This window comes from Haliotis rubra, unplaced genomic scaffold, assembly GCF_003918875.1.
Source record: "Haliotis rubra isolate DU_JTF1 unplaced genomic scaffold, ASM391887v1 Scf862, whole genome shotgun sequence".
In the NCBI taxonomy this organism is placed as follows: domain Eukaryota; kingdom Metazoa; phylum Mollusca; class Gastropoda; order Lepetellida; family Haliotidae; genus Haliotis; species Haliotis rubra.
The window spans coordinates 188,953-435,158 of record NW_025767593.1 but is presented as its reverse complement, the minus strand read 5'-3'; the positions used below and the strand labels follow the sequence as shown (position 1 = coordinate 435,158).

At 41.7% G+C, this 246,206-nt stretch overlaps 14 protein-coding genes across 15 annotated transcripts; 9 read left to right on the top strand and 5 right to left on the bottom strand.

The window, feature by feature from the left end:
• Positions 1 to 9,469: 9,469 nt before the first annotated feature.
• Positions 9,470 to 10,762, top strand: LOC124262980 (mitotic spindle assembly checkpoint protein MAD1-like). Its single transcript, XM_046697597.1, has 2 exons — positions 9,470 to 9,679; positions 10,560 to 10,762. The coding sequence occupies exons 1-2, from the start codon at positions 9,499 to 9,501 to the stop codon at positions 10,760 to 10,762; spliced, it is 384 nt and encodes a 127-aa protein (XP_046553553.1). The 5' UTR covers positions 9,470 to 9,498.
• Positions 10,763 to 16,606: 5,844 nt separating this feature from the next.
• Positions 16,607 to 41,269, bottom strand: LOC124262979 (carboxypeptidase E-like). The gene is made up of 8 exons (XM_046697596.1): positions 40,896 to 41,269; positions 27,735 to 27,946; positions 24,890 to 25,060; positions 24,502 to 24,665; positions 22,699 to 22,835; positions 18,521 to 18,660; positions 17,211 to 17,326; positions 16,607 to 17,018 (listed from the first exon to the last, which is right to left on the bottom strand). The coding sequence occupies exons 1-8, from the start codon at positions 41,128 to 41,130 to the stop codon at positions 16,607 to 16,609; spliced, it is 1,587 nt and encodes a 528-aa protein (XP_046553552.1). The 5' UTR covers positions 41,131 to 41,269.
• Positions 41,270 to 41,474: 205 nt separating this feature from the next.
• Positions 41,475 to 58,210, top strand: LOC124262983 (transcription factor A, mitochondrial-like). Its single transcript, XM_046697600.1, has 7 exons — positions 41,475 to 41,572; positions 42,345 to 42,475; positions 44,568 to 44,638; positions 44,959 to 45,108; positions 48,688 to 48,783; positions 54,254 to 54,310; positions 55,105 to 58,210. The coding sequence occupies exons 1-7, from the start codon at positions 41,505 to 41,507 to the stop codon at positions 55,399 to 55,401; spliced, it is 870 nt and encodes a 289-aa protein (XP_046553556.1). The 5' UTR covers positions 41,475 to 41,504; the 3' UTR covers positions 55,402 to 58,210.
• Positions 58,211 to 61,559: 3,349 nt separating this feature from the next.
• LOC124262985 (guided entry of tail-anchored proteins factor CAMLG-like) lies at positions 61,560 to 66,157 on the bottom strand. The gene is made up of 4 exons (XM_046697601.1): positions 65,877 to 66,157; positions 63,830 to 64,239; positions 62,855 to 62,920; positions 61,560 to 62,237 (listed from the first exon to the last, which is right to left on the bottom strand). Exons 1-4 carry the CDS (start codon positions 65,980 to 65,982, stop codon positions 62,064 to 62,066), a joined length of 756 nt encoding a protein of 251 aa, XP_046553557.1. The 5' UTR covers positions 65,983 to 66,157; the 3' UTR covers positions 61,560 to 62,063.
• Positions 66,158 to 66,211: 54 nt separating this feature from the next.
• Positions 66,212 to 85,649, top strand: LOC124262982 (graves disease carrier protein-like). The gene is made up of 8 exons (XM_046697599.1): positions 66,212 to 66,640; positions 68,542 to 68,634; positions 70,600 to 70,733; positions 74,924 to 74,984; positions 78,986 to 79,174; positions 79,816 to 79,978; positions 84,020 to 84,091; positions 84,959 to 85,649. Exons 1-8 carry the CDS (start codon positions 66,583 to 66,585, stop codon positions 85,128 to 85,130), a joined length of 942 nt encoding a protein of 313 aa, XP_046553555.1. The 5' UTR covers positions 66,212 to 66,582; the 3' UTR covers positions 85,131 to 85,649.
• A 14,402-nt stretch (positions 85,650 to 100,051) lies between these two features.
• Positions 100,052 to 128,171, bottom strand: LOC124262986 (signal peptide, CUB and EGF-like domain-containing protein 1). 2 transcript variants are annotated; one of them, XM_046697603.1, is made up of 7 exons: positions 128,142 to 128,171; positions 113,525 to 113,531; positions 105,346 to 105,507; positions 104,863 to 105,042; positions 101,872 to 101,974; positions 101,246 to 101,400; positions 100,342 to 100,464 (listed from the first exon to the last, which is right to left on the bottom strand). In XM_046697603.1, the coding sequence occupies exons 1-6, from the start codon at positions 128,154 to 128,156 to the stop codon at positions 101,286 to 101,288; spliced, it is 582 nt and encodes a 193-aa protein (XP_046553559.1). In that variant the 5' UTR covers positions 128,157 to 128,171; the 3' UTR covers positions 100,342 to 100,464; positions 101,246 to 101,285. The 2 variants fall into 2 exon arrangements, with proteins under 2 accessions (XP_046553558.1, XP_046553559.1); XM_046697602.1 differs by lacking the exon at positions 101,246 to 101,400 and having other exon boundaries at positions 100,052 to 100,464.
• Positions 128,172 to 128,878: 707 nt separating this feature from the next.
• Positions 128,879 to 130,324, top strand: LOC124262978 (arylsulfatase I-like). Its single transcript, XM_046697595.1, has one exon. The coding sequence runs from the start codon at positions 128,879 to 128,881 to the stop codon at positions 130,322 to 130,324; it is 1,446 nt and encodes a 481-aa protein (XP_046553551.1).
• A 17,372-nt stretch (positions 130,325 to 147,696) lies between these two features.
• Positions 147,697 to 149,407, top strand: LOC124262987 (arylsulfatase J-like). The gene has a single exon (XM_046697604.1). It carries the CDS (start codon positions 147,706 to 147,708, stop codon positions 149,170 to 149,172), a length of 1,467 nt encoding a protein of 488 aa, XP_046553560.1. The 5' UTR covers positions 147,697 to 147,705; the 3' UTR covers positions 149,173 to 149,407.
• A 2,673-nt stretch (positions 149,408 to 152,080) lies between these two features.
• Positions 152,081 to 153,676, top strand: LOC124262988 (arylsulfatase I-like). The gene has a single exon (XM_046697605.1). It carries the CDS (start codon positions 152,106 to 152,108, stop codon positions 153,552 to 153,554), a length of 1,449 nt encoding a protein of 482 aa, XP_046553561.1. The 5' UTR covers positions 152,081 to 152,105; the 3' UTR covers positions 153,555 to 153,676.
• A 6,494-nt stretch (positions 153,677 to 160,170) lies between these two features.
• Positions 160,171 to 161,874, top strand: LOC124262989 (arylsulfatase I-like). Its single transcript, XM_046697606.1, has one exon. It carries the CDS (start codon positions 160,177 to 160,179, stop codon positions 161,623 to 161,625), a length of 1,449 nt encoding a protein of 482 aa, XP_046553562.1. The 5' UTR covers positions 160,171 to 160,176; the 3' UTR covers positions 161,626 to 161,874.
• Positions 161,875 to 175,470: 13,596 nt separating this feature from the next.
• LOC124262972 (arylsulfatase B-like) lies at positions 175,471 to 177,225 on the top strand. The gene has a single exon (XM_046697590.1). It carries the CDS (start codon positions 175,510 to 175,512, stop codon positions 176,956 to 176,958), a length of 1,449 nt encoding a protein of 482 aa, XP_046553546.1. The 5' UTR covers positions 175,471 to 175,509; the 3' UTR covers positions 176,959 to 177,225.
• Positions 177,226 to 179,521: 2,296 nt separating this feature from the next.
• Positions 179,522 to 197,143, bottom strand: LOC124262981 (sodium-dependent multivitamin transporter-like). The gene is made up of 11 exons (XM_046697598.1): positions 197,077 to 197,143; positions 196,682 to 196,836; positions 195,695 to 195,835; positions 195,290 to 195,422; positions 191,808 to 191,896; positions 190,860 to 190,975; positions 187,579 to 187,733; positions 187,232 to 187,440; positions 180,673 to 180,773; positions 180,055 to 180,173; positions 179,522 to 179,841 (listed from the first exon to the last, which is right to left on the bottom strand). The coding sequence occupies exons 1-11, from the start codon at positions 197,089 to 197,091 to the stop codon at positions 179,650 to 179,652; spliced, it is 1,425 nt and encodes a 474-aa protein (XP_046553554.1). The 5' UTR covers positions 197,092 to 197,143; the 3' UTR covers positions 179,522 to 179,649.
• A 1,087-nt stretch (positions 197,144 to 198,230) lies between these two features.
• LOC124262977 (sodium-coupled monocarboxylate transporter 1-like) lies at positions 198,231 to 201,923 on the bottom strand. Its single transcript, XM_046697594.1, has 3 exons — positions 201,364 to 201,923; positions 198,949 to 199,014; positions 198,231 to 198,260 (listed from the first exon to the last, which is right to left on the bottom strand). Exons 1-3 carry the CDS (start codon positions 201,727 to 201,729, stop codon positions 198,231 to 198,233), a joined length of 462 nt encoding a protein of 153 aa, XP_046553550.1. The 5' UTR covers positions 201,730 to 201,923.
• Positions 201,924 to 212,845: 10,922 nt separating this feature from the next.
• On the top strand, positions 212,846 to 239,795 carry LOC124262976 (sodium-coupled monocarboxylate transporter 1-like). The gene is made up of 15 exons (XM_046697592.1): positions 212,846 to 213,275; positions 213,579 to 213,644; positions 214,466 to 214,517; positions 215,889 to 215,956; positions 226,154 to 226,308; positions 226,682 to 226,822; positions 227,074 to 227,206; positions 227,809 to 227,897; positions 232,820 to 232,935; positions 235,902 to 235,969; positions 236,261 to 236,347; positions 236,522 to 236,754; positions 238,121 to 238,218; positions 238,718 to 238,845; positions 239,367 to 239,795. Exons 1-15 carry the CDS (start codon positions 212,904 to 212,906, stop codon positions 239,484 to 239,486), a joined length of 1,926 nt encoding a protein of 641 aa, XP_046553548.1. The 5' UTR covers positions 212,846 to 212,903; the 3' UTR covers positions 239,487 to 239,795.
• Positions 239,796 to 246,206: the final 6,411 nt, after the last annotated feature.

Sequence of the window (246,206 nt, the reverse complement as noted above, 5' to 3'; positions counted from 1 at the left end):
CGCGGTGCAGGGCAGGCGGCAGGCAGGCAGTGTGCGCGGCAGGTAAAGGGCAGCGGCAAAGGGTAAGGCGGCAGGCAGGTGCAGGCAGGCAGGCAGGCAGGCAGGTAAGTGCAGGCAGGTGCGCAGGCAGGCAGGCAAGGCAGGTAGTGCAGGTGCGGCAGTGCGCGGCAGGCAGGTGCGCAAAGTGGTAAGTGGGTGCAGGCAGAAAAGGTTGGTATCAAAGGCGGCGGTATATTAGAGCCCTTAGTCGCCGTTACACAGACATTGCATAGCCCTGCATGGCAGCGTACAGACACAGGACAGCCCCGGTGGTAGCTGCTGCGTACAGACACAGACAGCCCTAGCGGTGTGCTGGGTATGCATTACTGCAGCATACAGATACGTTCTAGCCAGGCTTGTACACAGAGGCCCTAGGGCTGTGTTGCAATACCAGACACAGATAGCCCTAGCTTCGTGCTGTACACAGACAGTTCTAGCTGTGTTGCACACAGACACAGACAGCCCTAACTGTGTTGTACACAGATTCTAGCTGTGTTGCAGGTACACACACAGACAGCCCGAAGCTGTGTTGGGTGTACACAGACACAGACAGACGTGAGTTGTGCTGTACACAGACACAGACAGGTTCTAGCTGCACACACCGACACAGACAGTTCGAGATTGTGCTGCACACAGACGAGACAGCCCTAACGGTGCTGTACATAGATAGCCCTAGTTGCAGTTAAAATACACACACAGACAGCCCTAGCTGTAAGCTGTACACAGACACAGACAGTCAGAAGCTGTGTTGTACACAGACACAGACAGCCCTAGCTGTGTTGTACACCCTGACACAGGCAGACAGCCCTAGCTGCAGTGCTGTACACACATACACAGACAGCCCTAGCTGTGTTGTACACATACACAGACAGCCCTAGCTGTGTTGTACACAGACACAGATGAGTCGTAGCTGTGTTGTACACTAGGACACAGGGTGACAAGTGTTTGAAACGGATCAGTATTATTTTGTAGAAGGTGCTTCCACTGGAATGTTGCTGTGTTGACCAGATCACGCCGACAGAGTTGTCCTCCAGGTAGCGGAGCTGCAGAGTGCCCAGATGCTGGCCACGCTGAGTATGGCGTAAACTACAGTCCAGGTGTGTAGCAGGGTCACTTGTTTAAAGTTCTGCAGCACAGTTTGTAAATCAAATATTGCTTGATTTTGATAGATAGAAATGACATTTGAGCACAGTTTGTGTAAATCAAGTGCAAATATTTGTATTGGCTTTGCAGTAAACACTGATTTTGATAGATAGAAATGACATTTGGGCGGTAACTCACATTTGCAGAGCAACATGCTGTATTGACTCACATTGCTGTATTGACTCACATGGACTCCATTGCTGTATTTACTCACATTACTTGCATTGACTCACATTGCAGTATTGACTCACATTGCTGTATTGTTGACTCACATTGCTGTATTGACTCACATTGTACATTGCTGTATTGACTCACATTGTAGTATTGACTCACATTGCAGTATTGACTCACATTGCTGTATTGACTCACATTGCAGTATTGACTCACGCTTAATTGCTCAATTGACTCACATTGTAGTATTGACTCACATTGCTGTATTGACTGATGTTGCAGTATAGACTCACATTGCAGTATTGACTCACATTGCTGTATTGACATTAAAGCTCCGCGTTGCAATTTTGTACATGTCTCACCTGTGTTATACAGCACAGTATGGATGGTTACTGCAGTCACATAGGTGTAAACTAAGTGTGAAGCAGCACACAAGCTTCAGTACAGGGGAGATCCATGGATGTATATTGCATCAACGCTCAAATCAGCCTTTTAGACATTGGTTTCAAAGTTTAGTTATCCAAGTCTGTTATTGCATTACAGGTTCAACTCCCTTCAGGCAGAACTGCGGAAAAACTGCAAGTACCAGGCCCTGGTCCAGGAGGCGCAGTGCTGGGAAGACTGGTCGCGAACATCAGCAGGATCTCATAAAGAGGCTCCAGCGAAACCGTTGTTGGTCAGCAAGGTAGGAATTACAAGAGTTAGTTCAAAGTGATATCGAACAGATGCAAACACAGCTATCACATCAGCACTGTTTGTGGAGTAAAACGCCTCCATGTGGTAATCTATTCATAATTAGATGTTCCTATTTATAAGTTGATATTAACTTCATCATGTAAACTATTAACATTTAGTCTCTTGATTTCAAATGTTGTATTTTTGTATCAGGGAACTTTTGTATCCAACTATTCTGTATTTGGTTGACTCTGAGTTGATGGAGGGGAGCCAAATGTTATTTGTTTTGCCAGGAACGCTGAGGGATACAAGCGAATCCTGGATTCGTATGAAAGTGAAGTGACGGGTGAACGCTGGTGCACTGCAGGCGCAGCCGTGTCCAACAGCTGCTGGAGCAACTCCTCCATGACTACCGCTCAGACAGAGTCCCTGGAGGGCGGAGCTTGGACGCGACTGCCCACCTAGGTGTCAAGCAGACCAAGTCCAAGTGTCTAGAGGTGGGTGCTGACGAAAAGTGCTGGAAGGTGTCGTTTGTGAGTGGGAGGGTTGACACCCCATTCCACTAGCAGTCTTTGTGCTACTGATTAAATCTTAGTTAATGAGAAGGAACTGTGATTGTCTCAGCACTTAGACTGTTGAAGAATGGAGGATGTGGGTGTGTTTTGCACTGTGAATCTGTTAAAGCATAGGTTGTGATTGTGCGCTTTGTGCTTCAACGCTGTTAAAGAATGGGGCATATGTCTGTGTTTACACTTCACTCTGGATGAATCATGACTAACTCAATTCTCTCTCATGTTTTCATTACATTACACACCAGATTGAAATTTGGGAATGATTTTATCATTATTTCTGCCCCTGACAGCTGGAGACACTGACCACCAATAAAGGGAGAAGGCAGAACAGTCAACAAAGAGGACCAGAGAACTATACAGGAACTGAAGTAAGTCTTGTAAATCTTCTGTATGTGCAGAGATGTGGAAGAGGTCCCAAGTTTCTGAGGCTATCCATTTATATAAATTAACGAGGATAGGGTTGTATAGTTGTGTATCATTGTACAGTTCAGGTAAAAGATACTTGAAGAGAACTATACAGGATACTTAATTTGAAATATTTATTTAATAATTAAAGATAATTAAAAAAAAATTATCTGGATGAAATTTGTGTTATCAATAATATTTTAATGAAATATTGTGATGAAATGCACAATACACAAAGTTCATCACACCATGTAATGATTCTAAATTATGTTCAGAATGTGATTTGTGCATCATGTGCAATGTCCTCCTCACCAGTGACGAATACATGTTTTATTTAGGACTTATGTTTGCTTTTTGCCTTTTGAAGTTATTTCCCTGTAGTATGTTGATAAACCATCAGTATCGACATTGATCTCAATGATACATACTAATAGCCAGCCCTATTACTGTACTTGTGGCTAATGAGTTGTGTCATTGTGCCTTGACAACATGGATTGTATGTCATTGTGCCTTGACAACATGGATTGTATATATCATTGTGCCTTGACAACATGGATTGTATGTCATTGTGCCTGGACAACATGGATTGGATATATCATTGTGCCTTGACAACATGGATTGTATGTCATTGTGCCTTGACAACATGGATTGTATGTCATTGTGCCTTGACAACATGGATTGTATATCATTGTGCCTTGACAACATGGAATGTACTCATTGTATTGTATATCATTTGTCATTGTTGCACCTTGACCTTGACAATTGTGCATGGATTGTTGTATGTCATTATGCCTTGACAACATGGATTGTATGTCATTGTGCCCTGACAACATGGATTGTATGTCATTGTGCCTTGACAACATGGATTGTATGTCATTGTGCCTTGACAACATGGATTGCATGTCATTGTGCCTTGACAACATGGATTGCATGTCATTGTGCCTTGACAACATGGATTGTATGTCATTGTTCCTTGACAACATGGATTGTATGTCATTGTGCCTTGACAACATGGATTGCATGTCATTGTGCCCTGACAACATGGATTGTATGTCATTGTGCCTTGACAACATGGATTGCATGTCATTGTGCCTTGACAACATGGATTGTATGTCATTGTGCCCTGACAACATGGATTGTATGTCATTGTGCCTTGACAACATGGATTGCATGTCATTGTGCCTTGACAACATGGATTGCATGTCATTGTGCCTTGACAACATGCATATCAGTGTTTGTCATTTTGTTGAGACCACATTGATTGTTGCATGGTTACGGGTCCAGGCTTGAATAATGACATGTAGCATATGATAACAAGGCATCAGACTCATATTCACTGCTTATGTCAACAGTTGCTAGACCAGATAGGAGTCCATGACAGCTTTCTCTCTTCATTGCATCACACTATCTCAGTTTTTGATGCATCATCTGTATTCTGTTGTTTCTCTGCAGAGAGAGAATCATTGAGCTGAGTTGGAATTGGAGAAGAGGAACAAACAGGTCAACCTCCTGAGGCTGTGCTGGATAGAACAGAGGAACCTCCAGGTGGAGTGTTGGAGAGTGTCCAGTAGAACAGAGGGAACCTGTAGGTGGCGTTGGAGAGTCTCCAGTAGAACAGAGGTGAGTGTTGAAGAGTTCCAGTAGAACAGAGGAACCTGTAGGTGAGTGTTGGAGAGTCTCCAGTAGAACAGAGGAAACTCCAGGTGAGTGTTGAGAGTGTCCAGAACACAGAGGTGAGTGTTGAAGAGTCTCCAGCAGAACAGAGAGTGTTGAAGAGTCCAGCAGAACAGAGGAACTTGTAGGTGAGTGCTGGAGAGTCTCCAGCAGAACACCAGAGGTGAGTGTTGAAGAGTCTCCAGTAGAACAGAGAACTTGTAGGGTGAGTGTTGAGAGTTCCAGAAAGAACAGAGGTGAGTGTTGGAGAGTCTCCAGTAGAACAGAGGAACTTGTAGGTGAGTGTTGAGAGTCTCCAGTAGAATGACAGAGGAACTCTCCAGGTGAGTGTTGGAGAGTCTCCAGCAGAACAGAGGTGTGGAGTGTTGAAGAGTTCCAGTAGAACAGAGGAACCTGTAGGTGAGTGTTGCAGAGTCTCCAGTAGAACAGAGGAACTTGTAGGTGAGTGTTGAGAGTCTCCAGTAGAACAGAGGTGAGGTTGAAGAGTCTCCAGTAGAACAGAGGAACCTGTAGGTGAGTGTTGAAGAGTTCCAGTAGAACAGAGGAACCTGTAGGTGAGTACAGAGTCTCCAGCAGAACAGAGGAACTCTAGGTGGAGTGTTGGAGAGTGTCCAGTAGAACAGAGGAACCTCAGGGTGAGTGTTGGAGAGTCTCCAGTAGAACACAGAGGAGCCTGTAGGTGAGTGTTGGAGAGTCTCCAGTGATAGAACAGAGGAACCTGTAGGTGAGTGTTGAGAGTCTCCAGTAGAACAGAGGGAACCTCCAGGTGAGTGTTGGAGAGTGTCCAGTAGAACAGAGAGAAACCCAGAAAGAGTGTTGAGAGTCTCTAGTAGAACAGAGGGAACCTCCAGGTGAGTGTTGAGAGTCTCCAGTAGAACAGAGGAACCTGTAGGTGAGTGTTGCAGAGTCTCCAGCAGAACAGAGGAACTTGTAGGTGAGTGTTGAGAGTGTCCAGTAGAACAGAGGAACCTGTAGGTGAGCAAGTTGAGAGTCTCAGTAGAACAGAGGAACCTCCAGGTGAGTGTTGAGAGGTCCAGTAGAACAGAGGAACCTGTAGGTGAGTGTTGGAGAGTCTCCAGCAGAACAGAGGGACCCTCCAGGTGAGTGTTGGAGAGTGTCCAGTAGAACAGAGGAACCCAGTAGGTGGAGTGTTGGAGAGTGTCCAGCAGAACAGAGGAACCCCCAGGTGAGTGTTGGAGAGTGTCCAGTAGAACAGAGGAACCTGTAGTGTGAGTGTTGAGAGTGTCCAGTAGAACAGAGGAACCTCCAGGTGAGTGTTGGGAGAGTCTCCAGTAGAACAGAGGAACCTCCAGGTGAGTGTTGGAGAGTGTCCAGTAGAATCAGAGGAACTTGTAGGTGAGTGTTGGAGAGTCTCCAGTGAGTCTCAGAGGAGCCTGTAGGTGAGTGGTTGAGAGGTCCAGTAGAACAGAGGAGTCTCCAGGTGAGTGTTGGAGAGTGTCCAGTAGAACAGAGGAACCTGTAGGTGAGTGTTGGAGAGTGTCCAGAACAGAGGAGCCTCCAGGTGAGTGTTGAGAGTCTCCAGAACAGAGGAACCCAGGTGAGTGTTGAGAGTGTCCAGTAGAACAGAGAGAGGAACTTGTAGGTGAGTGTTGGAGAGTCTCCAGAACAGAGGAACCCAGGTGAGGTTGAGAGTGTCCAGTAGAACAGAGAGGAACTCTGTAGGTGGAGTGTTGAGAGTTCCAGTAGAACAGAGGAGCCTGTAGGTGAGTGTTGAGAGTCTCCAGTAGAACAGAGGAGCCTGTAGGTGAGTGTTGGAGAGTCTCCAGTAGAACAGAGGAACCTGGCAGGTGAGTGTTGGAGAGTTCCAGTGGAGCAGAGGAGCCTGTAGGTGAGTGTTGGGAGAGTCTCCAGTGGAGCAGAGGAGCCTGTAGGTGAGTGCTGGAGAGTCTCCAGTGGAGCAGAGGAGCCTTTGTAGGTGAGTGTTGGAGAGTCTCCAGTAGAACAGAGGAACCTGTAGGTGAGTGTTGGAGAGTCCCAGAACAGAGGAGCCTGTAGGTGAGTGTTGGAGAGTTCCAGTGGAGCAGAGGAGCCTGTAGGTGAGTGTTGGAGAGTCTCCAGTGAGCAGAGGAACCTGTAGGTGAGTGTTGGAGAGTCTCCAGTGGAGCAGAGGAGCCTGTAGGTGAGTGTTGGAGAGTCTCCAGTGGAGCAGAGGAGCCAGGGTGAGTGTTGAGAGTCTCCAGTAGAACAGAGGAAACCTGTAGGTGGAGTGTTGAGAGTTCCAGTAGAACAGAGGAGCCTGTAGGTGAAAGTGTTGGAGAGTTCCAGCAGAACAGAGGAACCCAGCAGGTGAGTGTTGGAGAGTCTCCAGTGGAGCAGAGGAGCCTGTAGGTGAGTGTTGGAGAGTTCCAGTAGAAACAGAGGAGCCTGTAGGTGAGTGTTGGAGAGTCTCCAGTAGAACAGAGGAGCCTGTAGGTGAGTGTTGGAGAGTGTCCAGAACAGAGGAGCCTGTAGGTGAGTGTTGGAGAGTCTCCAGTAGAACAGAGGATCCTGCAGGTGAGTGTTGGAGAGTCTCCAGTAGAACAGAGGAGCCTGTAGGTGAGTGTTGGAGAGTCTCCAGTAGAACAGAGGAACCTGTAGGTGAGTGTTGGAGAGTCTCCAGTAGAACAGAGGAACCTGTAGGGTGAGTGTTGGAGAGTGTCCAGAAACAGAGGAACCCAGTAGGAGAGTGTTGAGAGTCCTCCAGTAGAACAGAGGAACCTGTAGGTGAGTGTTGGAGAGTCCCAGGGAGCAGAGGAGCCTGTGGTAGAGTGTTGGAGAGTTCCAGAACAGAGGAGCCTGTAGGTGAGAGCAAGTTGGAGAGTTCCAGTAGAACAGAGAGGAACCTGTAGGTGAGTGGGGTTGGAGAGTCTCCATGGGAGCAGAGGAGCCTCCAGGCCCCAGGAGCAGAGGAGAGGTGAGTTCCAGTATTCCAGAACAGAGGAGCCTCCAGGTGAGTGCTGAGAGTCTCCAGTAGAACAGAGGAACCTGCAGGTGAGGTTGGAGAGTCTCCAGTAGAACAGAGGGAGCCTGTAGGTAGAGTGTTGGAGAGTTCCCAGTAGAACAGAGGAGCCTGTAGGTGAGTGTTGGAGAGTCTCCAGTAGAACAGAGGAGCCTGCAGGGTGAGTGTTGGAGAGTCTCCAGTGAGCAGAGGAGCCTGTAGGTGAGTGCTGGAGAGTGTCCAGCAGAACAGAGGAGCCTGTAGGTGAGTGTTGAGAGTCTCCAGTAGAACAGAGGAACCTGTAGGTGAGTGTTGCAGAGTCTCCAGTAGAACAGAGGAGCCTGTAGGTGAGTGTTGGAGAGTTCCAGTGAGCAGAGGAGCCTGCAGGTGAGTGCAAGTTGGAGAGTCTCCAGTAGAACAGAGGAGCCTGTAGGTGAGAGTGTTGGAGTTCCAGTGGAGCAGAGGAGCCTGTAGGTGAGTGTTGGAGAGTCTCCAGTAACAGAGGAGCCTGTAGGTGGAGGCTGGAGAGTCTCCAGTGGGAGAGGAGCCTGTAGGTGAGTGTTGGAGAGTCTCCAGTAGAACAGAGGAACTTAGAAGAGTGTTGAGAGTCTCCAGTAGAACAGAGGAACCTGTAGGTGAGTGTTGAGAGTTCCAGTAGAAACAGAGGAGCCTGTAGGTGAGTGCTGGAGAGTCCCAGAATCAGAGGAGCCTGTAGTGAGCAAGTTGGAGAGTCTCCAGTAGGAACAGAGGAACCTGCAGTAGAGTGTTGGAGTCCCAGTAGAACAGAGGAGCCTGTAGGTGAGTGCGTTGGATATTCCAGTAGAACAGAGGAGCCTGTAGGTGAGTGTTGGAGAGTCTCCAGTAGAACAGAGGAACCTGTAAGGTGAGTGTTGGAGAGTCTCCAGTAGAACAGAGGAACCTGTAGGTGAGTGTTGGAGAGTCTCCAGTAGAACAGAGGAACCTCCAGGTGAGTGTTGGAGAGTGTCCAGTGGAGCAGAGGAGCCTGTGGTGAGTGTTGGGAGAGTGTCCAGTAGAACAGAGGAGCCTGTAGGTGAGTGTTGGAGAGTCTCCAGCAGAACAGAGGAGCCTGTAGGTGAGTGTTGGAGAGTCTCCAGTAGAACAGAGGAGCCTGTAGGTGGAGTGCTGAGAGTCTCCAGCAGAACAGAGGTGAGTGTTGAGAGTCTCCAGTAGAACAGAGGAGACCTGCAGGTGAGTGTTGGAGAGTCTCCAGCAGAACAGAGGAGCCTGTAGGTGAGTGTTGGAGAGTGTCCAGTAGAACAGAGGTGCCTGTAGGTGAGTGCTGGAGAGTCTCCAGCAGAACAGAGGTGAGTGCTGAAGAGTCTCCAGTAGAACAGAGGAGCCTGTAGGTGAGTGTTGAAGAGTCTCCAGTAGAACAGAGGAGCCTGTAGGTGAGTGTTGGAGAGTCTCCAGCAGAACAGAGGTGAGTGTTGAAGAGTCTCCAGTACAACAGAGGAACCTGTAGGTGGGTGCTGGAGAGTCTCCAGCAGAACAGAGGTGAGTGAAGAGTCTCCGCAGTCAGAAGAGTCTCCAGTAGAACAGAGGAGAGTTTAGTAGGTGAGTGTTGGAGAGTCTCCAGTAGAACAGAGGTGAGTGTTGGAGAGTCTCCAGTAGAACAGAGGAACCTGTAGGTGAGTGTTGCAGAGTCTCCAGTAGAACAGAGGAACCAGCCTACCCGTGTGAGTCGGTCGGTGACTTTGAGAAGGTTCAGAAATTGCCCCAACCTTTTGGCTGTCCATGCTGGTCTTGGTCGGTATTGGTGTGATGAGGTCAGGAGGGAATACTGCTGTCACTATCACATTGTGTGCTGTTTATTTGCAGGGTGATTATGATCCGCCCAAGACGAAGGTGGTCCACTTCACTATGAACCCTGCTGAGATAGCTCAGAGACACAGAGAAGAGGAGCCGAAAAGGTTGCATGATGAAAATGACAAACTGAAACAGAGGCTGAAGTTGCTAGAGGAATCTGGAGGCTCGGTGGATGACCTGACTCAGAAGGTGGAGAAGAAACTACAGGAACCAGATGCCGGAAAGGAGGTGGAAGGTCAGAATGATTGTTTCAGGTGGAGGATTGTGTCGATAGTCTATGGTGCTGATAGCTGGTGTAAGGTGGTGGATGGTTAGTGTCAGGTGGTGGATTATGTCGGATAGTCTATGGTGTTGGATAGTTGGTGTCAGGTGGTGGATGGTTAGTGTCAGGTGGTGGATTATGTCGGATGGTTAATGGTGTCAGGTGGTGGATTGGGTCAGATGTTCCATGCTATCAGATAGTGGATTGTGATATATGGTCGATTGTGTGAAGAGGGAAATGTCAGATGGTTGATTGTTTCAGATGGGAGATTATATCAGATAGTGTACTGTGTCAGATGAGACATCGTGGCAGATAGTGTATTGTGTTAGGTGATTCATTGTGTCAGATAGTGTATTGTGTTAGGTGAGGCATTGTGTCAGGTGATGCATTGTGTCAGATAGTGTATTGTGTCAGGTGATGCATTGTGTCAGATAGTGTATTGTATTTGGTGAGGCATTGTGTCAGTGTATTGTGTCAGGTGATGCATTGTGTCAGATAGTGTATTGTATTTGGTGAGGCATTGTGTCAGGTGATGCATTGTGTCAGATAGTGTATTGTGTCAGGTGATGCATTGTGTTAGATAGTGTATTGTGTCAGTTGAGGCATTGTGTCAGATAGTGTATTGTGTCAGTTGAGGCATTGTGTCAGATAGTGTATTGTGTCAGGTGATGCATTGTATCAGATAGTGTATTGTGTTAGGTGAGGCATTGTGTCAGATGGTGTATTGTGTCAGGTGAGGCATTGTGTCATATTAGGGAAATGACAGATAGTGTATTGTTCCAGATGGGACCTTTGGCATAGTATTGGGAGGTCAAGATGTTTCAGACAATGTTTTCAACCTCCTGTCCCTCAGAGCTGAAGAGCCAGCTGACCCGGGAAGAGCTGCGCAACAAGCGACTGATGGAGGCATTCAAAAAGACGAGCCAGGAGTTCCGTGAGGTGTGCTACCAGCTGACAGGCTACAAGATTGACATCCCCCTGTGCCAGCCGGGGCACCGGACTCACAAACATGTATGCCGATTCCCCACAAGACTACCTGCTGTTTGCTGTGAGTAGAGGGCAGCCTCTAGGGGCACCTGTTGCTGCTGTGAGTAGAGGGCAGCCTCTAGGGGCACCTGTTGTTGCTGTGAGTAGAGGGCAGCCTCAAGGGCACCTGTTGTTGCTGTGAGTAGAGGGCAGCTCTAGGGGCACCTGTTGCTGCTGTGAGTAGAGGGCAGCCTCAGGGGCACCTGTTGTTGCTGTGAGTAGAAGGCAGCCCTAGGGGCACCTGTTGTTGCTGGGAGTAGAGGGCAGCTCTAGGGGCACCTGTTGTTGTGAGTAGAGGGTAGCCTCAAGGGGCACCTGTTGTTGCTGTGAGTAGAGGGCAGCCTAGGGGCACCTGTTGTTGCTGGGAGTAGAGGGCAGCCCTAGGGGCACCTCTTGTTGCTGTGAGTAGAGGGCAGCCCAAGGGGCACCTCTGTTGCTGTGAGAGTAGAGGGCAGCCCAGGGCACCTGTTGCTGCGGAGTAGAGGGCAGCCCAGGGGCACCTGTTGCTGCTGGAGTAGAGGGCAGCTCTAGGGCAACCTGATGCTGCTGGGAGTAGAGGGCAGCCCTAGGGGCACCTGCTTGTTGTGAGTAGAGGGTAGCCCAAGGCGCACCTGTTGCTGCTGTGAGCAGAGGGCAGCCCTAGGGGCACCTGTTGCTGCTGGGAGTAGAGGGCAGCCCTAGGGGCACCCTTGCTGCTGTGGGAGTAGAGGGCAGCCCAAGGGGCACCTCTTGCTGCTGTGAGTAGAGGGCAGCCTAGGGGCACCTGTTGCTGGGAGTAGAGGGCAGCTCTAGGGGCACCTGTTGTTGCTGGGAGTAGAGGGCAGCTCTAGGGGCACCTGATGTTGCTGGGAGTAGAGGGCAGCTCTAGGGGCACCTGTTGTTGCTGTGTTGTTTATGTTTGTTAATGTCTACGAGGAACAGGTCTGTATCATGTGGATATAGCTGAGGGAATACATTGTAGCGTAGGGAATGTAAGTTAGCTCAGTATTATACATTATGTCTATGCTACAAAAAGTCAGAAGTTAAAGAACACCTGCTGTGTTACGACATAACTATAGATAATGTCATGGCTTAAGATACATTAACTATAAGCATGTTAGAAATTGGTTGTTCTTCACAGCTTCTATGGATTAGTATGCATCAATTCAGTGTAAATATTTATAATTTGGGAATTAACAGTAAATAGATTTGTTAGTTAGTAAACAATTCAGTAGTGATTTTGATTTCTGTTGATATTGAAAAGACAAGTATATATGTAATATGGTAGCTAGGCCAGACTGAGGAGGACATTAACACGAAGATGTTTCCTTCACAGCATAGCTCCTCGGTGAGACACAGATGCTCCAAACGGTTTCTCCTAGACGGTGCAGGATCTCATTGACCTTTACCTTGCTAAACAGGACAGTATCCCGCATTCCTCAGTAGCCACACTGCAACTGTTCAGTAGTCTAACCATGTGTGCAGATTGAGTGTACCTTCAAGTGAGGGTTTTAATGTCAAGGTGTGCACCTCTGAAAAGGGTTTTAATGTCAAGGTGTGCACCTCTCAAGTGAGGGTTTTAATGTCAAGTGACCTCTGGTGACAGAGATGCCTCTCCTGCAATGAACACTGATGATGATGATGATGGAATGCAGCACACAGTGATGTAACGCTGCTTTTGCTGTTGGATGGTTTAGATTTCGAAGCTCTCTTTAGCTAAGATAGTCAAGTGCCATACATTAACGTTGACTTACACTAATTTCTTAGTGCTAAGAGAGCTTCAAAATCTAGGCCCCTGTGATGTAATTCTAATGCTGCAGATACCAAGTCTGCTGAGTGTTGGAAATTCACTAAATATGCGACTGTCTGGAAGGTGACTAACTGCTTGTAGGTCATCAGTATATATGATCAGTGAACATGAAGAGATGGATGGAGATGTGCACGTGGAATCCTGCCTTTGTAACCATTGGAAACGACAGTTGTTATCGTGTACAGTAACTGTTGATACTGATATGTTGTTTTTTTAGGAAGATAATAAAGATCACACATGTAATTTGTTCTCATTCTTTTCAACCAGCTTGAGAACCTGGCAGATTATTGAGGTCCAGATGACGGTTTACACTGAGAACCTGGCAGATTACTGAGGTCCAGATGACGGTTTACACTGAGAACCTGGCAGATTATTGAGGTCCAGATGACGGTTTACACTGAGAACCTGGCAGATTATTGAGGTCCAGATGACGGTTTACACTGAGAACCTGGCAGATTATTGAGGTCCAGATGACGGTTTACACTGAGAACCTGGCAGATTATTGAGACACCAATGTCTTAAAAGCATCTAATCTCAATCTTCTGCATTTCCTGAAGTTGACTTACTCTCATAGTCTGTTTGTATTATCTTACTGTTAGAGGAATAGGTCACCAAGTTGTCTGAGGGGTGGCAAGTTGCTGTGTGGAGTTACTTCCCTTAAGTGTACTAGGAGCCTGGGATCATGGGCTCTAATCCTTGATTATCTCGTTACCTGCCTCACTTCCAACTGTCATCCTCATGCCAGGTTTCAAAGAAACACATAAAACTAAAGCATGACATGGATTCGAGGGCATCCTCTTGTATCACTGTAGAATACATGTTCACAGAAAGCAATAACAACAGATTCCTTTTCACAAACAATTTTGCAAGACTTTATTCCACAATATACTTCTATAGTGCCGAAAAGTGCAGTTGTCAAAAGACAGGATTTCCTGATGTCATAAATCAGTATTATGCTGCAAGGTCTGGGCTTGAAAATTGTGTTCCTTTGTATCTGTGTAGATCAATACTGGGGCAAAAAAATAATTCATCTTCCTTGTGCATATATATGAGCAAAACCATATATAACAGATTCACTGGATGTAAAGCTTATTGCATTACTGGTCATCCAGAATTACAATCACACTCTTAACTGGAAAAGTGCTGAAATAGATCAAATCTGGAATGAATTTAAGTAATATATGTGTTTTGATTCATGAGATAATATCATACTTGCAGATTTGATGAATAACTTTGATGTATGCTCCAACTTTACACAGTGAATTAATGTGACCGCATTAGAAAATTGTAATTTAGTAATCAATGCTTAAAATACCAACATTGATGTTTACTTAGAAGTGGTCTCAGGTGGTACATTCACATAACACACAACGACATCAAGTACTTCCTAAATGTGCATCCAAGGAGGTGGATTAAAGAGGTATTGCAGAAAACACAGTGCCATAAACTCATGCTTTAAATCTGATGTGACAGTCGGACTTCAATATTCCAAGAGACCCAATGAAATCAAGCTTAGCTTCACAGTTACAATCAAATGGGATTCTTTGGGTCCACTGGTCCACTGACGCACAACCCAACACACAGGTCAAGGAATATATTTCCTGTCCCTCAAGCTGCCATCGCCATAAATAAGGTAATGAGGTTTGCCAGCAGTGGGCACAGAAGATGTCTGGTGTGTCTTTACTGAAACCATGCATGAATTCACCATATCATACGGAATGTTAATTACATACATAACTATAATATGACTTTGTGAATGGATTCTCATTGTTATTTATCAGGAAAACAAAGGTTCATATTCCAGTAAAATGTACTTTTAGACAACAATAATTGTCTTAACACATTAGATGAAATAAATGAGGTAATAAATGCAATTAGAAATGCCATGTGTAGAGAATGAAGTGTACCATCTGGACACTGTGAGCAGTGATGAGACTTAGAGAGCCAATATACAAGCTACTGATAACACAAACAATTAACATCACTGAACAGTAACTTAACTACTTAACTATCACTTAAGTAGTCGGCAATATACATATTTCAATATCACATTATTCTCTATTGAGAAATAAAAGATTGACATCTTAATTGTCACAGATTCGAGCTCATCAACAGCTGGACCTCCATGTGACCTTCCTGATCTTCAACAAAACATTGTAAAACATTGTAAAATATTGTAGAGCAATAACACGATGGAGGATTTCTTCAAACATGATAAAATGCATGAATAATGTTGTGTGGAGGTTAATGTTAAAATCTGAGCTAATCAGAATACAGTCAACAAAGATAAAGGGATTATATATATATTGCACAAGTATTCCTAAGGGGACCATCTCAAACTATCACTTTTATTCTGTGCAACTCCATTAACTTTGATATAAATTTATTTTCAGTTCCTAAGTGAATTTGAATTTTGAATTTGCCCATGCTAATACTTGTCATGGAGACACTGAATTGTTCCCTAATGTGAAATAGTCTGAGGTGGCCCCGATCCACAGGTGAGCAGGGTAGCAGGGTAAATGCTGCACAGTACATCACATATATCACAACATGAGGACAAAATATACTTTTCATATAATGTGGCTGAAGACTAGCTTGATATGTCACAGGATATTTCAGGGTCAGATTCCATGTTATGCAGTCCAAATCTTTCATTTCAATGGACTCCTCCAAATGAGAATAATGTCAGATTATCCCCATTTTGGCCTCGTTTTCACTGTGAAATACCTGACAAACTTATCCAAGTACCTGCTGTTGCTGTCATCAGCATGCTCTATGTATTATATGTCCTTGCACTGATGTTTCCAGCTGAGTCTAAATAGCAATAGAAATACAAACAGTTGGAAGAATTAAAATTACAAATTCCTGAATTTTCAAGTTTAAAGAGTAAGTTTTATGACCTAATTTCCTTTTGTGAAGTAATTACTTCCATTTTCTGTTATCCTTTTCACAATTTGTTAATTTTCTAAGGTAACATCAGCTACACTTAACATGTGGGGTCACAAGGACAGGTGACCTTGACCTCTACTTCTGAAGGTCGGCTATCGCTTAATCTTAACAAGCATGCCTCCCATTCCTGAGGAGTCAGTTGTCTCTTGATGAGCTGCAGGCTGTACAGTTGTTCTAAAGCTGTGAAATGAATCAAAGGCCGGACTGAACAATCATGTCTTGTGTCCCTTCACATGTTTCATCACAACAAAAGTATTTGACTTCCTCTAATAATAACTTTTCAAAATCCAAAACTTACTTTTTACTTTTTCTGAGTCATTGTTAAGGTGCTATAATCTATAAAATGATATGTAAAACAATTCTCTATTTTGACTGTAAACCTCTAATGATTTCATCCTCTTGTTATTTCGATGGAGTCCCACCCCAGTGCCCTCCATCTGCTGGAACCCAACTCCACCCCAGCACCCTGAACCTGTAGGAGCCCAATCCCAACTAAAGCTCCCACCACCTGCAGGAGCCCCATGCCACCCCAACACCCTGGACCCGTAGGAGCCTCATCTCAACCAAAGCTCCCACCACCTACAGGAGCCCCATGCCACCCCAACACCCTGGACCTGTAGGAGCCTCATCTCAACCAAAGCTCCCACCACCTGCAGGAGCCCCATGCCACCCCAGTGCCCACCACCTACAGGAGCCCCATGCCAATCCCAACTAAAGCTCCCTCCACCTGCAGGAGCCCCATGCCACCCCAGTGCCCACCACCTACAGGAGCCCCATGCCAATCCCAACTAAAGCTCTCCACCTGCAGGAGCCCCATGCCACCCCAGTGCCCACCACCTACAGGAGCCCCATGCCAATCCCAACTAAAGCTCCCTCCACCTGCAGGAGCCCCATGCCACCCCAGTGCCCACCACCTACAGGAGCCCCATGCCAATCCCAACTAAAGCTCCCACCACCTGCAGGAGCCCCATCCCAACCAAAGCTCCCACCACCTACAGGAGCCCCATGCCACCCCAGCAACCTGGACCTGTAGGAGCCCAATCCCAACTAAAGCTCCCACCACCTACAGGAGCCCCATGCCACCCCAACACCCTGGACCCGTAGGAGCCCCATCTCAACCAAAGCTCCCACCACCTTCAGGAGCCCCATGACTCCCCAGCACCCTGGACCTGTAGGAGCCCCATCTCAACCAAAACACCCACCTCCTGCGGGAGCCGCATGGCAATAAAAGCACCCACCTCCTGCGGGTACTCCTTTTCAACTGTCTCTATCCTGACCTCTTCACACTCCTCCTGGGAAGGCTGTGGCTTGTCACTAGAAACCAGCTCAAAATCGACTCGCTGAGCTCCACGCTGGGCCTCCAAGTTGTTGTTCACTCGAACACATCGGGTGGCATTGTGGTAGCCAGGGGCAACAACTGTGATACGGTAGTACCCGTCAATCAACAGGCGATAGTAATCACCATCAGCAGCTGTAAAGACAACAACCCCTGATGTAAAGTTGATCCCATAGATGTAGGATGAGTTACAGCAAGCAGCCTGAATTAGTCTAGTGTGTCAAGACATGTATCCAAGGTGTCATTCACCAAGCTAGAGCAATGGCTGTGTAAAGTGGGGACTGACAACACCCAGAGCTGGGACTATCTCACATCTATGATAATGTATGAGAGCGACAAATTTTGAACCCTTTTCAATCCTGTGCATTAAGTAGAGAGTGTGTTGTCGAGTCTATATTGTGTACAAACCTGAGAATATCATGAGCAATATACTCGATGTCATGTTGGTCGCCTTGATGGCAGCATCCTTTACAGGAACTCCATCGGTTGTCTTCACGAGACCCTTCACTCCAATGTGACTCTGAAACACATCATGTTGTGGGCTGCAGGGATGCTCTTATCTTGACACAATAAGGAACTCACATATACACACAAAAGCAATGACTGGGAACAAGTAAACCAACTACTACAGACCAATCATTAAACCGACTACAACTGACTATCCAGGAAACCCACTAATTTGACTATCCAGGAAACCCACTAACGCTGACTATCCAGGAAACCCACTAATGCTGACTATCCAGGAAACCCACTAACGCCGACTATCCAGGAAACCCACTAACGCTGACTATCCAGGAAACCCACTAATGTTGACTATCCAGGAAACCCACTAACACCTACTATCCAGGAAACCCACTAATGTTGACTATCCAGGAAACCCACTAACACTGACTATCCAGGAAACCCACAAAATGCTGATTACCCAGGAAACCCACTCAATGTTGACTATCCAGAAACTCCACTAATGTTGACTATCCAGGAAACCCATCAATGCTGACTATCCAGGAAAACCCACAAATGCTGATTATCCACAATACCCACATTAAACGCTGACTACCCAGGAAACCAACTAACACTGACTATCCACAAAACCGAAAGTTGCACTGTCCAGCCAGTAAACCCACTAATGCTGACCATCCAGGAAACCCACTAATGCTGACTATCCAGGTGAACCCACTAATGCTGACTATCCAGTAAAACCCACTAATGCTGACTCATCCAGGAAACCTGCAATTAATGCTGACTATCCAGGAAACCCACTAATGCTGACTATCCAGGAATCACTATGAGTAAGAGGCAACTGAATCCAGTTTGGAATGTGCTGTGTGGACTAAGCTGGCCTCTAACGCTGACTATCCAGGAAACCCACTAATGTTGACTATCCAGGAAACCCACTAATGCTGACTATCCAGAAAAACCACTAATGTTGACTATCCAGGAAACCCACCAACGCTGACTATCCAGGAAACCCACAAATGCTGATTATCCACAAAACCCACAAACGCTGACTACCCAGGAAACCAACTAACGCTGACTATCCAGAAAACCCAGTTGCACTGTCCAGCCAGTAAACCCACTAATGCTGACTATCCAGGAAACCCACTAATGCTGACTATCCAGGAAACCCACTAATGCTGACTATCCAGGAATCACTACAGTAAGAGGCAACTGAATCCTGTTTGGAGTGTGCTGTGTGGACTAAGCTGGCCTCTACCTGCAGGATGTAGAAGATAAGGGCATCTTTGTTCTCTTTCCAGTAGTCTTCCAGATCCCAGTCCCAGGGGAACTTGGTGCAGCCCAGCTCAAGGGTGATCTCAAAGCAGTTGGTGTCAAGGTAGTTGTAGTCCTGCATACCTAGAAAGTGGGTATATGCAGGTAGTTGTAGTCCTATGTACCTTGATAGTGGATATATACAGGTAGTTGTAGTCCTGCATACCTAGATAGTGGATATATGCAGGTAGTTGTAGTCCTATGTACCTTGATAGTGGATATATACAGGTAGTTGTAGTCCTGCATACCTAGATAGTGGATATATACAGGTAGTTGTAGTCCTGTGTACCTTGATAGTGGATATATATACAGGTAGTTGCAGTCCCATGCATCTAGATAGTGGATATATATACAGGTAGCTGTAGTCCCGGCATACCCAGATAGTGGATATATATATGCAGGTAGTTGCAGTCCTGCATTCCAGATAGTGATATACACAGGTAGTTGTAGTCCCATGTATCTAGATAGTGGATATATATACAGGTAGCTGTAGTCCTGCATACCTAGATAGTGGATATATATACAGGTAGTTGTAGTCCTGCATACCCAGATAGTGGATATATATACAGGTAGTTGCAGTCCTGCGCATCAGATAGTGGATATATATACAGGTAGCTGTAGTCCCGCATACCTAAATAGTGGATATATATACAGGTAGTTGCAGTCCCATGTACTATCTAGATAGTGGATATATATACAGGTAGTTGCAGTCCCGCATACCCAGATAGTGGATATATATACAGGTAGTTGCAGTCCTGTGTACCTAGATAGTGGATATATACAGTAGTAGTTGCAGTCCCAAGGCATCTAGATAGTGGATATACACAGGTAGTTGTAGTCCTATGTATCTAGATAGTGGATATATATACAGGTAGTTGTAGTCCTGCATACCTAGATAGTGGATATATATACAGGTAGTTGTAGTCCTGCATACCTAGATAGTGGATATATATACAGGTAGTTGCAGTCCTAGATGGTGCACCTAGATAGTGCGATATATATACAGGTAGTTGGTAGTCCTGCATACCTAAATATGTGGATATATACAGGTAGTTGAAGTCCTGCGTACCTAGACAGTGGATATATATACAGGTAGTTGTAGTTCTGCATACCTAGATAGTGGATATATACAGGTAGTTGTAGTCCTGCATACCTAGATAGTGGATATACACAGGTAGTTGTAGTCCTGCATACCTAGATAGTGGATATATACAGGTAGTTGTAGTCCTGCATACCTAGATAGTGGGTATATAAAGGTAGTTGTAGTCCTGCATACCTAGATAGTGGATATACACAGGTAGTTGTAGTCCTGCATACCTAGATAGTGGATATATACAGGTAGTTGTAGTCCTGCATACCTAGATAGTGATGGATATATATACAGGTAGTTGTAGTCCTGCATACCTAGATAGTGGATATATATACAGGTAGTTGTATTCCTGCATACCTAGATAGTGGATATATATACAGGTAGGTGCAGTCCTGCATGCACTAGATAGTGGATATATATACAGGTAGTTGTAGTCCCGCATACCTAGATAGTGGATATATATATACAGGTAGTTGTAGTCCTGCATACCCAGATAGTGGATATATATACAGGTAGTTGTAGTCCCTGCATACCTAGATAGTGGATATACCACAGGTAGCTGTAGTCCTGTGTACCTGAGATATTGGATATATATACAGGTAGTTGTAGTCCCAAGCATACCTAGAAAGTGGATATACACAGGTAGTTGTAGTCCCTGCATACCTAGATAGTGGATATATATACAGGTAGTTGTAGTCCCTGCCCGCACACCCAGATAGTGGAGATATATACAGGCAGTTGTAGTCCTGCATACCCAGATAGTGGATATACACAGGTAGTTGTAGTCCCAGTAATCCTAGATAGTGGATATATACACAGGTAGTTGTAGTCCCAGCATACCTAGATAGTGGGTATATATTACAGGTAGTTGTAGTCCCCAAAACCCAGATAGTGGACATATGTTACAGGTAGTTGTAGTCCCGTGCACGAGATATTGGATACATACATGAGGTAGTTGTAGTCCTGCATACCTAGAAAGTGGATATACACAGGTAGTTGTAGTCCTGTGTACCTAGATAGTGGATATATACACAGGTAGTTGTAGTCCTGCATACCTAGATAGTGGACATATGTACAGGTAGTTGTAGTCCTGTGTACGTAGATATTGGATATATATACAGGTAGTTGTAGTCCCGCATACCCAGAAAGTGGATATATGTACAGGTAGTTGTAGTCCCTGTGTGCCTAGATAGTGGATATATACAGGTAGTTGTAGTCCTGCATACCTACCTAGATAGTGGGGTATATATACAGGTAGTTGTAGTCCCTGCATACCTAGATAGTGGATATATACAGGTAGTTGTAGTCCTGCATACCTAGATAGTGGATATATACAGGTAGTTGTAGTCCTGCATACCTAGATAGTGGATATATACAGGTAGTTGTAGTCCTGCATACCTAGATAGTGGATATATACAGGTAGTTGTAGTCCTGCAAACCTAGATAGTGGATATACACAGGTAGTTGTAGTCCTGCATAATCATTTTTAATCCTACTTTTGATCGATTTTCGATCATTGGAACACCACAAGCAGGTACTGAATAAAAATGAAATCTCACTGTGATAGGGATATATACAGGTAGTTATAATCAACATAGGGATATATAAAGGTAGTTTTAATCTACATAGAGGTATATATGGTACACAGGTATGTATAATACTGCATATCCAGATAGTGTATATACATAGGCAGTTATAATATTACATACCTAGACAGTGTATATACACAGGTATTTATAATACTGCATACCTAGATAGGGGATATACACAGGTATTTATAATATTACATACCCAGATAGTGTATATACACAGGTATTTTTAATACTGCATACCGTGATAGTGTATAGACACAGGTAGTTATAATATTACATAGCTAGATAGTGTATATACACAGGTATTTATAATACTGCATACCGTGACAGTGTATATACATAGGTATTTATAATACTGCATACCAAGATAGGGGATATACAGAGGTATTTTTAATACTGCATACCATGATAGTGTATAGACATAGGTAGTTATAACATTACATAGCTAGACAGTGTATATACACAGGTATTTATAATATTACATACCCAGATAGTGTATATACACAGGTATTTATAATACTGCATACCGTGACAGTGTATAAACATAGGTATTTATAATACTGCATACCAAGATAGGGGATATACACAGGTATTTATAATACTGCATACCGTGACAGTGTATAAACATAGGTATTTATAATACTGCATACTGTGATAGTGAATAGTACATAGGTATTTATAATACTGCACACCGTGATAGTGTATATACACAGGTATTTATAATACTGCATATGTAGAAAGTGTATATACACAGGTATTTATAATACTGCATACTGTGATAGTGTATATACATAGGTATTTATAATACTGCATACCTAGATAGGGGATATACACAGGTATTTATACTACTGCATACTGTGATAGTGAATAATACATAGGTATTTATAATACTGCACACCGTGATAGTGTATATACACAGGTATTTATAATACTGCATATGTAGATAGTGTATATACACAGGTATATATAATACTGCATACCTAGATAGGGGATATACACAGGTATTTATAATACTGCATATGTAGATAGTGTATATACACAGGTATATATAATACTGCATACCTAGATAGGGGATATACACAGGTATTTATAATACTGCATATGTAGATAGTGTATATACACAGGTATATATAATACTGCATACCTAGATAGGGGATATACACAGGTATTTATAATACTGCACACCGTGATAGTGTATATACATAGGTATTTATGATACTGCATAGACAGATAGGATATCTTGGAGGTATTTATTCATACTTAATGCAATACCTTGATGGATGGGTACACACATAAATAGGTATTTGCAGGGTACTTGGTGCAAAGAAAAATGTAATTGAACATAGTGATCATCTTGAGACAGGTCATAACCTCAAGCTTTGTTTGGATAATGAGATGGGCAAGATTCCCGTGTGGATGCATCACCTCATCACTACTCACCTCGAGGCACTGAGTACCACTCTCCCCCATTAGTGATGCCACCTTGCTCCCCAAAGTTGTCATCACCGGTCATGTCGCATGCTTCATGGGGCTGACCCATCTTGGTGTGTTCCTTGGCGTAGGACCTGGCCAGATACCTGACACAGACAATGGAGAACATCAGTTACAGAATTCCAACAGGACTACAACACAGCAAGAGCAGGTCCAGGCCATACCTAATTCTGTTTTCCAACTTGGGTCAGGCAATATGCAACAATCACTCATTCACTCACCAACTTGGTATAATTGAATACATAGTAATATTTTAATGATGACGCTAACAACAATTTGCAAAGGAAATTGATAATGGGAATGAAAGACAAATCTGTTAGATATATAGTTGTTATGAAGATGTGTATTTTCAGGTCTCATGTAGACAGAAAGGGCCCTATTACCATGCAATGTACACACAACATATTTTACTTATATCCAAACGTGTCAGCTTCATGTAGAAGGTAAGCAGCCCCTAATGATCCATGTAACCCACAAGCATGACAAAGGTTCGCCATGAGAGTGAAGCTGGATTCAAACCCACAATCAGCAGATCTTTCACAGAATTTTAGTGCTTTTCACTAATGTCACACCTTTGTCACCATAGCAACTCATTGTCATGGCAATGCATATACTGACTGACTGACTGAGTTTAGCTTTACACCGCTTTTAGCAATATTCCAGCAATATCACAGCGGGGGACACCAGAAATGGGCTTAACACATTGTGCCCATGTGGGGAATCAAACCCGGGTCTTCGGCGTGACGAGCCAACGCTTTAACCACTAGGCTACCCCACCGCCCCAACGCATATACACACCTATAATGATATATGCAGATATAATGATTAATACTGGTTGTAAACAGTCGCTGCACAAACATATCAAAGACAAACCATATGTTATTTCTATTAGATGCAAATGTCGAATTAAGAAAAGAGTATATTCCACAGAAATTATTTGTGTCACCTTACTAGGGAAAACTTATCAGATTTTTATAATCAGAAGACAAATCTGTTCATGAAAAACAAGTGTAGAAGTAAGCACAACTCATATACCCCTGCTTCCCACTTCGGGACATGGATATGACTGATATATATATATATACTGGTCAATAGTCTACACTAAGAGGGAACTAAAGGTTATGAACCTAATATATATATATATATATGTGACAAAGATCAGCAGCTCACAAGACTTTCTCCTTGACCCCACCAAACTTTATAGACATGTTAGATCATAGTTTTGCCATTTACTGATAACATTAATAATTGAACCTAGCATGTATAGCTTCAGAGTTCTGCTCTGGACAAGATAACCATCAAAGACATTTTGCACTAAGTCCATGGAAACAGCAAAAAATAAGATTCTGATAAACTTTAAAATAGCAAAAGGCATATCTATGGGTCATGATTAACTTGCGTGTTAAGTCTGGTGAACCTGGCCTGTAAACTTTAAGGGACATGCTCCAGACAAAGTTTCAGGATGGAAGGACAGACGGAAGGACCGATGGACGGAAGGTCCAATGGAAGGACAGAATGAATGCTATATACACCAGCTACTTTGTAACTTCATACTTTGGGGGTATAATTAGCCCTGTTTATAACACACTTGTTGACATGAAGAAACGTCTGATTTCTTCTGGCAACTAATTTTACAATGTTATGATGCTTTCCACTGTTCGCACTGTCCACACTTTGCCTGTCATTATAACACTACGTATATGGGCTTGAGGACATATGTACAATAAACCGTCCTGATCTTGATATACACACCTCAAGGTTGCATCATCAGGCGCCTTGGTGTACTCCTGCGGTTTGCCACTGCGGGTAGTGTCGTATGGGTAGTTGGCAACAAGGTCCCCGCCGTGGAGGTTAGCCGACAGGACAAACGGGATCCTTGCTAGCCATTTCATCACAGCACGTGTCTCTGGCTGCAGCTGCAAGGTCAAGGTCAGAAAAAGGTTATATTTTTGTTACATCTGTGTTTAAATTGTTGACAGGAACTAATACGACAGCATATATTTTTGTATAAATGTTACTCATACATGCCTTGCATAAAACAATTTACATGAGACACAGTTTGTGTTCCTTTTCTCATCAACAATGAGCTACCTTTGGTTTAGCCTAATATTCACATAATTTGACATGTCAGGACACTTACATTGGTGACGTTCTTAATTGCAAATTCCACCTTCTCCAGGTGGTTGTTACGGCCCTTGTGTTCTGCCTCATGCTGATACATAATTGAGTTCAGGTCGGGGAAGTTGCGGTTCAGATCCACGCTGTTGTTGTTGGCGCGACCAATAAGCCAGTCAGGATCACCACCCTTCTCCTGGCAACAGGAAACACAGGCACTAAAGTCTTCAGTGAGCAATGTATAAAACCTGAGCCAAAGTGAAGGTAAAAATATAAGGTAATGGTTGATTAATGTCCCTATTCCATCCATAAGCACCATGTACCTTGACATCAATGTAGTTCCTGTAGGCCTGCTCCCCACCCAACCTTCAAGCACCATGTACCTTGACATCATTGTAGTTCATGTAGGCCTGCTCCCAACCCCACCTCTACCCTTCCAAGCACCATGTACCTTGACATCATTGTAGTTCCTGTAGGCCTGCTCCCCACCCCACCACCACCCCCTTCCAAGCACCATGTACCTTGGACATCATTGTAGTTCCTGTAGGCCTGCTCCCCACCCCACCCTTCCAAGCACCATGTACCTTGGACATCATTGTAGTTCATGTAGGCCTGCTCCCACCCCACCCTACCCTTCCAAGCACCATGTACCTTGACATCATTGTAGTTCCTGTAGGCCTGCTCCCACCCCCACCCTTCCAAGCACCATGTACCTTGACATCATTGTAGTTCATGTAGGCCTGCTCCCACCCCACCCTACCTCTTCCAAGCACCATGTACCTTGGACATCATTGTAGTTCCTGTAGGCCTGCTCCCCCCACCCCACCCTTCCCAAGCACCATGTACCTTGACATCATTGTAGTTCCTGTAGGCCTGCTCCCACCCCCACCCTACCCCTTCCAAGCACCATGTACCTTGACATCATTGTAGTTCCTGTAGGCCTGCTCCCCACCCCACCCTTCCAAGCACCATGTACCTTGGACATCATTGTAGTTCCTGTAGGCCTGCTCCCCACCCCACCCTACCCTTCCAAGCACCATGTACCTTGACATCATTGTAGTTCCTGTAGGCCTGCTCCCACCCCACCCTACCCTTCCAAGCACCATGTACCTTGACATCATTGTAGTTCCTGTAGGCCTGCTCCCCACCCCACCCCACCCTTCCAAGCACCATGTACCTTGACATCATTGTAGTTCCTGTAGGCCTGCTCCCCCCCCCCACCCTTCCAAGCACCATGTACCTTGACATCATTGTAGTTCCTGTAGGCCTGCTCCCCACCTCACCCTTCCAAGCACCATGTACCTTGACATCATCGTAGTTCCTGTAGGCCTGCTCCCCACCCTGTTCTCACCCTTCCAAGCACCATGTACCTTGACATCATTGTAGTTCCTGTAGGCCTGCTCCCACCACACCCTTCCAAGCACCATGTACCTTGGACATCATCAGAATTCATGTAGGCCTGCTCCCACCACACCTCTTCCAAGCACCATGTACCTTGACATCATTGTAGTTCCTGTAGGCCTGCTCCCCCACCCCACCCGTCCAAGCACCATGTACCTTGACATCATTTTAGTTCCTGTAGGCCTGCTCCCCCACCACACCCTACCAAGCACCATGTACCTTGACATCATTGTAGTTCCTGTAGGCCTGCTCCCCCACCCTACCCTACCCTTCCAAGCACCATGTACCTTGACATCATTGTAGTTCCTTTAGGCCTGCTCCCCACCCTACCTCTACCCTTCCAAGCACAATGTACCTTGGCATAATTGTAGTTCCTGTAGGCCTGCTCCCCACCCCACCCTCCCAAGCACCATGTACCTTGGACATCATTGTAGTTCCTGTAGGCCTGTGCTCCCCACCCTACCCTACCCTTCCAAGCACCATGTACCTTGACATCATTGTAGTTCCTGTAGGCCTGCTCCCCCACCCTACCCTACCCTTCCAAGCACCATGTACCTTGGCATAATTGTAGTTCCTGTAGGCCTGCTCCCCCACCCCACCCGTCCAAGCACCATGTACCTTGACATCATTGTAGTTCCTGTAGGCCTGCTCCCCACCCTACCCTACCCTTCCAAGCACCATGTACCTTGACATCATTGTAGTTCCTGTAGGCCTGCTCCCCACCCCACCCTGGCCCAAGCACCATGTACCTTGACATCATTGTAGTTCCTGTAGGCCTGCTCCCCACCCCACCTGTCCAAGCACCATGTACCTTGACATCATTGTAGTTCCTGTAGGCCTGCTCCCCACCCTACCCTACCCTTCCAAGCACCATGTACCTTGACATCATTGTAGTTCCTTTAGGCCTGCTCCCCACCCCACCCTTCCAAGCACCATGTACCTTGGCATAATTGTAGTTCCTGTAGGCCTGCTCCCCCACCACACCCTACCAAGCACCATGTACCTTGACATCATTGTAGTTCCTGTAGGCCTGCTCCCCCACCCTACCCTACCCTTCCAAGCACCATGTACCTTGACATCATTGTAGTTCCTGTAGGCCTGCTCCCACCCCACCCCACCCTTCCAAGCACCATGTACCTTGGCATAATTGTAGTTCCTGTAGGCTTGCTCCCCAACCCACCCCACCCTTCCAAGCACCACGCACCTTGGCATAATTGTAGTTCCTGTAGGCCTGCTCCCCACCCCACCACTTCCAAGCACCACGCACCTTTGGCATAATTGTAGTTCCTGTAGGCCTGCTCCCCACCCCACCCCACCCTTCCAAGCACCACGCACCTTGGCATAATTGTAGTTCCTGTAGGCCTGCTCCCCCCCCCACCCCACCCTTCCAAGCACCACGCACCTTGGCATAATTGTAGTTCCTGTAGGCTTGCTCCCCCACCCCACCCTATCCTCCAAGCACCATGTACCTTGGCATAATTGTAGTTCCTGTAGGCCTGCTCCCAGCCATCAGGGTTCATGGATGGCATGATGTGGATGTGTATGCTGTTCACCAGGAAGTGGATTAGCTGATCGTTCTGTTTGTAACCTTCACATAAGAAGTCAATGAGCTTGAGAAGCACCTCCCGCCCCACCACCTCATTACCATGCATGTTGCCGACATACTTGAACTCAGGTTTACCTGAAACAAACATGGCATTCATTAGCTTTAGCAAAAAGTTCATTTGAAAGTTTGCTTACAAAATCCGTCTCTTGACCTTCGAGGCAGACCAATGCATTGATCCAAATCCTAACTAGTGTAGAGGTACAGAAGGTCACCTTCATTGAAAGACCTAACACACAAGGTAAAAATATAATACTGTAATTGGACCTCACACACAAGGTGAAAATATAACCCTGTAATTGGACCTCACACAAGGTGAAAATATAATAATGTAATTGGACCTCACACACAAGGTGAAAATATAATACTGTAATTGGATCTAACAGACAAGGTGAAAATATAATACTGTAATTGGATCTAACAGACAAGATGAAAATATAATACTGTAATTGGACCTAACACACAAGGTGAAAATATAATACTGTAATTGGACCTAACACACAAGGTGAAAATATAATACTGTAATTGGACCTAACACACAATGTGAAAATATAATACTGTAATTGGACCTAACACACAATGTGAAAATATAATACTGTAATTGGACCTAACACACAATGTGAAAATATAATACTGTAATTGGATCTAACACACTACTGCTGTATGATGTTCTATTCTGCTATGTGACAACACACTCTATAATACTACAGCTGAATGATGTTTTATTCTGCTATGTGACAACACACTCTATAATACTACTGCTGTATGATGTTCTATTCTGCTATGTGACAACACACTCTATAATACTACTGCTGTATGATGTTCTATTCTGCTATGTGACAACACACTCTATAATACTACAGCTGAATGATGTTTTATTCTGCTATGTGACAACACACTCTATAATACTACTGCTGTATGATGTTCTATTCTGCTATGTGACAACACACTCTATAATACTACTGCTGTATGATGTTCTATTCTGCTATGTGACAACACACTCTATAATACTACTGCTGTATGATGTTCTATTCTGCTATGTGACAACACACTCTATAATACTACTGCTGTATGATGTTCTATTCTGCTATGTGACAACACACTCTATAATACTACTGCTGTATGATGTTCTATTCTGCTATGTGACAACACACTCTATAATACTACAGCTGTATGATGTTCTATTCTGCTATGTGACAACACACTCTATAATACTACAGCTGTATGATGTTCTATTCTGCTATGTGACAACACACTCTATAATACTACTGCTGTATGATGTTCTATTCTGCTATGTGACAACACACTCTATAATACTACAGCTGTATGATGTTCTATTCTGCTATGTGACAACACACTCTATAATACTACAGCTGTATGATGTTCTATTCTGTTATGTGACAACACACTCTATAATACTACTGCTGTATGATGTTCTATTCTGCTATGTGACAACACACTCTATAATACTACTGCTGTATGATGTTCTATTCTGCTATGTGACAACACACTCTATAATACTACAGCTGTATGATGTTCTATTCTGCTATGTGACAACACACTCTATAATACTACAGCTGTATGATGTTCTATTCTGTTATGTGACAACACACTCTATAATACTACTGCTGTATGATGTTCTATTCTGCTATGTGACAACACACTCTATAATACTACAGCTGTATGATGTTCTATTCTGCTATGTGACAACACACTCTATAATACTACTGCTGTATGATGTTCTATTCTGCTATGTGACAACACACTCTATAATACTACAGCTGTATGATGTTCTATTCTGCTATGTGACAACACACTCTATAATACTACTGCTATGATGTTCTATTCTGCTATGTGACAACACACTCTATAATACTACAGCTGTATGATGTTCTATTCTGCTATGTGACAACACACTCTATAATACTACAGCTGTATGATGTTCTATTCTGTTATGTGACAACACACTCTATAATACTACTGCTGTATGATGTTCTATTCTGCTATGTGACAACACACTCTATAATACTACTGCTGTATGATGTTCTATTCTGCTATGTGACAACACTCTCTATAATACTACTGCTGTATGATGTTCTATTCTGCTATGTGACAACACACTCTATAATACTACAGCTGTATGATGTTCTATTCTGCTATGTGACAACACACTCTATAATACTACTGCTGTATGATGTTCTATTCTGCTATGTGACAACACACTCTATAATACTACTGCTGTATGATGTTCTATTCTGCTATGTGACAACACACTCTATAATACTACTGCTGTATGATGTTCTATTCTGCTATGTGACAACACTCTCTATAATACTACTGCTGTATGATGTTCTATTCTGCTATGTGACAACACACTCTATAATACTACAGCTGTATGATGTTCTATTCTGCTATGTGACAACACACTCTATAATACTACTGCTGTATGATGTTCTATTCTGCTATGTGACAACACACTCTATAATACTACAGCTGTATGATGTTTTATTCTGCTATGTGACAACACACTCTATAATACTACTGCTGTATGATGTTCTATTCTGCTATGTGACAACACACTCTATAATACTACTGCTGTATGATGTTCTATTCTGCTATGTGACAACACCATCTATAATACTACTGCTGTATGATGTTCTATTCTGCTATGTGACAACACACTCTATAATACTACAGCTGTATGATGTTCTATTCTGCTATGTGACAACACACTCTATAATACTACTGCTGTATGATGTTCTATTCTGCTATGTGACAACACACTCTATAATACTACTAGCTGTATGATGGTCTGTACCAGAACATCTAGTGTTTATCATCAAGAGCATCAGTGTAACTAGCTGTCTTGGGGTGATTAAGATTCTCCTGACATTTGAGAAAATTGTTTCTACCTGGTTCGTGGAACCACCAATGCAAAAAATCTGTTGAATAGCACTTCCTGTGCATGGCTGTTGTTGGTTGTTGCAAATACCATAACAGCAAAGTTGGTAAGCAGGATGTGAAGCCATGGTCATGGTGTTATTAACAATGTCAGCTTAGTCAGAGAGGCAACAGTCAGTCTGGCCAGTTTGAGAGGCCACAGTCTGAGAGGTAGTCCGTCTCACAGTCCCTGAACCATATTATTTTCCCCAATGCTTAGCCCTCCCTGCAATGCTAAAGCCCTAAATGAAATAAGTCTAGATTTCCTCAGGTTCAGGAATCTCTGGTCTTACTGGGGTTCCTTTTCAGTTTAAATGGGTTTAATTGCTATCAAAATTATATGTATTCAGGGACTAAACATTAGTCTATCTGAGAGGCCACAGGCAGAGAGGCCAGTAGGTGAAAGCAATATAGTAATTTCCATACCACTACTTACAACAGATAACAAAGCATCCCTTACCACTTATAATAATTAAAACACAATGTAATGAACTTCAAGTGAATAATAACACAATTACATCACAGGTTGACAAAATATTTCAAGCCATATTACAATTTAAAAACTTCAATCCTATTTATACTTTCCCATTATCACTCCAAAGAAAATTAAAAGCATGTCCTTTAAATAACAAGTCATCTTAGGGTCAGTACTATTAATTACTATATTTCATCAATCTAACCATAACCTGTTCACCTAAAATAATATATTTTATGCAGAATTTATACTTTTGGGAGTTGAAAACCCCCCCACAAACATAAAACATTATGAAGCATTTGATTTAATTGTACTTAGGCCAGACCAATTTTATTTCTTGTTTTACGGATTTTTGTCCTCAGAAAACCTTAAGGCAGGAGGAAAAAAATATTAAAAAAAAAAATCACCAGTCAAAGTAATATTCCTTTTAAATACTAAAAGTATTTTATTTTGGGCAATTTATGAAGTGTATATGGGTCAAAAACAATCAAAACATTTTTTTTTGTAAGTTACACTTTTGGCCAACAAAGACATGAGTATTTTATTTTTTGAGCAGGGAATTTTTTTTTTCTTTTCTTCTTATTTTTGAAATACGACCGGCGGATCTGTAAAACAAGAAATATAATTGGTCTGGCCTTACTGAAAACTGCAACATATCTCGATGCAAATTCTACAATGTAAAACCTTATTTACATATGGAAAATAAGCTTTTTAGGATAAAAGAAATACTATTTTCAAGACTGTTAGTCAGTAGACATTCTATGGAGCATGGATGGTGAAACATAAACTCTTTGAAAATGAGCAGTTTTTACTCTACTTTTTGTTTTACATTTTTTGACATTATGGAATCTCAGGCACTGCACTATACTATATAAACCTGAATAGTTTATGCACATGTGAATATGTGAGTTAAAAGTATTTTCATTTTCCATTAAACATACTAGATGCTCTGATAAGCTGTGAAATCTATTTTCTATGTCACAGGCTTTCTGCTACACTGGACTGAAGCCAGTTAAATGAAACAGTGACAGCTTTTCTACTGAACATTTAATTGGTAGCCCATTCTACAGAATGGAGTTGTGACACATTTGCAACACCCTATGAGAAATGAGAAACAGTGAGAAAAATTTTCCTATATATACCACTTTTATATATGCTACTGTCAGGTGTATTCTTTAACATCTATATTGTAGTGTGCTGTAGGAACATCTTGCACCTGTTGTTGCTATGGTTACAAATAGAAAATGGAGGACAGCTTGTCTAATTCCCCACTTTGTCTCTTGTCACGTCACGTCAGTTAATTCACCAGGAAAGATAGGAAATCAATCAAGACAGCTGGAAACATTTCCAGCTCATCATACATTTATCAAAGAATGAATGATCCTCATTTAATAACAGCCATTCCAAACAAACAGCCACAAAGACAGTGACAGTATAATTAATAACATGTTCAACATCAAATCCTAACACAAATGAAACCAGTTTATAATGGATTAGCCTACAGCATAGCGAAGCGGCGTGTTATACGCCCACATAACCAACACCGCTATTAAACCGCTATTGTAGGAGGACATGGGACCTGGCCGAGTGTGTATTGATTTTCATACATGAAGATGTCCAGCAGGGCGCCATGGACACAGTCATACAGTGGTCCAACCATCTTGTGAACAATGTCCAGCAAGTGGATAAAGTTATTGATATCCCCAGCAATGGTAAAATTGTCAATATTGATTGATTGTCAAATGTGTGGGATAATTTTCATCCACGATACAAAAACTGTACAAACTTTAGAAATAATTTATCACGAACCTCACTATTTCTGAACAATATTGTTAATCTTCATTACCGATGTATTTAATTCAGAAACTGGTTTCAGATATCATACCCTCTGTTATTATAGCTTACTGTTCACACATCCTAGTACTCATGTACTAGATCTTACTATTCATAAAGCTCATTAATTTCCTATTAGGTTTCATTGATGATACTTCTCATGACGTACATACATAACAACATTGTTAGCAATAGACCTCATTGCTTCACTAGGTTATAGTGTCTATACACTTCCTGCATGTGTACTGTAGAACTGAACTTACTGTTAACATTTCTCCAAGGTTCGATACCAAGTATGTTTAACAGATTTTCTTTCAAATATAACTTTGACAAATGCTCGCTTCAGGATAGAAACTTGTTGTTTATTGCTAGATACTGCGATTTTCTTTTCAAATATAACTTTGACAGAGACAGTTGTTTATTGCATCCACTTTTCATCCACTCCCTCTCTGCTGAGTTCCACTTCTCAGTTGTTAGTCGTTTGGTCACAAGGAGTGTCACATCAATACGGTGACCCACGACACTGTTTGAAGTGTAAATGATGGCAGTGGGAGGTATGATCAATTTCTCCTTTGATGAAACTTACTTATCCATGCTGTGTATTGGAAAGCAAAGTGGCATATCCATCATCACTGAACCATGCATGGTGGGTGATCTTCTTGAGCATAAATAACTTAACAAACATTTCTGCTGAACATCTTTAGTGCACCTTGAGTATATCACATTAGTTTAAAACAGACAAAGCAAAGGAAAAGCAACACAGTAATTTCGAGGCTAAGGTGTTGCCATTTGAACTTAAATATTTTTACCAACTATCTCAAACTTTGCAAAAAATCCCAAACTATCAAAAGGCACCAGTTCATCATTGAGACCTATCTATGAGCCAACTTTGGTATAGAAATATGCTTTTCAAGGTATACTACGAAAACATCTTGCCCGGACCGAACATAAATATAACATAGTATTATTATTATTATTATTGGATATTTATACAGCGCACATATCCACGCACTAGTGCACGCTCAAGGCACTGGTATTTTTTCCCCCTCGATCATTGGATGTCAATCTCAATGGCACATCTTATTATCAATCTCAGCTCCCTGGGGATCATACACGTCTTGCTGCCACAAGGCGCACAGAGTTATTGCGGCTTTCCCATCCTTACGAGGTGCCCATTCGCAGCTGGGTGGACTGGGACACATAGTCACAGTACTTTGTCCAAGTTTACTGCACACGCTGCTGTACCCAGCCAGCTTTCAACTAGGTGTTTGCACGTATTCATGTGGCCACCATCTGGTCATATACCAACGGATTCGTGGGTTCTTTTAAGTGCACAGGGTTGTGTACTGTACACTAGGGATTGTGACAACACTAAAAAAAGAGTCTGCACACATAGTTGACTCCAAGGTTTTACACCCGGGTCACTAGTGGGCTCGATCACGGCACCTCATGCTTGCTGGATCACTAGCCTGGCTTTAGCCAGCTCTCGGTGTTCCACCACTTCCTTCAGGAGATTGTAAGCCCGATATATATATTGAATTTTATCTTGGACGATCAAATAGATTTCACTTGAAATAACTAATCTATTGCTTTTAAGTAGGGAGGAAAAGATTTTACTAGAAAACAATGCAAGAATGTAATAGAATCTTCCATTTCATACCTATATATATATATATACACACACACACACACACACCATGAATACTGATGGTACTAAATACACAAGAACAGTGGCTTTGTGCTTGAGCCAGGTGAAAGCAATCATTAGCTTGTTATAGAGACATGACCCTGATAATGACAATACATTGTGTATAATGACCTATGTGCCATACGTGTTAGGTCAGCAGTAACCTGGAGACAACTCATTAATCCTACAATTATGTACCTGTATGTTGTATGAACCCACTGATCCACATATCAGTGCTCCAGATAAGGGCCATGATCGGATATAAAATATGCACGATACGGTAGGAAATAATTTAGAAAACGTAGCAGATACGCACCACAGCAATGGTGTACGGTCTTAGAATCATTTACAGATGTATTTATCTGAAAAATTATTGTTTTATTGTTTTTCTACCTGTTTACACAAGTGTAGCAATGCTGTGGTGCATATATGAAACGAAACACAAGATAACTGATACACCATTATATTCCATTCAGTTCTCTAAATGTACTCATAAGGTTTTCCAGTACTCCTGTATTGAAAAAATAAGGAGTACGTACTCTTGATGTTGAAAAATTATCTGGAGCCCTGACATATGGTTAGCGCCAAGGGCTAATAGGATGAAAGGAACTACTCCACTGATCACCTGTCAGCCCTAGAAGCTGTCAGTGTCAGAGACAGAGGTAAGAAGCTGTCAGTGTCAGAGACAGAGGTAATGTGTGTGTGTGTGTGTGTGTGTGTGTGTGTGTGTGTGTGTGTGCGTCTGCGCGAGTGCACGTGTGTTTTCTGCATGCACCAGGTTATTAAGAGAATTCTAAGTAGATGGTTCCAGTCACATGGGGCATGGTGGATGAGTTGTCTAAGGTGCTGCGCTACTTGCAGGCTCTTTCAGTGTTGTCGCAACCCCTAGTGTGCAGTACACAACCCTGTGCACTTAATAAAGAACCCACTCATCCAATAATAGGCGACCAGATGGTGGACACACGAACACATGCAGACACCTAGTTATGAGTATAGTAACGTGCAGTATCATTGGACAAAACACTGTGACTATGTGTCCCAGTACACCCAGCTACAAATGGGTACCTTGTGAGGATGAGGCTGTGTGATAACTCGCTGACGCAGTTGAATGCAGGCTGCATGAGTTGAATACTCCCCAGGGAGTTGAGTTGGTTAAAAGAATGCCAGAAAAAAGACAAAGGGAACACTCCAGTGCCTTTAGCATGTACTGGTTGCGTGGATATGTGCACTAAATAAATATCCGAAAATAAAAATTATATAATACAAGTAATTATAACATGTCACTCCTTGTCAAAAGACTATCATATTTCCTCACAAACAACCTTCCCTTCTCTTCTGTCTTCCCTCCATGTCCCTCTTGTCTGCCAGTCCCAGTTTTTCTCCATCCTCTGCCCTACCCACAGTGTCTATCCTCCCCTCCCCCAACAGAACCCTTCCATCTGCTATTCACCCGTGGTTGATACCTTTGACAATGTGATGTGAGACAATGTGCAGGTGACATTCAGTTGTTGACAGGCTCTGAGAAGAGTTTGGTCAATGTAATTGGCCACTGATCCCTGGAGCCTAGTAAAGTAGGATTCCTGTCATGTCTCATTACTCTCAACATCAGCCTCACAACAACTTCTGGATACACTCCCACTCTAGAGCAAAACATCAACCCCGGGATTGGGGGATTCTTTCTCAAAAGTTGAAATTGTTTGAAGTCGTTTTACTTTCTGAATATCATCTGTGACCGCCATGGTAACTCTTTCCTGCGCTCATTACGCGCTTTGCGCAAGTTTCTAAATGATTTTCTTGTTCATTTTCAGGAACACAGGTTTCTAAACAACTGATTTCTATTCATTTATACTATCACCCAACATCTAAGCAAGATAGTTTGGACACACTACACAGTGAAATCTAGTTGTCGAGTGTAATCAAGTTTACCTGCAGTTAACTGCATATCAGACACAATCACATTCAGACACAAAACTTTGCTATGCATAAATACCTCAGATTAAGGTGGATTGGGAAACTAAACATTTTCACCAGTACAAATTAGTGGTGTTCCGATTAATTGAAATAATCAAAGATTGATCGCAGTGACCAAACGACCAAGCAATCAATCACATTTTCTCATAATCGAACATAAACGATTTTGGAACTACTGTTTTAGTCTTTGAAATACTTTATAGAACAAACTTTATGGATAACAACTTCTTTTTATTACAGTGAGTGGACGTTTTGATTTTAGTCTTTGAAATACTCTGACAATGGAACATATCGTTCCATTATGAAGTTGTCAGGGACTATATTGTACTTCCCAACTTCTAAAATGCCACTCAAAGTTTAATTCAATTATCGAAAAAAACTCACTTCACTAACTGAAAAGCCATGACTGAATATTTCTTGAAGACTCCGGGAAGTTTATGTTCATGATATATTAGTCATCACTTTAAAGTAGCAAGTTGCATCATGTTATAAATATCTGCAATAACAACCTGGATAGGAAAATCTGAAAAATGACGCTAACCAATTTTTTTCGATGATTGTTAGTTGGTAATGAAACAATCATCAATTGTGAGATTTCAACCAATTCCCAACACTAGTACAAATGTTTTACACATATTGTCTCCACTGACTTTTTGTGGTCAATAATTAAAATCCTAAAACTTCCAGATAAGATTAGAAAGATGAACCCAAATACCTCAAACAAACTAAAATACTTCCATATATCTAACTGTAGTGAATGCTCACATTGAAGATGAAAGGTTCACCTCAAGTATGAAATCCAACCAAATATTTGAAACATAATATATATTGTGTTACGTTGCTAGACTGACAGTAATATAAAACTAACACAAGAAGTCAGCAAATTAAAGAATATTCATGTCTTGTTCTTGTTTTCCTATTTTCTATGTAAATGTGAATTCACCCATCCACACCAACAGTACAAATAGAACTTTCAACATACGCATATACTGTATATGGTGTGTCTAAGGGACATGAATCAGTTAATGTACCAAGTTGGTGGATGTATAGTCCGTTTGGCTCAAAAGCGGACCGATGAATTGCAATCTAACTCGAAAACTAATAAACATAAATTACTCAATGAAACGCTGATCATAATCAAAACATCATACCCACTCTGTGAGGTTTTCGCAGAATTATTTTCCTAAAAATAAAAAAGTTGCTTAACAATTTAAATATTGACACAGTTCACCATTTGTTACGAGGGAGGAGTGCAGAGAAAGGGACAGCCAGGTGTTCGAGAACGGATGGAGACGGCACAGCACAGGTTAATGAATAAATAACTTTGTCTGTGAATGTGCTTCTCGAACACCTGGCTATCCCTTTCTCTGCACTCCTCCCTCGTAACAAACAGTGAACTGTGTCAATATTTTAATGATAGTTTGTTAAACAACTTCATTATTTTTAGGACAAAAATTCTGCAAACACCTCACAGAGTGGGTATGATGTTTTGATTATGATCAGCATTTCATTGAGTAAGTTATGTTTATTAGTTTTCGAGTTAGATTGGAATTCATCGGTCCGCTTTTGAGCCAAACGGACTGTAGTATATGCTGATGTTATACAAGGCATGGTGGAAGACCACGGTGAGCCTGCTGGCTGAATTGAGTGTGTGGGTAGGTGGCCTGCTGGCTGATCTGTGTGTGTAGGGTGACAAGCAGGCAGAGAGTTGAGTTCTCTGTGTGGGTGACATCAAGGTGAGAGTGTGGGTTTGACAATGGGTAACACTATACATAATATCCATCACATTTTGTCACTTACAGTTCTTTGAAAACTATTTACAAAACTTCATTTAATTACATATCTTATTTATAGATATAAAATCTATTACAAAACCTACTAAGTAGAAGAAAATATGATTGAACTGGGCGCCATCTACCTGCCTGCTGGAAACATTACATACTGCATGTCTTAAGTTACTTTGAAATTACACATATTATTTAACCCATAACCCTGACATTTTCCCACTATATTTGTTGTGTCAATTGATCACTGTGTAAGTAACAATTCATCAGATAAAGTTACTTTGTGTGTTGCCTTGCTTTTTATTTGTTGAAACAACATTACATATGTCATCCTATGAAACATATATTCTGATTCATTCTGTCTTAGTGACCAGATGTTATTACTGCTGACATTAAAGTGTAACCTGTGCCAATCATATGTTTTATGACTAATTACTGTCACAGGTTCAATAAATAACAAAGATACAATACTGGCAAATTTATAGATAACAACATATTTTATAAAATAATAAATCTTTTATCACACAATAAAAGAAGTTGTTTAGTATAATCTGTCAACAATATACTTCCCAACTTCTGAAATTACACACAAAGAAATAATAACAACCTTGCTTTAGCAAGTAATGATGTTAGTATCAATAACCATGAGTGAGTTGAGTTTTTCACCACTTTTAGCAATATTCCAGCAATATCACGGCGGGGGACACCAGAAATGGGCTTCACACATTGTACCCATATGTCGAATATAATCCAGGTCTTCACTGTGATGAGCGAACGCTTTACCACTAGGCTACCCCACCACTCCCCCAAAACCATGAGTTATACGTCAAAACAACTTTGTATTGAAAAACAGAGACAGATACTACTGATGGTCATTACATTGTCAAAACATTGTAAAACTCAGTCAGATGTCAAACATACTGAGAAAATAAAACAAACTAAACTTTCTAACATATTTTAGCCAATTCCCACTGTTTTAAATTTGCGAAAAGAATGAAGCCACAGTGATCTTTAAGTCACGGAAACCCCATACTGTCCTCACTAAATTACTGTGTAAATTGTCTCAAATGTTTTTACAGTTGTAACAGTGACCTCAAGTATCTATTATTTTCATAATAATTATTATGGTCATTTTTACTTAATCTATCCAACATATGATAAGTTATTAGAGGTGAGAAACGTGACTTTTAGAATATTTAAGGATTGAATTTTTTCGGTTTATTGGGGTATGAATCAAAAAGCTGATGTGCAAACTGTATGAATCTGCGCATATTTCCTACTTATACCAATACATTGGTGAATATCCTTCCTTCAATTCTGGTAATATTACTGTTAATGTTCAGTTCGCAATTTAGATGTCAAGACCTTTTAGTCATAAGCATGTTATAAGCAATTGAGATGTGTTAATGTTGCAACTCCATTTGAACTTGTTCAAATCCATTTTTGTTCCTTAGGGACCGTTCATAATTTATGGCTAGGGGAGCAATGATGATATTAAAAGGGGGTGGGGGTGTCATCACCATTTTGTTCTGGGGAGGCAGGTATCATCAATTTTGGCATGTAGGGGGACCTGGAAATATCAAAATATGCTTAAAAATTATGGGAAAGGAGGGTTGGGGGGTCATTGATTTGTAAATGAGATGCAGGGCGGGGTCACATACAATGTACATACATTTTAGGGGGGGGTGTCATTCACATTGTACATGCTTCTCCAAGAAAATCATCATCACCCCCCTAACCATACATCATGAACAGACCCTTATTATAAAGGTCTCACAAGTGCACAGATATCAATGTTGATGTCTACAGTACATTAAGCCAACAATACCACAGGCATTACATAAATAATTCTGAAGGTAAAAATATTGTGTGAAACCATAATTACATTAGTGCTTCCAATTGAGTGTTACCTGTCTTAATAATCCAAATGATTAGTTTTTAGTGTATTGTATTATGATAAAAATAACTAATTAATTTATATACCATATAGGAAATTATTACTTGAACAATGAATGTTTACCCACTGTAGTGAACTTTTGATCATTACAGTAAGGAAATATGTCAGATAAAATGAATATAAACTTCCCAATAAACCGTAATTGGGAAAATCAATGTTCAAGCATAGTTTACTGCACAACATATGAAAACTGACATAAGTCAGCATACCCTACCACAACAGATTTTAAAGACATGTTAGAACAACCAACCATGCGGCTTTGGGTGTACCCATATAATCAGTAGTAATGTGTTTCTAGGCATTCCTACTGGCATTGGGGAAATTGGTAAGCCAAGATATGACCTAAAAGTAAAAGTACTAAGTGTTTTCTATTCTCTTACCAGCCTCGTGTATTCCGGGGTTGTTAGAGAACTCGATTACAGTCAGACTTCGGTTCCGCACTGATGGCTCACTGAGGTTGTAGATTCTTGTGATTTCTGGACATCGCCTATTGGCGTCATTAATGACATCGAGCATAGCCTCATGGTTGTGGTGGACAAACTGGAAGCCGAGAGATGTTGGCAAAGCAACGAGGATGATCGGTACCAGGACCGATATCCGTAGAAATTTTATCATAACTTAACTTTCAAGACTGTTAGAATCGATTCAATCTACAGCTGACAAATACTGAAAGCTTCAGACCTATGGCAGCTGACACCAAATGGCAGAAAACGAAAAGCGGTGTATAATTTATACAGAATACATCAATGTTTACGGAAATATGACGTCAAAGGGAGTAATTATTATGGGAAGATAAGAAATGATATATGCGATGGCGATGCTGCATATTACTGTTCTTTCTCATATAACGTACACTGACAAAGATAGCAGAATTTAGACTTTCTTCAAGTAGTATGCATCATACACTCACAATTCGTTAATTTGACTTCGCTGTTTATATACAATAATGAGCAAGGAAGTGTCCCCGACCGCGCGCCAGCCCACGCAAAATGGCCGTCACACGTGCCAGTGGGTTGCTTGAGTTAGCGTTGAGACAGCATGTATCACTATGCTGGAGGTACAACCAAAATTTATCAAATTAATTAATGTGTGGGTCAATTATCTACCTGTCCATAACATTTACTGGTGATATAGGTTAGACAAAGTCGAGCATGCAGAGTTTGTGTTTTGGGGTGTGCGAGATAAATATCAATACGTCAAAAACGAGGCCCATGTGTAGAATGTATTCGACCACAACTTAACCGTGGGTGCAAACATATTTTATAGTTACACACCCTAACCCTACTGGCTAACAGATTATATAGTTACATCGTCAGAAACTGTTAATCTGAAGGGCACCCGTACCCATATCTGGAACATAACAAGATTTGACATTTTTAAATTTCAGAAATGTAATGTCAAAGAGCGCGCATATCAAGTCTGCAGATGATCAATAAATTGGGCATTGATATTACGAGCTCATGATGATTTAATGACAATTTGGTAAAAGAGTGCAGTAACATACAACCATGAGTAATTCAATGACCTCTCAATGCATATGCATGATCAGATATATAGTGCTTGAAACCACACCAGTTCACAAACCTTGATCTCCAACTATATTATCAAACACACATTAAGACTAGAATGTCTGCAAACTTTGATGATATGAAGAATGTCAGGGTGTAATGGCAGTGACACACTTCAATGTTTATGTGGAATCAGTCTGAAAAGACATGACTTGAGGATAATGACTATTACTTTGCTACAGAAAGTAACTCTTCTCATTTAAGTTACGTATTATTTTGAAACCATGAGTAAATGTGTACATGTTAAGTAACTCATTACAGATGCCCCTCCCAGCTACGGCATCTTGTTGTATCATCCCGTTGCAATACTCAAACACCGCCCAAGAGACCTGTTGGTGCATTTCTTGAATTTGCACATTCTCAAACCGTGGAAATATTGAGAAACAATCCAGGTAAGTAGGAGTAAAATTTAAACAAGTCCATCGTGAATTACACATGTTCATCCTCTTGCTACATGGACCCGTGAGGTCCGGGTTAGAAATGATCTTCAGTAACCCATGCTTGTCGGAAAAGGCGACTAACGGGATTGAGTGGTCAGACTCGCTGACTTGGTTGACACGTCATGGTATCCCATTTTGTAGATTGTTGCTCATGCTGTTGATCACTGAATTGTCTCGTCCAGAGGGGCGGTGGGGTAGTCTTATGGTTAAGGCGTTCGCTCGTCACGCTGAAGACCCGGGTTCAATTCCCCACATGGGCACAATGTGTGTCCCCCCGTGATATTGCTTGAATACTGCAAAAAGTGGCTTTAAAATATACTCAGTCAGTCTGGTCCAGAATCGATTATTTACAGACCGATGCCATATATCTGGAATATTGCGGAGTGTGGCGTAAAACTAAACTCACTCACTCACTCCTTGTTACATGACACTAACAATAAGTATTCATTATATATCTGGACTTGTGTTTATAATCAGTTACATTGATTTTAGTCAATATGTCATTCAAATGATGTTCCTTTCATGTCGGTGCAATCATGTGTCCTGCCAGCACTTGCAACTTCTATTGACCCTGTTTTATGGGGTCTGCATACCACATACCATGGCATTTTTCACAGCAACAATAATCATACTACTTGTACAGATGCCTGAAAACAAACCCTGAGCTGACAAAGAAAGGATGGGTGTATCATAAGTGACTTACTTTGGTTTGTTATGGTTTGGCAGTAACTTGTCAACATTCTAGTGTTGTAATGGAGGTAGCTAGGTTGTGAAACCTCAACGATGGCAGGTCAAACTGTTCAGTATATGACGACGATAGCAGGACAAACTGTTCAGTATATGACGACGATGGCAGGTCAAATTGTTCAGTATATGACAACGGTGGCAGGTCAAATTGTTCAGTATATGACAACGATGGCAGGTCAAACTGTTCAGTATATGACAAGGATGGCAGGTCAAACTGTTCAGTATATGACAATGATGGCAGATCAAACTGTTCAGTATATGACTTATAATTAATTAATATGGTAAATCCTGCATTTAAAATAACTTAAATTTTTAAACTTAATCTATCTCATGACTTGCACCTCTCTCTCTCGCCTCGACTTTTAGTGGAACGACTGTAAACTTTTTTCCATAGGCCTCCTTGTCCATTCGCCCGTGCACTCCGTGCTGCTCTCCTTAATTAGATTGCTAGTTCCTAATGACGACCGGGTACTTCATATAAACGAGCTGGAATTCAAGGCTGTAGTTCAAGCCATCTCCCATTGGGCAACAGAGCTTCAATCAACCAGTCTGCTGATCCAATCCAATAAATATACAATTTATATTAAAATTTTCAATATCAGAATATAACACTGCTGGTAAAATAATACTTTATATACCATCTTTTCCTATCATTGTATCTTATTTCATTTCTGTTATTTTGTTGGGTATGTTATTACTTAATCACCAGTTGATTGAAATGGTAAATCTGATTGCTATTTCTGGCTCTGTTTATCAGATAGATACACTTGGTTATCTTAATCCTTGCATGTAAAACAATGCCTAGCATGACAGTACATAAAACTTTCTTACCCGTGAAGGTCCGGGTTAGAATATTGATCTTCAGTAACCCATGTTTGTCGTAAGAGGCGACTAACAGGATCAGGTGGTCAGGCTCGCTGACTTGGTTGACACGTCATTGGTTCCCAATTGTGCAGATCGATAGTCATGCTGTGGATCACTGGATTGTCTGGTCCAGACTCAATTATTTACAGACCACCGCCATATAGCTTGAATATTGCTGAGTGTGGTGTAAAACTAAACTCACTGACTCACTCACATAAAACTTTCTAAACTGGTAAAGTATCATGTAAAGTGATGTGTGGTCACAAATTTCACATCTTCATTGATAAAGTTGTCATCTCTTTACCAACAGAAAAATAGTTTGGTGAAAGTGTAACCTATGTTTGCTAATCTCTTTCTTTATGATCTTTTTTCTGGTTTTAAATTAATTTTGATCATCATCAACAGTAACATGATGTAATATGTTTGTGGACAGATGTGAGCAGAAGAGAGTCTCTCAAGATAGCCAGTCAGAAGTGGCATCAGCTTGACCCACAGGAGAAGGATGTGAGTTCTAATATAGGGACCAAGGAGTAATGTTTAGTTTTAAAAATCTAATTTAAAACCAATTGGTCTTCGTAACATTTTACTTCACTGTTTTACTATTTGGTAAACTACCACGAAACTGGTGTTTCACAACACTTTTCCTGATTTATATTTCTCAGGTTCTTTGTACAGAGATAACAATTTCCTGCTTCATTAGTACCTATTCCTGTAAAAACAGATCAGGGTGCATTGCTTAGGAAGAAATAAGGACTAGATTTAATTAAGTACTGACATTTATGAAGTGTTCCTAGTTACAGTTTGTTGTTGTTTGTTGTTTGCAGGAGAGAACTAGAGTAGTGCGTGAGCGCTATAAGGAGTATCAGCGGCAGTACCAACTGTATCTGCAAAGCCTGACAACAGAGGAGAGGGATCGACTGGATGAACAAAGACAATTCCGCAGGAAAAGGCTTGCTAAGATGAGAAAGAAAAGGGTATGCAAAACAGCTACCATTAGTTTCTCTGTTCTGATCCTTAAAGCCTCTTTTATCACAAAATGTTTCTATTGTTCTGGCCTCTGTTAACAAGATTCCATCAGTTCCATTCCAAATGAGTCTTACTACCGCCACCAGTCCTGTTTAAAATTTGGAGGCCTCCAAGCAACCTCCACCAGTTCTGTTCCAACTTTTGAGATTACTGTTGTCCAAAGCCATCTCTACCAGTTCTGTTGTAAGAGATTACTGTTGTCCAAAGCCATCTCTACCAGTTCTGTTGTAAGAGATTACTGTTGTCCAAAGCCATCTCTACCAGTTCTGTTGTAAGAGATTACTGTTGTCCAAAGCCATCTCTACCAGTTCTGTTGTAAGAGATGACTGTTGTCCAAATCCATCTCTTCCAGTTCTGTTGTAAGAGATGACTGTTGTCCAAAGCCATCTCTACCAGTTCTTTTTAACCAGTAAGAGATGACCAAAGCCATCTCTGAGTTCTGTTGTAATAGATGACTGTTGTCCAAAGCCATCTCTACCAGTTCTGTTGTAAGAGATGACTGTTGTCCAAAGCCATCTCTACCAGTTCTGTTGTAAGAGATTTTGTTTTCAAACACTGACCCTCAAACCCCAAACTTTCAACACCCGACCAACAATGGTCTGTTGTCCAAAGCCATCTCTACCAGTTCTGTTGTAAGAGATTACTGTTGTCCAAAGCCATCTCTACCAGTTCTGTTGTAAGAGATGACTGTTGTCCAAAGCCATCTCTACCAGTTCTGTTGTAAGAGATGACTGTTGTCCAAAGCCATCTCTTCCAGTTCTGTTGTAAGAGATTCCATTGAAACTGTTGTCCAAAGCCATCTCTACCAGTTCTGTTGTTAGAGATTACTGTTGTCCAAAGCCATCTCTACCAGTTCTGTTGTAAGAGATTACTGTTGTCCAAAGCCATCTCTACCAGTTCTGTTGTAAGAAATAACTGTTGTCCAAAGCCATCTCTACCTGTTTTTGTTAGAGATTACTGTTGTCCAAAGCCATCTCTACCAGTTCTGTTGTAAGAGATTACTGTTGTCGAAAGCCATCTCTACCAGTTGACAAACTTTGTTTGCAGATGACACTGTTGTAAGAAGCAGATGAGATAACTGTTGTCCAAAGCCATCTCTACCAGTTCTGTTGTAAGAGATTACTGTTTCCAAAGCCATCACTACCAGTTTTGTTGTAAGAGATTACTGTTGTCCAAAGCCATCTCTACCAGTTCTGTTGTAAGAGATTACTGTTGTCCAAAGCCATCTCTACCAGTTCTGTTGTAAGAGATTACTGTTGTCCAAAGCCATCTCTACCAGTTCTGTTGTAAGAGATTACTGTTGTCCAAAGCCATCTCTACCAGTTCTGTTGTAAGAGATTACTGTTGTCCAAAGCCATCTCTACCAGTTCTATTGTAACCCTCAAAGTCACTGTTGAGCCAATCAACCATTACTAGTAAAGTACCTTATGTACAGGGATTTTGCCACCCATCTCTTCTAGCATTTTACATATATATCAGGGCCTAGATTTTCGAAGCTCTCTAAACGCTAAGATAGTCGTAGGTTAATGTTAATGTATGGCACTTACGACTGTCTTAGCACTAAGAGAGCTTCGAAAATCTAGGCCCTGGACCTGGTACAGAGCTCAATACGTACATGGATGTCCGCAAGCTAGCAGACACTTGAACTGTCACCAGTTAATTTAACCTATTTTATAAGATATGTGGTTTAGATAGTTTTACTGGCTGTCATTTCTGTAAATGGTTCCTGAATTGTTTCAATCAAAGACATGAAAATGGACAAGTGAGATACCTCTGGTAATAGGAAACAGGTTGTTTTTGCTAGTGAGATGAGATTTGGATGAAGTCTAAGCGATAGCACCATCTTGCTATGAACGTGGTAAATGATTGTTGATGTTAGCCTCATCCTGTTTTTGAGGAGGGGGAGGTATATAGCAATCACCATGGATGTCTGTCTTTTCCTTTTCTGAGCAAAACTTCTACACCACTGAATATTTCTTGTTGTAGCATGCTATACAGAGCAGACTAGTGGTGAACTGGTGCCTTGTGCTGATTTGGGATTTGATCTTCATTTTGTTTTGCTTCCATGAAGAACAGTTTGGACTTACACTGAAAATGCTTGTTTCAAGAGCAGAACGCCCAAATCCTTGATTAGGCCAGACCAATTTTATTTCTTGTTTTACAGATTTTTGTCCTCAGAAAACCTAAAGGCAGGAGGGAAAAAAATAAAATAAAATCACCAGTCAAAGTAATATTCCTTCTAAATACTCAAAGTATTTTACTTTTGGCAATTTCTGAAGTGTATATGTGGCAAAAAACAATCTAAAAACAAATTTTCTTGTATATTTACATTTTTGGCCAATAAAATTATTAGGATTTTATTTTTGAGCAGGGAAAATTAATTTTTTTTCTTTTTCTTATTCTTGAAAAAATATGGCAGGCAGGATCCATAAAACAAGAAATAAAATTGGTCTGGCCATATAGATGAAAGAGAAAGGCCCCCCAAATCTTTTTCTCAGAAAGTGTGTCTATGAGGCCTTTGAAACTGGTAGTAGCTTTAGGTTTTAGGTTTGCAAGTTGGAAGTGAAAATTGAAATCTGTAAAAGAACTGTAGGTGTGAAAACACCAAACAACATAGCTATGTGATAATTGTGTTCTACAAATAACTAAGTTCACAAAATCAATACAAAGGTATCACGTTCTCAGAACAAATTCAAAGGTAATAATATTCAAGAGCAGTGGTTATAGCAATAAAGACAGTGATGGTTATATTCACCTCTCGGCAACAGTAGTGGAACTTGTAAGAAATGCTTAAGCAGAGCTCCCATGGTAAAAAGATAGACACTCACAACCATGGGCAAGTATTTGGCGATCACAGGAACGACAGGAACCAGGTGTAGTGTATGTGTACTGAAATGCGAGCTTTGGAGATCGGGTAACTTTGTGGACATACCCCTTTACCACCTGAGGTTTTGTCTTAAACTTAACCAAACCTCAACAGAGTGTAAGGAAATGGGATTGTTCATACTGGACAATGTAATCCATGAACTCAAACCTTTCCCTTGTCATTACAATTATTCATGGACATGCTTGTATACTTTTCATGAAAGCATGCCTTTCTAGCATGAGAAAACCGTCTCTTCCTTGCACAGCACTGGAAAACAAAGTCTCTGATAAATATACATCTACAGTCCAACCTGATTATGATGTACACTGGAAAATATGTCATTATAATGAGATAGAGGAAAGATTGACCTGATAAGTGCCAGGAAATGGATGTTAACAAACATTGTGCTCTGGGCAAAGATGGCTTTGGGCATTGTGCAATATTAACACAATCCATGTTGGTCAGCTCTTCTCATCTTCTTGTTGAACTTAGTGCAATTCATTCAATAACAGAAAGATACACCTAGTCATCGAAGTCTTGATGTTCAGAAAAACATTGGCATTGGCATTGGCATTGGCATTATGTCCTGGTAATTTGGTTTAAGAAACATGGCATAATGAAATATTTGTTTTCTGTGAGCTGTATTTTAGCTTTTTTACAGGAACTGAAGAATCTTGGCAAACCCAAAAGTATTCGAAATGCATTCTTGCTCTTTGTGAAGTCTTCCCGACTTGAAACAAGAGGCGCCAACCCCACAGTAAGTACCTAATAACTTAAAGGTCACATGCAACCAAAAAATCAAACATAATTAAAACACAATTATCACTTCTTCATGACATATAATATGCATTGCTGATTATGAAAAAACAAATAAACAAAATTATAAGCGAATAATCGCAAATCAAAAGTGCAATTTTTTGTACTTGGGTTTACTTCCCTCGAAACGAAGCAGCCGGGATACCGAACCCAGTCAGAGCGGGTGGGTGTGCACTCAAGTGTAACGGCTGGTTCATTAGCAGATGACGCCTTCATGGCTCATTGTGTGTGTATATATAGAGATGTTGGGTTGTGCAAATACATGCTCATTTTTTGTGTATAACATTTTGCAATCAACAGACATCATAACATGTCATGTGTTCAAGTATCACACCTGCCTGTCTGTGTAATTACATAATGTGACAGAGACCTAACTCGGGCCATAAATCAATGCGTTTTGATTATGGTGTATAGCCTGATTGGTGTTAAGTTCAAATTGCATGTGGTCAGTGATCGCGAGTTGTGTATTGAATATTGTCATTAGCAGACAGGCAGGCAGACACACAGGTGTCAATAAAACAAGACATTGAGTTTTGTCTGTGACAACGACATATCTATATCACAGTTAGAAATTCTGTCAACGCTTAAATAATGACATTGCTTTTAAGCATCGAACTGAGAAAGTGTCTCGTAAGAAGAACGTGTGGTGAAATAGACAAATGAAATTATATAAACAGTTAATTTACTGTCATAACATATAAAAGCTCGCTACTGTGAGATATCAACAAAACATTAGAAAAATAGCTCACACCAAAGCCTTCACCGAGTATTCACCGGACAACCCGCTTCCAAGCTGCGCGAACCTATTTCACTGCGCACATGCTATGAGCGCAGCCCAGCTGTTGAAACCCGTTTTCCCCAGAAAAGTCTGGGGAAAATTAGTGAAACGTTTGAACTCCGATTTCGCGCGGTTTTTTTCATCGCGTTATTTTTCAACTTTATAAGTTGAATTTGCATTTTTGATGATTTGTTTCGGTAAGTCCATACCGAAAGGTATCAGAATCTGCAAAGCTGTGTTTTACGTTGCATGTGACCTTTAAATATATAATCATAACACACACCACTCACACCAGTGTGTACGACGACAGATTCACATTTAGCCACTGGTGTCTCAGGGAGGATGCTGTGTCAGGAGAGGTTTCCAGTGTGCCATGCTTGTGCTACGAGATGCTGTGTCAGGAGAGGTTTCCAGTGTGCCATGCTTGTGCTACGAGATGCTGTGTCAGGAGAGGTTTCCAGTGTGCCCTGCTTGTGCTACGAGATGCTGTGTCAGAAGAGGTTTCCAGTGTGCCCCGCTTGTGCTACGGGATGCTGTGTCAGGCTACGAGATGCTGTGTCAGGAGAGGTTTCCAGTGTGCCCTGCTTGTGCTACGAGATGCAGTGTCAGAAGAGGTTTCCAGTGTGCCCTGCTTGTGCTACGAGATGCTGTGTCAGGAGAGGTTTCCAGTGTGCCCTGCTTGTGCTACGAGATGCTGTGTCAGAAGAGGTTTCCAGTGTGCCCTGCTTGTGCTTTCTGAGATGCTGTGTCAGGAGAGGTTTCCAGTGTGCCCTGCTTGTGCTCACGAGATGCTGTGTCAGGAGAGGTTTCCAGTGTGCCATGCTTGTGCTACGAGATGCTGTGTCAGGAGAGGTTTCCAGTGTGCCCTGCTTGTGCTACGAGATGCTGTGTCAGGAGAGGTTTCCAGTGTGCCCTGCTTGTGCTACGAGATGCTGTGTCAGGAGAGGTTTCCAGTGTGCCCTGCTTGTGCTACGAGATGCTGTGTCAGGAGAGGTTTCCAGTGTGCCATGCTAGTGCTAGATGCTGTGTCAGAAGAGGTTTCCAGTGTGCCATGCTTGTGCTACGAGATGCTGTGTCAGAAGAGGTTTCCAGTGTGCTATGCTACGAGATGCTGTGTCAGGGTTTCAACCCATGGTGAAAAAGGATCTAATTCACATTATGATAGACCACCAAACTGAAAGTCGAGGGAGAGTGTGTCGTGGTCTGCTTGTATGGCATCAACATCTATCAAAATTTCATTCTTTAGAAGTCATAAATCAGAATTGAAGCTTTGTTTAAAGGACATGTAACTGATATGTCATGCAAATGTTTGGCATTAATAAATTTTTCCTTATCCTGACTCATGATCTTTTGCTTATCTCCCTTTCCCTTGCGTAATGGTAGTGGAACACTTGAATCCCAGGTAGTTCCCGGAGCGGATGTAAAAATACACCCACCCACGAGTTACCCCCCTTTTCCCGCGCAAACAGTCATGTGACCAGCCTTACTTGTCACTCTTTCCTTTTTGCCCAAGCGGATGGTTGGGCGAGCACTGGAGTCCCTTATACGGCAGATATTCTTTATATTTAGATCCTATTTATCAAAATTACGCTGTGTATGGTATTTGGCTATAACTATAATGCATTAGTTGTATAAATTTTGAAGAAAGTTTTGTAATTTGTTACACTTTTTCATCGTAATGTAACTTGTTTACATTTCATGAAATCTTGCATTGTTTGCAGGCACCGGCTATCAGTGGCTGATCCTCATCCCCAATGCCCACCGTGCATTAAACCATGTTCTTCCACCTCATGTTGTACATATTGCAGTGATTTATCAAATTTGCAATTTAATCAATATTTGTCTTATATCTATGGACGTGCCATTGATCGGGTGAGGAAGTCATTACAAGTCACGGTTGATAAACCTGGAGATCAAGCCGGTAACTGTAGGTTGTTTGCTACTACAGAAATACATCATTCTGGTGCTATGTTGAGTACGTTGCAGGGGCAGTTGTCTGTTATGGGGTCGAAGAAGAGGTCTGCTACGACGGAGTTGACGCCCTCTCAGAGGAAGAAAAAGACTACTGCTTCATCCACAACGCAGAAAAGGGCATCCATAACTAGGTCTACATCGAAATCAACACGACCTAGTAGGTCAACTCATCAGAGGTCGTTTAATGAGGAGATTATCCTACCGCTCGAGGCAGACGTGTTTGATGAACCACCGTTGCTTCTGCCTGAAGTACCTATTAGATCGGGAACACTCGACCTCCACGACTACTAGATCGTCTCCTGCAACTACAACAGCGGCCCAGCTGTTTGACGACCAACCACCAACTTCTCAACGCAGTGACACAACACAACACAACATCAGCGATGACGAACGCTTCATCAACGCCGAATCAGTTCCAGTTAACGCAGAACTTTGAACCAGGCGACTTTATGAGGCAATTTACTACTCAAATGATGGCCATGATGGAACAACGTTTTGATGAGGAAGCGAAGGCACGACAGGAACGCTCATCAACTGACAACGTTCGCAAACCCTCAGACCTACGCGAACCTAATACGCATCACAAATCTACATCTGCAGACAACGTTGGTGAACGTGAACGTTCGAGAAGGTCATCACAATCGGACGACTCTGTCATCATGAACAAGATGGAAGGTCCATGAAGGCTGCTAACTCTACGAGAACTTCGTCTGCGAACCCTCAACATTCCAGAACGTCTAGAAATCCATCCCCAAGAGCCAGCCGTTCCAGATCTACATCCCACAGCTCTCACACTCGAAGAGAAGGTTCGCGAAGGCAAGGTTCGCGAGAGACTAGTTCGCGAAGGGAGGAATCACGAGACAGACGTTCGCGAAAGGATGACTCACGACATTCACGAAAGGAAGGTTCGCACACGGAGGATTCGCGAAGTCATAGTTCTACGGAACAAGAACTATCTGATGAACATACTGACTACGTCTTCTCAGATACGGAAGTTACAGCTTGAATAGCTAATGGATTGAACTTAAAGTCTCCCTCCAAGGAATTGGATGAAGTTTACACATATAAGATGTGCAAGGACGACTTCGACTCAGTCACCATTCCCCCTATTGAGCCTATATCCAAGGTGCCTTGAAATCTACGCACATCTTTTGACAAAGCTACTAGATTCCAGAATCAACATCTGCCAGCATTTAATGCGAGGAAATTCCACTTATATCACATGGACCCCTTAATAAGAGCGCCGGACTTAGATGAAAATATAAAACTGGTCAACGACTCTCGGAACAAGGTCTACAAGGTGGAGGATAAAAAGTTGGCTCAACTTGATACAGCGATGAGGAGATCCTTCTTCGGATTAGCGAGGTCCAGAGCAATCAATGAGGCATTGATTATCAAGTTCCAGAACCCCAGTTCGGAAGAATTCGGAAGATATTATCTGCTCTGCTCACTCAGAAAAAGGACCAATACTTCATATCGGATTATTTGGCCTCAATGTCGGCGGGTCTCACCTTATTACGGAGACAGGGTCTACTGGCATCGTGTTCCTGGAGTGACAGATTTACCCAACCGCTACTTAGAGCTCTTTGGTCGGTGCCTACCACCTTCGGAGGTGAGATAGATGAAGCAGCTAAGGAAGCTACTCACAATTTTGTGAGGACAATCTTTCTTCTTGGCGGATGAAGGACCCAACTCCTCAGACAGCTTACGCGAGTCCCTATCAGAGCAACAGCGAGTACCGACCCTCCTGTAGTCAGTAAAGGTGTCTTCATCCAGATGTTAGCACTGCTCACATCTATGATCCCATGAACACAAGCCAATACAGTCGACACAAGCTGAGTGTGGGTCGGACGTAGAAAATATCTTCTTGCATCGATTACAAATTTCCTTTTCTTGGTAGAACAGTCTCTTTTCCCCATAGTTACAAGGGAACCGTGAAGAAATTTTCTAAGGTCACAGAAACGTCTGCACAGGTCGGCGACAAGAAAGAGAATGATTAGAGATGGGTGGTCACATGAGCAGGTAGTGGAGCAGGCTGCATGCTTCTCAGGAGACACTGAGGCTGTGCTATAAGGGGAGCAGCTTGGAGTGCACAGGCGTATGGACAGGAGGGGCCTGGTTTGGGTTTATAGTTTTGTTTCCACTCAGTTGTTCGAATTAAAGAGAGAGAGTACAAGACCTGAGATAGGTTAAGTATATAGTTCATTTTAAATATTGTACCAGTAACTTTACACTTATTGTAAACACAGCTGTTTATATTCACATGATATCTATACTATATTTGTACAAGTATCTGTACATCAAATTGTTGTATCCTTGTACCTCTTGTACCGCTGTGAGCAGTCTGAGTATAGTCAAGGTCAGTTCTGTACAACATGATATGCGACCACAGGTCTTGACAGCACAATTTCCTGTTGGTGCTAATTCACCTTTAATCTGTTGGTGACACCTGTCATCGTATCCCAATTGGGTAGGTTGATGCTCATAATGTTGATCACTAAATTGTCTGGTCCACACTCAGTTATTTACAGACCGCTGCCATATAGCTGGAATATTGCTGAGTGCGGCGTTAAACAACAAGCAAACACACAAACAAAATATGATCTGTTGTTAAATGGCGCATCATCTATTTTCATTTGTCCATTACTTATGTTTGTAGACTGTCATTCAGCGTTTGGTTGAAAACTGGAAGGCATTGCCAAAAGATGAAAAAGAGGTGTGTATCTTGATGTGAGGCATCCCACCCATGTGTGGAGTCAGTAGATAAAGCTGGGATATTGCTGCTGTGAAGGAAAGTAATTGCACAACTTTGATAGAATGGTCTTCATCCAGTTGTAGACACATGATGACATGTTTTAACATGTTCCATATTCTCTCTCATTGATGCCTGCCGGGTTAGAGTTGGTCTTCAGTAACCAATGCTTGTCGTTAGGGCGATTAACAGGATTGGGTGACACGTCATCGTATCCCAGTTGCGTAGATTGATTCTCATCATTGTCTGGTCCAGATTCGTTTATTTACAGACCGCCACCATATAGTTGGAATATTACTGAGTGTGGCATAAAACTTAAACTCACTCAATAAGTAAATTCTTAGGAAGATTTGTTGTTTGGGATTACAGATGCTAGTTATACTAGTATGCCATTATTCTTGTTTTGCTGCAGAGAACCTCATGATGAAGATTGAGATGCTGCTTATTTCCCCTGGTATTTGTTTCTGGGGATAATTTTCAGTTTGGTGCAAAACCTCGCACCATGTCAATTGTTTAGTGCACTTGTAAAGTTATGTCAATTTTAACAGCAGAACTATTTTGATGGTTGTTCAATAGGATATTCTGTAACAAGGATATCTCTTGAAGCATGCATGAGATCTGTGTGTATGTATGTGTAATCTATGTCATGATCAACAGAATGAAATCAACTTTCCTCTCAACATACGCAGTGTATATGTACAATAATGTTCAACTGATGGCAGTGTCTGTTTTATATTGATTAGTAACTGTTGTTGCAGATCTACTACGAGGACGCTCGGCTGGACCGGGAACGCTACGAGTCTGAGATGAAGGCTTGGGAAGATAAGATGAAGGATATCGGAAGAGAGGACGTCATCAGGATTAAAAGTAGAACCAAAAAACAGAAAGTGACAAAGGCCCCAGCAAGAAAGGTCAAGAAAGCTAAAACTAAAGCTAAAACTAAAGCTAACTCTAAAGCTGGAACAAAAGCTAAAACAAAGACAAAGGATACAAAAGCAACTAAAACAAGGTCTAAGTCTGCTAAGACCGACACCAAATCCACACAAACTGATTAACACATGCTCCCAAAATTTACAGCATGTGAAGTTGTTTCATATTCCATTTATCATGATGATGTGTGTGGAATCATGATACATATTTGATGTCAGAAAAGTATCAGACTGAATCATCATGATACTGATATTATCAAGAACCACATATATGCTTTTCAAAAGAACACCTGATTCTTGTATCTCAAGTCAGTCAGGGCAGGGTAAATTAACTGTAGTAACAGTGTATGAAATAAGCCAAAACCCCAGCCAGACATGAAGGCTGGTAACTTCAAAATGTTACCAGCCCAAAATGGATTTAACTAGAAAAGACAAAAGAAAATACATGTAACTCAATGTTTATTTAGTCAGAGCTTTGAGCTTGCGATACAATAATTAATGTTAAAACAGTAATTGGCAAGTTTAAAAGTAAAGCTCATTTTGAAAAATAGATTTTAAGATATGGTGATTTTACTCAGATGTATGGAACATGTTATCTAAACTTTTTACTTGACCATCGGGCTGGCTAGCTGTAAATTTAGACCGTCTGTCATAAATCTAGCCCGTCTCGGGTGGTCGGACGGGCCTTATTTCATACACTGGTAGTAATATAAAAGAATGGTGTGTTCTGTAGCTTCTTTGAGTATTGCTTATGATCATAAATCAAGATTATTTAAATTTTGGATGTGAGAGAAATGACAATCCACTAGGTAAACTGAAACCATGTGATCATCAAACAGTGCTGTTGTTACATGTATCCCAGGACCATGAAATGTTAGTGCTAGTTAGTGTAGCATGGACGACAGTATATGGTGAACATACTGCCAGTATCCCAGGGCATTGAGACCAAAGATTTGGCCATTCCATGTGCTACCTCATATCTTGTTAATGAAAATCTGATGTTGCCATAGTAAGTTCTAATTTTTAATGCCTTAATAATAGCACTTGTTAATTAAATCACTTGACAGTACAATGAGATTATTTAGCTTAGTTTGTTACAGTGTTCAAATACCATGATCAATAACCATTTCAAAATCTAGGGATCTATGTGTAGAATCCTGATCTTTGAACACAAGTCCAGGTTGCATATTGATTTAGACTTTACTGAGCCGGCTGGTGACGGCTTCATAGATATTCATTGTCTGCTGGTCATGAAAATGTTTCTGCGGATGAATCTTCAGCATTAGTAGGGTGATGGGAAACTGTTGCAGTACAGTGTGACGGCTGTTTATCATGGCAAGGAGCCGCACTCCTTTCTCAAAACATGTCTTCCTCATAAGCATCCTGGATTATCCAATGTATCCTTTCTGCTCTGTTGTGATGAGACACAAGACCAACTTGCTACCATAGCTTAGCACCTGATAAGATAGACACAGTGCTAATCATAGCTGAATGATCAAATTACACAAATAATTTATCAGCAACAGAAATTCTTTGCTAGGTTTGTAATAGGGAATGTGTTTGAGATGATATATCAGCACACAGGATCACGTGACACCAACACTGTGGTGAATGTTCACGTGATCAGTGTGTGTCCTCCCTCCCATCTCACTGTACTTGTGTCAAGGATGCAGTCGGATACTGCATTGTTAGACTAAAGCCAGTTGTGTCATACAGTATGTACAGAGCAATGAGCTTCTAGTTTACCAGTACACTATTTTGTGATGACCCTGATCATGCTAGTTTGTCTTGTTTTTGAAGATCTTTATCACCACCTTGTGTTCATGTGGCTCAGACCCACCAAGGCAAACCAGCAGCCACATCATCGATTATGTTGACACTTTCAATAGAATGTACCACATAAATTACAAGCTAGACACATGCCTCAGTAACTTTCCATTACATCGACTAAACCCCTTCCTTCAGTGTAAACATACCACATGGAATGCAACAATATGTGCAGTGTTCCTTTCTGTGGGGAGTGATAATCATTGTTTGTGGGGTTTGTGCTGTGAGTGTACTTTCTGTGGATATTCCTATTTAATATGTAGGTCGTATAGTTTGGTTGCTATCTGCTGGTTTTCATTGGTGGGCCTGAGGTTGATACTGTGTGTGTGTGTGGGTGCTGTACTTTAACACTGCCATGTTAGCTGGGGCAAGTGAGAAGCCTCTGGTCAAGTAGTATGCATGACTAGTTCCGTATTGGTAACATTGCATGAGAGTGCTGCCTTTGTATATAGCATTTGTATGGAAGGAAACAAAAGAGTGAAATAAATATATCTTATACAAATATTGCAGAAAGTGAGTTTGTTTGGTTTGTGTAGACAGCAGCAGCTGTAGTTGGTAAATTTGATTGAGTGATTTGACCAATTGTACACAATAGTGTCATGCTCTTCCTTGATTTCTGTACAGGCTTCTATTGCAGGAAAATTGCCTGTATCATTAAACAACTCTCCCGTACTCAAACAACCACAACAAACTTTCAAAAGATCATTGTGTTGTGATTTTTATAACTAAAAGGCTCTTATCAAGGCACAGTCCTTGCCAAATACTTTTGATTCAGCCTGCCAAATACTTTTGATTCAGCTTGCCTAAACTTGCAGATTTTATTTTGAACCCAAGATAAACCTGAACAGGTGTCCAGAAGCAGCTTCAAATCACCAGAAGACACACGTCATACAAGAATGGGGATTTCCAACAGGTGGCTAACATCACTCACTGTCTAAATCTTACCTCATGTTACATGCTGGCTGCTTGATTAAGCAGAAATTCACCTGCCTAAGTTGCGATGTTAAACAAAGTAAACAAATACTGATGTTGATAATTCCTTTATTCAGCTCCTCACTACTTTGTAAATATGATGTCCTGTATGAAAATAAATCTTGGACAATGAGAATCAGCCTTCTGCCTTCTCTGACAGCAAGCTGCCTGTGGGAGGCACAAGTTCCTGTGTGTACTGGTGAAAAAGATCATCAAAAGCTCGAAGTAACCATGGTAACTCAATGAATCAAACTGTTACTCGAATGACTTTATCAGGGCTCCAGATAAGGGCTGTATCGGCATATGTATGGATAAAAAATAAGCACGATACAATAGGAAATAATTTAGAAAACGTATCAGAAACACAGCAATGGTGTATGGTCTTAGAATCATTTACTGATGTAGTAATCTGAAAACATATTGCTGTATTGTTTATTGACCTGTTTATACGAGTAGCAATGTTGTGGTGCATATATGAAACGAAACACAAGATCACATACTCCATTAAATTCCATTCAGTACTCAAAATGTACCCTAAGTTTTTACAGTACTCCTATATTTAAAAAATATGGAGTACGTACTCCTGATGTTGAAAAATTATCTGGAGCCCTGACTTTATGTTCAGAATTAAAAACTTTGTGTCTTGAATTAACACACCTCAGTCCAGACAAGTCTAATTTCAGTATACCAACAAGTAGGACTGACTGACTGACTGAGTTTAGTTTTACGCCGCTTTTAGCAATATTCCAGCAATATCACGGTGGGGGACACCAGAAATGGGCCAACAAGTAGGAAGTGAAATAGGAAGTTGCCATGGTTGACATGAGAATCATTTCTTTAAAACATGTTAAAACAATTTTAAGCAAAAATGCAAACAAAAGTCTGAAATGCATATGTACAATAAGAGACCATTTCTGTGCAACAAATCAGTCTGGCCCTGGAAATTAATAACAGCTTAAAGATGTCTGCTTGTGCAATAATTATGCACCATGCAGTTGATAATAGAGACTCAGGCACACATCTTCACAACAAATTTTCACCCTAAGATAGTTTCTACCATTTTGTTAAGGCCACAGGGGGTGGAAATACTAAAATTTCATACTCAAATTTAGTATACTAAAACCTCTGCTTGCGGAGTCTGATTTAGCTCTGCTAAAACAGAGAAAAGAAGAAAAGCTAAATGTTGATAACTGAACAACAACAAGCCAACTTCAATGGGTGTCAGCCACAGGAACACAACTAACCATGTGAATATTGAAACTCTCATTTGCTATTTGTCATAGGTTCTGCACTTCTCCACTTGTCCTATTCTGTTTTCATTGTGTATGTTTTCAATTTGTTTTTATATGGAAACGTCCTGACCAAACTGGAAATATGATGTCACGAGATACACATTTTATATGTTGGGAGATTAACAGTTCAGCCAGTATGAATTCTAAAACAAAATACATTTAGCACACTGACATCTATACAATATGAAGTTCAAAATACTGTTGGAATTATCCAGGAAGTAGCTTGTTCCGCGCTACTGTTGCACATGCTCACTACACCACCGCCATCTAGTGCACGGCAAGTCTAATGCAGGGAGAAGTCTGTGTCAGAGCGGGCAATTACAAATAGTTTTGGAGGCACACAAAGTTTCAAGGTTAAGGCTGTCTATTTTCATACTTGCCTAAGGGCAACCAAATGATATTTTCAAACTTGATGCCAAAACATTTTCATGGATTGGGCATGTCAATCAGACTAATTGAATACCCCTGGACCAATGTTCATGGACACAACGGATAGTAGCTGCTATGTACTATTCAGGATAGTAGCTGCTATGTACTATTCAGGATAGAAGCTGCATGCATACAGTAAGTTAAAGGTCACATGCAACCAAAAAATCAAACATAAGTAAAACACAATTATCACTTATTCCAGGATAGCTGCTATGACATATGATATACATTGCTGATTATGAAAAACATATAAACAAAATTATAAGCTGCATATGTGCAATATTTTGTACTACTTCCCTTGAGGAACCCAGTCAGAAGCGCAGGGTGTGCACTCAAGTGTAGCGGCTGGTTCATTTGCCGATGCCCTCACGGCTCATTGTGTGTGTGTGTATATAGAGATGTCGGGTTTTGTAAATACATGCTCATTTTTTGTGTATAACATTTTGCAATCAACAGACATCATAACATGTCATGTGTACAAGTATCACACCTGCCTGTCTGTGTAATTACATAATGTGACAGCGACCGAACTCGGGCCATAAATCAATGCGTTTTGTTTATGGTGTATAGCCTGATAGGTGTTAAGTTCAAATTGCATGTGGTCAGTGATCGAGTTGTGTATTGAATATTATCATTAGCAGACAGGCAGGCAGACACATAGGTGTCAATAAAACAGACATTGAGTTTTGTCTGTGACAACGACACATCTATATCACAGTTAGAATCTCTGTCAACGCTAAATAATGACATTGCTTTTAAGTATCGAACTGAGAAAGTGACTCGGTAAGAACGTGTGGTGAAATAGACAAATGAAATTATATAAACAGTTAAATCGGTAATCTACTGTCATAACATATAAAAAGCTTGTGCCTGTGAAATATCAACAAAACATTAGAAACATAGCTCACATCAAAACCTTCACCGAGTATTCACAGCCAGCGAAGGTTTTCCGTCTTGAAATGTCGAACGTCTCACTGGTTGACACATAGCTGAGTAGATCTAGATCCTAACATGTAACGAGTAGATTATTTACTATTTGTTTTGATTAGACTACTCCTGCTCACGACCTTATAATCCGGACATCCCGCTTCCAAGCTGCGCGAACCTATTTCACTGCGAATGTGCCATGAGCGCAGCCCAGCGCAGCGAAGCACAGCTGTTGAAACCACTTTTCACCCCAAACGCTGGGTGATTTGATGATTTGTATCTGTAAGTCCATACCGAAAGGTATCAGACGTTGCATGTGACCTTTAACAACATATGTAAAGCTTTGACATTGAGTACACGATGTCAAATTTCAATGCATAATACGAAAAAGAGAATCATGGGGTTTTGACAGAACTGACTTTGAGATCAACACAACCATGTTGACATGGTTACCAAAGGCATATGCATGCTCCTACCATAAGTCATGTATAATGTTGACACTGAAATACTTCTGAATGTAACCTGTTTCAGACTACAGTTATCCATTGTGGCTGGAAGGTATCACAACACAGCCTGTAATTGTGGATCCATGTTCCTTGCCTTGTTTTAAGTTGTATATCTCATATTTGTGTAGAGACGAAGTATTGTACAGCTTAATGCAGTTTTGAACAAAGTAAACATGTTTCATTCAACAAAATAACAAACAGCTGTACATTAATGTGCCACAAAAACTACATATATATCTTGAATCTACCATGAATAAGCATTCAGAACATGATAAATTTATGTTTCTGAAAAATATGCACAGAAACATTTGCTTTCAAAAATCATCCAACATTGCTCAATTAATGCACATTTTATTGTGCAAAATGCACCATTCTAATTTCCTTTTGGGGGTTTTCATTCATGTCATTTAATACCTTGTACTACTATAAATGGTTGTACTTAATGTAGTTTCTTTATTTTCATAAATACCACTTGTGGACACATCTTTGTTCAACAGGCACAATTCTGTTGTCCACGGTCAGGCAGTGACGGGTATGATTGGCTCCATCTCAGGAAGTCTCTTCTACACATAACAGGGCACCTGTCTCGTGTGCACATTACCTCCTCTACTGTTGTATACCGGTATACATAATGATGCATAATGACGTAAGCTCACACAACTGTCTGCTTCACAAACATTCCTGGCAGATGGTGATGGTAGAAGCTCCATTCCAGCTGCTTCTTGTCTGCCATGACAGGAACTGAATTCTAAACAGGGCAGTCCATCTGCGATTCCCACAAACAGCACTAATCTCATCACACACACAAACACAGATGTGCTAACTAGAGCACCACTCATGTCATAACAGCATTGCATATGAGGAACGTGAAGAGATACAGAGCAAAGTCCTCCGTGACTGCAGTGAAGTAGCCCATAGTTCTGTTAAAGACGGCAACAAACTCTGGCTTTATCCCTGACAACACAAGAGCCCCTGACATCAATGAGCTATTGTGAGGCAGGGCAACATCCTGTTTAAATAGAAAAGATATTTCGTACTGTAACAAACATGAATTTGTTATGGGGAAAAAATATACAAATTTTTAACTCACAAAACTTTTTTTCAGATTTTGTGCATGAATGTGAAACGACATCCTAAATTGAGAGAAGTTTCACCTGTATCAATTGGTAATGAGAAGTAGACATATAAGTCCATGCATTGCTTTGTAGTAATGATGAATGGCTATCATGTCAAAGTTCCAAAAATGTTTCTTGGTTACCTCAACTTTTGAAGACACACTTCCTTTTAAAATGTCAAATGAAACATAGGTTATGTTTAAGATATTTTGTCCACTTCTAAAAGGCATTGTATTCAAAGTTTTGGCCATGAAAGCCATGTGAATGTACACTTGGCACAAAAGTACACCAACGATGTGATCTAGGCTACCAGTTGTCAAATTTCCATTTTCCTTCTTTGTCTGCTGTCAGTTAGGTTCCTCACTCTGAGAGGGTGCGTTTAAATCCTGAATGAGAATCAAGCTAAACAAGTACTAGAATGTAAGAAAGTGAAATCCCACAAGTAACATATGTTACATCAATCTGGTCATACACTAAATGAGGTTCAAATCAATCAACATGTTAATCCTACCTTCATGTATGTGTAGTGAAACGAATACAGTCCCACTTGAAGCAGTACAAAAGGCAAGAAGATTGACTGAAACAAAAATATTAGGGGTGACTATTGAGAGGGAACCAACTATTGCGATAGCAATAGTCTATTGCAACGTACTACATGTATTGTGATAACGATAGTCTATTGCGACCAACTATTGCAATAGTTTTTTTCTCCTTGAATTGTCTCATTTGAAATCATTTCCCAAAATGAATATATAGTTTATATGAAATAAAAACAAGTTGAAGTAGTTTCAGTCTCTTTTAATAACTGACAAGTAACTTGAAACCCAGATGAAGTAAACAGTTAAAACATAAACTTATTGTTATTCACAACTTCAAACCTTGCCATGTTTGTTTGGGGCGGTGGGGTAGCCTAGTGGTTAAAGTGTTGGCTCGTCACGCAGAAGACCCGGGTTCGATTCCCCACATGGGCACAATGTGTTAAGCTCATTTCTGGTGTCCCCCGCCGTGATATTGCTGGAATATTGCTAAAAGCGGCGTAAAACAACTCAGTCAGTCAGTCAGTCAGCCATGTTTGTTTAAGAGGTAACAGGGGCAGATAACTCTAGATCAAAGTGAATGAATCTGGTACTTCCTGTACTTTGCGCTGTGCATTTAACAACGGAAGTCAATTACTAAACTATCGATAGTCACACATACTATTGATGCATCGATAGTTTTTCGTTTCTACCATCGATTAACTGCTATCGGAGACTCAACAATTGCAATCCATCGATAGTTTGATGCATCGTTACAGCACTAAAAAATATTATCACAAGTCTGTATGTGATGTAAAAGACACCCTCTTACCGGTATATATCTAACTACCCTGGTTTGAAAAACCAGTGTTAATTACATTTGAAGTGAAAACTGTCTGCTTATGAAAACTGTTTAAATGTTACACTGTATCAAGCATCCTGTATTACTGCATGTAGGAGAACTAACAAACCTGGACATAGAAGACTCCATAACCAGATGATAGCACCCATCTGATGAAGAAGGCCACTATTACACAGCTCCCTAGTCGGAGGTTTTCCAGAATCTGCAGCAACCCAGCAGTCTCTTGTGTGATTTGCTTTTTGCTTTGTGTTGACTGACCACTGCCACTAGTGCCAGCAACCCTCACAGGGGACACAGCAGGAGCGGCCCTCACAGAGCTGAGAGAGGGGCGGGGGTGTACCATTGTACCTTCAGGCACTGATGAAGAAGACCTGGAAGGGGAGGATGTGTCACCATCATCTCCTGGCGACTCGCTCACTTGTGGTGTGCCTTGCAAAACATCAGGTTCTGTTGAAGGTGTCGTTGGTGATGGAGTTGTTCTTTCTGATTCATCAGTACTAACTGGGGAGCTTGATTCATCTAAAATACAAAAGTCCCAATTATTACTCTTGTTAACAGTCCTGTTGAGTATTAATGATTTCATATGGGAATGACAAGTCTCTACGGATGATCAACTTCTTTATTGTACGATAGCGATGTAACCGTGTAGATACTTATACCGTTTTCAAGCATGAGGTGGTGAATAGATACAGCAGCATATATTATAGGGTACATGAGGGCTAACAAAGACAATGGATGATAAACAAGATGATTAACAATGAAAACAAGCAAAATTATACACGCGGCAAGATGACAGCATGATGAATAGGATACCAGTGAGGGTGGGGATGACTAATAAGGGGAGAGGATTAGTTAGAGGAGCCTTTCTACTTGAAGAGTTCTACGGCAATATTGTCATGTCGTAATTATGAAAACATGGAAGGTTTTCGAGAATATTGTGATAATTTAACATGTGTGAAGAGTCTTGGCAGCTTCAGTGTGAAATATAAATTTGCAATCAATATAATCAAGCTCAATTATAGTGCTAATCATGACAGAGGGTAGACTCATTGTTGTTTTCAAATTAGAAAAAACAGACTTTCCGTAAAACTTGTATTTTTGATCACTGACGATAAGTCATTGATTTAACTGAAAACATGAAACACAAAAGGTGATTGATATATTTGCTACTGATGTCACTTGCTGAGTGACAGTTGCTCTGGGCCTTACACATGTTTGGGTAAAATAATATGATGCATCGTTTGTTTTTGTTTTGAATGAACCAAATCTTTATACATGTGGTCATGTGTTCTCAACTAAAATTTTTCAGTTGTAATTTTTGAAAGGTAAAAAAGAGTATTTGTACTCAGTCTTATTTTAAAAAGTTGGCCCACCCGAAATATCGTAAGAGAGAATTTTCAAAAGCGGGCCCACATTTCTGTCTACTTCGATGCCAATGGTTTTGTTGGTGAGGTGGGTTTTCATTCATTTGCATAACTACAGTCAACACATTTTTTTATATGCTAAGATTTGTAGTTTTACTCGTTGTTTAAAATGTGTGCCCACTCACAAAAATCTCTATCTCATACATTTCTGTTTCCACTTTAATGTATACAATTTGGTTGCTGATATTGTATGTAGTAAACACTTGTTTTTAATGCTCAAAACTTTGACAAGATGTGTTTATAATATTATATGTTCGAGCATCTCCTTAGCTAACAAATTCAACAGCAAAATAAATGTAGTTCACAGTAAGATAACTATTATTGATATATCCCAAAGCAAATCTCGTGATTGTCGTTGTTTGTCTTAGGGGCTCGAAAACACCGTACGCGAGGTTATATTTAGAAAGTGTCCATTAACAGCCAGCTGACTGAAAACACTAACAACTGCTTGAGTAGTGAGCTAATATGACATGAATCATACAAACATGGCGTTAGAATTTCTAACAAGTTTCACTTCACAGGTGATTTTAACCTCCCGCTCTGCACCAGAGACAGGTGGCATACTGACAGGCTGGTTAAACCCATTCTTGTTATCTAGATTACACGAGAGCATGAGTTGTACTCCAACATTTGATAGCAAAACCCCATTAAACGTCTTGAAGAAAAAAAATCAGTGCATATTGGCAAGGCAATTATCCATTTCTGAAAATAACAACGAAAAGGAACAATCACCCAGTTCACTATCGATCGGCTTTCCCAGCAGCCGGTTCAATCGATTTTCTGAATTTTGAAGAATCTTTCGTCTTCTTGCCTCTCGTCTTGCTGCAAGTTCAGCCATGATGATTTCCCTTTTAATAATTATTTTCGTATCTACGTTACTGATACAAATTGCTCATGGGCGTAGTCTCCAGTGAATACTATTGATATAAATACTACAAAAATAAATCACTATAAGTCATATCAATTGTATTAATATTCATTTTGACTTCTACAACACAGTTCTTGTTATCAGCTGTTTTTATCCGAACAATCAGCGGCCGATCATACTGAGTTGTCTCTTTGTTTACTTCCGGTAACCTTTCTCCCCTGTTTGACAAGCTGCCCTACAGTTCACCGAGCCGCATAATGCCCGACGTTTGCTGCTGCCATAATAACCACCCCATCTAGGTCCGAAATCATATTTCGAATAAGGATATGCTGACCTTTTGTAGTTACTTGTGCTGTAGAATTTCGTGGCATAAATGATTAGGTCACGAAACTACTCAGGCAGTCCGGGTTTGTGTAAATGTTTTGTTAAATAAACCAAATTTGTCATTAGTCCCACCAGATTTCAGTTTGTACTTGCCTCACCATCTGATCGTGTCTATTGCAAACCATCCCATGTAACATAATCTAATGGCTGGATATAAGTGTATCTCCTCGCTTCCACTGACGTGAAATGGATCCTTCAACCAAGCAGAATCTTGATGTCATCCTGAAAACATTTCTGTCAGGAGGTGAGACCAGGTTTTGAATGAATTATTTTATTTTGGGTAAGAGTTCCTCCCGTTCCCCTATCTCCAATAATATTTATAAATTAATATATATTAAAATTATTAACAAAACCTAACGCAACAATTACTAGAGAACTCACAAAAATAACTAAAACCTCAAAACTTAATTATAGTACCGTCTCCTATTCTCGCGGGTTTCCTATTCTCGTGGTAAACATGTTTTCTGCCAATATCGCCGATGCGCGACACGGAGCGGTTGTTAACCTTGCCAACCGGTAACTAGGAAGTGCCCCAAGTCTGCGAGTGATCAAAATCTTGCAATTTCACGAATATTGGTGAGTATATACCAACTTGGACATATCATAACTTTTCCCCGCCCTTTCCTGTATGATTGCTCTTCCATGCACTCCACAACGTTACTTTCTCGTTATACCGCGAGAATGGGAGAAGCCTCATGTCGTCAATGGCGGATGGCATTGTTTATCACCGGGCTCACAAATGGTAATTCACCTGATGGATCTAGCAGCTGATAGATGCAGATGACAGAGGAGAAGACCCTTCATTTAAAAACAACAAGCATTCATACGATAAGAATTGTTTGTGTTATTTTTTCAGCCGATAACCGTAAGTACCGCGAGAATAGGAAACGCCTTCATACAATATATAGGGTCGAACCATGTTGCGTTACTTCTGTTAATCTGCGGAAGAAAGACATAGGGGAACGGGAGGAACTCTTACCCTTAACTCTTTCCCTAATTAGTGCCTCATAGGAAATCAGACTCACATCTCCAGCTTTAACCATGTTAACATGTTGAAGCTAAACTAGGATAATAATAACATTCCGAACTCCTTTAGAATTCAGCTAACCGACTGAGCTACTCCACTCTGTTCTGCTCTGTGTAAACTGATCTAGTCATTCCGAAGTCCTTTAGAATTCAGCTAACCGACTGAGCTACTCCACTATGTTCTGCTCTGTGTAAACTGATCTAGTCATTCCGAAGTCCTTTAGAATTCAGCTAACCGACTGAGCTCCTCCACTCTGTTCTGCTCTGTGTAAACTGATCTACTCATTCCTATGCCATTACACCCATGAAGATCCGGGTTAGAATATTGATCTTCAGTAACCCATGTCTGTCATAAGAGGCGACTAACAGGAATGGGTGGTCAGGCTCGCTGACTTGGTTGACACATGTCATTGGTTCCCAACTGCGCAGATCGATGCTCATGCTGTTGATCACTGGCTTGTCTGGTCCAGACTCGATTATTTACAGACTGCCACCATATAGCTGGAATATTGCTGAGTGGGGCGTTAAACTAAACTGGCTCTCACTCACTCACTCCTAAGCCATTATGGAAATGAAACAGTTGAAGAGGTCATGGACAATTACAAAGGTTACAGGTAACCATAATATTGTCTCATAACTTTAGTTCTACGGACATGAGTGATCCTGATGCCATTTTGGCACTCTCTTCCTATTCCGTAATCCTCAAGGTACTGAGTGGTGAGGTACGGGCCAATACTAAAATAGCTGTAAATGTCAGCAGCTGAATTCTTGGGCACACATGAATGACATCATACTCGGTAATATTTCTGGTGATGTTGTTGTGAGGATAATGTGTATCATAGTAAGGAACCAGGAAGGAATACATGGCTGGTAATGCCACAAGAGTTGGTTGGCTTTTGAATCAGTCCTAAACAATTGTAGAGGATGAAAGTGGTTTGGTTGAAAGTTTCAGGACAATTTCCAGTAAGAAAATATCCTAGATTAAACCATATGATCCTGTTCTCTAGATGTGGCTTTTTGTGAACAATATGTATATACATACCAACAGAAGTGTTACTTTTTCTGATCAACTATTAGCAACGTAACCATGGCATGTACATTTGTCTCATTTTTAAACAGGCATTGCAGGATGTTGTGCGAAAACCACAGTGGCGCCTCTTGACAGAGTGAAGATTCTGCTGCAGGCTCACAACAAGCACTACAAACATCTAGGTGACTGGTCATCAACTGGAACACATTAGTGTCTTAAGAGACAGCATCATTTATACACACTTGAAATAAAGCACTGAACAGCATATTGCAAATTATGCTTGTTTGACAACATTGTGGTGTACTTGTGCTGGTCCTTGGTTAGACACAAATTGGAGCACAAGTGAATTTGAGTTAGTTTAAAATAAAGTTGTTGTATAGAATGAGTTGTGGGTATTTATCACAAGAGAATAAGTTGTGTCTTTTTGTCACAATAAAATGCATCCTGGGTATTTATCACTGTAGAAAAAGTAGTGGGTATTTGTCACAATTAAATGTGTCTTGGGTATTTATCACTATAGAATAAGTCGTGGGTATTTGTCACAATAGAATGTGTCCTGGGTATTTGTCACTATAGAAAAAGTCGTGGGTATTTGTCACAATAGAATGTGTCCTGGGTATTTGTCACTATAGAATAAGTTGTGGTATTTGTCACAATAGAATGTGTCCTGGGTATGTGTCACTATAGAATAAGTCGTGGGTATTTGTCACAATAGAATGTGTCCTGGGTATTTGTAACTATAGAATAAGTTGTGGTATTTGTCACTATAGAATAAGTCGTAAGTATTTGTCACTATACTGACTGACTGACTGAGTTTGGTTTTACGCCGCTTTTAGCAATATTCCAGCAACATCACGGCGGGGGACACTAGAAATGGGCTTCATTGTCACAATAGAATGTGTCCTGGCTATTTGTCATTATAGAATAAGTCATGGGTATTTGTCACATTAGAATTTGTCCTGGGTATTTGTCACTATAGAATAAGTTGTGGGTATTTGTCACAATAGAATGTGTCCTTGGAATTTGTCACTATAGAATAAGTTGTGGGTATTTGTCACAATAGAATGTGTCCTGGGTATTTGTCACTATAGAATAAGTTATGGTATTTGTCACTATAGAATAAATCCTGGGTATTTGTCACAATAGAATGTGTCCTGGGTATTTGTCACTATAGAATAAGTTGTGGTATTTGTCACTATAGAATAAGTCATGGGTATTTGTCACATTAGAATTTGTCCTGGGTATTTGTCACCATAGAATAAGTTGTGGTATTTGTCACTATAGAATAAGTCATGGGTATTTGTCACAATAGAATGTGTCCTGGGTATTTGTCACTATAGAATAAGTTGTGGTATTTGTCACTATAGAATAAGTCATGGATATTTGTCACATTAGAATTTGTCCTGGGTATTTGTCACCATAGAATAAGTTGTGGTATTTGTCACTATAGAATAAGTCCTGGGTATTTGTCACATTAGAATTTGTCCTTGGAATTTGTCACTATAGAATAAGTTGTGGTATTTGTCACTATAGAATAAGTCATGGGTATTTGTCACATTAGAATTTGTCCTGGGTATTTGTCACTATAGAATAAGTTGTGGGTATTTGTCACAATAGAATGTGTCCTGGGAATTTGTCACTATAGAATAAGTCCTGGGTAGTATTTGTCATGATGGAATAATGTGTCCTGGTATTTGTCACAATAGAATGGGTATTTGTCACTATCGAATAAGTCGTGTATTTGTCACAACAGAATGAGTCATGGGTATTTGTCACTATAGAATAAGTCCTGGGTATTTGTCACAATATAATGTGTCCTGGGTATTTGTCACTATAGATTAGGTCGTGGGTATTTGTCACTATAGAATAAGTTGTTGGTATTTGTCACAATAGAATGTGTCCTAGTTATTTGTCACTATAGAATAAGTTGTGGTATTTGTCAGAATATGATGTGTCCTGGGTATTTGTCACTATAGATTAGGTCGTGGGTATTTGTCACTATAGAATAAGTCGTGGGTATTTGTCACTATAGGATGTGTCCTAGGTTTATTTGTCACTATAGGATGAGTCAGGGGTAATCATCACAATAGAATGAATACATTGGACAATCAAGGCTGTATATCATGCTGAAATTCTTCCCCTGTCAGGTGTGTTTTCTACACTGAAGCAAGTGGTCCACAAGGAAGGCTTCACTGGACTCTACAAGGGAAATGGTGTTCAGATGCTGAGAATATTTCCTTATGCGGCCATTCAGTACATGTCATATGAGCAGTATAAGAAGGTCAGTTATGTCATTGTAGTAAGGTAGTACAGTATGAGAATGTGAGCTATGTCATTGTAGTAAGGAAGTACAGTATAAGAAGGTCAGTTATGTCATTGCAGTAAGGAAGTACAGTATGAGAATGTGAGCTATGTCATTGTAGTAAGGAAGTACAGTATGAGAAGGTCAGCTATGTCATTGTAGTAAGGAAGTACAGTATGAGAATGTGAGCTATTTCATTGTAGTAAGGAAGTACAGTATGAGAATGTGAGCTATGTCATTGCAGTAAGGAAGTACAGTATGAGAATGTGAGCTATTTCATTGTAGTAAGGAAGTACAGTATGAGAATGTGAGCTATGTCATTGTAGTAAGGAAGTACAGTATGAGAAGGTCAGTTATGTCATTGTAGTAAGGAAGTACAGTATGAGAAGGTCAGTTATGTCATTGTAGTAAGGAAGTACAGTATGAGAAGGTCAGTTATGTAATTGTAGTAAGGTAGTACAGTATGAGAATGTGAGCTATGTCATTGTAGTAAGGAAGTACAGTATGAGAATGTGAGCTATGTCATTGTAGTAAGGAAGTACAGTATGAGAAGGTCAGTTATGTCATTGTAGTAAGGAAGTACAGTATGAGAAGGTCAGTTATGTCATTGTAGTAAGGAAGTACAGTATGAGAAGGTCAGTTATGTAATTGTAGTAAGGAAGTACAGTATAAGAAGGTCAGCTATGTCATTGTAGTAAGGAAGTACAGTATGAGAAGGTCAGTTATGTCATTGTAGTAAGGAAGTACAGTATGAGAATGTGAGCTATTTCACTGTAGTAAGGAAGTACAGTATGAGAAGGTCAGTTATGTCATTGTAGTAAGGAAGTACAGTATGAGAAGGTCAGTTATGTCATTGTAGTAAGGAAGTACAGTATGAGAAGGTCAGTTATGTCATTGTAGTAAGGAAGTACAGTATGAGAAGGTCAGTTATGTCATTGTAGTAAGGAAGTACACTATGAGAAGGTCAGTTATGTCATTGTAGTAAGGAAGTACATTATGAGAAGGTCAGTTATGTCATTGTAGTAAGGAAGTACAGTATGAGATGGTCAGTTATGTCATTGTAGTAAGGAAGTACAGTATAAGAAGGTCAGCTATGTCATTGTAGTAAGGAAGTACAGTATGAGAAGGTCAGTTATGTCATTGTAGTAAGGAAGTACAGTATGAGAATGTGAGCTTTTTCACTGTAGTAAGGAAGTACAGTATGAGAAGGTCAGTTATGTCATTGTAGTAAGGAAGTATAGTATGAGAATGTGAGCTATTCCATTGTAGTAAGGAAGTACAGTATGAGAATGTGAGCTATTTCATTGTAGTAAGGAAGTACAGTATGAGAATGTGAGCTATTCCATTGTAGTAAGGAAGTACAGTATGAGAATGTGAGCTATTTCATTGTAGTAAGGTAGTACTGTATTAGAATGTAAGCTATTTAATTGTAGTAAGGAAGACAGTATGAGAATGTGAGCTATTCCATTGAAGTAAGGAAATACAGTATGAGAATATGAACTATTCCATTGTAGTAAGGAATTACAGTATGAGAATATGAGCTATTCCATTGTAGTAAGGTACTACAGAAAAGAATGTGAGCTATTCCATTGTAGTAAGGTACTACAGAATGAGAATGTGAGCTTTTTCATTGTAGTAAGGAAGTACAGTATTAGAATATGAACTATTCCATTGTAGTAAGGAATTACAGTATGAGAATATGAGCTATTCCATTGTAGTAAGGAAGTGCAGAATGAGAATGTGAGCTATTCCATTGTAGTAAGGTACTACAGAATGAGAATGTGAGCTTTTTCATTGTAGTAAGGAAGTACAGTATTAGAATATGAACTATTCCATTGTAGTAAGGAATTACAGTATGAGAATATGAGCTATTCCATTGTAGTAAGGAAGTGCAGAATGAGAATGTGAGCTTTTCACTGTAGTAAGGTACTACAGAATGAGAATGTGAGCTTTTTCATTGTAGTAAGGAAGTACAGTATGAGAATATGAACTATTCCATTGTAGTAAGGAATTACAGTATGAGAATATGAGCTATTCCATTGTAGTAAGGAAGTACAGAATGAGAATGTAAGCTTTTTCACTGTAGTAAGGTACTACAGAATGAGAATGTGAGCTTTTTCATTGTAGTAAGGAAGTACAGTATGAGAATATGAACTATTCCATTGTAGTAAGGAATTACAGTATGAGAATATGAGCTATTCCATTGTAGTAAGGAAGTACAGAATGAGAATGTGAGCTTTTTCACTGTAGTAAGGTACTACGGAATGAGAATGTGAGCTTTTTCATTGTAGTAAGGAAGTACAGTATGAGAATATGAACTATTCCATTGTAGTAAGGTACTTCAGAAAAGAATGTGAGCTATTCCATTGTAGTAAGGTACTACAGAATGAGAATGTGAGCTTTTTCATTGTAGTAATGAAGTACAGTATGAGAATATGAACTATTCCATTGTAGTAAGGAATTACAGTATGAGAATATGAGCTATTCCATTGTAGTAAGGAAGTACAGAATGAGAATGTGAGCTTTTTCACTGTAGTAAGGTACTACAGAATGAGAATGTGAGCTTTTTCATTGTAGTAAGGAAGTACAGTATGAGAATATGAACTATTCCATTGTAGTAAGGAATTACAGTATGAGAATATGAGCTATTCCATTGTAGTAAGGAAGTACAGAATGTGCATGTGAGCTATTCCATTGGAGTAAGGTACTACAGAATGAGAATGTAAGCTATTCCATTGTAGTAAGGTACTACAGAATGAGAATGTGAGCTGTTTCATTGTAGTAAGGAAGTACAGTATGAGAATATGAGCTTTTTTTATTGTAGTAAGGAAGTACAGTATTAAAATGTGAGCTATTCCATTGTAGTAAGGTACTACAGAATGAGAATGTGAGCTTTTTCATTGTAGTAAGGAAGTACAGTATGAGAATATGAGCTTTTTCATTGTAGTAAGGTAGTACAGTATTAGAATGTGAGCTATTTCATTGTATTAAGGTAGTACTGTATGAGAATGTGAGCTATTCCATTGTAGTAAGGAAGTACAGTATGAGAATGTGAGCTATTCCATTGTAGTAAGGAAATACAGTATGGGAATGTGAGCTATTCCATTGAAGTAAGGAAATACAGTATGAGAATATGAACTATTCCATTGTAGTAAGGAATTACAGTATGAGAATATGAGCTATTCCATTGTAGTAAGGTACTACAGAAAAGAATGTGAGCTATTCCATTGTAGTAAGGTACTACAGAATGAGAATGTGAGCTTTTTCATTGTAGTAAGGAAGTACAGTATTAGAATATGAACTATTCCATTGTAGTAAGGAATTACAGTATGAGAATATGAGCTTTTTCATTGTAGTAAGGAAGTACAGAATGAGAATGTGAGCTTTTTCACTGTAGTAAGGTACTACAGAATGAGAATGTGAGCTTTTTCATTGTAGTAAGGAAGTACAGTATGAGAATATGAGCTTTTTCATTGTAGTAAGGAAGTACAGAATGAGAATGTGAGCTTTTTCACTGTAGTAAGGTACTACAGAATGAGAATGTGAGCTTTTTCATTGTAGTAAGGAAGTACAGTATGAGAATATGAACTATTCCATTGTAGTAAGGAATTACAGTATGATAATATGAGCTATTCCATTGTAGTAAGGAAGTACAGAATGTGCATGTGATCTATTCCATTGTAGTTAGGTACTACGGAATGAGAATGTGAGCTATTCCATTGTAGTAAGGTACTACAGAATGAGAATGTGAGCTGTTTCATTGTAGTAAGGAAGTACAGTATGAGAATATGAGCTTTTTCATTGTAGTAAGGAAGTACAGTATTAGAATGTGAGCTATTCCATTGTAGTAAGGTACTACAGAATGAGAATGTGAGCTATTTCATTGTAGTAAGGAAGTACAGTATGAGAGTATGAGCTTTTTCATTGTAGTAAGGTAGTACAGTATTAGAATGTGAGCTATTTCATTGTAGTAAGGTAGTACTGTATTAGAATGTGAGCTTTTTCATTGTAGTAAGGTAGTACAGTATGTGCATGTGAGCTATTTCATTGTAATAAGGTCGTATGGTATGAGAATTTCGAGCTTTTTCATTGTTCAATTGTTATACCGTAAGAGAAGGTGGGCTTTTTCATTGTTGTGTTGTAATACAGTATGAGAATTTACTTTGCAGCTCATCAAGACATTTTCGATATCTCCACATTTTGTGAAACTACTGTCTGGATCCTTAGCAGGTACGTCTTTAGTATTCCTGGCTTTGTCCTTGAATGGCGACCGCCTCCTAGTGTAGTGGTTAGAGCCTTAGCCCGGAGAGCAGAAGGTCGCGGGTTCGATCCCCGGCTGCGTCATACCAAAAGACGTTAAAATATGGTACTTGTTGGTCCCTGCCAGGCGCTCGGCATTAAAGCATACATCAAGGACTGATCGGCTCGGAGTTAGTATAATGTGTCTGAGTGGGGTATTCATGCCTCACTGCGGCATGGTATCTCAGTGAGCTAGCACTATAAAACCAGCTTCAGTCTGGGCTAGTACAAGCAGCCACACATACACATACACACTCATGCACGTCGTCATATGAGCGAAATATTCTCAAGCACAAAGTTAAACCCAATTTCACCTCACCTCACCACCTTGAATGGCACATATACCCAAGATCTTTTGCTGTTGAGGTAGAAATGGGGATGATGATCTAATGGGACCTTCCCCAAAGCCTGTGACAAGTTTGGATCACAGTCATGATTGGATGACCCTCCCCTAAAGCCAGTGACATATTTGGATGACCCTCTCCTAAAGCCTGTAACATGTTTGGATGACCCTCCCATAAAGCCTGTGACATGATTGGATGACCCTCCCATAAAGCCTGTGACATGTTTGGATGACCCTCCTCTAAAGCCTGTGCCATGATTGGATGACCCTCCCCTAAAGCCTGTGACATGATTGGATGACCCTCCCCTAAAGCCTGTGACATGTTTTGATGTCCCTCCCATAAAGCCTGTGCCATGATTGGATGACCCTCCCCTAAAGCCTGTGACATGTTTGGATGACCCTCCCCAAATGCTCGTGACATGTTTTGATGTCTCTTCCCTAAAGCCTGTGACATGTTTGGATGACCCTCCCCTAAAGCCTGTGACATGATTGGATGACCCTCCCCTAAAGCCTGTGACATGATTGGATGACCCTACCCTAAAGCCTGTGACATGTTTGGATGACCCTTCCCTAAAGCCTGTGACATGATTGGATCACCCTCCCCTAAAGCCTGTGACATGATTGGATGACCCTCCCATAAAGCCTGTGACATGATTGGCTGACCCTCCCCTAAAGCCTGTGACATGTTTGGATGACCCTTCCCTAAAGCCTGTGACATGATTGGATGACCCTCCCCTAAAGCCTGTGACATGATTGGATGACCCTCCCATAAAGCCTGTGACATGTTTGGATGACCCTCCCCTAAAGCCTGTGACATGTTTGGTTGACCCTCCCCTAAAGCCTGTGACATGATTAGATGACCCTCCCCTAAAGCCTGTGACATGATTGAATGACCCTCCCCTAAAGCCTGTGACATGTTTGGTTGACCCTCCCCTAAAGCCAGTGACATGTTTGGATGACCCTCCCCAAATGCTCGTGACATGTTTGGATGACCCTCCCCTAAAGCCTGTGACATGATTGGATGACCCTCCCCTAAAGCCTGTGACATGATTGGATGACCCTCCCCTAAAGCCTGTGACATGATTGGATGACCCTCCCCTAAAGCCTGTGACATGATTGGATGACCCTCCCTAAAGCCTGTGACATGATTGGATGACCCTCCCTAAAGCCTGTGACATGATTGGATGACCCTCCCTAAAGCCTGTGACATGATTGGTTGACCCTCCCTAAAGCCTGTGACATGATTGGATGACCCTCCCCTAAAGCCTGTGACATGATTGGTTGACCCTCCCCTAAAGCCTGTGACATGATTGGATGACCCTCCCCTAAAGCCTGTGACATGATTGGTTGACCCTCCCCTAAAGCCTGTGACATGATTGGATGACCCTCCCCTAAAGCCTGTGACATGATTGGATGACCCTCCCTAAAGCCTGTGACATGATTGGATGATGTGACATCTCCCTAAAGCCTGTGACATGATTGGATGACCCTCCCCTAAAGCCTGTGACATGATTGGATGACCCTCCCCTAAAGCCTGTGACATGATTGGATGACCCTCCCCTAAAGCCTGTGCCATGATTGGATGACCCTCCCTAAAGCCTGTGACATGATTGGATGACCCTCCCTAAAAGCCTGTGACATGTTTGTTGACCCTCCCCTAAAGCCTGTGACATGGACATGGATGACCCTCCCCTAAAGCCTGTGACATGATTGGATGACCCTCCCCTAAAGCCTGTGACATGATTGGATGACCCTCCCTAAAGCCTGTGACATGATTGGATGACCATCCCCCTAAAGCCTGTGACATGATTGGATGACCCTCCCCTAAAGCCTGTGACATGATTGGATGACCCTCCCCTAAAGCCTGTGACATGATTGGATGACCCTCCCCTAAAGCCTGTGACATGATTGGATGACCCTCCCCTAAAGCCTGTGACATGATTGGATGACCATCCCCTAAAGCCTGTGACATGATTGGATGACCCTCCCCTAAAGCCTGTGACATGATTGGATGACCCTCCCCTAAAGCCTGTGACATGATTGGATGACCCTCCCCTAAAGCCTGTGACATGATTGGATGACCCTCCCCTAAAGCCTGTGACATGATTGGATGACCCTCCCCTAAAGCCTGTGACATGATTGGATGACCCTCCCCTAAAGCCTGTGACATGATTGGATGACCCTCCCCTAAAGCCTGTGACATGTTTGGATGACCCTACCATAAAGCCTGTGACATGATTGGATGACCTTCCCCTAAAGCCTGTGACATGATTGGATGACTCTCTCCAAATACTCATGACATGTTTGGATGACCCTCCCCAATTACTCATGACATGTTTGGATGACCCTCCCCAATTACTCATGACATGTTTGGATGACCCTCCCCAAGTACTCATGACATGTTTGGATGACCCTCCCCTAAAGCCTGTCACATGCGGTTGACTCTCCCCTATTTTTTCATGATTCTTCCAAATGTGTGCAAAATTGTTTACAACCCTTGTTTAGACTGTATCATATTTTTGTGTTGCTCCCCTGAATCCCTTTTGCCCAAGATGGTGCTGGATTATTGGTATTATCCCATTCAACATCTGTGTTGAGTTTCATTTAACAAAAGTAGCCTATCAGTGTTAAAGTAAACCTTACTCTCTGACCCACAGTCCTTCTTGGTATGCAATGAAGCCATCTGGGCACAATGTGTTAAGCCCATTTCTGGTGTCCCCGCCGTGATAAACTAAACTCAGTCAGTCAGTCTTGTGTAATGTGTAAATACTGAGGTCTCTCGGGTGAAGATCCACGGTAGAATTTCCTCATTCATTCGTGAAAGGCAACTAAATTGGATGTCATTAATGACGGTATCATCCCTCTTCCCCGTCCCCTTAGCCCCCTCTTGTTACAAGCCACTAATTAGTACCTCTATCCCCTCACCTGGCTGTTCTGTTAGCTGTACTCACTCCCCTGTAACTGGATTACCTGCCACTAAGCTCATGAGGTTAGGTGTTGGTTGTGAATAGGTGACTGCGCGGTACATAGGGAGATAATAGAGAATCATGCATCACTGATCAGGAGGAAGCAATATGTAGATAGAGATGACACGATTAAATGTCTTGGACTAGAGTACATGTTATGTGAAAGAAATTTTGACTCATACCTGTGTGCCATTGGACATATGATGGGCAATATGTCTGTTGCGTAACAACAACTGATCTGACTCGGCACCTGACCTACCGAGTTAATTAATAGTAGCAGTTAAATCCAGTTACAGGGGAGTGAATACAGCTAACAGAACAGCCGTACGAGGGACTAGAGGTACTAATTAGTAGCTTGTAACAACAGGGGGCTTGGGACGAGGGGGGCTAGAGGGGTGGAATCTTAATGACTTGGTTAATGCACATCATCACAGAATGGACAGATGCTGCCAGTGGAGGTGACTGCTGTCATGTAGTTGGATTGTTGCTGAGTGTGTCGATATTGACAATAAACACTGTCTAGGTTTGATCTTTTACTCTCTATGGGTATTGCTCATTATAAAAAGATTACTGGCAAATAAGATTTGATGATTGTTTATTACGATGATTGTTCCAACCATTAGGGCTGACATCTGTACTCTTCACGTATCCACTGGATATGGTCCGTGCACGATTAGCATTCCAAGTGAAGGGGGAACACATGTATCAGGGGCTGGTGGACACATTCCGGACAATAATCCTGGTGGAGGGAGGCTTCAAGGCTCTGTACCGTGGCATCATTCCTTCTATCCTGGGAATGGCACCGTATGCAGGTAGGTAGTTGTTCACCATCACTTGAAGGATGTAGGAAGGGATGAGGTGAGCACAGCTGCTTCATATGGTAAGTAGGTAGGAGGGTGGCAGCCTCCAAGTCCATCTGCCAGCAGATCTGCTGATTATTTACTTATTAGCATGTTGACTTTTATGTTAATCCTGAATGTGAAATGTAAGTTTTTTGTGAAACCTAGTGTGAAGTTTACAACTGTATGCTTAAGCCTGAAATTTTACTTTTTAAACTAATGTTTTATTTTAAACTTACTTTTGAGTGAGTGAGTGAGTTGAGTTTTACGCCACACTCAGCAATATTCCAACTATGTGGCGGCGGTCTGTCAATAATCGAGTCTGTGGACAAGACAATCCAGTGATCAACAGCATGAGCATCGATATGCGCAATTGGGAACCGACTTACTTTTGAAGTTTAGGGTTAAAAATTGAAACTTGAGGTTTGTTGTTCAACCAAATATGTAATTTGAAACTGACTGTCTAAGGTTCAGTTTTATGTGAAGCTAACTCTGTAATTGGTAGGAATAATACTTATGTGGTATTTAGTAGACATTCACCTAATGTGTCATGTACTTTCCAAGGAGAAACTGTATATCTCCTCACTTAACCAGATATTTGTCCTACCTTCCAGGTCTGTCCTTCTATAGTTTTGAGACACTGAAGAACCTTTGTCTGGACAGGTTTCCTGACCTCTTGGGTTCTCCGTGCCCCCAGAATACTGGAGGTTTGGTTCTAACACTACCTGCAAAGCTAATATGTGGAGGACTGGCTGGAGCCATATCTCAGACAGTAGCGTGAGTACATATACAGCTCTCACAGTAGCAGGAGTATATTCATATCTCAGACAGAAGCCTGAGTGTATATACACCTCTCAGTAGCAGAAGGGGATCAGTAGCAGGAGTATATTCATGTCTCAGACAGTAGCCTGAGTGTATATACACCTCTCACAGTAGCAGGAGTATATTCATATCTCAGACAGTAGCCTGAGTGTATATACACCTCTCACAGTAGCAGGAGTATATTCATGTCTCAGACAGTAGCGTGAGTGTATATACACCTCTCACAGTAGCAGGAGTATATATTAATATCTCAGACAGTAGCGTGAGAGTATATACAGCTCTCACAGTAGCAGCATGGAGTATATTCATATCTCAGACAGTAGCATGAGTGTATATACACCTCTCACAGTAGCATGAGTATATTCATGTCTCAGACAGTAGCGTGAGTGTATATACAGCTCTCACAGTAGCAGGAGTATATTCATGTCTCAGACAGTAGCGTGAGGTGTATATACACCTCTCACAGTAGCATGAGTATATTCATATCTCAGACAGTAGCATGAGTGTATATACACCTCTCACAGTAGCATGAGTATATTCATGTCTCAGACAGTAGCATGAGTGTATATACACTTCTCACAGTAGCATGAGTATATTCATGTCTCACACAGTAGCGAGAGTGTATATACAGCTCTCACAGTAGCAGGAGTATATTCATATCTCAGACAGTAGCGTGAGGTGTATATACACCTCTCACAGTAGCATGAGTATATTCATATCTCAGACAGTAGCGTGAGTGTATATACACCTCTCACAGTAGCAGGAGTATATTCATATCTCAGACAGTAGCGTGAGTGTATATACAGCTCTCACAGTAGCAGGAGTATATTCATGTCTCAGACAGTAGTGTGAGTGTATATACACCTCCCACAGTAGCAGGAGTATATTCATATCTCAGACGGTAGCAAAAGTGTATATACAGCTCTGACATTAGCAGGAGTATATTCATGTCTCAGACAGTAGCATGGGTGTATATACACCTCTCACAGTAGCAGGAGTATATTCATATCTCAGACAGTAGCGTGAGTGTATATACACCTCTCACAGTAGCAGGAGTATATTCATGTCTCAGACAGTAGCGTGAGTGTATATACACCTCTCACAGTAGCAGGAGTATATTCATGTCTCAGACAGTAGCGTGAGTGTATATACAGCTCTCACAGTAGCATGAGTATATTCATGTCTCAGACAGTAGCGTGAGTGTATATACACCTCTCACAGTAGCATGAGTATATTCATGTCTCAGACAGTAGCATGAGTGTATATACACCTCTCACAGTAGCAGGAGTATATTCATGTCTCAGACAGTAGCGTGAGTGTATATACACCTCCCACAGTAGCATGAGTATATTCATGTCTCACACAGTATTGTGAGTGTATATACACCTCTCATAGCAGGAGTATATTCATATCTCAGACAGTAACGTGAGGTGTATATACACCTCTCACAGTAGCATGAGTATATTCATATCTCAGACAGTAGCATGAGTGTATATACACCTCTCATAGTAGCAGGAGTATATTCGTATCTCAGACAGTAACGTGAGGTGTATATACAGCTCTCACAGTAGCATGAGTATATTCATATCTCAGACAGTAACGTGAGGTGTATATACACCTCCCACAGTAGCATGAGTATATTCATGTCTGAGACAGTAGCATGAGTGTATATACACCTCTCACAGTAGCAGGAGTATATTCATGTCTCAGACAGTAGCGAGAGTGTATATACAGCTCTCACAGTAGCAGGAGTATATTCATATCTCAGACAGTAGCGTGAGGTGTATATACACCTCTCACAGTAGCATGAGTATATTCATGTCTCAGACAGTACAGCAGCATGAGTGTATATACACCTCCCACAGTAGCATGAGTATATTCATGTCTCAGACAGTAGCGTGAGTGTATATACAGCCTCACAGTAGCAGGAGTATATTCATGTCTCAGACAGTAGCGTGAGTGTATATACACCTCTCACAGTAGCAGGAGTATATTCATGTCTCAGACAGTAGTATGTGAGTGTATATACAGCTCTCACAGTAGCATGAGTATATTCATATCTCAGACAGTAACGTGAGGTGTATATACACCTCCCACAGTAGCATGAGTATATTCATGTCTGAGACAGTAGCATGAGTGTATATACACCTCTCACAGTAGCAGGAGTATATTCATGTCTCACACAGTAGCGAGAGTGTATATACAGCTCTCACAGTAGCAGGAGTATATTCGTATCTCAGACAGTAACATGAGGTGTATATACAGCTCTCACAGTAGCATGAGTATATTCATATCTCAGACAGTAGCATGAGTGTATATACACCTCTCACAGTAGCATGAGTATATTCATGTCTCAGACAGTAGCGTGAGTGTATATACAGCTCTCACAGTAGCAGGAGTATATTCATGTCTCACACAGTAGCATGAGTGTATATACACCTCTCACAGTAGCAGGAGTATATTCATGTCTCAGACAGTAGCGTGAGTACATGTACACCTCTCACAGTAGCAGGAGTATATTCATGTCTCAGACAGTAGTGTGAGTGTATATACACCTCCCACAGTAGCATGAGTATATTCATATCTCAGACAGTAGCAAAAGTGTATATACAGCTCTCACAGTAGCAGGAGTATATTCATGTCTCAGACAGTAGCATGGGTGTATATACAGCTCTCACAGTAGCAGGAGTATATTCATGTCTCAGACAGTAGCATGGGTGTATATACAGCTCTCACAGTAGCAGGAGTATATTCATGTCTCAGACAGTAGCGTGAGTGTATATACACCTCCCACAGTAGCAGGAGTATATTCATGTCTCAGACAGTAGTGTGAGTGTATATACACCTCCCACAGGAGCATGAGTATATTCATATCTCAGACAGTAGCAAAAGTGTATATACAGCTCTCACAGTAGCATGAGTATATTCATGTCTCAGACAGTAGCGTGAGTGTATATACAGCTCTCACAGTAGAAGGAGTATATTCATGTCTCAGACAGTAGCATGAGTGTATATACAGCTCTCACAGTAGCAGGAGTATATTCATGTCTCAGACAGTAGCGTGAGTGTATATACACCTCCACAGTAGCAGGAGTATATTCATGTCTCAGACAGTAGCATGAGTGTATATATACAGCTCTCACAGTAGCATGAGTATATTCATGTCTCAGACAGTAGCGTGAGTGTATATACAGCTCTCACAGTAGCATGAGTATATTCATGTCTCAGACAGTAGCATGAGTGTATATACAGCTCTCACAGTAGCAGGAGTATATTCATGTCTCAGACAGTAGCGTGAGTGTATATACACCTCTCACAGTAGCAGGAGTATATTCATATCTCAGACAGTAGCGTGAGGTGTATATACAGCTCTCACAGTAGCATGAGTATATTCATGTCTCAGACAGTAGCGTGAGTGTATATACAGCTCTCACAGTAGCAGGAGTATACTCATGTCTCAGACAGTAGCATGAGTGTATATACAGCTCTCACAGTAGCAAGAGTATATTCATGTCTCAGACAGTAGCGTGAGTGTATATACAGCTCTCACAGTAGCATGAGTATATTCATATTTCAGACAGTAGCGTGATTGTATATACAGCTCTCACAGTAGCATGAGTATACTCATGTCTCAGACAGTAGCATGAGTGTATATACACCTCTCACAGTAGCAGGAGTATATTCATGTCTCAGACAGTAGCATGAGTGTATATACACCTCTCACAGTAGCAGGAGTATATTCATGTCTCAGACAGTAGCATGAGTGTATTATACACCTTTCACAGTAGCAGGAGTATATTCATGTCTCACACAGTAGCGAGAGTGTATATACACCTTTCACAGTAGCAGGAGTATATTCATACATGAAGCATGAGTAGATAAATATCTCAGTGGTATCAGACTCAATGACTCTTTAGTCCTACATGCCAAACAGGCTTGATTACCTGTGTATGTGGTTAGTTACTGATTCGTGAAGTTGTCATTGGCCTATTGCAGTTATCCTCTGGATGTTGTCCGCAGACGTCTGCAGGTGTCAATCATGCTTCCTGACTCTCACAAGTACAACAGGTAGACACGTTTCCATACTTAACTCTCACAAGTACAACAGGTAGACACATTTCCATACCTGACTCTCACAAGTACAACAGGTAGACACATTTCCATACCTGACTCTCACAAGTACAACAGGTAGACACATTTCCATACCTGACTCTCACAAGTACAACAGGTAGACACATTTCCATACCTGAATGTCACAAGTACAACAGGTAGACACGTTTCCATACCTAACTCTCACAAGTACAACAGGTAGACACATTTCCATACCTAACTCTCACAAGTACAACAGGTAGACACATTTCCATACCTGACTCTCACAAGTACAACAGGTAGACACGTTTCCATACCTGACTCTCACAAGTACAACAGGTAGACACATTTCCATACCTGAATGTCACAAGTACAACAGGTAGACACATTTCCATACCTGAATGTCACAAGTACAACAGGTAGACACATTTCCATACCTGAATGTCACAAGTACAACAGGTAGACACATTTCCATACCTGAATGTCACAAGTACAACAGGTAGACACGTTTCCATACCTGAACTCTCACAAGTACAACAGGTAGACTCTTGACTCTCCACAAGTTACAACAGGTAGACTCACAAGTACAACAGGTAGACACGTTTCCATACCTGACTCTCACAAGTACAACAGGTAGACACGTTTCCATACCTGAATGTCACAAGTACAACAGGTAGACACGTTTCCATACCTGACTCTCACAAGTACAACAGGTAGACACATTTCCACACCTGACTCTCACAAGTACAACAGGTAGACACATTTCCACACCTAACTCTCACAAGTACAACAAGTACAAGAAGTCAGTATTCCAGTCAAGGGTCCAACTCTGTTGTAATGTTTCAGCGGCTGGCCCAACACGCTGTACATCGTGTACAAGGAGAACGGGATCTGGCATGGCCTGTACCGTGGTCTGACAGTCAACTACCTGCGAGTGATGCCCATGGTGGCTGTGTCGTTCAGTACATACGAGACAACCAAGAAGATGTTTGGGCTGGATACAGGAGCAGACAGGTGATGTTGCAGGGATGCTAGACAGACTCGGCAAGATGGGCCCCGCCAGAGGCTGTAACAGGTTTCTACTTCGCTATAGGCTGTGAAATGTCTGTACAAGGGTACCATTGCAGTGAGCGGGGACTTTATGAAAGAAAGGGCATGGATGAAGAAATAGATATGTGAATGGTTACTTAAAGTATTTAATCCAGGGAAGAAGATGTAGTGAGAGAAGCAGAAGCATCTGATCTGTGCTGCTGAAGTATTTAAGGATTCCAAGACTCAAGGACATGTTGTCTCTATATCTATTGTCAACTTCTGTCCTGGGACTTGGCTTGATTCAAGCAATAGTTTAAGATATACTATTAGCAGTGTAGGAAACTTAGCAGAAAATTCTACCAGACACCAAGACTGGTAACTCTGAAAACTTACCAGCCCTTCCCAAAAGTTGCCAGACCAACTTTAATTTCACATTTCAACTCCGCAATAATAAAAAAACTATTAAGTATCTTTGCTTTCATATTTATTGAAATGCCCAACAAAAGAAACAGTTTCATCACAGGTAAGATTCTCATGATTACACATACAATATGAGCCTGACCGTCGGGCTGGTAAGATTTATTTTTTGCCAGCCCTCCACAGAATTAACCCGTCTCGGGCGTTCGGGTGGGCAGTAGTTTCCTACACTGCTATTAGCTGTATATACTTCTTCAAACGCCATATACTGCATACTATAGGCTTTTAATATGGTAAGGACTATTGGCTTCTGTCACGCCGGAGACTGCTCATGTACTACATAGGTGGCAGGGTCAGAGGTCGTTGACGTACTGACAATATTGATCCTGTCACAGCTCTTGCCATATATTTATGAATGACTCTCCCCACTTATGTTTTCTTCATGAACATCCCCAAAATGACAAAATGCAATATATTTTGTTATAAAATGTCAATTTTTTCACAACTCATATTATTTTGATTACCTCCTCCCCCCAGCCCCAGATTCCTGTTTCATGGTTCCCCCTCTCCACCTTCCCCTATTCCCTCTGACTGATGCCCCCTGTAATAAATGACCAGGCCCTCACCATGGCTGATCTCTCATGGCAGTAGTATAGGGTTCTCATTATAGTTGCTTTGGCTTCAGTCAGTGAGTGATGTCAAATGTTTATATTATACTACATTAAACATCATGAATATGTAAATCAAATTTACCTCCATTGTGGTACATGACAAATAATGTGTCCGTGGTTTTGTGCATCTCTCTTCCATGTGGGCCTGGCTAGGGAGAGTTGATGGTAGACAAATGTTTAGTCTCTGAATATGTAAGTCTTTGCAGGGAGGGCGAGGCAGTAGGGGAAATAGTGTGGTTCAGGGACTGTGAGACAGACTAAGTTGATGGTTGTGATACATTGTAGCCAGACAATTGGGTTTAAGTGATGGAATGACAATATTGTGATATATTGGTGTGTGAAATTATTGTTTTAGTAATTGTTTGAATAGTTTTAGTCTTTCTGAGCATGTGTATAATTGTTTGCATTTATCCAGTAATATTTTATGAAACAGCTGACCTGATTTTGTGTGTTTTATTTATTTTGAATTTAGTAATATTTATGGAAAAATAGTATCTGCACACACAATATTATGTTGTATCCTTTTTGTTTTAATACCTCAATAAAATCATTAACTTATTGAGGAAGAAAACTTGAAAACAGATAAGTGCATCACACCAAGCAAGTTCAGTTAAATGATTTTTGGAAAAAATGAATATTCACTCGTTCTCTGTCACAAGACTTTTTATAGAGGATAGTTGCTGGCATTTGTAGTGTCAACCCCAAAACAGTTCCTGCAATCTCAGCACTTTTGCTTTATGTCATTCCCAAGCAACCATCTCCAAGATCAAGACAGGTGCATGTAGGTGCTCCTCACGCTGAACACCCGGTTTCGATTCCCCACATGGGTACAATGTGTGAAGCCCATTTCTGGTGTCCCTGCCCTGATATGGCTGGAATATTGCTAACAGCGGCGTAAAACCATACTCACTCACTCACTCCCTGTCACATCAGTACTTTACCTGTCATGTCAGTGGGAAAAGGCATCAGGGATTATGCAAACTATTCATATTATTTTAGACCTGGTACACCAGCTTTTATTAATGTTCAAGCATTACCAAATACAAGCAACATTTCACAGCACGAACATATCAGCATTACTTGCAGCCTGCAATAGGAAGACCTACTTCCATGACAGTACTTTCCTGCATTGGCTGAAGAGAAGTAGATCAGCATCTACAGCTAGCACGGTCAGTATAGACATAATGTACCCCATTCTTTCATAATACTGTACTTACTCTATCTTGGCTTGACAGATTGGCCATAGTAATAGGGAGAAATACTTTGAAAATATGAAAGTAATGCTTTACATTGTACTTGTATAGTCGACAGTATTTCTGCAAGATATTTATACATATAGTCCAGATCATGACTTTTTAAACTTTAGTTTGCACATGTGCAACATATTTAATTGTATCTGAGATGTGTGTGATGTGTGTGATGGAGTGTGGAGTTGGGATGTGGCAGCAGGGTGTGAAGGCTTGTAACTGTTGCAGAGGGAGACACATGCAATCAGTGTGATGCAGATGTTTCTCATCCAAGCTTTATGATCAGTTAGTGATGTTGAATCATAATTCTGTCATGAATTAACCTCACTTTCTGAAAAACGATGTCACTTTTACAGTAGTAAGGAACCGTTCATAATTTATGGCTCCTGGAGTGATGATGATTTTAAGGGGGTTCGCCCATTATGCTCTGGAGAATTAGCGGGGAGGGGGGCTAATAATTTTGTACACATGTAGGGGAGGGGGGTGTCAGCAATTTTGTACAGAATTTTAAAAAAAGTAATGCTAAAAAGTCCTGGGAAGGGGGTGTAGGGGTTGTTGATTTTGTACATGACATGCAAGGGGGGGGTGTCTCTTACTTGGTACATAACTTTAAGGGGGGTTACTGACATTGTACAGGCCTCTCCATAAACATCATCATCATCACACACACACACACACACACACCCCACCTCCCACACCCCTTCCCCTTGCCATAAATTATGAACTGTCCCTAATCTTTTGTTGTGTTCTTTTCTCATTTTAACTGAGCTACTTTTAGACTGCTATTCTTAATCACTATGTTTTCTTTTTTCCCTGAAAACATAGATCCTTGTTTGAGCTGTAAAACAAATTATAATTTTAAAAACAGATTTTTAGAATGATCTCATGCCTTTCTAGTTTGATCCTTGAATCTTTTTTGATGGCAGATCAGTTCAGAGATTTGAAGGAGGGAAAGAAGACCGTATAATTTTACTTTATTAGAACTGCATGGCCATTTCATGTTGTACCAAACAATGCAAGCACTGACACACAAATATGGACAATTGTATACTCAGAAGCAAAATAAACGTCAGTACGAATTCAAAATTAGATAGGCTCTGTAATCAAATCATCACAAATGGACATAATAAGCGGATCAAAAACATTTTTTGTGTACAATATCCTGACACATCAATGAATAACTCAGCACAATTCCAAGACATTACGTGAACCTTTGCAGTCAATTCAGACTCTTGACTTCAGTATCTAGTGTGACCACCACGAGCTGCAATAACTGCAGCACAGCATCTATGCATGGAGTGCACCAATTGATTGATGAAGGCCATTGGCACCTGGAACCACACTTTGAGAAAGGCCTGGCGCAATAAATCGTCTGTGTTCGGCCTTGGTATGACAATATTCAGTCTCCTTTGAATTTCATCCCATAGATGTTCAATTGGGTTTAAATCAGGACTAAGGGCTGGCCACTGCATAATGTTGACACCGTTCTGCTGTAGGAAGTCCCGTGTAGCTCTGGCAGTATGGGCCCGGATGTTATCATGCTGGAAAATGTTGTTCCGGTGACGTGCGAAATGTGGTATGACGTGGGGTCTGAGAGCTTGGTAGATGTAACGCACCGCTGTGATGTCGCCTCCTCTCCCTTGACCAAGGTTCTGGAACACCACAGGACCCACTCACTGGTTCAGGCCTATTCCACCCCATACCATGATGCTTGCACCTCCCCATGAGTCTCTTTCCATAACACATTGGTCTGAGTAACGCTGGCCACTTCTTCGCCATATTCTTGTTCTGCCATCTGCAGTTGATACGCAGTACCGACTCTCAGCTGTGAACAGAACAGTTCTCCACTGCCTGTATCGCCAGTTTTGGTGTTGTAGGGCAAACTGTCGACGTTCACGCTGATGACGAGGGGTGGGGATAGGTCCACAGTAAGGTCTACAGCAATGGAGGTTCCCACTGTTAAGACGTCAGTGTACTGTATCAGTACTGATTGGTCTTCTGTGTGTTCCCCCTGTCTGGCGTGATGTTTCGGATGCCTGCATGAAGGGATTCTGTACATGCTGTTGCACAACATGGCTGTCTGGTTGTCTTGTGGTCACCCTTGGTCTGCCAGTACGGGGGGCGATCATTTGTGTTGTTGGTGGCCCGAAAACGTTGCCGCAGCCTGTAGATGGTCCGAAAGTTGACCTGGAAGTGATTGGCAACGGCTTGTGCAGTGTGGCCAGCTTCAAGTCTTCCTAGCGCCTGGTTCCTCTGAGCTGTCGTGAGTCGTGGCATCCTGCCGACGTTGTAATGTGAATGTTTCAACCAGGTTTGGGGGTGCATTTTCAAGGGCTGGTCCTTGTGAACAGCACGTGCAGCATGAGTTGCATGAAAAACATGGAGAACACCGTACCATCTATGAGATCAGGTTGCGTTTTTGAGACCATTTCCTGGGTTCCATTCTGAGTTTGGGAATGAATGTCTTTGCTCAGGTAAAGTTGGAGATGTTGTCAAAAATATACAATCAAAACATTAAATGAGTTTACAGTTATCCGTTTCTGCGAAGGAAAATTCCAAACTGACGTTTCTTTTGTTGCTTAGTATGTCAGATCATGGAGGCTCCTTGTGTATATGTTTGTGTGCCTAGCTCCACTTGTATGTGAATCATGTCTTCCCTCCTTCAGAATATCTTCCCCACACGTCAGTGCTTGTAGTGAACAAAGGAACATAAATATTGTTATTGATTATTTTGAGTTGATTTTTGTGTTTACTGTGAATGTAAGGAATGTCAGTCTCTATTGGTGTCCTTGTGGGGGATATTACTTTCACTTCCCCCTGCAGGCAGGGCTTTATTATGTAGAAGTGAAGTTCTCATAAGAACTGTAATTTTACCACTAGACTTTTACTGCTGTGTATTAGTTTCATTATATCATATTTATATGCATGAAATATCTTAAAGCTGTACCAAATTAATAAAATATATTCAATACCTGTTATAAGCAAAGATATCTTTAAACAGTCCTGTCTCAGTTGTTTCATCCACAATAGTGTTGGAAGCTGGTAACAACCAGCTGTTAACAGTTAGGCATACAAAACTGCCTTTGGCCAGAAGTCAAGAAGCAAGTCTGGTACAAACAAGACCTACACTTGGCTCCCTTGGAGCTGTTACATATGCCAGCCTCACCCTGGAATGATCAATGCTGCCATGTTCATGTATACAAGAAGGACAGGTCGCTCTAATTCTGGTATAGGAATTTTGACCAATTTGGAAAACACTTTTTACCAACACAAACCCTCATCATATCTGGCCATGACAGCAATTGCTGCCCCTGACAATTGCTACAAATATATTCACACCTCTTTCTGCTGCTGGTAATATACGACTGAGAGGAAGTAAGTGAAAGGATGGATAGTGAAGGTGTGCAGTGTCAACATGCATGCACAACACCATTATGGTTGCGCTACATAGTGCCCAATATGATTTATAATAATAAAGCATTTGTATAGAGCCTTTCCAGGCCAAATATCCTGCTCAAGGCGCACAACATGTCAATCGAGTCAACAGAAGCTTCTCGGAAGAGATGGGTTTTTAGGAGACTTCTGAATCCGGGATAAACAGAGCAGGGACGGATGTGGTGAGACAGATCATTCCACTCTTTTGCAGCAGCAGCATAAGAGATAAACGTTGTCCAAATCGTGTGAGCTTGACTTTGGGAACTGTCAAGAGGTTCTCGTTTTCTGATTGAAGTGATCTAGATGGGCAATAAGGTTGTACCGGTTCTGAGAGGTACACAGCAGCTGTGTTGGTCAAACATTGATGAACCAGGCGAAGGGTTTTGAAGTTGATCCTGTGCTTGACAGGAAGCCAATGGAGGTCTTGCAACACTGGAGATATATGGTCGTATCTATGACTTAGAGATGTGATGCGAGCAGCAGATTCTGCACGCGCTGTAATTGATCTGTCAGGCATGAAGGAGAACCCGCCAAAAGACTATTGCAATAGTCTGTTCTTGAAGACACAAGACTTCGACAAAGAGTGACAGTAGCTTCCATAGTAAGAAGTGACCGGACTCTACCAATATTACGTATAGTCTGTCAACCCAACTTTTGGGACACCCCTATTGTCAAATATTTTCCAAATAACACCGACTGACCACATGCAATTAATGTATATCTTAATGATCCCCTTTGATGTAATAAGAAAAAAGTAGTTTAAACTTCGTTCGTAACTTGGGGAAAACGTTACTTAAGTAACTATCATTAAAATTTCTGTTTGGTTTGGTGTAGTCGCAGTAAACGTAACAGCTTACGGGTAAGGTCAGAGCACAAGTCACGTGCATGGCCCCGGGTCATAATTACAAGTGACTTGAAGGACATAGTTGTTACCCTCGGGATAATTTCTCCATGTTAAGCAAAGATATGCAAACTTTGATCAAGAATGTGTGTAGTTTTGTCAAGAATGAAACCGAAAGAGGAGGTCCTTTACAATCTATCACCAAGTTTACAGAAAGAACAGTGGCAGCATTAAAATAAAGTGTACAACACTTTATCGTGTTATCTCCCCTGATCAGGTAATTGGCAGTAGTCATTTAGGGACCGTTTCAAAATCAAGGACTTCAGTAAAGTTGGGCACTTAAATTTGAGACATAATTCGCCGTTTTTATCAGACACCAACATCTCTCGTCATGAAAACTGAAGAAATTCTTGAATATGAACGCGACATCTGAATTTCCAGATTTACCATATGTAAATTATTAGTGAAATTCGGATTTCGTTATAAACGAATATCACGCACAAAAGTTTCACTCTGTGAAAGAGGTGATCTTGTGAGACTTTTGGGAACAATATTCGAAGAAAGAGAAAACAGCTTTGAAGTAGTCTATTTGATTGAAACGTGGATTAATGCTAACCACACCCCCTTCATATCAGTGGCAGCACTCTGACCCCAAAGAAAACAGGAAGATTCCTCCAGGCAAGGGTGATTGACTTGTCATTGTCCTACCTCCGCTTCCAGGAAACATGAGATGAGTTCTTGGTTGTCCAGGCATGGTAGAGGCTTTCAAGCTAAATCTACTAAAATTAAACTATGATATCGTACTAGCTCACAAACCACCCCCTGTTTGATTGATTGACACCATGTTGAAAAAGCACAGTCATGAAATTCTATGTTTGCCGCCCTATCACTGTGACCTTAATCCAATTGAACTGCTCTGGGGCAATTTAAAGGATTCAGTGTTTCTTTCAAGACGTGAAACAAATTGTCAACGAAGAAATAGCAACAGTATCACCAGAATTATGGCAGCAATGTGTCAATCATGTGGTAAAGGTGGAAGACGAATACTGGGTTAAAGATGGTCTACAAAGGAAACGTGTTCAACCCATCTTGATTAATCTAGACACTGATGACGACACTGACACTGGTAGCTCTGATTTTGAAGCGGGATTGTCTGACGGTGACTAACGTAAGTGTTGTTATTCTTTAATGCTTTTGAGACATTCCCTTGATATAGACATATGAACCTGACGCCTCCGCTACTGTGACCGGAGGTTATTCACGTGAATTGCACGCTGACCCAACCCCAAAGCTGTTACGTTTACTGCGACTACACCCCGTCTCTTGACACCAAAACAAACAGAAATTGTAATGATAGTTACTTAAGTAACTATTTCCCCAAGTGACAAACAAAGTTAAAACATTTTCTTCTTATTACGTCAAAGGGGATCATTAAGATATACGTTAATGGCATGTGGTCAGTCGGTGTTATTTGGAAGATATTTGACAAAAGGGTGTCCCAAAAGTTGGGTTGACAGACTATAGGTGAAAATAGCAGATACTGGCAACGTGATTCACGTGGTCGGCTATACACTCTTCTTGATCAATAATGATGCTTAATGGAATAATTGCATCACAGACAGAAATGTTGTTCAGTTTACACTACAGAACATTTGACATCATCCAAGTTTTTATGTCATGACAACAGTCAGAAGTACAATAGGCAGCAGGTGTTGCAGACAACAGTCAGAAGTACAATGGGCAGCAGCTGTTGCAGATTCTGGATTTGGTTTGAACAAATTCTGTAGCTGAGTATCATCAGCATAAAGATTGTGATAAAAAATTATGTTTCCCAATGACAAAACCGATCGGTATGGTATACAAAATTAATAGGATTGGTCATAACATTGACCCTTAGGGAACGCCACAATCAAGTGCTGTAGGAGTAGATTAAATTCCGTTTATTGCAACAGTTTGAATTCTGTACTCCAGGTATATAGTGCAGATCGGTGTCCAATCTCATGAGCAATTTGCTGTGATCAATGGTGTCAAACGCACTGCTTGAGTCCAACAGCACGAGCAATGCAACTTCACCGTCGATGCCAAGGCATAGGTCATTCAAGATTCAAGTAGAGCAGTCTTCGTAATATGATGGGCCTATACGCAGATTGAAACTATCAAGAATGTTGATCCAGAATTCGGCAAGAAACAGCCTTTTCAATTAAATAAAAGAAGATTGGATACCGCCGTAAGTCTTTTTAAATTATCAGGATGAGGTCCAGCTTTTTTGATAGTGGTTTAACTAGTGCTGTTTTGAGAACACTTGGCAGACAACCAGAAGACAGTGTAGAGTTGACAGTGAGAACAATGATTGGCAGCGGAACATCAAGGAACTGAAAAAAACAAGTAAGTCGGATTTGGATCCACGGAACAAGTAGTTCGCCTGGCAGTTTTCAGGAGTGAAATGAATCTCAACGTCAGAAAAGGTCAACCAGTGGTCTACATTGGAAGACATTCATGGGACAGTCAGACTGTAGAGCACCCTGGTCAACGTGTAACTGGTCTCGGATTAAGCTAATCTTATCGTGAAAATAGTCTGCGAATGATTGAGCGATCACCGACGTGTCGTTAGAAGAAGGGAGAGGTGATCCAGAATTCTTGCCAATTAATGAGGATAGAAGTTTGAACAAAGTCTTTGCTTGGGACATATTTTCCATTATCTTGGAGTTCAGATGTTTGCGTTTCATCTGCCTACCTACTAGTGATGTCTCATTTCTTTTGGATATATAGATCTGACGGTGGATTTCAAGATGTGTCTTTATCCACGGTCGTTCTGCCTTCCGCTTCTCTGACCTCGCCTTACGAACTTCTGGAGTGAAGTCCCATGAAGATGTTTTCCTGAGCGGTATCTGTCTACTCTTCTTCAGCTTCTTGTGCTTGTCCAGCGATTCCGCCAACACTCATAAAGAGAGATGAGATCTTCAGTCAGAAGGTGGGTGAAGAATAATAACAGACTGCAACAAATCACCACTGAAAGCAGCTCCGTTCAAATTCCGAATATTTCCAAAATAAACAGTTTTTACTTTTGGACATGAAGTGTCTCAGTAAACTGTTTCCCGTAAACAATGAGCTCTAGCTGGTGTATACTAGTCGATGTCGCAGTAAACAATATGCTCTAGCTGGTGTATACAAGTCAATGTCGCAGTAAACAATATGCTCTAGCTGGTGTATACAAGTCAATGTCGCAGTAAACAATGTGCTCTAGCTGGTGTATACAAGTCAATGTCGCAGTAAACAATGTGCTCTAGCTGGTGTATACAAGTCAATGTCGCAGTAAACAATGTGCTCTAGCTGGTGTATACAAGTCAATGTAGCAGTAAACAATGTGCATTAGCTGGTGTATACAAGTCAATGTCGCAGTGAACAATGTGCTCCTGCTGGTGTATACAAGTCAATGTCGCAGTAAACAATGTGCTCTAGCTGGTGTATACAAGTCAATGTCGCAGTAAACAATGTGCTCTAGCTGGTGTATACAAGTCAATGTCGCAGTAAACAATGTGCTCTAGCTGGTGTATACAAGTCAATGTCGCAGTAAACAATGTGCTCTAGCTGGTGTATACAAGTCAATGTCGCAGTAAACAATGTGCTCTAGCTGGTGTATACAAGTCAATGTCGCAGTAAACAATGTGCTCTAGCTGGTGTATACAAGTCAATGTCGCAGTAAACAATGTGCATTAGCTGGTGTATACAAGTCAATGTAAACAATGTGCGCAGTAAACAATGTCGCAATCTCTAGCTGGCTGGTGTGCATAGCTATACAAGTCAATGTCGCAGTAAACAATGTCGCATTAGCTGGTGTATACAAGTCAATGTCGCAGTAAACAATGTGCATTAGCTGGTGTATACAAGTCAATGTCGCAAACAATAAACAATGTGCAATGTCAGTAGCTGGTGTATACAAGTCAATGTCGCAATGTAAAACAATGTGCTCTAGCTGGTGTATACAAGTCAATGTCGCAGTAAACAATGTGCTCTAGCTGGTGTATACAAGTCAATGTCGCAGTAAACAATGTGCACTAGCTGGTGTATACAAGTCAATGTCGCAGTAAACAATGTGCTCTAGCTGGTGTATACAAGTCAATGTCGCAGTGGTGTAAACAATGTGCTCTAGCTGGTGTATACAAGTCAATGTCGCAGTAAACAATGTGCATTAGCTGGTGTATACAAGTCAATGTCGCAGTAAACAATGTGCTCTAGCTGGTGTATACAAGTCAATGTCGCAGTAAACAATGTGCATTAGCTGGTGTATACAAGTCAATGTCGCAGTAAACAATGTGCTCTAGCTGGTGTATACAAGTCAATGTCGCAGTAAACAATGTGCATTAGCTGGTGTATACAAGTCAATGTCGCAGTAAACAATGTGCACTAGCTGGTGTATACAAGTCAATGTCGCAGTAAACAATGTGCTCTAGCTGGTGTATACAAGTCAATGTCGCAGTGAACAATGTGCTCTAGCTGGTGTATACAAGTCAATGTCGCAGTAAACAATGTGCTCTAGCTGTTGTATACAAGTCAATGTCGCAGTAAACAATGTGCATTAGCTGGTGTATACAAGACAATGTCGCAGTAAACAATGTGCTCTAGCTGGTGTATACACGTCAATGTCGCAGTAAACAATGTGCATTAGCTGGTGTATACAAGTCAATGTCGCAGTAAACAATGTGCTCTAGCTGGTGTATACAAGTCAATGTCGCAGTGAACAATGAGCACTAACTGGTGTATACAAGTCAATGTCGCAGTAAACAATGTGCTCTAGCTGGTGTATACAAGTCAATGTCGCAGTAAACAATGTGCTCTAGCTGGTGTATACAATTCAATGTCGCAGTAAACAATGTGCTCTAGCTGGTGTACACAAGTCAATGTCGCAGTAAACCTACTGACTGACTGAGTTTGGTTTTACGATGCTTTTAAGCAATATTCCAGCAACATCACGGCGGGGGACACCAGAAATGGGCTTAACACATCGTACCCATGTGGGGATTCGAACCCGGGTCTTCGGCGTGACGAGCCAACGCTTTAACCTTTAGGCTACCCCACCGCCCCCGCAGTAAACAATGTGCTCTAGCTGGTGTATACAAGTCAATGTCGGAATGAACAATGTGCACTAGCTGGTGTATACAAGTCAATGTCGCAGTAAACAATGTGCTCTAGCTGGTGTATACAAGTCAATGTCGCAATGAACAATGTGCACTAGCTGGTGTATACAAGTCAATGTTGCAGTAAACAATGTGCTCTAGCTGGTGTATACAAGTCAGTGTCACAACGAACAATGTGCACTAGCTGGTGTATACAAGTCAATGTCAGGAAACATCAGGACTAGGTCTGTGCAGCAGAGTTTTACTGTGGTAATGCATGTATTTGAGCAGATTACTGTTTACATTTCATGATTTACAAATGATGCTTGTTCTGACTTGTTTAAGATTCTATATTCTGGATATGATACGATGGAATGGTAGAAACATCAACATGTCAAAGATATAGGTTTTCTGTTTGCCAAGGAGCATTGATCTACGCAATTGGGGATACAATGACATGTGTCAGCGAGCCTGACCACCAATTCCGTTACTCGCCTTCTATGACAAGCAAGAGTTGCTAAAGACCAATTCTAACCCGGATCTTTATGGGTTCTTCCAAGATAGATTACTCTTAGGTTTATTACAGGAAATCATCTTAGTGTCAAAGAAAAGGTTTTTAAGGTAATTGCTATAATAAGCCAGTAGGTTCTTGTACCTGTAGAGACATCACATTAACGTGGACTATGGTTGTTTCTGTATGAACATGTCAGCTGAAAGGCCCAGCTGGGCATTGAGGTGTGTAATAGCCCAGTAGTGACAATAGTGAACCTCAGTTACACTGACAAAATGTTGGGAGGAGAAATCTCACTCTTGTGAGTGCAGCAGCGATGTCAGGAGGAGAAATCCCATCAGTAGCGTTAATGATGTACATCAAGTATGGGATTCCTGTTGTAACTGTTCACTGTGTACAGATTGAGTGCAAGTAGAGCGGAAGGTCGGTATTCCGATCCACACAATCATACCAACAGACATTAACAGATGGTACTTGTCGTTACCCTGGCACCTTGCAATGATCAGCTCGGAGTCTGGGTAGTGTCTCCATGAAGCTGATGACTGGTAAAGCTGAAACTTGACATGCACGGTTTTTCTACCAATGATCCACGACTCCAAAATTTGTTTAAAAGGTTCAAATCCAGTTTTTACCCTTGCCCATGGCAGCAATAACTCACCAGATTATATCCTGTTTTAAAATTTAATGTATTTTGCAGTGTTTTCAGTGAGCAATGATACAGAACAAGTTCTTACAATACTGTTATTTTAAAAAATAACATTTTCCTCATAAACTAAACAAATCTGTGAAACTTAAGGGACTTTGAAGCTAAAAGTCCACATGATCACAAACGATGTAACCTGCAAGAGGTTCCAGATTTGGAAAGACTACTAGCCCATTTCTCATGCCATGTCGTTAGGCTTGACCACTCCAGCAACAGCAGAGGAGCGTTCATTCTTTACACTCTAACTGTCACCGCCTCCGTGGTGTAGTGGGTTCGATCCCTGGCCGCGGCATACCAAAAGACGTTACAATATGGTACTTGTTGGCCCCTGCCAAGTGCTCGGCATTATCGGGTATAACAAGCTAGGACTGGTCGGCTCGGAATCAGTATAATGTGTCTGAGTGGGGTATTCATGCTTAACTGCGGCATGGGATCTCTGTGAGCTAGCACTATAAAAAAACCAAACCCAGCTTAAGTCTGGGCTAGTACAAGCAGCCACACATACAGTCGCATGCACGTCGTCATATGAGCGAAATATTCTTAAGTACGACGTTAAGTCACATTTCACTTCAACTCCGACTCTATCATGAGATTTGGATAGAACAGAACTGTCCTCTATTGCCGTTGACACCAATTTGCTGCTTACAAGAGTACATAAGTCAACTATGTATATTGTCGACGACGGTGGTTTATCTTTAAATGGACGTGGAAGGCGTTATTGTCTTGCTGTTATTGGAAATTTTGGTATTGTTGTCAGGTGTTACAAATCCATTTCACAATTATCTCCAAGAACAGCAAAGATTAATGCAGATTAGTAAAGAAATTCCAGAAGAGTTTAGTTGGTGACACATTAGTGGAAGTTGCGGGTCAGGGTGACTCAATGACATGCTACTCTTTATCATACTCCTGTACAACTCGAACAACATGTGGTCTGACGTTTTCCGTGTTGAAACCTCACTACGGGCCTATCTGTTGCAGAAACGGTAAAGTGGTCATTTGCAAAATCTCGCCCAAGCACCCCACAGCATCCAAGGTCCCTTCAGACACATTCATTGGCGTCCTTGCTACTATCCAACCTCATAACACCCCCACCTAGCACACAGTCCCCTTCCGGCACACATGACCTGATGTACCGTCAACCTATGCCGTGTCGTGTCCGGCCGACAGCTCTCTTATGGAATGACATGTCGACGTGACATCCGCGCCAGAATTGACCATGAGCGGATGCCGTGGACGTCGTCGAACAGATGCACCTCTGTATGCTACTGTACGGGTAGCAAGCTGGAACCGGTGTCGAAGGTGCATGGTTCGAATCCATCGGTCTTGGCGTGGGGACGTTACTGGCGGACGGTCTATAACTGTACTTATTATGATGCCATACATCATCAGTGCCAAACGGTGTTTCCGTTGATCGAATCGAAAAGCGCCGTCAGCCTGCGAGATACCAGACTGAAGTATGCAGGTACATATAGCTCTCAATCATTGCCCCCGAGGCGTGACATATCGAACTTGTTACAGAATGGTGAATGGAGGTATTTCTTCTAACTTCTGCACTTTTTGAGACTGCATTGAGTGGAAATGATAAGCATCTGGTTGTCTGGTCTGTTAAAGTGAACAGTTGGCTACTATTCTTCACGAATATGGATTTTGCAAACATCATCGGTTTTGTTGCGTTATTTGCCCATTTAAACAAAGCTTTCTCTCTGGTGCAAATCCAAACATTCATTCACAAGATAGTCAGTGAAAACATTCCATGTCTCAATAACTTTTGCTACTGAGTATACTTTCAATCCCTGGTTATCTAGCCTTGGCTTAAAGCACTAGTGCTACTTGGTAAATATGTTTACCGCTTACCACTTGTTATTGCCACTGCTATTGTATTTCATCCCGCTGTTTGAATTGATCTGTAACTGTATTTGTACGACCACTCTGCTATATACTGATACTTCCAGATATATGCATTGATTTACAATTGTAAAATCCATTTATTGATTGTACAACATTTCTTTGTTGTTATTATGTTTCTCTACTAGTAACATATAGATGTTTTGATTAACTCGTTGTTTGGTTGGTTATTGGCAGGTAACACACGTCATTCATATTTCACTGCTCACGAATGGTGCGTGGAAGTGCAAAATATCGGGATGTATTAGAGCGGTATCGTCTCATAGATATGCTCGTACACATGCTCGTCAGTGCCCGGAGTGGAGGTGAAGGTAGAATAGTCGTGAGACACGACAGAAGGCTCCGATTGATTTGCCGACCCGCTGGTTGCCGACCGTCTGCAGGCGGTGGGCGGTACAGGTCGCCAGTCCCTGTCATCTGGGTGTGGCTGTGATGGTGGACTCATGTGTCTCCTCTTGTGGTGCTGTCTTTGGCTCCTACGAAATTGAACCATGTGAAATTATCTGTCCACATACATGTGTCAAATTCAGACATCCTTAGAATTTAGATGACGTAAGAGATTGGTTACAGCATGCACGATCAAGATCCAACTTCTGAGTTTCAAGGGGGTGATGACAGATATGTTGGGAAAATACCGTTATGTTTATCTCGATGTGGCAATACAAAATACAGTACGATTGCGGCTTCCTTCAGGTTAAAAGACTGTCGTAATCTGTGATTGATACGTCACTGTATATTGGAAAGAATCCAAGGTACAGTAAACATCACAAACGTAAGAAGAACATATACTACCCATCAAAAGTTTAGACTCACTTAAAGCACTCACTATATGTTATGTATATGTATGTGGTTACATCGAAGATGAATTTCTCCACCAACTTGGGGGAACCAACTGAAAACCTTATGCAGATGAATTGCACAAGGATGATGCTTCAAATTGCGAAAGGCATGAGCAAATGTCGTGCATGTGAACAGATGCGTTTTGGTGTAAAGTTTTGTTAAGAATTCGCCAATTTTCACAGATTTTAATCATTTACTGAACTCATGACAATAATCTTTTCAATGTTACGAATATGTTTTACAATACACCAGTTCATAACTAAACAGTACCTTTAAACAGTATGGAATATTTTGCAAAAAGCTAGTTTAGAACAGTGGACAAGTAAGTGGCTACATTTACACTAGTGAGTCTAAACTTTTGATGGGTAGTATATTTGTGAATTGAAATGGACAATACTAATCCTCGATGTAGCTCACCTCTCCCGAGAGGTCTGTTGTTGTCTGGTGTGTCTTGGAGTCACTCTCCTCGAGCGTTGTGTGATCTGGCTTGTCCTGGTTTGTCAGACCGCGGTTCATGTGCTTGCAGAGAGTATGCGGTTTGGTCCCTTTCCTCTCGACTCCTCTTGCGTTTTCTGTTGTGTTAAGAGACCAATAAATGTTTAAGCGTGAGGAGTGCATGTGTGTTTGTTTGCTGTGTGGAGCCAGGAGGACATGGTTTGCCCGTGTGTGGAGTGAGTAAGTGAATTCAGTTTTACGCCGCACTCAGCACAATTCAAGCTATATGGCGGCGGTCTGTAAATAATCGAGTCTGGACCAGACAATCCGGTGATCAACAGCATGAGCATCGATATGCGCAATTGGATGTGTCAACCAAGCCAGCGAGCCTGACCACCCGATCCCGTTAGTCGCCTCTTACGACAAGCATGGGTTACTGAAGGTTTATTCTAACCCGGACCTTCACGGGTAGCGTCTGTTTGACATACTGTTAACCTCAATATATTTTTTCACACTTGACAGAAAGATATTATTGTTTGTAAAGTTATGTCTCTCCCTGCATGTACGTAATTCTTACACACGTCTTCTTGGAGTTAAACAGCACCTACACAATGTACCGGCGCGCGCAGTAACAACATACGGCCAGGGCGATCAACAGCAGAGCACCGACCACGACTTCTGTGAAAGCTTCAGGTAGAACCACGTGAGACGCTGAAAAAGGTAGATATGTCTATCTGGAAATAGGTCTGGAGATAGATCTACCTGGAAATAGGTCTGGAGATAGATCTACCTGGAAATAGGTCTGGAGATAGATCTACCTGGAAAGTCAGAACAATTCAAATGCTCCTCACTCGCAGTCGAATCTGATTTTAAAGTTTTGCGTATTCCATCGATCCTTGCTCTCCACGCTCAGTGAAAACGCCATTTGTAAAGACGTATGTTGACCTTCCATGTAGTTTAAACTTAGCAGTGTCTTCCTAAGTCACCAACTACTTGACATTAACGCCTGTCGTGTTTTCTATTAATGTGTTGTCTTAAGCAAATGTTGCATGGTGATGCGGCTGAAGATACTGGACACATTACCCTTCTGCCAGGTATGGATCGAACATATACTGTGGCAGTAATAAATTATTTTTTACTTTTTATCAGTTTTTGTCCATCAGATGAGCATAAAGGCCATGTTTCTGTTTTCCCTTTCAACATATTTGCTTTTTGCGTACCCACAGTTTGTTATGTTTTCTTCTGACCGTATGTATTTCGGAGTCTTTAGTTGAACGCCCAGGAATGTTGTTAGCTATGGTTGCTGTTGTTATTAGCAATTACATTGTGAATTCTACCACACGCTGGGGTCAGGGGTCAGGGGTCAGGGGTCTCTATTCAGACTGTGACAATCGTGACACTGTTCCACATGTACGTGGCTTGATTTAATTAGAGATAAACCTACCTATTGTGGAAAATCAGATATAACGAATTATAATAATAGTTTAAATTTCATTTAAAACCGAACGCGTAGCGTGAGGTTTTAAATGAACAATTTAGAGCTATTATAATTTCGTTATATACCTCTGATTTTCCCACACAGTAGGTTTATCTCCATTCTACCATGACAATTTTATGAACAATTTCAGGTGGAGCTCTTTCTTTGGTCAATACGTGAAGCGGCCTCGCATTCCAATCTCAAGTGGCATCGCCCGAAACGGGGTGATTGGTGGAAACCGTCAATGACTAACAAACTCCAGATTCAGTAATAACAAATCACGTTTTGTTTTTTCAATGCATCAATCACCAATCATTAACTGATAAGTTGGAAAACATATAGCAAATAAGTTTAAAAAGCTTGGTTCACATTTGAAAATTCCACAGTAGACCCTTACCCCACCAGAATAATGGCAGCAACCTCATGGCCTTGACCTTTTCTCGGAAGTCCTTGTTTACATTTACGTGCAAATTTGGAAAGATGCGACAGGAGAGCCTCTGACAGTTTGCGCAAGGTTAACCTGATTGTATGACTGAAATAGTCTTTGATATCTAATTACTGGTACTGGTACAAAATTTAAGAGTAGGGGCGCTTTTGCTGTAACGAGAAGTCCGTGTTGTACCGAATTTAGATACTGTTGAATTTTGCGCCCTGTCAACTTGACGATTTCACGCACCTCTACGTCTGCGTGCGACAGCTGTGGTGACTCTTACACACTCATGTGTGTACTTTGTGCTCAAATTCGATTCTACGGATATTATTTTCTACATTTTGGAAAGTGTTTTGTGACCTAGTGGCTTCAAAGTGTAGTGAATTCAAATTGAATCGGATTCGCTGGCATGTTCGGGAGTCTGTTGACAAAGAGCCAGATTTGTGGTGATATTTCCGAAAGGATGGATCAGGACACGAGGGTGTACCTCTGGCATAAACACGGTAAGGTAATTAATTATACTTTAATAGACTACTTTAGATCAAGCAGTTTAATGGATAAGAGGGATCATGACTAAGCTAAATAACTTTTCAACGATATTATACTTTTAGAAAAAAAATATGTTGGGCTAAACAGAACGGTTTGCAGATTCTGTAATTGTGTTTTACTACCGCTAAATTTGAAACAGTGCAAATTTCAAAATATCATTTTGTTTGAATTGATAACCCAACTGTTTATTTATGTGGACGGAAGGCATTACAATTTCTTCGGCGTTCGATGTTAATGCATCCTCCGTTACCGGATCAAGATCAGTGGCGATATCGCTGACGAAAGCTGATAATAAATTTAACACGGAAATTATGTAGCAGTCTATTGCTGGATCTATTCTGACATAACATAAAATCAACGTAAACATATTTGTTTTTGTGGAATTTTTATTCGTAAAGCAGACGATGTTTTGATCTTGTTCGACTGAATATTTGTTTCCATGCTTTCGAAGTACTTTTGTATGTATAAACACCTATTGCTGTGATTTACGCAAGTTGTGAGTCGAGCCCGTCATCGCTAAATCCATCTTTAAAGACATATGTGTAATTTCCGACAGCAAAATCGCCGTAATTTATCGATGCATCGGTGGGTTGTTTGGTGTCCGCCATGTTAGTGGGCAGACAAAAATAGTGCATTACCGTAAACCATGTATGATTGCGCACGGAAAACAGAGACCTGTATAACGTGATTATATACCTCTGAATGACTTTAATTAACCAATCACAATCCAGTGTTTACTGAAGTCATGGTAGAATGTGGCTTCACTGTGTGAATATCCGTGTTTTCAAGATGAACACTTGACTTTCCCGTGCATGTGTTTGTGGCAGGACAGGTTCACCTTTTCAGAAACACCGGGTATTCCCACCTGGTGATTCGTAACCATATGCTTGTGGTAAAAGGGACTCTTCCTTTAACGCGGGTATTTCGTATTATCATGGGGAGATTTTGTCGCCTATGTGTTTATGGTATCTACATAGTCGTTGCATGGTTTGTAGTGTTACATATGTGTCGTGCTGTATTTTCAAGAGATTACGATCCTCAGTGACTGTAAAGAGACACATGTCGTCGCTTCAACCATCATGTGTCTGGGTCTGTCTGGTTCGTAAAGCGTTCCATAATGAACACATTGTAAACAGTACTTACTGATTTTACAATCAGAGGCTAGTTTAGATCCGACGTTGTCTGTTGATTTTGTGCTGTCAGCACAAGGTTGGCATGTTTTAAATCTGAGAAGGTCTGTGTTGGAGCGGTAGGTTCCTCGGGGGCAAAGGGTGCAGGTCGTGGTGCCAGGTGTTTTCAGGTCATAGCCATCGGGACAGAAGACTGGAAGAGTCACAAGACATCACCTAATTGATTTGACTTTGTTACGAAATAAGCGTGGTTAGAACATGTGGCAGAAGTAAATCCTAACTCATAATTTGGCTACTGGCGTATTCAGAGACTATTTGACTGTCAACATGTCCTGGCCTGGAAATGTCGACTAAATGCAAGAAAGATATGAAGTGATTGCGACAACTGCACCTCCAGGTGTTCTGTATGTATATCGAGCCAGAGTCACAGTTTGGGAAGCGGTGGTTGAAGATTCTCATTAACTGGTGTGACGATTACTCATTACTGTCAACTCACAGATACATCCAGTGGCGTTCACGGTGCCGGTGCCGCTGGTGCTGTAGCTGCTGTTGCAAGACAAACACTGATCTTGGAGGTCCTGAGGTTGATATTGCCCAACAGGACATGGGTAACACGTGTTGTCGGTCGCATTTCTGTAGTTGCCCGCTGTGCATATTCCTGAAAACATGATGGAAATACAGTCACAGTGGAAACTGTTCAAAGGGTGTCTTAGAAACTTCATTTATCCCAAATAGCATACTGTTTCAATGTGTCCAAAATACCTCGAAACTCAAGTGCCCCGTTCCACAAATCGATGACTTAAGAAAATTGTAGCGAAATATCGTTATTTATCATACAATGGATAGTGTTCTCGGCAGGATAAAGCCAACGGATATTTTCGGTATCCGTTGGGGTCATATACGGATATCGATGCAAATTAGAGAGGTCATACGCAAATTTCAAGGACTACTTTCACAGTGTAAACAAACATGGCGTCAAACGTCGGCGGTCGTGTCCGGATAGAGGGGTTTCAGTGCCCATGATGCAGTGCGCGGCCGCCATGTTGGTTGTCAACCTTGGAAGCGCGAAAAGTAAACAAGTGCGATATTCCACCTGATGCCGATATGCCCGTTTCATGCGCGGTGTTTGAATGTAGTAATCGTGCAACCCGAGACACAAGAAGAGATTTTTCAGATTCCCAGCTATTATTAGTAATAGCGATGAGAAAACAAGAGATCTCAGTCAGAAACGGCGCCGTTTGTGGTTTGCAGCTGTTAATCGGGAGGATCTTGCATTCAAGGATACCAAATACATGCGTGTGTGCAGCGATCATTTTGTTGGTGGTAAGTACAATATGTGACTATAGCCGGTAACTCTGCGTAATACGATAGTAGGTTCGGTTGTCTTACTAATCAAACTCGTTATCCTGTCAGTAGTAGTATGACACCGATAGAAGGAATTATCTGTCTTTCCAAACCAGCTCTGGCGTGACGAAATTATTCGTTTCTGCGTCGACATGATCAATTCAATACACGAATTTTAACCCACTTCGCTGAATTATATAAGGCCACAATATATGAAATAGTCCAGGTGATCTGTGACATATCAGGCTAAATTGAGGCTGTCACCGATAATTTAACAGTAGGAACATGCCTGAACTCTGCATGCCTCCATACTGCAGTACAGTTATGCAGTTAACACCACAAGACAATAATTGTGTAATATTGTGATGATGACGATAATAATCAAATAATCTCCTCCATTCTCTTCTTCATCCCGATTGGATACCAACTTTGAAACTTGGCTATGGCAAGGCTGACAATGACAACAAGGGTTCTCGTTTCTTCCGTCTGCAGGTAAAGTAAGGGGACCGTTCATAATTTATGGCTGGGGGGTGATGGCGATGATTTTAAGGGGTTCACCCATTTTTATTTTGTTCTGAGGAGGTGGGAGGGGTCAGCAATTTTGTACACAAATTTCTTGGGGGTCAGCAATTTTGTACATGGAAATATTTAATAATTAGGCTTAAAAAATATGGGAAGGGGGGTAATTAATTTTGTACATGACATGCAGAGGGGGGTCACTTACTTTGTGCATAAATTTTAGGGGTGTCAGTCACATTGTTCATGGTTCTCGAAAAAAATCATCATCACCCCCCTGGCCATAATTTATGAAGGGTCCCTAAACATGTTTGATATTTTTTATGTATGTATATTTCATATGTTACTGACTTGTGACACTTAATTAAATGAAATGTTTCTGTCTTTCTGTTCATTTTGAAATTCCTTGAACATGCAAAAGAAGTCAAATTGAGGGGTGCAAGGTTAATCGATTTTTGCTGTAGTATGTAACACAGATATTCCCCTCAATCTTAAATTATTTACATCATATATATAAGGTTTATTGTAAGGACTTGTGTTCTTTGTCATTTAGGAGCGCAAGGAAGCATCAAGACTCCGGAACCTGCGGTTTGATCTTGAAGTTGAAGAGGAACTTTGTGAGGCAGAATCAGACACTGAACCAGTAGATCAAGAGCATGATATTACACCCGAACAGGAACTTAAAAGTTGCAAAATTGAAATTGACATTCTTAAGTCAGAAAATGAATCTTTAAAACATGAGAATAATCTACTTAAGAAGATAGTTCATAAAATGAAAGCAAATAATACTGAAGACTTTGAAGGTGATGATGATAAAGTACGATATTATACTGGTCCGCCTTCTTTTGTAACACTAATTGCATTGTTCAATCTTGTATCATATGGAATTTGTCAGTCTTCACATTCATCTCTGACAAAGTTTCAAAAGTTAATTATTACATTAATGAGACTCAGACTGAATTTACCCACTCTTGACCTAAGTTACAGGTTTGGGGTCAGCAAAGCTACAATTTCCAGGACATTTAATCAGGTTATGGATGTCTTCTACATCAACTTGAAACAACTTGTGTTCTGGCCAGATAGAGAGGATTTATGGAGAACGATGCCAGTGGTATTCAGAAGGTATTTTGGACGCAGAGTGTCTGTTATTATAGACTGTTTTGAGATTTTTAGTGATAGACCATCCAATTTGACAGCTAGAACCCAGACATGGTCAACGTACAAGCATCATAATACTGTAAAATATTTTATTGGCATCACTCCCCAAGGTTCTGTAAGTTACATTTCTGAGGGATGGGGAGGTCGTGTAAGTGATAAGTATTTAACAAATAATAGTGATTTCACCAATCATCTTCTCCACGCTGATATAGTATTAGCAGATAGAGGCTTTGATATACAAGAAATTATTGGTTCTGTAGGAGCGGAGTTAAGGATTCCAGCATTTACACGAGGTAAACCACAGTTAAGTGGCACTGAAGTAGAGGAAACAAGAAAAATTGCCAATGTAAGAATTCATGTTGAAAGAGTTATTGGTAGTGTCCGTCAAAAATACATGATCCTCAGTAGCACTATTCCCATTGATTACCTAATGACAAAGTGTAATGAAACTGATCCATTACTTGACAAGCTTGTCCATGTTTGCTGTGCACTTACCAAAATGTGTCCATCAGTTGTTCCATTTGAGTGAAGGCTACTTATATCTTGTGAGACTTACAAAAGATGAAAAACATAAATGAAAGGTCAAATGTGTTTAATGTTTGCATATTTAGCACTCGGTGATACACCCACCTTGACATGTTTAATGGCGACTAGAACCACATTGTAGTTTGCATCTGATATACTATTATCTGAAAATTATGTAATCTATGTTTCTAACATGACCATGATCAATGTTGTTCACTTCAAGTTTTAAAAAGGTATTATTTGATAACTTCATCATTAATGATCATAGATGTGTTCAGATTGAATTAAGTTTAAAAAGTCACTGGCAAGGAGGGCTAGTTATGTAAAACTGTCGCTTGCCCATATCATACTTCACAGGCCCTGCAAAATATCAATATTAGCATGCACATTGGCCAGGCCTGGTATTATGCTTGGTAATTACAGATGGTAGGTTATTGTCAACCCTTTGAAACAATACATTTGTATTGTAGTAATGGTTCCTAACTTCTTTTGCGCAATGCTGTTAACATTTTCTATATGGTGATCTTCGTGTGGCAAGAGATAATATATATCACTAAACTTTTGAGGACAGACTTTTAACACCTTAATCATGTTAATAAATGACTTCATCATATTCATGTACATTAAACAAAGAACAAATTATCTGATATACTGAGCCAGTTCGGACAGCTTTGCTTTAACAGTATATTACTGGCCCGATTCACAATCAGCTAGCATTTGGCTAGCAGGCAAGTAGCTATTTCAAACACTGTGTTGTGTTGTCATTATTCAAGCAGATCATATGTCACAAAATTATTTGTAAGTGAAATCACATCTTATTCAAATGACTTTACTGATATTTTGTTTCACACAATAATTCAGCTGCATAATTATCCCAGCAACTATTGATGTCATAGACCATTTCACAAACCAATGGAAAATATTTCATACACAAGTCTATGAGTTACTGCTCAAATGTACAATCTGTCAATTCTAGTAATAAAACTATTCTTAACGTGCTGAAACATTATCTGTGATTATTTTTGTTCTATGTTGGCCTTGGTGTAGTGCCAACAAAATATGACATCAATATCATTTTGAAAACAAGTTCAATAAAGAGGTGGTGTGTCATCACAGACACAGAACAAGTTGCTTGGTGTCAGCGAGGCTTGAGACACATAAGTAAAGTTATACTGATAAGATATTGTTCATGAAACATCACTCTTCACTATTGTGTTTCCGCTTCTTTCTTGTGTTATTTGTAGAACAGTGTTTACAATACCATTTCCCTTTCGGTTTTCGCACAAGACCAACACACTTGAAGTGAAACCATCTCACTGTACATTCTTTCCCATCACAGCCAATATACCTCCTTCCATCTTCTGGCTTCTGGCATGTACAAAACACTTCCTTGTCGACTCTTTCTTCAGCAACCCTTGTACATGTGTTCAAGAAATGGCGTGCAACAATCTCTGGTAGAATAATGGATGTGAAGAACTGCATTGCATGATCAGCTACTGGTTTCAAAAATACCATACAAGGTGTAATTCTTTCCACAAATATATCATTGTTTGTCCAAACAACAAAGTCACAGTAATCATGATTAGTTACAAATAGCTGTGTTTGCACCTGGTAATAATACTGACTGTCCCTTTTTAATTGCAGTGACCCATTAATCTCCTCTAAGTAAACTATGTTACTATCAACAAAGTCATCCTTTGCACAGAATGGACACTTAATCTCAAGACAGCCCCTTCCAGAACAGCCAGTCAACAATACCATCAGGAGTTGCCCCAAGATGTGGATACTCACAGCTGAGGAATAAGCCACATTCCTCAACACTGAAGTTATGGTGACGCTCAGAAGACAATTTCTCATAGGTGTCCCTAGCTGTTACTTCATGGCTACATCCCCATCTCGTAGCTGGATTAGAAAACTTGACCTCCGTCGGGTAACAGATGTGGCGAAGTAAACTCCTCGAAGGGTCAGACAGTGATGTACGATTGACACTCTTCATCTTTGATGCTGTTATACAACCAGCCCTGAACTGAAACCAAACTGGGGAACACGCTTGGTTTCTTGTTGCTGCTTCCACTGCTGAAACCTCCTCTGCTGTAATGTTTAGTTGATTTATAACGTTGTGACAGTGTAGCAAAACATCACTGTATGGGATGCCAACCATACTTTCATCAAATAGTTCAGTGATCACTTGAGGAAATTGTTGTTGTAATGGTACAGGTACATACTGATCACTGTAATCACTATGAACCGCAAGACAAGATGGTTTATCTGCATTAATAGTGTGAAGGAAATTGTCAAAACTGACGGTAGATGTAGGTTTTAACTCCTTGATATGTTTAGCACTTGATGAAGTCAAACATGTCGTAGAACCTTCAATTAACAGGTCAAGTTTCTTTTTCAAAGTCTTTGATGAGGTGAAATCAATCTTTCTTAGACATGCATAGTTAACCTTTTTAAGAGAAGCTGGAAGTTTCCAGTATGCAGGTTGCTGTGTGACAGTGTCGGTTTCTCTTAATCTCACAATAGCTTCAACAGCTAACATCATACTTGCCACATGTGAGCATGATTCACCCAAACCCGCCATACAGTTACAATGAGCTGATAAAACTGTGCCAGCGTCATCAGTGATAAACCAGGGCTGCAATGGAGCTTCATTCAAGCGCTGGGAATGCATAACCTGTGAAAATACAGTGCAGGAATTAATTTTTGTTCAGACATAATGCTATATGATATTAAGAAATTGATTGAAATGTGGCAGTTTTACTAAACCAAGGCTTTTCATCGCAGCACACTGAAGGCAATTAGTATGTACAAAATTTTATTAACACGCTAAAGACATTTTGGATTTTGTATCAACATTATCTCTACTGTTAAATCAGTGTAAAGGTAACTAAAATATTGTTGTACTCTACACAGGTTTGCCACAGATGACGAAAGTTCAAATTCCATACTTTCCCTGACTTATCCCTGACCAATTTGATTTTTCACTGATCAAAATTAAAAGAAAACAAATAAAATTTCGGCCTCCAACCTCCCCCTACAGCCGACCTTTCTATCCATTGTACTTAAGACAAAGTGATCAAACAAACACAGAGTTCAATCTAACATCAAGATGAAGTGTATGACACAGAAATATTACCTCTGGCAAACTCTGACACATAAGTTTTGATTTTCTTTTTTAATTTCAATGTGTTCATTTTAAAGTCCCTGTTGCAAGATTGAGGATCACCTCCAGGAAAAGGGTGACTTTGTATAGTATAAAATCTTACTGGTAGAAATACTGACATTTTCAAAAAAAAAAAGAACACACAAAGAACATAGACATTGATAGTAAGAGGTCAAAAACAGTAGCTGGGACAGTATTTGAGTCAAACCCAAACATAAAAAGTTCAGCAGAGAGCTTCAGATTGAATATTTGGTCACATTTCTGTGTCAAACATCCTTGAAAGATATTCCAAAATATGTCTACAAATGGACACTGCCAAAACAAGTAAATTAAAGTTCATAATACCAATATCTATACAAAAACACATTTAATACAGACATGGAACTCAAATTCATACAATCGTTGCCTCAGTGAAGTTTAAAAAGAACTAGTTTTCCCTGACTTTTTTCCAAAACTTCAATTTTCACTGACTTTTGTAACAAAATTCCCTGATCTTGGAAAAATTATTTCTTCCCCGACTTTTCCCTGACCTGTGGCAACCCTGCTAAATAAACAGAGCCTATGTTATGTTTAGAATATTATCATTGTATATTTGCAAACACACATTTGTTGATGTAGGTAAATTATTGTTTACTTACTTTTGACATCACGACATGAATGGCCTTTCCATCTTGGACGGATAAATGCACATATGAGACGATGTCTCGTACCCAGCCACAAACAAATCTGTCATATGCTTCCAGACTCCTATAGTTTCTCATATCGGATAAACTATAAAAAGGGCTAGGGCTGAACACCACATAGTTCACGATGTCGACATAGTTTGTTGCCGGCAAATACTTGTGGTCGTCACTCCATTCCGATCTGGGAATACTGTACGGATCTTCGTTGTCTATCACAATAGTCTTCTCGATATATCGTATGCGAGATGCTTTATCCAGTTAGTTTGCATAATTCTCCATGACAGATGGTTAGATGACGGACTGAAGCAGACAGACGTATGCGTAGACGATAGTTGCTAGTGACGCTATGGTTGCTGGGGACGCGAATGACAACCAACATGGCGGCGCGCACGGAATCACGGGATAACTCTGAAACCCCGCTGTTGACGGTCGTTGTTACGGTACTGTCAATGCTTTGATCCCAAAAAAATCATGCCTGGTTATGATAGATGGAATAGATTATAAAGCGAAGATAGAAATTCATAGGCTTACGAAGATACCAACATCAGTTCCCCGGCCGAGTCGGACTGTCAGTGTTAGCAAGAGAACGGCATAGGTGCACAATGTCACGCGAACATTAAAGCGTATTTTGTTGTTCGAAAGGTTAATTGAAGGTTTCTGAAGTTCCACGCGAGTTTGTTGTTATTTTTCAAACGTAAGCTAAGGTTTGTTGACAACAATACGTGCTTTAGCATAAATCTTACTGGGAACTAGATCACCTACCGCAGTCAACTGCGTGATCAGGAGAAAATTTATGTCACCGGGCTTGTGACGTCACGTATTTCTCCTCACACATTTGTGACGTCATATACATTCCACAAAGTTTAGTTTCATGATTTGTAGCGTTTCAAATCGCATTTTTTTAAATTATAAAGCAAAAATGACATTGTATGATAAATAGGTTATCACACTCGTGTGTTTTGGGATGGTTAAAATCCTGCATTAGGAATAAACACTATGTATTTATCTCGCCAAGGCTCGCTAAATACAATGATTATTCCTAATGCAGGATATTAACAATCCCAAAACACACTCGCGTGATAACCTATATGTCTTTCTTAAAATACCAGTACAGGTACATATAAGATTTGGACGGACACACATCCTTTATAGATGGCCATGTGATATCAATGAAACGCTGTCTATAACTTGACAATTTCTTTTCCTTCCAGTTCCCGAGCTTTCAGGCATTACAGATCATACTCATCTAGGCGGGCGGAAATACTTTCAGCTAACATCCGTACCGTAACTCTGAAACAGAAAGGACAATAGAAGTGTGATAATAACAACCATGTCCTACACGTCTCTCACCTATGTCCTACACGTATCTCACCTATGTCCTACACGTATCTCACCTATGTCCTACATGTATCTCACCTATGTCCTACATGTATCTCACCTGTGTCCTACATGTATCTCACCTATGTCCTACACGTATCTCACCTATGTCCTACACGTATCTCACCTATGTCCTACACGTATCTCACCTATGTGCTACATGTATCTCACCTATGTCCTACATGTATCTCACCTATGTCCTACACGTATCTCACCTATGTCCTACACCTATCTCACCTATGTTCTACACGTATCTCACCTATGTTCTACATGTATCTTAACTGTCTCGCGAGTGGAAAGACCAACATCAATCGTTATTTTGTAAAGTTTACAATGTGGTTTAACAAACGTAAATTTTATATTGGTCAGTAAATGACCTTGAATTAACATTTTCTCAACAAATAAGGAAAGAAGAATATCCCCAAAACCCTAACGACTAGGGGAACCTGTTTTGTATTTTATTTATGTACATCGCCATTCTTGAAATTTCTTCATAGGATTTGACTGCCTACATTTGAATAAATTGTTATGCTTAATCTAATGAATCTTTGCCGTTAATCTCATCAGTAATGTGTATCTTAAACTGAGCAGACTATTGTTGATCCACAATGTTTATCTTTCAATACTTTCCATAATCTATGTGTTATTTTGAAGAACTGAAAATATATGTACATGTATATAAATAATTTTGATTTGATTTGTACTTTGTGAAAATGTACCATGGAGATATATTATTATATGTATTTCCTTGTTAAATAAATATAACATTATACATATAAATATATACATTAAAAAATAAACTATATGGGTAATTTTCAAAAATTGCTCTGTCCGGAGGTGACGGTCCTAATATCAATGTTCACAAATGCTGTAAATATAAATGCAAATAAACAAACTAATTCATATTGTGCCGATTAGGACTGAACAGGCATACTCAAACTGCATTTAATTTTGTTTTAATTTTTTCCTACAAATTGTAACATGCTTGTCCTTTGATTTTGTGTCCTGACCGTTACCAGTGTATAAAATTCCTGCAATACTTCCCCCCTGGAGCTGGATTGTATTCTACTTCCTGTGTCTGCTTAAGCTAGCCCCTGTGCATGTGACAGCAGATGAAATTCAACACATTTTGCAGAAAATTGACACCATCAAATAAGTATAAATGTTATGTGTCAACCTTAATTGTCCAGACCGTTACCAATGTATTTTGTGTCAAATATATCTCTTTTTAATATAAAATTTCAATGGATATGGTGCCCAGAAATGGGAAAGGTGGAAGGCATGTCCTTTGAAATCTTTTAGGCATCATTTATTTTTTAATTTTAGATTTACTTACAAATTGCCTTGACCGTTACTGTCCAAACCGTTACCATTCTGCAAAGTAACGGGTTGGACAGTCCTTGTAACGGTCAGAACAAAATGATTTGTATTTCAAAACGTTGTTCATTAATATTGGAAATATAACAAATATATAATTACTTTAAGAGTTAGGATAAGTTTAAACATGGAATTTTACTGTTCAGAGGAGTTTTGATGTAGTAGCATAAAAAAACAGTCTCTAGTAACGGTTTGGACAAATAATAGAAACGGTCTGGACATATCTTTAATAAATTTCAATTTTAAAGAATATGTTCTATGGTGGGATTATAAATTTCTATTTACTTATCTTTCTGCTTCTAATAATAAAAACCAAAACGAATTTATCACGTTAAGTTTCTATTTTCTCTAAGATCTATAGTCTTTATGAATTAAAGGTTACGGTTAGGACATCTATGGTAACAGTTTGGACAAAATGTAGTGACGGTAAGCAGCTTAATTGTATTCCAACCTTTAAAGATGTTTTGGGTGTAAACTGTTTCAACTTTAACTGCGATATATGTAAGGCTACCAATTACATTAAATATTGCTAGGTGCTTATATGTTGGCCAAACCTTTGTATTTGATAAATATGTGTTACCATCTCACTATTAACAAAAACTAAAGGTATCCGAGTGAATGACAGAAGTGTATTTCATGGAGACTAATATTGCACCTCGATATCAACAGCAAAATGACATCTATGAAGTGGCCTGTGTAGCATGACCATGTGCACAAACTAGGATTGCCTCTTGGGCAATACTGACGGTCTTCAGACTTCCCCCATACACCCCCCGTGGCTACCTTCACTTGTACTGTTTCTTTGGACGCCAGCTGGAGCGTCCATTTTAACTCTCGGAGTTACGGGTGTTTGAAGTGTATTGAAGGGCTAGAAAGCGTCCAAAACGCAGGCAGAACACGTTTTTGACACGAGAGCGGATCGGTGAAATGCAGCCGGGGTCGCGGGGTCATGTACCTTTTAAATAGTTCCCATAGAAGATATAGTTCTCTCTTTAACAGCGGGTAGCTCCGCCATCCTTGGGTCTACGGTCCAAACGATTAGAGCTCTGGAATCACCATGACCCTAGCTATCTGACGCATACACGTATGTGCATATACTGCTCTTGTGAAAAAAAACCCATAGATTTATGTGTATATAGTGCATTTGTTAAACACCCATTCAAAACAAAAATTGAAATAAAACTCATATCTGACTCTGTACTTACAATGTTTATTCATGCAAACTTATTCTCGATGCTGTATGGCTAGGATAATGCCGATGTAACGTAAAGGACAATTCAAGGGAAACTATTTCTTTGGGCATTGGATGACTTCCAGCTCAGATTTGACAGCTCCTTGTCATTGTCAATTACATCTGGCGTTGAAATTCACATCGTCTCCCGTATTTGCACATGAACCACGCTTTGCAGTGGTAGTCTTTTTATAGGAGATATCTGTTCTCCCGCGTGAGCGCTTTTATCTGATAGTGAACGACCTGTGGGATGTTTATCTGTATCATAAATTGCAACTGTGTAATGTGACTAACAAATTGTCTGCTTTTAAATTTCATGTTATTACTTTTCTGTTTTTCAATGACAACGTAATGAATAGATGTTTTTTAAATAAAACTCACTTTGACTGTGTATTTACAATGTCTATTAATGCAGAATAAAGCTGTCTTTTGCAGTATTCAAGAACATTCCATGAAATATCACCAAATTAACTGACCGGTTCAGGCTGATATTCAGTCATAGTATAAAGAAATATGTTATGAAGGCTCACAGCAAACTGTCTATAAAACAAACATTTTGAAAATATACATCTTCTCTGCTGAGGAGTATCAAATGTGCGTTTATGTGCTGGATTCCTGCAATCATGATGATGTAGCAGAACGGGTTTGCGCGATCCTGGCACAGTCAAGCTGATAAACAAACTGCTGGAGTCCCAGTTGTTACTTAAAGCGCATTGCTTTTGGGGCACTGGAATACCAGGAAGCGGCGACTGTTGCTAGATTTTACTGGCGCTTCCTGTGATATGAGATAACTGACTGAAGGAAGCGACATTAAAATCTAGCAACACTCGCTGCTTCCTTGAGTTAGTTTTCTCACAACTGAAAAAATGCGAAATCCTCATGTCCCTCCCTGTTTGGGGCGTAATTGTGGCGTAACTATTGACTTTTACATAATAATAGTCTGAAGCAAAATTGTTCCACATTTTATTGTCTACAGTTTGGTACCTTCAAAAAAGAAAATCCATTTCGCAGAGCTGTGAACCCTATAAAAATGCGTTTTGCCAAAAATTGACCAACTTCCAAGGGCAATAACTCCGACACTATTCAAGATATCGACATGCATTGAACAACCTAAGTAGTCCGGAGTGTGGGCTTTAAAACGATATATAGAACACTATTGTACTATTTGCCGTTCAGGAGCAGAGGATTGAAAACAGAGGCACCGTCAAAAAGTTGCGGAAATGTGCGAAGGCCGTGTTTGCGTCGTAATGGTGACGTTATTATTGATTTTTACATAACCATGATGTGAAGCAAAAATGTTTCCCATTCAATTACCTACAGGTTGGTATTTAGGAATCCACTGATTTTTCGCAGAGTTGAGACCTTTTTCTTAACCCTATGAAAACGCGTCTAAAACATTCACCAACTTTCAAGGGCGATAACTCCAAAACCATTCAAGATATCGACATGCCTTGAGCAAACTAAGTAGTCAAGAGTATCGGCTTTCCAACGGCGTATCGAACACGATTGTACTATATGCCGTTCTGGAGGAGAAGATTTTTAAAGACAGGCACCGTCAAAACCCTGAAATCGGCAAAAGTTCAGTTTTTCCAAAATTTCGGAAAATCTGTCATGGCGGCCAACTTCCGCTATGCGTTGAGTCGCTGGGGAATGATGTTGTCTACATTGAGTGAAAATTTGGTCAATTTATCTCTCATAGTTTTTGAGTTATTCAGGTGCAAAGATTTCGACATTTTGGGTTGTCTGCCCTTACCGGAAGCCGGAAGTCGGGATTTTTCGACTATGTTTCAATTTCAGCATACAGGCTATCATCCCTGAAAGTTTCATGAAAATCGACCAAGCGGTTAGGTCAGGAGAGCTGTCACAAAAAACGTACAAATAATAAGAAGAAGAAGAATAAGAAGAATAATAATCCGGGTAAAACAGTAGGTCTTCCAGACTTTCGTTTCGTCTGAAGACCTAATTTGATAAAATATCTGGCATACCTTTAGAATATCGGAGGCCAATTAAACAAACAAATGAATCTTTTCCCAAAAATGAAATCAATTTATTAAATGATATTATTTCTATGAAACTTTCATCGGACTGTTCATTACATGAAGTTAATTGTTGTGTCTATGCTGCCGCTCGAACCTTGGAGGAAATTCACACAGTTTCCACAGAAAAAAACATCTAATGCTAAGAACAATACACCAAAGAAAAAACCGGTTTCAAGTAAAACTAACAGAAACTAGAAAATACATTTCCTGGATAGAGCTGTGCCTGAAGTTAAGATCACCAGGGAGCCCAATGTCAAAACGGCAAAAGGCAATTTGGAGAAAATTACAATTACAATACAAGACAACAAAAGAAAGGGTACTTCTCCAAATTGTCGATTCCCTTAAGGCCAAAATACAGGTTTGGACTGAAAGAAAGAAAAAATGGGAAAAGAAGAATAAATTCATCAAACAAAATAAACTTTTTAGAAACAATGAAAAGCACTTCTACAGGAAACTGAAAACAAAGGGTGATAGTAAACATGACAAACGGCCTCCCATGGATGCCAATGAAAGGTTCTGGAAACAGTTGTGGTCTGTACCCGGCAACTCTAACCTTGAGGCACCATGGGTCCGTGATTATGACCATGCAATGCATGAGAAGGTAACTAGGTCGTTTGTCTGTTACATCTCACCAGATTGCCTGAAAAGTGTTATAAAAAAGTCCTAATCTAATACAGCTCCAGGGCCTGATGGCATTCGAAACCGGTATTGGAAACTGTTCCCCTGTGTCCAAACACCATTACTACTCTGTTTTAATTCTCTCGTGGATACAGGGTGATGTTCCTCCATGGTTCTGCAAAGGTCGCACAATACTTCTCCCCAAGAAAGGAGACTTGACTGATCCCAAAAACTTCCGCCCTATCACATGTTTGAATACACAATACAAAATATTCACAGGGTGTTTGACAAACCTTGTGCCATCTTACTGCTCTTCCAATGATATCATTTACAGAGAGCAGAAGGGAGCAAGACAGGGATGTTGGGGATGCAAGGATCAACTTCTTGTACAGAAAATGATTTTGGAAGAGGCTAAAGCATATCACCGCAACCTCTCCATGTGCTGGATTGACTACAAAAAGCATACGACTTTGTTCCTCACGAATGGATTCTGAAGTCTCTTCATTGTATTGACCTCCCTGAGCGACTACTTGATTTACTCAAGTCTTTAATGAGTTGCTGGTCGACTCAACTTGAGATGTACTCGCAAGGGCAGGTGCAGACTTCGGAATCTATTCCAATCAGAAGGGGGATTTTCCAGGGGGACTCCTTTAGTCTTTTGCTTTTTTTGTCTGTCTTTAAATCCTTTGAGCTTTCTGTTCAATAAAGAGGAGGGTTACCATCCCGGACCTCCTCAGCACAGATCCCAAACACCGCTTACTCATCTCCTTTATATGGATGACATCGAGCTCCTTGCCAAAGGAGATTCCAATTTGAAAGAGCAGGTTCTCCTTGTCGAGTCCCTTTCTAATGATATTGGCATGACATTTGGACTCGACAAATGTAATATTCTTCATTTGAAACGTGGCAAGGTAGTTAATGATTGATCGGTCAAGTTACAAGGGGGAGGAGTTATTGAGCATCTTGTGGAAGATCAGGCCTACACCTATCTTGGAATGCAAGTTCGAGACAAGCTCCAGAATGCCCAAATTCAAGACAAACTTCGAGCCGAATACAAATCTCGCTTAAAGAAAATCTGGAGCTCAGAGCTAAATGCTCGAAACAAGGTCAAAGCCACCAATACTTTTGCTGTGCCAGTCCTTTCCTATTCCTTTGGAGTAGTTGATTGGACAAGACAAGACATCCAGAGTCTTGACCGTCTGACCAGAAGGATCATGTCTGATAACAGAGCCCACCACCCTCGTTCCTCTCTTAACCGTTTATACATGCCAATCAATTCTGGAGGTCGGGGTTTGATTAATGTGGAGGCTCTTCATGATAGAATTTTATTGTGTACTTTTGCACATATTTATTTATCGGATGATCCTCTGGTGATGCATGTGAAGACTCACGATGAAAGCAAGGAATTCCACAGCTATTTTAAGCGTGCCAAGGTTGTTGGACAGAATCTGAGATTTGAGGTTGATTTTGTTGATGGCGATGTATTGCTGGACGGTACAGTGATGGGAGTAAACCAGGTGAAGTCCTTCACCAAGTCTGCCCAGAGTCGGTCTTTTGTGGAGAAGCTCTCTGAGAAGCCATTGCATCGTGTGTACATGCAGTGTGTTGAACAGAATAGCAATCCCACCGACTCCTTCGCCTGGATGAAGTCGGCTGGTCTTAAATGTGAAACTGAGGGCTTCCTTTTTGCTGCTCAGGACCAGTCACTTCCCATTCGCAATCGCCTAAATGTGATTCTTAAAGAAAATATCAATATGAAATGTCGACTTTGCAATGAATTCACAGAGACTGTCCAACACCTTGTCAGTGGATGCCCTTCCTTGGCACAGACAGCATATCTTAAACGACATGATGGCATGGCTCGTTGCTTTTACTACCGTCTCAGACATGCCTGTTGCTTTGACTCCGAGGTCCATCCATGGTACGACCCTGAACATGTCCAGGGCGTAATGGAAAATGATACTTTCAAACTTCATATACAGCCTCAGAAGAATTTCTGCCAACAAACCTGATCTTGTCCTTTTTGATAAAGGCAATGAATTTATTTATATCATAGAATTTTCTGTCCCTTTTGACACCAATGTGATTGGCAAGATTCAGGAAAAGCATGATAAATATGCGGACCTCGCCTTTGAAATGTCTCGCTTGCATCCCAATGTCATCGCTTGTCGTCAGGCTCCCCATTGTTCTCGGTGCCCTTGGTTTGGTACCTCCTGATCTCTTGGCGCAGATCAGGACAGTGCCCGGGTTCTCCACCGGGAGCACAGCCCTTCTGCCACTCTGGGTTATGCAGAAGGCTGCAGTGTTGGGGGGCCTTCATATTCTCCGGAAAGTTCTTGGTGGGTTCGACTAGGCAGCGTTTCCTGGGAGAAGTCACATTCGCTGTCTGGGCTGCGTGTAGAGGGGGCAAGGGCCCTGAGCTGATGATGAGCCTTACCAGCCTGACTGTGCCAGGATCACCCGAACCCTCTCTGCTGCATACAATCTTTAATCTGTAAAACATAATAATACACAAGATTTCTATAGCGCATCTCTGTCTGATTGGGAGCCAGTGTAGCTTCTCTCTCACAGGCCAGTTTTGGTAGCCGAAATGGTTCTGCACCTTCTGTATACGACTGGTGAGAGTTTCAGGTAGTCCACAGAGAAGACCATTTCCATAATCCAGTCTAAATGTTACTAAAGCATGTACTAGAGTCTTACAACAGTCTTCTGTGATGTATCTACGTATGGCTGAAATACTTCTGATCTGGAAGTAGCATGACTTGGCGATGGCATTGACTTGTCCCTCCATTGTCAGTATGTGGTCGAAGTGAACACCAAGGTTCTTCACAGAATCAGCTGATTTAACAGAGCTGTCTCCAACTTGTACTTGCATCTCACCGGTGTCAACTTTAGTGATTTTCAATCTAGACAGGTGTGTTTTTCTATTTTTTAGAAGCTACAGTTTGTGTTTATTCAAAAGCCTAAATTCATTCACAAGTTTCATATTGATATAACAAATGTCCAAACCGTTACCACAGCATGGAAGAAAACATGTCATATTTGTTACAAGTTACAATTTCTAATACACATTTCACTTTCTGTCCAAAATAGGGTTAAAAGTTGAAAAAAATGATATCAGTTTTTCCTTTCATGTTACCTGTTTCTATGGTGTATTAAACTGTTTAAGGTTTATGTCCAGCCCGTTACCATTCCTGTCCAACCGATACCACTATTGTCCTAACCGTTACTGGTCTTAATTGACTGCTCTAATTAATTCATGATAATACATGAAACACTCCTCTTTATGCTGATGTCATTAAAAGATGTTCTGGGCTTAGTAGCTGATGTTTATTTTAGACAATTTTACCTGTTGAAAGCTATATACATAATAATGTTTTGGATAAATGCTATTATGTTGTGGTAAATCTATGAAAGATACAAAATAACACTTTCAAGATTCATGATAACAGTTTTACCTTCAAGTTTGATAAAGTCGGTGTAAAAGCTGTGTCTGCCATCTTTAAAGGATTTTTATGAATTATATTTCAAAATCCTTATTCTGATTAAGAAGTGGTAACGGTCAGGACTTTCTCCCTCACCCTATTAATTACTTTTGTATCAATTAAAAGGCCTATGAGTAAATTTGAGCCTGCGTGTTTTAATTTTTGAATAATTAAGTGTTTGAGATTTTATTTGAATACAAATTTACTGTTATAAAGATTTGAAAATCCTACCAGTTTTGAAAATGACCCATATATCTAACAATTATTCAATTGTTGAAAGCGCTCGTCGTGTCTACATTGTAGATACTGAGGAGAAATGTTTTGCACTTTGTCACACTAGGCTGATTCACACACACACACACACACACACACACACACACACACACACACACACACACACACACACACACACACACACACACACACACACACACACACACACACACACACACACATAATATGTAAAAATAGCACAAAAGTACCGATACATTTGCGGTACCGACACAAATGCGGTACAGAGGCTACGAAGGCGGTACTTTACCCTTAGGAAGTCGGTAACTTTGAGCTAGCTCTCGTCCAGCGACGGCAAGGGAAAACCGCCCCAAACTGGAGAAAGGCCACGATCACTACCGTAGCCTGTCGTCTGTCCTTCCCACATCAACGAAAGATGTGTTGTTTCACACCTCTTTCATAATAGACTTGGATAGAAAATATATATTTGGCTATCGAGTTAATACTTATCCGGATCGCTATTGCAACCAGCTATATCCTACACGTATCTCAGCTATGTGCCGCACGTATCTCAGCTATGTACTGCACGTATCTCATCTATATCCTACATGTATCCTAATTGTCTCGCACGCGTATTTCAGCTATACCCTTCAAGTATATCATCTATACTCTTCAAATATCTCAGCTATATCCTTCAAATATCTCAGCTATATCCTTCAAGTATCTCAGCTATATCCTTAAAGTATCTTATCTACATCCTTCAAGAATATCAGCTATATCCTTCAAATATCTTAGCTATACCCTTCAAATATCTCAGCTATTTCCTTCAAATATCTCAGCTATATCCTTCATGTATATCAGCTATACCCTTCAAACATCTCAGCTACATTCTTCAAATATCTCAGCTATATCCTTCAAGTATATCAGTTGTATTCTTCAAGTTTATCAGCTATATCCTTCAAGTATCTCAGCTGTATCCTTCAAATATCTCAGCTATTTCCTTCTAGTATATCAGCTATATACTTCAAGTATCTAATCTACATCCTTCAAGTATATCAGCTATATCCTTCAAGTATCTTATCTACATCCTTCAAGAATATCAGCTATATCCTTCAAATATCTTAACTATAACCTTCAAATATCTCAGCTATTTCCTTCAAGTATATCAGCTATATCCTTCAAATATCTCAGCTATATCCTTCAAATATCTCATCTATATCCTTCAAGTATATCAGTTATATTCTTCAAGTATATCAGCTATATCCTTCAAGTATCTAATCTACATCCTTCAAGTATATCAGCTATTTCCTTCAAGTATATCAGTTATATTCTTCAAGTATATCAGCTATATCCTTCAAATATCTCAGCTATATCCTTCGAGTATATCAGCTATATCCTTCAAGTATCTTATCTACATCTTTCAAGTATATCAGCTATATCCTTCAAATATCTTAGCTATAACCTTCAAATATATCAGCTATATCCTTCAAATATCTCAGCTATTTCCTTCAAATATCTCAGCTATATCCTTCAAGTATATCAGCTATACCCTTCAAATATCTCAGCTATATTCTTCCAATATCTCAGCTATGTCCTTCAAATATCTCATCTATATCCTTCAAGTATATCAGTTATATTCTTCAAGTATATCAGCTATATCCTTCAAGTATCTCAGCTATATCCTTCAAATATCTCAGCTATATCCTTCAAGTATATCAGCTATATCCTTCAAGTATCTAATCTACATCCTTCAAGTATATCAGCTATTTCCTTCAAGTATATCAGCTATATCCTTCAAGTATATCAGCTATATCCTTCAAGTACATCAGCTATATCCTTCAAGTATCTCAGCTATATCCTTCAAGTATATCAGCTATATCCTTCACGTATATCAGCTTTATCCTTCAAGTATCTCAGCTATATCCTTCAAGTATCTCAGCTATAGCCTTCAAGTATCTAATCTACATCCTTCAAGTATATCAGCAATATCCTTCAAATATCTCAACTATATCCTTCATATATCTCAGCTATTTCCTTCAAGTATATCAGCTATATCCATCAAGTATATCAGCTATATCCTTCAAGTATATTAGCTATATCCTTCAAGTATCTCAGCTTTATCCTTCAAGTATATCAGCTATATCCTTCAAGTATCTGAGCTATATCCTACTGGTATGTGAGCTGTAAGATAGACAAATCATCATTGGCATGTAACAAATTGTCACACATGAAAGGGAAATACGGTAAACACCACATCGGTATCATATACCACAGCCACCAGGTCGACCCGTCAGTCGGGAACCTAGACGCTGGGAAAACACACAGACACCTTATGAACCAGTATTGTGAACGCTTCAGTGCCTTCATTGTTACACCATATTTAGGTTGACACATATATCACAAACATGTACAGTCTAAACATTTAGGCCATGTTTGTGCCTGGTCCAGATTCGAGTTGTTTACAAACAACATCGTTACGCTGTAATGTTGCTGAAACAAGGATGTTCAGGATATAGTCACAATTGTACATCGACTCTGCTTGTAGCAAAGATTTCTTCTGGGTGTGGAAAGGTTTTGTGACTATTTATGTGGCAGGGGTTTCTTTCCACTGTAGGGACACACCTTGGTAAAGATTGACATTTTCGAAGTTTATACACTGTTCAAATTTATACAAGAATGTTATGGAAACAAGGATGAAACTTGGTGAACATCACGTGTTCAGGAGACATAACCCTTATCGGTGTTCACTGCTCCTTGGCATATACTGAATAAGTGTTGGGATTTTGTCTTATGGAATTCCCCCTGCCACTCGTTGACCACTTGGACCATTCTCCGTGGCGTGTGAGACCACCCTTTTTACATAACTCGGATTACGGATTTTTTTCAACTGAAATGCAGAGTCGGAGGAGGGAGGGAAAAACACACTGATAAGTCAGTCAAGATGTTTTTTATTCAGTTTTTGTACAAATGAGTTTGAAAGTACGGTTTAATAGATTAGATTTATTGAGGAATTTAATGGAAATACTTGAACAAAGATTAAACAAAAAATATATTTTGTTTGGGTCACAACTTCCTATATCGACGATAAAATATAAATATAAATCTTGATTTAGTTAATCCAGATATAGATATATAACAAAGGTTGAAGAACTGTAATTTTGTAAAATTTGGGAGTTATGATTTAATAATTAATGATCTATTTCTGAAATACAACTACTGTCGTTAAACTTGAAGAATGTTGTTCAATTTAGTCTCGGCTAGGTTGCATACGAAATATTTAAGTAAAACTTCACGTTAAATTAATAATGTTACAATTCTACAAAAATTTACGAAAACATTCCTGCGTGAAAATGCATGAAAATTCTGTATTCAGGCAGTCGATCATGTTAAATACATTTCTCGGTGGTGGTTTCTAAGACGGGGCCAGACGGTCTGCCAGACATTATCGTCGGCAGCGGCGTTTGCATCCTTCACACGTATGTGTATGTAACGCCTGTTGCTTAAGTCAATAAGTGACTTGAAAGATCACGGAGTCTGTCGATGGATAGATCTTCTCTTGAATTTTCACTTGAAGACCCGAAGGCCAACAAGATGACCTCCGAATCATGAACGATGTTTTCTTGGTTCAAGAAGTTGCCTATAGAAAGTCTTATGTCTGCTACATGTACATCTAAATCCTTCTTATTCACATTTCTGCCGCAGTCTATGCAAAAGCAAAATGTTTCTGACATGTCGTCAACGACAAACGTGCATCAAAATCAAAACCTGTCAGATTCCCACCGTGTTTCGTACCCGCCTTTTGCAGACGACGCTTAGAGGGAGCTGTAGTCAGGGGCGGGTAACTCTTATTTGCTTACCACAACTTCGATAACGACCGCGAAAGCCATTAGTGAATATTTTCTAAACAGGGTAAACATTGCAAAATATGCCATTATTTTTTTCCATTTTTTTACCCTTCCGAGCAATGTTTGCAGAATAATAAGAAATATTTTGTACAGTCGGCGGTGAAAAATCGACAATTTCCAAAGTTGTTTTAATTACCAGAAATTTAGGGTAGGCGGGTCCGTAATCCAAGTAAAATAACTTGCCAAGTTATTAAACAAGGGTGGCCTGACGACGTCGACGGACACGTCTATCGAGTTCATCCCACAGATGCTAAATAGGGTTCAGATTCGGAGATCTTGATGGCCATGGCAAGAGACTTATGTCTGGAGTCAACAACAAACCAAGTTGCGTTTTGTAGCGTTGTCATGCTGGGACAACACCCTCTGTCGGTAGATAAACGGAATAAGGTGACGAGGAAGAATTTGGCCGCAGTACCAAGTTGCTGTCTGATTCCCAAGAACTACCAAGTCAGATCTCCGTGTGGAGGTCCACACCATCACAATTCTGTGATGTCGACTTATTGAACGCAGTTTGGTGTAGGTCAGAGACACATAGAGAGGCTGTCATTCGGGGAGCAGATTCGCTGCCAGTTTCTCACAGCCCATGCATGTACGGCGTTGCTCCATCGCATATGATGTCGACGATGCAAACGTCTCAGTACAGGACAAATACCAGTCTTCCGGGCCTTGGTTCCACCTCTGGCTGACGATTCCGAATTATTTGTTCAGATGCCCCCGAACCAAGCACGTGCTGCAGTCTCAGTGGCAGTATCATGTCGATGACGTCAATAAAGGACCCGGATGTAACGATCTTGTTACACTTGCTCTACCAGTTCTTGATCGATATTGGGGTGAACCGGTGTAATGACAACCTATAGTGCTCTGGTGTATGATGATATGATGTACAACTGCAGACTCTCAGCTTCAAGACGTTCTGAGGCGATGTTGTCAATCAGTGTCTGCATTCAGTCGACAAAAGCACGACAAGATGTTGACCGACGTTTAACCTTTTATACTCATTGTCACTGCACTGCACTGTCACATTTTTTACGTGCATTCTGCTTCAAATTCCAGCTGTCTTCTAAATAATGTTATATAGCTACAAACGTTTTTGCACTACCCCAGTGGACGAACATGTGGCTGTCACCGTTCACTAGGATTATTGTATTTGTACGGAATATTTTATGAACAAATCAACATTCTCATTATATCCTGTTTGTTTGAGGAGTGAACATTTACAAAGAGCCACTCGCCTTTGTCTAGCAAATGACGACGCAAAACACGTTTACACAATGTTCAAGTATGGACATTCAAAATGAGTGTTAAACGAGGTTAAAAGTTTCACTCGCTTTACGAAAGACCAAAACTGATTACACTCGAAAATTAAACGCATAAAGCCGATTAATATTTTAAGTAGATACAACCAATCTTTGCGTCTCTTACATGCAGAAATTCGTTTGGTTTTGACGCTGCACGACACGACTCTCTATATTTCAATGAGCCAGACACGCACCTCCACACAGGAGAGTACACCCCTACGTTCCTTATGACCAAGATGGGTAGCTTAGGACAGCCATTAATCTCAATTCGGCATATATGTAAATAATGCATAACTGTAGTGACACAATAGTCAGCAAATACAGGTGCGATCAACTTACCTCTGTCACTGGCATACCGTGTTGAGTGTACTCCGTCTGTACTGACAGCTAACCAGACATACTTCAGTGGCCATGTAGGACGGGTGCATGATCTGCACATTGACCCCATCACCTGGTAATGTGAGATCGTCTCCAGCTCATATCACCTTAACTTGTGTAGGACCTGGGAATGATTGACTGGCTGAGTGAGTCGTTAGTCCAGATATATATATATATATACACATATGACGGATCAAGGCTCTGTGGACCTGTATGAATGTCTGTATGGAACTACCTCAGTAAGACATTCAGTCACAGTGCGTGGTACTACATAGTTTGGGGTGGTGTGGCGCATATGAATGTATATATGGAACCACTAGCTCTTAGAGCGAAGAGGGAAGTGAGACGGCGAAGGGTTCTCATTCGAAGGGTTCTCACTAACTCACTCGCTCGCTCGCTCACGCACGCACGCACGCACGCACGCACGCACTCACTCACTCACTCACTCACTCACTCACGCACTTACTCACGCACATGAAAAATGTTTTTTCATGTATTTGAGTGACCTTCAGGTCACTTAAAATAAGAAACATGAAATGGGCCATCAAATGTTTCAAGATAAGAATGTGATAAGATCGCAGCCATGTACGTTTAACGTGATCTGATAAGGGTAACATATATATTGATCTTAACGCAGAAGGATCAAGAAATGTCATGAGGTACTCGTTACATACACTGCTTATTGCCACTTCAGGACCATGACCCTTTACACTGTTCTCGCTGCTGTAGTAGTCTCGTGTTTCACCAGCACTGCTGCTGCTGCTGACAAACCACACATTGTCTTCATCGTGGCAGATGACCTTGGCTGGAATGACGTTGGCTGGATCAACCCAGACATCCAGACGCCGACACTTGATCGCCTCGCCCGTGACGGCGTCATCCTCAACTCCTCCTACGTCCAGCCGCTGTGTTCCCCCTCAAGAAACTGCTTCATGTCGGGCAAGTTCCCCTACCACACGGGGCTCCAGGATAGTGTAGTCTTCATTGAACAACCCAAGTACATGCCGGCGGACCTGATCACCATCCCACAGAGGTTGAAGACCTTTGGCTATGATACCCACATGGTTGGCAAGTGGCACCTCGGCTTCTGTAACTGGAAGTACACTCCCACCTACAGAGGTTTCGACACCTTCATGGGCTACTATGGAGGTATGGAGGACCATTTCACTCATGACAGGTACAGGCTTGTTGACTACTACGGCTATGACTTCAGGAACATGACAGATGTCTACAAAGACGCACAAGGGGAATACTCCACGTACGTGTTTGCAAAGAGAGCCATCGATATCATAATGAACCACGACAAATCCAAGCCCATGTATCTGTACCTGCCGTTTCAAGCTGTACATGGACCACTGCAGGTGCCTGCTAAATATTCCGATCGCTACAGCCACATTCATGATTTAAATAGGATGGTTTACAGTGGTATGGTGAGTTCTTTGGACGATGCTGTGTACAACATCACCACTGTCCTGGAGAACCTTGGATTCATGGACAATCTGCTTCTTGTATTTACAACAGACAATGGTGGGCTTCCAACTCAAGGTGGTAATAACTGGCCTCTGAGGGGTGGGAAAGGCACACTATGGGAGGGAGGCACCAGGGGAGCTGGTTTCGTCTACAGTAAGACTCTGCTGAAGAAGAGAGGCTACACTCACCCTGGGATGTTCCATGCCGTGGACTGGTACCCTACGTTACTGGACATAGCTGGAGGAGACTCCAGTCAACTGGATATCGACGGGGTGAGTCAAGTCGACATGATCCTGAATGGAGGCAGCAGCGTAAGGAATGAATTTGTCTACAACATCTACGACGCCCACCATGCCGCAGCTCTTCGATGGGGAGACATGAAGTTGATCGTTGGTAACCCTGGTCGGTACTCAGGATGGTACCCTCCTCCTGAGTCTGACTTAGACGTCCCCCTCATTGACGACTCTCGTCTCCCCAGCGTTATGCTGTTCAACATCAGCACCGACCCGACAGAGCACCATGATATCTCCAAGGACAACCCCACCCTCGTCAACTCCCTCTTGCAGATGCTGGCCCTGAAGAATGGGACTCGGGTTCCTGCGATGGACCCACCCTCAGACCCTCGATCTAACCCGGCCAACTTCAAAGATGCCTGGAGTCCCGGATGGTGCTAGATTCCTTGACTGCAATATTTATTTACCATACCATCCGATGATAGATGACATCCCTAAGTCATGTAACAAACTTAAGTCTGATTTACGTGGCTGTATATTCGCAAATATAGTTATTATGCCTGAAAAAAGACCCAACTATGTAGGACTCGCAGTTGGAGATGAACCTTTCAACGACTTCAGCATTCATTTTAATATGCTTTACAGATAGAATTATTGTGATCTATATACTTAAATAAAGGAAACGATAATTCCTGAGGTCACTTCCAAAGTTGTCTGTGGCTGTAGCCTTGAATGTGGTTGAAATAACCTGAAGTGCCTGTCCATATGCGAAGGTACGAAAGAGTAATCAAGTCTTGCAAAGAGGTATATGTATTGTATTGCATGCAATTGCAAATTAATTTGTTGGAAATGAACTTGAAAAGAGCGGGGATCCATTTTAACCTGCTTCCTGTGCCAAGTGCAATGCAGGAGCATGTCTGGCTACTACTGGTGATTGAGATGGAGTGTGTTGTTTGACCCCTCTCTTGTGATATAAGTGGTCGTTACTTGATTCTTCTGTGTGATGACAACCAGTACTACTCAGTGTAATGATGTACTGACTGACTGACTGAGTTTAGTTTTACCCCGCTTTTAGCAATATTCCAGCAATATCACGGCGGGGGACACCAGAAATGGGCTTAACACAGTGTGCCCATGTGGGGAATCGAACCCGGGTCTTCGGCGTGACGAGCCAACGCTTTCACCACTAGGCTACCCCACCGCCCCGTAATGATGTACTGAGTGAGTGAGTTGAAATGTAAAGTCACATCGGCAGTATGTCAGCCATATCGTGACTTATGATGTTATACTGCCAAGGTCCACAATGGTGGAACAAGTGTACCGTTTCTGAGATTCGTCTTTAGTGATTTCTGGATAGCTGCATACCGATGTTGTCTCTTACTGCATGTAACTGGGGTTCAGACACTGCATGGTTTATTAGTGTATTATCAACAACGGTCATATTTCCTAGAATACTACCTGTATACCTGTAACACATGCTTGATATATTTCCTGAAACTGGTTTCTGATCTACAGGTTAGCTTGGATAAAAGTCCATGGCCTTGTGTTTGTCTTTCTTCCTAGTGGTCTTTCCCAGCGTTATCTATAGGAGTGATCTCCCCTGACGTAGGCGCTAGAACTTCATAACTTTTCCTAGGGGACCCTAAGGAAAGTACTTGGGTATGTTCGGGGGATAATGCGTGGGCATCTACCTCAAATGCTAGATGTAGTATTCTAAGAGTTATTACCACTGTTGATAATGGTCCAAAATTCTTACGAATACGTCCTTCTACATCATGGCAGGTCAATACCGTGTCCACTCATATGAAGACCAAATCAACTTCATATTTGGATATAATTCGGTTCATATTTTTAGTCTTCATCTACCATTTGAGGTGTTAGACTCAACTGTGCAGCAAGAGAAGCTTCAAGGATCACAACAATCAACCTTCACTGCTGGAATCGGTCCAATGTATAGCCATATGAAGCAGATATTGAAGTTCTGACTGACTAGCTAACAGCTGAGGAAACGCATCTGAAACTCCTTGACTGATATGAGTTGGCAATTGATTGCTGAGGGATGTTGTAACCGGATCTATATGAAGTTGTTCCACTTTATCGCTATCTGCCCGAAGGCTTCCGGATGTAAGCATCCACACCATCAATAGAATCTTGTTCCGGCGTGATAGTGCATCTGCAAGGATGCTGATCTTCCCTGGGATGTGTCTATCCAAAATGTTGCAGTCCAGACTGTCCACTTGAAGGTAAAGCTCTCTCATAAGTTCCACGAAGAATGGAGAAAGGGTTCCTCCGAGTCTGTTGATACAGGCAACTACAGTGTCTTTTCCAGACCTACAGAGGATTGGTGCCCTTGCTGGATGGCTAGTAAAACTGCTCACATCTTCAGGATGTTGATGTGGACTGGTGAATCTAACTCCTGCTGGCATCTGGTCTTCAAATGAACTCCCCCGTCCCCTCAACCCCTAGTCCAACCTCCACCCCCTGACTGGGGACCGGTGTATGACATTGTCAGGATTGTTTCTTCATGTGGGCACTTGATGTCCAGCTGTTGATCTTGATGCTGATCTATCCAGTTATAAAAAAATCTTAGATACAGTCGGCCTCTGATTGAAAGATCCTGCACAGATGTAAGAGCTCCTAATAGTGGTATCCATTACCGTAGAGCGTGTGGGTATTGCTGGCTCTGACATCCTACTAACATTCCCGCGGGGAGTAAATGAGATCTTGATGTGTGTCGATGTATTTCGGTTCGGTCATTATGATGTTCCAAAGCTATTAAAGCTAACAAACGCCCGCCCACTGGACCCTGAAATACCTTCACGTGGATTGATGGTGTATGTTTATTCATTGTGTAGAGTTCTTGCTTCTGCTGTCTGGGAGATTTGTGAAGTAAGACTGACCGTGTTTTCCTGGCTGGGAAATTCTTCCCATATCCTCTGGATGGGGTCTTGGGCTTGCTCCTGCGGCCCTGATTGACACCCCACGAATTTCGTCTATTGGCCCTGCTACCTGTTCCCTGCAAGTCCCTGACTTTAGGGCGTCCTTTTTGTGAGCCTTATGTGGACTTTTGGAAATTCCCATACTCCTCCGACTTTAAGACCCTTTTCTAAGGAAGGCAGTTTTAACGTTAAGGCCTTGTTGTCTTACGCCTAAAAGTCACAGCCCTGCAATGATGATCCAGATACTTGAGCGAGACTAGACCTTCGTACTAATGTTTCAATATCTTAGATTGAAAATATGCTGTGAAAACTTGTGTTTCTGTATGATATTGAAAAGGGTGGCTTCTGGCCTTTGTATTTATGCAGCAAAATCTTGGCCAGGCATCATAGGCATGGATGATGTTTTTTTGTAGCATGGACTTCTAGTCCCACGAGCCTGGTTGTATCAGTTTTCTTGGGTATTGTTTGAGAGAGCTAGCCATCGGGTGTAAACCCTTTTAGTTTGGACTGCGATAATGAGGAGCATGAGGAAGAGGATAATGCAAATTCCATCTGCCGACGCTCAATTTATAGAAAAGTATTCATAACGGTATATAAATATCCCATAAGCACCAAAACATCACTACAAGTAAAGCCAACGCCATTTCTGATGCTACAAGAAGGTTTGAGGTGTTCTGTTCGCCTGTTGACACGAGAATATGTTTTACAAACTTAAGTCCAATTTCGTTAGCTCGTGAGGTATGGAAAAAATGAGTGACGTGGATTTCATGCAAAACCTTGAAAAACGTAATTTAGTAATGCCTTGCAAATCATTTGATAATTGGAAGGTGGTTCTAAGCGTAATCCCGATTTGTGACATCTCTCTCAGTCGATTCCTAAAGAGCTTCAGTCAAAACAAAGGCGGTATCTATAACGTTGACTATGATGTTGACGCAGCTGAAAATGTTGATTAGCTGAAAGGGCAGAAAGTCAACACCCCCACACCCCAACCCCCAAAATTTTTTGGGACAGAAATCATGATGTTTGATACTCGAGTCTTGCTGAGCGCATAAACGTGTATTTCAATCATTTTGTGTCCGTACCACCAGCAATTAGGTGTTATTAAGGACACTTTAGCGTCTGCCTTAGAGGGTAGTAGGATTGTTTCTCCTTCACCCAATAAGGTTTCACTTGAGATACGTGCTACAGAACCACCCAATGTTCCATCCTTCTCTTCGTTTGTTTTTCTACCTGTCAAGTGCAAGGGTCACATATTGGATAAAGAAAAACCAAGTTCTATGGATAGTCAACTTCTTTATTGCAATTGCAATGAATGCGACGTTTCAGTGTAGATACTAAATCCGTTATCAAGCAATTGATCACTTGATAACAGTGTGAACATCTACATCAAAACGTCGCATTCATTGCAATAAAGAAGTTGACTAGCCTATGAACTTGGTTTTCTTTCATCTTTGCAACTTCTAAATGCCACTCAAAGAAGGAATATATTTGATAATTACAGTCAAAAGACTGCTGCTCGATTTGCTCAGACGCATATACTGGGTACTTCTCAGACATTTATGGTTGCGCCCCTGTGTCGGTGGAGGACGGGATTCTGGTGGTTGAGGGCAATAGGTTCCTGGAACCGTGTTCCTTTTGCCCAACACACCACTTTGACCCTTACTTCACCTAGACGGGTGGTAGAACTGGCCCGGTTCTATCAATCGGCTGGTCACGCCATGCCCTGTGCATAGAAAGTATTTTTGCACATTTGACTTATTGGGTATTGGTAATTTTGATTGTATAGTATACAAATTATTGTTAAATTTATTGCCTAGAGTCCTATGCCAGAAGGCGGTGGCTCATGGGCCAATCTGGTTTTAATGACCTCCGGGTTCTATTTGTCATCAGGTAATTGTCTAGGGCCGGACCAGCCTGACCTTTTACACTGTTTGACTATTATAGCTACCTGTGTCCTTTTTGCTGGAGTATAGCATCCTTGTAGCCCTGGTGTTGCAGTCGGTTTCCACTGCAACTCCGTCCTTGTTGACACTCCATGGCGGGTGGGGAGCAGGGTGTTGAATTTCCTTTATTATCATGGCTACCCAATTACTCACTGGTTCACGATCCAAAACTAAAAGACGGCACGTTGACACTGACACTGGAACGTCTTCTGATGAAGAATCTTTGTACACTGTTGATTCTTGGCCACGATTTCTGGTCGTGAATGGAATGGATGGTGCGCCCCTCAAACTTAATCCATTAAGTTATTTCAAAATCCATCGAGAGGCATATGTGGAACAGTCAAAATGTAACTCGTCTCGCTCTGGTTCCCTGCTTGTGGAATGTGCAAAGAGACACCAATCTCTGAATCTTCTTAAAGCTCATCACTTTGCTACCACTGAGATTGCTGTCTCGATCCACAAAGCGCTCAATTAGGTGTAGAGGTATCGTGCGTGATGCGTGCAAAATGCCTCTCCGATATGTCTGAAGATGAGATCCTATCTGAACTGAAGTCACAATGTGTCACATCTGTGAAACGGTTTAGTAGGAAAGATGGTGACAATATTATTCAGACCAATACGTATCTGTTCACTTTTGGGCTTTCAAAGATTCCATCTTCTATCAAAGCTGGATACTTCAACTTAGGGGTAGACGTTTATATACCTCATCCACTACGTTGTTTTCAATGTCAGCAGTTTGGCCATGGGGCTAAATCCTGTCGTAGCTCACCAGTTTACGCCCGCTGCAGTAAGAAGCATGTCAGCACTGACTGCACTGATACCATCAGATGTGCTAACTCCTCTTCAAAGTCATGTCCTGCTTTTCTTACGCAGACTAAAATTCTCAAATTGAAATATAGTAATGATATATCATTCACTGAAGCAAAGAGATTGGTTGCAAACGAGTCGTCTCTATCCACTTCTACACTGACATACTCTGCGGCTGTCTCATCTATTACAAAAGTTGATACAGGATGTCAAACACCTAATAGCTGGCTGTCAAATGGACAGACACACTTGTATCCAGTTGGCGCTGAAGACAACAACACACCATCTAAATTCGTTTCATCAGCTTCGCGAAACTGAACCTCAGCTGCAAAATACAGCTCTTTCAGTCACTTTGCCGTATTGGAATCACGACCTGAACCGATCAAGTGGATTGAAAACCAACGTTTCACCTCACGAGAAGAGAAAAACAAAACAAAAAAAAAAGAATCCAGGGCCCTTAAACATATTGAGGTGCCTTCCCCATTGTTAGTTCCTGCGGAGGTTCACAACACCTTTGAACCTCTTGCTATGGATGTCTCCCCATAAGCTACCAGTGCGTAAAGGACATTCATGCGACTCACGACCTCCAGTTGAACCTCCATGAGCTACTCTGCTGATATAATACAATGGAATTGTAGAGGACTTCGGAAAAACATGAATGATCTCCAACTATTAATTCAGGATTTTAAACCCTCAGTATTTTGTTTACAGGAAACCTTCCTTAAACACAATGATAATTTTGACCCTCGACAATATGATTCATATCATTGTTTTTCTCCTCCGGGACAAGTCCTCTGGAGGATCGTCTGTTATGGTGAGGCGGGGTATCATTCACAGTCCTGTTCCGCTAAATACTCCTCTCCAGGCTGTTGCTATATAATGCATAACGTTAAATATTGTTTTCACATTATGTTCTATATATATACCACCATCTTATTCACTTCAACAGTCTGATCTTCAAGCACTTTATGACCAGCTCCTAAGCCCTGTGTTATCACGGGAGATTTAAATGGCCATAACCCTCTCTGGGGTAGTACTGCCATCAATACCAGAGGAAAATTGCTTGAGGAAATGTTCCTTAATAATGATTTATGCCTTTTAAATGATGGTTCTCATACATATCTACATCCTGCGACAGGATCTTACTCTTGCCTAGATTTGTCGGTGGTTTGACTCTAATCTGCTGAGTGAATTCGAATGGTCAGTTCATGATGACCTATGCGGTAGTGACCATTTTCCTACCATATTAACATCTGTGACACCATCTGATGTTCCTCCGTCAACAAGATGGAATTTTGCTAAAGCTGACTGGGTTCTTTATGAAACTCTTTGCAGTAATCAACTAAATCCTGATATGTTTATTGATGTCCCCGACCCTATTAAACGTTTCTCCGACTACCTTCATGAGATAGCAGATGAGTGTATTCCGAAGTCCTCTGCAAATCCTCACATACGTAAACCATGGTTTACAGCTGATTGCAAACAAGCTAGGAAGGCACGGAAGAAAGCTGAACAGTATTTCCGTCGCCATCCAATGGTCCATAATTTAAATAAGTTTAAAATTTTAAATGCTAAAGCCCGGCGTACTTTTAAACAAAATAAACGCCAATCTTGGCGAAATTATGTTTCAAAGATTAATTCACGAACGCCGATGTCAAAGGTTTGGAACATGATCCAGAAAATTAAAGGTAAGGGTAATAAATCCAGCATACACCATCTAAAATCTGGAGATCAATTGGTAACTAATAAATCTGATATTGCAAATAAACTGGGTGAAACACTTGCGAAACATTCATCCTCGTCTAACTATGTTCTAACTTTCAAAAATACCAACAACAGCAGGAGAAGAAAAATATAAATTTTCATTCAGATAACGGGAAGATTACAACGAAATCTTTTCTATTCATGAGCTTCATAATGCTCTTGAACAAGCTCATAATACTGCTACAGGAGCTGATGGTATTCATTATCAACTCCTAAAACATTTACCTGGATCATGTCTAGAGACACTTTTGAATATTTTTGACGAAATTTGGACAACTGGTAACTTTCCTTCATCCTGGCGTGATGCCATCGTTGTACCCATACCCAAACCTGGACGTGATCATACCGATCCATCTAATTATAGGCCCATTTCCTTGACTAGCTGCGTTTGCAAGACCATGGAACGCATGATCAATAACAGATTAACTTGGTACCTAGAATCTAATAATTTAATCACAAATATTCAATGTGGTTTTCGTAAAAATCGCAGTACCATTGACCATTTAGTTCGACTGGAATCATTTGTTAAGAATGCCATTATTAACAAGCAACATGCAGTGTCAATCTTTTTCGACCTAGAAAAAGCTTATGACACGACATGGAAGTACGGCATCTTAAAAGATTTACATGATTTTGGTTTACGGGGCCGTTTGCCTCAGTTTATAGCCGAGTTTTTATCTGACAGGCAATTTCAAGTTCGCGTGGGTTCAACCCTGTCTGATCATTACAATCAGGATCAGGGTGTCCCACAGGGCAGTATTTTGTCTGTCACTTTATTTAGCATAAAGATTAACAGTTTAGCTAACGTTTTAAACGACTCCATTGATGGATCACTTTTTGTGGATGATTTTAATATTTCTTGTCGTGGTAAAAATATGCATACTATTGAACGTCAATTGCAGCTGTGTTTAAACAAAATAAATAAATGGTGTCTTGAAAACGGCTTTAAATTTTCTAAATCCAAAACTAATTGCATACATTTCTGCCGTAAATATAAACCACATAAAGACCCAGAACTGTTTTAAATGGCACTCCCATCAAGGTTGTAAAGAGGCCAAGTTCTTAGGTCTCATTTTCGACTCCCATTTAACTTTTCTTCCGCATATCAAATCTCTCAAAACTAAATGCCTGAAGGCACTTGATTTATTGAAAGTCGTGTCTAATTCAAGGTGGGGAGGGGATCAAGCTACGCTCCTACACCTTTACAGATCACTTGTCCGCTCGAAGCTTGATTATGGCTCCATCGTTTATGGTGGAGCCTGCAAAAGCAACCTAAAACTCTTAGATTCAGTCCACCATCAAGGTCTGAGACTTTGTCTTGGGTCCTTCAGAACATCTCCTGTTGACAGTCTCTACGTCGAGGCAGATGAGCCTTCTCTTACCCAACGCCGTATAAAATTATCATTACAGTATATTACGAAGCTATATTCTAACGAGTCTAATCCTGCGTTTCACTGCATCTTCACTCCTCTTTATGAGGATTTGTATAACAAAAAGCCTTCTCTTGTTCCGCCTCTTGGGCACAGAATTAAACCATTCCTTTCTGCTGCCGGCATTGAGCTGGAGAATATATCTCCTTCTCGTCTTTTTTCTTCCTCCTTGGCAATTGGTGAGGCCAGACGTTGACTTAACATTAACCACATTTAAAAATCCGAAACTAATGATTTACAGTATAAACAAGAATTTAGTCAATTAAGAAATAAATATAATACCTATAAATCCTTATATACAGATGGATCAAGGATGGTGGCGCGGTTGCTTGTGCCACTGTCATTGGGTCCAAAACAATATCTTCCAGACTACCCAATGACAGTTCAATTTTCACAGCAGAAGCAAACGCAATACTAACAGCTCTTAAATATATTAATAAACACCGTAAATATAAACAATATATCATCTTTTCAGATTCTCTTTCGTGTCTTCAGGCTATTAAAAATCTTTCTTGCAAACATCCACTTTTGTTAGAAATTATTGAATTGTATAATGAGCTTGCTACTGGCCAATGCGACATCGTCTTTTGTTGGTTACCCAGCCACGTTGGCATTTCTGGGAACACAATGGCTGATATTGCTGCTAAGGCAGCACTCAACAAATCTGTGACACCACTTCTGCTCCCATACTCTGATTACAAAGCTTGCATTAGATCTTACATCCGTGATCTGATGCAAAAGAAGTGGGACACCCAAGTAGGTATCAATAAATTACATGCAATAAAACCCTATATCGGTTACACTTACTTGGGTTGTCAGTCCAGATTTGAAGAGGTCATTATGCGGCGATGTCGCATTGGCCATACAAGGTATACCCATGAATATTTGCTTAAAGGAGAAGATCCTCCATTTTGCATCCCTTGTGATGAAAGAATCACGGTCAAGCATGTCTTGCTTGACTGCATCGAATATTCCATCACAAGGGATAACTATTTCAAATCGAACTATGAAGGATCTTTTTAATAATGTTAGTTCTCATTTAATTATTGCATTTTTAAGAGAATTAGATTTGTTAACTGATTTGTAAATAGATAAATATTTTATTATTGGTAATTTAAATTAGTAACTGAGATTGTTAGTGGCTGTACCATCAAAGGGGGTTGAAGTATTGTAAAATTATTGTCCTCCCGAGAGGGTACGTAAGTCCCAAAACATTTAGTCAATTTAAGTGTACCAGGTTTTTAATCGTAGAATATGTGTGCTTTTAATTTATGGCTAGATTTCTCTTCTGTCGCCAATGGTTGAAGGGATGGTGTAAATCCAACTAGGGTCCATGCAGGTAGCAAAAGTAATGTAAGTCCCCATGGTCCCTGGTCTGGTGATCTACCTTCAGTTATTGGCGATTTATAGTCCATTTTTATACTGTATTGTTTTCCCTTATAGTTATAACGTTTTAGATTTAATTACTAGTTTTACATACATATCTGTGATATTCTAGTTGTTTTACTGTCCTTCGTCGGCAGGTTTTTATAATATACATATATTTCATTTCAATATCAAATGTTCTCGTCACGATATGGCTGAAATATTGCCGATGTGACGTTAAATATTAACTCACTCACTCAGACATTTATGACCTTTTTCTTTGAGGGTGAGTTACCTCCCTTGAGAGTGTTATAGCTGGTTAAATCGCCAAGTAATGTCAAGGGATCACATGACTCGCTGTAGGGATGAGGTGCGGTTTATTCAGATAATTCCTTAGTCATACATCAAGTCCTGAAACACACATAACATTCTTAGAAACATTTACACATTAAATAATGTTTTGCATAGGTATCACAATTAGTTTATAACAAATAATTCTGTAGTCTTTGTTTCCATCTGTTAAGTTAGGCACCAGTCGTGTTACCTGTGGGAGTTACAATGGACGATAAGCATAGTGGTGATTCTCCATCAGAATCAGAGCCCACATTGATGAATGAAGATCAGGATGACACAGATCTTGCTGATATCTCTCCTGTCACAGACGCTGCTGACATCACTGTCATTAATGGTTCTGACGTCACAGAGCTTGCTGTTGACCCTGACGCAGCGCACGTGACAGATGTTGCCATTGGTATGGACAGTGTTTCTGACAATGTTGAAACAGAGACTAATATTAGTCACGAGAATGCACAAGTGAATGATACAAGGATTCAAGCTCCTGCTCAAGACATTCCACATGCTCAGATCAGACGATCAGAGAGAGCTAGACGGAAACCTGCATGGCAAATCAGCAGCGACTTTGTAATGTCACAAGCAGGTCGACCACCAGATTGGCTGGAGAAGCAAGATTTTGGGAACATCTTGCAACCAATGGAACACATTACCTTCGAAATGTGTTCTCTTGTCGGTTGTCAAACATAACTGAGTGATGACGGGGACGTCATTTCTTGATTGGGGTTAGTGTGTAGCAGAGACATTTTTCATGTTTTTTCAAAACTCAGTTTGGTTAGTTTGAACTATTTTACAATTATTGAATATAAAATGGTGTTATGGTGTTTTATTGTTTTACAAGTAAAATAAGAATACGAATATTATATAAGTCATTAAAAGGTCATTAAACATATTGAAGGTTGGTGGTAGTATTCTAAAGTTTGTGGTTTTAAGCATCTGTCAATCATATTGATATTTGGTTGTATTTGTCAAGTATTTCAGATAAATTTCATTCACCTGAAACGTTCTAATTGTGTTTAGGATTCACAAAATATGCTGGATCTAGAGTATGGTCTCATTCTGGATTATTGTTTATCACCTGACTCTAATTCCTAGCTTTTATTTGGCTAATTTCAAATTCCCATAATTCCCATGCACCAATCTGAGCACCCCTGTAATAACACTTTAGCACAGCACAGCACTAAGGCAACAGGGCAACAAGGTCCACTGGTAGATAAACAACATCAAACAGGTCACATATGAACTCATGTAACAGCACAACATGGTCTAATCAGAAAGGCTCTATTCCACAAATGGTTCTTGACGTATGACTCTGGAATTATCTGAATAAACGGGACCTCATCCCTACAGCGAGTCATGTGATCCCTTGATCTTGGCGATTTAACCAGCTGTAAGAAGAGAACGGTTGTGGTTGACATAGGGATATGTATTTGTTATCTACAAAGCCTTATAACCTATAATTGTGTGAGATCTAACATCACAAGTTGATAACCAACAGAAATGGGTATCTCGATCGACCAATGAATATGGAATACTGTAAGGCACATTCTCGCGATCTCGCATTCTCGCGATCTCGACCTTTGGAAACAAGCTAAAAATGCCAAATGTGCGAGAATGCGAGATCGCGAGAACGCGAGATTTGGCCAAAATCTCGCGTTCTCGCGATCTCGCATTCTCGTGGTTTTGATACATAGCACTTTTGTCAAAAGTCGATAACGCGAGAATGCGACATTTGTACATGATGTCAATTCTCGCAATCTCGACTTGTCAAATAAGGCAACAAAACACGAAATCGCGAGAACGCGAGAATGCGACATTTCATTTTCTCGCGTTCTCGCCATTTCGCGTTTTAGACGCTGTCGTTGCGCATGCGTAATATCATAAGGTCAAGGCGCATGGGCATGTTAGTAGTGCTGTGGTCATGCTTCTTTCCTTTCCCAAGTAGCATTTAGCAAAATTATCACATAGCTTGAAAATGCTATGTAATTTACATACACGAAGTGTAGGGTAGTGTATATAAGTCCGCTCCCGTTGTTACAATTTCCTATGTACTTAAAAATACACAACGTGTTAAATATAATTTAACAAACGAAATTGTGAATATGAATGTCCAATAAAGGTGAAAACATGCTCTATACGATTCTTTTGTCTTCGAATTGGATGAAACATCGCCCCAAGCTTCGCCCACGCCATGCGAGTGACAGCTCTGACAGGTACACGCCGACCAGCCAGTGGTCACCGGGTATGGAAACAAGCTACCGGTTTTTCTGTGTGACTTTCATGTTATTTAGCTGTACCTTCACTCAACTATACCAGGGTTGTGTGTGCAGTTCCGATCTAGGATATTCAGGGAGGATCGCACATCTGGGAATGACTCGTATGGCCGAGATTGAAAAGGTAACCTCTGACCTCTTTACGTTTTCTCACACCCTTCTCATCATATTGTCTGGATATATTGACCTTAACCCAGGACCAACCGATGTCGATGCATCGATGAATTACTGTCAGAGATCAAATCTATGAGAAAAGAGGTAACTGCAGAAATTAGAGGATTACAATCAGACATGTCCAGAATGAACAATACCCTAGATAGTATTAAATCTGAAACAGCTATAGAATGTTTTACGCTGTGATGTAGATGACATTGTTGATAGACTGGAACATCTGGAGGCATCTTCTTGCAACGAGCATATTGCTATGGTAACAGATAAACTTAGTACGATGGAGGATATACGATCGAGAACAGTACAGTAGAAGGAACAACATTATTTTCTATAATTTGCCTGAAAAAGCCAGAGAAACAGCTACTGTGTGTAAGAAATATGTATGTGACATATTTAACAGCTACAACGATGTGACGACAATGACCTCACCGCCCATTGCATTGTGTCAGGGCATAGAATTAAGGGTGAACCAGGTAATATAAGATTTCTTTATCTTGAGACACAATTTGATATAAACCCCACTAAAGCTTTTTTTTTTTGAAAACCCATGAGAAATGATTTTTGAATTGGAATCGACTTATATATATATTTGGTTGTTATTCTTTCCAAGATCGTTGTCATGGAGTTCTCATGTAAATAGTGTAACCTTACAAGCGAATATATTTTGTAAAGTGTACTTTACATATACTTAATCTATCGCCATATGATCTGTTTTTTTATGATTTTTTATACTAAAATTAGTCCTATTCTTCTATTTCTTGCGGTTAAATCCTCAACGTCGAACCTTGCTGTCAGAGGGGAGTGTGGTCGTTATCCAATGTATATTTGGTCTAAGATTGAAAGTATCAGTAGTTCTCTTCTCTGTTGTTCTATACATGTTTTAGGTGGAGACGGTAACATTGTGACCAATATTCGGAGTGAGTGAGTTTAGTTTTCGCCGCACTCAGCAATATTCCAGCTATATGGCGGCGGGCAGTAAATAATCGAGTCTGGACCAGACAATCCAGTGATCAACAGCATGAGCATCGATCTGTGTAATTGGGAACCGATGACATATGTCAACCACGTCAGCGAGCCTGACAACCCGATCCCGTTAGTCGCCTCTTACGACAAGCATAGTCGCCTTTTGTGGCAAGCATGGGTTGCTGAAGACCTATTCTATCCCGGATCTTCACTGGTCCCAATATTCGGAAGGACAATGCGCTAGCTGATCAGTTTGAGACTGTGTGTAGCTCTGATAACTTGCAGAAGGATTCCAGAAAACCCAAAGACTCTAATGAAACTACATTTTCCCCCGACATTTCTGCTGCCATGTTGGAGAGTAGCCTTGACTTGAACACACAGTTCTCTGTCGATGAACTTAAAGGAGCAATATTAAAAATCTGTAGCAATATGACCCTATGTTACGAGATGTTTGAACATATGCCAGATTCTTCTCTTTTAATTACCAGAGATCTTTTAAATATCTGCTGTACGTCTGGTGCCATTCCCAAAGCCTGAAAACATGCCATCATTGTTCAATACCAAAACCAGGGAAGGACCCATCTACGCCTGCTTCATACAGACCAATTCCACAGACTTCCAATCTGTCTAATAGTATGGAAGAGTAGTCACAAACTTACTGAAATATTTTCTTGAGAAGAGAAGGCTTCTGTCAAGAACACAGCCATGCTTTAGAAAGGGGCGTTTATGTACTGATCATCAATAACGACTCCAGACTGAAGCACAACACGTATATGTTGTGCGTCATCCTCGATATTGAGAAAGCTTACGGCATGATCTGGAGAAAAGGACTTGTTTTCAAATTACAGCATCTAGCGTAGGGATAAATGGCAACATGTTCCGATGGATTCACTCGTTTCATTCCGAAAGGGACTATTCAAGTTCGCACTGGTCAAGACTTTTCCGGGTTGCATGTGACTGAAAATAGTACGCCACAAAGTTATAGCAGTATTATGATAAATTACCTTTTCTTTACAGATTTACCATTAAATGAAGATACAAAGCAGTTTGCAGATGACGGTTACTTTTGGAGATGGTCCGCATATTTTGAGTTTGTTATAGAATCGATTCAGTAAAGGATGGACATCATTACTGTGAGGTGTTCTAGACCTCGAGGTCTTCATCGTGAACTTATGTCTAAAAACATCCATAATTCATCTAATGATATTGTAAATGATTGTGTTAAGTATGTGATTTGAGACTGGTCACATGGCAAGCTCCCTTTCAGTCTGGGTAATCAGAAACTTCCTGCTAAGCGTGGAGTTTTAGAGTGCAATCCAGTTGATTCCTCTGCACATTGCTATTGCTCCAGATATTGCTTCAAATGTTATAGAAGCTGTGTCTTAGGATTTTATAAATGAACATTATGCCAACTTCACACATATGTATTCAGACTGTGTAGGTCGATGCTCATGATGTTGACCATTGGATTGTCTGGTACAAACTCGATTATTTGCAGACCTAATAAGTGGAACATTACTGAGTGCAGTGTTAAATAACAAACAAACTTATTTTATTACTTATATCCCAACTTCATGCATTCGGTATCCAACTTTCATGCATACTCTTCTCTTTGTGTGTCAACTTCACTTTGTGTGTCAGCTTCTCTTTGTATGTCAACTTCTCTTTGTGTGTCAGCTTCTCCTTGTGTGTCAACTTCTCTTTGTGTGTCAGCTACTCCTTGTGTGTCAACTTCTTCTTGTGTGTCAACTTCTCCTTGTGTGTCAACTTCTCTTTGTGTGTCAACTCTCTATGTGTGCCAGCTTCTCTTTGTGTGTCAACTTCTCTTTGTGTGCCAGCTTGTTTGTGTGTCAACTTCTCTTTGTGTGTCAACTCTCTTTGTGTGCCAGCTTCTCTTTGTGTGTGAACTTCTCCTTGTGTGTTAGCTTATCCTTGTGTGTCAGCTTCTCCTTGTGTGTCAGCTTCTCTGTGTGTCAACTTCTCCTTGTGTGTCAACTTCTCCTTGTGTGTCAACTTGTCTTTGTGTGCCAGCTTCTTTGTGTGCCAGCTTCTTTGTGTGTCAGCTTCTCTTTGTGTGTCAACTTCTCTTTGTGTGCCAGCTTCTTTGTGTGCCAGCTTCTCTTTGTGTGTCAACTCTCTATGTGTGCCAGCTTCTCTTTGTGTGTCAACTTCTCTTTGTGTGCCAGCTTGTTTGTGTGTCAACTTCTCTTTGTGTGTCAACTCTCTTTGTGTGCCAGCTTCTCTTTGTGTGTGAACTTCTCCTTGTGTGTCAGCTTCCCTTTGTGTGTCAGCTTCTCTTTGTGTGTCAGCTTCTCTTTCATGCACAACGTTATCTGTCCAGCCGGCAATGAACCGTGACCAGGGATATATCTGCCTAGCGCTTGGGGCTTGATAAATTGAATCATGTGTTCTTGTTCTTGTGCTTATCACTAATTAGGCTTGGGTTAATTTCAGGCTTCCGTTTGTATATTGCCATTTCAAGTGCCGCCATTGTTGCCTGGATTAATACTCCCTGGCTTCCAATTGTCCATTCACCGTACCAATTTACAACTAATTAACTACTGGCTTCCCTTGTTATCTTAACACTGTTGTTGTTTCACATGCACATACATAGCTGTCTGTTTCCTAGTCTGTCATTCACCTGATGTAGGAATAAGAATATACTCCGAAACGCCGTGTTCCTCAAATATAGAAGTTGACATCCTCAAATGCTCACCTTTATGTGTAACCACTTCTCAATGCCATTCTAAAAACCTTGTCTTCCTGTTGTCTTCTTCTTGATTTTTAGCCTCCCTTCAATGCACACATTTGTGCACAATCCCGAATATGTTCAGATATGTTCCGTTTGGTGTACAGGGGAAACAATGTCTGTGAAAATTATATGAATGGATCACTTAAAACCAGTAATGGCACCAGAAGTTTGCAAAAAGGGGAAGCATGTCATGCCCTCCCGGTAACTCGCGCCACTTACCAAACTTGCTGAAAACTGGAAGAATATTTGACCTGACTCTGTACAGCAGTACTCCTACCATATGCAGCAACGGCCTGTAAACTGACCAGACAATCAAGTGATCGACGGGGCAGAAGTTCAGTTTAGAAAACTTTGAATTATGACTGCTGTGTCGAAGCATAGAGATTCCTAAGCTTATACGTATAAAAACAACACATTGGGGTGTTAGTTTTGCTGACCTTATAATGAATCTCGGGGACTTCAATCCATTAGCAGAAATATCGAGCCAGTGGAAAAAAATATAGAACTTCGGTGCAAGAGAATATCCAGTCTTGAATATGTTAAGAAACAAATTCCATTTGGTGTAAAGGGGAACTGTAGCTGTGAGAATTACATGAATTGGTCACTGAAAACACATGAAGACTCATGTCCTGCCCTGCCAGTAGTACCCGCCCTTCACACAAAATGCCTGAAGCTGGAAGAATATTGGACCTGACGCTGCACAGCAGCACTCCTGCCATATGCAGCGGTGGCCTGTAAACAAACCAGACAATCAAGGGATGTATGTCAAGGACTTCAATCCACCATCAGACACATTCACTCAGATGGCCGAGCAGAAGAATAAAAAACAGTCTTGACCATTCCCAAAAACAACTCTGTTTAGTGCAAAGGGAAAAATAGATGGATCATTTAGAATATATACACATTGTTTAAATCATTTGATATATGCGCTTTCATTCGAGTACATAATGATGATAAGAAGAAAGCCTTGCACATGTAACATGATCTGATAAGAGTGAGACATATATTGACCGCAACGCAGAAGGATCATGCAATGTCATAAGGTATGCCCACTATCTCGTTACATGTACAGGGATTGCTTCATGGCCATGACGCTTTACGCTGTTCTCGCTGCTGTAGTAGTCTCGTGTTTCACCAGCACTGTTGCTGCTGCTGACAAACCACACATCGTCTTCATGGTGGCAGATGACCTTGGCTGGAATGACGTTGGCTGGATCAACCCGGACATCCAGACGCCGACACTTGACCGCCTAGCCCGTGACGGCGTCATCCTCAACTCCTCCTACGTCCAGCCGCTGTGTTCCCCCTCAAGAAACTGCTTCATGTCGGGCAAGTTCCCCTACCACACGGGGCTCCAGGATAGTGTGGTCTTCATAGAGCAGCCCAAATACATGCCGGCGGACATAATCACCATCCCACAGAGGCTGAAGACCCTGGGCTATGATACCCACATGGTTGGCAAGTGGCACCTCGGCTTCTGTAACTGGAACTACACACCCACCTACAGAGGCTTCGACACCTTCATGGGCTACTATGGAGGTACGGAGGACCATTTCACTCATGTCAGGGACAAGGTGGCTGATTACTATGGCTATGACTTCAGGAACATGACAGATGTCTACAAAGACGTACAAGGGGAATACTCCACGTACGTGTTTGTGAAAAGAGCCATCGATATCATTATGAACCACGACAAATCCAAGCCCATGTATCTATACCTGCCGTTTCAAGCTGTACATGGACCCCTGCAGGTGCCTGCTAAATATTCCGATCGCTACAGCCACATTCATGATTTGAATAGGATGGTTTATAGTGGTATGGTGAGTTCTTTGGACGATGCTGTGTACAACATCACCACCGTCTTGGAGAACCTTGGTTTTATGGACAATCTGCTTCTTGTGTTTACAACAGACAATGGTGGTCCTCCCTTTGCTGGTGCTAATAACTGGCCTCTGAGGGGTGGGAAAGCCACATTATGGGAGGGAGGCACCAGGGGAGCTGGTTTCGTCTACAGTAAGACTCTGCTGAAGAAGAGAGGCTACACTCACCCTGGGATGTTCCATGCTGTGGACTGGTACCCTACGTTACTGGACATAGCTGGGGGAGACTCCGGTCAACTGGAAATCGACGGAATGAGTCAAGTCGACATGATCCTGAACGGAGGCAGCAGCGTAAGAAATGAATTTGTCTACAACATCTACGACGCCTACTACGCCGCAGCTCTCAGATGGGAAGACCTGAAGTTGATCGTTGGTAACCCTGGGTACTCAGAATGGTACCCCCCTCCTAGGTCAGACATAGACGTCCCCGTCATGGACGATTCTCACCTCGGAAGCGTTATGTTGTACAACATCAGCGCCGACCCTACGGAGCACCATGACATCTCCAAGGACAACCCCGACCTCGTCAACTTCCTTCTGCAGATGCTTGCCGTGAAGAATGCGACACGGGTGCCTGCGATGGACCCACCCTCTGACCCTCGATCTAACCCTGTCAACTTCAACGGTGCCTGGAGCCCCGGCTGGTGTTAGAACTTCTCGAATGCAGTCATGTGACCCTCTGATCCATTGAGAGATGTAATCGAAATATCACTTGATAATCTTATGTCTAATTGACTTAATAATCTGTTGACATCTGATTTTATGCCTGTTTTGGACCAGAGAAAGTAGACCGAATAAATCTTTTGACAATGAATGTGTAAAGTTGAATTAATTTAGACTTTTCATATACTTCAGCTGGGTGGAAAATTAAATTGTTAGTATGATATATCTTCAATACTGTTCAATCTTGTTCACCATTTTTACATTGTCTAAGCAGCTCTTGGCAACGGTACGTAAGACACATATTTCGGAGAACGTCTACAGCAGATGCACCTATCATCTCTATGTTTCTGCTTGCTTTTATGATTATTTACTTACTAAACATAGATCCATTGAATGGACCTGAAATACATTGTCTACGAGTGGTGTCCATGTTAAACTGCGATATGGTATTTAGGTCGGCTAGCAACATGAATTCAAGCTCTGTCACAGGGCCACCGGAACCTGAATGCTGAATCTGAGTTGATGCTATAGGACTTAAGTTCTAATTACTTGAAATAGAATCACAATGTATCCAGAATTTAATTTAACAAATAATTCCGTGTGTGAAAAGGGAAAACAAACCATTTTCTTTTCATGAAAAAACCCAATGATAACAAATCTATTGTTTAATTAATAATTAAAGACAATATATCATCCAAGATGTCTTTACTAACGAAACTACAAAAGTCTTGCTGTATGAAATGTGGTTCAATCAAGTCATGTTGATGATATTTACCTGGTAGCAACAGTAGCCATGCCTCCACATCGTTAACTATCTTTATCTACCTCAGAGAAATATGCTTAACAAATTGTCCAATATTCTCCTAAGCAGATGCTTATGGAATATGCTCCTTGCAGGACTTTCCAGATCATTCTGTCTAACTTTAGTACCCTAACCCAAATATAGCACACAACTGCCTTTCACTGAATATCACATGTACAATGTTTTACACCTAGTTCATTGTCACACAATGATTATCACTGCCACATAGCATAGTTCAAGGATATATCACCCCCGACAGCACATGGTTATAAAAGCCGTGTCGATAAAAGAAGAGGGTTTTTTTACGCCATTGTACACGTTACAGTTTTCGAACTGACAACACATCGACTTGTCACTTTGTGGATTTAACACAGGTGTGGGATTTTTTTACAAAGATGTGATAAAGCAGCAATCTGTCTCATTCAACAACATATTTTGGTCTAATCTAATCTTTGACTTTGATTTCTTTAAACACAAGACTTGGGTATGTGGTGAATTGTTAGTTTAAAATGGTCTTCTTGGTGGTTGATATATATCCATCCCAAAAAAGTAGGGTATATTGGATTTACAAGATTGGTAAAATGCAAATGATGAAGCCAAGGAGGAAACAGATGATGAAGAGACATTAAGGGAATATGTGACAATATATTCCATTCCTTTGGAAATGTGTCATCTGTATGGATATATATATATATTACTTTTCTCATATGCATTGGCATTGGCTAGTGGTATTTTTCGAATGGTATATATATTTCAAGTTTTCATGTCAGATTGTTACGTTCTCGGAGTCCGTGAAATTTCACATGCTCATTTACAATGCTTCATAAAATTAAGAGAATACGGTACTGAGATCATATTTCTCTTGTAGATGACTAAACGTTGCACTACGTGTAGTAAAGGTCCTGTGTGTACTCCTGGGGGTGCTGGGGCGATATATGATTTTGAGGAGAATACTGGATAAATGAATCGATGAACCATTGTACCATATAAAACAAGAAAATGAATACATTATGCCCTATGTTCATCCATTTTGTTTGTGAAGGCTGTCTGATTCCTCGCTGTATGTATGAAATGAGCGTAGCTTGGTTTCAGGTTTCAGGCAAACACTGGATAGATCACATTGCAGTATATTGACGACCGTTTGTATTCCGATATAGCCGACAACTTGATGAGTGGCTGTGTCTTCGAAATCCTGGTGCCTATGAAAAGAATCTGGTTCGAAAAGGTACACAATGGCAACAAGACGCTAGCAGACGCGCACCAGACGAAGATGGGGTCCGCTCTTCATCAGGAACCCGGGTCCCATCGTCAGTCCTGCCTGCATGATGACGTACCATGGGGGCAGTAACCTTTCCTTAAAAGAACCTATCCAGGTTGACACGCCGCTGTGAACTTCAATTACCTACTTGACCTCCCGTTGGACAATGTCCGTGAGTTCCGATTCCCTATGCCAATGCCCGATCAGTACATGGCTGACAATTGCCTATTGTGACAGTTCCCATACCATTCTTGTTGGTCAATAAACTTACTTTGCAGTGTGATGCTTCTGTTGGCCGAGTTTTCTGTCCTAACCTATTTCATGGTTCTCCGATCATTTCCCTGAGAACACCACTTGAAACAGTGTCACCAACAATTCATTATAGTCTGATATGTCCACCTTCATTATAACATTTATTAGTATAATTTCTTTAAATTGAATAACTTTAAACTACATTAAATTATGTAATTACAACAAAAATTCACATCCAATATAATCACCTGCTTTACTAACCAGATAGACATAGGACACTAGAAACAAAGCAAAACCAACAAAAATGGACCGACACACACAAACACACACCTTCCTTGCGTCCATGACTTACGGATTCTGAGGAGAGTCAAGACTAAGCTTTCGTTTTTGTCGACATTATATAGTTATATGAAACACAAAAATGAAACATGTTTAAGGAGTTCCATGTATTCATATCAACGAAAATGAAATGATAAGAACGTAGCCTTGCAAATGGAATGTGGCCTTATGCGAGAGAGACAGATGTTGACCTTATCGTTGGAGGAGATATAGATTAACCCATGTCATCAGGTATATATATTACTTCGTTACATGCACTTTTATTAATTCATGACCATGCGGTTTTCAGCTGTTCTAGCGCTTCTAGCCTTTTCCTCCTGTTTGAAGTCTAGCACTGCTGCTGACAAACCACACATCATCTTCATCGTGGCAGATGACCTTGGCTGGAATGACGTTGGCTGGATCAACCCGGACATCCAGACGCCGACACTTGATCGCCTCGCCCGTGACGGCGTCATCCTCAACTCCTCCTACGTCCAGCCGCTGTGTTCCCCCTCAAGAAACTGCTTCATGTCGGGCAAGTTCCCCTACCACACAGGACTCCAGGATAAAGTAGTCTTCATAGAACAACCCAAATACATGCCGGCGGACCTGATCACCATCCCACAGAGGCTGAAGACCCTGGGCTATGATACCCACATGGTTGGCAAGTGGCACCTCGGCTTCTGTAACTGGAAGTACACTCCCACCTACAGAGGCTTCGACACCTTCATGGGCTACTATGCAGGTATGGAGGACTATTTCACTCATGTCAGGGACGAGGTGGCTGATTACTATGGCTATGACTTCAGGAACATGACAGATGTCTACAAAGACGTACAAGGGGAGTACTCAACGTACGTGTTTGTAAAGAGAGCCATCGATATCATAATGAACCACGACAAATCCAAGCCCATGTATCTGTACCTGCCGTTTCAAGCTGTACATGGACCCCTGCAGGTGCCTGCTAAATATTCCGATCGCTACAGCCACATTCATGATTTGAATAGGATGGTTTATAGTGGTATGGTGAGTGCTTTGGACGATGCTGTGTACAACATCACCACCGTCCTGGAGAACCTTGGATTCATGGACAATCTGCTTCTCGTGTTTACAACAGACAATGGTGGTCCTCCGAGCCATGGCGCTAATAACTGGCCTCTAAGGGGCGGGAAAGCAACATTATGGGAGGGAGGCACCAGAGGAGCCGGTTTCGTCTACAGTAAGACTCTGCTGAAGAAGAGAGGCTACACTCACCCTGGGATGTTCCATGCTGTGGACTGGTACCCTACGTTACTGGACATAGCTGGGGGAGACTCCAGTCAACTGGATATCGACGGAATGAGTCAAGTCGACATGATCCTGAACGGAGGCAGCAGCGTAAGAAATGAATTTGTCTACAACATCTACGACGACCACTACGCCGCAGCCCTCAGATGGGGAGATCTGAAGTTGATGGTTGGTGACATCTCGCATGCAGGGTGGATCCCCCCCGCTGGGTCAGACATAGACATCCCTGAGATGGACAACTCTCCCCTCCCAAGTGTCATGCTGTTCAACATCAGTGCTGACCCCACGGAGCACCATGACATCTCGAAGGACAACCCCATCCTCGTCAACTTTCTCCTGCAGATGCTGGCCCTGAAGAATGGGACACGGGTGCCTGCGATGGATCCACCTTCTGACCCTCGATCTAACCCGGTTAACTTCAACGGTGCCTGGAGCCCCGGCTGGTGCTAGGGTTGTGTAAGAGAGTTGGCCAATTGTTTTGTAGATTAGTATGACGCATTACTAACATAGCAAATTTGGCACATTGATATAAAGATATGATGAATATGAAAAATAAATCGTCAATTAAAGGTCTTGAATGTTCTGAACATTGCCAGAAGTGTTTTCATCAACAATAACTCTGTTTCTTAAAATATATGATCACTGCATCTCACAAACGTAGAGATCCTACCACGACATCTTTGGAACTGCTGCCTCCCTGCCAAACAAGATTTATGCGTCTTTCTGTAAGCAATGCCCAGTCGATCCAAACCACTGGTTCATGGCTTACTGACTGTCATGGATGCATGTGTTGTTGCATTGGGCGGGGTATAAATGATTTATTCTCCCTCGCAAAGACTTATACCCCACTTCGGCGGTGTACAGCCGTGCACCGGGCATACATGGTAATTTGTTCAAGGTCATGTGCTTGGGCGACCCACTTTTCGTTAGATCACGGATGTAAATTCAAAACACCGGTTTATTTCATTGTAAGGAATAAGAAGTGGTGTCGCAGTTTCAACCATTGTGTTACCAGTAATTCCAACATGGCGGGTAACCAACAGAAAACTATGTCATATGCAGAATTTCGATTGCAAGTGGCAAGACCACTTGCCAAATAATATAATAAATTGTTTATGTTTATAACCAGTTTTTATATATTGAGAAGCTGTCTGTTAATATAGCTTTTGCTGTAAAGTTTGAACTACCATTTGGCAATGATGATGATATATCTCTGAATGAAGTGACAGTGGCACAAGCTACTGTCTTACCTGCCTTGGATCCACCAGTAAATACAGCTTTATGAGTGCTGTAGTTGCTCTAGGACTGACTATACTCTTAACGCATGTTCTAGTTAGGTTTACATTTCCCCAGTAAAGTACAGACTTTAGTACTCTTGTTGGGTTGAGCCCCCTCGCGGCAACACTATGCACATTTGATATGATCTGTGCAGATGCAGCGGGACACGTTTGTGTGTTATGGCAACACTATGCACATTTGATATGATCTGTGCAGATGCAGCGGGACACGTTTGTGTGTTATGGCAATACTTTGCCCCATGTCGACTCGATGACAGTTAAAACTACGGAGTTGAGTAGGTAATATACACATTAACTCATGTTAAAATACCCGGCGTTTGATAGATAAAGGGATCTTAGAGAAGACAAATGTATTGGTGTTTATGATGTCGTCACCATTTTTCAACGTAAAACGTTTAACAGTGAATAAACATTGGGGTTTCATTTCCTCTAAAGCCATGTCTGAGGGGCACTTTGCGCCACCACGGGTAAAGCCAACACATGAATTGAGATTTTGTGCACGGAGACAACATTATTTCCAAATTATAAGCGTTTAAAAGACTTTCATATTGTTGTCTCTTTCCACAAGCAGGGGACCGGAGCAGAAACTATGGTCTCTGCACCACATATTTCTTCAATAGATTTGGGTTTGACTTTAACATTTATCGTCACATCGGCAATATTTCAGCCATATCGTGACGGGAACAATATATTGTTATATTATAGATCAATACAATTAGAAATGAAAAGTCTGTTGTCGAAGAACAGTAAAACTACTAGTATATCACAGATATTAAAGTAAAAACTAGCATGCTATCATAAAATGTTATTATTAAATGGAACAATACAATATATAAATGGGCAAAAGGTTGCCAACAACCGAAGATAGATCACCATGCTAGGGACCATGGGTCAGAAATCGTGACCATGAATAAAACATTTGAACAGATTCCTCGTTGGAATATAATGTCAGAAAATTATTCGACATCCAGTGTCAACAATAAAAGTAGCAGAAGCCAACTACAAATTCCAAGGCTACAGGATACTGTACTCCAGGTAGCTATTAGTGTACAACACGGAGTAAACGTTAGGCTGGTTCCGCTCTTGACAGTTACCTGCTGACAGATGGAATGCGGAGGACAATAATGGGCCGATGAGCTACCGCCTACTGGAATAGGAGTCTAGGCAAAATGTATCATAAGATAATAATGAAATGTAGGAGATTGAAGGATTGTTCAGAAATTAAATTCGCCCATGCAAAGGGCGTGGTGTGACAAATCACTACCAAGGCATCACAGTGTCAGTACACAATGGAGTGGGAGGACAAATTCTGAGACAGTATAACTCGAACTCAGTGGTTGTAGCAATTAAGACAATGACGGTAATATTTACCTACACTCATGTGCCATATTAAAGTTCAGAAAATGGCCGCTGTGATTCTTGCCAGCAGTAGCTGGTTCTTTTAAATGAAAGTTTATTTCATCTTAGCAATATTTATAGGGTATGAAATTTTAGAGGGTACACATTTGACTTAACACCTGTTACATTTTGTAAACAAAAGGGGAATAACTCTCAAGTGCTTAGCATGACGTCTGCTCAAAGTGTCATGGCACCTAGAGGGAAGATCTTACTGCCTATCAAAAAAAGCTCATATTAAGTTTGAATTCAGAAGGCAAGAGTGGAAGTGAAATGGGTAAAATAACTGGAATTAATAGGTTTACTGTCTGTACATTTCTGAAGAGGTTTTCTCCAGGAGGAAATACAGAAAATTGTCAGCGAAGTGGCAGGAGAAGAAAATCAACTGACAGAGATACTATAGGGCTTTATTGAAGATCGTTACGTGTAATAGGAGGAAGTCTCTTCAGGATATACCTTCACTTTGGAACCAGACATCTCAAGTAAGACTATCCAGGAGGACAATACAAAGGCGTCTTCATGAAAATGGTTTTCATAGAAGAGTTGTGACTCAAAACAGGTTCAAGAGAAGAGCCTTTGCCAGAACACATTTGAGATGGAATGTAAATAGAGATTGGTCTAGGGTAAAATTTTCAGATAAGACTCAAGTTGTTGTAGGAAAAGATCAGAAAGTTTATGTTTGGAGGACTAATGAAGAAAAGTGTACAGGGATAAAAATGCCCCACGTCTCAGTGTGATGTTCTGGGGGTGTATTTGTTTTGAAGGTGTTGGCACCCTTGTCGATGTAGATGGTCATATCAACTCTACAAAGTATATAGATATACTGGACAGCAACCTTTGGCCGGTAATAGCCAATGTTCCAGCATATCGTGGCTATATATTTCAAGAGGACAATTGTCCTGTCCATGTTTCTAGACAGACAATTCAGTGGAAACGTGACAATGACATTCAGACAATGAATTGGCCACCTCAGTCCCCAGGCTGTAATATCATTGAAAATGTACGGAGAACTCTGAAAATCAGACTATAAAGACAGTTACATGAAATAAAAACCAAGCAGGATCTGATAGATCACGTTCAAGGTATCTGGCCATCACTTACTCCAGAGTACATAAAATCACTGTATTCTATTCTACCTAAGCGAATGAGGGCTGTACTTGCAGTAAATGGCTGTATTACTAAATACTGAAAATATAAGGTAAGTGGCTTAAGGCATTATTTTGAAATCAAACTTTATTTACATCTCATCAGAGTTAGCGAAAATTACATTTAATATGGCACATGAGTGTAACTGCAGATATGTTTAACTTTCCCAAATAGGCCTTAACTGGGTGTGCAGTCTTAAGAAGTGCAAAAGTATGAAGAAACACATTTACCAAAGTTATTGAACCAGTCCGACAAGCCACGAGAAAATAGATGGAGTGCTATGCTTTGTGCCCGTCGATGCAAACATCATTTGGCACGTATGACGACGTTTTCAAGTAATAAACCGTCACTATATTGGCCGCAAACTAGTAACGACCTCACGTGCAGACCGACGGATTCAAACCATGCACCTCCGACACAGGTGCCAGCCAGCAGCCCGTACAGTCCGTACCATAATGCACAACAACCTGCCAGAACACGGCAGGACACGTGTCTACAGCCGCACATGTGAACGTTCTTGGAAGAGGATGCTTTTGGAGGTTTCGGTCTTATGATCTTGGTTGGAACTTGATACCATGAGGTACCGAGACGAGATTTGACAAATGACCGCTTTACCGTTTTCTCAACAGAACGGCCCTCGATTGACGTTACAAGATAAAGCCAGCACACCTGTTGTTGTACAGCAGTACAACAGAAATATTATTGTGTTTCAGTGATCTGCAAGAGCCCCTGATTTATCAACCGTTGAACACGTCTGGGATGAATCTTGAAACAACGATGCAGGAACTCTCTGCCACATCCTCGGACATGTAATGACCACCACTTTCATCAACGTCTAATAGCCTGTTGATCATTACCTTGGAATCTTTGTATATCCGTATAATAACATTTAATCATCGACAGTAAATGTTTAACACTGATTCTGTTTATTGTTTATATGTCACAATAACTTTTGCCTTTGAGTATATTACAACATTTTGACCTAAAAGATATATGTAATAGTACCTTTACATGCAATTTATCAGAGTCCTGATATCTCAATTTCCATTCGAGTGTTTGGGATTACATACCAGAAAGAGACGACATTTTGGAGGATTCATAAAACCGTCGACACACGCTTCATCATTATGTGCTATGTTTACATATTTTATAATGTTTAAACAATGATCCAACAAGTCTTTATTTATAGATGAAACATCATTTCATAAATCTCTATATTCCCTCCTTTTGTTTTCACTCACTCACACTATGGTGGCAAATAATCATCATCAGTACTGGACGTTTTGTGGATAGCCGTAATTCCAGTGATTACTCTACCAAGTGAACATCTGGGGATGGCACTTTCTTGATTTGTCTTGTAAATTATCGAGTCTGCACCAGACAATACAGTGATCAACAGCATGAGCGTCGATCTACGCAACTGAGATACGATGACAACCAAGTCAGCGAGTCTGACCTCCCGATCCCGTTAGTCGCCTCCTACGACAAGCACGGGTTACTGAAGATCAATTCTAACCGGGATCTTCACGGGTCCACTGTTTTGGACATATTGCATATCGTCAATGACGGGATGATGTTACATCGTCATTGTCAATAGAGCCACAACAGCAGCCACTGTCAGTTCTGGCATTTAAGTCCCCATGCACAATTATATAGCAGTTTAATGTCCTCTTCAGGAAACTTCTGTACTGGTCTTATGAAGGCTCACATCCACTCTGTGAGAAATATACAGTTCCCCAAACACCCTGTTCCCATTTATGCCATGAGAAAAATGTAACCATAATATGATTTATGACACCGATTGAAAAACAATTATGTTTAAAAGGAATTTTTGACCCCAGTACTAGAATATCTCAAGAGTTTCTTATCGGCGCCTTCTCTCTCACAATACAGGACATATTCAGGGAATGCAAACACATCAGAGTTACCTGCTCCATAAAGCACAATGCAGCATGTGTATGCAGCAGTTCTGTGAATGGAAGACTTTGCATACAAAGAATGAGGAATGTTCTTGGCCACTGTAGGTTCCTCAGGAGTTCCGACCAACTGTGAGTGTGTGACAGAGTTAAAATTTATAGTCACATCGTCTATATTTCAGCCATTAGCAATGGATAATATTTGAATATAAACAGTAAACAGTAAAATAACTAGAATATCACAGTTTGAGATATTAAAACGGGCTATAGATCGCCAACAACTGAAAGCAGATCACCAGACTGGGGACCATGGGGACTTACAGTACCTTTGTTGCCAACATGGATCTGCCCAGCTGTGAGGCCAAGCTGATGTCATCAGCGATACAACGGTAACAGAGAAATAAATAGTGACGCACCAACCTTATGGTAACATCTGGTGCACTCCAACCTTATGGTAACATCTGGTGCACTCCAACCTTATGGTAGCACCTTGCACTGGTGGTAACATCTGGTGCACACCAACCTTATGGTAACATCTGGTGCACTCCAACCTTATGGTAACATCTGGTGCACTCCAACCTTATGGTAACATCTGGTGCACTCCAACCTATGGCAACATCTGGTGCACTCCAACCTTATGGTAACATCTGGTGCCCACCAACTTTATGGTAACATCTGGTGCACACCAACCTTATGGTAACATCTGGTGCCCACCAACTTTATGGTAACATCTGGTGCACACCAACCTTATGGTAACATCTGGTGCACTTCAACCTTATGGTAACATCTGGTGCACTCCAACCTTATGGTAACATCTGGTGCACTCCAACCTTATGGTAACATCTGGTGCACTCCAACCTTATGGTAACATCTGGTGCACTCCAACCTTATGGTAACATCTGGTGCACTCCAACCTTATGGTAACATCTGGTCCACACCAACCTTATGGTAACATCTGGTGCACACCAACCTTATGGTAACATCTGGTGCACACCAACCTTATGGTAACTAACCCTATAATCAAACTTATTGTTTGTTGCACTCAGCGATATTTAGTCAGCGCTGACGACGACGCACTGTTAAACCGGAAGTGAGCTGTTCCTGAACCTTTTATTGATGACAAATTGGTGCAGGTCATTTCTAGCTGGGAGAGGGACAGAAAGATTGGTATGTCTGGAAATACTTGAAATACCTAACATGAAATATGACGTCTATGTAAAATTGTTCAGGATTAGAATGTAGCCTTGCACGTGATCTGATAAGATATACATGTCCTCGCGTTAGCTACAATCTCGTTACATATACAGGGATTGCTTCATGGCCATGACGCTTTACGCTGTTCTCGCTGCTGTAGTAGTCTCGTGTTTCACCAGCACTGCTGTTGCTGCTGACAAACCACACATCGTCTTCATGGTGGCAGATGACCTTGGCTGGAATGACGTTGGCTGGATCAACCCGGACATCCAGACGCCGACACTTGATCGCCTCGCCCGTGACGGCGTCATCCTCAACTCCTCCTACGTCCAGCCGCTGTGTTCCCCCTCAAGAAACTGCTTCATGTCGGGCAAGTTCCCCTACCACACGGGGCTCCAGGATCGTGTGGTCTTCATAGAGCAGCCCAAGTACATGCCGGTGGACATAATCACCATCCCACAGAGGCTGAAGACGTTGGGCTATGATACCCACATGGTTGGCAAGTGGCACCTCGGCTTCTGTAACTGGAAGTACACTCCCACCTACAGAGGCTTCGACACCTTCATGGGCTTCTACGCAGGTATGGTGGACTATTTCACTCATGACAGGTACAGGCTTGCTGATTACTATGGAATTGACTTCAGGAACATGACAGATGTCTACAAAGACGCACAAGGGGAATACTCGATGTACATATATGTGAAAAGAGCCATCGATATCATAATGAACCACAACAAATCCAAGCCCATGTATCTGTACCTGCCGTTTCAAGCTGTACATGGACCCCTGCAGGTGCCTGCTAAATATTCCGATCGCTACAGCCACATTCATGATTTGGATAGGATGGTTTACAGTGGGATGGTGAGTGCTTTGGACGATGCTGTGTACAACATCACCACTGTCCTGGAGGACCTTGGATTCATGGACAATCTGCTTCTTGTGTTTACAACAGACAATGGTGGTCTACCCTATGATGGTGGTAATAACTGGCCTCTGAGGGGTGGGAAAGGCACATTATGGGAGGGAGGCACCCGAGGAGCTGGTTTCGTCTACAGTAAGACTCTGCTGAAGAAGAGAGGCTACACTCACCCTGGGATGATCCATGCCGTGGACTGGTACCCTACGTTACTGGACATAGCTGGGGGAGACTCCAGTCAACTGGATATCGACGGGATGAGTCAAGTCGACATGATCCTGAATGGAGGCAGCAGCGTAAGAAATGAATTTGTCTACAACATCTACGACAACAAATACGCCGCAGCTCTCAGATGGGGAGACCTGAAGTTGATCGTTGGTAACCCTGGGTACGCAGGGTGGTACCCCCCTGCTGGTTCTGACTTAGACTTCTCCGTAGTGGACGACTCTCCCCATGACAGTGTCATGCTCTTCAACATCAGCGCCGACCCCACGGAGCACCATGACATATCCAAGGACAACCCCACCCTCGTCAACTTCCTTCTGCAGATGCTGGCCCTGAAGAATGCGACACGGGTGCCTGCGATGGATCCACCCTCTGATCCTCAATCTAACCCGGCCAACTTTAACGGTGCCTGGAGTCCTGGCTGGTGCTAGAATAATTGAATGCAGTCACGTGACCATCCGCGCCACCGAATCCCGATGTTATGTAACCAGTTTAAACAAGTGTGATTTATGTTACTTTACGTGCCCATGTATTTATGCATGAAAAAAGGATCCGGTAATGTTGGACACCCAGTTGTAGATGAACCTTTCGGCATGCATTTTAATGTGTTTTACAGAAAGTGCACTGACAGAATGATTGTGATAAATATATTTTAAATAAAGGAAACGATCACTTCTGTGGTCACTTGTAATGTTGTTTGTGGCTGTATTTTCGTGACTCTGTGCTCGCGTATATTTTGTGGCTGGAAAAGACCAGATCATGTTAATATGTTTAAATAAAGGAAACGATTACGTTTAAAGTGGCCCGTGGCTGTAGCCTTGAATGTGGTTGAAATAACGCAACTAGCTGTCCCTTTCAAAAGAACGTAAGGGTAATCAAGCATATGCATCGTGTTGACTGATTTTAAAGCTAAACACAACTCCATTTTTTGGAACTGAACTGAGTATGACTGAGCTGTCTGTGTTCTGTGTCATGGAAGTGCATGTGCATCAATGATTGAGATGGCGTGTTTCTGTGTCATGGAAGTGCATGTGCATCAATGATTGAGATGGCGTGTTTCTGTGTCATGGAAGTGCATGTGCATCAATGATTGAGATGGCGTGTTTCTGTGTCATGGAAGTGCATGTGCATCTATGATTGAGATGGCGTGTTTCTGTGTCATGGAAGTGCATGTGCATCAATGATTGAGATGGCGTGTTTCTGTGTCATGAAAGTGCATGTGCATCTATGATTGAGATGGCGTGTTTCTGTGTCATGGAAGTGCATGTGCATCAATGATTGAGATGGCGTGTTTCTGTGTCATGGAAGTGCATGTGCATCTATGATTGAGATGGCGTGTTTCTGTGTCATGGAAGTGCATGTGCATCAATGATTGAGATGGCGTGTTTCTGTGTCATGGAAGTGCATGTGCATCAATGATTGAGATGGCGTGTTTCTGTGTCATGGAAGTGCATGTGCATCAATGTTTGAGATGGCGTGTTTCACACTGGTAAGTGAGTCGTATTACTTGGTGCGACCCGTGCCTCTTGCCACGGAGGTACTTGTTTGGCTACTATTGGTGACTGAAATGGAGTGCTTCACACACTGGTAAGTGAGTCGTATTGTGAAACACTCCATCCCACTCACCAGTAATAGCCTGACATGCACCCTCATCACACAGGTCACAGGACAGGGCACTCGTATGTCTGTTATTACTAAGGGACGGGGACGCATTTAACAGCCATTAGATTCCAAGACGTTAATATACATATGGAAATTAATTAAGCATCACCCACTTCACAGACTTATAATTCTGTGAATTAAGAAAACAGAGTATTTTTCTGAATGCTTTATTAACATTTGTGGAGATATACAATGCAACGGTACGGAATGCACGTGAAATGCGGACTCAGTAAAACAACAGTATGAGAGCTAGAGCATTGTTGAGACTTGTTGGGTGTCGTTCATTGGACTCAAGCACATCGTTTAGGCAACCAGGGACGGTCATTTCCTGTATGTCCTCCAGGAATCGAGTGTGCACCAGAGTACAGGACCAGGAGACCGACCAGGTGTATAAAACTCCAGCTCACAAAGCAGTTCGACTTACCCGGTGTAATATTGCATCATGGCGGAGGGTTTCTCATTACATATGGTGGATGGCCTAGAGACAAGAGACGGTTTTCTTTAAGGAAGGGTCAATCATGATATGGGGATGCATTTCCTTGGGTTGCAAGATGGACATCATTACCAATGACATCAACAGGGGATCCCTGAGAGGTGTGTTGTCCCACATATTGATTACCATCCTCTTGCTACCCAAATTTTTGAATGACAATGCCAGGCCTTACAGAGTACGAGCTGTCAACCAGTCCATGCAACAGAACAGTTTAGGCTGTCGTGTTCGACAGAGTCAGGAATAATGTAGAACATTTTATTATGTTTTACAGATTAAAAATTGTATGCAGCAGACAGGGTTCGGGTGATCCTGGCACAGTCAGGCTGGTAAGGCTCATCATCAGCTCAGGGTCCTTGCCCCCCTCTAGTCGAACGCACCAAGAACTTTCCGGAGAATATGAAGGCTCCCCAACACTGCAGCCTTCTGCATTACCCAGAGTGTCAGAAGGGCTGTGCTCCCGGTGGAGAACCCGGGCACTCTCCTGATCTGCGCCAAGAGATCAGGAGGTACCAAACCAAGGGCACCGAGAACAATGGGGAGCCTGACGACAGTGTACTTGGGATGCAAGCGAGACATTTCAAAGGCGAGGTCCGCATATTTATCATGCTTTTCCTTAATCTTGCCAATCACATTGGTGTCAAAAGGGACAGAAAATTCAATGATATAAATAAATTCATTGGCTTTATCAAAAAAGGACAAGATCAGGTTTGTTAGCTGGAATTCTTCTGAGGCTGTATATGGGCCTATTCCACAGAAGTTTGAAAGCATTATTTTCCATGACGCCCTGGACATGTTCAGGGTCGTACCATGGATGGACCTCGGAGTCAAAGCCACAGGCATGTCGGAGACGGTAGTAAAAGCAACGAGCCATGCCATCATGTCGTTTAAGATATGCTGTTTGTGCCAAGGAAGGGCATCCACTGACAAGGTGTTGGACAGTCTCTGTAAATTCATTGCAAAGTCGACATTTCATGTTAATATTCTCTTTCAGAATCACATTTAGGCGATTACGAGTGGGAAGTGACTGGTCCTGAGCAGCAAAAAGGAAGCCCTCAGTTTCACATTTAAGACCAGCCGACTTCATCCAGGCGAAGGAGTCGGTGGGATTGCTATTCTGTTCAACACACTGCATGTATTTTTTTTTTTACATTCCAAGATAGGTGTAGGCCTGATCTTCCACAAGATGCTCAATAACTCCTCCCCCTCGTTACTTGACCGATCCATCATTAGTTACCTTGCCACGTTTCAAATGAAGAGTATTACATTTGTCGAGTCCAAATGTCATGCCAATATCATTAGAAAAGGACTCGACAAGGAGAACCTGCTCTTTCAAATTGGAATCTCCTTTGGCAAGGAGTTATTATTATTATTATTATTATTATTATAGTCCATTTGTACCGCGCTATTTCCATGCACAGTAAATGCTCAAAGCCCACATTTATTGACATTATACTTGGAACATTGTTACACAACGAATAACACTGCCACACAACAATATATATTCAGAAAGCATAATTGCTAAAAGAAAATGCAACCTTGATGACGCAGTCAGGCCACTTCGCACACGCGCAGTCATTGATTTCCTGCATCAAGAAGCCATTACCACCCTTCCATGGCCAGCCAGAAGCCATTACCACCCTCCCATGGCCAGCCGGAAGTCCTGATTTGAACCTTATCGAGCATGTTTGGGACATCCTGGGGCATAAGGTTCGTCAGAGAGATGCCAGAGATGTAGCCAGGTGTCACAAGTTATGATCCCATGTTCGATCGGTGACACATCTGGACTGAATGCTGGTCTGTTAAGGTGGTTATGTTATCCTGTTGGATGCACTCAGTACCAATACGAACCCTGTGTGTTATTGTTGTCTCATCCCGAAAGAAAAAATATGTCCATGCCTGGCAAGAAAATGGCACTACATGTTGCTCCAGTTTGATGTCACGGTAGTACTGCCCAGTTACACGTCCGTGTTCTGCCAGTCACAGTTATCAAACACCATTCCTGAGCCATCCCAAAAACGATCGCACTGTCTGAGGCGAACGGCATAACAACACTTACTCTACCTACAATCGGATGCGCTTGTCAATGGAGTCCAAAGTAAACCTTGATTTATCCAAAGACATAACATTTGTCCAACAAAGGTTGGTCCAGTTGTGCCATTCTTGACAGCAGCTACGGATAGTATACAATGTTCCACCTACGATTGAATCGGCTGTAATCAGAGAAATTGTCTTTATATCTCTATTTTCTACTTGTGACTTGCGGTATACTTACAGTTCCGACGTTCAAGATATCGTACAAATAGATTACAATAAGGAGCCGATATCCGATTTCTGCCGATGTATTCCAATAAGCTACGATTAACTGCCGTTTACACTGCGAGATACCTACTTAATATCACGACAGACTCACGAGTGGGTGGACGTTGAGGGCATGGGACACATATCTGATGCCCAAGTATATTTGAAGAAGGGGCTGTTCTGAATGAAGTCCACCATGTCCTCCTCCTGGTCTGGTGTGAGATTAACTGTAACCCTTGACTTCTTCTTGGGTGGACCCTCAAGGACGTCATCCTGAGACTCCTCTCCTCCTATTGCTGCTTGGGGGAGGGAGCTTCTTGCTGACTTTTTTCCACAATGGTGGGAGTCGGGGGCCGAAGTGTCTTCTTCCCCTTTTCCAGTTGAACGAGTTTTTCCTCCTCTAGGCAGTTTTAGTAATAAACTTGATATGAGTGCACTGAAGTCGGAACAGTTATGGGATCGCCTTACATCGGCGAAAGGTTTTTATAGCCGTGAAGTGGTCGGGTCTCGTTGGGGCTCTGTTGCGAGTTAATCGTGAGTAGTGTCTTATTCCGGCATTACGTTGGTCAGTCGGGGCCTATTCGCGTCAAACCGTGTCGGGGACGCCGTTGTTTTTGTAAGGAATAATTTTGTCGCAACCATTACGGGACATCATCGGCAGTTAATCGTAGTCAGTCGTGTCTATAGAGGTCTTACATGGCTGTTACTGCTCTACCAATTATATCACGTGTCGTTCACGGTTGACCTACGGTTATCACGATTGCTCATGATTGCCCCTGGGCTTGCTTCGACCACAGCCCCGTTTTGTGCGGCCATATCGTCATCCATTTGAGTCAAGATCGTTTAGTTGAGGGTCAAAATCGGGTTTCAATCGACTTGCAAACATAACAATAAAGAAAAGGTAGGTGTCATCAGTGGTGATCGATAGACCAATCACCCACGATTATGTTTGCGTTAAGATTTAATCGATTGCATGCGATGTTAGCGTAGGGATCGGCAAAGCAGGCGGGTGTGGTACACCGAAGTGTCCGGCCTTGTCATAATGCATTGTACTGTGAAGCATTTCGAGTCGGGGGATCATCTAAAACAATACAAGATTTTAACCTTTAATACTCGCAAAGACACAAGGGCCTGTGGTCAGAATCGGAAGGGAAGTCAAAGTGTTTGAGACCAACATGAGTGGTTTCACTTAGTGTACTGTCCGCAACAAGTGCATCTGGCATTTCTGGAAGGACAAAGCTGACGTCTGTTTGTAGTCCCGAGTCTGCTGCAGCTGGAACTGTGGGTTCATGCAAAGGTAGCTGACAGTGTGTTGGCAGTTAGGTCTGGCGTTGCACATTCTGCTCTGTCGAGTATGCATACATGGGCATGGCTTTGTCCTAATGTTTCTTTTGCTCTCGTACACTCAGGTAGTATGGACTGAAGTTGGTGTGTCCAAAATATTCTTGGACAGGTTTTATGCTTACCTGATTACATGCCCTCGCGATCTTCTCCACTACTGGACGGAAGTATTACATTCCCTCATGATCTTCTCCACTACTGGACAGCAGGATTACAGTCCCTCATGATCTTCTCCTCTACTGGACAGCAGGATTACATTTCCTCATGATCTTCTCCTCTACTGGACAGCAGGATTACATTCCCTCATGATCTTCTCCTCTACTGGACAGCAGGATTACAGTCCCTCGTGATCTTCCCCTCTACTGGACAGCAGGATTACAGTTTCTCATGATCTTCTCCTCTATTAGCCATGGACAGCAGGATTACATTCCCTCATGATCTTCTCCTCTACTGGACAGCAGGATTACAGTCCCTCATGATCTTCTCCTCTAATGGACAGCAGGATTACATTCCCTCATGATCTTCTCCTCTAATGGACAGCATGATTACAGTCCCTCATGATCTTCTCCTCTACTGGACAGCAGGATTACATTTCCTCATGATCTTCTCCTCTACTGGACAGCAGGATTACATTCCCTCATGATCTTCTCCTCTACTGGACAGCAGGATTACATTCCCTCGTGATCTTCTCCTCTAATGGACAGCAGGATTACAGTCCCTCGTGATCTTCCCCTCTACTGGACAGCAGGATTACAGTTTCTCATGATCTTCTCCTCTTCTAGCCATGGACAGCAGGATTACATTCCCTCGTAATCTTCTCCTCTACTGGACAGCAGGATTACATTCATGATCTTCTTCTCCTCTACTGGACAGCAGGGTTACAGTCCCTCGTGATCTTCTCCTCTACTGGACAGCAGGCTTACATTCCCTTGTGATCTTCTCCATTGCTGGGTTACCTGATTACATGCTCTCGTAATCTTCTCCACTACAGGATTACATTCCAACGTGATCTTTTCCTCTACACGATAACAGGATTACGGTCCCTCATGATCTTCTCCACTACTGGACTACGTGATTACATTACCTCGTGAACTTCTGCACTACAGGATTACATTACCTCGTGATCTTCTCCACAACTGGGTTACCTGATTACATGCCCTCATGATCTTCTCCACTACAGGATTACATTACATCATGATCTTCTCCACTACTAAGTTACCTGATTACATGCCCTCGTGATCTTCTTGTATCTGAATCCGTATTGCTCCTGGGAACTTCAAAGCTGTCAGTGGGGTATTCATCAGAGCCTTTTTGTACGAAGTCAGTGTTATCTTCAGGTATGTATTCAAGGAATGTTTTAGTCCTGCGTTCAAATCACCTGTTAAGAAAAGTTCCATATCAGGGTGGTCATAAACTATCTGGGTCAAATAATCCTCCAAAACAGACATGCCATCTTTATCTGTATCCTCATAGATGTGAGAGTTTTCAGGTGAAAGATATGTCAGAATCAGTACTGTATGATTTACACTACCTAATCTTGATGTTTTGAACAGGAAAACCCATGTATTTTCAAAATGTTCATACATTCAGCCATGACTGTCTGGTGAAAATTATTACGCAATCACTGTACCGACCAAATTTCGTAGTTTTTATCCGTACACTGTTACATGATCGAAAACGTTTCAAATCATACAAGGCAATCTAGTCATAATACGAGCAAAAACGTTTTACCTGCGAATCTTGGGTATCGTGTTTATGTAATCCTTCTGTGTTCCATGAAAGAATGTAAAATGTGAGGCCGTGGCCATCTCTTCACGTGTTTATGTTTTGAGACATCGGCATGGGAGTAGCCTCCCTTGGAGTGGGGCGTCCCCTGTTTCCGGGTCCAAACAAAATATGCCCATGTGCGCTGGTTACCTGTTGGTTGTAAGCTGTGTGGTTGATTGCGTGAAATATTCTTGACGAACATAGACATTTTGTCATACACGACTACTTTCCCTTGAACTAGCATCTTGTTGAGACACATTTTAGGTTTTCCCGCATCTTGCGCTTGCACAAACCACGGCGATAATGCTCGTCGATCCTCGGGCACTGACTGCGGAAAATATTCTGTCACTCGTGTCCTAGCTCTTCGTTCCTGTGATTCCTATATAGGTTTGCTTGAAAATATTGCTCTTATCATTTGTCAGGAGGAATTTTGCTATGATAGGAGAATCATTTCTTCTCTGATTTAGTCTGTGTGCACGTATGCTTGTCATATCCTTTTTTTTATTATTTATTTTGATTCTCCATACATCCAGGTCATACAGTTCATTACATAACGGGTTGGTATAAACATGATTCGCAAATATATTCAAAGTCGATTTGCAGGCAAATGTGCATTCAGGTGGAAATGAATAGGTACTTGAAAATATAATAGCAGTACATTATATATAGCGCTAGGTTAACAGAACAGATTGTGACATAGTGACCAAAATTTTGTGAAGCTGTCATATTTGCAATTTGAATAGGCGTTAAAACGTTCAGCATAATATGTTGTCTTTACGTCTTCCATAATGTAGTTCAAATTTGGTGTTTTATCTCTTTGTTTCATTTTGTTTTTATTATATTTCACTACTGTTATTATCAAATTCAGAGCACAGTTATCATATCTTTGCTGTTATCCATGTGTAGCTTCCCACTAAAAAACGTACGTACTTTTTCTTCCGATTTATCCCTAATTTTAGGTCGATTGAGCCGCTTTCACTCACTGACAGTGTAGTTTGTTGTGTTGTGGTCGGACCGGGTCTCTGGTTGCACTCGACGTCTCCACTCACAATCGGTAGGCAACTCAACATGATTAAAAGTCTGATGCACATGTTCATACCTTTCCCTCCTATTGTAAGTAATGTAGGTCTTCTTCTTTACTATTTGACTGTGTAAAACAACCGATTTGGGCCCGATATTGAGTTAATGAGATCTCCATTTGGGACAGCGATGTAAAACTTCTGTAAGTTGGATTTCATCCATTAAGACTCCAATGATCTACAAACCCATGGCAAGTGTGTCGCAAGTGGCAATGAAGCAACTCCCTGGTCAGAACTCTGCATTATGTTTACTTGTTAATGTTTATCAAGAGTGAGTGAGTGAGTGAGTTTAGTTTTACGCCGCTGTTACCAATATTCCAGCAATATCACGGCGGGGACACCAGAAATGGGCTCCACACATTATATCCATGTGGGGAATCGAACTCGGGTCTTCGCCGTGACGAGCGAACGCTTTAACCACTAGGCTACCCCACCGCCCTGTTTATCAAGAAGCAGCATCTATAAACAAGAGAGTCTACTTCACCAGTTGTAACATAATTCCAAGTCCAAATTATACAGTCAACCTCCCTGGTGGGACAGTGAACTTGAAGACCTAAAGAATGAGAAATATCGTGCACTGAGGGGGCATAGCGACCATAACTTGGACTTTAACCTATTCAGGGGGCTACGCATTAAATTCAAGAAAGCATTTATTATCAAAATATAATCCTACCAGGATGAACAGAAACAAAAACTAATTGATTCAAGATAAAACCCTAAAATATTCTGGAAATTGTTGAAACGGGGGAGACAATCACACATGCCAGAAGGAATCAGTACCCAGGAATGCACAGATCACTTTTCGTCTCTCCTCCAAACAGAACATACACCTACTTTACCTCCTACTATAGATGAAGATGACAGTGTTACAACAGCAGAATTAAATCAACCTATTAGCCGCCAAGAAGTTGAACAGCATATTAAAGAGTTAGCAAATAATATATCACCTGGACCAGATGGAGTTGATCACAAGTACTAGTTTACCAACAATTACAGTCCTTTACAATCAGATATTTGACAGTGGTGTATTTCCTACTGTTTGGAATAGAAGTATTATTTGCCCTCTTTTCAAATCTGGGGATGAGAATGATGTTAACAACTACATGGAAATTTCATTGATTGATACCATGTGTAAAATATGTACTACTAAATATTAAACTGGAGACTCAAGACTTTCTGTGAAGACAATATCATCAGGCAGGTTTAAGATCAAATTACTCAACTATTCTACTATATATTCAATCTGCAAGCAATGATACAGAAATATACCAGAAAAAGGAAAGGGAAATTTTACTGCCTTTTTGTGGTCTTTTCAAATGCATTTGACACTATAAGACATGCTATTTTATTACACAGTTTGAAGGATGTTGGAATTAAGGGAAACGTTTATAATGTACTTCCATCTTTGTATTCAGGCCGTGTGCTTGTGTGAGGGGTTCAAGAGGATTAACGGATTATTTCAATAATATGGCAGCCTCCACGGCTGTTTTGAGCCCTCTTGTATCATATTCCTCAACTCATTTATCATATGGGATCAACCCGGGTACGAGCCAACGCTTTATAAACCCCACAAAACAACTGGAAGATGTTGGAGGAGATGGTGTTTTTATCTCATAAGACTTTACAAATGTTTTTGGAATAGTGTTTCCCGATGACGTGTCCTCTGTAGCATATTCAAATGTTCAACACCAAATGAAAATAGATGCTCTGAAATTATTTTGCTTAGAAACTGGAATGAAAGTGAACTTGAAAAAAACAAACGTCATGGTCTTTAGAAATGGTGGACCCCTCAGAAGTTATGAATGTGGACCCACAATGGCGACAATATTGAAGTTGTAGCCTTCTACAGATATTTAGGCATTATGTTCACACCCAAACCGATATGGACACAGGCTCAAATTTCTTTAGCTTTCCCGAGCTGTGACGGATATTAATAGATATCAGAGGACACTTGGTGATATTCCTTGTAAAGATTCGTTTAAGACCAGAACGGGACCAGGCAAGACCAGAACTTTACCAGACAATCCAGTGATCAACAACATGAGGATTGATCAGCGCAATTTGGAACCGATGACATGTGTCAACCAAGTCCGTGAGCCTGACTACCCGATCCCGTTAGTCGCCTCTTACGACAAGCATGGGTTACCGAAGATCAATATTCTTATCACGGATCTCCATATATGTACCTCTAATATCAAATTTGAACTTTAAATCATTAGATCTTCAAAAGACATAAAACCATCTTCAGTACAAAGGTCCTAAATTGTCAAAATTCCATTTGTAGTCAAATGTCTAATAAAGTGATTTGGGGTTTTAAATTTTTATTCAACCATAAGGGTTGCAATAAAATTCCTTTAATGTCCTCTGCTTCTATGGTACTTTATTACAGCTTAATTTCCATGCCATTAAAACATCTTTCCAAAAAGGATGATCAATGTCTACAATATTCTGAAAATGTGTTCTATATTTTAATATAGCATTTAATGGAAAATTGCACTGATTACTCATATTTGTTCTTCTCAAATAGAGTCTGAGTGTAGATAATTTCATGGCATTAACAAAGGTTTTAATATCAGTCATGGGTAAATTCCATTCAGTATTTTATTTTGTAAAGTGCTCCGTTTAATTTTGTCCTTTTTCATACCAAATATATATGAAAAATACTCTCTCAAGGGAAGTGATAAATTCACCAGGTGGGTTAGATGAAGATTTGAAAATGTAAATAAATTTGAAAGAGCCAATAATAGTGATTTTGCCAATCAATGTGAAATGTCTTGCCAGTAATCTATTAATTTCTTCAAGTCTTCTTGTCAAATTATATCTCTTTTATCTGCGTTTAAGCCTATCCAGGTAGCTGTAGACTTATCTATGTTTATCCTTAACCCTGACAGTTGAATATAGCTGATAATAATGACTGCACTTGTTGACGGTGGAAAGACTCTCGAAGACGTGTTCTACAAACCTGTTATAAAACTAACTATGAGTCCGACGATGACCAGGATCGTCATGGCTGTAGGGGTGTAATACAGATAGCTCAGCGTATACATTGCGTGGAAGGGATCGCTGCGAACAGAGACAAACATCACTTCAACACTTCACGGATAATGTGGAAACAATAAACATTATTATAAAACACTGTTATCTGTTGCTGTCGAAGTGTAACTAGAATATAAACACTGGTATCTGTTGTCGTTGAAGTGTAACTACTGTATAGACACTGGTATCTCTTGCCGTTGAAGAGTAACTACTGTATAAACACTGGTATCTGTTGCTGTTGAAGTGTAATTAGTGTAAAAATACTGGTATCTGTTGCTGTTGAAGTGTAACTAGTGTATAAACACTGGTATCTGTTGCCGTCGAAGTATAACTGGTGCACAAACACTTGTATCTGTTGCTGTTGAAGTGTAACTAGTGTACAAACACTGGTATCTGTTGCTGTTGAAGTGTAACTAGTGTATAAACATTGGTATCTGTTGCTGTTGAAGTGTAACTAGTGTATAAACATTGGTATCTGTTGCTGTTGAAGTGTAACTAGTGTATAAACACTGGTATCTCTTGCTGTTGAAGTGTAACTAGTGTATAAACACTGGTATCTGTTGCTGTTGAAGTGTAACTAGTGTATAAACAGTGGTATCCGTTGCTGTTGAAGTGTAACTAGTGTATAAACACCGGTATCTGTTGCTGTTGAAGTGTAACTAGTGTATAAACACTGGTATCTGTTGCTGTTGAAGTGTAACTAGTGTACAAACACTGGTATCTGTTGCTGTTGAAGTGTAACTAGTGTATAAACACTGGTATCTGTTGCTGTTGAAGTGTAACTAGTGTATAAACACTGGTATCTGTTGCTGTTGAAGTGTAACTAGAGTACAAACACTGGTATCTGTTGTCGTTGAAGTGTAACTAGTGTATAGACACTGATATCTCTTGCCGTTGGAGAGTAACTACTGTATAAACACTGGTATCTGTTGCTGTTGAAGTGTAATTAGTGTATAAATACTGGTATCTGTTGCTGTTGAAGTGTAACTAGTGTATAAACACTGGTATCTCTTGCCGTCGAAGTATTACTGGTGCACAAACACTGGTATCTGTTGCTGTTGAAGTGTAACTAGTGTACAAACACTGGTATATGTTGCTGTTGAAGCGTAACTAGTGTACAAACACTGGTATCTGTTGCTGTTGAAGTGTAACTAGTGTATAAACACTGGTATATGTTGCTGTTGAAGCGTAACTAGTGTACAAACACTGGTATCTGTTGCTGTTGAAGTGTAACTAGTGTATAAACACTGGTATCTGTTGCTGTTGAAGTGTAACTAGTGTATAAACACTGGTATCTCTTGCCGTTGAACTAAAACTGGTGCATAAATACCGGTATCTGTTGCTGTTGAAGTGTTAATAGAGTATAAACACTGGTATCTTTTTCTGTTACAGTATAACTGGTGCATAAACACTGGTATCTGTTGCCGTTGAAGTGTAACTAGAGTATAAACACTGGTATATTTTTATGTTAAAGTGAAGCTACTGTATAAACACTGGTATCTGTTGCCGTTGAACTAAAACTGGTGCATAAACACCGGTATCTGTTGCTGTTGAAGTGTTAATAGAGTATAAACACTGGTATCTTTTTCTGTTACAGTATAACTGGTGCATAAACACTGGTATCTGTTCCTGTTGAAGTGTTACAACTGTATAAACACTGGGATCTGTTGCTGTTAAAGTGTAGCTACTGTATATACAGAGATTAGTTGCATTAATATCATGTATTAGGAATAAAAATTGTATTATGCGAGCCATATATAGCTATATATATTTTTTATTCCAAATATATGATATTAATGACACGGAAATACACGAGGTTAATAATCTTTTCATCATATAATGTCATTCTTAAAATTACTCAAAAAAAAGAAGAAAATTGAACATGAATATATATGAAGAGAATCGAGCATTCGCGTAAGAGTACTTAGCGGTACACAAAGGTGAAGCTTGTTCATGACGGCAGCATATGGTTGTGACTAGTCGCTAATATAGCGCAAACATAACTGATCCCCACTTGTAGTCGTGTGTAAAAACCTTGGACCTAAGATTACTTTCAGGCTCGTTCAGTGTGGTCACAAAACCTACAGTGCAGTACACACCCTTAAAAAAACCCACTCATCAGACGGTAGGTGGATGGTGGACACACGTGCAGACACGTAGTTGTGGGTATAGTGACGTGCAGTATCATTGGACAAAACACTGTGACTATGTGTCCCTGTCCACCCAGCGGCAAATGGGTACCTTGTAAGGATGAGGCTGTGTTATAACTCGCTGCGCCTAACAAGGTGCAGAAGCTGAATACCTACCAGGCAATTGAGATGGTTAAAAAAATTCCAGAAAAAAAGACATCGTTTGATCAAAGGAACGCTCAAGCACCTTGAACATGTACTAGTTGCGTGGATATGTGCGCTATATAAATATCCTATGATCATCATCATCATATACCAGTAAACACAGAGAAGGGGAGAGAGGGAGATATTGGTATGTCTGGGTGACCTTATCGTCACTTGAAATAAGTAACATGAAATAGGACGTCTGTGTGAAATGGTTCATGATAAGAACGTAGCCTTGCACGTGATCTGATAAGAGTGAGATACACACTGACCTTAACGCAGAAGGTCCATGTCCTCAATTGCTACATGGCCATGACGCTTTACACTGTTCTCGCTGCTGTGGTCGTCTCGTGTTTCACAAGCACTGTTGCTGCTGCTGACAAACCACACATCGTCTTCATCGTGGCAGATGACCTTGGCTGGAATGACGTCGGCTGGATCAACCCGGACATCCAGACGCCGACACTTGACCGCCTCGCCCGTGACGGCGTCATCCTCAACTCCTCCTACGTCCTACCGCTGTGTTCCCCCTCAAGAAACTGCTTCATGTCGGGCAAGTTCCCCTACCACACGGGGCTCCAGGATAATGTAGTCTTTATAGAACAACCCAAGTACATGCCGGCGGACATAATCACCATCCCACAGAGGTTGAAGACCCTCGGCTATGATACCCACATGGTCGGCAAGTGGCACCTCGGCTTCTGTAACTTGAAGTACACTCCCACCTACAGAGGCTTCGACACCTTCATGGGCTACTATGCAGGTATGGAGGACTATTTCACTCATGTCAGGGACGAGCTAGCTGATTACTATGGATATGACTTCAGAAACATGACAGAGGTCTACAAAGACGCACAAGGGGAGTACTCCACGTACGTGTTTGTAAAGAGAGCCATCGATATCATAATGAACCACGACAAATCCAAGCCCATGTATCTGTACCTGCCGTTTCAAGCTGTACATGGACCCCTGCAGGTGCCTGCTAAATATTCCGATCGCTACAGCCACATTCATGATTTGGATAGGATGGTTTACAGTGGTATGGTGAGTGCTTTGGACGATGCTGTGTACAACATCACCACCGTCCTGGAGGACCTTGGATTCATGGACAATCTGCTACTTGTGTTTACAACAGACAATGGTGGGCTTCCCTTTGCTGGTGGTAATAACTGGCCTCTGAGGGGCGGAAAAACTACATTATGGGAGGGAGGAACCAGAGGAGCCGGTTTCGTCTACAGTAAGACTCTGCTGAAGAAGAGAGGCTACACTCACCCTGGGATGTTCCATGCTGTGGACTGGTACCCTACGTTACTGGACATAGCTGGGGGAGACTCCAGTAAACTGGATATCGACGGAATGAGTCAAGTCGACATGATCCTGAACGGAGGCAGTAGCATAAGGAATGAATTTGTCTACAACATCTACGACGACCACTACGCCGCAGCTCTCAGATGGGGAGACCTGAAGTTGATCGTTGGTGACCCTGGGTACGCAGGGTGGTACCCCCCTGCTGGGTCTGACATAGACGGCTCTGCCATGGACGACTCTCCCTCTGACAGTGTCATGCTTTTCAACATCCGCGCCGACCCCACGGAGCACCATGACATCTCGAAGGACAACCCCACCCTCGTCAACTTCCTCCTGCAGATGCTGGCCCTGAAGAATGCGACTCGGGTGCCTGCGATGGATCCACCTTCTGACCCTCGATCTAACCCGGTCAACTTTAACGGTGTCTGGAGCCCCGGCTGGTGCTAGATTCCTTGAATGCAGTCACGTGACCATCCGCCCCACCGAGAGATGGTATCGCTAAGTCATGTAACCAATTTAATTAAGTCTGATTTACGTGACTTTATGTGCACGTGTATTTATGCATGAAAACAGATCCGGTAATGTAGGACACCCAGTTGTAGATGAACCTTTCGGCATGCATTCTAATGTGTTTTACAGAAAGTGCATTAACAGAATTATTGTGAACAGTATATTTTAAATACAGGAAACGATCACTTCTGTGGTCACTTGTAATGTTGTTTGTGGTTGTATTTTCGTGACTCTGTTTCAACCATGAATGTGGTTGAAATAGCGTGAATAGCTCTCCCTTTTGAAAAGGACATAAAACAATTAAGCCATGCAAGAATGCAGTATGTTGACTGCTTTTGAAGTTAAAGGTCACATGCAACGTAAAACACAACATTGGTAGTAAAGCATTCAGAAAATTGCTGTCTTCTTAATTCACAGAATTATAGGTCTACATTTGAGTGTCCTGTCCTGTGACCTGTGTGATGGAGATGCATGTCAGGCTACTACTGGTGAGTGGGATGGAGTGTTTCACAATACGACTGACTTACCAGTGTGTGAAGCCTCCGTGGCAAGAGGCAGGTGTGGCACAAATTAATACGACTGACTTACAAAGACATATCTATATCACAGTTAGAAATTCTGTCAATGCTAAATAATGACATTGCTTTTAAGTTGAATCCTTTCGTATCCATCGCTGACAACGAATTTTTATTCAGCCTTAAATCGTATATCCTGTGCTTGTCACTTGTCAGAGTGTTCATTTCGATTCCGTGAGAGATCATTGTGACGTCACCGGTAATTACAGAGGGGCCGCCGCTTACAACGCGTGCAACTTCAAAATCAATCCCAAAACCATCAAAATGCCCGCCGTGTTCCACAATCTTCGTGGGTACGATTCTCACTTGATCATGCAGGCCATCGTGAAGGTCGACGGTAACATAACATGCAGACCCAACAACGGGTAAAAATACATCTCGTTCTCGTTAGACGATTTGAAATTTATCGACAGCGTTCAGTTCCTGCAGTTGTCTCCCCGGACGACTTTGACATCACCAACTGATACACCGACGCCGGTACTCGACCTCTGCTGCTGAGGAAGGGGGTCTACCCCTACGAATACATGGACGACTGGTCCAGGTTTGACGAGACGCGATTGCCTCCCATCGATCGCTTTTACAACAACTTGACCGACTCGACCATCACCCCGGACGATTATGCGCACGCCCTGAACATGTTGGACAAACTGGGCTGCAAGAATTTGGGTGACTACCACAACCTTTACTTAAAAAACGATGTGCTGCTGCTGGCCTAGGTGTAGGAAATAGTCAGAAAACGTGCTCGAAACAGTACCGCCTAGACCCCGCATGATATTTCTCCTCCCCCGGTCTCTCTCGGGACGCCTTGTTGAAAAAGACCGGCGTGGAACTGACGGATTACGACATGCACCTGTTCGTAGAGAAAGGCTTGCGAGGCGGGATTTCAACGGCCTCCAAACGGTATGCCAAAGCCAACAACAAGTACGTTCCAGGTCACGACACGAGCAAACCGAGCAAACACATCCTCTATCTCGATGCCAACAGCCTGTATGGCTGGGCCATGAGTCAGTATCTACCCACCTGGGGATTCGAATGGGTCTCATTCGATATAGACGTCGATAGTATCGCGCCAGATTCGAACAAAGGCTACATACTCGAAGTGGACTTGGAATATCCTGCAGAATTACACGAATTGCACAACAGCTATCCGCTAGCTCCCGAACTATTAACGGAGAACCCGAACTGGATGTCCGAATATCAACAAACGACAAAGGTTGGCTTAAAAAACAAGCTATCTGGCAAGTTTACCTGCCGGCGCCTCGATACATCCCGAGAAGAAAATTCGACATTTCGACACTGTATCACGTTCATCAAGCCGACCTCCTGTTTCTACCTCACGACATTGTGAGGCGTAAAACCTACTGGTATGCCCTTACCATCGTCGACGTTGCCAGTCGCGACTAAGAAGCCGAACCATTGACGACGAAACATTTGAAAGAAGTCGCCAAAGCCTTAGAATGCATATACATGCGCAATCGCTTGGCATGGCCTGCCGTATTGCAAATCAATCCAGGACGCGAGTTCATGTGAGCTGTGTCGCAGCTGCTGGCCAAGCACAATGTTCAGGTGAGACGAGGCGTGGCCGAGCTCACTGCAGCCAAGCGATCCTCGAGAGATTCAATCGCACTTTAGCCGAACGCCTATTCTCACACCAGTAATGTCGGGATTTAATCCATCCCGGAAACAGAAATACGGAATGGGTCGAACGCTTGCCGCGAGTGATGGGGCCATCAACAGCGAAGTCACCAGACTCGTTGGCAAGAGACCCGTCGAAGCCATCAAAATGAAATCTGTCGAATCGTCGTCGGCAGCGGCACATCGTGATAAAACAGAGAACAAATTACCGGACTGGGTCAGTATTAGGTATTTGTACCAGCCGGGTGAATACGAGGGAGACAGCAGAAAACGTGCCCCGATCCGATATGGTCCATGAAAACGTACACAATGGTCCTCGATTGTCGTTTCCTATCACCCCAATTCCGTCTGAGTAAGAATAGATTCTGATACGTATTCATCAGGTTGTAACGTTCAGTGATGAACAAATGTCCACAGGCTACACAACACTGTCGCGATGTAGCGAATTTTCATCTCCCTGGAAGCCCAGACGGTTATCACCGCATTCGTCTCCTGGCTTGGAGATCATATCTGTTTGCTGCCGACCTGGTGAATCTTCAACAACACCAACCTGTTGTCCAGTTGCATGTTCAACAGGATCCTCTGACTTGGTCATTGATAGGTCGTACTTCTGAAACCAAAACACATATTGCATGACTTTACCTTATAATGGATGTGTTTACATGCAAAAATATGAACCATTTTATAATGCAGTACAATGTTGGTGGGCTCATGCCCATTGTTGGTATTAGATGTGTGCCTTAAAACGTTTAGTAACATATCCTGCACTTTACACATCACTTAAAAACAATCAGGATTCGTTTTATCAATATCTTTCACTAACCCCTTTGTGGTTGACCCCAAATCTGAGGGGTTTGAGGATCGCCTCAGGCAGACAGGGGAAGAGGCGGTCGAACAAAGGACAGATGAGACGAGGATCGATACTCGATGGTTCCCGGGGACCTGTCAAATGAACATTCACTACAGGTAACATCGACTCATCAACCAATGGCGGTATTAAGTCAAGGGGATGCTAATATGTCCTGCAACAATGGCGGCATTAAGTCCTGCATATGTCCTGCATTAATGGCGGCATAAGTCAAGGAGATGTCAATATGTCCTGCAACAATGACGGCATAAAGTCAAGGAGATGCTAATATTCCCTGCATGAATGGCGGCATTAAGTCAAGAAGATGTCAATATGTCCTTAATTAATGGCGGCATAAGTCAAGGGGATGTCAATATGTCCTGCATCAATCGCGCATAAAGTCAAGGAGATGTCAATATTCCCAGCATGAATGGCGGCATTAAGTCAAGAAGATGTCAATATGTCCTGAATTAATGGCGGCATAAGTCAAGGAGATGTCAATATGTCCCTGCATCAATGGCAGCATTAAGTCAAAGAGAGGACCAATAGCACTTGTTGACGTTGGAAAGACTGACGAAGACGTGTTCTACAAACCTGTTATAAAACTAACTATGAGTCCGACGATGACCAGGATCGTCATGGCTGTAGGGGTGTAATACAGATAGCTCAGCGTATACATTGCGTGGAAGGGATCGCTGCAAACAGACACAAACATCACTTCAACCCGAGTCACGGACTATTTGGAAACAATAAACATTATTATAAAACACTGGTATCTTTTGCTGTTGAAGTGTAACTCGTGTATAAACACTGGTATCTGTTGCTGTTGAAGTGTAACTCGTGTATAAACACTGGTATCTTTTCTGTTGAAGTGGAACTAGTGTATAAACACTGGTATCTGTTGCTGTTGAAGTGTAACTAGTGTATAAACAATGGTATCTGTTGCTGTTGAAGTGTAACTAGTGTATAAACGCTGGTATCTGTTGCTGTTGAAATGAAACTAGTGTATAAGCACTGGTATGTTTTGCTGTTGAAGTGTAACAAGTGTATAAACATTGGTATCTGTTGCTGTTGAAGTGTACCTAGTGTATAAACACTGGTATCTGTTGCTGTTGAAGAGTAACTTCTGTATAAACACTGGTATCCGTTGCTGTTGAAGTGTAACTAGTGTATAAACAATGGTATCTGTTGCCGATGAAGTGTAACTAGTGTATAAACACTGGTATTTGTTGCTGTTGAAGAGTAACTAGTGTATAAATACTGGTATCTCATGCCGTTGAAGTATAACTAGTGTATAAACACTGGTATCTGTTGCTGTTGAAGTGTAACTAGAGTATAAACACTGGTGTCTGTTGCTGTTGAAGTGTAACTAGTGTATAAACACTGGTATCTGTTACCATTGACGTGTAACTGGTGTATAAACACTGGTATCTGTTGCTGTTGAAGTGTACCTAGTGTAAGAACACTGGTATGTGTTGCTATTGAAGTGTAACTAGTGTATAAACACTGGTATCTGTTGCTGTTGAAGGGTAACTTGTGTATAAACACTGGTATCTGTTGCTGTTGAAGTGTAACTAGTGTAAGAACACTGGTATCCGTTGCTGTTGAAGTGTAACTAGTGTATAAATACTGGTATCTCATGCCGTTGAAGTATAACTAGTGCATAAACACTGGTATCTGTTGCTGTTGAAGTGTAACTAGTGTATAAACGCTGGTATCTGTTGCCATTGACGTGTAACTAGAGTATAAACACTGGTATCTGTTGCTGTTGAAGTGTACCTAGTGTAAGAACACTGGTATCTGTTGCTGTTGAAGTGTAACTAGTGTATAAACACTGGTATCTGTTGCTGTTGAAGGGTAACTTGTGTATAAACACTGGTATCTGTTGCTGTTGAAGTGTAACTAGTGTATAAACGCTGGTATCTGTTGCTGTTGAAATGTAACTAGTGTATAAGCACTGGTATATTTGCTGTTGAAGTGTAACAAGTGTATAAACATTGGTATCTGTTGCTGTTGAAGTGTACCTAGTGTATAAACACTGGTATCTGTTACTGTTGAAGAGTAGCTTCTGTATAAACACTGGTATCCGTTGCTGTTGAAGTGTAACTAGTGTATAAACAATGGTATCTGTTGCCGATGAAGTGTAACTAGTGTATAAACACTGGTATTTGTTGCTGTTGAAGAGTAACTAGTGTATAAATACTGGTATCTCATGCCGTTGAAGTATAACTAGTGCATAAACACTGGTATCTGTTGCTGTTGAAGTGTAACTAGTGTATAAACGCTGGTATCTGTTGCCATTGACGTGTAACTAGAGTATAAACACTGGTATCTGTTGCTGTTGAAGTGTACCTAGTGTAAGAACACTGGTATCTGTTGCTGTTGAAGTGTAACTAGTGTATAAACACTGGTATCTGTTGCTGTTGAAGGGTAACTTGTGTATAAACACTGGTATCTGTTGCTGTTGAAGTGTACCTAGTGTAAGAACACTGGTATCTGTTGCTGTTGAAGTGTAACTAGTGTATAAACACAGGTATCTGTTGCTGTTGAATTGTAACTAGTGTATAAATACTGGTATTTGGTGCTGTTGAAGTGTAACTACAGTATAAACACTCGTATCTGTTGCCGTTGAAGTTTAACTACAGTATAAACACTGGTATCTGTTGCTGTTGAAGTGTACCTAGTGTAAGAACACTGGTATCTGTTGCTGTTGAAGTGTAACTAGTGTATAAACACTGGTATCTGTTGCTGTTGAAGGGTAACTTGTGTATAAACACTGGTATCTGTTGCTGTTGAAGTGTACCTAGTGTAAGAACACTGGTATCTGTTCGGTATCTGTTGCTGTTGAAGTGTAACTAGTGTATAAACACAGGTATCTGTTGCTGTTGAATTGTAACTAGTGTATAAATACTGGTATTTGTTGTGCTGTTGAAGTGTAACTACAGTATAAACTTACTGGTATCTGTTGCTGTTGAAACTAGAGTATAAACACAGGTGTTGATGTAACTGAGTATGCTTCTGTATAAATACTGGTATCTGCTGTTGAATTGTAACTGTGCTGTTGAATTGTAACTAGTGTATAAATGCTGGTATCTCATGCCGTTTAGCGTAAATCCGTTGAAGTGTAACAGTTACCATAAACATAAACATCGGTATCTGTTGCTGTTGAAGTGTAACCGCTAGTGTAAGCGTAACTAGTGTATAAACACACTGGTATCTGTTGCTGTTGAAGGGTAACTTGTGTATAAACGCTGTTAGTGTAAGAACACTGGTATCCGTTGCTGTTGAAGTGTAACCAGAGTATAAAATACTCTGCATCTGGTGCCGTTGAATTGTTGAAGTGTTACCTAGTGTATAAACACTGAATCTGTTACTGTTGAAGAGTAGCCTGTATAAACACTGGTAGTATAACTGGTAACACTATATAAATACTGTGGTATCTCATGCACTGGTATATCTGTTGCTGTTGAAGTGTAACTAGTGTATAAACACACTGGTATCTGTTGCTGCTGAAGGGTAACTTGTGTATAAACACTGGTATCTGTTGCTGTTGAAGGGTAGCGATGGCACTTTGGTATGTTGAAGTGTACCCAGTGTAAGAACACTGGTATCTGTTGCTGTTGAAGTGTAACTAGTGCATAAACACAGTATCTGTTGCTGTTGAATCTCTGTAACCAGTGTATAAACACTAGGTGCCGTTGAAGAGTGTAACTACAGTATAAACTGTTGCCGTTGAAGTTCACTCGTATCCGTTGCTGTTGAAGTGTAACTAGAGTGGCAACTATAAAATTGGTATCTCGTATCTGGTGCTGTTGAAGTGTAACTAGTGTATAAATACTCGGTATCTGTTGCTGTTGAATTGTAACTACAGTATAAACACTGGTATCTGGTGCTGTTGAATTGTGTATACTATCTGTAGATTTGCTGTTGAAGTGTAACTAGTGTATAAACACTGGTATCTGGTGCTGTTGAAGTGTAACTAGTGTATAAACACTGGTATCTGGTGCTGTTGAAGTGTAACTAGTGTATAAATACTGGTATCTGGTGCTGTTGAAGTGTAACTAGTGTATAAATACTGGTATCTGTTGCTGTTGAAGTGTAACTACAGTATAAACATTTGCATAAGTTGTTATGAATGTGTGGATGTTGGTGAAATGTTCCTAAAAGATCACGTATACTCGAGGGGGGTACAAATACATAAATCACTAATTGTCATCGTTAGAAATGAAACCCCGTCATTAAAACTACCCATTTCGATCTTTAATTAACTTAAATTGACCTTTTTGACAACAGTGCACAATTCTCATCCGCGAACGAAATTTCAACCAATCAGAGCGGAGCGTCTCTGTGACGTCATGTGAGGAATAGAAATGAGGGCCGATGCAGAATTCATGTACTTTTCAGGGGGTAAATTATCGTGTTTACAGGTTTGTATAAACATGAAATCGTGACAACTGATGTGAAAACTGAAAGCAATATGTTCTCACAATCTACTGTCAACTGTCGTTTAAGTTTGTCTCCTGCTTTGCCTAGTTTCCAAGTTACAACTTGTTTTCATAGACGATTCTGTCAAATTCGCTTGGTGTCGCTAGGCCTTATTTGTTCGAGTCAGACTCTAGTGATAGTGAAAACGGTGATCAGCCTCGCTCATCACGGTTACGGTTAATTTCTTCAACCTAAACAGTGCGACATTAGGAAGGGTGGATGCCTATCAGATGCAGTTATTTGAAAAAGTCCCCGGTAGTTCTTGTCTGATTATAATAAAGTATCAAAGCAGTGTGGGCTTTTTCAAGTTTTCTAATGCCTGGATGGTATGACTGATCAGAATTGATCCCATTTCTGTGTTTTTGTACCTCGATATTTAATCATGTCATGTAAAATATGGCGTCTATTACGTATGATATTAAAAATTGACATTTGATTTATTTGAATCCGTAAACAAAACAACCCATTGCTAGAAGAATCTGAAATGTATTTAGGTTAATAGGTACATACAGTTTTAGCACACAGCAAATGATTATATGTATTTCTTACGCAACGATGAAGTACTGTTCGTATTCGCAAAACAATGTCGGTCCACAAGTTTTCACATGCAATTAAAATTGCATGCAATACAGCAATTAATACTCCCTTGTTGTAACCCGTGTTTATACCCTAAACATGTTATTTGTCATCATTCACTTGATGGTCAGTTAATGAATTTATAACAGGTATAATTAGTCGTAACACCGCTTAGATTACCCGACAAAGGTTCCCATTTGGCATTTCTTGTGTCTGGACACAATACTCAACACTATAAACATCGATCAAATCTGATTGATTTATTACTTTTATCTTGCACAGTGGATTTTTCAAAAGGTAGAGTTTATGTATGTAGATTTACTTATCTACTACTGAATACAGTCGTGTCACTGTAAAAACAACGTCCTTCTTTCAGAGGATTAACAGCCAATACATTGATTGATTGCTCACTATTGGCTAACTAAATTACTTTATTTTTCAAGAATGGCGGACATTATGCAATTAGTTGCCAGGTGTGCTATCTTGGGTGACCAGTGAGACTATACACCAATGTGAAATACCTGAAACGATATATCACCTTTTCGTATATTAGACTGTAAAAAGACACATCTCTTGGAACAGCTGCAGATGAATGGCATATCACTCGTTTTTGTGGATATTGATGGATACATTCCTCGAACAAGGTAATAGCTTGACATTGTTCCTATAACTTTAATCTGTTTTAATTGTAATTTTTGCATTTTGTTTTTATTCATTTGTCGTAGCATTCAACAGAATCATTGTTTTCGCCGTGACGTGTAATAAGACAGACAACATACCACTAGGGCGTGTGTGCGAATTATGATTCACATTGGCAAAGTATAAAATGTCTAGATATTACAGTCCTGTTATGAATTCACTATAAGTATCAGCAGATCGTCTTCTTTTTATTTAGTTTCAAAATGCATACAATTATGATAATAAACTAATTAGGATTAAAAGACCAAATATAAAGACGCACATTGACTAGTATCTACATACTGGTGAGTGCACGTTAACCACGTGAATGTAGCAAGAAATGTATCGGGCAGTATTGTCACTTCGAGCCCCACCTCGCTTCCGCGGAAGACATCGTTATGTTATAAGTTTGGTCATGATTCAAATACATATTTAACTAGGAGTAGAAAGTAGTTTTGATTTTCTAACTTGATGATAAACTATAATTCTAACAGACTTTAGCCCGTGACTTTACGATTTTCAAAAATGGCGGCGCCCTGTCGCGAACATCCGCCAGTCTGAGGATAAATGCCTTTTTAATTTAGGTTTGTTTTCACCGAGTTACAAAATCAAAACTACTTTCTACTGGTAGTTAAATATATGTATTTGATTGATGGCCAATAGGATTTTGCATGACATAGCGTATAACATAACAATTTCTCTCGTGGAAGCGAGGTGGGTGTCAATATAATACTACTTACAATATTATTGTCACTTCGACCACAACCTCACTTCCGAGGAACAAATCGTTATGTTACAAGTTGTGTCATGGAAAATCTCTATGGTTATCAATCATATACATATTTTACTACAACTAGTAAGTAGTTTTGATTCTTTAACTTCCGTGAAGCGATCTGAACACGAGTAAGATATCGTTCCAGGCTTCCACAACGATCGCTTCGCACTCACAAACATAACCCATTTAGCACGAACTGGGTCCTGTGGAAATCTGTGCATGGTGACACCATCGACCGACCCCTAGGACCAATTGACGACAACGCAACGATTCGGCATGTCTTCGTTGATGTCGAGAAATCATCAAAATGACGAGCTTGCTACACAATTTATATACAACTAATTGAAAATCCTTACTCACATGACGTCATTGCAGTGCTCTGGCGACAGAGTTACGTGAGCTGTCTGTGGTTTCGTTGGCGGGCGAGAGTGAAGCAGGCGACTTTTTGGCAACTTTTAATCCCTCGGTATAATTTAACCACAAGTTTTTTAAGAATGAAATTTGTTTTCCGCATAAGACTAACCATAAATCTTTCATATGTAATGGTTTAAAAGAGTGCAAAAAACCCCAATGTTTATTTGTTCTTTAATGCTCTTGGAGTAGTTAATGACGGGCTAATTATTGCTACATTGATTTTACCTTGATTCGGATGATTGGGCAAGTGTGTCTGTCAGGTTTCCGCTTGACATTGTGGACAGATTAGCTGCTGTTGTTGTGCTTGTGACGTTCCAGTTGCAACCGTGAGTGAGAAGAGGAGACTTAACGCTTGTAGTTGCCTTGGTAACGAAAGCTCCAATGCCGACCCAAAACATGAAGAGGGTTGAAACACAGAATCCGACAATTGCGCCCTGAAGATGAGGATTTCAAATACACAAATCTTATCAGTTAGCAATCCCTTTGTGACTTAACAATACATTAAATGAAGAATTTATTCATTGATCTCTCAGATGTACTTGAGTTTAAGTGGCCAATAGCGGGAGACTTACAACGTTGTTCGCCCAAGGGAAGAACATGCCCAGAACGAAGACACCGAACACGGGACCGTTGATGATGGCGTAGACACTGTAGGAGGCCTGTAACACCGTTCCCATCTGTGACACCATGAACGCCAAGGCTATCATTACTGCTCCAGACACTAGCACTGCATTGTCCACATACAAAACACATGTCAGAATAAATACCGAAACAGAAACAGTGCGCTTGGACGTATAAACACCACACCACACAAGAGTGAGTGTGGCTTTTCGCTGATTTAGCTTCAGACGCAGTATAGTCCAGTCAAAATGTGACTAAACCTCAAAATAATTAGTACAGAAATTATTTGAGTTTTTTCAACATGTTTAAGTTGAAACTAATGAGTACTAAAAAGTCCTCCCTTGAGTTATGATGCTAAGTCCTATGTTTTGGGATAAAAAGTTGAAAACCTGAAATTTTCAGTGAATAATTTTTAAAATCTCATATTGAGACACAAATTTACCTTTATATATATATATATATATATAAATAAATTTCACAGAGAACACAAGGTACTACTAATAAATGGATTAGAAATAAAAGTCAAATAATGTTATGCGAAGTCCTATTTTGGGGTAAAAAGTTGAAAGTTTCAGAGAATATTTCTTAAAATTCCATATTGAGACACAAATGTACTTTTTATGGCTATTTCCAAAGAGAACACAAGGTAATACTAATACATGAGTGAGAAAAGTCAAATACATTTAAGCTAAATCCTATTTTGGGGTGAAAAAAACAGAGTTGAAATGTTCAGAAAATACTTTTTAATATCTTATATTGAGACCCAAGTGTACTTTCATGTGTATATTTCAAGAGGACACGAGGAACTACTAATACATGGACTGGAAAAGTTATAATTTGAATAAAGCTTTAGATACAAGACTTTTCAGAGCATATATTTTCTATTTTCAAGGGTAAAATAAACACAACTTCAAGAACATGCAATGTAGTCCTCATTATGTCTCAGCAAATTTATGACTTATCTGAAAGAGAACTATCCCCTATCACATATTTGATAGAACAGATGTCTCTCTCTCTCTCTTTCTCTCTCACACACACACACACACACACACACACACACACACACACCACAACCCCGCTCTCTCTCTCTCTACATATATATATGAGAATGATCTTCCGTGTGCCGTAAGCTACGACAAAACACCGTGTTGGTAGTCATCATATTCTGAAGAGCTTTCTCTTTCCAAATAGGGCCAGGAATGGGCATGTTTTTACTGCGGGCAGTCAAACACCAAATAATCCATACTCCTTTTATCAGCCAGTCAAAAGGAGAGTCGAGATATCGGATACCGGTTTAGAGTGTATTAATTACTGTGCAGACAGTCAAATGGGCGGTCCTTGTTGTGCCGAAATACGGAATAGACTGACGCCATATTAGAGGGCGTGTAAATGATCATCAAGTAACCAGCTTCTGCCGGGACCAAATTCTAGTGCCGATATTGAGAGCATGCAGGACTGGAGGGTTGCCCTGGTTGCTTCCTCTCTCTCTCTCCCTCTCTCTCTCTCTGTGTGTGTCTATGTGTTATTGATTATTTCAAGTTTGTTACTCAGAGTTTCATGCACACACACACACGTGTTCTGTGCGGCAATCATCAGACAAACTGAAATCAAGTTGCTTGGAACTTTTTTTCTCTCTCTCGGTCTGTGTGCTTTCCATGCCGACAGGCTGAAAGTAGTTCACTCTTTTTGTTGATCTTGTTGCCTTTGTTGTTGAGAATTTCCAGGTTCTCTTCAATATACAGAGTTTACATAATCCTGAGTCTCGCTTGCTTGTGTTTGATTGCTTCAAAACGTTCCATTATATTTCGTAGTTGACCTTGTTTCTTTTGAGTTACCAGATATATTTGGATAATTCTGTTTCTTTCTCGCAGCGTTCATTTCTGAACGATTAAGTGTGGTTGTTACACATCAGTTTGAAAGGGCCACTTGCTAGCCCTATGTATGAAACTGTGTCCGCTTGAGTTGTTACAGTGGCTTTGTAGATGACGTCATCAATCAGGTATTTACCGCCTCATCTAGTTAGAGGTATATAAAAGATAGAACCCTTCCATTCTTTCTGGTGTCCTCCACCGTGATAGTGCTGTAATATTGCTAAAAGCGGCGTAAAACCATACTCACTCACTCACTCCTTTCCATTCTGCTACTTCAATCTATTGTAAACAAAGGGGAGATAACTCCCATTTACTCGTTTCCAGTGCGCTGGAGTGTCCAAAATCCAAGTTCAAACCTCATGTCATGAATTTTGTTTCAATTTTAATTTTCGTTATTTACTATTTTGTACACTTCAGTTGTATGTTTTGCAAGATTTTATACCATTTTCTGGACTTATTTTCAGATAGAAAATAGTAATTATAAAAAAACAACAATCATAGTTTTTGCCCCCCAAAAGGCACATAGCATCAACATCCAAGGGAGGACTTTTTTATACATTGAATACATAACTATTGTAAATGATATAAACACAAAACCATGTCTGTACCAATGTTTTTGAGGTTCAGTGATGTTACAACTAATTCTGCATCACGAACACTTTACCCACAGGGCTACCCTCCGTTCAAAACCCATCACAGAATAAGTGCACTTGCACTGTATAAATACCACAACAGAATGGTTTTGTGTATGTGTGTACTCGAACATAAAAAATACCGCAACAAACTCCATGTGTCAATAAGGAATACTGTGTTGGAAATCTGGACCAGGAGAACATCCCAACTTGAAGGCGAACTTTGCGACGGTTGGTGAGTGAGTATGGTTTTACGCCGCTTTTAGCAATATTGCAGCAAGATTAGACTGGACACCGTTTGGTTGGGAACATACGTTAGTATGATTAATGAGGACATCGTCTGGTTGGGAACATACGTTAGTATGATTAGAGAGGACATTCTCTCGTTGGGAACATACGTTAGTATGATTAGAGAGGACATTGTCTGGTTGGGAACATACGTTAGCATGATTAGAGAGGACATTGTCTGGTTGGGAACATACGTTCGCATGATTAGAGAGGACATTGCCTGGTTGGGAACATACGTTAGTATGATTAGAGAGGACACCGTCTGGTGGTAAACATAAGATTGCATGGTTATAGAGAAGACATCGTCTTGTTGTAAACATAAGATTGTGTGGTTATAGAGAGGACACCGCCAGGTTGTGAACATACGTTAGTATGGCAAGAGAGGACACCGTCTGGTTGTAAACATAAGTTAGATGTGAGATGCGGTAGTATACAACCTACCTATCACCTTTGACATGATGGTGGCCTTCCGGTCAGTGAGATGAGGGAGGAAATAGGGTCTAATGATGTCTTGTGGGATGACAGCCGCCATTGCGTTCAGGTTACTGGACAGCGAGCTGGGGTATAGCGAACATAAAATAACAGCATCGGGTTGAACTCTACCTTTCATTAAGACCATCTGTCGTTATTTCCACGCACCTGTGGCTACAGTTAACGCTGATGTCAGACCTGGAAGAACGGGTTGCAGAGAGATTCTGTTTCATGCCTATATTGTATAGAGACTCTTATCGATGATGAACGTCACTTTCTTGATGGAATGTAACGGTCAGATCAAGCACCTGTCGTTACATACTGCTAGACACGCTGCATATATACACATGGAACAAAAAGTATCGCAACACCCAAATGTTATGACAGTACCTATATTTGATAGCACCATGTTTGATTCAAACGCCCAAACACAAAAACCTAGTGCTGTCTTCCACATGCTGTCAAGTATGTCTTCCACATGCACTAGGCTGTTCCGTTTGGGCGTTTGAATCAAACATGGCGCTGGTGTGTTTCAGCACCCTTGTTTTTCGCTGTTTTTAACAATGTTTCATTTCACTCAAACTCAACGAATATTGAATCAGTTGCTTCACTGCATGTTCAAAATGTCGTTTAAAGTGCCCATTAAGCACACAAAAAGTTGTATCTACCATAGAGTATAAATGACCTCACCACGTTTCAGTTTATATAAGACTATCAAATTTTAGGGTGTTCCCATATTTTGTGTTTATAGTGTATATTCCACTCGAAAGATAAGGTCCAGTTCTGAAAATCACGTGTGCTGTTCTAAATGGTTGTTCACACGCCCCAAGACCTTACACCTTTTAACATTGATATAATATAGGGCTGAGCTGGGAGGGTTTACACTGTGTCAGATGTACACATAGTAATATGTTATACCTGAGGCTGCCACTGAACAGACTGGACACGAAGATGCCAGGGACGCCAGGCGTGTCTGCCAGGATGTCCATCACGTACAACGGCACCAGCTGTAACACGTACAACAGCAACGCAAATTATATATCAGTACAGCGCTTATATCAGTACCTCAATATATCACTACAGCGCGCTTATATTAGTACAGCAATATATCATTACAGCGCTTATATTAGTACAGCAATATATCACTACAGCTCATATACCAATACAGCAATGTATCACTACAGCGCTTATATCAGTACAGCAATATATCACTACAGCTCATATATCAATACAGCAATGTATCACTACAGCTCATATATCAGTACAACAATATATCACTACAGCTCATATATCAGTACAACAATGTATCACTACAGCTCAAATATCAGTAGAGCAATATATCACTGCAGCTCATAAATCAGTAGAGCAATGTATCACCACAGCACATATCTCAGTACAGAAATATATCAGTACAGGTCATATATCAGTAAAGCAATATATCACTACAGCTAATATATCAGTACAGCGATATATCACTACAGCTCATATATCAGTACAGCGCTTATATGAGGACAGCAATATATCACTACAGCTCATATATCAGTACAATGTATCACTACAGCTCATGTATCAGTACAACAATGTATCACTGCAGCTGATATATCAGTAGAGCAATATTTCACTACAGCTCATATATCAGTACAGCATTTATATCAGTACAGCAATATATCACTACAGCTCATATATCAGTACAGCAATGTATCACTACAGCTCATATATCAGTACAGCAATATATCACTACAGCTCATATATCAGTAGAGCAATATATCACTACAGCTCATATATCAGTAGAGCAATATATCACTACAGCTCATATATCAGTACAGCAATATATCACTACAGCTCATATATCAGTAGAGCAATATATCACTACAGCTCATATATCAGTACAGCAATATATCACTAAATCTCATATATCAGTACAGCTCATATATATCTACAGCAATATATCACTACAGCTCATAAATCGGTACAGCAATGTATCACTGAAGCTCATACATCAGTACAGGGCATATAATACTACAGCACATATACACAGCACTACGGCACATATACATAACACTAAAGCACATATACATACCACTACAGCACATATACATAACACTACAGCACATATACAAAACACTACGGCACATATACATAACACTAAAGCACATATACATACCACTACAGCACATATACATAACACTACAGCACATATACAAAACACTACCGCACATATACTTAAAACTACAGCACATATACATAATACTACAGCACATATACATAACACTGCAGCACATATACATAACACTGCAGCACATATACATAACACTGCAGCACATATACATAACACTGCAGCACATATACATAACATTACAGCACATATACATACCACTATGGAACATATTCATATCACTAAAGCAGATATACATACCAGTACAGCACATACTACTACAGCACATATACATAACACTAAAGCACATATACATAACACTACAGCACATATACTTAAAACTACAGCACATATACATAATACTACAGCACATATACATAACACTGCAGCACATATACATAACACTGCAGCACATATACATAACACTACAGCACATATACATAACACTACAGGACACATACATAACACTACAGCACATATACATAACACTGCAGCACATATACATAACACTACAGCACATATACATAACACTAAAGCACATATACATAACACTACAGCACATATACATAACACTAAAGCACATATACATAACACTACAGCACATATACATAACACTACAGCACACATACATAACACTACAGCACATATACATAACACTGCGGCACATATACATACCACTACAGCACATATACATAACACTAAAGCACATATACATAACATTACAGCACACATACATAACACTAAAGCACATATACATAACATTACAGCACACATACATAACATTACAGCACATATACATAACACTGCGGCACATATACATACCACTACAGCACATACACATACCACTAAAGCACATATACATAACACTACAGGACATATACATAACACTAAAGCACATATACATAACATTACAGGACATATACATAACACTAAAGCACATATACATAACACTACAGCACATATACATAACACTAAAGCACATATACATAACATTACAGGACATATACATAACACTAAAGCACATATACATAACACTACAGCACATATACATAACACTAAAGCACATATACACAGCACTACGGCACATATACATAACACTACAGCACATATACATAACACTAAAGCACATATACATAACACTACAGCACATATACATAACACTAAAGCACATATACATAACACTACAGCACATATACATACCACTAAAGCACATATACATTACACTAAAGCACACATACATAACAGTAAAGCACATATACATACCACTACAGCACATATACATACCACTAAAGCACATATACATAACACTACAGCACATATACATACCACTAAAGCACATATACATACCACTAAAGCACATATACATTACACTAAAGCACATATACATACCACTACAGCACATATACATTACACTAAAGCACATATACATTACACTAAAGCATATATACATAACAGTAAAGCACATATACATAACAGTAAAGCACATATACATAACAGTAAAGCACATATACATAACAGTAAAGCACGCATACATAACAGTAAAGCACATATACATAACAGTAAAGCACATATACATAACACTGCAGCACATATACATAACATTACAGCACATATACATACCACTATGGAACATATTCATATCACAAAGCAGATATACATACCAGTACAGCACATACTACTACAGCACATATACATACCACTACAGCATATATACATAACACTGCAGCACACAGCACTACAGTGGACATAGGAGTATCACAGCACACGTAACTCCAAAACACGTGTATGACACCACCTGGCATGGCAGCACATCATATAGTACACTCATGCCACTTCTTCACGTGTGATATCACACGCCGCGTCACACAGCAATACATCTTAGTTAGAACAACAAAACAAACGAGGGTGATAAAATGGGAGAATGTGACAAGCCCGAGGGTGAGAGATCAGAGAGTTTGTCCAAAAACTGAGAGACAGTTTTCAACGTGAAAGGACAAATTTCTCGTGTGGTTTCAGACACATTTCTAGAAACGGACGTAAAGTATTTCTTTCCTGAGTACTATTACAACAAATTCCGAGAAGCCCTGAGGTCCATAAACCTTCTTTAATACAGAGGACAAACACATTTCCACATTATTCACTCGGTTGATTGAGTTCACACTTCAGTTGAATCTCTCCTGGCTAAAGGTAGTGTTCAGAAAGTGGCATGCGTCAGCAGGATGAGCTGGTAAACGGTGTACCTCACCTGGTCTGTCCTACTGATGAGGCTGTTGAAGCTGATGGGGTGGCAGTCGGAGTAGAAGGCGAACATCACGATGCCGATCATGCAGCACATGCTGATGAGGAAGAAGAGTCCCGGTATGTTCACCAACATCGCCCTAGTTGATGATACAGAGGTTGGTGATTTGTTACAGGATCAGGTATATAACACGGGGTATCGATCAACTGACACACAGAGGGTGGTGATTTGTTACAGGATCAGGTATATAACACGGGGTATCGATCAACTGACACACAGAGGGTGGTGATTTGTTACAGGATCAGGTATATAACACGGGGTATCGATCAACTGACACACAGAGGGTGGTGATTTGTTACAGGATCAGGTATATAACAAGAGTTATTTTAAAACTGACAGACGTATGCTCACAACTGTGCCTTCCTGACACTCGGACAGGAAACGGCTCTCTGAACCTGGGCTTGGTTGGCTCCGTACAGCGACATCCACAGTAAACCGCCGCCTACTACCAGCGCCCACCAGGAATGACGGGCTGAAGGGTCGGGGTCGAAGCTATTGAACAAAGATGTTGTTATGGAAACAGAATGAAAATGATGTTTAGCCCTCACTAATATACCCCTGTCATGCAATAGGATATACATAAAAAATGTTCTCTTCACGATATGGCTGAAATATTGATGCTGTGACGTTAAGTATTAATTCAATCACTCACTCACTCTCTCATACAATGGGATTCACGGGTACATTGTGAGAATTCACGGGTATGTAAATGATAGTATATGAACTCGTATTTGTTTAAATCACAATATCTCGTGTATTAGAAAATATTCTTCTTTTAAAATATCCGAGTCTTATTTCCTCTCTTTAATTAACATACTGGTGCATGTTGATGTGTTTGTTGTTTTACTCCAGTATTCCACTTATTGCATTGCCAGGCTGTGTTGTAAGTGCTGCCCGTTAATGGTTTAGTACATATAGTATTTCAGGCTTTTAATGTGGCCTCGATTTCTCTTCTGTTAATTGTAATGATGGTAGCAAATATCTTTATCAGTTGGTAATAATTGGTAAACAAACGTTTAAAGACAACAGTATACATTCAGTTCTATTTCCGACAGCGTACAGAACCACTGGTGTATGATTACACGAATTGTCATAGTTCTCATACTGAATGACGTCATTATATCCGGAATGTTGTGACCAGTACCCATGTTGGCAACACCTGTTCACATTAGGACAATAAGCATAGTATTACGTTGCCGGTTTAGATACTAGCATGTATATAGTTGTTTCAATGTCACGTGACTATTGGCTCTGCTTTTAGAAGGTTTCTGGCGATGTCAACAATATTTCATTACATCCTCGATTTCATTACATCCTTGATTACAATCCTCGACCTACTCGTCAAAGACGACTCTGGACCGATCGTTCGCTATGGACCAGGCGTTCCCGAATCCCCCCACGACGCTGGATCCCCGTATGAGGACCGCGACGAGCCCGAGAAACATGATCCCGGCCTGGAAGGTGTCGGTCCACAACACGGCCTTCATCCCGCCCTGGTGGACAAAGCTACAGCATCAGGAAGGGCAGAAAATAGCAATATTTTGGATCTCTCAAATAATAAACTATAGAACACTTTAGGCTGAAGATTTCTTTGGAAGTTATACTAAATTTATCCCGCCAAACATTTGTAATTATAAATAATATTTTTCATTTAGTAACATCACTTTTACTGAAAATCCGGGGAAAAACCCCAAGACAAAATGATTTTAAGTAAACCATGCTGAAGTACGTACCAGTGCTGTGTACATTGTAGACACCACGCCCACAGCAATCACCGACCCCCACAAGTCGAACCCAGTCACTGAAACAGCCAATGATTCAAAGATCCTAATACCATGTGGTAGAGTAGGTTATTGTGTAGTTCTCAAACCTGGGTTAACATTGGTTGTCAAGGTTGCCTTACTATATACTATATGATGCTTGTTTCTCACTGAGTGAGTGAGTTTAGTTTTACACCGCACTCAGCAATATTCCAGCTATATGGCGGCGGTCTGTAATTAATCGAGTCTGGACCAGACAATCCAGTGATCAACATCATGAACATCGATCTGCACAATTGGGAACCGATGACATGTGTCAACCACGTCAGCGAGCCTGACCACCCGATCCCGTTAGTCGCCTCTTACGACAAGCATAGTCGCCTTTTGTGGCAAGCATGGGTTGCTGAAGACCTATTTCACGGGTCTGTTTCTCACTGAATAACATGGCAAGTAGTGAGATGGTACAAGACGTTAATGTCAGTGATGAAGAGGACATGTAGTGAGATGGTACATGATGTTAATGTCGGTGATGAAGAGGACATGTAGTCAGATGGTACATGACGTTAATGTCGGTGATGAAGAGGACATGTAGTGAGATGGTACATGACGTTAATGTCGGTGATGAAGAGGGCATGTAGTGAGATGGTACATGATGTTAATGTCGGTGATGAAGAAAACATGTAGTGAGATGGTACATGACGTTAATGTCGGTGATGAAGAGGACATGTAGTGAGATGGTACATGATACTAATGTCGGTGATGAAGAAAACATGTAGTGAGATGGTACATGATGTTAATGTCGGTGATGAAGAGAACATGACGTGAGATGGTGCATGATGTTAATGTCGGTGATGAAGAGGACATGACGTGAGATGGTACATGATGTTTATGTCGGTGATGAAGAGGACATGTAGTGAAATGGTACATGACGTTAATGTCAGTGATGTAGAGGAGATGTAGTGAGAAGGTAGATGACGTTAATGTCGGTGATGAAGAGGACATGTAGTAAGATGATATAGCGTTAATGTCGGTGATGAAGAGAACATGTAGTGAGATGGTACATGACGTTAATGTCGGTGATGAAGAGGACATGTAGTAAGATGGTACATGAAGTGGACTTGTTAATGTCAGGTGATGAAGAAGGACATGTAGATCATCTGGAACAGAGGCTCACTGGATCAAATCACATGTAGAATAGTTTTATGATGATGTTATCTTTGGGCGGTGTCGGTCGTGTAGCCCAGATGATAAGAAGGTTAGCCGATGAACATCCTTCAAACAATACTCTCTGTTATACTGAAATTAGACAACCGTTTTAGATTTGCAAGAGACCAGGTTTGTGTGCCAATATATATAACTAGGTGTACAACTGACTGCACGTGACCTAATGACCCATAAGGATAACCTAGAGAAAGAAGAAGAAGAGATGATGTCCTGGTGGGTTGTTTTCCAGAAGATGGATCCAATGGCTGACTTCACTTTTTGCCAGAAAATACACAATTTCTTAATCGCAAATGAATCTTTAAACAACCGATGCACCTCCTAACAACTCGCCGTGCGCACCCCCACGCCTAACCAACCAACACAAGGGGCGGTAGTGATTAAAGCGTTCGATCGTCACGCCTAAGACCCGGGTTCGATTCCCCACATGAGTACAGTGTAGGGAGCCCATTACTGATGTCCCCCGCCGTGATATTTCGGCGTTAAACCTCACACGCACGCACGCACGCACGCACGCACACACACACACACGCATGCACGCACGCACGCACGCACACGCACTCACACACACACACACATTCCCCGAAACAAGCACTCTCACTCACTCCACCTTCACCTCGTTACCGTTTGTAGAATAAAGGTGAGGGAACCTGCCAGCCGCATGCCCCTCCCGAAGCGGATCTCCAGGTACTGCAACACAACGTGGGGTAACATGGTACAACTTGAATTTGGGTGTAAGCCAGCGAATCCTCCCTGGTACAACATGTTTTAATGTACCAGCATGACGCCTCAACAAGTTAACTTATTGAGGCGTTACTATAAACAGGGAGACTATATATAGATGTTGTAGAGTATCCCTGCTATAAATGAAACAGCCAGTAGCCGAAAGTGTGTAACAGTTGATCTATCTATCTATTTATCGTACAATTAACCTCTTTGACTTGACCCACTGATCAACGCCATTGTTGCCCAAAGACAATATGTCTTTGTTTTCTGTCTGTCTTGATAGAACCGCCATATCCAAAGTCGACCGTATTCAGTTGTATATGTATACCTGACACACAATGCACTCTCACCCCATCTGTCTATACAGTGTTTATTGCTTGAGTTTATCTTTTACAGTTCCTGGGACGCACTTGAATGTGCATTACCAGGTTTGTACGCATTATCATAGACAAAATAGTAATACAGTCTCTGAATCGAATTCCTTTCCACCAAATAAACAAAGCAAGAAGTATAGACGCTTCCAAACCACCGTATACCATACGCAGTATGGAGTATACCTAATGTAACAATACACCACATCCTTATATATATTGCATATCATGTACATATCACCGGACCCAGCATGCAGTATGCAGTATATCATGTGCATATCACCGGACCCCACATGCAGTATGCAGTATAGGCCTACCATGTTCAAGATACCGTATAATACATGCAACATACAGTATATCATGTGCATATCACCGGACCCCACATGCAACATACAGAATATCACGTGCATTATACTATATGCAGCATACAGTATATGATGTGCAAGATACTATATGCAACGTGCAGCATACAGTATATCATGTGCAATTTACTATATGCAACGTGCAGCATACAGTATATCATGTGCAATTTACTATATGCAACGTGCAGTGTGGAGCTTGCCAAGTCCAAGATACGTCATACCACTACACTAACAAGTAGTCTCTGAAATGAACGTATTTTACAGAAAAAAGCTCATAGTAAAAAAAATAAAAACTATATTGAAATGGAGCCCTGAGACTATATTCTTACTATATTCTATATGGTCTCTGACCTCACTAGCTGTTGCAGCTGTAGTGGTGGTGGTGGTGTAGATCCGCCCCTGATACACTACATCAGAGACGATATAATAGATTATTATGTATTATTATATGGTCTCTGACTACATTAATACTGTTGTTTAACGATGTACAACATACGTGTCACTCCAACCAGAGAGGCTACAGTGACGGCGTTATCGGGCGACGCTAATGACGCAGGGTCTCTGCTGGTTTACTGATTAACTCTTGATTAACGTCTTCCACCGCGACTGTGACATCAGTTTGAGAGAATTTCAACTTTCCCACGAGCTACACGGCACAGTCTGCAGCTTATGTTACCTGATACCCACGAGCGGTGCGGGCAGACCCGGCGACACGCTTCCCCAGCGTGGTACCGGGCCAGTGGTAATGGACTACACATAAACATTGATGTACGAAATTGTCACTGCCAGAAAACGTCTAACTGTAGGACGGCAGCGGAGGCGTAGTTACCAAGGAGGGAATTTGTTGTTGTTGAACATCTTTGGTAATTGATCGTTGATACGGCTGTGTACAGTTCCTTTAATCAATCGCTCGTTTGTTTCAGTTTTAGATTTGAGGTTTGTGTAATAGCGCTGAAGGTGTCGTTGTCGGCACAGGTACTACAGATATGTACCCCAGGTACGTTTCTGTATACAGACATGTACCCTAAACAAAGACAAACTACAGAAACGTAGCCGGTACCCTAAACGACGGACGAGTCCATATTCCACAACCCAAAACCAAAACCGTATGTAGTTGTTCCCGTTCAGCTGATTGCGAGTGGTGTACCTTGTGCACCGTGAAATATTCGTTATACCGTGTATGCTCTTATATAACGATATCAAATGCATCTAATACAACAGTATGACAGTTCCGGTGAAGAAAACTCCACAATGCAGTATGGAATCGTCCAAGGGTATGTTTCTGTATTCTGATTTTGGCTAGGGTACGTATCTGTATACACAAACGTACCTGGGGTACACATCTGTAGTACCCGTGCCGACAACGACCCCTTCAGCTGTAATAGCAGTATATGTAATTAAATGTTGTTATTATATTGCAAAATACACACCAACCCGTTCCTCATTTGTGTCCAAATGTTAGACGAAATACACCATACTTCAAGAGGTGACTGTGATGCAGAGTTAGACCGAGTTACATTAACACCGCTTGACACCAGCTTCCATTGTCAAAGGTACAGAAAACGTAATGCATTACATACCTCAAAAATACTTGTATTCCCAAGTTCGTAGAAAAAAGGTATGAAAATCCACGTAGCCCCTGCGACTGACACAAGATATCCCAGACATATCCACCAGAACATCGTGTTGTAGTTGTACACTTCGGCTGGAGTTCCCAGCAGAGTCAATGCCGAGAGAAACGTCACAAGCAAAGACATAGCTACAGGTATCACATGCATTTTCCTTCCACCGAAATGGAACTCTCCGGTGGAGACGTTGTTGCGGTCTCTGATGGCCACGAAGACTCCTATTGCTGCAGATACTGCCAAAGTCAATGCAAATACCACGTAGTCGGCGACACTGAACGTCTTGATGTAGCCAGTGACGATACTGTAGTCGGCTGCCATGATGGTGTATAACGGTGAATGACCTAGAGATGCTGCAGCTTCCACAGGCACCACAATGTAAACATCGGTCTCGGAGCTAGCTCGTGGGAGGAATAGCCAGCGACAGTGACAGGGGGAGTACTCCCCGTTTTACATCTAGGAGTCGGTGGTTTATCTACTGCAGATAACACGCCCTGGGGAGAAGGAGAAGCATACTAAATACTGCATCTTTCATCAGCAGCCATTAAGATAATGACAGGTTTATAGCGGTTTGGAGACGTGGGTCGGAAAGGGTTTCAGAAAATACCTCTGACATTACTCTTGTACATTCCGGCCATTACACACATTGAAAACAATTACATTCGCCATTTCAAACTGATGTTGCCTTGACGTTGAATTAATGAACTTTGACAGGCTACTCATCGCAGTTCTTCAAAGAGAAAACAGGAGCATGACTACACATTACCATTTAGAAAGTGGTAAAATGTAACATGCAATATATTTGGGATCACACTTTCTCAGAAAAGTACAGCTTCTACTACTTTTGGGGTGTGAGTCTCATCGGGAGGCTGCGCTGGCTGAGTGGGCAGGAGCGCTGGTTGGAATCACGGACGCTGGTTGGACTCACGGACGCTGGTTGGACTCACGGACGATTTAGAATCGATACTGCACTGAGAAGGTGTAACCGTCATAGGAAAATACAAACAGAGGTTCTTCTCTGTACACACGTTATACAGGGAAGTCTCTCTTGTGAACACATGTGAAAGATGCCTTCACGTGGGCATGCAAGTCTTCCTGGTCAAATTTCTACTTTTCAAACTAAGCTGGCACGACATCTTTCCTCAGCGCTCTCGATGTTTGACAAGAAAAGCAAGTGCTTACACTTTACGATGCTAATGTAAAGTCACTAATACCGGTTGCCGCAAATTCGTCTATTTTAAATAAAAACATTTAAACTTGAATAAATATAAACCATTACCATAGTGTTTCGATCTTTAATTCAACAGCCACAACACACACACTTCGCTGACTTTTGTCCAATCACTGGGTGTTTGCAGAAGTAATGAACATAGTTCATATTTATTTAAATGCTTCATGCAAGGTGTGCGTCTAGTGTCATGGCAAACTAAACCTAAAGCGCCGTCAAAGTGCCAGGTTCATTATACTGTCTCTTCATAATGCATACAGCCTTTGTAAAGAAAACTTGCTTGAGGTTTACATAAAAATATGTAATAATTCCACAAAATAATGAGAAACAATTGATATTGCTATTGTGGCTACATTCTTCTTCATTATTAAACAGTCCAAATCGGATACTGTGCAAGTCCAGCAGATATCAGCACAGATTCTTCAGCTTCATTTGTCAAGGATAAACTAGCCGCTCCGTTGTCCAATGATACCATAACCTCTACCACGCTCCATACACCCAGCATTTTGTCTGGCATTGACATTGGCTGGCAGAGCTTAGTTCTGAACAAATTCGTTTAAACATTCTTAAGTACATTCAGTCAAAGAGGGTGGAAACGTATTAAAACACCGTTAAGAGTAATCCGAGGTGTGAAACCGTGTCATTCGCATGCTTATCCTCGGTCTAAAGGGTACCATATGTGTACCATGTGCTGCGTGTAACAAGATTGAAACACTAGTGTGCATAAAATACCCATAATTATAGAAATGTTGTTGCACAAAATATGGACGATATCTATAACTATATATGCTTACTCTGCACAAACGTTTCTCAACTTGACACTATTTACAGAAAATGCCGAAACATTCCTGTCTGATTCCAAACAGCAACTAGACATTCGTAAACAGAATATTCCCAGGTTTCACTATATCCGAATCACTGATGCGCACGTAAAATGGCTAAATCCCTTTGTCATGACAGGTAACTGTTACACTGACCTTATCTCCTGAGTGTTCTACTAACGGCCAAGTTGTGTACATCGAGAAAGAACGATTATTACTAGCAGGTGGATGTTTCAATAAGGTATTATACTATGTATGTATATTACATGTTTCCTGTGGTGTGCAGTTTGGTGAGTGTGCTTCCCAATCTTTTGTTCAAGTCATTCGTAGGCAAGGGAAGAACTGCCATTTTGTGGCAGTGTTATTTATTGTGACGTATGTTCCAAGTGTGTAACACTGTACAGTTGGGTGGGTGATCTGTCTAAACTTATTATATATTTAGAAAGAGTCCTCGATGGTACTACAGGACAACACAATTGAATGGCCATACACCCAGACCGCGTCGGTTTGCGAATCTTCTGGAGTGTTTTTAGGGGAGCTAACTCTTGACACTCAACCTAAGTGACAAGGCGTCCAGATTCCACTACGCTAACTCAGAATCACATGCTCCCTGGGCGAGTACAGTTATAAACAACTGAAGAGATAGAGACATGTGACAGCTGAGCTTGGATGAATTAAGAAATACACTTCGCTCTACCACCATGTATAGTGTAATAAAACACACTTTTGCCCTGAACTATTATAGTTAAAGCACGAGGACGCTTGCGTCCGAGTGCTTTAACGTTATAATAGTTCTGGGCGAAAGTGTGTTTTATTACACTATACATGGTGGTAGGGGCGAAGTGTATTTCTTTTCTAAGATGCCAAATTTAATACTTTCTAAAGATAATTACGATTAATTTACGGCAGAAAACAAACGACGGTGTCGGTGACCTAAATTAAGAATCCTCGCACAGGGCTAACTGGCGCGCTGTTCTATTGATGTGTCTGCCCCCTACGTTAAGACGAACGTTACCAGAAAAAAACAAATGATAACAGTTTGATGACGGTTTACGTTTGGATTAAATATCTTCTCTGAATTATTTTAATTACATCTGTCATTAACGTAAACCATATGGGGCAATATGAACGTTGCATTTCTACTACCAGCGTAAGTTTAGATCAGTACATCCAGAGGAAGTTGAGTAGTCAAGCGACATTCCACAATTGCATTGTGGGAATGTAAACATTACGAACGTTACCGCGTCGCTGAAAACTTGTGAGTCGAAATGACACATTTTAACCGTCGTAAAACATAAACGTAATGTTTCCACCAGTGATGTTAGCTGCGTGAAGCAACAGCAAACCAAGAAACTGGATGCAACGGTGTAGTTTACTGTAGGAGGCCGTACGAGGCGATGACAACTGACATGCATCGTGACGTCGCTGACTTTGTGACGTAATGTAAAATGGTTCGATTACGAGGGGGCACACTAGAATGGCGCAGTGACGGGAGAACGTCATTCAATTGTTACGTCATCAAAAAACTATACCTTTATTGTCTGATAATGTATTTTTTTTCGATTGTTCTAACCGCTAGGCATCTTAGAAATAGTGTAAGATGTTTATGTTTTTAAAAGCACATCTATCCAGTAATTAAAACTGACCACAAGTGTAGGTATTTAGTGCTGTTTTTTTTTGTCTCCATGACTTATGCTTATTGTGTGTACAGATATTTTCCAGTAGGTGCCATTTGGTGCAGAACTGGGGTTGATGTATTCAGCTTCCTGTGCTCGGAAATTTATTTTAGAATACAATTGTCCCATCTCTTTGTTGTTTGCTTGTTTCACACAAGGGTCTTTTACGGACTGGTTTCAGGTTAACTTTTACTGTTAACCTGGGAGTGAGTGAGTGAGTTTAGATTTACGCCACACTCAGCAATATTTCAGCTATATGGCGGCGGTCGGTAAATAATCGAGTCTGGACCAGACAATCCAGTGATCAACAGCATGAGCATTGGTCTGCGCAATAGGGAACCGATGATATGTGTCAACCAAGTCAGCGAGCCTGACCCCCCGATCCTGTTAGTCGCCTCTTACGGCAAGCATGGGTTACTGAAGATCAATATTCTAACTCGGACATTCACGGGTTGTTAACTTGGGAACCAACATGTAAGGGCACTACTACCTGAGGATAAAACCCTTTATTACCCACGTGGTCAACGTATGGGTAGTTGGATACTAATCTCATACGTCACACGAGTGTCGTATCGCGTTGACCTGTGTCGTATCGCGTTGACCTGAGATTCTAACGATTTGATTGGATAACCGATGGCCTCTCAGTTCACTCTCCTACCCAGAGTTCCATGCGGCAAGCCAGCATCGTCATCGCTGTGCCGGAGTGTGCTCCCAGTTAGGTCACGTTGTGACGGAACTACTTGTTCATTCTCAACAAACACGTGAATTCATTCATTCTACAACTTATATGCATTGTGGGAATGTAAACATTGCGAACGTTGCCGTGTCGCTGTTTAGTTGTGAGTCGAACTGAGACATTATATCCGTAGAAAAACTTAAACGCAATGTTTCCACCAGTGATGTTAGCCGAGTGAAGCAACTGCAAACCAAGAAACGGGGTGCTACGGAGTAGTTTGCTGTAAGAGGCTGTACGAGAAGCGATGACAACTGACATGCGTCATGACGTCGGTTACCAAGGGGACAGACGAGAATGGTGTAGTGACGTCAATACAGTGTGACGTCATGCAAAAGTGTACTACAGAACAAATTCTTCCGCAACCTCTTTATGAAACAGGTTTCGGTTTGAAACCATAACAATAACAAAAATACGCTATTTTGTCAATTTAATGCATGCAAGACGTGGGTAATAAATAAAATACCACACTCGGTCTCATTACATACGAATTTTAGGAAACTCTTTTTCGTATGATTCGTATCTAATGAGACCTCGTGTTGTATTCTCGATATATTGCATCAGAAGACTGACTGACTGACTGAGTTTGGTTTTACGCCGCTTTTAGCAATATTCCAGCAACATCACGGCGGGGGACACCAGAAATTGGCTTCACACATTGTGCCCATGTGGGGATTCGAACCCGGGTCTTCGGCGTGACGGGCCAACGCTTTAACCACTAGGCTACCCCACCGCCCCCTTGCATCAGAAGAAGTGGTTCTGCATCACACATAGCATTTATAGGTGCCTATGCGGCAAGGGTAAAATCCCACTTAAGCAACGAAGACAAGACCAGCAAATGTTTGTGGACATTCATGAAACACAACCGACTAGGTAAAAGGAACACATAACCCGAACGAAACCCTAAACTGCATCAAGGTATAAATTGTCACTGTCTTACCACTATATGAATTGAAAGGGTGATACGAGGTCAACACACAATGTTCTGTTCCGGCCGAGCTCAATAATGCTAAATTTATATACCTCGTATTTTAAGCCAACAGTTCAAGCTATAAAATGAGGCATAGATTACACATTTTCTCCGAACCTGTCCCCTATCGAGCACGCTTGCTCTGACGTTAACGTCAAGCCCACAAACAGCCATGGACGTTAGCTGAATTGGTACAAGCCTTGGTTCAGATATGGAACAACATTTCCCAAGCTTTCATCAGACGCTTAGTATCCTAAGCAGCAAAAGAAACGTCAGTTTGGAATTTTCCTTCGCAGAAACGGATTACTGTGAACTCATTTAATGTTTTGATTGTATATTTTTGACAACATCTCCAAAGACATTCCCTCCCAAACTCAGAATTGAACCCAGGAAAGGTCTCAAAAGCGCAACCTGATCTCGGAGATGGTACGGTGTTATCCATGTGTTTCATGCAACTCATGCTGCACGTGCTGTTCACAAGGACCTGCCCTATAAAATGCACCCCAAACCTGGTTGAAACATTCACATTACAACGTCAGCAGGATGCCGCGACTAACGACAGCTCAGAGGAACCAGGCGCTAGGAAGACTTGACCTATCCTCACCCCTCGTCATCGGCGTGGACGTCTACAGTTTGCCCTACAACACCAAAATTGGCGATACAGGCAATGGAGAACTGTTCGGTTCACAGATGAGAGTCGGTACTGCGTATCAACTGCAGATGGCAGAACAAGAATATGGCGAAGACGTGGCCAGCGTTACTCAGACCAATGTGTTATGGAAAGAGACTCATGGGGAGGTGCAAGCATCATGGTATGGGGTGGAATAGGCCTGAGCCAGAGATTGGGTCTTGAGGTGTTCCAGAACCTTGGTCCAGGGAGAGGAGGCCCCATCACAGCGGTGCGCTACATCTACCAAGTTCTCAGACCACACGTCATACCACATTTCGTACGTCACCGGAACAACATTTCCCAGCATGATAACGCCCGGGCCCATACTGCCAGAGCTACACGGGACCTCCTACAGCAGAACGGTGTCAACATTATGCAGTGTCCAGCCCTTAGTCCTGATTTAAACCCAATTGAACATCTTTGGGATGAAATACAGAGGAGACTGAATAATGTCATACCAAGGCCGAACGCAGACGATTTATTGCACCAGGCCTTTTTCAGAGTGTGGTTCCAGGTGTCAATGGCCTTCATCAATCGATTGGTGCACTTCATGCATAGACGCTGTGCTGCAGTTATTGTCGCTCGTGGTGGTCACACTAGATACTGAAGTCAAGAGTCTGAATGGACTGCAAACGTTCACGTAATGTCTTGAAACTGTGCTTATTCATTGATGTGTCAAGATACTGTACATCAAAATGGTTTTGATCCGCTTATTATGTCCATTTCTGTAATGATTTGATTACAGTGCCTATCTAATTTTGAATTCGTACTGATGGTTTTTTTTGCTGCTTAGTATATATCATCTATGTGTCGTCGTTGTCAAGCCTGCATCAACCCCTATGGTGGACACACACGATACTGAATTTGTAAACTGACAATTCACACCACATCTCTTCAAGGGTGTGTCACGATGTTTTGGGTGTGTCAACTCATACAGATTTCGATATTATCCTGTCAGTAGTTAAAGAGTGATTATGTAAATCACCACAAATCATGTTATTTTCTTTTTGCGTTAAAAATGGCATAACGTCAAATAATGCACAGTTACTTTATGATGGTGGTCACACCAGAGACCATATGATCTATTATATGGTCTCTGGTTACACTCACTATTGATTCAACATGTGATGACGTATTGCCGAAAGAACCGCCTTGTTGATTTGTGCAAACACACGGTATACGTTCTTTTGAGCACTAGTGTATTAGCATGACATATGGTCCGCCAGAATGAAGGTGAGTGCTGACTGGAAAGCAGGGGGCACGTATGTTGTGATACATACACCGAGTTAGTGGCTCAGCTTGTTTGGCTCACCCCTGCCGTGCCTTACAACCCGTAGAGTCTGTTGATGAACCTCGACCAGCTATACTGGCTCCTTCGTATACATCCACTGCTTGATGTGTGTGTTGCAGTGGACACTGTCAGAGACTGTGGCGGGGTGGACTTGATGTGTGTGTTGCAGTGGACACTGTCAGAGACTGTGGCGGGGTGGACTTGATGCGTGTGTTGCAGTGGACACTGTCAGAGACTGTAGCGAGGTGGACTTGATGATGTGTCATCAACGTAACGTGGAGGTTTTGGTGTCTGTATTTCACAACTTGTGAGGGAGAATTGAACATACTCTTTCTACAAAGAGTTCAAAGACCGCAATACGACTCTTGTCTTGTCTTGGACATAGTAACTTCAAGGCCCTAGTAAATCTTTTAAAAAGTATCTTATTCAGACACGTAAGAGGTACGTATATCAGTGACAAACGTGACACCCAGTGCAACTCCCTGTTTTGTCCCTTCGTTGATCGGCACCCTGGGTTACAACCAACTCTTAACAACACTTGCTTGTCGACAGACGAAACTTACGGGGTCGAGTAGTCATGCTCGCTGACTTGGTCGATCGATGTCGTGGCATACCAATTGCGATGCTTATGCTGTCAATCACCGGATTGCCTGATCCAGACTAGATGAGTCACACTAGATAAGACAGAGGCTGTCGCCATATGGAATATTGCCGAGTACACCTTTAACCGAAAACAAAAAACCAACGAAAAGTACACATGCCTAAGCCATAAATTTACAACTTTACCAACGCTTCTCGTAGACGTATTTTGTTTTTTAATTAACTTGTTTAAGTGGCATTTAGAAGGTGGTATGATGAACAACAAGGAGAGTTCTATGGATATACACCTTCTTTAATATGATATGAGCGACGTTTCGGTGTAGCTACTAACACCGTTATCAAGCAAATGATGTACAATACTAGATGCAAGGTATATTTATATACATGGTAAAGTTGAACAGTAAGTGATGATGTTTACACAATTAATGAGGTAGATGTACAGGGTGGTGGATGTTTACACAAGGGGCCAATAGTTACACAAACATAGTAAGCTATGGGGGATGGGGGGGGAAGCCAGTGATATGACAGACAGGAGAATAATAGGATTAAGATTGCTTGGTGATGAGTTGGTTGTAGGCAGTGGGGATGTAATATCCTTGGTCTCTGTTCATGGCCGGTTGGAGTCTCTTGATGTGAATGGCTTCTAGTAGCTTTCTTATCTTGAAGTGGGTGTGATTGCTGGTGAGTACATTGATGCTGTTCCATAGGATGTTGTGGTCTGGGTGAGCTTGGGTGTGGTCAGAGATGGCCATCAACCAACTCATCACCAAACAATCTTAATCCTATTATTCTCCTGTCTGTCATATCACTGGCTTACCCCCATCCCCCATAGCTTACTATGTTTGTGTAACTATTGGCCCCTTGTGTAAACATCCACCACCCTGTACATCTACCTCATTAATTGTGTAAACATCATCACTTACTGTTCAACTTTACCATGTATATAAATATACCTTGCATCTAGTATTGTACATCATTTGCTTGATAACGGTGTTAGTAGCTACACCGAAACGTCGCTCATATCATATTAAAGAAGGTGTATATCCATAGAACTCTCCTTGTTGTTGTTTTTAATTGTAGCATCACTGTGAGTCAGAAAGTGCGACACCACCTATCACATAATGTTGTCGCTATCCGTCTCGCTGTATGGTGCCAAAACGTTGGTGACGATGAGATTGTTATACAAACCGCCATCCTCAGCCGGCAACAGTGTTTGCTTAACTTGTCCAAACAAACGGATCACTCTTGACTCGGAATGTGGTGAGAAGCCCCGGTTAAAGCTAGTGGTTAATTAATGTGTATAACATGTGTGAATGAATAAAACAGACTATAGTTAATCCCCATTGTGCACTCATTTGTCATGGACTGCCTGCATTTAAGATTGAAGTAGGCTTTAAGTGTTCGCTGTGAGAATACCAGCCGGGTTATAGGGGTTCCACTGCTGGACAATAACCATCAGACAGGAGAATGTTTTCCGGTCATACCCCACTTTGCGGGACAGCTGATGTGATGATAACGGTTTAAGAGTAACGGTCCGCTAGTTTGCTGGCTATAGTCTGTTTTCAGTGGGTAGTTGTCACCCATAGTCTCATTTGGGGGAAATGGGCGTTTGGCAGAGTTCGAACTCAATAATTACATGGCACCAATTTGTTTTGGGTGAACTCGATTTCTAGTAACTAATTTGAGTGAACTCGAATTATATCAGCTAAATTGAGTGAAACTTATTCAAATGATTATTTCTGCCATTATGCCTGTATATAAAGAATGTAGACATATATCCGCCTCAGTATGTTGATGCTCTGGGGGATATGACTCTAATCAGCACACAAGTCCGTCTTGGGGTCCACACGATTTATTCTGGTCTAGTTACAAGGGGTGGTTCTGAACTCTGAGTTTCAGTCCGAACTGCCCAGCACTGCTGGTTCACAATCATTTATACCATCTATTAATTGACATAGCTGACATTCCTTGCCCGTATCCGTCTTTTCCCCGATTCCATGTTTGGTGTAGGTCCCTGTGGTCAGTTTGTGTCTTTCGCCAGGGTTATGTCTCCCCCCATCGGATTCTTGACCGATGGGGGAGGGGTGACTCATGTCGCCAATTCGGGTTCCCTAATATGGGGACCGATCCATGATTCTTGCCTCTGATACATGGTTCCCTCATTGCAAAATTCAGTTCATTCTAATTCAAGGGGATCTTGTCTCAGACCTAGTTGGTGTCCCTGTGTTGGAATAATTATTATTTATGTATATTTATGAACAAAATTCTTTATGCATATTTATGAACAAAATTCTTTATGCATATTTATGAAAAATTATTTATGCATATTTATTTATATGTCTTCAGTTACAATTTTCTCATTTTCTGAAAATGTACGAAATGTGTATTTATTAATTTTATCATGAAGAGAAAATACACAAAAATGTTGAATTGATGAAATGAAAACATCGAGGTGAAGTTATAGTGTGTACATATAGCCGAAAAAGACTATAAGTTAATCCCCTTGTTTTAAGGATTATCGCGCATCAATGAATTTTTGTCTAGAACAAAATCGTCCGTCAAAACGGGAACCCCCCTCTTTTCCTTGTTCATAGCAATTCCTCGCTATTTACTTCCTTCTTAACCCACTCCAGCGCAGACCTACGGTGGCTGCTACATAGCGGACATTACTCTGTTGCTGATCACCTGTGGTAGAGTCAAAAGAGAGGGCGAAGTATTTGACCATATTTGCTATGATGGCAACAGAGCTGTAGGAATGTCAGTGAGACAAGTATGTATTTTCTGAATTACTCGGTTGGTGTTACAAACGAGGTATCTAGCTGTATATATATAAGCCCTCTTCGAGAACGTGTAATCATTGGTAGGTGCGAGTGTATGTGCTGGCTCTGTGTGCTTGTGCCCAATGTTTTATGATTTCTTTTTAAGATCAGGTGTTAAGGGTGGCCGAATTCGCAGTGCAGAACGGAGTCCTTTGACAAGGAGAGAAGCCTATGTTGTGGGTTCGAATCCCGCTTCGCCTCTTGTATACATGTGTCTATGTTGACTACCACTGTACCCGTGGCAGACATCTGACACCTGCATACCTGCAAATGCTGTTCATATCGGCGTTTCATCTCAGCTTTCTCACTCCCTGTCTAAGAAAAAACAACACCGCACCACAGAATGTCTGACTGAAGGGCCCAAAGCCAAAATGACAACAAACATTTCTGTAAGGTAGATTTCAGCACATCTGAGTATCCCTCCAGCAAACATGACCGGCAGCTGTTATCAGTCTCAGATGCAGTGAGTCGTATGGTAATGTTTCAATGTATAGATAGTCGTATCTTCTTCAGATAAAGCATGGTCAATTACTTCAGATACAGTATATATATTCATTTTTTCTACATTAACATTTTGCGATATTAAACAATGTTATCAGTGACACATCTCTCCCATGACACTAACACAGCGTTAACTACTGTCGTCGGACTGCAGTAGCGCCAAGCAGTCACAACAGTTAGCCGGACATGATGAGCGGGGACGGTTACAGCATCCTTACCGGCCACACCAGCACCTTCCACACGGCTGACTACGTCGTTCTTGCGGCAACACTGTCGGTGTCCGCTGGTATCGGCTTTTTTTACGCCATCAAAGATCGCAACAATGTATCAACTAACGAGTTTTTGTTGGGAGGACGGAAGATGAACGTCTTCCCCATCGCCATGTCGCTGTTGGTGACGTTTCTTTCAGCGTTGACTATTTTGGGGACTCCATCTGAGGTGTATGCCTACAATTCCATGTTCTGGTGGATCTGCCTGGGTTTTGTGGTGGCCACGCTGGGAGCGGTCCGGATATTCATACCATTCTTCTACAGACTCGGAACGACCAGCGTGTTTGAGGCAAGACATACCTGGGTTTTTCTGAGCTTATTAATACTATCTCTAAAATCATTTCTGACTTCATTTCGTCAAAAACCGAATTCAAAGGCCACTCTTTTTATTGAAGAGTAATTGACACCAACATGAATGCACCATGCAGAACAATTGTATACAAGCATTGCGTCGTAAGAGAACAGGCCATCTATATTGTAACAATGTTCGTTCTGTAAGTTCTAGCAGGCCATTTATACTGTAACAATGTTCGTTCTCTTAGTGGCTCTGAGCTATGTACCTTACGTATATTGATTGTATTTTCAATTGCAGTACTTGGAGATGCGCTTTGACAAAAGCGTGCGCTTCATCGTCTCCCTGCTGTTCGTTATTCAAATAGTAGGTATTTTATATGAGGTATTCTACATGAGGAATCAAACACTGTTGGTCAACCAGCTCAGCTCTCTTTGTGAACTTATAATGAAAGATGGGGAGTCAGTTGACTAACGCATGTTAGTATGAGAGAATTGTATTGCTAGAGGCTCATATGTTAGTATGCGAGAATTGTATTGCTAGAGGCTCAGATGTTAGTATGAGAGAATGGTATTGCTGGAGGTTTGTATGTTGATGTGAGAGAATTGCACTTGTGCAGCCTCGCATGTTGGTATGAGAGAATTGTATTGCTGAAGGCTCATATTTTAGTATAACAGAATTGTATTGCTAGAGGCTCATATGTAAGTATGAGAGAATTGTATTGCTAGAGGCTCAGATGTTAGTATGAGAGAATGGTATTGCTGGAGGTTTGTATGTTGATGTGAGAGAATTGCACTTGTGCAGCCTCGCATGTTCGTATGAGAGAATTGTATTGCTGGAGGCTCATATTTTAGTATAACAGGATTGTATTTCTAGAGGCCCATATGTTAGTATGAGAGAATTGTATTGCTGGAGGTTCGTATGTTGATATGAGAGAATTGAATTGCTAGAGGCTAGCATATTGGTATGAGAGCTTCGTATTGCTAGAGGCTCTTGTGTTGGTATGAGAGAATTAATTGTATTCCTAGAGGATAACATGTTGAATTGTATTGCTAGAGGCTCGCATGTGGGTGATGGTGCATCTAGTATCGAGAGAACACTTGGCAGATGTTCATGTATGCATAAAGCTTGTTAGATAGGCGAGTACTCTGTAATCAGCGACATCACCATAACAATGCATGTTGCAGATGCTGTATATGTCCTTCGTTCTGTACGCTCCCTGCCTGGCGCTCAGTGCGGGTAAGTCTCCTCTGTTAACGACATCCTGTAAATTTCACATACTACACTTACTCTGTATGTTGTGTTACACCTGTGTTATGTTCCAGCAACTGGACTCAGCCTGTGGGGGTCTGTATGTTGTGTTACACCTGTGTTATGTTCCAGCAACTGGACTCAGCCTGTGGGGTCTGTATGTTGTGTTACCCACCTGTGTTATGTTCCAGCAACTGGCCTCAGCCTGTGGGGGTCTGTATGTTGTGTTACACCTGTGTTGTGTTCCAGGAACTGGACTCAGCCTGTGGGTGTGTGTATGTTGTGTTACACCTGTGTTATGTTCCAGCAACTGGACTTAGCCTGTTGGGGTCTGTATGTTGTGTTACACCTGTGTTATGTTCCAGCAACTGACCTCAGCCTGCGGGGGTCTGTATGTTGTGTTACACCTGTGTTATGTTCCAGGAACTGGACTCAGCCTGTGGGGGTCTGTATGTTGTGTTACACCTGTGTTATGTTCCAGCAACTGGCCTCAGCCTGTGGGGGTCAGTATGTTGTGTTACACCTGTCTTATGTTCCAGCAACTGGCCTCAGCCTGTGGGGGTCTGGATGTTGTGTTACACCTGTGTTATGTTCCAGGAACTGGAGTCAGGCTGTGGGGGTCAGTATGTTGTGTTACACCTGTGTTATGTCCCAGGAGCTGGACTCAGCATGTGGGTGTGTGTATGTTGTGTTACACCTGTGTTATGTTCCAGCAACTGGACTCAGCCTGTGGGGGTCTGTATGTTCTGTTACCCACCTGTGTTATGTCCCAGGAACGGGACTCAGCCTGTGGGGTCAGTATGTTGTGTTACACACCTGTGTTATGTTCCAGCAACTGGACTCAGCCTGTGGGGGTCTGGATGTTGTGTTACACCTGTGTTATGTTCCAGGAACTGGAGTCAGGCTGTGGGGGTCAGTATGTTGTGTTACACCTGTGTTATGTCCCAGGAGCTGGACTCAGCATGTGGGTGTGTGTATGTTGTGTTACACCTGTGTTATGTTCCAGCAACTGGACTCAGCCTGTGGGGGTCTGTATGTTCTGTTACCCACCTGTGTTATGTCCCAGGAACGGGACTCAGCCTGTGGGGTCAGTATGTTGTGTTACACACCTGTGTTATGTTCCAGCAACTGGACTCAGCCTGTGGGGGTCAGTATGTTGTGTTACACCTGTGTTATGTTCCAGGAACTGGAGTCAGGCTGTGGGGGTCTGTATGTTGTGTTACACCTGTGTTATGTTCCAGCAACTGGACTCAGCCTGTGGGGGTCTGTATGTTGTGTTACCCACCTGTGTTATGTCCCAGCAACTGCACTCAGCCTGTGGGGGTCTGGATGTTGTGTTACACCTGTGTTATGTTCCAGTAACTGGCCTAAGCCTGTGGGGGTCTGTGCTGTCCGTAGGGATCGTTGCCACCTTGTACACAGCTCTGGTGAGAATGCCCAATTGCCTTCGTCCGCTACATGTTTCACTATGTTTCGTGAGCAGAGTCTAAAATGTTTCATCATAGTACCCATATAAATATTGCTAAACTATGTTATGTCATCGTTTAATACTCACGAGTATTTTCTCCCTGTGAATGGTTCCGGGTTTGGAACAGGTCAAGTAGACATACTGACTTGATGAAATAATTTAGGTAGAATATTACAACCGAAGAGTTTACCATGGGGAATCAGCTCACTGTTACAAATACACCTATCGTCTGATGTATACTAACCCTACAAGCCCCTGTGACATGTACCAGGTCTACTTGTATACTAACGTTACAAGCCCCTGTGACATGTACCAGGTCTACTTGTATACTAACGTTACAAGCCCCTGTGACATGTACCAGGTCTACCTGTATACTAACGTTACAAGCCCCTGTGACATGTACCAGGTCTACTTGTATACTAGCGTTACAAGCCCCTGTGAGATGTACCAGGTCTACCTGTATACTAACGTTACAAGCCCCTGTGACATGTACCAGGTCTACTTGTATACTAACGTTACAAGTCCCTGTGACATGTACCAGGTCTACTTGTATACTAACTTTACAGCCCCTGTGACATGTACCAGGTCTACCTGTATACTAACGTTACTAGACCCTGTGACATGTACCAGGTCTACCTGTATACTAACGTTACAAGCCCCTGTGACAGGTACCAGGTCTACTTGTATACTAACGTTACAAGCCCCTGTGACATGTACACAGCTCTGGTGAGAATGCCCAATTGCCTTCGTCCGCTACATGTTTCACTATGTTTCGTGAGCAGAGTCTAAAATGTTTCATCATAGTACCCATATATATATTGCTAAACTATGTTATGTCATCGTTTAATACTCACGACTATTTCCTCCCTGTGAATGGTTCCGGGTTTGGAACAGGTCAAGTAGACATACTGACTTGATGAAATAATTTAGGTAGAATATTACAACCGAAGAGTTTACCATGGGGAATCAGCTCACTGTTACAAATACACCTATCGTCTGATGTATACTAACCTTACAAGCCCCTGTGATGGGTACCAGGGTCTGCACTGTATACTAACGTTACAAGCCTATGACATGTACCAGGTCTACTTGTATACACACGTTACAAGCCCCTGTGACATGTACCAGGTCTACTTGTATACTAACGTTACAAGCCCCTGTGACATGTACCAGGTCTACTTGTATACTAACGTTACAAGCCCCTGTGACATGTACCAGGTCTACTTGTATACTAACGTTACAAGCCCCTGTGACATGTACCAGGTCTACCTGTATACTAACGTTACAAGCCCTGTGACATGTACCAGGTCTACTTGTATACTAACGTTACAAGCCCCTGTGACATGTACCAGATGTACCAGGTCTACTTGTATACTAACGTTACAAGCCCCTGTGACATGTACCAGGTCTACTTGTATACTAACGTTACAAGCCCCTGTGACATGTACCAGGTCTGCTTGTATACTAACGTTACAAGCCTGTGACATGTACCAGGTCTACTTGTATACTAACGTTACAAGCCCCTGTGACATGTACCAGGTCTACTTGTATACTAACGTTACAAGCCCCTGTGACATGTACCAGGTCTACTTGTATACTAACGTTACAAGCCCCCTGTGACATGTACCAGGTCTGCTTGTATACTAACGTTACAAGCCCCTGTGACATGTACCAGGTCTACCTTGTATACTAACGTTACAAGCCCCTGTGACATGTACCAGGTCTACTTGTATACTAACGTTACAAGCCCTGTGACATGTACCAGGTCTGCTTGTATACTAACGTTACAAGCCCCTGTGACATGTACCAGGTCTACTTGTATATTACTAACGTTACAAGCCCCTGTGACATGTACCAGGTCTACTTGTATACTAACGTTACAAGCCCCTGTGACATGTACCAGGTCTACTTGTATACTAACGTTACAAGCCCCTGTGACATGTACCAGGTCTACTTGTATACTAACGTTACAAGCCCCTGTGACATGTACCAGGTCTACTTGTATACTAACGTTACAAGCCCCCTGTGACATGTACCAGGTCTACTTGTATACTAACGTTACAAGCCCTGTGACATGTACCAGGTCTACTTGTATACTAACGTTACAAGCCCCTGTGACATGTACCAGGTCTACTTGTATACTAACGTTACAAGCCCTGTGACATGTACCAGGTCTACTTGTATACTAACGTTACAAGTCCTGTGACATCATACCAGGTCTACTTGTGTACTACTTTAACGTTACTAGCCCCTGTGACATGTACCAGGTCTACTTGTATACTAACGTTACAAACCTGTGACATGTACCAGGTCTACACCTGTATACTAACGTTACAAGCCCCTGTGACATGTACCAGGTCTACCTGTATACTAACGTTACAGCCCTGTGACATGTACCAGGTCTACTTGTATACTAACGTTACATAGACCCTGTGACATGTACCAGGTCTACTTGTATACTAACGTTACAAGCCCCTGTGACATGTACCAGGTCTGCTTGTATACTAACGTTACAAGCCCCTGTGACATGTTTGCACAGCTCTGCTTGAATTCCCAATAATAACGTAACGCCAAGCCCCTGTGATTTCGTACCAGAGTCTAAAATGTATACTTCAACGTTACAACCCCTGTGACATGTACCAGGTCTACTTGTATACTAACGTTACAGCCCCTGTGACATGGTTCCAGGTCTTGGTACAGGTAACGTTACATACCCCTGTGACATGTACCAGGTCTACCTGTATACTAACGTTACAAGCCCCTGTGACAGGTACCAGGTCTACTGTATACTAACGTTACAAGCCCCTGTGACATGTACCAGGTCTGCTTGTATACTAACGTTACAAGCCCCTGTGACATGTACCAGGTCTACTTATACTAACGTTACACTCCCCTGTGACATGTACCAGGTCTGTGAATTGTATACTAACGTTACTGAAGCCCCTGTGACATGTAACCGAAGAGCTTTAGGTCTGCCTGTATACTAACGTTACAAGCCCCTGTGACATGTACCAGGTCTACTTGTATACTAACGTTACAAGCCCCCTGTGAGCATGTACCAGGTCTACTTGTATACTAACGTTACAAGCCCCCTGTGACATGTACCAGGTCTACTTGTATACTAACGTTACAAGCCCCCTGTGACATGTACCAGGTCTACTTGTATACTAACGTTACAAGCCCTGTGACATGTACCAGGTCTACTTGTATACTAACGTTACAAGCCCCTGTGACATGTACCAGGTCTACTTGTATACTAACGTTACAAGCCCTGTGACATGTACCAGGTCTACCTGTATACTAACGTTACAAGCCCCTGTGACATGTACCAGGTCTACTTGTATACTAACGTTACAAGCCCCTGTGACATGTACCAGGTCTACTTGTATACTAACGTTACAAGCCCCTGTGACATGTACCAGGTCTACTTTGTATACTAACGTTACAAGCCCCTGTGACATGTACCAGGTCTACTTGTATACTAACGTTACAAGCCCCTGTGACATGTACCAGGTCTACTTGTATACTAACGTTACAAGCCCCTGTGACATGTACCAGGTCTACTTGTATACTAACGTTACAAGCCCCTGTGACATGTACCAGGTCTACCTGTATACTAACGTTACAAGCCCCTGTGACATGTACCAGGTCTACTTGTATACTAACGTTACAAGCCCCTGTGACATGTACCAGGTCTACTATACTAACGTTACAAGCCCCTGTGACATGTACCAGGTCTACTTGTATACTAACGTTACAAGCCCCTGTGACATGTACCAGGTCTACTTGTATACTAACGTTACAAGCCCCTGTGACATGTACCAGGTCTACTTGTATACTAACGTTACAAGCCCCTGTGACATGTACCAGGTCTACTTGTATACTAACGTTACAAGCCCCTGTGACATGTACCAGGTCTACTTGTATACTAACGTTACAAGCTCCCTGTGACATGTACCAGGTCTACCTTGTATACTAACGTTACAAGCCCCTGTGACATGTACCAGGTCTACTTGTATACTAACGTTACAAGCCCCTGTGACATGTACCAGGTCTACTTGTATACTAACGTTACAAGCCCCTGTGACATGTACCAGGTCTACTTGTATACTAACGTTACAAGTGTACGTGTACCAGGTTCACTTGTATACTAACGTTACAAGCCCCTGTGACATGTACCAGGTCTATGAGTATACTAACGTTACAAGCCATGTGACATGTTCTCGTGTCTGCTTTGTGATACTAACGTTATATATAATTGTTACATAGCCTGTGACATGTACCAGGTCTTACTTGTATACTAACGTTACAAGTTCTCTGTGACATGTACCAGGTCTGCTTGTATACTAACGTTTATACTGTGACATGTACCAGGTCTACTTGTATACTAACGTTACAAGCCCCTGTGAATGTCATACCAGGTCTACTTGTATACTAACGTTACAAGCCCCCTGTGACATGTACCAGGTCTATTTGTATACTAACGTTACAAGCCTCAGACATGTACCAGGTCTACTTGTATACTAACGTTACAAGCCCTGTGACATGTACCAGGTCTACTTGTATACTAACGTTACACGCCCCTGTGACATGTACCAGGTCTACTTGTATACTAACGTTACAAGCCCCTGTACATGTACCAGGTCTACTTGTATACTAACGTTACAAGCCCCTGTGACATGTACCAGGTCTGATTGTATACTAACGTTACAAGCCCCTGTGACATGTACCAGGTCTACTTGTATACTAACGTTACAAGCCCCTGTGACATGTACCAGGTCTACTTGTATACTAACGTTACACGCCCCTGTGACATGTACTTGGTCTATTGCACCTGTATACTAACGTTACACGCCCTGTGACATGTACCAGGTCTACTTGTATACTAACGTTACAAGCCCCTGTGACATGTACCAGGTCTACTTGTATACTAACGTTACAAGCCCCTGTGACATGTACCAGGTCTGCTTGTATACTAACGTTACAAGCCCCTGTGACATGTACCAGGTCTACTTGTATACTAACGTTACAAGCCCCTGTGACATGTACCAGGTCTACCTGTATACTAACGTTACAAACCCCCGTGACATATACCAGGTCTATTGTATACTAACGTTACACGCCCCCCTGTGACGCATGTACCAGGTCTACTTGTATACTAACGTTACACGCCCCCTGTGACATATACCAGGTCTGCTTGTATACTAACGTTACAAGCCCCTGTGACATGTACCAGGTCTGCTTGTATACTAACGTTACAAGCCCCTGTGACATGTACCAGGTCTACCTGTATACTAACGTTACAAACCCTGTGACATGTACCAGGTCTACTTGTATACTAACGTTACAAGCCCCTGTGACATGTACCAGGTCTACTTGTATACTAACGTTACAAGCCCCTGTGACATGTACCAGGTCTACTTGTATACTAACGTTACAAGCCCCCTGTGACATGTACCAGGTCTACTTTGTATACTAACGTTACACCCCCTGTGACATATACCAGGTCTACTTGTATACTAACGTTACACGCCCCTGTGACATAACCAGGTCTACTTGTATACTAACGTTACAAGCCCCTGTGACATGTACCAGGTCTACTTGTATACTAACGTTACAAGCCCCTGTGACATGTACCAGGTCTACTTGTATACTAACGTTACAAGCCTGTGACATGTACCAGGTCTACTTGTATACTAACGTTACAAGCCCCTGTGACATGTACCAGGTCTACTTGTATACTAACGTTACAAGCCCCTGTGACATGTACCAGGTCTACTTGTATACTAACGTTACAAGCCCCTGTGACATGTACCAGGTCTACTTGTATACTAACGTTACAAGCCCCTGTGACATGTACCAGGTCTACTTGTATACTAACGTTACAACCCCTGTGACATGTACCAGGTCTACTTGTATACTAACGTTACAAGCCCCTGTGACATGTACCAGGTCTACTTGTATACTAACGTTACACGCCCCTGTGACATGTACCAGGTCTACTTGTATACTAACGTTACAAGCCCCTGTGACATGTACCAGGTCTACTTGTATACTAACGTTACAACCCCTGTGACATGTACCAGGTCTACTTGTATACTAACGTTACAAGCCCCTGTGACATATACCAGGTCTACTTGTATACTAACGTTACAAGCCCCTGTGACATGTACCAGGTCCCACTTGTATACTAACGTTACAAGCCCCTGTGACATGTACCAGGTCTACTTGTATACTAACGTTACACGCCCCTGTGACATGTACCAGGTCTACCTGTATACTAACGTTACACACCCCTGTGACATATACCAGGTCTACTTGTATACTAACGTTACAAGCCCCTGTGACATGTACCAGGTCTACTTGTATACTAACGTTACACGCCCCTGTGACATGTACCAGGTCTACTTGTATACTAACGTTACACGCCCCTGTGACATGTACCAGGTCTACTTGTATACTAACGTTACACGCCCTTGTGACATGTACCAGGTCTACTTGTATACTAACGTTACAAAGCCCCTGTGACATGTACCAGGTCCACTTGTATACTAACGTTACAAGCCCCTGTGACATGTACCAGGTCTACTTGTATACTAACGTTACAAGCCCCTGTGACATGTACCAGGTCTACTTGTATACTAACGTTAGAACCCTGTGACATGTACCAGGTCTACTTGTATACTAACGTTACACGCCCCTGTGACATGTACCAGGTCTACTTGTATACTAACGTTACATGCCCCTGTGACATGTACCAGGTCTGCTTGTGCTACTAACGTTACAAGCCCTGTGACATGTACCAGGTCTACTTGTATACTAATGTTACAAGCCCCTGTGACATGACATGTACCAGGTCTACTTGTATACTAACGTTACACGCCCCTGTGACATGTACCAGGTCTACTTGTATACTAACGTTACAAGCCCCTGTGACATGTACCAGGTCTACTTGTATACTAACGTTACAAGCCCCTGTGACATGTACCAGGTCTACTTGTATACTAACGTTACAAGCCCCTGTGACATGTACCAGGTCTACTTGTATACTAACGTTACAAGCCCTGTGACATGTACCAGGTCTACTATGTATACTAACGTTACAAGCCCCTGTGACATGTACCAGGTCTACTTGTATACTAACGTTACAAGCCCCCTGTGACATGTACCAGGTCTACTTGTATACTAACGTTACAAGCCCTGTGACATGTACCAGGTCTACTTGTATACTAACGTTACAAGCCCTGTGACATGTACCAGGTCTACTTGTATACTAACGTTACAAGCCCCTGTGACATGTACCAGGTCTACTTGTATACTAACGTTACAAGCCCCTGTGACATGTACCAGGTCTACTTGTATACTAACGTTACAAGCCCCTGTGACATGTACCAGGTCTGCTTGTATACTAACGTTACAAGCCCCTGTGACATGTACCAGGTCTACTGCTGTATACTAACGTTACAAGCCCCTGTGACATGTACCAGGTCTACTTGTATACTAACGTTACAAGCCCTGTGACATGTACCAGGTCTACTTGTATACTAACGTTACAACCCTGTGACATGTACCAGGTCTACTTGTATACTAACGTTACAAGCCCCTGTGACATGTACCAGGTCTACTTGTATACTAACGTTACAAGCCCCTGTGACATGTACCAGGTCTACTTGTATACTAACGTTACAAGCCCCTGTGACATGTACCAGGTCTACTTGTATACTAACGTTACAAGCCCCTGTGACATGTACCAGGTCTACTTGTATACTAACGTTACAACCCCTGTGACATGTACCAGGTCTACTTGTATACTAACGTTACAAGCCCCTGTGACATGTACCAGGTCTACTTGTATACTAACGTTACACGCCCCTGTGACATATACCAGGTCTACTTGTATACTAACGTTACAAGCCCCTGTAACATGTACCAGGTCTACTTGTATACTAACGTTACAACCCCTGTGACATGTACCAGGTCTACTTGTATACTAACGTTACACGCCCCTGTGACATGTACCAGGTCTACTTGTATACTAACGTTACAAGCCCCTGTGACATGTACCAGGTCTACTTGTATACTAACGTTACAAGCCCTGTGACATGTACCAGGTCTACTTGTATACTAACGTTACAAGCCCCTGTGACATGTACCAGGTCTACCTGTATACTAACGTTACACGCCCCTGTGACATGTACCAGGTCTACCTGTATACTAACGTTACACACCCCTGTGACATATACCAGGTCTACTTGTATACTAACGTTACAAGCCCCTGTAACATGTACCAGGTCTACTTGTATACTAACGTTACAACCCCTGTGACATGTTCCAGGTCTACTTGTATACTAACGTTACACGCCCCTGTGACATATACCAGGTCTACTTGTATACTAACGTTACAAGCCCCTGTGACATGTACCAGGTCTACTTGTATACTAACGTTACAAGCCCCTGTGACATGTACCAGGTCTACTTGTATACTAACGTTACACGCCCCTGTGACATGTACCAGGTCTACCTGTATACTAACGTTACACACCCCTGTGACATATACCAGGTCTACTTGTATACTAACGTTACACGCCCCTGTGACATGTACCAGGTCTACTTGTATACTAACGTTACACGCCCCTGTGACATATACCAGGTCTACTTGTATACTAACGTTACACGCCCCTGTGACATGTACCAGGTCTACTTGTATACTAACGTTACACGCCCCTGTGACATATGCCAGGTCTACTTGTATACTAACGTTACAAGCCCCTGTGACATGTACCAGGTCTACTTGTATACTAACGTTACAAGCCCCTGTGACATGTACCAGGTCTACTTGTATACTAACGTTACAAGCCCCTGTGACATGTACCAGGTCTACTTGTATACTAACGTTAGAACCCCTGTGACATGTACCAGGTCTACTTGTATACTAACGTTACAAGCCCCTGTGACATGTACCAGGTCTACTTGTATACTAACGTTACAAGCCCCTGTGACATGTACCAGGTCTACTTGTATACTAACGTTACACGCCCCTGTGACATGTACCAGGTCTACTTGTATACTAACGTTACAACCCCTGTGACATGTACCAGGTCTACTTGTATACTAACGTTACACGCCCCTGTGACATGTACCAGGTCTACTTGTATACTAACGTTACAAGCCCCTGTGACATGTACCAGGTCTACTTGTATACTAACGTTACAAGCCCCTGTGACATGTACCAGGTCTGCTTGTATGCTAACGGAAAGGGGTAACTGTGCATAACATAATATTGCATGAAATAAAAGTTATTTGAAAAGTTTTAAGATTAAACATTTAGCAGAGCACTGAAACTTGATGTCACGTATCGCGCGTGGTACATGCACTTTGTGCACAATGGACTTACTCACATTTTGCATACATCTGATATTCAAAATTGAAGAACGGTTGTATATTCTCTAGTCTCTGAATGTTGTGGAAAACACGGTAATTTCAACCTGAACTGCGTGTACGTCGTGCCACGGTTTACAGAAAATCAGCCGTGGGTATGCTGGAGACTGGAATGGCCCACAATGAAGTGGCGAGATATCTGGGTGCCCATCGAAACACGATCTCATCTCTATGGAGACGTTTTCAACATAATGGGAACACGGCAGATTTGCCTCGGACCCGCCGTCCACGCATGACGTCACGTCAGCATGACAACCACATTCGGCTGACCCATCTAAGGAATCGATTCCAGACTGCCAGTTTGACTGCTTTAATTTGGACAGCTCAGATGGCGGGCAAGGGTGTACAGACAGCGAGGTGAACCGTATGCTGACGCGTGCGTTGTTCAACGTCGACAGTTATGGTGTGGGGAGGCATCACATCTTATGTTCAGGCACAACTTGTCATCGTCAATGTCAGTCTGGCAGATCTGCGATATAGGGATGAGATCAATGGGCCTCATGTACAGCTGTTCATTCAAAGACCTAAAATGACATAACATCAAACAATGCACATTTACTTAGTTCCATTAGTATATGATACGGATTCAATCTAGCAACCCGTTAGTTTTATTTACCTGTGATTTAAGGAGAGAGCCGCATGCCTATGGCTAATGTCAGATGTAATGATGTAAAGTAAAGTCAGACATGCCAAGTTCTACTGAGGGGTTTTGTTGTAGGGCGGGATGAAGGCGGTGGTGTGGACGGACACGTTCCAGGCGTTCATCATTATTGCCGGCCTCGTCGCCATCCTCATCAGGGGCTCCGTCGTCATGGGTGGCTTTGACAAGGCCTGGGGGGATTGCTTACCAACGATCCAGGATTATGTTCCATGAGTATATATGCCTCCTTGTACTTGTACTCCTTATACTCTGTGTCTGAGTAGCTTATACACCGCGTGTCTGAGAAGGTTATACCTTGTGTCTGAATGGTTTGTACCGTGTCTCTGAAAAAGATTATACCATATTTCTGGATAGCTTATACCCTGTGTCTGTCACCTTTCAACCGAATCTATCTATTTTCGGATTAATGATTACGGTGCATTTTAATACATATCTGTAAATCTGGAAGCGTCACTTCACAAATATAGGTCTCCTCAAAGCAATGATGCTTTCCATACCCAAGCTCCGTCACTGCATGCTATTCTTCACAATTGGTGCTATGTACATGCTAGTCATGACTCTGAACGTTACCTTTCTATTCCTCAGTTTCGACATTGACCCAACTACCCGCCACTCCTTCTGGTCCCTGGTTGTAGGCGGCGGGTTCATGTGGATGTCGCTGTACGGAGTTAACCAAGCGCAGGTGCAGCGAGCCCTATCCTGCAGAAGCATCGCCAAGGCTCAGGTGTAAGTGCTGCAAGCTCTGTCTACACCTTCAGGTGGTGACCTGTGGTCATTTGGTATTGCAGAGGTACCCGTAGTGGTCAGCCCCGAATCTGATTTTCAATACTGATATCTAACAGCGAACTGGCTTTACAGAAAGGATGTCGAAACCGGGTCTTATGTACGGAGATTCCAGCAAGAATATATTTCATATTGTTCTGTTTTCGCTATCACACCACCAAAATAGATATATACTTTTGCATTTTTTTGCGCAGTGCATTGGTGCTCAACACTTTCTTTCTCATCATCGTCATCAGCATGTGCTGCATGATCGGCATCGTGATGTACGCCTTCTACTCCGACTGCCACCCCGTCAGCTTCAACAACCTCATCTCCAGGACTGATCAGGTCTGATTAACAAAGAAAAAACATTCATGATACGTATTAATGTATTGTTTGGCATAATGACGCTTGACATGACAGAGTATTTCATTATGTTCTCTACACGCAGATACAATCATATAGATGCGCTCCTACCGAATGCATGTGACAGAATATTCACACATGTCAGATATTGTGCATTGAATTTACTGTTATTGACCGGCGTGGAAGATTGCAGCTTATGCCTCCTGTGATTTGCATTGAAAATCGGAGATGATATCATCGGAATCACCATTGTTTGTACACATCCATGTGTGACGATAGCCAAGACGAGTGGTGGTCGGGGAAGGGGGTGGGGATTGCACAGCTGCGGATAGCGCGAGACCAGGTGAAGTGGCAAGGGTTGAAGAGAGGATTGGTGTGAGATATGATGGTCGGGGAAACAATCGGATGAAATATTGGTTAGGGCTGGACGGATGTAGCTGGGCGCTCAGGTGCAGACAGAGGAGGTGGGATGGTTGTCAGTTGGGACCGAGGGAAGATGGGAATGCTGATGTCACAGACTGTCACGTCTTACATCATGTAGTTGTATGTGTCGCTTACATCATGTAGTTGTATGTGCCGTTCAGACCCTGCCACTTCTCGTCATGGACATCCTCGGCGTCTACCCAGGCATCCCGGGCATGTTCGTGTCATCCCTCCTCAGTGGCAGTCTCAGGTATGTGTGTGTCATCCCTCCTCAGTGGCAGTCTCAGGTATGTGTGTGTCATCCCTCCTCAGTGGCAGTCTCAGGTATGTGTGTGTCATCCCCCTCAGTGGCAGTCTCAGGTATGTGTGTGTCATCCCCCCTCAGTGGCAGTCTCATGTATGTGTGTGTCATCCCTCCTCAGTGGCAGTCTCAGGTATGTGTGTCATCCCTCCTCAGTGGAAGTCTCATGTATGTGTGTGTCATCCCCCCTCAGTGGCAGTCTCAGGTATGTGTGTCATCCCTCCTCAGTGGCAGTCTCAGGTATGTGTGTGTCATCCCCCCTCAGTGGCAGTCTCAGGTATGTGTGTCATCCCTCCTCAGTGGCAGTCTCAGGTATGTGTGTGTCATCCCCCCTCAGTGGTAGTCTCAGGTATGTGTGTCATCCCTCCTCAGTGGCAGTCTCAGGTATGTGTGTCATCCCTCCTCAGTGGCAGTCTCAGGTATGTGTCATCCCTCCTCAGTGGCAGTCTCAGGTATGTGTGTGTCCCTCCTCAGTGGCAGTCTCAGGTATGTGTGTGTCATCCCTCCTCAGTGGCAGTCTCAGGTATGTGTGTGTCATCCCTCCTCAGTGGCAGTCTCAGGTATGTGTGTGATCCCTCCTCAGTGGCAGTCTCAGGTATGTGTGTGTCATCCCCCCTCAGTGGCAGTCTCAGGTATGTGTGTGATCCTCCTCAGTGGCAGTCTCAGGTATGTGTGTGTCATCCCCTCAGTGGCAGTCTCAGGTATGTGTGTGATCCCTCCTCAGTGGCAGTCTCAGGTATGTGTGTGTCATCCCTCCTCAGTGGCAGTCTCAGGTATGTGTGTGTCATCCCTCCTCAGTGGCAGTCTCAGGTATGTGTGTGTCATCCCTCCTCAGTGGCAGTCTCAGGTATGTGTGTCATCCCTCCTCAGTGGCAGTCTCAGGTATGTGTGTGTGTCATCCCCCTCAGTGGCAGTCTCAGGTATGTGTGTGATCCCCTTCAGTGGCAGTCTCAGGTATGTGTGTCATCGCTCCTCAGTGGCAGTCTCAGGTATGTGTGTCATCCCTCCTCAGTGGCAGTCTCAGGTATGTGTGTGTCATCCCTCCTCAGTGGCAGTCTCAGGTATGTGTGTCATCCCTCCTCAGTGGCAGTCTCAGGTATGTGTGTGTCATCGCTCCTCAGTGGCAGTATCAGGTATGTGTGTCATCCCTCCTCAGTGGCAGTCTCAGGTATGTGTGTCATCCCTCCTCAGTGGCAGTGTCAGGTATGTGTGTCATCCCCCTCAGTGGCAGTCTCAGGTTTGTGTGTCATCCCTCCTCAGTGGCAGTCTCAGGTATGTGTGTCATCCCTCCTCAGTGGCAGTGTGTCAGTCTCAGGTGTGTGTGTCATCCCTCCTCAGTGGCAGTCTCAGGTATGTGTGTCATCCCTCCTCAGTGGCAGTCTCAGGTATGTGTGTCATCCCTCCTCAGTGGCAGTCTCAGGTATGTGTGTCATCCCTCCTCAGTGGCAGTCTCAGGTATGTGTGTCATCCCTCCTCAGTGGCAGTCTCAGGTATGTGTGTCATCCCCCCTCAGTGGCAGTCTCAGGTATGTGTGTCATCCCCCCTCAGTGGCAGTCTCAGGTATGTGTGTCATCCTCCTCAGTGGCAGTCTCAGGTATGTGTGTCATCCCTCCTCAGTGGCAGTCTCAGGTATGTGTGTGTCATCCCTCCTCAGTGGCAGTCTCAGGTATGTGTGTGTCATCCTCCTCAGTGTGCAAGTCTCAGGTATGTGTGTCATCCCTGTCATCCAGTCTCAGGTCAATGGCAGTCTCTCAGGTATGTGTGTGTCATCCCAGTGGCAGTCTCAGGTATGTGTGTGTCATCCTCCTCAGTGGCAGTCTCAGGTATGTGTGTCATCCCTCCTCAGTGGCAGTCTCAGGTATGTGTGTCATCCCTCCTCAGTGGCAGTCTCAGGTATGTGTGTCATCCCTCCTCAGTGGCAGTCTCAGGTATGTGTGTGTCATCCCTCCTCAGTGGCAGTCTCAGGTATGTGTGTGTCATCCCTCCTCAGTGGCAGTCTCAGGTATGTGTGTCATCCCTCCTCAGTGGCAGTCTCAGGTATGTGTGTCATCCCTCCTCAGTGGCAGTCTCAGGTATGTGTGTGTCATCCTCCTCAGTGGCAGTCTCAGGTATGTGTGTCATCCCTCCTCAGTGGCAGTCTCAGGTATGTGTGTGTCATCCCTCCTCAGTGGCAGTCTCAGGTATGTGTGTCATCCCTCCTCAGTGGCAGTCTCAGGTATGTGTGTGTCATCCCTCCTCAGTGGCAGTCTCAGGTATGTGTGTCATCCCTCCTCAGTGGCAGTCTCAGGTATGTGTGTCATCCCTCCTCAGTGGCAGTCTCAGGTATGTGTGTCATCCCTCCTCAGTGGCAGTCTCAGGTATGTGTGTCATCCCTCCTCAGTGGCAGTCTCAGGTATGTGTGTCATCCCCCTCTCAGTGGCAGTCTCAGGTATGTGTGTCATCCCTCCTCAGTGGCAGTCTCAGGTATGTGTGTCATCCCTCCTCAGTGGCAGTCTCAGGTATGTGTGTGTCATCCCTCCTCAGTGGCAGTCTCAGGTATGTGTGTGTCATCCCTCCTCAGTGGCAGTCAGTCAGGTATGTGTGTCATCCCTCCTCAGTGGCAGTCTCAGGTATGTGTGTGTGTCATCCCTCCTCAGTGGCAGTCTCAGGTATGTGTGTGTCATCCCTCCTCAGTGGCAGTCTCAGGTATGTGTGTGTCATCCCTCCTCAGTGGCAGTCTCAGGTATGTGTGTCATCATCCTCCTCAGTGGCAGTCTCAGGTATGTGTGTCATCCCTCCTCAGTGGCAGTCTCAGGTATGTGTGTGTCATCCCTCCTCAGTGGCAGTCTCAGGTATGTGTGTCATCCCTCCTCAGTGGCAGTCATCATCTCCCTCAGTGGCAGTCTCAGGTATGTGTGTCATCCCTCCTCAGTGGCAGTCCCAGGTATGTGTGTGTCCCTCCTCAGTGGCAGTCTCAGGTATGTGTGTCATCCCTCCTCAGTGGCAGTCTCAGGTATGTGTGTGTCATCCCCTCCTCAGTGGCAGTCCAGGTATGTGTGTCATCCCTCCTCAGTGGCAGTCTCAGGTATGTGTGTCATCCCTCCTCAGTGGCAGTCTCAGGTATGTGTGTCATCCTCCTCAGTGGCAGTCTCAGGTATGTGTGTCATCCCTCCTCAGTGGCAGTCTCAGGTATGTGTGTCATCCCTCCTCAGTGGCAGTCTCAGGTATGTGTGTCATCCCTCCTCAGTGGCAGTCTCAGGTATGTGTGTGTCATCCCTCCTCAGTGGCAGTCTCAGGTATGTGTGTGTCATCCCTCCTCAGTGGCAGTCTCAGGTATGTGTGTGTCATCCCTCCTCAGTGGCAGTCTCAGGTATGTGTGTCATCCCTCCTCAGTGGCAGTCTCAGGTATGTGTGTCATCCCTCCTCAGTGGCAGTCTCAGGTATGTGTGTCATCCCTCCTCAGTGGCAGTCTCAGGTATGTGTGTCATCCCTCCTCAGTGGCAGTCTCAGGTATGTGTGTGTCATCCCTCCTCAGTGGCAGTCTCAGGTATGTGTGTCATCCCTCCTCAGTGGCAGTCTCAGGTATGTGTGTCATCCTCCTCAGTGGCAGTCTCAGGTATGTGTGTCATCCCTCCTCAGTGGCAGTCTCAGGTATGTGTGTCATCCCCTCCTCAGTGGCAGTCTCAGGTATGTGTGTCATCCCTCCTCAGTGGCAGTCTCAGGTATGTGTCATCCCTCCTCAGTGGCAGTCTCCTCAGGTGGCAGTGTGTGTGTGTCATCCCTCCTCAGTGGCAGTCTCTCAGGTATGTGTGTGTCATCCCTCCTCAGTGGCAGTCTCAGGTGTGTGTGTCATCCCTCCTCAGTGGCAGTCTCAGGTATGTGTGTGTCATCCCTCCTCAGTGGCAGTCTCAGGTATGTGTGTGTCATCCCTCCTCAGTGGCAGTCTCAGGTATGTGTGTCATCCTCCTCAGTGGCAGTCTCAGGTATGTGTGTGTCATCCCTCCTCAGTGGCAGTCTCAGGTATGTGTGTCATCCCAGTCTCAGTGGCAGTATCAGGTATGTGTGTCATCCCTCCTCAGTGGCAGTCTCAGGTATGTGTGTCATCCCTCCTCAGTGGCAGTCTCAGGTATGTGTGTCATCCCTCCTCAGTGGCAGTCTCAGGTATGTGTGTGTCATCCCTCCTCAGTGGCAGTCTCAGGTATGTGTGTCATCCCTCCTCAGTGGCAGTCTCAGGTATGTGTGTCATCCCTCCTCAGTGGCAGTCTCAGGTATGTGTGTCATCCCTCCTCAGTGGCAGTCTCAGGTATGTGTGTGTCATCCCTCCTCAGTGGCAGTATCAGGTATGTGTGTCATCCCTCCTCAGTGGCAGTCTCAGGTATGTGTGTGTCATCCCTCCTCAGTGGCAGTCTCAGGTGTGTCATCCCTCCTCAGTGGCATCCAGGTATGTGTGTGTCATCCTCAGTGGCAGTCTCAGGTATGTGTGTGTGTCATCCCATCCCTCCTCAGTGGCAGTGTCAGGTATGTGTGTGTCATCCCTCCTCAGTGGCAGTCTCAGGTATGAGTGTGTCATCCCTCCTCAGTGGCAGTCTCATGTATGTGTGTGTCATACCTCCTCAGTGGCAGTCTCAGGTATGTTTGTGTCATCCCCCCTCAGTGGCAGTCTCGCGTATGTGTGTGATCCCTCCCCAGTTGCAGCCATGAAAATGAGGGGGTTTGATTGGTCAATGTGTGTACCCAAGAATATGCACATCTACGTATGAGTGTTTTTGGGACCATTTTAGAAACATTTAATCAATTTAAGATTCATTTAAAATAGTCGCTCTTCTTCCATAACACAGGAACCATGTATAGAGGTATAGATATTACATACATGTCTCTGCTTGTCCATGAAGCTCTATCTCCTCGGGACTGAACGCTGTCAGTGCTGTCGTTCCTGGCGACCTCATCAAACCCTGGTGTTGTAGCAGTATCTCTGACAGGGCCTCCGCCATCATGTCAAAGGTTATTGGTAAGTATGTCTGTCAAGCCACAGTGAGTGCACACGTACCGGGATCTGAATTATGCCCTTATCAAACAACGAAACGTGTTTCTTTGAGGTTAGTTTAATTGGTTTATTCAATAAAGGGGCCACAGGCCCATTATACACTTACATGAGTCATATTACGAAAGTGGAAATCTGGAGCGCCATAACACTGTACAAGGTCAATAAACATACACTTAATGGGTTGTACAAGTTTTGTTAAGGTAATTGTTACGTTGTTTGAATGCAAGGAACAAAAACTTCGCTAAACGATTTAAAATACCTGAATCGTGTGATGTGCAAAGTAATACCAGTTTATCATAAGAAGGATGAGTACAAGAGAACTCAGGCAAAATTGTATGTCTGAGATTATAGTAAAAAGGACATTCCAACCACATGTGATATTCTGTCTCAATTACAGGTATAACACAAAATGGACATAATCTAGAATTTCTTTTTGATTGACAGTCGAACTGTGCCTTCTAAGGTACATAACTGGTATGATGTAGAGTGTTGGCATGCACAGGCAGTAGCGAGATGTTATCTCTGTGCATTTTATGCTTCGAAATCTGATAGGGATAAACAAAATTACGTTGTTGCCTGGAAGTATTCGACACAATCGTTTGATGCATTAAGCCATAAACTATCGAGCGCCATTTTAAATAAGAACATGCGAAATGTTTGGAATATTGTCAGAAACAAACGCTCACGTTTGACCACCTCAATTGAGACTCCAGTATGGACCACTCATTTTAAAACTCTGTTTAGTAGTAGATATCAAACACCTGATGAGAAGGATTTTTACGATTATGTAGAGAACTTTGTAAAGACATTAACTGATCGTCTGATACATGAAACGATTAATGTATACAATAACCTAGACAGTGATATTACGCTACAGGAAATATGTTATGCAATTAATGATATGCAGTGTGGCAAATCTCCAGGATACTCTCGAATGCCGATTGAATTTTTTAAGAATGCACCACAAAAGTGTCTTCATTTACTATGTACTTTATTTAATTTGATCCTGTCTACTGGTTTTTACCCGAAAGAATGGATTTTGGGAGTAATTATTCCAGTTTACAAAAAGTGCAGCGGATCCTACTAACTACAGACCTATATCTCTATTAGAGGTTTCTGGTAAGATTTTTTCCAAAATATTGTGTAGAAGGTTAAATGATTGGGCATCGGAAGAACAGTTCCTATCACCTGAACAAGCTGGATTTCGGAAGGGTTTTCGTACAAGTGATAACATATATATTATAAATGTCTTGATTGAAAAATATCTTTTAGTACACAAATCCCGTTTTTACTGTGCATTTATAGACTTAAAGTCAACATTCGACTGCGTGTGTCGAGATAGTCTCTTGTTCAAACTTTGGACAGGGAACGTTAAAGGTAGAATATTTAGGATTCTAAAGAATATGTATGAAGATGTCAAAGCTTGTATTTCGCTCAATGCTAGGTATACTCCATTCTTTGAGTATTCATCAGGTGTTCGCCAAGGCTGCCAGTTGTCTCCCTTTCCGTTTTCTTTTTGATTAACGATATTGTCGATTTCATTGGTTCAGATGGTCAGCGATGTGTCAACTTAGGTGTCATAGAGTTGTTTATTTTGCTTTTTGCGGATGATATCGCTCTATTCGATATGACTGTCAACGGGTTACAGAAACGTCTAGATAAACTACTTTTATATTGTAATAGATGGAAACTTAAAATAAACACTGACAAAAGTAAGATAATTGTGTTCAGGAAGGCCGGGCGACTTTGCAAATATGAACGTTTCAGTTTAGATGGTTCACCTCTTGACATTGTACCCACTTATAAATATCTTGGTATTCATTTGTCATCATCTGGAAGCTGGTTTGTAACCCAAAAGATTTTGTCGCAGCAAGCTTTGAAAGCTTTGTTTTCTTTAAAAAGTGGAATCCATATGTTTACTAATTTGTCATTAGATGTGCTATTAAAAGTTTTCGATGTTAAGATATTACCTATATTGACGTATGCTACGGAAATTTGGGGTTTCCATCCTTGTCAAGATATTCTTAATGTACATGATAAATTCTTAAAGGAAATATTGCATCTTCCAAGAGGAGCTCCAAATATTTTAGCTCGTGGTGAATTAGGTCGTTATTCAGTGAAAATAAATCAATTTGTAAGAATTATCAGTTTTTGGGTACGGTTGATTCAACAGAATGACAATATAATCTTATCAAATGCTTATCTTTATCAGTATAGACTAGCAGAAATTGGAATACCTTGATGGGCGTTACAAGTAAAACAGCTATTAGACAAGTATGGTTTTGGATATGTATTGAAAAACCAACTAAACTTAGACCTTGCATCTTTTATAGGAACCTTTAGAAATAGATGTATTGATATAGGCATCGAGGCCATACAGTTACTCATAGCACGTATTGACCTTGAGGACCAACTAATAACCACGTGAAGCAAGTTGCTCCATAGCGGGTATACTATCATGCGATATGCGTGAGCGATACAGAGCAGTTTTATTTCATGTTAAAACTATTTGTTGTATCTAATACACGACTTAACCTTGGGTGTGAATTGTAAATATCTTCTTTGCATTCGATATCTTCCAAAACGGTGTATTTCAAGCAGGTGGTGTCTCTAATCCTTACTGGTGTAGACAGTTTCATGAAACACCTGCATCGTGGTTTTGACTGAATGTTCATTCGTCATCATGTTGGCAAATACGACTATACGTCCAAGGTTACAAACGTTGTAATGTACAGTCAGTCTGTACTCTGTACATGTAACATAACTAATATTTTAACGTAAAATCAGTCCGTGCCATTATTCACCAACATACTAACCAGTGTGTGTAACTAAATTGTGTGTAATCGGTACGACATATTTAACGTTCTGACATGCATGTAACGCAGTGTGACATGATGGACGTCTTAACGTATAGTCATCTGATCTTCCAGTGGCGCTGAGTGGTTCCACTATCATTCTTCTCTCCTTCGCTGTGTCACGGATGGGCACACTGTTTCAGGTAGGACATAACGATTTAACAATAATGTGTCACACTTCTCTGGGAGTCCTAGTTTGAACAGTGAATGGGTTCCCGGTAGACAGAGCTGATTGGTGTTGGTGCCTGTTAACCTGGGCAGACAACGTGGGCTGTATACTGTCCAGGGAGAGCTGGAACCAGAGTGCAAGAAGGAGATTAAAATTTGGCCATGAGCGTTTACATGGTGAATGTAGATTTGACACATTGTGAAAGCATTATTACGTGATAAATGTAACCAAATGCACATAACCTGAGTCTGGTTTCATTCACCAGGCCGCTGCAGCAGCCACATCTCTCCTCAACGGTCCAATCTTCGGTATCTTTGTCCTCGGTATGTTCTTTCCATGGGCCAACTCGAAGGTAAGTCGTATTCCAGCAATTGCGATTGCGATTGCGTGTGCGTGTTCGTGTGCATGTGCGTGTGTGTGTGCATGTGCGTGTGCGTGTGCGTGTGCGTGTGCAAAATCGGGTATCTGAAATAGTTCTTTCGGTGTGGGCAGGCTGCGTTTGTAATTTCATCATTTCTTTGTGCAGGGCGCCATTGTTGGCAGCATAACATCTGTAGCATTCATGACGTGGATCGGGGTCGGCGCGTTTGTGCACAGGACAGGTAGCAGAGTTCGCTCGCCCGTCTTCACTCATGGATGCAACTGGAACGTTACTATGGAAACGCCATTGCATAATAATACTATGTTTGTGACTACAACCACAAATATCTTAGACTCGAACACGACAACAGTTGCAGTGACCACGGAGACTAGCTCAAGGTTTGATAATTGTTATGTCTTTACCATGTTTCAGTGTATATTATCCGTAAACGTCCACACTACGAGGGTAAATCGAGAAGCTAGCGGCCTCCTGTATTTGTGTAAAGCAGTGGACCACACAACACTAGGGGCCACACCACACAACACTAGGGGCCACACCACACAACACTAGGGGCCACACCACACCACACAACACTAGGGGCCACACCACACAACACTAGGGGCCACACCACACAACACTAGGGGCCACACCACACAACACTAGGGGCCACACCACACAACACTAGGGGCTACACCACACAACACAACACGAGGGGCCACGCCACACAACACTAGGGGCTACACCACACAACACAACACTAGGGGCCACACCACACAACACTAGGGGCCACACCACACAACTGCATCTGATTTCAAAATGTAAGCAAACCGGTTTCACTGGGAGAAACTGTGAATTAACTGTGATTAAGATACAGTAACTGCACTCAGATATGAAAATAGGTTTTTGTGATGACCACCTACCAGCTGGTCAGTGTATTTGCAAGGCGGAAGTAGCAGAGAAGGTCTGGTTGTCACCAATGAAAGTTCTTCACCACACTGTTATACCTGACCAACGTGTTGCACCTTGCTGACATTAGTGGGATCAGATCTGGGTGAGTACAGTTCATCTGAACTAACAGACTCGACAACAAATTAGAAGCTGACCCGAATGAAATTATTTCAGGGAGCGTTTTTACATTTTCCAACAGAAACCTAACAGAAAGGTGGGCGCATTGCACTCCCGTTCCAGTTTCATTACATTGAATCTAAACTGATAATGAAATTGGGTAGACATTGGGTCAAAACTGGTGATGAAATTGGGTAGAAATTGGGTCAAGCCACTAAAGAAGAAGACACGGGTGGAATCAGGCTGCAGTCGCAGTGTCAGTTTCTGATCAGTATTGGCTACATATTACGCTATGAACGGGCAATTACGCAGTTTGGACTACGTCAGAAGCTAAGTAAACTAGCATCCTACTGTCTCAGGACGATACATACACTTTATGACATCCAAATGCCCATTGTATTCCTGACCCGGCTCCTGGTGGCATTTGTGCCAGGAACGAGGAGAGCTCCTTGCGGACACCAAGATTAAGATGTCAGCAAGGCTAGGAGAACCAGACTGGACTACTACTGGATCAGTAGACAAATGTCAGAAGAAATCAGTGCTAATATGAGACCACGACATTTTCGATTTACCCTCGCAAGGACGTCAGTTTTCCTTTGTATGTCTTATATCCGATCAACTACTCAAAACAATCTTTGCTATGTGATCCCTGTTGTCGAGAGATGGGTTTATGAACGGCGTCCTTGGTACTGATTGCAGCGTGTTCCTCCCACTGTACTCGCTGTCCTACATGTACTACACTCCCACCGCCATGGCAGTGCTGGTGCTGGCCGGGCTTGTCACCAGCCTACTCTCAGGTCAGACAGCGATTTGTTGACGTGTAGTCACTGGATTAGAGATGTCACTGGTGTGAGTGAGTGAGCTTGCCAGACAGGTTGTTGGCTGTAATGGGTTTGTGAGACAACTTACTTGACTTGTGAACGAGTGAGGCAGTTTGACTTGTAGTGTGTAAGTGAGTGAGTGAATATGGTTTTACGCCGCTTTCAGCAATGTTCCAGCAATATCACTGCGGAGTACACCAGAAATTGGCTTCACACATTGTACCCATGTGGGGAATCGAACCCGGGTCTTCAGCGTGACGAGCGGACGCATTAACCACAAGGCTACCCCACCACAATGACTTCTAGTGAATGAGTGAGGCAGTTCTAATAGTAGAGAATAGGTGGGTGATTGAAGTGGTCTAACATTACTTAGTTTAATGATATTATTATAGTGGATCGATATGTAAGAGCAGGTACCAATGCTTATACTAGATATAATTCTTATTATGATGATATCTGTTGATGGTATGGTCAGGACCACGCAAGCCGTCCACCCTGGACCCCCGCCTCATCAGTCCCTTGTTTGACCGCTTGTTCCCCTTTCTGCCGGAGATGCTTCTCCAACCCCTCAGGTGTGGAGTGGACCATGACCGACATAAACAGGTAAACCACGGTTAGCTAGCTCACACATAAGGTAAATATAAGACAAATGTGCAGAAGAATACCACCTTGACTATCCTCAGAAGCCATAGAAAGGTATAAAGAGAAAAATAACTCTAAATATTATGTTAATGGAGCACTCAAAATCACTGGTGACACAAGGCGTTCATGGAAAGCACCTCCAGTAGTAGTGCCTGCCGTTATGACATTGGTTCAAAAAGAGTGTTTATTTACAAAAAGAGATCAACGCCACACACACACTCAAAGAGATTTTTGCCTTTGGAATTCAAAACTGTCAAGCGGGCTTGATGATTATAACACTGCCTAAAGAAAGACAAATCTTTTTGTGATCAGCACGTATTATAGACGACATCAGGCTGATGGTCTTCATTGGTGTATATACATTTGTGCACAGCTGGCAGCCTAAACGAGTAAATCACCCATTGCAACATTACCATAACCAGTTTCAGTTGATATCCACTTTGGTTGGCACTTTGAGAACATATACCCCACACGTCTTACAGAGCTACAGTCTACCATCAGTTTTGTCCCAAGACGAGTCGCCCACGTGTAAGCCAGCCATTACTCCAGCCGATGACAGAACAGCTGACCAAGGCTTGACCCTGCTCCACACCTACACCTAGGCTGCAGCAGGTCCCCAGCGGTTGTGTGCTACCCTATCACTTGCGTCATGTCGAGTCTCCCTCGACAACCTTCCTTGTCTCCATGGTGTTGTGTTGTGACGGCTTCACGTCATCAGAACAGTATACAGATGCTGTAACACCGTAACACCGTAACACTGTAACACTTTAACACTGTAACACTGCACAGTGTAGTGTTCACCAGACTGTAGTGTCACTGTTTATGCACCATTCTATGGGCGCTTCCTGTAATAAGTGTCCTTGTATTCAAGTCTACTATGTACGTAGATAGCAATAAACAAATTCACTTTGTGTAGTTGCGTCTAACTGATTAATTCAGTGGTTGTAATTGTGTCAATTTAATTCAATACATCTGATATTGTCTAATAGATTTATTCAAGTTGTCGAATAAAATCTACCGGTAATTGACACTTCGCTTCAATACGTCTAGTTCAGTGTAATGGATCTATGCCGGGTGTCTAGTTTAATGTAATGGATCTCAAACGCTCGCATATTTACAGGTGTTGTATCTGTACACACTAAGCCTGTACATCAGCACACATACATCTTGAACGCCGGCATAAGATACCATGGTGACATTTTCAGAAATCCTAATTGTCAGAATCGCATGTAAAATCAGGCATGCTCGCTATTGTCACCAGTTACTTGCTTTTCGTGTGGGACCAGGTGAGGTGAAACTGGGTTTAGTGAGTGAGTGAGTTTGGTTTTACGTCTCTTTTAGCAATATTACAGCAATATCACGGCAGAGGACACCAGAAATGGGCTTCATACATTGTACTCATGTGGGAAATCGAACCCGGGCCTTCAGCGTGACCAGCGTTAACCACTATAGCCCGTCAACTTAACTTTTGGCACCGTTTTTCACAATTTACATAAAACTCCAGAATATTTTAAAACATTACCCTGTTCATATGACAATTGTATCCCGTGGCCTAACAAGATATCGAGTTTAGTCTTTTTAAAACGGTTATTAAAGATTTTGCCTTTAAACCTATCATATAATAACTGTAAAACTGTGGAGAGTGTTACGAGGGGTTAACGCACGTGATGGATAAGCCAACAACATTGTAAAGTGTGTCAGCGTGAAATGTACATGAAGGGGTTTAGCACGCTTAAGTGATGTCATAGATCGTCAGCACACAGGTAGAAGAGTAGTGGTGAAAACGATGGTGTCCAAAGATGCCCGGCAAATCATTAAAAGAGTTCACAACTTTATCAAGCGCGAGGCAAAGCGAAAAACCCTCGTATTTCAAATGAGTGTTTCACTAAAAGAACAATTAATGCCACCTGCAAATGAACTTTGTAAAGAGTTATCTCCCTTAGCACTATTTCAGAGCATGATGATGATGTGGCAGTTAAATCGGGGGCCGTCTCAAAACATGCAAAGAAAAGAAAGCTTGATGAATTCGACAGAAGGCTTGTGAGGGACCTCATACGTCGGTTACATCGATCCAATGAGTCCATGTCGTCAAGTAAATTGAAGAAAATATTATCAGAAGACCATGACATCAATGTAGCAAAGTATACTATATGCAAGCTGTTGCTCAAATTTGGATATAGATACAAGAGATTGAGCAACCAGAATCTGACGCTATGTGAAAGGGCAGATATCACTTGTATGAGAGCCTATTATCTGAGCAGAATACATAAGAGACAAGAGGGACGAGAGATCGTGTGGCTAGATGAGACATGGGTGAATGCAAACCATACTTCCTCTTACCAGTGGCAACATCCAGAAGCAGTCAATAACAGGAAGATTCCATTAGGGAAAGGCAGGAGACTTATTGTTGTTCACGCAGGTTCTCATTTAGGGTTTATCCCTGGTTGTGACATTGTTTTCCGTTCCAAGTCCACGGATGGACACGACTACCACTCGGAAATGAACTCAACTGTGTTTACCGAGTATGTGACAGAGCAGCTTATCCCAACACTACCCGCTAAATCAGTCGTAGTCATGGATAATGCTCTTTACCATAGCTGCAGAGAACCGAACAACAGATGCCCCACCTCTGCATCAAGGAAGGGAGATATGGTGCAATGGTTGGACAGGCATTGACAATCCCCCAAAAGCAACAAAGGTAATACTGTATATAATCATCCTTGCCAGGAAACCAACGCCAGTGTATCAAACTGACAACTTGCTGAAGCTTCATGGACACGAGGTCATTCGGTTGCCGCCTTACCACTGTGATCTAAATCCTATTGAACTTGTGTGGGGACATATAAAAAACAACGTGGCCAAGAAAAACCCGTTCTTTCAAATTAAGAGATGTGAAGAACATCGTTCATGAAGAAATCAGGGACGTTACGCCAGAGTTGTGGAACTGTTGTGTACAGCCAGTGCTAGATATTGAACAGCAGTACTGGAAAAAGGATGGTTTGCAAAAGGGGTGTGTTAACCCAGTGATTGTGGATTTGAACTCAGACAGTGACACAGACGTAGAACTAGGTGCATCTTGCAGTTCAGGATCAGATGGAGAACAGTGACATTCTTTAATCATGTACTCACATGCTTTACCCCGGGTCTTTAAAGACTTCAATACAACGACATGTTTAAAATGGATTTGTGATGATTATACAGTCCCTGTAGATTTGCTTGCAGGCGTAACAATGTAAACAAGATGCACGTGCGTCACACCATGTTGTTGGCTGTTCCATCATATCATTTTACTCCCTTGTATAACTACTTCTATTTTTCATATTTTTATATGATGCCTTCTTAAGAAATTTAAAGCTTACATAGGTCGTAAGACATAAAGAGCGTATGCACAAAAACATTTTGAAGGCATTTTTGGTTAAAAGGTAAATTGTGAAAAACAGGGTGCCAAAATTTCTGTTGACGGACTATAGGCTACCCCACCGCCCCGAAACAGGGTTTAACGTCACATACTGACCTGTGAACCTGTACACGGCGTTTAGTAAGTAACTAAGTGTTGACCAAGCAAGCCGGTGATTGAAACGTCTCACATCTGTGGGGAACAACGACATACAATGACTAACAGTGTCGGACTGACAGTTTCGGACCTCCCAATCCATGTCAGCCGTCTCTGACAAGCAATGTAACCGAGTTGGGGCCGGGCGTCCCATGGGTGGCATCATCGATTCCTATTGTCAGCGCCAGGGTGTATCTGTTTGTTGGATTACTACACTTATATGATATAATAAAGTTCACACGGAATAATCTTCATTGATCTACTTCTCTCTGATCCTCCCCCGTGATAAGGGGCGGTGGGGTAGCCAAGTGGTTAAAGCGTTCGCCTGTGAAGCCCATTTCTGGTGTTCCCCGCCGTGATACTGCTGGAATATTGCTAAAAGCGGCGTAAAACTAAACTTCTCACTCTCTGTTCCGGAATCCCTTTTTGACCCATACGATTATGGACATCAGTGGTTTAGCTGAGTTTCGGACACGTATCACTAAATGACTAAAATGTGAAAATGTAAAAAGTACAGTTGTAGAGAAGTCGTTTTTCTCCCAAAGCAATATTTTCTCAGGAAAACTGAAAGTGTACAATGTCCCGACAATGACCCGTGTAAGGCTTCACCTCACAATCCCTGGTCTGACCTCCCGCAGCTGGACCTCTGCAGGAAGCGTAAACACAGTCCTGTTATCCCCAGCCCCGACACCCTTCACGCCTCTAAACCACCGCTTAAATACCACCTGTGTCGTGCTGAGGTCACGCCCTCTAGTCTGGGTATCACTACCCGGTCGCGGATCTCTGGGTCGGTGAAATCAGATTTACCACTTACCCAGGTTCCGCTCCATAACACGGGAAGAATTCGACCAGGCCACCCCAGGCTATTGGTGGAGGCTAACAGCTTGAGCGAGTATCAGCTTCAAGGGAACACCACTCAACACACATGTGTCATGTTTCACGCAAGTGCTCATAAAGCAATCCGTCCTATATTACTGTTTTGAATACTGACTGTTTCATGGGTTGTTTCAACAGAATTTCCACCGGAATGTGATCAGTTGGGCAATATGTGACCCGAGTCCAACATGTAGTTCATATATCGGACGGCGTTATCCAGTCATAACGCTTGCAACGTTCACCCACAAGATATTTGTCCCAAACAATGAGTGGTTTATGCCCAACAATAAACAATCTAATAACTGGGTTCGTTCGGGAAGACGACGCTTCAGCAATGGAATGTAGTCGGGTGTTGCAGGAATATTAGCCTTCAAATCACATGGTAATGCAATGGTACCATTGTAAGTCAATTTTATTCCAAAATTGATATATTGTTCGTGAGTCGATGGCCTGTCTCAAAGATGGTCACTGATGGGTGGCTTGTCTTAAAGATGGTACTTTGATCGGCGACCTGTCTTAAAGATGGTACTTTGATGGGTGGACTGTCTAAAGATGGTGCTTTGATGAGTGGTCTATCTTAAAGATGGTACTTTGATGAGCCACCTGTCTCAAAGATGGTACTTTAATTGGTCACCTGTCTTAAAGAACTGTGATACTTTCATCTGGATGAGTATGTAATGTTAACAACATATGTGAAGGTATATTGTCAGTAGCAGCAGAAAAGTTGAAGTGGACAAGGGGGCCTGACGTGAGCCACATTCAGCGGAGCTGTCCAGAATGGTTTTTGAGTAAATTGAATTACATGTGCTTTTGAAAAGTGCATGTCTATAGCAGGCTTGGTAATCAGGGTAGGCTCTGGGGAGGGAACCTTGCAAGCAACACCTCGCATGGCCGATGCAATATGGCCGACACGATGTACAATATTAGTGTACCTAGATGTAACATGGCCGACTTGATGTATACACTATAAATGTACCTAGATGTAACATGGGCGACTGTATGTATAAATTATAAATGTACCTAGGTTAAACATGGACGACTTGACGTACGCTATAAATGTACCTTGATGTAACATGGCCGACATGATGTCCACCATAAATGTACCTAGGTTAAACATGGACGACTTGACGTACGCTATAAATGAACCTAGATGTAACATGGCCGACTTGATGTACACTATAAATGCACTTAAATGCAATATGGTCGACTTGAAGTACACTATAAACGTACCTAGATGTAACATGGCCGACATGATGTACCAAGATGTAACATGGCCGACTTGATGTACACTATAAATGTAAACTGATGTAACATGAACGAATCGGTCTACACTATAAATGTACCTAGATGTAACATGGCCGACTTGATGTATACACTATCAATGTACCAAGCTGTAATATGGCCGACTTGATGTACACTATAAATGTACCTAGATGTGACATGGCCGACTTGATGTACACTGTAAATGTACCTAGATGTAACATGGCCGACTTGATGTACACTATAAATGTACCTAGGTGTAACATGGCCAACTTGATGTACACTGTAAATGTACCTAGATGTAACATGGCCGACTTGATGTACACTATAAATGTACTTAGATGTAACATGGCCGACTTGACGTATACACTATAAATGTACCTAGGTTAAACACTGCCGACTATGGCGTACACTATAAATGTGCCTAGATGTAACATGGCCGACTTGATATACACTATAAATGTACCTAGATGTAAGATGGCTGACCTGATGAATAAACTATAAATGTACCTAGTTGTATCATAGCCGACTTGACGTACGCTATAAATGTACCTCGATGTAACATGGCCGACTTGATGTACACTATAAATGTACCCAGATGTTTTAGGCCTACTTGATGTACACTGTAAATGTCCCCCGATGTAACATGGCCGACTTGATGTGTACACTATATATGTACCTAGATGTTTTAGGCCTACTTGATGTACACTGTAAATGTCCCCCGATGTAACATGGTCGAGTTGATGTACACTATATATGTACCTAGATGTAACATGGCCGACTTGATGTGTACACTATATATGTACCCAGATGTAACAAGGCCGACTTGATGTGCACTATAAATTACTTAGATGCAATATGGCTTACTTGATGTACACTATTAATGTAGCTAGATGTAACAAGGCCGACTTTTTGTATATACTATAAACGTACCTAGATGTTACATGGCTGACTTGATGTATATACTATAAACGTACCTAGATGTAACAAGGCCGACTTTTTGTATAAACTATAAACGTACCTAGATGTAACATGGCCGACTATGGCGTACACTATAAATGTACATAGATGTAACATAGCAGACTTGATGTACGCTATAAATGTACCTAGATGTAACATGGCCGACTTGATGTACACTATATATGTACCTAGATGTAACATGGCCGACTTGATGTATACACTATATATGTACCTAGATGTTTTAGGCCTACTTGATGTACACTGTAAATGTCCCTCGATGTAACATTGTCGACTTGATGTACACTATCAATGTACCCAGATGTAACAAGGCCTACTTGACGTACACTATAAATGTACCTAGATGTAACAAGGCCGGCTTGATGTACACTATAAATTACTTAGATGCAATATGGCTTACTTGATGTCCACTATTAATGTAGCTAGATGTAACAAGGCCGACTTTTTGTATACACTATAAACGTACCTAGATGTTACATGGCGGACCTGATGTACACTATTAATGTACCTAGGTTAAACATGGCCGAGTTGACGTACGCTATAAATATACCTAGGGTTGATATGGGCGACTTAATGTACACTATAAATGTACCTAGATGTAACATGGCCGACTTGATGTACACTATAAATGTACTTAGATTCAACAAGGCCTACT

Coding starts and splice junctions, on each gene's coding strand:
- LOC124262980 (XM_046697597.1), top strand. CDS start 9,499: ATGAACCCTGCTGAGATAGCTCAGAGACACAGAGAAGAGGAGCCGAAA. Junction 9,680..10,559: donor TGCCGGAAAGGAGGTGGAAG/GTCAGAATGATT, acceptor CCTGTCCCTCAG/AGCTGAAGAGCCAGCTGACC.
- LOC124262979 (XM_046697596.1), bottom strand. CDS start 41,130: ATGATAAAATTTCTACGGATATCGGTCCTGGTACCGATCATCCTCGTT. Junction 24,666..24,889: donor CAATTAAGAACGTCACCAAT/GTAAGTGTCCTG, acceptor TTGACCTTGCAG/CTGCAGCCAGAGACACGTGC. Junction 22,836..24,501: donor CCTGATGATGCAACCTTGAG/GTGTGTATATCA, acceptor TGTCTGTGTCAG/GTATCTGGCCAGGTCCTACG.
- LOC124262983 (XM_046697600.1), top strand. CDS start 41,505: ATGGCCGTCACACGTGCCAGTGGGTTGCTTGAGTTAGCGTTGAGACAG. Junction 41,573..42,344: donor CATGTATCACTATGCTGGAG/GTACAACCAAAA, acceptor AACTCATTACAG/ATGCCCCTCCCAGCTACGGC. Junction 44,639..44,958: donor TTGACCCACAGGAGAAGGAT/GTGAGTTCTAAT, acceptor TGTTGTTTGCAG/GAGAGAACTAGAGTAGTGCG.
- LOC124262985 (XM_046697601.1), bottom strand. CDS start 65,982: ATGGCTGAACTTGCAGCAAGACGAGAGGCAAGAAGACGAAAGATTCTT. Junction 64,240..65,876: donor GCCGATCGATAGTGAACTGG/GTGATTGTTCCT, acceptor TTTGTATTTTAG/ATGAATCAAGCTCCCCAGTT. Junction 62,921..63,829: donor ATGGAGTCTTCTATGTCCAG/GTTTGTTAGTTC, acceptor TTTTTGTTTCAG/TCAATCTTCTTGCCTTTTGT.
- LOC124262982 (XM_046697599.1), top strand. CDS start 66,583: ATGGATCCTTCAACCAAGCAGAATCTTGATGTCATCCTGAAAACATTT. Junction 68,635..70,599: donor CAAGCACTACAAACATCTAG/GTGACTGGTCAT, acceptor TTCCCCTGTCAG/GTGTGTTTTCTACACTGAAG. Junction 74,985..78,985: donor ACTGTCTGGATCCTTAGCAG/GTACGTCTTTAG, acceptor TCCAACCATTAG/GGCTGACATCTGTACTCTTC.
- LOC124262986 (XM_046697602.1), bottom strand. Junction 105,043..105,345: donor GAACGCCACTGGATGTATCT/GTGAGTTGACAG, acceptor TGACTCTTCCAG/TCTTCTGTCCCGATGGCTAT. Junction 101,975..104,862: donor AGCCTCTGATTGTAAAATCA/GTAAGTACTGTT, acceptor TACCTTTTTCAG/CGTCTCACGTGGTTCTACCT.
- LOC124262978 (XM_046697595.1), top strand. CDS start 128,879: ATGACCCTTTACACTGTTCTCGCTGCTGTAGTAGTCTCGTGTTTCACC.
- LOC124262987 (XM_046697604.1), top strand. CDS start 147,706: ATGTACAGGGATTGCTTCATGGCCATGACGCTTTACGCTGTTCTCGCT.
- LOC124262988 (XM_046697605.1), top strand. CDS start 152,106: ATGACCATGCGGTTTTCAGCTGTTCTAGCGCTTCTAGCCTTTTCCTCC.
- LOC124262989 (XM_046697606.1), top strand. CDS start 160,177: ATGGCCATGACGCTTTACGCTGTTCTCGCTGCTGTAGTAGTCTCGTGT.
- LOC124262972 (XM_046697590.1), top strand. CDS start 175,510: ATGGCCATGACGCTTTACACTGTTCTCGCTGCTGTGGTCGTCTCGTGT.
- LOC124262981 (XM_046697598.1), bottom strand. Junction 195,836..196,681: donor TCCAGAGTCGTCTTTGACGA/GTAGGTCGAGGA, acceptor TTTGTTCAATAG/CTTCGACCCCGACCCTTCAG. Junction 187,441..187,578: donor TCCCTTGGGCGAACAACGTT/GTAAGTCTCCCG, acceptor CCTCATCTTCAG/GGCGCAATTGTCGGATTCTG.
- LOC124262977 (XM_046697594.1), bottom strand. CDS start 201,729: ATGGCAGCCGACTACAGTATCGTCACTGGCTACATCAAGACGTTCAGT. Junction 199,015..201,363: donor GGAATACAAGTATTTTTGAG/GTATGTAATGCA, acceptor GTTGTGTTGCAG/TACCTGGAGATCCGCTTCGG. Junction 198,261..198,948: donor TCACCTTTATTCTACAAACG/GTAACGAGGTGA, acceptor CCTCTGTTCCAG/ATGATCTACATGTCCTTCTT.
- LOC124262976 (XM_046697592.1), top strand. CDS start 212,904: ATGATGAGCGGGGACGGTTACAGCATCCTTACCGGCCACACCAGCACC. Junction 226,823..227,073: donor AGCATCGCCAAGGCTCAGGT/GTAAGTGCTGCA, acceptor TTTTTTGCGCAG/TGCATTGGTGCTCAACACTT. Junction 238,846..239,366: donor ACCATGACCGACATAAACAG/GTAAACCACGGT, acceptor CACGTCTTACAG/AGCTACAGTCTACCATCAGT.